Below are 277,550 nucleotides of genomic sequence, written 5' to 3' on the forward strand. Positions count from 1 at the left end.
CACTAAACTTTTAAATAATTTATTTTTTTCATTGTACTTGTTTTAACATGCTAGCATTCAATCACTACTCACCACATGTCGTTTTTTGAGACAAGTTCAATATCAAAATATATATCGATCCTATGATTGTTTTTTTTTTACTAAACCCACTCAAAATCAATGAAATTAAACTTAAAATTTAACTATTTTTAGGGTTTGGAGCTTTCTTAGATTTAAGGGTTGAGGTGTTTGTTCGACATATTATTTTGAGAAGATGGACAACATACCTCAAAGCTAGCTCGTCGAACATCCAGCGAAGGAGATTGGAGTATTAGCACATCGAACCTTTAAATGTATTTTCGTCGATTTTAAGTGGGTTTCATAGAAAAATAATCCGACGAGAAGAAACAGGAGTGAAATGCAAACATTTTCTTACTAATCTTCTTGTGAAAGACGGTCGGTGACAGACAACAATTGACTGCCAATTGAGGTTGAAAATTTTAGTGTAAAAACTAAAAAATTTTAAAGTTTAGTAGCAAAATAGATACACCCCTAAAGTTCAATGCCTAAAACGATGTTGTTTTGTCCATATCATCACAATAACTGAAAGATCCATCCATGCCATTATGCCGTTAAAATTTAAGATCTCAGTGACACAATTAAAGTTAAAATTAAAATTAAGTGTTATAATTTGATAAATTAAAAGTTTAGTAATCTAAACGATACACCACCTAAATTTTAGTGGTATATAGGATAGTTTACCCTTACTATTATTTGTGGTTCAATATATGTTGGAGTAAGGTGACGTTTGGTTTGCTGGAATGTTTATGAGGGAATTGGAATATGTGAAGGAATTGGAATCTGTAGGAATTAGAATATGAATCTGAAACATGTTTGGTTGACATGAAATTGAATTGGAATCCAATTCCATATTTTGTTTGGTTCGCAGACATGTCAGATGAATTTGATTTCAGTAATGTAAAATGACAGAATTGCCCTTCTTATTTTTTGCTTAATTTTAATTTGTTTTATAACTTACATGTAGCAATTTATTATAAAATTTTAAAAAATATTAAAATTTCATTTTATTGATTGATTATTCATTTCAATAAATTATAGAAATCATACTAATAAACATCATAAGTTAAAATCATCCTAATTAGGGATGGTCATGGGTCGGGTTGGGTCGGATTTTTGGTCCACCGGACCCGAGAACAAGGGAACCTCCACCCGAGACCCGACCCGAATATATGAATTAGAAACCCGACCCGACCCGAAATAATAAAAAAATTATTTTTATTCAATAAAAATAGTGACTTAATCGAAAAAATTATATATAGAGGGGTATTATTGTAATTATTCCTAAATATATAAGGTAAAATTATATATATTTTTTGGGTCGGGTCAGGTATTTTTCACCCTAAACCCGAACCCGACCCGAATATCACACTTAAAAAAAACCCGACCGACCCGAATATCATACTTAAAAAAATCCGAACCGACCCGAATATCACACTTAAAAAAACCCATTCCGACCCGATCCCAAATTTTTTTTAAAAAAATCTGACCTGAATACCAAAAGATTGATGAGGGTAGTATGGTCAAATTTCATATTTCCTCTTCCAAAGGATTTCAATTCCATCATGTTATGGATGAAATTTACTTTCCCTCCCTTGATGGAATTGGATTCCAATTCCCCATTTGAAAACTTAAACTAAACATGGGAAAGTGGTGGAATTGGATTCATATTCCCCCTAATTCCAAAGGATTCCAGCGAACCAAACATGAGAAAGTGATGTGATTGAATTCTAATTCCCCTAATTCTAAGAGATTCCAGCGAATCAAACGTCACCTAAGATTATTGTACGCCGGAATGTTTACAGATTTCACTTGAAAGATGCAGTGTCGGAAGGTGGATCTCCATTTAAGAGGGCCAATGGTTTGCCTGTATTTGATTACCTTGGCAAGGATCACAGACTCAACATGCTTTTCCACAAAGGAATGTTCGATTTATCTTCCATTAACATGACATAGAATTTTAGTGATACGTTACTGTATAAATTTTAGTACCCATCGTTAAAAAGTTAAATACACAAATGTGATATTTTTATTTGGATAAATTACACGATTTATCACTCAACTATCTTATCATTTCTATTTTGGTCACTAAAATTTAAAAAAATTCAATTTAATCATCAAACTTTCAAATTACTTGTATTTTGATATCTCTTTGATGATGTGGATTATTTTATTGTTATTTTTAGTATGGCGTGACAAATTTATTATTATTAATGTCACATTAAATTTAAAATCAAAATCATTAATCTTAATCCAAAATCTCCAAACCCCAACGCCGATCTAAAACCATCCTGGACTTTTTTTTTTTGAACAATCTATCCTTAACTTCATCTTCATGAAACATAAAATACCCAAAAACTTAGACTAGCCCTTGTTTTTTCTTTCATTTCCTTATCTTCCCTTGCATGAGGTAGTGATACAAATGAGTGAAACTACACAAAAAATAAAAAATAACCTTGCAGTCCATACCTATCTTCATCAAGTTCTAGTTCTTTTTTTATTATTTTTATTTTGATTTTATCATTAGGCACGTGAAATTAAAAATGGGGTAATTATGTTTTTGTTTGTTTGGGGATCTAGTGAAACATGTTATCTTTATTTTGCCTGGAAAATAAGGGGAAGTCCATACCTAGATTTTTTTTTGTTTTTGTTTCATACTCTTTTTCTATTCTTTATTTTAGTTTTACTTTTTTGAAACTGCAACATTTTAAGAGGAAATGAGGAAGCATGGATGAATACTTCATTTTCATCCACTTTATGTGATTTCCCTTTTATTGTTGTTGTTTTTTTTTATATAAAAAATTCTAAGCTTTTTGTGGTTTCAATTATGAGTATTGAGCAATGTTTACATTTTTCTTAACTTGTCTTTGTGAAGGTGATGGTGGTTGTTGTATTCTTAACACTTAAATTTGTTTCTCTGTGTTCATTTGTTTCTGGTTCGCAAACGATTTTTCAAGGGATTCTTATATGGTGGTCGGAGGGTGATGTCGGTGAGATTGGGGTTTGAGAATTAAGGGTTGTATTAACATTATAATTTTTTATTTTTATTTTAAATATTATTTTATATTAAATATTAATTAATTTATCATGTCATACTAATAATAATAATAATATAGTACATGTCATTAGAGAGGATCAAAATAGAAGCAATTCAAAAGTTTAATGATTAAATTCAAAATTTTTACACTTTAGTGACCAAAATAGAAGTGAGAAGATAGTTGAGTGATGAACTGTGTATTTTACCCAAATAAAAAATACCACGTCAGTCTTGCTATTAACTTTTTAACGGAATGAAACAAAAAGTAAATGTTAGGTATGGTTTTGAAAAAATTGAAACTTGAGATAGTAAAATATAATAAAAGTAATAGTTTATGTACTAAACGTGTAGTTTGCCCATTTTTTTTATTAAGAATAATTGGGTGACGACGAATTGGGCGAAGATAAACGAAAACGTTGTATGATGAGTGTTTTATATTGCATATATTTATTGTTATTTACTCATTTTTTTATTAAATATTACTGATTTATATTTATTTTGAGTTTATTTTGGATATGAGCTTTATTGGATTAATTAGCCCAAAAAGTAGCAGATTTCGATGGTCTAGTCAGCATCTTGAATATTTAATTAAAATTTACATGGCGTAAGGTTATCCATAAGATGAAGCAGAATTCAACCAGAAGTACAAGACTTAAATATTTATTTTTATCTTTTGTGATAAACCTTTTGGATTTAGGATTTTTAGTTTGATTATTTTATTAGAACTCTTGGTAGGACTTTTAGTTTGATTAGGAATTAGTCATTTTATTTACTTAGAACTTTTGGGGTTATAAATACCCCTTAGTTCCAACCGTCGAAATCATCATTGGAGTTCATCGTTGAGCGATTGGCACTATCTTAAGAGAATTTTCAAAATCGAACCGAAGCTCATTTATAAGAGTTAGATAAGCAGAATAGCAGATGACTCACTTGGCCTAGACCATGAGATGAATGAAATCGCAGGGAAGACTACCATATCAAAACGAAGCAAATATACGAGAAAAAAATCAGTGTCATCACCCTTTGGAGTGGAACTATTCTTACACTAATCCATGAAGATGATGTCGCAAGGTCCCAAGAAAAAAAAATGTTATCGCAGGCTCCCATAAAAAATAAATTGTCATAGGGGAGAAAGAAAAAGAAGAATAAGCAAGATCACAAAAGAAAAATGTATCATTAACCTTTTCTGCAACATCTCCCTATGCCATCCCACCTCTATTTCCTTTAAGGTTAGTTAAATGCGACAAACAAGTTGAGGGAAAAAAAAGATTCTTGATGTTTTTCAGAAAGTGGAGATAAATATATCGCTTTTTGAGGTAATCCGAAAAGTACCGAGATATGCCAGATTCTTGAAAAATCTTTGCACAACCAAAATGAGACTTACTGGCAATGAAACGTTAAATCTAGGTGAGAACGTATTAGCTATTTTTCAACATAGGCTTCCACCTAAATTAAAAGACCAAGATATGTTCGCTAGTCCTTGTAAATTCGGTAAGGTATGATTTAAACGAGCTACGTGAGATTTGGGTGCTTCCATAAATGTTATGCCTCTTTCTGTTTATAACTCACTTTCTGCCGAGCCTTTGAAAGAAACTAGAGTCTTGATTCAACTCGTTGATCGATCCGTCATTTATCCCAAAGGCCTCATTAAGAACGTACTGATTAAGGTAAACGATTTAATTTTCCCAGCAGATTTCTATGTCATCGACATTGAAAATAATCGAACCAATACTTCCTCTGAAATCCTTCTTGGTCAGCCATTTCTAATCACTACACATACCAAAATCGACGTTATGAGTGGAATTCTTACTATGAAATTTGATGGTGAATTTGTTAAGTTCGACGTTTACAAGACGATGAAATATCCAGATAATGTTGCAAGAATTAATTTCGTTGATGATATTGAGCCTTTAGTGGATGATTTTGTTGAAACTAACTTATTTAATGATTTGTCCATGAAATTAGAGAATTACGAATAAGACATCATAGAGTTGAAAAATATTTTTTCTATTCATTCTGATTTACGTCTTACTCCATCCAAGTCTAAAATTTTACCTTCTATTTTCCAGGCACCAGAAATTGAGCTGAAGCAGTTACCAGACCATCTCAAATATGTATTCCTAGGAGATAACGCTATCCTCCCAGTCAATATCTCAAATAAGCTTTCAAAAGAGGAGGAAAAGAGCTTAGTGACAATTTTAAGGGCATACAAGGAAATGATTGGATGGACTATAGTCAACATCAAATGGCTTAGTCCATCGACATACATGCACAAGATTAAGATTGAAGATGATGCAAAACCATCCAGAGAAGGTCAAAGGCATCTTAATCCTCAAATGATAGAGGTGGTAAAGAAAGAAATTCAAAAGCTTTTAGACGTCGACATCATTTACCCGATATTCAATAGTAATTGGGTAAGTCCAGTCCATGTGGTTCTTAAGAAAACTGGAGTGACCGTAGTTGAAAATTCCGAAGGCGAGCTAGTTCCTGCATGAGTTCAAAAAATATGGAGAGTTTGCATCGACTATAGGAAGATGAATTCTTTAACTCGAAAGATCATTTTCCACTTCCTTTAATTGATCAAATGATTGAACATTTAACTAGTAAATTTCACTATTGTTGTCTCAATGGATTTTCAGATTTCTTCTAGATCTCAGTAGCACCTGAAGACCAAGAAAAAATGATATTCACATGTCCTTTTAGAACTTTCGCTTATCGATGAATTCCTTTCAGCCTTTGTAACACCCCCGCTACATTCTAAAGATGCATGCTTAGCATATTTTTCGATTACGTAGAGAAAGAAATTGAAGTTTTCATGGATGACTTTATGGTATATGATAATTCTTTTGACTAGTGTCTCTTGAATTTAACAAATGTCTTGAAATGATGTCTTGAATATAACCTTGTACTTAATTATGAAAAATGCCACTTAATTGAAGATAAAGGTTTAATTCTTGGTCATATTGTTTCTTCTGATGAAATTATTGTCAATAAGGCCAACACTCCCAAAACTGTGAGGGAGGTTCGCTCTTTTCATGGTCATACAAGTTTTTATTTGTAGGTTTATCAAGAATTTCTCCAAGATAGCACAACAACTTTGCAATCTTTTACAAAAGGATAAAGCTTTTGACTTTGACAATGATTGCAAATATTCTTTTGATGTCCTCAAAGAACAACTCATCTCGACACCCATACTTCAACCACCTAATTAGGATTATCCTTTTGAGATTATGTGCGACGCGAGTGATTCAAGTGTGGGAGTTGTGCTTGGGCAGAAAATTGGCAAAAAACCTCACGTGATAGCCTATATGTCTAAGACACTAGATGCAACTCAACGAAATTACTAGACTATTGAAAAGTAGCTTTTTGTTATTGTTTTTGCCTTAGATAAATTTTGTTCTTATCTTCTCGGTACTAATATTGTTGTTTATTCTGATCTTGTATCACTTAAATATTTACTGAGCAAAAAAGAGGCAAAATCGCGCTTAATTCGATGGATTTTTCTCTTGCAAGAGTTTAATCTTCAAATTAAGGATAAGAAAGGATGTGAAAATTTAGTCACTGATCATCTAAGTCGACTCTCCATCCTCACTTCGACATACCGGTTTAAGAAAAGTTCCCTGAAGAACATCTATTCATGGCACAATCAACTATACCATGGTATGCCGACATGGTTAATTATTTAGCCACCGGAGTACTTCCATCCGATCTATCATGATTTGAGGTAAACCGTATCAAACGAGAGTTGATTCTAAATTTTGGATGATCCATTTCTTTGGAAGCATTGCTCTGATCAGGTAATTCGACATTGTGTTGATGAAAGCGAGGTAAATTCTATCCTTAACTATTGTCATTCTTACTCTTACAGAGGTCACTTTGGACCAAAAAGAACTGCACACAAAATTCTTGAAAGTGAATTTTTTTTGCCTAACATTTTTCATGACTCATATTTATATTGTAAATCTTGTGAAAAATGTCAGCGCACAAGTAATTTAAGCCATCGTAACAAGATACCTCTTAATCCGATACATGTTTGTGAAATATTTGATGTATGAGGTATTGATTATATTAGCCAATTTCTTTCATCTTTTGGAAATTGCTATATTTATTATAACTATTGATTATGTATCGAAATGGGTAGAAGTTAAAACTACTCATAATAATGATGCTAGAACAACCACTAAATTTCTAAATAATTTTATTTTTTATAGGTTTGGCACTCCAAGGGTGATAATTAGTGATCGAGGAATACATTTTATCAATCGGATTATCAAAACACTAATGAAGAAATATGAACTCACTAAACTAATCACCACGACTTACCATCCACAAACTAATGGACAAGCGGAAGTTTCCAATCGAGAAATTAAGTCGATTCTCAACAAGATTGTGAAGCCAAATAGAAAATATTGGAGTTTGAAACTCAACGATGCCTTCTGGGCATATCGTACCGCTTACAAGGGTCTCATCGATATGTTTCCATATCGCCTAGTTTTTTGGTAAATTGTGTCACTTACCTATTGAATTGGAACACATCACAATTAAAGAATACAATATGTAGATGGATGCAATTGACGAAACAAGAAAATTTCACATTCAAGAGCTTGAAGAAATTTGTCGCAACGCTTATGACAATGCACAGATATATCAAGATAAAACTAAAGATTTTCATGATCGTCAAATTTCATTTAAATCTTTTAATGTTGGTCACAAAGTATTGCTTTTTAATTCTAAATTAAAAATCTTTACAGGAAAATTGCAGACAAAGTGGTCAGGACCTTTTACTGTGACTTAGTATTTCCCCATGATGCTGTTGAAATTCAAGATGATTCATGAGTTTGTTTTAAATTAAATGGTCAATGATTGAAGTCGTACTACAAAAACAATCAACCTTGTGTGATCGAGGACATTATTTTAGAGGAACCTGTAGTCTGAATCAGGTCATCGAGCTAACGACGTTAAACAAAAGCGCTCTAATGGGAAACAACCCATTTTTATTATTCTTCGTTCAATTTATTTATTTTACAATTTTCTTTTTCTAGTTGTCTATTTATTTTTCTTTGTATATTTAGGTACACCAGGTATTTTGATCGAGCTTAGAGATATGACCATGAAATTTATTCCTGTCTCATCAGATTAGACACATGGAATATTATACTTTCTTTCACTTTGTGCTTTATTTTTATTTATTTTTCGTATTGGGACAATAAGTTTTAAGTGAGGGGGTAGAGTGAGAATTTCACCTTGCTTATTCATGTTGGTTTAATGGGATATTTTTATGCTTATGATTGTTGCTTACCTTGGTTGACTTGTTAGTTTTTTCTTAATCCATTGTTTACAAGCTTGAGTTTACCTTGTTATGCATGAATAATTGATTTGAGTCGATAAAATGATTTTATGAAAGCCTTTAACATTGTGGTATAATTGTTAATGTTGCTTAAATATGAGCTTGTGCTTATTTCGCTAGTGATTAATGTTATCTTCAGGTGTATAAGCTTGTGAGGCTATTGTGAGTGGTAGATCGTTTGAATGTGACCAAATTGGAGAACCAGGGCGAAGGGCTTGGGTTGTCATCTCGTTTCCATTTTAAAGTTTTGGTGACGAGTAGAGACTATAAAGTTTAAAAAAATAGAGAGAATCATAGAAAAATGGGAGGAATTAAAAAAACAAAAAAAAAACAAGAAAAATGAAAAACAAAAAGAGAGAGGAAATAAGCGTTTGAATAAAAAAAAGAGAGTGAGTGATACAAAATGAGAGGCAAATAAAAATCACACTCCGCCAATCGCTTCTCATGAGGAAACTAAACTTGGTTTGATTTCATCTCACAAGTAAATAGCAAAAGCTCTGCATATCAAACCCTTATCCATTTGGTTAATTGTTGTTCATTGGGTTAGCTTGTCACTTTTATTTGATTATCTTGTACAACTTTTTCAACCCATGCCCGAACTTGAGATTTGACAAAACTTTTTGAGTGAATATTTGGTAAGTTATGGAAATAGGGATTGAAGTATGCATGAGGACAAGCATTGAATAAGTGAGAGGAAATTTGATGAGTGTTTTATATTGCATATATTTATTGTTATTTACTCCTTATTTTTTGATTGGATATTATTGATTTATCTTTATTTTGGGTTTATTTTGGACATGAGCTTTATTGGATTAATTAGCTCAAAAAGTAACATATTCTATGGTCCAGTCAACATATTGAATATTTAATTAGAATTTACTTGACATAAGGTTATCCATAAGATGAAGTAGAATTCAACCAGAAGTACAAGACTTAAATATTTATTTTTATCTTTTATGATAAACCTTTTAGATTTAGGATTTTAGTTTGATTATTTTATTATTATTTTATTTAAGAATTAGTTATTTTATTAGAAATCTTGGTAGGACTTTTAGTTTGATAGGAATTAGTCATTTTATTTACTTAGAACTTTTGGGTTATAAATACCCCTTAGGTTCAAACTTTGAGCTCATATTAGAATTTATATTCCCTTGGCTATTTATTGAAGTTCTACTTTTCTTTAATCTTTTTACTTTTCGTTCATTATTTTTTTTCACAATGCTAAGCATGATCCAATCCATGCTTAGCTAAATCTCTTTTAGCCAATAGCTGAGCGATGACTCAATATGTTTAGTGAGAATTGACAAGTGTTTCATACCTTCAAGTATCCTTTTTTACTTTCGGCAAATAAGGATAGGTAATCGACTTAATCTTTAAATTATTTACACTTTCAATTCAAAGATTTCACCTTGACTTGAATGTTGTTTTAATTTACCGTTGGAGAGGCGAATCGGCTTGTAGTAAATTCAAATCCCTAAGAAAAAACTTAGCTGCGGTCTACTAAGGGAAATCAAGATCAGGTTCGATTCTCATTGAGACGCATAATCCGAGCACATACATTTCCAGCATTAAAGAAGATATTGGCCTTAACATCGATAGTCGAAGTTAAATCCAAACAAGAATTAAATTCAAATGATTGACTTTGGAAATTAGTTCATATGAGAGAAGAGCAAGTTATAAGGGTTGAGCCTTGTAGACTGTAATGGGCAAGAATCCCGAAGTAAAATCTATTTCAAGGATCGATACGAGTCAAGTCAAAACAAAGCTAGAGGCTATCTCCTATCATTATCTCTTTCAATTATTTATTTTTTATTGATTTTTTATTTTTATTTAATTTTAGTTTATTCAATTAAATTTAATAAACCCCCTTTTTATTTTATTTTGTAGATTTTCTTATTAGAGATAAAATCATATTTAATTGGAAATTCCTTAGTCCCTGTGATTCGACCTTATTTCTCTATACTATTTATTTAAATTGAGAATTAAGTTTATTTATTTGATAATTACGACGCTTGTAACTAGATGTTGTAGTATTTTCCGACAAGTTAAGGTGGTTGTCGATGGTAACTGATGCTGATGACTGGTTATAACTTATATAACTTAAAAATTATAATTCTAAACAAAATAAATTACTTAAATTAATTATTTTTTATAAAAATATAATTTAATAAAAAAATATAATTTAATTATATTTCTATTAAAATTATAATTAAATTTTAATAAATGATTAATTTTAAATAATCTCTTATACTTTTTGATATTTACATAATAAGGATAAATTTGCTTATGGTGTGTTTCAGTACGTAACTTTAGTGACGTGTTGCGGTATGTGACGTGTGTTGTAGACTTATCTTAAATTTATAGAGTGATAAGAGATGAAAACAATGAATTCACGAGTTTATGAAGTGATAAAAAAAGATATTTAAAGTATTAGATTATAACTTTTTAATTATTATAGGTTAAACTTTTTATAATATATGTTATATTATAATATTATTTAAAATTTAAATTTAAAATATTTAAATTTTTATATATATAATTATATTATGATTGTTAAATATATATGAATAATTAAAATTTATAATAAGTATTATCATATAATTATATCATCGTGGTGTCCTAACGTTAAAGTTAATTAATTAAAGGAAAAATTATATAAATGATCATTAATATTTGAACAAGTTTTCATTTTCTTCACTTAATTTTTAAAAGTAACATATTAGTCATTAACATTATCAATTTCTAACAAAGTGGCCACTTGATGCTACCCGCCGGTAATATGGGGGACATAAAGGTGAGTTGGACTGTTAACCGTTTACCCAACACTGTTTTTATCACAAGTTTGACTTTCCAAAACTTTTGAGTTTTCTCCTCCTCTTCTTCAAGTGATGAATATCATAACACAACCATCAACATTAGAGCTCACGGTGCAACAACTGATAGCCGATAACCACCCTAATTGGTGGAGCTTTAAAACCCTAAAGGGACGTTTGGTTTGTGAAAAAGATCATTATCAAGGGGAATAATCTTTTCCGGAATTGATTCACATGTTTGGTTCACAAGAAAGATCATAACCATGTAATAACTTATTACCAATAGTAATAATTTTTTATTCATAATAGGTTAAGTGACTGTAGATTTGCTTGAAGATATGAAACAAAAGGGTTTGCTGGATATGGATAAGGTAGGGTTGGTAATTTAGCTACATTTTTTTTGGTTTTCCCAGAGTCAAAAAAAAAAAAAAAAAGGAGTGGTGCTAATGTTATTCTCTTCTATGAGAACATGAAATTCTTTGGTTTCAGGTTTATCATGCAAAGTTTTTCAAAATCTGCAGTAGGCAAAAGGTTGTTAAAGAAGCTTCCCGATTCACAAAGTTGATTTCCAATCCAACCTTGAGTACATTTAATATGCTGATGTCTATGTGCATGCTCTAAAGATTATGAGGGTAAGTCATTATGTGTTGTCAGATTGTTAGGTGCTTCTAAACACTTAATCTGCACAGGATACTTTTGTTTGAATATTTAATGTCCTTTTCTGTTTTAGAAATTTGAAATTGAAATTTCAGTACAAGTAACTTTGTTCCCTAATTTATTTCTTCATGGTTCTTCGAGTGCAAACTGATAGAAATGTTTTCTTCAAATTTTCATTGCATATCACATGATGAACCAAACTGACTGATAAACATTTGGTGCTCTTTGGTTATTCAATTACATTTCATAAAAGCAATTTATAACTCACTAGTGAATGGTAAGCTAATTGTTAATCTGACTTCATAGGTGTTTCATGAGATGGTTAATGTTGGAGTGGAACCTAATGTTAATACATATGGAACACTGATTGATGGTTGTCCTAGATCTGGGCAAGTGGCCAAAGCATCTGGTGCTTATTGAACAATGAGATCTAAGGTATTATTATGAAAATAAATTCTTTACTCTTATCTATTTAGAAGTTATTTTATTATATGCATAGTTTCTTCACACTGATTAAAGTAACATATGCAGTAGAATGTAAAGCCATACAGGGTTGTATTCAATGCACTTGTAACTTCATGTGGTCAATCTGGAGTAGTGGGAATGCATACCAATTCTTGTCATCTCTTCTCGATTTTTCTTTTTCCCTGTAACAATTGTCTCAGCATATACCATGGGAATTTCTTTATAGTTGATTTTCAGCTTTATGATATTTTCATTCATTATCTTTCTTTTGAATGGGGGATTTAATACTTGTACATTTAGGGTGTTATGCTCCACTGTGAGTTCCGTAACATTTCATGGTGATTGCATTATGATATCCACCACTTGAAGAAGAGAGAAGAACACATGTCAAAATTTTTGAGGAGTTAAAGTTATGATAAAACGGTGTCAGATCACCATTTAATGTGACACATTTGCTTTCTTTCACACACATTAACGGAATTTAACGTGGAGCGACCGATTTGTTATAAATCGATAATGTTAGTGATCAATTTGTTATTTTTTAAAATTTCAATTGGGAAAATAAGAAATTTACTCAAACATTAATGACCATTTGGGTAGTTTACCCTACATAGTTTTGGGGCGTGACAATATGGAGTTCCGCGTTGGTCCGAACTTTATCGGCAACGCCATTGCAATCGGGTCAGCAGCACGAAAGCCGACAGAGAAAAAGAAAATACATCATTTCAAAGTTAAATATATAAAAACATATCTATCATAAGAACACCACCTTCAATTTAATTGTTTCCTCCAAACGAGAAGTTTCCTTGTAAATTGGGTTCTATCAAATTTATAAACGAAACGAAGGAGTAGAAGAAGTTGGCGGAGATAGAGGTGGATGGCAAGAACCAACAAATATACCTCTATTAATTTCAATCATGTCATCGAGAAGAATCTGACTTCCTCTTCTTCTTCCAACAAGAATCCCCAAAGCCAATCGTCTTTTGCTTCTTATTCATCCGCCAGCAATGTCAAAACCCATGGCCGCATGCTCGTCCTGACCCGTCCTTCCCCAAAGCCTGTTTCAACCCCTCCTGTCGTGTCTCCAACGCTGCCCAAACACTCCGAACCTCGGTCTTCTTTAGTCCCGGGTCAACACCCGTCATCTGATCAGATTTCTTTGCGACCCGGTTCTGGGATTTCAATTACCGGTCCGGAGAAGAAGGAAAAGGAAGGTGTGTTCGTTTCTGGATCGGCGAAGTCAGGTCGGTTCGTTCCGCCTCATCTTAGGCCTGGTTTTGCGGGGAGAGAGGAGAAACCCGAACCCAAAGTCTTTCGAGGGAGAGAACAGGGGGTGAAGCATTTTGAGCCGTCGGGTCACTATGGTGAAGATATGCGACCCCAATCAGGCGGTTACGAGAAGATCAAAAGAGGCGACGAATCAGATTTGGGATTGATTCCTCGTCCCAGATCCAGTGGAAACCGCCCTAGTTCTAGTGGATGGTATGTTTAATTTCTCCTCCTGGTTTCATTGTTTGTTGTGATTTGGAAAACGGGTTTTTCACGTTAATTTTAGAAAACTATCAGCTTTAATTCCATTGGAAAATCAAATCTGGTTTTGCATTTATGGTTTTTCTTTTTGCGCATGTTATGTACTTTGTTCTGATTTGATTTTGTACTTGTGAGCATCGACCTGGTCTATGGTCCCCTCTCTAGTTTGAATCGACAATGAGCTAAGCTACCAGGGCTGTGTATCCATTTAGTTGTGACAGAAATGGATTGGGTTATTCTTGTTGCTCAAAATGGATTCATTGAGATTGCATTTTGGGGCCAGATTTGACCATTTGCAAGTAATTTGTTAAAATAAATCAATATCAGAAAGGGTGTTAAAGATGATAAAAATTATAAAGTTTTCCTAAATATTTCAGTCCTAAGGAGAGGACGGAGGCAATATTGTTGGACTAGCCATAAACTCTGACTATAGACAGTAAGTTGGAGTAGTCACAAACTCCGAACATAGACAGTAAGTTGGAGTAGCCACAAACTTCGAACATAGACAGTAAAACGGACATGGAGGATAAAGAAAAAATATAATAAAGCTTTGCTAAATATTTGGGTATTTGAGTTTCACGTTTGATGATTTTCCTTACGAGTCTGACTATTCTATTGCAAGTGTGCAAATTCTTGTGTATATAATTTTATAGATTATCTTTGATTTGCTGGTGGAAACAAACAATAAATTGTTGGAATATTTCTGAAGGAAAGTTTGTTGTCTCCTTCCATTATTTTCTTTTCCTTTTTCTTAATCATTCGTCAGAAGTGAACCTAGAGTGTACATCTAAGGATCTACAAACTTCACTCCACTTCTAAACAATTGAGCTAAACATGCTGTAAAACATTTTGGTCTAGATGTTTTTGAAATTTGTGGGTAGGAATGCTTTTGTGTTTGATGGAGTTACTGAAATGTTAGTTCACTTCTTGCCAAGAAAAGTGGTAAAGATGGTAGGTTCTGTTGGTCATGTGCTTATTATATTTTTATCATTTTGGTCTAGATTTTTGAAATCTGTTGGCGACTTGGCGTTAGAATGTTCGTCAAGGTTTTATGCTTGCCTAATGAGATAATTATCGGTGCTTGAACCCGGAAAGGAATTCTATTTCATATTCACCCACTTTTGACTAGTTTGAGCATTTGGCATCCTTCTCATTCTGTGCAGTTGAACTTGTCCAGGTTTCTAATTTTATCCTTCTTTTGTTATGCTCTTTGCCGCTCTTCTTTTTGTTTTCTGTTTTCCCCTACCTTTAGCCTTCAATTTGAGTTATTACCTGTCTGTCGGTACAAGTGGCTGGTTGTAATTTGTTACTAGAGTGGCATTTAACTTCGTTTATATCTTCAAGTTGCCAACTAAATGATTGCCGTCTTGCAGAACCACACTGAAGAAGTTGTAACTTTCTTGAAGGTGTAGATGGATGCTCTATTCTGAATGGCTGCTGTCTCTGCCCCATAGTAAATTTTATTATTTTTCAGGAAGTTCGATAGAATCTCATTTTGTGCAAGGTAAAATACAGTTAGGTGTTTCTAAAACTCAAATGACAGGACCATCATGAATTGTTCTATTCTAAAATAATAAGAAGGTTTGAGGGACCAAACTCCCTTGAGCGCTCAGAAGTGTAGCTGACTGATAAGAATAGGTTCATATGGAGTGTAGAATACGCTTATGTTGTTTTTTTGTGTTCAACCACTTTAACTGTTGTTATGCAGGGGCTTAAATGTTACTTCTTTCCTTGTTATTTGTCTTGGATGTACTTTGAAGATCCTTTCAATTTCATAAATTTTTGTTCAATGCTTCTTTGCAACGAGTCTGGTAGATACAGATATTTGATGGCCGTTGGGGTGGGGGGCAAGGCAATGGAGATGGCTGCCCCCACTGAAGTTATATCTTCATAAATTACTTAGAATACAAGCATCACATATTGTTGCTTCATAAATTGAAAGTATACATTACTTGGAATGCAAATATTGGATCTTGTTGCTTCAAAATCAAAGTAAACAGGGAGAAAAAGAGATTCTTGGTTCAACATTTTGTAACTTTCTCTTCCTCATCCTTTGTATCCTACATATTGGCTTGTTCCAGTGCTTTTGCCCTAAAAGGAAAAGCTTGCCTTGGAAATTTGACAATGGTGGTGGTGAAGGGTGGCTTAATAGGAGAATTCCATGAAAGACAGGCAAATGGGACTGCGCCAATGCAACTGCCCTCTCTCAGTATATTCCATATCTAGTTTATGGAGTAATGTACCAGATGTTTCCCTTTTAGAATAGAAGCCACCAAGCAGCAACCAAAGAAGGGTTTAAAGAAGTAATTTCAGAAAACGACTTTGAAATCTATGGTCTCTATCTATAGACCACCTACATAAAGCTTGACAATGGATGCCAAATGCACAACTAACTAGTCAATTTTCTTCTGTTCTGAACATTAGAACCATAATTCAAGCTTGTCAGTCTTAACCTTGAGCAGAACCAGCATTTGCGGTGTTGGCAGCTTCCTTGTTGACCTTCGTCTTGGCCTCACCAGGAGATTTATCATCTCCAGGAACTTCAGCAGTGAGCCTTCCCATTTTCTTCTGCAGATCAGCAAGGGAATCCTTTGGAACTTTTGCTTTCGGACTCTTCTTTTGATTGGCAAGCTTCAGCTCCAGTCTATATGGAGCAAACACCTTTGCTTTCGGTTTCCACTCCCGAATACCCTCCTAGGCTTATCAAAGAAGAGCCACTCCCTGATTATCTCACCCTCAAGTAAAGAAAGATCAAAGAGCTCTGCAATACAAGGGATGGCCTTTGTTATAGGACATGGATAGCAAGGAAAAGGAAAAAAAGTTACTGGTTTTTATTATCCAAGTCAAATTACCTAAAGAAAGTAAAGTGGTACGCAGAAACCAGACACTCCCATTTCAGATATGTAGCCAGAAACCACATCATACCACATTACCTACCATACTTCCAAGACAACAAAGAATATTCTTATTATTATTCATAATTTTTTATTGAGAGAGAGAGAGAGAGAGACAGAGAACTTTACCTGTAGCATTCCAAGGTGATTTCATGGTAGCAGCACCTTCACATAGAGGGATGCCGACATTCTTACCTTGTGCCTTTGCTCGAACTGCATCAAGTAGTAAATTATCCTTTAAGCTAATTCCACCAGGGCATATAATTGGAGTTGTGCCAGGGGGTTCTTCATTTACAGCTAGAGTAGCATGAAAACTGCTACAATAGTCCTGATACCAGACAGATCCTTGAGCAGGCCTTGTACAATCCCAGAGACGTGAAAGCAGATGGTGGAGGACAGATGTTTTGCAGTATGTTGGGGCTAGCATCCTCCACATAATCTTCTGCACGATTGACACCAATGAGAAGCCCATGGTCAAATTCTTGTTGTAAGTCAAAAGGATGATAATCCAATTGATAATTGTTGTCAGCATTAGGTGAGGTCGAGACTTTACATAAATCAAACCCCTGAAATGATTGTTCTTGTGGCTCATGACTCACAAAATGCTCCTGAGGAAGAAAATGTGTCAATCTTCATCGCCACTTCCAGGCAAACTTCACACATAGGAAGTGCATTAAACAGCCAGAAACTCTCAAAACAAAACAAACGTAGCCAAAAAAGGAAGGTGATGCAGAGTCAGAGGTTCAAATCAAGAAAACATGTAGTCTTTAACATGTTTTCTACTAGGACACTAAATCAACGAGTCAAACAAGTTCTGTACAGTTGCATACTGCAGTAGGATAGTTCTACCCACATTTGCTTTACATAAAATACTCAGAGATAAAGCTCTCACCTCCGGAATTACATGTAAATTACCGGGATTTAGGCTTTGATCATCAATCTCAGGCTTCAGCACTGGTGGTCCCTTCAATGCACTAGGGGCATCATCTTCCTCCTCGTTTATTTGCAACAATCGGTATATATCATCAGAGAATGATCCAGGACTACCCTACATAAAGTTCATTAATGAGGCACAGAAAAACTATCCACCGAGATCAAAATCAAGAGTTTACCCCAATTTTATTTACAGGTAGATTGGTACAAAGAGTTTTAAGTTAGTTTTCATAAAATAGAAAAATATAAACCAATAAAGACGAGGCCGGGGATGGTGTGCAGAGCTCAGCTTTCCACTCACGAAGATTCTGATAAACTTGTTCCTCTAACACGTCAACATCACCGGTTCTACCTTCCTTCCTAGCAGATTGAAGATCGGTGAACTGTTCTTGGAGAAAATGTAGCCTGTTCTTGGCATTGTCCACCATCAACTGGTGAGATGCAGATGTACATTTACTATTTGATGAATTATTCTGCATTGTCCCCTAACACCAAAACTCCATTAAACCAAAATGGGCAACTTTAGAAAACCTAACATATCCAACAATTTCAACCCTTAAATCACCGCAACACAAGAACACACACACACATGGACTTAAATAAACAAAAGAATGACAAAAACTGAGGACAGTCTTGCAATGTTGTTTGATGGTGGGGATATCAATAAAAACCCTTTTCCATAGTGATCCTCAATCCACCTAATTTCCACAGTTACGATCCTGCCCAAAACCCTGAAATATAACAAGTACTTCCCCAAATTGAATACGGAAACCCCCTCCAAGAACATGAAAACATAAAAATTAAGTCAAAGGGATGACTTCAAGAAGAGAAATAAACATGGGTTACGCATTTGATCTCTTAAAGAGCATCCAAAAATCCCAATCTTAGGAAAAAATATAAAGAAAAAGAACAATATTGAGAAAAAAAGATAACTAAAGAAATGCTATTTACCTAAATGGAAGGGATTGAGGAGAATTTGGTTTGAATAAAGAGGAATATTATTGTGTGAAAGGTTACATGCAACTGCAAAAGTGGGGTGGAGAGCAGTCTCTGGATATGCAAAAATGGGAGAAAGTCCATCTGTTTATATATCCACATGCAAAGGGAAACTCTTTTCAGCTTTTCTTTCAATTGATTAGTAATTTATTTATTAATTATTAAAAATAATTTGACGTTTTGTATTTCGACATATTACTGAGAGGATTAAAGGTTTTTATTATTTTTATTTTATAAAAAAATTTATTGTGTCACTGATTTTAAATTTTAAAACCTCATTTACCTCATCTCTTTCTATATAAGTTAAGAACCTCTCTTATCTGTTTTGATGTAAGATTAATGTCCTACTTTCTCTTATACGTGATATATGCATAAATTTTGTCTTACCTCTTCCGATATAAAACTAATGTCCTACTTTCTGTTAAACGTGATAAATGCATCAAATTAAATCCCTAAATCATAAGATATTACAGTGTGCTCAAACTTACAACAGAGTATTTTTTTAATAGAAAAAACTTGGGAGGTTAAATAATGAACATTTGCACTGCATTTGCAATAAAAGCAGCAGATTTTGAATTCCTTCTCACTAAAATTACACGATTTATTTATCTGCTTGAACTATTTTAACATGAATTACTATATATCTAAATCAGTGGTGAAAAAACATTTCTCATAGAAGAATCGATGAATGGTAAGAAACTATCATAATGATATGTCATGCTTTATAACACGTGTAAAATCCCAAAAGCTTCACCATGAATTCCTTCATGTTTCACATGTAAGCAATTGTTCAATCAAATATTGGGACTTGAACTAAACTGGAACTTTCCAACTCCCAGATGTCCAAAACAAACCGAAATTCAACAGAAGCTGAGAATAATTTTCAGAACCAAGTCAACTGCATGAAATCAGGTAAATGTTTCTCTCTCTCTCAAATATGGTTTTGGAGTTTGAAGGCTCTTTTCGAAATAGTGAAATGTTCTCGGCTAAATTAGTTCTTACATCGAAATTCAGAGTCAAGCTTGGTTCCTGGAATAATCAAGATGATTTGGCTTTTACACCTTCGGCACCGTGTGTGTGCCTAGGGTTGAATAAACCGGCAAATCCCCGTCCTCTGGCTAGTTGTTCCAGCTCTTCAATTTTTTGTTTAAGCAGCTCAACTTCTCGTGCTAGATCTTCATCTTTTTGTTTCATTGCCTAAACAGTAGACAATGGATAAACGATGTATAATAAACCAAGCAATGGTGGCAACAAGATGAATAAAAAAAATTAATCACTTCAAAGTGCATCATCGCAAGATTGAATCTGTCGGTGTTCAGTACTAAAAGCTAATCATCTTGAAAGACAACAAGATTGTGGAGAGATTTACTCAATCAAACAATAAAAAAGATGAGTGAATGAGAGAGACGGATCCATTAGCGTAGTAACATCTATCGAAGATAAATAAATACCTCCAATTCTTGTTTGCGCTGCTCCTCTTTTCTTGCTTCAGATCTGGAGCTTCTTTGTACCTCAAAAATAACAGCAGCTCCTGCAACCTATAGAGAGATAGAGTTTAAGTACGGAAAGTTTTGGTGCAATAAGCTATGTAAGAATTAGAGGTGGGAAAATATGTATCATAAAAGATGCTTCACCCTTACGCAAAGTATGAGAGTAAAATTCATCAACCAAAAACAGTGAAGTGATTCTCCGTGTCCCAGTGTTTCTATTCACCCTAAAAGCTATTAGCATCTTTCCAAGCTGTCTAATGTGAAAGGCAATTTTCTTAGAAGTTTGCTTGTGGTGGGAACTCACTGTTAACAATAAGAGGATTCAATGTGAGAGCATCCTCTCGTTCATATGCCCTTTTTGACTATACTCGATCTTATGGCCATAGTAGGGCTTGTGGATCATTAAGAGTAAAGAGAGCATTGTATCCTACTAGAGCTGGATGATCATAGAACCTAAAAGTCACTGGTATGTGTTTATGTGTTTCTAGGTCAATTTGAAGCAAATAAATGCTTTAGTTTCAACACAACACCATGAAATACTCAGGAATAAATTTCCATCTTCGATCTTCATAAATCCATGGCAAGTAGACTAATGAAGCTGAAAATTCAGATCATTCACCAGTAGGGTTCATGTACCAAACCAACCAGCCTTTCCAATTTGTCCATTCATTTGCTACATCAAAACTTTAGGCAAACAGAACCTAAATCAGTGGAAAAAAAGAACAACAGCCATTTTAAAAAAATAGTAAAGATGCTCTGTTTTTTAGCACTTGCTTTTTCAGTTAAAGAAATGATCCCAAACTATAGATGGGAGGAATTGTAATTACAGACCCTAGTGGTAAGTTTGAACAAGATGCCAGAATAGTAAAATTAAACAGAGAAAGTACCGTGAACACGAAGAGCTCCCCTAGAAGATCAGCAGCAGCCTGGACAGCTTTCTCCTCATCCAATGGGCGTATTGCAACATCAGTTGCACGACCATAAATCCGTCTTTGCATATTGGTTGTGAATCGATGATTTGCCTGATTCAGCATACAAAATAAAACATCCTTAAAATAAGAAAACAAACAACCACACTACAATCTGCACATCTGGGTAATAAAAGAAATTCTCCTGAATTTCATTGGGAGTGAAGGGACAGCATAAAATTGAAAATAACATGGTTAAATCTCATGGTTCAGACTTCAGAACATTTCCATCATTGAATATCACATCTTACTAAAAGCATAAATTATCGAAGATGGAAACATACGGGGTACTTCAACATTAAAAAAGATTGAATGCCTCTCCAGCATGCAAAATATGGTCATTCTCACTCAGGGAAGAAATCCCATAAAAAGCATCTTTGAACTGTAGACAAGAAACTCTACCTATAGAACGCATACCAATATCAACACCAAAGACATACTCTGAACATTAATGGCTAAATTGTACTAATTATAAGCGTGTTAAATAGCAAACATGTCTCACCAGCATTAAAAAAAGACCTTGCTACAAGTTATAATGTGCTCAATTGAAAGTGTCAAAACATATAGAAATCTTTCCAGGGAGTGTAACAGGAATACTAATAACTACAACAGAGAAACTTAAAACACTGTTAATCTCATCAAATTCATAATTGGAGGGTGCAGGGGACGTCAACCAGAGATCAAAAACTAAATACCCAGTAATAAAAACATCCAAAGAGAACAAAAAAAAAACTAGTTCTAAAACAATAATAAAGGAATAAGAACCCAGACATGATAAATTGATAATAATCAAAAAAGGAAAGAGAGATAGAAAAGAGGGGGAACCTGGGCAATATTGATGATGAATTGGCGGAATCTGGGATGTAAACCAGCCTCTTTCTTGAGACGACTAGCAATGGGTTTGCAAGCGGTTTTTAAAGCGAGAGTCCCGAGCTTTACTACAGGTAGTATCATCTCCCGCTCAATCCAAGCTTTGTTTTTTCCTTGCCAATTCTGTTGTTGTTCTTGATTTTTTTTTCTTTTCAGGTTTTGGGGTTTCTGAATTATGGATTTAAGCTTCACGCAGCGAGATCAGACATGAACTGTTCGATGCTTCGATTCAAAGAGGGGAATTGTACATTGGAATGACTTTCCAGAGGAATAAGGATTAAAGGCCGAGAGCGTAGGCGAGAGTCACGGTTGGCTTATGGGCATTTTGTAATCGTGTAAGTGAAACTATTTTATTCAGCTCAAATTTTGGTCTTCGTCCCCTATTGTCCTAACATTTAGTATTTAGTCCTTATACTTTAATTTGACATAATTTCAGACTATTTTTTATAATGTTATTAATTGATTAATATCATTAATTAATTTTATAATTTAATTGATTAATTGATTCAGATTAATCTAGGAAACCCAACTTATTTTGGTGAAGGAAAAGGAACATTGGGATTTATTATTCGGATCTATAATGTAATTGTTAATGCTCAATTGAAATACCTACATCTTTGATTCAGAAAGCTTGGGTCGTGAGACGATTCTCGAATGAAGAGGGTCAGAGAAGGCGTAGGGAGATTCAGTGGGCGGCTCGCCCACTAGTCCAAGCACGCTACTCAGTTACAGAATGAAACAAAACCTTATTTAACTCATCATGCAAACCAATAAAAGCATGTTCCTCGAAGATCCTTGAACGTTAAACATCATGCAAACATACCAAAACCAATAAAACTCAGGCTTGCCACTAAGTATAAGGCATCAATGTCTGTTTTTTTATATATAAAAAATCTAAATAACCCAAAACACTGGAGTGAAATCAAATGAAAACCCTAAAAGGATTGCTGCAAACCAGGATAACAAAACTTTTGCCCTTCTTTGTATCTCATTAAGCTTCATTTTTGGAACGGCAAAAACTGCTGGAACGACAACAACAACAGTCGCTGCCTCTTCGAGAAGCTGCAGACACCGGAAATAAACAAGGAGAAGTAGATAAAGACCAGAGTCTGTATTTGTATAAGAACGAAGAGATCTACAACAAGGGTTTCGAGATATGGACGCAGCAGTATTATTACCAGCAGCAGCAGCCGAACGTGACCAACATCTCTTTTGGAGCGGATCCTAGTCGAGTATGAGCTAGTGGGTTTAACTTGTTCGATGAGACGTCTTCGAGATCAGTAGGGTTTACTGTTATGAAACATGGAGGGATGAATTGCCAAGATTGTGGAAACCAAGCTAAGAAAATTGTTCGCATTTGAGATGTAGGACTTGTTGTAAGAGTAGAGGGTTTCGGTGCCAAATGCACGTTAAGAGCACTTGGGTTCCCGGTGCTAAAAGGTGAGAGGGACAACAGCAACTCGCGGCTTTGCAACAGACGCAGCATCGAGAAAACGAGGAACAAGTCCGAGGGGAGAATCCGAAAAGGGTGAGAGAGAATCATGGTTCTCCCTCTCTTGCTTGCACTCCCCAACTTCATCAGGTAAAGTTAAGTTATAATTTGACAATTTCCCATAATTCCAGCAGTTATAGGTAGCACCCAATAAGATCGTATCATTTGCGTGTGAGCGAGCACCTCAATGTTCACCAAGCTACTTGCTTTCCAATTTTTCCATTAATCCGCCACTGTTTTCTGGGGAAACTGACGAGAAAGTCCCATATTCGGTGTGTGTGTTTTGTTGGGGGGAGAATTCAAAGAAAACCCTATTTTTATTATTTACTTTTCATTTTGTAAGCTTGTTTTTCTTTTAGATCTTGATTTGTTTATTATGTTTTTGGAAATTTGAATTAGGGTTGGAACTGAGTCAATTGCCTCAAGAAGTGAGTTCACCAGCAGTGTTTCGCTGTGTGAAAGTAAGTGCGGTGGACAATGAAGAAGAGGAGTTAGCTTATCAAACGGCGATGAATATCGGGGGGCATGTGTTCAAAGGAATCTTGTACGATCAAGGCCCCGAAACTCATTACACTAGTGGCGGCGAAACCTCTCTCTCTCAACAACTTAATCTCATTACCACCGTGACTACAACTGCAGAAACAGCTGGAACTGTTGCGGAAGACGGCTATCGGATAGAGTAAAATCGCAACTGATAATTTGAGAAAATAAAAATAAAGATAAAAGAGACACAAAATTTACGTGGAAAACCCCTAAAATTTAGGGTAAAAACCACGGGCAACGGTAGAAGAATTTCATTATGAGAAAATAGGAATTACAACTTCTCTCGATCGACCAAGGAGAAAACAATGATAATTCTCTCTTGATAAAAAGGAGAAAACAACTCTCAAGAAACTCTCTAAATTCTCTCTAGTATTGGAAGAAAGCTAGAATGTTTTGGGATGATTTTAAAGCTAAATGAGATAGGGTATTTATAGTTGAAGCTTAAGGACTAATTTGTAAGTACCCTAAATTTCAATGACTAATTGCATAATTTTACCATCCAAAATATTCAACAATTTCAGCTGCCATTTGCACCACTTGCACTGAAAATATTGTTGTCAAAAAACCCACCGAAAATTGCCTACACTTGTTGACTTTTCAGTAATCTCCCACTTGAAGATTTGATTGGAACAATCATATCTTCACACCATTCTTTCTACCTTGTACCTTCATGCTGCTTACGTTTCTGACAGGCCACAGGAAGATCGACACCAGGTAAATTTATCAGCGTTGATCGCCTTCATCATGAAATCTGCTATGTTGTCCTTGGTATGGATCTTCTGCATATCTACCGTCCCTTCTTCCACCTTTTCACGAATGAAATGGTACTGAACTCGTATGTGCTTTGTCCTTGAATGAAATATTGGATTCCTTGCTAGATGCAAGACGCTTTGACTGTCACAAAACAGAGAGACATACTCTTGATTGTGCCCAAGCTCCTCCAATAGCATCTTCAACCAAATTGCTTCTTTACTGGCTTGTGTAGCTGCTACATATTCTGCCTCTGTTGTGGATGTAGCCACAACTGACTGCAATTTTGAAACCCAACGTACAGCTCCACCAACAATTTTGAACACATATCCTGTAGTAGATTTGCTTTTATCCAAATCCCCTGCATAGTCAGAATCTACATAACCATTGATTAGTAAGTTTGATCCTCCGTAACATAATGCAATATTTGAGGTCCCTTTGATGTATCTTAGGATCCTCTTTACAATATTCCAATGCTCTTTGCCTGGATTCGCCATGTACCGACTAACCACTCCCACTGCTTGTGCAATGTCTGATCTTGTGCATATCATAGTGAACATCAAACTTCCCACTGCTGATGCATACGGTACTCGAGACATCTCCATCATCTCTTCTTCACTGCTAGGACTCATACTGGAGGATAATTTGAAGTTAATAGGAAGAGGGGTAGAAATTGGCTTACAATCTTGCATGTTGAATTGTGACAATATCTTATTTAAGTAATTATTTTGTGAAAGCCAAATCTTCATATTACTTCTGTCTCGGTGAATTTGCATCCCTAGAATCTTGTTTGCTGATCCCAAGTCCTTCATTTCAAATTCCCTAGCCAGTAGTGCCTTCAATTCTTCAATATGATCTTTGTTGGGTCCTGCAACCAACATGCCATCCACATACAACAGCAATATAACAAAATCGTTATCACTAGACCTCTTGAAATAAGCACAGGGGTCTACATTAAGTCTGTTATATCCAAGGCACATAATGAAGGAATCAAATCTCTTATACCAACACCTCGGCGCCTGCTTTAGACCGTACAGAGATTTGTTCAACCTGCAAACCAAGTTTTTCTTTTCTTTCTCTTCAAAACCTTCAGGCTGGAGCATGTAAATCTCTTCTTCAAGATTTCCATGAAGAAAAGCAGTTTTAACATCTAGTTGCTCTAGATGTAAGTTCAATGTAGCACACATTGCCAAAACTACTCGAACTGTTGTTAGTCGAACCACAGGAGAAAATATTTCATTGAAATCAATACATTCTTTTTGAGCATATCCTTTGACCACCAGTCTTGCACGATACCTCTCAACTTGATCGTCACCATTTCGCTTGATTTTGAAGACCCATTTGTTACCAATTGGCTTCCTTCCTTGTGGTAGTGGCACAAGGTCCCATGTATTATTTTTATGAAGGGCTTCAATTTCCTCTTGCATCGCCATCATCCATAGTGAAGCATCTGAGCTGTTTATTGCCTCTTGGTATGTTGATGGCTCACCGTCCTCTGTTAAAAGGCAGTATGCAATATTACCTTCTATAACATAATCTGAGTGCCAATTGGGACGTCTTCTCACACGATCTGATTGACGAGTTGTTGGAGCTTCAGAGCTCTCTGGTTCTTGTTCATCATGTGTTGGTTCTACTTCAGAAGAATCTCCTTGTTCAACCTCCTTTTCCACATGTATCTGTGTAGTCTCTGACTTTTCAGCGCTATCATCGTCTTCTTTTCTTTGTAGCTTATCTTCTACAAAGATAACATCCCTGCTAATGATCACTTTGCGGGTAGTGGGATCCCACAAGCGATACCCCCTTACACCATCAGCATACTCCAAGAATTTGCATTTCCTGGATTTTGGATCTAGCTTTGAAATTTCTTGGGGGTTATACATCACGTACACAATACTTCCAAATACATGGAGGTTTGAATAATCAGTTGGTTTACCAGTCCACATCTCCAATGGTGTCTTCAGCTCTATTGCAGTTGATGGAGCTCGATTCACCAAATAACAGGCGGTATTGACTGCTTCTGCCCATAATGATTTTTCTAGGTCTGCATCCCTCAACATTGCTCTTGTTCTTTCTAACAAGGTTCTGTTCATCCGCTCTGCCACTCCATTTTGTTGATGAGTGTTCGCCACTGTGAACAGTCTTTTGATGCCTTCTTTCCTGCAAAAGTCATCAAATTCTTCACTTGTATATTCTCCTCCATTATCTGTTCTGAAACACTTGATCTTATTTCCAGAATCAAGTTCCACCCATGCTTTGAAGTTTTTGAAAGTTGAAAATACATCTGACTTCTTCTTAATAGGGTACACACAACATCTCCTGGAGTAGTCATCAATAAATGAGACAAAATATTTTGCTCCGCCTAGGGATGTAACCGGTGCTTGCCATACATCAGAGTGAACCAATTCTAGAACACTTTTGCCTCTAGAATTTGATGTATTGAATTTCAACCGGTGCTGCTTACTTGTTATGCATTGCTCACACAAAGGAAGTGTTACATTTGTTAAGCCTGGAAGTAGCTTTTGCTCCACAAGAACTTTTATTCCTTGTTCTGACATGTGTCCAAGTTTCTGATGCCATAACATTGCAGAATCTGAACTACATGAGGCAACAGAGGCTTCTGCTTCTAGCAAAGTCTCTCCCTTCAGCATGTACAAGTTTGATGCTATCTTTTCGCCTTTCAGTACCACAAGCGCTCCATGGAACACCTTCATGATTCATTTCCGTGTTTCAGTCTTGCTTGCATTATTATCCAACAATCCGTAGGATAATAAATTTTTCTTCAGGCCTTTCACGTGCCACACATCTCAAACAACTTTAATTGTTCCATCGTACATCTTCAATTTGATGGTTCATACGCCAATGATCTCTAAGGCATGATCATTGTAAATATACACAGATCTCATGAGACAGGTTCATAATGATGGAACCATTCTCTTCTTGAGGTCATGTGATATGTTGCTCCTGAATCAATGAGCCATATATCTGCAAATCTTTTTCAGCCTTCCACGGTGGTTGACGCTTCACAGCATAGAGCATCTTCATCATCTGAAGTGTTTGCGGTATTGCCTTGTGGATTGGAGTTTTTATTTAGACTCCAACAATCCTTCTTCAAGTGACCCTTCTTTCCACAGTTATAACACTTTAAATTCTACTTGCTCCTCGACTTCGATCTACCATGTTTGTGACTGCTGCTTTGGCCACGTTCTGTTGATCTCCCTCTCATCGTTGTCATCGTTTTCAACGCTTCTGCTTGTTGCAGATTTACTTGTTTGTCTTCCTTATTCTTGCGCCGATTTTCTTCTTGTAGAACAGCAGCTGCAACATCATCGAAGACTAAACTGGTGACATTACTGTTTGTCAAGTTGATGATGAGTTGATCGTATGAATCTGGTAGACTTTGAAGTAGAAGTTCAGCACGTTCTTATTCTCCTATTTTACAGCTTAAGGATGTAAGCTGAGAAAAATAAGGTGTTCAGTGTATTTAAGTGCTCCGTCACTGAAGTAGATTCTGGCATACGGAGAGTGTACAATTTCCTCTTAAGGAAAATTTTATTGTGCAGCGATGTAGCCTCGTACAATTTGGTGAGATGATCTCATATCTCCTTAGCTGTCTTCTTCTCCTCGATGCTTGACAATACTTCATCTGCTAATGCTAGATGAAAGTTTGCCATAACATTTCCGTCCATTTCGATCCATTTATTGTCATCTGCAAAATCCATCGGTCTTTCACTGATAGCCGCTAGACACCCGTCTTTCCTTAGGATGGCCTTCATCTTTAATTTCCACAATGAGAAATTTCTCCCATTGAACTTTTCAATATCAAATTTCGTTGCCATAGCTTCTTTTACGGATAGCTCCCACTATTTCACTATCGTGAATAGTTCTCTGGAACCTTCAAAGAATGGGTAATAACTTCTTACTTTCTTATGTTGGTGGATCCACCTTTTGGTGGCAACCACAAAGACAATAAGTAGATATTACACACTCTAATCTAGCTCGGATACCAATTGTTGCGGAAGACGGCTATCGGATAGAGCAAAATCGCAACTGATAATTTGAGAAAATAAAAATGAAGATAAAAGAGACACAAAATTTATGTGGAAACCCCCTAAAATTTAGGGTAAAAACCACGGGCAACGGTAGAAGAATTTCACTATGAGAAAATAGGAATTACAACTTCTCTCGATCGACCAAGGAGAAAACAATGATAATTCTCTCTCTTGATAAAAAGGAGAAAACAACTCTCAAGAAACTCTCTAAATTCTCTTTAGTATTGGAAGAAAGCTAGAATGCTTTGGGATGATTTTGAAGCTAAATGAGCTAGGGTATTTATAGTTGAAGCTTAAGGACTAATTTGTAAGTACCCTAAATTTCAATGACTAATTGCATAGTTTTACCAGCCAAAATATTCAACAAATTCAGCTGCCATTTGCACCACTTGCACCGAAAATATTGTTGTCAAAAAACCCACCGAAAGTTGCCTACACTTGTTGACTTTTCAGCAGGAACGTCAACAATAATAGTCGCCGCCTCTTCGAGTCATACGGGATCAAGTATGCTCGACCCTTCTCTTTTCCCACCACCACTCAACGCTTTTCATTTCTGGAACATTTTGAAGAAGCCTCTGTGATATTTAAAAATTGTGTTTCATTTTGTATTATTAAACTGATAATTTATTATGGGTTAAATAAGATTTTGTTACCCAAAATAACCGAGTAACATGCTTGGCCGGGTGGCAAGGGCCATTCCATTTCACGCCCTTACCCCAGGTTTGATTCTCATTCCCCGCATTTAATAGCATTTTATCACTTCTTGTCAATACGCACCAATACAAGAGTGACAATACTTCATTGTCCTATTGATACACAATTCTAATTTAATTTTAATTTAAAAAAGCTGACGTGTCAATTCTACGTCAGCATATATTAATGATGTGGAAACGCCACGTCATCATCATTGTCCACCTGTGATTGCTTAGTCAGCTTGACCCGTTGACCATCAGTTGACTGACAGTTTCCATCTTAGGAGGGGACTTCTGAATCATAATTAAACGTTGTGGGGTCAAATGTTTTAAAAAAACAATACGAACAAATTCGCATATAATATTAAACGTTAGGGGTATTTGTTTGCATTATGTATTTATTAAAACAATAAACAGTGTACACACTACTGCATTGGCTATAATGTCCGATGAAGGGCTCGCTTATTACTAAATGAGTAGGCATTTCGTTTAGCTGGAATTGGTGTAGGGAGAACACCCTATCAGTGCTGAACTGAAGCCCATGCGTTTGCATCAATCCAGTTGAAAGCTATAGGGCTCAGAAAAGCATCAGGGATTCCAAAGGAACTCACTAAAGCAAGTGCATGTGGTCGAATTTCGCTGCATGTTTTCGTTATTTCTCTCCTCACCAGAGCACCATTGTCCACCGATAGGTACCCATATCGGAGAAATGCTGCATCTTCGAGACATATTAGTCCATACAATGATCTCAACATGCCCAGCACATCCTGCGCAAGAACCAAAATGAAGACTCAGCACCCTGACTAATGGACTTTCATAGTTTAGACTGGGTATCAAGTGGATGCTCATTTTATGTTCACCTTCAATGGACCAGCAGCTAAAGTTGCTTCAGCCTCGGAAAATGTTTGGAATATCGCTCGCTCCGTGAAAGCTCTGCTCAAGTCCTCTGCTAGCTGATAACTCTGTTGTAGATTGTGAGAATTAGACTAAAAGGTGAAGAAAAGACTAGCCCACTTACATAAACATAACTACTTCCTCACCATATTCAAGGCATGCTCTTTACTTAGTCCCTTGGCTTGATAGTCCGAGACCTCGACCGCTAAACGATTCAAAAGATCTCTCTCCCTTATGCACAAGGCATCCATCTGACATATGCCAATGGTCAGAGATACTCACAAATCTTAATATGGAAGAATAAGAATGGAAAACTGGTTATATTACCTGGAATTGACTTGAATGGAGTGTTGTGATAGTAAGCTGTGATGGAATAACAGGGCTGGGCTTATTCATGTGTTCTAAGCCAAGACCCTTGAAAGCCTTCTTTCTCTTCTTAGCTGCCACATATTCAGCAAGCAGAGCCTTGCTGACCTGAGTTAACATGATGCGTATGATCTACGTGAATAGAAATGAAACACAATGGTCATGAAACAAGAAACCCATATTTACCTGCTGCATCAAAATGTTGTTGTCCCCCTCAAAAGTGGCCTGCACGTCATATTCGGCTTTCATTTGACCGACATGATTCTCGGAACTTAATCCTTGTCCTCCACAAGCTTCACGGCATTCCTGAAGCATTCGACAATGAAACCTTGGTAACACACTTACTCTTAATATATATATCCAGCATAAATTCATGGTCATCTTGTTTCTCACCTGAAGTATGTGCAGGTTATTCCAAGTAAAAGTAGCTTTGAACGAACTTGAAAATACATGAATGCTTTTGTATGACCGAGGCGTCCTCTTCACATACAACATTTTCAAGTAATTTGACGCAAAACTCATAGCGTAGCTGCGGCAGAAGTCGGCAATTTATTACGTGACATGATTTGAACAGAAGTGATATATGTGCGGACATAGCAGAACTCATTTGCAACTTATATACTTACGTCTTTGCAAGAAGAGGCAAGAGTCGTCGTTGATGACTAGGGTAATCAAGCAATAAGACCTCAGGTTCATTTGGTTTAAGAGAAAAGGCCCGCCTTGTTAGTGCATACCTAATGGCAATCGTTAAACCGACCTAAAACCGAGAGAAATGATATCAGTTGCCTGCAGTGCTCATCTGCCAATAAAAAGGGATCAAATGTGATGCTTAAAGAGAATACTAAAGATACCTTTGATAGGTAAACGGCACAGGATGCGACACTCACACGACCTATTGTCAGAGGGGCCAGGAATGCAGCAAATCTCTGCATTAAAGCAACAAGCATTTAAGAATCACCAATACATTAGATGCAGATAGCAGTCATCCCTAATAGGAGTACCTGATCAGGGTCTTTAATTGAAGTTAGGTACTTTCCATCAGGTGAAACATCAGCGACTGAATTTAACAAGTTCTCTCTGGGAACTCGAAAATTGTCGAACCTGAAATCAGAGATGTAAACCTCAGGGAAACGAAAATACCACTGAATCTATATCATAGTGAACAAGTGTAGGTTAGAGTTACCAGATTCGACCGTTATCGACACCATTTAAACCAATTTTCCGACCATTGTCAGCAGTCCGAATGTTTGGGCATACCTTACCATTAGCATCCCTGATTTGGGCTATAAATGCATGAACCCCTTGACTGGTTCCGTTGATATTTAGCTGTGAAAACACTATTGCGTGTGTTGCATGCTAAAGAGCAATAGTAGTTATATACTATGTCAGCATACAGGCAAAACTGATTAACAAAATTTCCACATGCAAACAAACGTACATTGGTCGCTCCACCAATCCAAAACTTCTGAGCTGATTCACAAGTGTATTAATGACGAATTCCCCTTTGTTCGAATCGTATGTCGCTACTGTTTCAACGCCGCGAACCTAAAAGCAATAAATATCAGAATCAATCAGGGAAAAAAAGTAAAAAAAAAAAAACTCAATTCTTACATACATTGCTTCCATGCCCCAACTCTGTCATCGCAAAGCAACCCTTGACGACGTTCGTTTCTGTGTCCTTCAACCATTTTTCATGATGATGCTTTGTGCCGAAGACTTGGACGGCACCACCCCTGATAACATTTACGACAACCCGAACTATTGACGGTTTGAAAACTAATATAACAACAGAACAAGCTTTTAAATTACGTACCACAAGAAGAAGTGAACTGCGAGCATAATTCCCAAGGAATGATCGAAGATAGCTAGAGCCTCGAAGGATGCGAACTTTCTCAACTCGACCTCTTCTCCTTCCTCCGTTAACCAACCTTTGAACACCCCTCTCTCGAACAAAAAGTCGATGCGATTCGACGTCATCTCTCTTTGCTGCTCCATGGGCTGGTTATAGTCCGGTGACACGAACACCTTCCCTCCCCTCACTCTCGGGTTGAACAGCTTGTTCCGGCTTATCATCCCGAACAGATGGTCCCTCAACTCCATGTGGTGCCAGTCGATTAGATGCCGCATCTCCTTGACATCGAATGCGCAAATTTCGGAAAGTTCAGGGGGAGAATAATTCAAGCAGGTGTTTGAAGAAAGAGGAGGTGAAGAAGGAGAGGACTGGAGGAGATGATTGTTTAGGATTTTTGTCCTTTGAAATGCTCGATCCATTGAAGAAACAGTGCGTTTCTCTCTGTGTGTGTTGTTGCTTAATATGAAATTCAAGAAGAAGATGATAATGAAAGGAAGGGTAGATCAGATGATCGTTGGAAAGAGGTGGAGCCTTTTTTAAAAGGAAGTTTTGGGTTAACTGTTAATTTACGCGTCAACGCTAAGAGCTAGAAAACAATAAATAAATAAACTACACGTTTAGTATTTAAATTATTATTTTTATTTAATTTTGGTACCTAAACATTATTTTAAAATTATATGTAACGTTTAGTTTAAATTTTATTTTGGTATCTCAATGTTAAAAAATTAACATAACTACTGACCTTTTATTTTTTTAATGATGATGTTGCATTATCTTATAGTAACACGTCAACATCACCGTTAAGCTTTTAAAAACGGGATACTAAAATAAAATCTAAACTAAACCTTAGATATGATTTTGAAATAAAATAAAGTTTAGATATCAAAATGAAATAAAAATAATAGTTTATGTACTAATTGTATAATTTACCCTAATATTAATTATATGCCTAAAAACAAAGGGCATGTTGAAAATATCGAGAGATTTTCGTAAAGTCCAAAATAATATATGTTAAAAAGTATATATTATATCAATATCATCAAATTTTAGTGTGTAAGAAATCATTGGAAACAGTCCCATGCTAATGGTAAGATCCGCTTACTTTGATTAGTACGTAGTGTTTCTTGTAGCTGCCTTTGAAATTTTGTCTTCATAAGGCGTCCATAAGTTTTACGAGAATTGAATTTATTAAGTTATTTAGTGCGTAAAAAAATGTTATTTTTTAAAAAAAATCTTAAATTCAAATAATTATATCTATAAAATATATGAATTATCAATAGCTAAAAATTATAAATTAATATTTCATTATAGTTACCTGAAGTTCAGACTATTTTATTTCATTTTCCCTTTATGGATGTGATATTAATGAGATATGAACACCAACAATTATAGCATTAGTTATTAGTGAGTAATTTGTAGCAATTTACTAGGTTGTTACTATCTGATGCGCGGTTAGTGCATGGATCTCATATATCATTTGTGAATCGGAATGAAAATTATAATCGGTGAGAAAATGATCATTAGTTAACGTTGATGTTTTATATCTTTATGATAAGACAGTAGAAAAATGAACGAAGGTGAGATGGTTCCATATAAGTTGCATCTTTTTCTTATATATTAATTAAGAGGTTTTATAATGACTCTTAGTGTAAATGTCATGTAAGTTAATAAACTATGTAGATACAGTCAAATGGTGGTGAATTTGATTCTGATAGGTTACGTTGGTCTGTCATAGGTCATGTTAATATGTTATGATTTTTCGAGAAAGGTTAGATATTTGAGGTTATTCTTTCAAAGATGTTCTCTTTATATCTTATGGAATTCCTTGAATAACAGAGATTTAAAAATGCTCCTAGATCCTCCAGAGACTATAAAAAATATATAATGTACAGAGGAACTTTTACTGGTATAACAAAAATCTACCATCTTATTAATTATATTTAATTAATATTTCTTTATAATTTTTTAATATTTTTATTTATAAATAAAGTGATAAACCAATGAATAGAGATATAAATCTCATGCTTATGCCTCTTAATGGATGAATATTCTGTAGTTGTTTGGTAATTTAGCTTGTATGATACCTTATAATGTTTGCATATATGAATCGGTTGTCCAACAATTATAAATAATTAAATATGAGTGATTATTGAAATTACATAATCTCATAATGTAATTCGGAGACCGATCTTCAGAAAAAAGGTGTCTTTTGATGACCTGAAAGTTAAGATTTTTCCAACAATTATCATAAGCCAGATTTCAGACCATCATGAGATTGTTTTATCATTTAATAAAGTCGTATTTGTATTCTTTTGCTTATTTTTTGAAAGTATTTATATTTAATGAACATATTCTTTAACGTTAGCTCAATGTTCAGCCATAAAAACTCTATTTCTATTATTTTATTTACAAGTAAAATAAAAATGATAAAAATATAACACTAGTTCTTAAGTTCCTTATGCTTTACATTTTGAACCCCAAAGTTTACCTTAAATTAATTTAGCTCTACCTTCACCAATATTTAAAATATAAAAAAAGAACCGAATAAATGAGCTTATAAACGAGCTTGTTCGTGAATATAAACGAGCCGAGCATACATCTGTTCGTGTTTGTTTGTTTATTAAAGTTGGGACTATGACCCTTACTATTGCCAAGCTCCAAGACAAGCTTGGATGTTTTCTGAAGCACACCAGACAACAAAGTAGCACCAACCGCAACATAATCAGTGTTCTTGAGCCTGTTCGCCACATCTCTTGCTGCCTCCTCTGCTGTCAAAATTGCCTCATCAGCCGCACACACTGCTACCTTGGTTTTGTCCATCACCGCCCGTCGTTTTCCCCGATAATTGAACCCCTTCGCATCCTAACGCGTCCGCTACGGCTCGAAGTACCGGAATGTTTCCTCGGGTCTTGTTGTTCTAAATGTTACAGGCGTCGAATGAATAAGATGCAAATGCATACAGTTAAACTTTCTTTGGCGTGGAAAAAGAAAGTTACCTCATAAACGATAGGAATTGTTCTATATGAGACAGGAGGATCTGCATCGTCCTTCTTCGGCAGAACTCGAATTGGCTGGCCTGCAAAAATAGCATTCTGCAAACCAAGCGCAAGTCCACACATCAAATCCAAACGAACAAAAATGTAAACTTGAACGTAATTTTTGTTGCGGAAGACGACTATCGGATAGAGCAAAATCGCAACTGATAATTTGAGAAAATAAAAATGAAGATAAAAGAGACACAAAATTTACGTGAAAACCCCCTAAAAATTTAGGGTAAAAACCACGGGCAACGGTAGAAGAATTTCACTATGAGAAAATAGGAATTACAACTTCTCTCGATCTACCAAGGAGAAAACAATGATAATTCTCTCTTGATAAAAAGGAGAAAATAACTCTCAAGAAACTCTCTAAATTCTCTCTAGTATTGGAAGAAAGCTAGAATGCTTTGGGATAGTTTTGAAGCTAAATGAGCTAGGGTATTTATAGTTGAAACTTAAGGACTAATCTTGTAAATACCCTAAAAGTTTAGTGACTAAAGTTTATAATTTGACCATTTAGTTTTCAACCATTGTTACACCTAATTTTGACATTTTATATTTGGTGCGTACCATTGTTGAAAATTTCATTTTTTTTCAACCTTGCTAAATGCACTTTTCGGTGCATGCTTTCAACAATCTCCTACTTGAAGATTTGATTGGTACAATCATATCTTCACACCATTCTTTGTACCTTGTACCATCATGTTGCTTACGTCTCTGACAGGCCACAGGAGGATCGACACCAGGTAAATTTATCAGCATTGATTGCCTTCGTCATGAAATTTGCTATGTTGTCTTTGGTATGGATCTTCTGCATATCTACCGTTCATTCTTCTACTTTTTCACGAATGAAATGGTACTGAACTCGTATGTGCTTTGTCCTTGAATGAAATGCTGGATTCCTTGCTAGATTCAAGGCACTTTGACTATCACAAAATAGAGAGACATACTCTTGATTGTGCCCAAGCTCCTCCAATAACATCTTCAACCATATTGCTTCTTTACTGGCTTGTGTAGCTGCTACATATTATGCTTCTGTTGTGGATGTAGCCACAACTGACTGCAATTTTGAAACCCAGCTTACAGCTCCACCAGTAACTTTAAACACATATCATGTAGTAGATTTGCTTTTATCTAAATCGCTTGCATAGTCAGAATCAACATACCCATTGATTAGTAAGTTTGATCCTCCGTAACATAATGCAACATTTGAGGTCCCTTTGATGTATCTCAGGATCCTCTTTACTGTATTCCAATGCTCTTTGCCTGGATTCTCCATGTAACAACTAACCACTCCCACTGCTTGTGCAATGTTTGGTCTTGTGCATATCATAGCGGACATCAAACTTCCCACTGCTGATGCATACGGTACTCGAGACATCTCCATCATCTCTTCTTCACTGCTAGGACTCATACTGGAGGATAATTTGAAGTTAATAGGAAGAGGGGTAGAAATTGGCTTACAATCTTGCATGTTGAATCGTGACAAGATTTTCTTCAAGTAATTATTTTGTGAAAGCCAAATCTTCCTATTACTTCTGTCTCGATGAATTTGCATCCCTAGAATCTTGTTTGCTGATCCCAAGTCCTTCATTTCAAATTCCCTAGCCAGTTGTGCCTTCAATTCTTCAATATGATCTTTGTTGGGTCCTGCAACCAACATGTCATCTACATACAACAGCAATATAACAAATCGTTATCACCAGACCTCTAGAAATAAGCACAAGGGTCTGCATTAAGTCTGTTGTATCCAAGGCACGTAATGAAGGAATCAAATCTCTTATACCAACACCTCGGCGCATGCTTTAGACCGTACAGAGATTTGTTCAACCTGCAAACTAAGTTCTTCTTTGCTTCTTCTTCAAAACCTTCAGGCTGCAGCATATAAATCTCTTCTTCAAGATTTCCATGAAGAAAACTGTTTTAACATCTAGCTGCTCTAGATGTAAGTTCAATGTAGCACACATTGCCAAAACTACACGAACTGTTGTCAGTCGAACCACAGGAGAAAATATTTCATTGAAATTAATACATTCTTTTTGAGCATATCCTTTGACCACCAGTTTTGCACGATACCTCTCAACTTGATCGTCACTATTTCGCTTGATTTTGAAGACCCATTTGTTACCAATTGGCTTCCTTCCTTGTGGTAGTGACACAAGATCCATGTATTATTTTTATGAAGGGCTTCGATTTCTTCTTGCATCGCCATCATCCACAGTAAAGCATCTGAGCTGTTTATTGCCTCCTGTATGTTGATGGCTCACCGTCATCTGTTAAAAGACAGTATGCAATATTACCTTCTATAACATAATCTGAGTGCCAATTGGGACGTTTCTATACGATCTGATTGACGAGTTGTTGGAGCTTCAGAATTCTCTGGTTCTTGTTCATCTTGTGATTGTTCTGCTTCAGAAGAATCTCCTTGTTCAACCTCATTTTCCACATGTATCTATGTAGTCTCTGACTTTTCAGTGCTATCATCATCTTCTTTTCTTTTGTAGCTTATCTTCTACAAAGATAACATCCCTGCTGATGATCACTTTGCGGGCAGTGGAATCCCACAAGCGATACCCCTTTACTCCATCAGCATACCCCAAGAATTTGTATTTCCTGGATTTTGGATCCAGCTTTGAAATTTCTTGGGAGTTGTACATCACGTACACTATACTTCCAAATACATGGAGGTTTGAATAATCAGTTGGTTTTCCAGTCCACATCTCCATTGGTGTCTTCAGCTCTATTGCAGTTGATGGAGCTCGATTCACCAAATAATAGGCGGTATTGACTGCTTCTGCCCAGAATGATTTTTCTAGGCCTGCATCCCTCAACATTGCTCTTGTTCTTTATAACAAGGTTCTATTCATCCGCTCTGCCACTCCATTTTGTTGAGGAGTGTTCGCCACTGTGAACTGTCTTTTGATGCCTTCTTTCCTACAAAAGTCATCAAATTCTTCGCTTGTGTATTCTTCTCCATTATCTGTTCTGAAACACTTGATCTTATTTCCAGAATCAAGTTCCACCCGCGCTTTGAAGTTTTTGAAAGTTGAAAACACGTCTGACTTCTTCTTGATAGGGTACACCCAACATCTCCTAGAGTAGTCATCAATAAATTAGACAAAGTATTTTGCTCCACCTAGAGATGTAACTGGTGCTTGCAATACGTCAGAGTAAACCAATTCTAGAACATTTTTGCCTCTAGAATTTGATTTGTTGAATTTCAACCGGTGCTGCTTACTTGTTATGCAATGCTCACACAAAGGAAGTGTTACCTTTGCTAAGCCTGGAAGTAGTTTTTGCTCCGCAAGGACTTTCATTTCTTGCTCTGACATGTGTCCAAGTTTATGATGCCATAGCATTGTAGAATTTTGAACTACATGAGGCAACAGAGGCTTCTGCTTCTAGCAATGTCTCTCCCTTCAGTATGTACAAGTTTGCAGCTATCTTTTCACCTTTCAGTACCACAAGCGCTCCACGGAACACCTTCATGATTCCTTTCCGTGTTTCAATCTTGCTTGCATTATTATCCAACAATCCGTAGGATAATAAATTTTTCTTTAGGCCTTTCACGTGTCGCACATATCGAACAACTTTAATTGTTCCATCATACATCTTCAATTTGATGGTTCCTACGCCAATGATCTCTAAGGCATGATCATTGCAACTATACACAGATCCTCCTGAGACAGGTTCATATTGATGGAACCATTCTCTTCTTGAGGTCATATGATATGTTGCTCCTGAATCAATGAGCCATATATCTGCAAATCTTTTTTTCCTTCCACGGTGGTTAACGCTTCACAGCATAGAGCATCTCCATCATCTGAAGTGTTTGCGGTATTACCTTGTGGATTGGAGTTTTTATTTAGACTCCAATAATCCTGCTTCAAATGACCATTCTTTCCATAGTTGTAGCACTTTAAATTCTTCTTGCTCCTCGACTTCGATCTACCATGTTTGTGATTGCTGATTTGGCCACGTTCCGTTGATCTCCCTCTCATCGTTGTCAACGCTTCTTCTTGTTGTAGATTTACTTGTCTGTCTTCCTTGTTCTTGCGCCAATTTTCTTCTTGTAGAACAGCAGCTGCAACATCATCGAAGACTAGACTGGTGACAATACTGTTTGTCAAGTTGATGATAAGTTGATCATACGAATCAGGTAGACTTTGAAGTAGAAGTTCAGCACGTTCTTGTTCTCCTATTGTACATCTTAGGAATGTAAGCTGAGAAAATAAAGTGTTCAGCGTGTTTAAGTGCTCCGTCACTGAAGTAGATTCTGGCATACGAAGAGTATACAATTTCCTCTTAAGGAAAATTTTATTGTGCAACGATGTAGCCTCGTACAATTTGGTGAGATGATCCCATATCTCCTTAGCTGTCTTTTTCTCCTCGATGCTTGGCAATACTTCATCTGCTAATGCTAGATGAAAGTTTCCCATAGCATTTCCGTCCATTTGCTGTCATCTACAAAATCCACCGGCCTTTCACTGATAGCCGCTAGACACCCGTCTTTCCTCAGGATGGCCTTCATCTTTAATTTCCACAATGAGAAATTTCTCCCATTAAACTTTTCAATATCAAATTTCGTTGTCATAACTTCTTTTACGGATAGCTCCCATTATTTCATATCGTGAATAGTTCTCTAGAACCTTCAAAGAATGGGTAATAACTTCTTACTTTCTTATGTTGGAGGATCCACCTTTTGGTGGCAACCACAAAAATAATAAACAGATATTACACACTCTAATCTAGCTCTGATACCAATTGTTGCGGAAGACGGCTATCGGATAGAGCAAAATCGCAACTATAATTTGAGAAAATAAAAATGAAGATAAAAGAGACACAAAATTTACGTGGAAAACCCCTAAAATTTAGGGTAAAAACCACGGGCAACGGTAGAAGAATTTCACTATGAGAAAATAGGAATTACAACTTCTCTCGATCTACCAAGGAGAAAACAATGATAATTCTCTCTTGATAAAAAGGAGAAAATAACTCTCAAGAAACTCTCTAAATTCTCTCTAGTATTGGAAGAAAGCTAGAATGCTTTGGGATGGTTTTGAAACTAAATGACCTAGGGTATTTATAGTTGAAACTTAAGGACTAATCTTGTAAATACCCTAAAAGTTTAGCGACTAAAGTTTGTAATTTTCCCATTTAGTTTTCAACCATTGTTGCACCTAATTTTGACATTTTATATTTGGTGCCTACCATTGTTAAAAATTTTTTTTTTCAACCTTGCTAAATGCACTTTCGATGCATGCTTTCAACAATTTTTTTCTTCTTCTTACATTAAGGAGAAGAGCTGCTTGATAAGCACATGGCTGCCTAAAAGATACCAGAGCTGACTGTGATTGATCTCTATTCGCACTGCTCAAAAAGACCAAAATGAAAGGGAAAAAATAGATGAAGCAATTAAATAAGGTGTAGAAGTTTGAATTAGTTACCCCATAAGCTTGATTTTCTCGATAAGGCCACAGTTAGAGAAATATGCATTGAGGTCTCCGAGAGTGGTTGTAGAAGAAAGGTTGAGGACCAGAACAGTTAAGTCAGGATTATGCATTTTTGGTTTCAGTTTATGGCTATGATTGTTGTGATCATGTTAATATCTTTTTTCTTTTTGCCAACAAAAACCTAATTAAAAGGACAGAATCCAGTTCTAATTCCAGTGAGAAGATAAAATTGAATAAAACACGAAGTTATTCTCCTCTCATAAAGCTTAAAACCTGGATTAAGCACGTGATTATTCCAAAGGGCACTAAGTGTGATCTGAGTTAAGATTATATTGTTTAATTTGAAGACAATTACTTTTGAGTTAGACACTGTCGAGGTTGTAGACCTTTATTGTAATTTTAGATATTTTCTCCTTTAAATAAAATTATCTGTTTCTATATAAAAAGTTGATTACATTTAAAGATAATATATAATTCTTAAATTATGTTATTAACCTAATTAATAATTTAAAATTTTATAGTCGCTTATGTAAATATATAAGAAGCACCTATATATGTTACATCATCTCCCATGTACAGCAAATTCAAATAGAATGGTTATTTCTTTCCGATTATGTTAACCAAATATTGAAACGAGAACATCACTAATAACTTAACAACTCGAAAAATATCATCCAACAATCAGCAGTTTACCAGTTTGCATGCAAATTGTTCAGGCTTAGCTGCTGCTCGTTGGAGCACCCCAAGTTCATTATGTTTCCTTCATAGCTTCTTTCGGTATCCACATTCTGATCCCCTGTTGGCTCCACACCTAAGAAATCAACAGTCGTTTTCCCGCCGCCTTCCATGTACATTTCTCCGAACAGATTCGAACATTTCCCATTCTCTGCATGTAGAATATGGGTATGGAACAAGGCAGTCGGAGCAAGAGTATTGCGAGATATCAGCACATTGGTGCTGGCGCCATTTGTTTCTATGTTACTACCAACCATGGAAGAACCGTCTTGGACCGACATGGTTGAGGTGATGTGACCAGTAGAATATCCGGTAAAACCTCGGAGTAGTATCGGGGCGATTGCAGTATCACTGATCTTAGCACCCATTTCTGCAGCTTTCTGTAACAAGGCAGTCGCGGATGTATATGCGGACCCTATTGCAATAGTAGAAGCCAGGGATGTTCCTGCGTTGAACTTTTGATTTAAATTGTTGCTGAACATGTTCATGTTCTCATTCGAAATCGACAGGTTCGTCTTCGTGTTGGCATTGGAGTATGAATCAGAACTAGGCATCATATCTTGTGGCAAAATTCCTCCGGTGGTAGCATGGTTACGGTTCACCTTGTAAGTTTCCTCTGTCAATGCATCACAGAAAGCTCTATGCGTGACGAAGCTGTCCTTCCTGTAAAAAAATGGATTGAAAAAAAAAATACAACTCCCTCAGATCACTTACAGAGTAATATGCTACATACCTTGAAAAAATCGTGCCACAATCGCAATGATACTCGCGGGTGCCACAGATCTTCGCGTGTGCCTTCCAGTCTGATTGAACAGCATATCGTTTAGAGCACTTATCACACTTCCATTTCTTCTCTCCATGCTTCCTGCAGAAATGCTTCTTAATGCCAGTCAAGTCGCCTAGAGCCCGGCTCGGATTATGATGAACACAATTCGGCTCAGGACATACATAAACCCTTTTCTTCACCACCTCAGTATTTGTTCTTTGCTTTAACTTCCAAGGCAAGTTATGTCCCCTCCTATGCAGCTGAAGGTTCTGGTCTCGTTGAAATCCTTTATGACAGACTTCACATATGTACCTGTTGGTTGCCATTAGAGTCCTCGGCGACAGGGCTACCACCTCCGCATCAGGATCTGAAAATTTTCCAAAAACCGAATATTGACTCAGTCATTATAGTTCCCGGAAGTATCTGAATAAAAGATAAAGATAGGGCATGCATGCTTGCCTGGATTCCCCGGAAGATTTCGTTTCCTCTTCGAATTTGCGGGGATAGAATGTTCAAGTGGATTTGGACTCTCGTTAGACGACTGTGAGATGACAGTTGTGTGATGTTCATCTTCTCCAAAATTCTGCACAAAGTTTGACATGTTTAGCTGACCTTGACACTGATGAATGCTAACAGGCAGCTGATAATATATGGTCAGATAAGGTAGCAGACAAACAGAAGAAATTTCCATACCAACCACGATTAAAAACCATGGTCCATGTATTCAAAATTAATCCAGAATTAGAATTCTTTGATAGCAACACCATTCCATCAAATAATATCTGTAAACGTCACCTATCAATAAAATATACATCCAAAGTTGGGTGTGTTTGTCGTGTGTGTGACAAGTAGGTGAACTTGTAGAACTGAAGCATTAATAGCCTACTAGCCACTGTTTGTCTGCATTTTAACTGGATTTTTGCAGGTGAAGCCATTACCAAAGGAGAAATGTCCAAATAAAGAGACAAAGTTTTGCCTTCTGTTGGAACTTATTAAGATGATATCTTGCATGTAATATTAATTATCTACCTGCTTCGATGATGATCCTTCAAGCAACAAAACTGGCATGTTTGTGTTTGTCATTCTTGATTGTTGCAATTTCATTGGACATATATATCCATGGATTGAGGTTTCATGATTTCGGATTTAACAATGTTATTACAGTATGAGACGCCAGCACATTAGCCGGAAAGATTATTTTATTTATTTATTTTAAGTTACAATTATAATTATAAACAACATTTGGTAGTTATTAAATTAACCGCAAAGGGCTAGAACCAACACATGAAAGGTATTAACAAAGTAAAAACACCTAGGAGAACCCCATTGGTAGTTATTTGGTACTATCCGATCTGAATTAATCGATTAACAGATCAGATATTGGGTTAAACCAAAAATTAATTAATTAATCTGGTGAAAGGGTTTAATGTTTGCGGTCCTGAAGGCGAGCCACTTTTCTGAGGAAACACTTGTCCAAGAACTTATGGCAGAAGCACTAGCTTGATCAGGGTTGTCAAGCTCTGATATAGACTCCCTCTTCGTCTTGGTTATCACCACATTAGGGTGATGCCTTAACTGCTGCTTTGCCGTGTGAATCCCGATCATTATCGCCACCGAAACAAATCCCATCACGATATAAATCGGCATATAGTCCCAATGCCTGCACAACATGTCCACCATGTCCCTAGTGATTCAAAAAAACAAAACCAAAAATCCTGATTCTTAAACTCGTGATCAAAATTTAAACTAACTTGATGTCAGGGCGATGACTTGAAGCCGCTTTCTGAGATGTCAACGACGACGAGGCAAAGGATCTGTTTGAACTCATTCCCAAGGTGATCATTGATTTCCAGTAACCCTGCAACACCATTCATTTTTATCATATCATGTCGACCAAAATGAACAAAAGGAGGGCAATTTTAGAAGCATATATACCGTTGCTCTAAAAGCCATTTCATCCAATGTGAAGTGAAGCAAGTGGCTGATAGAAACGAAGCTTGATTGCCAACGCCTGGATCAGGTTTAAATAAAAGCAATGTGAGAAGGATTGGGAATGGAATTATGGAAACTAATTAAGAAGATTAAAAGGACACGTTGAAGGCATACATGATTTGTAGGAGTTGGAAATTTGGAGGTGCGTTAGATAATATTCTCATTGATTTTCTTTTTCTTCTGTCTCCGTTTATGGCTGAAATGTTAATTAATAAAGCTTGGAGCGTTTCCCAATTGTATTAGACCTCAGCCATCCATTATTTCGGTACTCTTGTCCTTCATTTCGTCTTGTATAATTTAACTTGAAAGATACATATGTGATTGCGGTAAGATATTTTGATTTTTACGTTGTTTTTCTTCAAATAATAATATCAATAACAATTTATCATCCTTTGAAATTAAGATAAAATAAATAATAGAAATATGTGAGGATAATTTATAATTTTTTTCTTTAAATTATATTATCTTAAATATTACTATCTTATAAAAATTATTTATTTATTATTTTATTTTAAAATATCGGGTTAATATAACATTTTAGATTTACAAACAAAAAAGGCCATTTTATCTGGCCTCGCACAACTTTGACCTAAAAGGCATGACGTGAACCACAAGAAGGGGCTTGGAAGCAGGACCATTTCCTCCCAAATTGGACTCAAATCTAACAACAACCCAAGAAACCGGTACTTAGTTACCATCAAAATCATTAAAATAAACAAAGTCATTACAACAAAATCCCAAAACTAAACCCACACGTTCTTTTTAAAAACATAAGACAGAAGTTTAGTTGCAGATCATTTGTTAACTATGGTAGCTATTAAAAGAAGTAAACCGATGATGATGAAGATGAACCCAAATCAAATCCCTCAGTTACCGTATCAGGAACCGAAGTCATGTGCTGCATAAACTCGTAAGAGTTAAAGCCGAAATATGGCTCACTCACTCCCCAGTCAAACCCGAGAAGGCCCGAGTCGCTCCACGCACCATAAGTGTAACTCATATCTGAATCAGCAACTTCAGATGCGTAACAAGTAGAAGAGACATCGGGGGGGAAAGGTGGCAGCTCACAGTCATCGTTGAACTGTTGAGAACCACCGTTTCCGGTATCCATGACCCCAGTAATGGGCTTATAAGACACTAATGTATCGCTACTCTCTTGGTTCCATCCGTTTCCGGCTGGGAAGTGGCAGGCATTGAAAGGGTCTTGAGTGAAGAAAAGCTGGTTCTGGTTAGTATCCATTTGTTGGTTAAAAGGAAGATCAATGGGGAAAATGGATGACATGTTGCTGTGTTTCATCAGGGGAAATTATGGAGGTGACCGATGAGCCGATCGGCATATCGGAATAAACGAAGTTGGTTCGAACCTTGGAGCCACGCATGGAGCGAGCGGCACGGTCGTAGGCTAAGGACGCTTCCTCGGCAGTGTCGAACGTGCCGAGCCAATGCCTTTCTTTCGTGGAAGGGTCTCTTATCTCCGCTGCGTATCTGCCCCATGGCCTCCTCCTTACTCCCAAGAATCGTATCTCTTGTTGCTGTTGGTGCTGCTGAGGTTTGCTTTTGCCTTCTTTTGGCTTTAGAAGAAGAAGAGTTGGTTTTTGAGCTGTTGAAATCCATGAAGACAAAAGAAATAAATATATACCTTTGTTGCTTCTACTGCCTTTCTTGTTCTTGGGAATGGAATAGAGCAATAAGAATAGCTTTGTGATTTTTAAGGAAGAGAGAGCTTGTTGGGACTTGTTTATCAGCCATTTGCATATGTGTTTAAGTAGGGGGGAAATTTAGTTCTTCTGATCCGAGATTATGAGTGAGCAAAGAACAATCTCTCCCATGCTAGCATCATGATCGTAGTGTGGGGCCTTGCTTCTGAGTGGACCTCGTAAACTCCCATGAGCACAGTTGCCCTTCATTATGAATCACTCAATACAAAAGGCACTTCTCTAGTATTTGTGATGATATGCATAATGTTTGAGAACTACATCTCTGATACTGTTTCTAATGAGGTGCTTGCACCCAAGAGCATCCCGTTTGGTTAAGATTAGAGATTCTACTGTCAGATATATTTTTAACTAATGATGGAATTGACAATGATCATGTGAAAGATTAGAGATTATAACTAATTGAAGAGAATAATTACATTATTTTCAAATGAGTTCTGAAATATCTTAAGAAAACTTCGGAGGTCTTCAAGCTCTTATGCGGAGGAATAACAAGGAAATATAATTTCAGAAGAGATACAACAATCTATAATCATGGGTTTGATCAGTGCAACTCATCATTCATCTACCTGGAGTTCAATCATATCCATTGGACCATGAGTTTGAGCATTTTGATGATTTCTCCTGCAGGAAGTGCAATCATGGGCTCATCACCGGCTTAATATAATCCCCATGATTGACAAGTGCTGCTTGAATCAACTTTCTAGCAAATTTTCATTGACTTCCGATCATCAAAGTCTAAACTATAATAGGAGCGTGGCTGTGATCAAAATTCAAATATCATTCTCATGGCTAATAGCGGATAACTAAATTTAAGAATGAATATACATATATATTAATAATAAGTATTTTTTATATAAAATTAACATAAAAAAATTTTAGAGTAAACTTCGTCAATAAAATAAATAATTGTTACAGAGAATTTGAATTTTGAAATAAATACGTATCTACCTCTGCATAAGCATAAATCCACCAATACTCATGACTTATACTATCATTTTGTTTATCACTTTATTCAAAATTCTGTTTAACTGCACCATTAACTTCATTCAAGAAAGGTTTAAAAGCCGCAGCACCATATCAATATGACCACAATCCAAATATCATTCACTTGTCAGAGCTCATCATTTCCACATGTATAATATCACCCATCTTTTCATCTTTCAGTCAAGTAATACGAGTCTCAAAAGCTTTGTCTTCCGTCAAAATACGAAACAATCTACAGAGAACATACTTATATATTACATGTAGTCCTCTAAACACATAGAAAAGGTCATGCTGCCCTACGACTAACGCAACCGAGCCTTTTCACAACTAAATAAAATAACCCCAATATCATATAATTTCAGCCATGTGCATCCCAAATATAATGATACCTTCCACACTCTCTCTCAGCTTTTTTTATACCTAAAATGTGTGTGTTTTTCTTCTTGATATTTTTGCTTTTCAAGCATCGACATTACCATGTATATGAACACATTCAAATGAAATGAGGGGGGGGGGAGGCATGTGGGAAGGACACATAGGGCATGCTTTTTTCAACAAAACAATTCACTAGGAAGACCTATCTATTTGCTAAGTACTTAATCAACATTAGCAGCATGCTTCGACCTAATTGGACCCACGTAAAATATTATATAGACTCTACGAGTATTTTTCTTAATATAATAACATTATACTGTTTTAGCCAAAGTATGCTCGTTACAAATCAACATATTTGATTATGATAACAAGTCAAAAGAAATATAACATCATGAAAAGTGTTGTTATTGATGTCACACCAACCATTTACGTACCATTCCTATTGAATTTTGGAATGTTTTTTAATTATGACGTGGAATTAATTTATCTGACAACGCATTATGATATGTATTATTATTGAACTATACATAAATTACACATTACTTGTGGAATTAATTTATCGGACTCATATGGACACACAATTTTACCTCAAGAAATAATCTGAACTAAGTAAACAGACTTGACTCGTATGATGTATTTTCAAATAGGCAAAAAAACTACGTATCCCGAGTTTGGACCCTCGTTATAGTCTTTATCCTTTGCAGTACTTGGCACGATTCGATTCCAATATACTTGCCACCAAAGTCGCACACTGTTAGGTCAAAATTCTGCAAAGACTTTTGAGGAGAGACATTGAATATTTTATGACAAGGGGCGCCAAATTTAACGTGAAAATGCCTTGGGATTTGGGGATAGAGCATGCATGCACTATCTTCTCACCATCTAATAATTGCCACTTTGTTCATTTGTCGTCCATTTTCCAATTTAACCTCTTTAATTAATACGGTCTTCCCTCACTTAACTTCTTGGTTTCCGGAGCCCATTAGCCCCATTATTTTGTCTCTATATGTTGATTTGTTTAACACTAATTGGATTTATATTATGTTTCCTATTCCTACTTGAATTAAAGTTAAATCCTCATACCTAATCTAAGCTAACTTTGAGACTAAAAGGAGTTGGATTATTAATTGTAGAATAGACAAATTATTTTTTAAAAAAAGTTGCAAGTTTAACAATAATTGTAATTATATATAATATATCTAAACAACTATATTCAGAATATATTTAATTAAAATATATTTTGATCTAAATTAAAATAAATCTATATATGATATGCACTTAATTAGATTTAATCTGTCTTGCAAAGGATCTATTCATAAGATGAGACTCGAATTTAAGATCTCGAAATTTCTAATATACAAATCACAGTTTATGTCCATATTGTGTTAATCTCTTAAATCGAGGTAATTATACTTAAACACATTTAAACTTATTACTTTTAAATGATATGATAACCACAGTTTCAATTGATCTAATAAATTAATATTTATAATAGATTCTTAATGTTAGAGAATTAAAAAATCATTCTCAAGATGATTTTGCAAAAATAAATAGGATAATGTTTTATGTACATTTGGTTGGTTGGTCAAGCTGCTCGTCTTTATTCTCTTATATTTTTTAGGTCATGAGTTTTAGACCTACTAAGAGTATCACGATCATTCTCTTAAAATTCTCACTACAACAAAATAGATCTATAGCAGCATTATTAGCGGCGTTTTGATAATAAATGCCACTAACTTTATACATATAACGGCGTTTATAGCCAAAACGCCACAAAATAATAATATTTGCTGCGTTTTTAGATAAACGCCGCTACAAACTCATATTTTAGTGGTGTTCTTGAGAAGTTTATAAATAATAATAGTAATAATACTAATGCTTTGTGTATTTATCGAATTGTGTGATTATTCAAAGATTGATGACTGAAATTAGTTGCATTGACTGAGAATACTATAATTTTCCTTAAAAGAACAAGCAGAGTCATGGCTTAGGGTTATATATATATATTCCCTTGAGTGCAAAGGCTCGGTGTGTATCCATGTTCTAGAGATGTGAAGATACCGTAGCCACTAGCTTATGGGGTATATCCCTCCCTTTAGCACAAGTAAACTGAAAACAAAAGCTACACCTTTTAGGGATTTTGATACTTTTATAATTTTTTAAATAATAATTTAAAAAATAGGAAAAGATAGAAAATTTTAATCAATGATCTCACGCATTTGGGGATTTTGTTGGTTATTCTTATAAACCTTTAATTTCCGTGATACATGTTAAAATCCATTGAAATGTCATCTGCAATGTGGTTTAATTTAAATTTTAAATAGTGGGTAGATTTTGTTGGGTATACTAAGACCATTAATTCATATTATCATTATCGAGACACGAGCTGTTTATGGTTGAATAAAATCTAGGGTAAACTATTTATTTAGTCATTTAATTATTATTATTATTATTATTATTATTATTATTATTATTATTTTATTTTTGTAATTAAATTGTTAAAATTTTCATTTTATTATATTTTTTTGTCACCGACCATTAAAAAGATATAATAAATAATGGTGCGGTTGGTGGTATTTTATTTTTATTTTCTAAAATACAAATTTACGTTGATTTGACGAGATAATGAAGATGATAAAGCGTTTGGTGCCTAAATTAATAGAATTGATAAATATAAATACAAATAATTTAATTTGTTAAATTATTTTAAAGTATAATCAAATTGATAAAATATATAAGGTTTGATAATTATATATATTCTTATATAATATTGTTCCATCATTTATGTTCTCTTTCTAACTGATGATCAAAATAGAATTAAACGAAAAAACTTATGACTAAATGAAAGTTTTAATAGTTGAGTGATTAAAATGAAAATATTTGTAGTAGTCGGATGACTAAATATGTCGTTTTTCCTATAATATATTTAGATACTAATGGATTTCTATTTGGTTCTAAATGCAAATAGCTTTAATTGGCTTCTTATGACTTTAAGGTCCAATTGCGGACAAGTCCCTGTTTATTGGGCTTTGAAATCTATTTTTGCCTCATATGTAATTCCAACCTTCTTGAATATTGGCCCATCAATCATCCACCAAGTTGTTTAAAGGACGGTCGAACTCGCTTGGTTTTGTAAGTATACGTGACTAGGGTTATAAACGACTCTAGCCAAATTTGAGTATTATTGAGCTTTAATTGATTTAAAAAGTTTTAAAATATAATAGACTCTATTCAAAAACTCGAAAACTTAAAATTGTTAAGATTGACTCGAACTTGAAATAAAAAATTTAAACTCGACACAAAAGCTTGCGAGCCTAAAAATTTCAAGTTCCATTCGAAAGGAAAAAATGAAGCACGACTTAAGTTCGCAAAAACTTGAACTCGAAACATTCTTAAACTTAGCTCGATTGAAGTTCAAACTTAAACCTTAATTACATGAAAGCCTTATATATTATATATATTTTTAAAAACCAACAACATATAAAATGACAATATTATTAATAATTTACTTTAAAAAATTTAAAAATTTAAAAAATTATTTTTTTGAGTTACTCACGAGGTTTTCGAGTTAGGTATTAAGTAGCTCGTTTCAGCTCGTTAATAATTTGAGTCATGTCCGAGTTCGAATCGAGTCCATTCAATTTGAGTATTAATCAAATTTTAATTAAATCGATCTCAAACAATTCACGATTTGTCTCGTCTCATTTACGTCGTTATATATACCATCATTCTCGCACCAATCTCTACCCACAACTGAAGAATACCTAGTGATATCACATGTAGCATTCAAGTATCAGTAGCTTATTCTTTATATTTATTTATGTTCAAATAATTTTCCGCCGCCCCACATGCACGATCATGGTACTAACATGTGCTCTTCCCCCCCCCCCTCTTGCTAAGAGAATTAAATAAATTGAAGAAGTCAAATATAATTATGATTAAGTAACAGTTAACGGGAAATCAATCAAAGATGAAAGACGAGCAAAAAGTTGACTAATCTTGGCGGTCTAAGTACACGATCATTGAATGCCATCTGATGGAAAATGATATCCGTTTTGCTGCACCCCCTATCCATAATATATTCACAATTATACAGTGTTGTTGAATCATTTCAATTGGTTTCAACTCTCAAGCTCTCATATCAAAGAAGCAAAGGTTTTTTAAATTTGTTTTTGGATCAACAATGACATAAAAGAGTGCATGAGCTCCCCTCCTTTGCTCCTGCTGTCCCCTCCACAGGGCACCAATTTTGTTTTCAACCTTTCGACATCAAAATCTCTGAAACAAGTATCTAGCAAATCCCGACATGTATGTCTTAAACACACTGATTCCGTATTATAATATTGTTTTTAACTCAATTTTCTTCTTCTCTTCTGTACTCCTTACCCAACAAATTAATAAGGATTTGTGCTTGGATACTGCCTAATCTTGTAGCTCTGGTGAATCCTCATGCATATACCCCCTTTATCCAGGAAGAAGGTCTGTAGAAACAATGACTCATAATATAACAATCTTTAACGTTGCATGCTTATTATAGTAGTACCGGGTGTGTCTTGGATCCTTCAAAACCCGGGTGTCAGATGCAATAAAACACTTGTTTGACCCGAGATTTACTTCACAAATCCAGTGGGAGAGTTCGTGGTTTAGATATAAAAAAAAGATATTGGTCCCACTGCTGGGTTTGCCATCATAAATTTGATGGTTCCAGGTAGGGTCACTGACAAGACACATGATTCACAACCCATATCCTTTATTTCTAAGGTAAGGGGTTGAACCATCTCTTAACAGAATTTGTTTCTCAAGAGAGCCACTGATAAATGGGGTGCACAACTGAACATGTCATGCAACAACACAAACTCACCCTCGCTCGATGTAATTTCCAATTTCTTGTGGTCATGACTTTGTAAGAAATGTACATTATTTATGGAGAAATAAACATCTTCCTCTGCTCCCATTCTTTCGTTAAGGGTTCTTTTAGTCATATGTGATTATTATATTTCTTTCGTATTCTTCGTAAATTTTCGCTTATCAAGATTCTCAGAGTTTCAAATTCTCTAAATAATTATAGTTTTCTTATTTGATCGTTGTTAAATCTATCACACCAAATTTTTTCACATAATGACAACGTCAATTCACTTTGTCTACTACAAATAACAATCATGACCCTGATTCTAACACTTAAATGCATTAAGGGTCAGGATATATATATTTTGATACAACTGACAAAAGGAGATATCGATAATCTCTCCCTTTCATTCTCTATTGCACTTCCATTTTCTTTGTTCTCCTCTTAAAATAACCGACCACAATTCTTCACCCAAATTAAAAAAGATGAATCGTACACCTCATACACTACAATTAATCGAGATCAACCAGAAGCGTGGGCTACATAGATATATTTGAGTATGTAAATCTACATCTTTCTCTTCTTTGATTCAATTCCCCCATGTGTAATGCCACCTTAAATAGTTGCTAACAACTTGCAAACCGCTGATATAGATGATAGAATAATGTGGCCCTAGCTATAAAAATAGTGTCTCCGTTAAGATCCCTTGGCAATGGCATTATAGAGGACCTGTAATGGCCGAGTTTCATGATTGCAACTTTGTCCTATCCTTTAATGGAAACCTTGCATTTCTTTCTTATCATTTATCTTCTTTTTCTTCCCATCCCATCTGCCTCATCTTATGGTTGGGTTTTGAAATCCCACGAGAATTAGTTTAATAATTTTCAAACTTCGTGATGGAAATCAAAAAATGGGGGACTTGTAGATTATAGTTATAGGTTGTATTCACCAGCAATAGTCGAATCTAATCACAGCTAAGTGATTTTATTGATCATCCATTGTTAAAAAATTAATGGTTGAAGTATTAAACTTTTCAATGATAGCGTGACATTATTTTCCCCCTCTCCTTCCTCTCATCGGCACTTCCCTAGGAATACATTCCAGCTCCCAGAGAGAGAGAGAGAACGGCCTTGCCTTTTTAAATATGAGTGCATGCCCCATAAATTGTACAGCGGTATGCTCCATGCCTCTGTTCTTCTCTTACCATTCTCATTGTCTTCGTTTAAGCTGATAAGGTTGCTTTATAGACTTTGTGATCTCGTCTCTTCAAAGACACTAAGTTGTGTGTGTTTTAATGTTGTTTTTCGTAGGTTAAAAAACAGTTGAGGACATGTCCTAGAATAACCAAATACGGTAACCAAATGTCGAGAGGTAATACTTGCCGGTGGCGAGCCATGTTGCCGGACTATGATCCGAACGACAACGAAACCGGCATGAAGATTCTGGAGCACCTGACTTAAAATGTTCACCAAATACAGCAGTTGGTGTTGGAGGAAATAATAACACGAAATGCGGATACGGAATATCTCAAGGGCTTCCTTAATGGACAGTGTGACATGCAGGCTTTCAAGAACAAAGTTCCTGTGGTGAATTATGAAGATTTCAAACTTTATATCGAGCGAATCGCCAATGGGGATTCCTCCAACATCATTTCTGCTGACCAATTACTGAGTTGCTCACAAGGTAAATATATTGCTTTATCTTTATGATCATGTATGATATACTTCAATAATCATTTTTTATCTTTCTTTGATGAAGCTCCGGTACTTCGGGCGGGCGGCCGAAGATGATGCCTTCAACTGCTGAAGACTTGCACAGGAAGACATTCTTTTATAATCTGCTTGTGCCTGTGATGAACAAGTGAAATTCTTATTTCTGTTTCCATTTTCTTTTCTTTTTGATATATTCTGTTCTTTATCCTCGTTTCCTCATGAAAAGATGATAATTGCAGGTATGTAGACGGCTTGGACGAAGGGAAAGCAATGTATCTTTTGTTTGTTAAACCGGAGACCAAAACTCCCTCTGGTCTAATGGCGAGGCCTGTTCTAACAAGTTATTACAAGAGTAGTAATTTCAAGAACCGACCCTTCAACCGGTTCAATGTTTACACCAGTCCTAATGAGACAATCTTGTGCTCTGACAGCAAGCAGAGCATGTTTTGCCAATTACTTTGCGGTTTAGTACAACGACAAGAGGTTTTAAGAGTCGGTGCAGTTTTCGCTTCTGCTCTCTTACGGGCCAGCAAGTTCTTGGAAGATAATTGGAAAGAGCTCTGCTCCAACATTAGAGCCGGTCATGTGAGTGATTGGATCACCGACCACGGTTGCAGAAACGTTGTGTCGTTAATTCTAAGCGAACCCGATCCCGAATTAGCAAGACACGATCGAACATGAATGCAGCAGTAAATCATGGGAAGGGATAATTAAGAAACTCTAGCCTAGAACAAAATACAATGAAGTCATTGTTACAGGTTCCATGGCACAATATGTTTCGACTCTTGAATTCTACAGCGGAGGGCTGCCTTTGGTTTCCACAATGTATGCTTCTTCAGAATGTTATTTTGGGATCAATTTGAAACCAATGAGCCAGCCTTCGGATGTCTCGTACTCACTCATCCCGAATATGGCCTACTTCGAGTTCTTACCGGTGAAGAAACATGAAGATGTCCAGTACAATGGTATTTGCGAAGAAAATTGCAGCGAAGATGTCGAAACTGTTGATCTCGTGGATGTAAAGCTCGGCCAGTATTATGAACTTGTTGTCACAACTTTTACAGGTTAGTTTTTACTTGTTATTACACGTTCCATTCATATGTATGTTTCCCTTGGTTTTAATTGAATGTTATTTGGCAGGCCTGTATAGATATAGAGTCGAAGACATTCTAATGGTGACCGGATTCCACAACAAAGCCCCTCAATTCAGATTCGTGCATCGGCGGAATGTTGTTTTAAGCATCGACACAGACAAAACCAACGAGGAGGACCTGTTAAAGGCAGTGACAAAGGCAAAGGTCATAGTCGAGTCGCTCGGGTTCCTGTTAATCGAGTACACAAGCTATGCCGACACTTCCTTCATACCAGGTCATTATATTCTAATGGTGACCGGATTCCACAACAAGCCCTCAATTCAGATTCGTGCATCGGCGGAATGTTGTTTTAAGCATCGACACAGACAAAACCAACGAGGAGGACCTGTTAAAGGCAGTGACAAAGGCAAAGGTCATAGTCGAGTCGCTCGGGTTCCTGTTAATCGAGTACACAAGCTATGCCGACACTTCCTTCATACCAGGTCATTATGTTATATTCTGGGAGCTCACAAGCAAAGGGAGAAATCATCTTCCGGTACTCGATCCTAAGTTAATGGAGCAGTGTTGCTCCGTGGTGGAAGAATCTCTGGATTCTGTTTATAGAAGATGTAGGAGAAAGGACAATACGATCGGGCCGTTAGAGATTCGAGCGGTGCGACACGGAACATTTGATGCACTCATGGATTTTTGTGTGTCTCAGGGATCTTCAGTTAACCAATATAAAACTCCGAGATGCATTAAATCTAGGGAGGCCATTAATATATTAGATTCTAGGGTGGTGGGAAGGTTTTTCAGCCAAAACGCACCTTCTTGGGAGGCAGTTTAGAGTGGGAACTGAATAATGAAAATGAATCTGAAATTTGCATTTTCCCAAGATTAATCTTCCTGGATTCTGTAAAAGAATTTGTATTGTACTTCTCTTGCCCTTTTGTTTCTTTTCCTTTTCAATGTCTGCTTGTTCTGTATTAAAACCAGACATGTAGACTTATGGGACAACTCTATCTCGTTTTGTACAACTCCCTGTCTGGTCTAAAATCAAAGACAATTCTTCTTCTAATGCTTGCATGCTAAAAGGATTAATATCCATGGAATCATTATATATTTGAAGAATTAACGGTGAACATTGATCCACCGTGCACCTCAAATTCATCATGTGGAGGGGGAATGATCCCATTTATCAGTAATCAGACATTAAAGTAAGATGGCTCAACTGCAGCTGTGCTTTCTGAACTGTCATTTTGCAATTGTCGCTATCGAAATCCATCGTTTTCTGGGGAGTAAATTCAGATCATAGTGAGAGATATAACTATGGTTTAGCTAATGAGATAATGTGCACGAACGAACATGGGGTGGTGATGATGCAAGTTGTGAGATAGGCTGGCTCATTTAAAGTTCATTTACTCGGTGTTGCTGACACATGATTTCTCTCTTTTTGTCTCTATTTCCCAGCATATCTAAAACGTGCGTTTCTCATTTCCATTGCGTGGCAAACACTAAAAAAGTACGGGTCGACATGTCTGGTGCCAGGAATTTTACAGCGGGGCGATGAGTCAAAATATTGGCAATGCAGGCAAAGGCCAACAAGCGGCCACGACGATAAGGGAAGGGGGACGATAGGCGGAGATCCATGGACCATGGACAAGGCGGTAGGGGACAATGAAAACAACACAACGAGACATAAAAAACTGTAGAAGCAAAGGGGGGGGGAGTCTGGATGCGCAGGCCCCTTGCCACTGTGGTTTCTGATGCATTTATGAGCAAACATGTGGCCTTAACCACCAGCACCTCCGCCCCATCAAATGGGCTTATCCTTCCACCATCGGTAGTAGCAGTGGCTGATCCCCTTGTTGTCACGGGTGTTTTTCCCAAGTAAACTGTACATGAAAAAGAGTTCAAAAACACCAGCTAAAGGCAAAGGGTACAATCAATGGGGGATGGTGTCTTTCTTTGTGGCTGCAATTGGCGGTTAGTAAAGAGATACCAAGACCAGGCACACGTGTGTTGGGGACATTTGGGTGAAAAAGACAAGGTCTGTAGCTGTCTTTTTTTGACCCGAAACCTGGAGGGTTGAGCGTCCTTTTTAATGGGCCTGCAAATGCATGCAAAGACCAAAATAGGAAGAGATTGGGACGTTTCCCTTGGCGTAAATGGGGGGACAAGGCAATGTCCCTAGTGTAAACTCAAAGTAAACGTCTTTTCTTTTCACGCTTTATTCAATGCAAAGAATGGCTTATATAAGCCTTACAGACTCTCAGAAACAAACTAACAGACACTACACACTAAGTGGCACTAAGATAGGAGTAAATAAAGCAACTAATAACAGACCCATTCAGCCCCATAATATAGGGGCATTATTGACACGTAAATAACTAACATTCCCTCCCTTAAACTTTAGCTTATTTCAGTAACTTTAACTACACCAAGTTTGTGTCTGAACTTCTCAAATTGATCGAGCTTCACAGCTTTAGTCATCACGTCAGCCACTTGTTCATTAGTATTGCAGTATTTCAGTTGAACTACTTGATCATTCACCAGATCTCTGAGAAAGTGAAATCTCACTGCGATGTGCTTACTTCTTCCATGGAGAACAAGATTCTTGGATAGTTGAATTGTAGAATTGTTGTCACATAAAATTTCGGTGGCTTCTTTTTCTTCTAACCCAAGATGCTCCAGAATTCTTCTAAGCCAAATGCATTGACATGCACAAGATGCTGCAGCAATATATTCAGCCTCAGTAGTAGATAAACTAACTACAGGCTGCTTTTTCGAAGCCCATGATACAGCTGCAATTCCTATCATAAATACTGATCCGGAGGTGCTTCTTCTATCATCTAAGTCCCCTGCATAGTTGCTATCACTGTAGACTGTGAGACCCATTTTCTTTCCTTTTTGATAGAAAAGACTGTGCTCAATGGTGCCTTTTAAATACCTGAAAATTCGTTTTGTTGCAGCCCAATGTGACTCCTTTGGATTAGCCATGTATCTGCTGATCAGACTTACCCCAAACATCAAGTCTGGCCGTGTGACTGTCAAATACATGAGGCTACCAACAGCTTGTTTAAACTTTGTAGCATCTACTGGAGCTCATTCATCATCCTTAGACAATGTTGTTCCTGGTACAATGGGATTTCGAACAGAGTTACTCTCTATCATGTTGAACCGAGCTAGAACCTCACGTGCATACTGTCTTTGACAGATGAAAATTCCTGCCTCATTCTGTATTACTTCTATTCCCAGAAAATGTCTCATTTTACCCAGATCGGTCATATCGAATTCCAGCTGCATTGAGCATTTGAACTCTTCACATATATCTTTGCAATTTCCAATAAAAATCAGATCATCAACATAGAGACTAACAACAAAATATCATGAACCTTTTTCGTGAACAATGTGTGTTCACTAGAGCAACGTACAAATTTTCTCTGGCAAAGTAGGCTTCTATCTTACTACCAGGTTCGTGGAGCCTGTTTAAGTCCATAGAGAGCTTTCTTGAGTCTGTATACGTGATTTTCTTTGCCTTTCTTGATAAATCCAGCAGGTTGTTGAACGTACACCTCTTCTTGAAGTTCACCATGTAAGAACGCGCTTTTGACATCGAGTTGGAATACTTCCCATGAACGTTGAGCTGCCACAGCTAACACCACTCTTACTGTGTCAAGTCTAGCCACAGGAGCAAATACTTCTGTGTAGTTGATTCCATACTGTTGGGCATAGCCTTTGGCCACTAACCTGGCTTTATACTTCTCTATTTGGCCATGTTCATTGAATTTGGTTTTAAAGATCCATTTCACGCCAATGGGTTTAACACCGTCTGGAAAATCTACAAGTTCCCACGTGTTGTTCTTTCAATTGCTTTCATCTCAGTATCCATTGCTTCTCTCCAGTTCTGACTCCTGTAAGCTTCTTCAAAGGATTGGGGATCTTCAGAATCGGTTATCATCATTGCCAGTAAGCTCTCCTCTTCTACAGATAGGTTGGTCTCGTAGTCAGACATCCATAATGGTTGTCTCCGGGTCCTCGTTGCCCTCCCTTCAATTGGAGAATCAGCGGGTGTTGAATCTGAAGTTGGCTCAAGTGTTACTGGTTGATCATGGCTGACTGTATTTGGGGAAGTAGATTCTGCAGTTTCAATTCCTCAACATCTTTGTCTCCCCAATCAAGAGCAGGTTGTACCTCCATCTACGTGCGCATCCCAATTCCAGCTTTTGTTCTTCAAACACACATCTCTGCTTACAATGACCTTCTTTGTAATAGGATCATAGAGCTTGTAAGCTTTTGTCTCATCACTACGCCCAATAGAATACATTGTTGACTTTTGCATCTAGTTTGCTTCTCTTTTGATCTGGAATATGAACATGTGCGACACATCCAAATGTGCGAAAGTAATCAACACGCGGCTTCACTCCACTCACACCTCTTCTGGAGTCCCTTGATCTACTGCAGAGGTTGGACTTCGGTTTTGAACATGAACATACCACCGCATTGCCTCAGGCCAGAAGGATTTTGGAACATGTTTGTCATGAAGCACTGCTCTGACTGCGTTCATGATGGTGCGATTCTTACGCTCGGCAACTATTTTGTTGAGGAGTGTAGGCAGTTGTCAATTGCCTAGAGATACCGTGGTGATTACAGAAGTTTGAAAACTCCTTGGAATTGAATTCACCGCCTCGGTCAGTTCTTAAGCACAATGGGGTGCCAGCTTCTTTTCAACACATGCTTTGAAGCTCTTGAAGGCATTGAACGTTTCAGATTTTGCATGCAAAAAAAAATTCAAGTTTTACGAGAATAATCATCAACAAAGCTTAGAATGTACCTTTTATTGCTGTGTGAAGCTGGCGAAATGGGACCACATACATCAGTAGAATTAATTGGAGTTTCATTGATGCTCTCCATGAACTTTGCTTTGGAATGACATCTCTATGTTGTTTCCCCACGAGACAATAGTACATATAGCCTTGGGAATTTCAGAGAGGGTAGACCAATCACCATTTGCTTATTTGCGAGGTGTTGAGTCCCTTAAAATTGAGATGTCCAAATCGTTTATGCCACAACAGCGTTACCTTATCTGAATTGTCTTCAGCTTGGAAGCACTGATGATGTTGGGAAGTCGTTGAGGCTGATATATAAAACATCCTATTTCCTCTCATGTTAGTATGAATGATCAATCCTCTATCTGATGAAATATCTTACATGTATCATTTGGATTAAGATAGCTAAACCCTTCTCTTGAAGTTGTCCCAAACTTAAGAGATTGGTCTTAAGCTCTGGAACGTAGTAAACATCGGATATAACATGAGTAACATCATTGATTTGAACCCGAATACTTCCTCTGGCTGCAACATTCAGTTGTGTCATTTCCAAGTTTCACATTCTTATTGAGCCCTTTTCATGTATTTCTGTGAACCACTGCTTATTACCAGTCATATGATTACTGCACCAGAATCTAGAAACCAGTCTTCCCGCTGGACAGATTGTGTCATCTCTTCATATGCCACCAACAGAATCTCATTTTCTGCCTCTGCTGCATTCTCAAATGTTGCATAATGAGCATGCTTCTCCACTCCAGGACATTCGTACTGAAAATGTCCTAGTTTGTGAAATTGGAAACATTCAACAAGCGCCTTATTGAAAGGTTGTCTCCCACGTCCTCTTCCCCGTCCACGACTTCCTCTACTGCGACCACGGCTTGCTCCCGAACGATCATCATGAGTGACTTTCAGCACTTGTTCATCAGGTTGAAAACTCTGCATTCGCTGCTCATGAACAAGCATACTGCATGAAGTTCATCAAGACTTAGGGTGCTCAAGTCATTGGCCTCCTCGATGGAGCACACCACATAGTTGAATTTGAGGTTAAAGATCTAAGTATCTTGCTGACCTGTGCTCGAGGCCAATGTTTCACCATTTACTCTCATTTTGTTGACTACGCTGAGAGTGCGCCCCAGGTAGCTATCAATCTTCTCATCTTTCATAGTCAGTAATTCGAACTCCCGTCGTAGTGCTTGGAGTTGAGCACGTTTGACTCGTGTTGATCCTTGTATTCTGCTGCATGGACCTCCATATCGCTTGTGACGTGCTTTTGTCCAGTATTGTTTCAAGAATCTCTCTATCAATAGCCTGAAACAAGTAGTTCTTTACTTTCATATCCTTTAGATTCGCCTCAGCAGCACTCCTCCTCTGTGCCTCAGTGGGCGTGGTTCCAACCGTTGGCATGCCATATTCTACTAGTTGCCACAGTTCCTTATTGCGTAGAAAATTTTACATGGTCATGGACCAAAAATCATAGTGGCCATCAAATCTTGGAATGGCCGGTTGAACAAACTTCTCTGATGTAGACATTCTACTCCCACACTTCTCACTTAGGTTGCCCACACTCTGTACCAGATTGTTCTTCACATTAGATCTGGATATTTGCTCTCCGCACACGTAACTCACTCACTTACTGTACCAGAATGGCCTCTGATACCAATTGTAAACTCAAAGTAAACGTCTTTTCTTTTCACGCTTTATTCAATGCAAAGAATGGCTTATATAAGCCTTACAGACTCTCAGAAACAAACTAACTGACACTACACACTAAGTGGCACTAAGATAGGAGTAAATAAAGCAACTAATAACAGACTCATTCAGCCCCATAATATAGGGGCATTATTGACACGTAAATAACTAACACCTAGCACCATGCGGGGTTGAAAGTAAAAGGACTTGCGATGTGGGGCATTGCTGCTTTTTCCCTGTCTCTTGGTTTTACTGACTGAGAGCACAGCCAACACCTACCGTCCCTGCATGTGCTTGACGCTCTCCCAAAACTGGGCAATCAGGGAAGGGACATCGTTTCAGATTTCTTACCTTTCTCCTCTCTTCGTTTTTCATATCCAAATAACACCTACAGATCTTGACAGTAGGCTTTGGCCCAAAATTAATTTTTCCATTAGCACTTATTCTATCATAATTGTGGTCCAACAAATTGGTGAAAGGCAGGGAGAAAACTACAACAAAAAATGACAGTCCTTTCGAGGTTAAAAGATTTTAACTAAATTGATAAAATAGATGGGTAATAAAGATCAAATTTACTCTGATCCTAATTATGAATAAATTAATAGAATAGGTAAATAATAAAAATCAAATGTATTATTATATAAATTTTATTAACTATCATGTTAATAATTTTATTAATAATTAACTATTGGTAACTTGATTAAAATCAAATTAAAAGTTTAATAACTTATAATGGAATTTTCCTTTTTTGTATAGTCATTGATATTCAATTTATTAATCGACTAATTCAGATCACGTACTGTATAGTCCTAGTAAAAGGAGAATTCTCTCAATCTAATTTATTTCATTCGCAAATGTCAGGATTTGAATCCTAACTTAGTTTATTATTATTATTATTATTGGGTAATGAAAGCGCCAAAGCGGAGCTTTTACAACTTATAAGGCATCCCTATCGGGGTCATTAACATCTCGTTGCAGAACGTCTTGGAGAAAGCTCGGAGTAGATGTTGTCGTCTGTGAAATCCACCGGTCTTTCAATGATAGCTGCTAGACAACCGTCTTTCCTCAGGATGGCCTTCATCTTCAATTTTCACAATAAGAAATTTCTCCCATTGAATTTTTCAATATCAAATTTCGTTTCCATAGCTTCTTTTTACAGATAGCTCCCACTATTTCACTATCGTGAAAAGTCTTCTAGAACCTTCAAAGAATGGGTAATAACTTCTTACTTTCTTATGTTGGAGGATCCACCTTTTGGTGGCAACCACAAAGACAATAAGCATATATTACACACTCTAATCTGGCTCGGATACCAATAACATCTTCAACCAAATTGTTTCTTTACTGGCTTGTGTAGCTGTTACATATTCTGCCTCTGTTGTGGATGTAGCCACAACTGACTGCAATTTTGAAACCCAACCTACAGCTCCACCAGCAACTTTGAACACATATCCTGTAGTAGATTTGCTTTTATCCAAATCCCCTGCATAGTCAGAATCGACATACCCATTGATAAGTAAGTTTGATCCTCCGTAACATAATGCAACATTTGAGGTCCCTTTACACCATCAGCATACCCCAAGAATTTTCATTTCCTGGATTTTGGATCCAGCTTTACTGTATTTCAATGCTCTTTGCCTGGATTCGCCATGTACCGACTAACCACTCCCACTGCTTGTGCAATGTCTGGTCTTGTGCATATCATAGCGAACATTAAACTTCCCACTGTCGATGCATACGGTACTCGAGACATCTTCATCCTCTCTTGTTCATTGCTAGGACTCATACTGGAGGATAATTTGAAGTTAATAGGAAGAGGGGTAGAAATTGGCTTACAATCTTGCATGTTGAATCGTGACAAGATCTTCTTCAAGTAATTCTTTTGTGAAAGCCAAATCTTCCTATTACTTCTCTCTCGGTGAATTTGCATCCCTAGAATCTTGTTTGCTGATCCCAAGTCCTTCATTTCAAATTCCCTAAATTGCAATGACTAAATTTGTCATTTACCCATTACATAAATTCAAAATTTGGTGTTGTGGAACACGACTATCGGATAGAGCAAAATCGCAACTAATAATTTGAGAAAATAAAAATGAAGATAAAGAAGACACAAAATTTACGTGGAAAACCCCTAAATAATATAGGGTAAAAACCACGGGAAACGGTAGAAGAATTTCACTATGAGAAAATAGGAATTACAACCTCTCTCGATCTACCAAGGAGAAAACAATGATAATTCTCTCTTGATAAAAAGGAGAAAACAACTCTCAAGAAACTCTCTAAATTCTCTCTAGTATTGGAAGAAAGCTAGAATGCTTTGGGATTTCTTGGGAGTTGTACATCATATACACAATACTTCCAAATACATGGAGGTTTGAATAATCAGCTGGTTTACCAGTCCACATCTCCATTGGCGTCTTTAGCTATATTGCAGTTGATGGAGCTCAATTCACCAAATAACAGACAGTATTGAATGCTTCTGCCCAGAATGATTTTTCTAGGCCTGCATCCCTTAACATTGCTCTTGTTCTTTCTAACAAGGTTCTGTTTATCCGCTCTGCCACTCCATTTTGTTGAGGAGTGTTCGCCACTGTGAACTGTCTTTTGATGCCTTCTTTCCTGCAAAAGTCATCAAATTCTTTGCTTGTGTATTCTCCTCCATTATCTGTTCTGAAACACTTGATCTTATTTCCAGAATCAAGTTCCACCCGCGCTTTGAAGTTTTTGAAAGTTCAAAACACGTCTGACTTCTTCTTAATAGGGTACACCCAACATCTCCTGGAGTAGTCATCAATAAATGAGAAAATATTTTGCTCCGCCTAGGGATGTAACTGGTGCTTGCCATACGTCAGAGTGAACCAATTCTAGAACACTTTTGCCTCTAGAATTTGACGTGTTGAATTTCAACCGGTGCTGCTTACCTTTTATATAATGCTCACACAAAGGAAGTGATACCTTTGTTAAGCCTGGAAGTAGCTTTTCCTCCACAAGGACTTTCATTCCTTGTTCTGACATGAGTTTCTTATGCCATAGCATTACAGAATCTGAACTACATGAGGCAACAGAGGCTTCTGCTTCTAACAATGTCTCTCCCTTCAGCATGTACAAGTTTGCAGCTATCTTTTTCACCTTTCAGCACCACAAGCGCTCCACGGAACACCTTCATGATTTCTTTCCGTGTTTCAATTTTGCTAGCATTATTATCCAACAATCCGTAGGATAATAAATTTTTCTTTAGACCTTTCATGTGCCGCACATCTCGATCAACTTTAATTGTTCCATCATACATCTTTAATTTGATGGTTCCAACGCCAACGATCTCTAAGGCATGATCATTGCAACTATACACAGATCCTCCTGAGACAGGTTCATAATGATAGAACCATTCTCTCCTTGAGGTCATGTGATATGTTTCTCCCGAATCAATGAGCCATATATCTGCAAATCGTTTTCTACATTTCACGGTGGTTGACGCTTCACAGCATAGAACATCTCCATCATCTGAAGTGTTTGCGGTATTGCCTTGTGGATTGGAGTTTTTATTTAGACTCCAACAATCCTTCTTCAAGTGACCCTTTTTACCACAGTTGTAACACTTTAAATTCTTCTTGCTCCTCGACTTCGATCTACCATGTTTGTGACTGCTGCTTTGGCCGTTCTGTTAATGTCCCTCTCATCGTTGTCATCGTTGTCAACGCTTCTGCTTGTTGCAGATTTACTTGTCTGTCTTCCTTGTTCTTGCGTCGATTTTCTTCTTGTAGAACAGCAGCTGCAACGTCATTGAAGACTAGACTGGTGACATTACTGTTTGTCAAGTTGATGATGAGTTGATCATACGAATCCGGTAGACTTTGAAGTAGAAGTTCAACACGTTCTTGTTCTCCTATTTTACAGCTTAAGGATGTAAGCTGAGAAAAAAAAGTGTTCAGTGTATTAAGTGCTCCGTCACTGAAGTAGATTCTGGCATACGGAGAGTGTACAATTTTCTCTTAAGGAAAATTTTATTGTGCAGCGATGTGGCCTCGTACAATTTGGTGAGATGATCACATATCTCCTTAGATGTCTTCTTCTCCTCGATACTTGACAATACTTCATCTGCTAATGCTAGATGAAAGTTTGCCATAGCATTCCCGTCCATTTATGCTGCCATTTTCAATGCACCGAAAGTGCAAAGACTTTCAACAGTAGAGCCTATAAAGTTATGTGCTGGTCCTTTTCGTAGAGAAAATTTGACAACTACATCGAAAGTTGAATTAACCTCTTGGTGGGATAAACGTATAATCCATAATTCATGCACGATCTTGGAGGGAGGCGATAACTCTAACAAGGCAAAGGGGCTTGAGCGTGCGCTCGTAGGGGAGACCATGCGTACACGTCACTACTATCAAGTTTACCTTTTTTAATGCTTAAGATTGTGTTATAATGAAATGATACTCAAAGATAAATCACGTGTGTGACTTGTGATACTCAAAGAGGCTTGAAATTAAGCCCAGAAAAGAGAAGCGATAATAATAGCAGCCACCTCTAAAGCAGAGAAATAGGCCCAAAATGTCTCAATTAATAACTGATATGGAGGCCCATTTCTTGTGTCGGGAAACTCGACGGTTCGACATTCTTGACGGACGTCGAACAGGCAAAACAAACGCTGCTTTCATTTCTACACAACAGTTCAAACATCATTGCTTGAAGCAATGCCTCCATTTCTTATTCAGCCACCCAAACTAATAAATCCTCGTCTCTAAGAAAACTCACCCAACTACTACTCCTAATGACGTCCCGCCATCTTTGATGAACCACATCTCATTTACATTTCTCTTAAATATGCCTCTTCTTCATTTCTTCCTCCATCTTTCTTCCCTGTGCTTCAGTTTATGCCAACAAAAATGAGGGAATGGTCGTGGGGTTTTCTTTTTATTGCTTATGCTATCGCTTCAAGCATTGCCGCTGAGCGCAACCCTTGGACCGAGAGAATTTCTGGTTAGATTTAAAGCTTGTTTCATTTTCTTTTCTTTTCTTTTTCTCCTTGACTTGCTGTTTCCATTATTTAAAAGTTGCTGTTGATTTGAATAATGTAGGAAGTGCTGGTGATGTTTTGGAAGATGATCCTGTAGGAAAGTTAAAAGTTTACGTATACGAGCTTCCGAGCAAATACAACAAGAAAATCCTTCAGAAAGATCCTAGATGTCTTTCGCACATGTTTGCTGCTGAGATCTACATGCACAGGTTTCTTTTAGCTAGTCCTGTTCGGACCCTCAATCCAGAGGAAGCTGATTGGTTTTATACCCCTACCTACGCCACTTGTGATCTTACACCTACAGGCTTGCCATTGCCCTTCAAGTCCCCACGGATGGTGAGAAGTGCAGTTCAGCTTATTTCCTCTAGCTGGCCTTACTGGAATCGAACGGAGGGCGCCGATCATTTCTTTGTGGTCCCCCATGATTTCGGACCATGCTTTCATTATCAGGTAATTGATTCTGCACTAGTTTTGGTGCTTTCTTAGAGTTATGCTTTTGTTTATAATCTTTATGGATTTCCACAGGAAGAGAAAGCTATCGAGCGGGGAATCCTTCCCATTCTCCAGCGTGCTACCTTGGTTCAGACTTTCGGACAACGGAACCATGTGTGCTTGAACGAGGGTTCGATTACGATTCCTCCTTATGCTCCCCCTCAAAAGATGCAGGCTCGAAAGATTCCGCTCGATACTCCTCGGTCTATTTTTGTTTACTTTCGCGGATTGTTTTATGACGTGAATAATGATCCAGAAGGTGGTTACTATGCAAGGTATGTTTTTTTTTTTTTGCAGCTTTGAGTCTGTTAGGTTGATTGTTAACCCTCACCGACTCCTATGGTGATTGGCAGAGGTGCACGGGCAGCTGTTTGGGAGAATTTTAAGAACAATCCACTTTTCGACATTTCCACCGAACATCCGACGACTTACTACGAGGATATGCAACGAGCTGTATTCTGTTTGTGTCACTAGGGTGGGCACCATGGAGTCCGAGGCTAGTCGAAGCTGTGGTATTTGGCTGCATTCCTGTTATCATAGCTGATGATATAGTTTTACCCTTTGCTGATGCTATCCCCTGGGAGGAAATCGGAGTGTTTGTTGCAGAAGAAGATGTTCCCAAGTTGGATACGATTCTCACGTCGATACCGCCCGAAGTAATTTTAAGGAAACAGAGGCTTCTTGCTAATCCGTCGATGAAACGTGCCATGTTGTTCCCACAACCTGCGCTGCCAGGAGATGCTTTCCATCAAATATTGAATGGTCTAGCTCGGAAACTGCCGCATCAGAAGAGTATCTACTTGAAGCCCGGTGAAAAGATTTTGAACTGGACAGCAGGACCGGTCGGGGACTTAAAACCTTGGTGATGCAACTGGTCTTTGACATTCACTGTCTCACCAGGCCACCTCAGCCTTTTACTGAATTCTGAAATTTTCTTTCAAATTCTTAGTTTTGTACGGAAGCTTACATATGGAAATACATATCTGGATATATATACATTTATGAAGCCTCAAACTGATCATGAATATTTATACCAATGGCCAAAAAACATTTAGCAAATAGAATACAGATAATGCTCACAGAAATAAACCAAAGTTTGAAAACAGAACAAAATAAGCAACATGTTAAAGAAAATAAGTTAAAACTGCAAATCAACAGAGACATGATCTCATCATAATCAACAGAGAGCTGTCTTCGCTTGTAGCGAGGCTTCACCTTTCCTTTCACGCCAACCACCATTGCTTTCCAGTCAATCTCAGGATAAGGTGACACAAGCTCCAACTCAAAGTTCCTCAACAAATGACTCCATATAGCTTTTATCTGAAGGTAAGCAAAGGATTCACCAAGGCAACCATGCCTGCCACCTCCGAAGGAAATATACGAGAAAGCCCCCGCCACCTTGTCTTCCTCTACGGAATCTGTCGGGATCATATGTGTCTGGAACCTTGAAGATGTAAGGAAGCCTGTTTGCGAATGTTGGTGATGTCGCAACAATATGACCCTCGGGATGTCATATTCTTTCCCATCTCGGGTTTTTACACTAAAATCCGCGTTGGAGCTGCATAGAAGCATGATAAGCGGAGGAGAATCAGGGCTTCTTTAATGCACGGATACAAGTTGTCCATCTCAGATAAAATTTCACTATCAACCTTGGTGTTGCGGAAGACGACTATCGGATAGAGTAAAATCGTAACTAATAATTTGAGAAAATAAAAATAAAGATAAAAAAGACAAAATTTACGTGAAAACCCTCTAAATAATATAAGGTAAAAACCACGAGTAACGGTAGAAGAATTTCACTATGAGAAAATAGGAATTACAATCTCGCTCGATCTACCAAGGAGAAAACAATGATAATTCTCTCTTGATAAAAAGGAGAAAACAACTCTAAAAAACTCTCTAAATTCTCTCTGGTATTGGAAGAAAGCTAGAATGCTTTGGGATGGTTTTGAAGCTAAATGAGTTAGGGTATTTATAGTTAAAGCTTAAAGATTAATTTGTAAATACCCTAAATTACAATGACTAAATGTGCATTCCTACATTGTAATTTCAACACAAAGCCACCTTTTTGACATTTGCCATTCGGTGCATTAATTGCACCGAAATGGTCTGACTTTCAACAATCTCCCACTTGAAGATTTGATTGGAACAATCATATCTTCACACCATTCTTTCTACCTTGTACCTTCATGTTGCTTACGTTTCTGACAGGCCACAAGAGGTTCGACACCAAGTAAACTTATCAGCATTTATCGCCTTTGTCAAGAAATCTGTTATGTTCTCTTTGGAATGGATTTTCTGCATATCTATTGTCCATTCTTTCACCTTTTCACGAATGAAATGATATTGTACTCGTATGTGTTTTGTTCTTGAATGAAATGTTGGATTCCTTGCTAGATGCAAGGCGTTTTGACTGTCACAAAACAGAGAGACATACTCTTGATTGTGCCCAAGCTCTTCCAATAGCATCTTCAACCAAATTGCTTCTTTACTGGCTTGTGTAGATGCTACATATTCTGCTTCTGTTGTGGACGTAGCCACAACTGACTGCAATTTTGAAACCCAACTTACAGCTCCACCAACAATTTTTAACACATATCCTGTAGTAGATTTGCTTTTATCCAAATCCCCTGCATAGTCAGAATCTACATACCCATTGATTAGTAAGTTTGATCCTCCGTAACATAATGCAACATTTGAGGTCCCTTTGATGTATCTCAAGACCCTCTTTACTGTATTCCAATGCTCTTTGCCTGGATTCGCCATGTAACGACTAACCACTCCCAATGCTTGTGCAATATCTGGTCTTGTGCATATCATAACAAACATTAAACTTCTCATTGGTGATGCATACGGTACTCGAGACATCTTCATCCTCTCTTCTTCACTGCTAGGACTTATACTGGAGGATAATTTGAAGTTAATAGGAAGAGGGGTAGAAATTGGCTTACAATCTTGCATGTTGAATCGTGAAAAGATCTTCTTCAAGTAATTCTTTTGTGAAAGTCAAATCTTCCTATTGCTTCTATCTCGGTGAATTTGCATCCCTAGAATCTGTTTGCTGATCCAAGTCCTTCATTTCAAATTCCTAGCCAGTTGTGCCTTCAATTCTTCAATATGATCTTTGTTGGGTCCTGCAACCAACATGTCATCCACATACAACAACAATAAAACAAAATCGTTATCACCAGACCTCTTGAAATAAGCACAAGGGTCTGCATTAAGTCTGTTGTATCCAAGGCACATAATGAAGGAATCAAATCTCTTATACCAACACCTCGGCGCTTGCTTTAGATCGTACAGAGATTTGTTCAACCTGCAAACCAAGTTCTTCTTTTCTTTTTCTTCAAAACCTTCAGGCTGGAGATTATAAATTTCTTCTTCAAGATTTCCATGAAGAACAGTTGTTTTAACATCTAGCTGCTCTAGATGTAAGTCCAATGTAGCACACATTGCCAAAACTACTCGAACTGTTGTTTGTCGAACCACAGGAGAAAATATTTCATTGAAATCAATACCTTGTTTTTGAGTATATCCTTTGACCACCAGTCTTACACGATACCTCTCAACTTGATCGTCGCCATTTCGCTTGATTTTGAAGACCCATTTGTTACCAATTGGCTTCCTTCTTTTTGGTAGTAGCACAAGGTCCATGTATTTTTATGAAGGGCTTCGATTTCTTCTTGCATCGCCATCATCCACAGTGAAACATATGAGTTTATTGCCTCCTGGTATGTTGATGGCTCACGTCCTCTGTTAAAAGGCAGTATGCAATATTACCTTCTATAACATAATCTGAGTGCCAATTGGGACGTCTTCTCACACGATCTGATTGACGAGTTGTTGGAGCTTCAGAACTCTCTGGTTCTTGTTCATCATGTGTTGGTTCTGCTTCAGAAGAAGAATCTCCTTTTCACATTTATCTGTGTAGTCTCTGACTTTTCAGCGCTATCATCGTCTTCTTTTCTTTGGAGTTTATCATCTACAAAGATAACATCCCTGCTGATGATCACTTTGTGGGCAGTGAGATCCCACAAGCGATACCCCTTTACACCATCAGCATACCCCAAGAATTTGCATTTCCTGGATTTTGGATCCAACTTTGAAATTTCTTGGGAGTTGTACATCATGTACACAATACTTCTAAATACATAGAGGTTTGAATAATCAGCTAGTTTACCAGTCCACATCTCCATTGGTGTCTTTAGCTCTATTGTAGTTGATGGAGCTCGATTCACCAAATAACATGCGGTATTAACTGCTTCTGCCCAGAATGATTTTTCTAGGCCTGCATTTCTCAACATTGCTCTTGTTCTTTCTAACAAGGTTTTGTTCATCCGCTCTGCCACTTCATTTTGTTGAGGAATGTTCACCACTGTGAAATGTCTTTTGATTCCTTCTTTCCTGCAAAAGTCACAAATTCTCGTGTATTTCTCCAATCTGTTCGCACTTGATCTTATTTCCAGAATCAAGTTCCACCCGTGCTTTGAAGTTTTTGAAAGTTGAAAACACATCTGACTTCTTCTTAATAGTGTACACCCAGCATCTCCTAGAGTAGTCATCAATAAATGAGACAAAGTATTTTGCTCCGCCTAGGGATGTAACCGGTGCTGCCATACGTCAGAATGAAATTCTAGAACACTTTTGCCTCTAGAATTTGACGTGTTGAATTTCAACGATGTTGCTTACTTGTTATGCAATGCACAAAGGCAGTGATACTTGTTAAGCCTGAAGTAGCTTTTGCTCCACAAGGACTTTCATTCCTTGTTCTTACATGTGTCCAAGTTTTTGATGCCATAACATTACAGAATCTGAACTACATGAGGCAACAGAGGTTTATGCTTCTAGCAAAGTCTCTCCCTTCAGCATATAAAAGTTTGCTGCTATCTTTTCACCTTTTAGCACCACAAGCGCTCCACGGAACACCTTTGATTCCTTTCCGTGTTTCAATCTTGCTTGCATATTATCCAACAATCCGTAGGATAATAAATTTTCTTCAGGCCTTCACGTGCCGCACATCTCGAATAACTTTAATTGTTTCATACATCTTCAATTGATGGTTCTCACGCCAATGATCTCTAAGGCATAATTATTACAACTATACACAGATCCTCCTGAGACAGATTCATAATGATGGAACATTTCTCTTGAGGTCACGTGATATGTTGCTCCTGAATCAATGAGTCATATATGCAAATCTTTTTCTGCCTTTCCACGGTGGTTGACGCTTCAAACATAGAGCATCTCCATCATCTGAAGTGTTTTGCGGTATTGCTTATGGATTGGAGTTTTTATTTAGACTCCAACAATCCTTCTTCAAAGTGACCATTCTTTCCACATTTGTAACAATTTAAATTCTTCTGTCCTCGACTTCGATATACCATGTTTGTGACTGCTGCTTTGGCCACGTTCTGTTGATCTCCCTCTCATCGTTGTCAACGCTTCTGCTTGTTGCAGATTTACTTGTCTGTATTCCTTGTTCTTGCATCAATTTTCTTCTTGTAGAATAGCAGCTGCAACATCATCGAAAAATAGACTGGTGACATTACTGTTTATCAAGTTGATGATGAGTTGATCATACGAATCAGGTAGATTTTGAAGTAGAAGTTCAGCACGTTCTTGTTCTCCTATTGTACATCTTAAGGATGTAAGCTGAGAAAATAACGTGTTCAACGTGTTTAAGTGCTCTGTCACTAAAGTAGATTATTGCATACAAATAGTGTATAATTTTCTCTTAAGGAAAATTTTATTGTACATCGATGTGGTCTCGTACAGTTTGGTGAGATAATCTCATATATCCTTAGTTGTCTTCTTTTCCTCGATGCTTGACAATACTTCATCTGCTAATGCTAGATGAAAGTTTGTCATAACATTCTAGTCCATTTCGATCCATTTGTTGTCATATGTGAAATCCACTGGCCTTTCACTGATAGCTGCTAGACAACCGTCTTTCCTCAAGATGACCTTCATATTCAATTTCCACAATGAGAAATTTCTAGCATTGAATTTTTCAATATCAAATTTCGTTGTCATAGCTTCTATAACGGATAGCTCCCACTATTTCACTATCGTGAATAGTTCTCTGGAACCTTCAAAGAATGGGTAATACCTTCTTACTTTCTTATGTTGGAGGATCCACCTTTTGGTGGCATCCACAAAGATAATAAACAGATATTACACACTCAAACCTGGCTCTGATACCAATTGTTGCGGAAGACGGCTATCGGATAGAGCAAAATCGTAACTGATAATTTGAGAAAATAAAAATAAAGATAAAGAAGACACAAAATTTACGTGAAAAACTCCTAAATAATATAGGGTAAAAACCACGGGTAATGGTAGAAGAGTTTCACTATGAGAAATAGGAATTACAACCTCTCTCGATCTACCAAGGAGAAAACAATAATAATTCTCTCTTGATAAAAAGGAGAAAACAACTCTCAAGAAACTCTCTAAATTCTCTCTAGTATTGGAAGAAAGCTAGAATGCTTTGAGATGATTTTGAAGCTAAATGAGCTAGATTATTTATAGTTGGAACTTAAGGACTAATTTGTAAATACCCTAAATTACAATGACTAAATGTGCATTTCTACCATTGCTAATTTTCAACACAAAGCCACCATTTTTGACATTTTCCATTCGGTGCATTAATTGCACCAAAATGGTCTGACTTTCAACACTTGGTTCCATACTTTTGCATTAGTTGTTTCTGCTCGTACACCACTGCTGATAGGAACTCCTTATGACGAAGGAGATAGGCGTCTGTCCAAGCTGAGGTAATGGAGCTGGTATGCTGCCCAGCAAAGAGTGCGGCAATAAGCAAGCCGATTACTTCAGCCTCTGTAGTTGAGCGACCATCTTTGTACTTAGATTCAATAAAACATTGCAACATGTCATTTTCTAACGAACCAGCACTTTTACGAGAAGAAATGGTATTTGCAAAGATTTCTGCAAGCTTCTTTCGAGCACGATCATGATCAGAGTTTTAAATAGCGGTACGCGACCGTAAAATAGTGGTAGCGCTGCCTTCAGATATACCCGCTATACCTGCAATAGCGCCCATTATGATCTTAATAAGGCCTTTATGGCCGCAATAGCGGTAAAAGAGACATGACTAAAAAAGCGACCGCGACCGCGATTTGAATCCTTGATCATGACGGCGATGAGGATAGGCAGGTAAAGAAATATAACACTGATGGGGAGCATGCCATTATCAAGATCATGGAAGAGTGCAGACACATCATCGAAAAGCTTATCGCTCACTTCTCGACTCAACAGACACCAACTAGCCGTCAAGATGATCAAATGCTCCAGCTCATACTTGAGGTCCACCTCACCACTATCCCCCCATTTCGAGAAGTAGTCCTGCCCAATTCCAAAATCATAAGACAACAAAATCACAACTATTGAGTTGCACCATTGAACATATGTAACATGGAACCCGTTATTCGAAAGAGGAAAATCTCTTCAGGAGCATGTAGACTGAACACCCGACCCAAATGTAGCAAGTTATGCAAAATAATCATCAAGTAACAACAAGCCTTCTCACTCAAGGAAAGGTATATTTCATGCACAAGCCACAGCAACTTGATATGTGGTATCAGGGATAGACCTAGGGGCTGGCAGGGCGTTTCGTCCTCTCAAAAATATCAATTCTAATATAATTTAGAATTTTATAAACTCGACCATTAGAATTTTGTTATTCGCCCCCCACATTGATTTTAAAGAAAGCAATATGGATACTCAAAATAATTTTATTAGCATGTGCGGATAAAACTTCACATATCCTGATAAGGCTATTGTTATCTTCAAGTCCACACGAACCTGCACATTGAAAAAAAAAGTACTTTTACACAGTTGGGTTCATTTATATCATTCACCAAACTTCAATTTACTCCAAAACAGAAATGCAAATCCCCATGTTAGTTAAAACTTCATTTTCCCTTCGCAGATACAACACCATCGATTAATTTTCTTTTTCAGATAAAATAAAAACAAAAAGAAATGTGTGTGCAAATCACTTACCTCAGCTTCTGTAACCATCTGATCCACATAACCCTTAATTTTATGAACTCTAAGGGCCTCCGTAAAGAACCGGAACTGCTCTTGCCTTACCGAGTAATCAACATCAAACACTACACCGGTGCCAAAAGTTGGCACATTGAACTGATAAACTTCTTGCTGGCTGAGGTCTGATTCAGAAGCCTTGAAGAAGTGTGTTGAAACCTCAGGCCCAATCAAGAATGTTATCTTCTTGTTAAACAAGTTCAACGTGAAAACACTGCCAAGTTTTGGGTACTCCTCACGGAGCTTCACGATAAGTCCTTTCATAAATCGTAGGAGCCCACCGATTACCGGCCAGGTTTTGATTACTGGCGGCAACCGCTTCTTAGAGCTGGGCATTATGAGAAACGATACGAGCTTGGCCACAACTAGCGGGGCTACTATGAGAATACCCATGTTAAGAAACTCGTCGTCTGCTTCCATGGTGCCTCGGTTTTTATAGTTTCCTATCGGTTCACAGCTGAAAATCGAAGAAAAAGTAAGAATTATAGGATGAAAGAAGAAAATCAACAAGAATGTGACGGGGAACTCAAAGACATAAAGCTAACCAAAATAATAACAATGTAGAAACCATGACATGAGATTACAGGTAAATGAATGCAGATTAAGCCGTGATACTCAGAGCTTGATTCGGGAGGCCGCCGAATTGCATGGGCGCTAGTTGATTCTGCTAAATCTGTGGATCATTTACCACAGGTGGCTGTTTTATAATCCTGCGCCTGCGCTGTCCTGTTTAGTGTTTGGATACATAACATGATAGATGGGAAGTCGATATAAGACGGTATTATAGGAATAATAGTTATTTTATATTTATTCAATTATTTATTAAAATAATATGCCTGGCATATGTCAAAGACACGTATTTATATAAACATGAGCTGGCCGGGCAATGACAACTTACATATATATAAATTTTATCACTCAATGAATACATTTTTGTTATTAAATGAATACATATCTAAATACTTTAAAAACACACATATATAAATAAGAAAATAATTGTTTTTTCAACTATTTTCAACAATCACAACCAAAAATCATTCTATGATGTCTTTTGCGATCATTCTAGACAATGACGAACTCATCTCATCGTTTTTTTATCACTTTATCAATTTAGATTTCTTTGGAACCTCTTTAAAACTTATGAAATCAAACATAAAAAATAAAACTATTTCCGAAGTTGAAGCTTTCTTATATTTGAAGGGTTTTGAGTGTTTGTTCGAAAATCTGAACAATGATATTTTTCTTTCGAGAAGACGAACAACATACCTCAAAACTATTATCATTACTGTTGGAAGATATGAGTATTAGAACGTCAAAATTTTAGATGAATATTCGTTGATTCTGAATGAATTTCGTGTAAACCCAATTTAAAGAGAAGAAATATGAGTAAAATGTAAACGTTTATGTATGATCTTATCGTGAATGACGATTTATGACATGTGGCAATCGACCGCTAATAACAATCAAATAGTCTTACTATTTTATGTAAAAAAAATGAGAAATAAATGATCATATAATTCAATCGTTAATGATATGATAATTTAATGACTAAGAAATCAATATTCAAAATTCAGTGTTAAAATTATAACTTAAATAGAATAAATTTTTTATTTATTTAATATATTATTTATTTAAGAAATTTGATGATAAAATCGATATAAAAATTAAAATGTAATAATTAATGATATTAATTTATTCTCAGTTATATTTTTAGTAGAATAAACCTTTTTACTTGTTCAACATTATGAATTTTTTTTTCCAGAACTAAGGGTATACGTCAATTTCCATGAGATTAATCTCTAAATTTAAAATTAAATATAAAAGGCAAGTTATTAATATTACTTTACATGGTTTATATTTAAATTGCATTAATCCAATTATGGAAAGAAACACTTGTAATTACCTTAAATCATATGTCATAATCATTTAATTTATTTTAATTTTTATCTTAATTTTTATTTTAAATTATGTATCAACATCTAATAAAAATAATGAGCGCATCATAAAATTCTTTTATTGCATGACATTTTTTATTTGGCCTACTAACTTAATTAGTTTAGTAAAGCCTTGAAAGTCTCTCTCAACCCTAAAAGTTTTCAACGGTTTATTCCCTTTTTTATCTTGGTCGGCAGGGTATGATATTTTGATAATGTTGTCGATATTTTTCTGTTTTTATGACATAATTTTCTAATTTTTTTGACACGTTTTTATCATTTGATTATTGTTTTCCTTTATATTTTTTTAGGTTATATTTGACGTATTCACAACTGATCAAGATACACTTAATCATTATCATATTAATTTTCCCTGCTTTGACCCTCATATTGAATTTAGATACACGATATGCATTCATCGATAGTTTTCTCACATCGTTCGACTCTAATTTGTGGTTTTTCGATGGTCTTTTTGTAGCTTGATTCATTTTGTGGTTCGTTTGTCTATGCATTAGATTTGTTTGTATCTATCTTTTGTTCGAACTTTTGGACTAGAATTTTTTAACATTTTTCTTGTACAGTCCTTGCATGATCTTAAGTGGTTAGTTTCTTACGTTAATGGTCGTAGAAAAATATAATGAAGAATGAAACCTAGTAGACAATGGTGAGTTTAAAGCAAAGAGAAGTTGAAGAAAATAGAATAGAAAGCATATACATACAAACATATCTTCGAAAGGGGCATTTACATGGGGCCGAGGAAATCAATTCATAAGACAATAAGAATCCTGTCATAAAACAGAGAAATTTTTTCATAGATCACTTTCATCACATCATCAATGGTCCAACCAATTAAAAAATTTCACATTAATCTTCTCTTTTAGGTCATTTACACACAAAGATTGTATTTTCTAAATCCATTTCTTCATTGATACATATCGAATTAAATTTAAATTTGGGGACTATTTTTAAAATTTTCATTAATGCATTTATTTTTTTAAAGAAATATCTCTGTTTACGAAGTTCTTTTACTTTCTGTTCATCCAAGTTAGAAATTGGAAAACAAGATTAAAAGAACAAAAGTTTAAGAATTCATCAATGACTTCGCCTCAGCCTTGTATTTTCACAGTAACGAATTATCTTTGTTTGGTAAACAAAAGACCTATGGGTTCATATCATCGTGGTAAAGATCACTTGAGAGCAACGGAAGAGCAAAAGCTTGGCTTTCTTCTCCAACTTGTTGAAGAAACATAGGAGATTAATATTTCAGAATAACAAGCTAGAAAATGCTATGGACAACCTTTAAGCCTTCACTCAGATGATTTCATCAAAATGTTGCTAGTCGATGATGCTTTATTGTTCAGCTGATTCGCTTGTATTTACAGGGGGATACACGGCTTCTTTCTTGCTTTAGTTTAAGACATTTTGTTACTCGAAAATCAACTTCCATTCTTCGTTATCTATATGCCATGATAGTGTAACAAAGACTGCGTCACGTCATGCCACCGGTTACATAATGTTCATAGACATCCTCATCGATTCACTCAAAAAGACAAAATACTTTGCCAAAATGAAATCTTAGACAACATGTTAGGTAATTATGAAGCAGTGACAACCATGATTAACATTCTGAGAATGTATGTTATGAATTCTCAAAACTTCTATTACAGTGGAGTGTTCAACTATGGAAACGACAATTGCAGCAAACCTTGGAACAAATGGCTAGAATTTCTTTTTTTAAAATACATTAATGAAAGATCCTAAAAATAATCGCTAAATTGTATTAATGAGCAAACCGATTTGTGCAAATGACCTGGAAAAAAAAAGATTGATGTGAAAATTTTTAATTGGTTAGTACCATTGATGATGTGGTGGAAATGGTCCATAAAATAATTTCTCCCAAATATGGTAGACATTGATTTGCTTTGCACCTATATTTTCACTCTTCCATTTTAATTAATCAAACTTAAAAGCCGCCAGTTTCGTATCGCAATTGCTGCGAAAGCAGCAGCAGCAAAGAGTGGAGATAGGTAGACTCTTTAGCCCTTGAATTCGAAGCTATAAATGCCACCATTTTCATCTTGGTGACGTTAGTACACAAATCTTACGTTTGTAGCCGCCATTAATGCAACCTCCAGCTAACACTATTTGTATATACACTGCCTTTCTACTTTCTCTCATTCCATTTATTAAATTATTGGCCATTTTTTCTGATAGGTCCTCATGGACGGTTGGATCTCCCTTTATTATGGTGTCTGACAGACTGTTTTTTCTTATCATTTTAAAAATACTAATTGAAAATTGATTGTGATTACTAACTGTCCTCCCCATGTACATGAATTCTCTTCTCTGAGCTTAAAGTTGGTTATATAGGTTACTCTTTCAACTCTGAGCTGCAAGTTCCTTGGCATAGAGGTATGTAAACCTGCTCTTGTTTCTGTTTTTCAGTCATTCAATTGAAGTGATCGGTGGTAGAACTTATACGGACCATGCATTTAACATGTTTTTTCGACATTAATTGGAATGCTCGGTTCTAGCCGTCAGATTTGGCACCATTTGAAGCAAGCTTGAAAGTTCCCAAGCAAATTAAAATCTTCTTAATTTGATCATCGGGAGGGCTTTTAAATTTATTCAGAGAGGAGGGATATGGGTAGCACTAGCAGAGAAATCAAGTCGCCTGAAGATCTGCTAGAGACGCCAGCTAGTTTGGAATTGGATGGAAAGTCCAGGAAGAAACTGGGAGTGTTCTTTATCGAGTCCGATAACAGGAGAACGGCTTTCGGGCGTGGTTATACCGGGGGAACAACGCCTGTTAATATCCATGGGAATCCTATAGCAGATCTTTCAAAGACTGGTGGCTGGATTGCTGCCTTCTTTATTTTTGGTACATAATATAGTTTCTCAGCTTTAGGTTACTACTTACTATTGTATGTTGCACGTGTGTGATTTGTGAAAATTAAAACATTTTTTACTCTTTATCCATCCATTCAGGGAATGAGATGGCCGAAAGAATGGCTTATTTTGGCCTATCAGTGAACATGGTGGCCTTTATGTTCTATGTTATGCATAGGCCCTTCTCAAGTTCTTCGAATGCAGTTAACAACTTCTTGGGGATATCTCAAGCATCCTCTGTCCTTGGTGGTTTTCTTGCCGATGCTTATCTCGGTCGATATTGGACGATAGCCATATTCACCACCATCTATCTTGCGGTGAGACATCGTATCCCTTATCTATAGAACCCATTGTTGAGTGCTTGACTTTTCAAATTTCATCACTTGTCAACCTTGTTTCCTACAGGGTTTGATAGGGATAACTTTATGTGCATCGATGAAGATTTTCGTGCCGAATCAAGACCAATGCGATCAACTGTCCCTGCTTTTGGGTAGTTGCGAGCCTGCAAAACCATGGCAGATGCTTTATCTCTATACAGTCCTTTATATAACTGCTTTCGGAGCCGCGGGTATAAGGCCCTGCGTTTCTTCTTTCGGGGCTGATCAGTTTGATGAAAGAAGTAAAGATTATAAGACCCTCCTGGATAGATTTTTCAACTTCTTTTACCTCTGTGTTACTATTGGGGCAATTGTAGCATTCACTCTGGTAGTGTACATTCAGATGGAGCGTGGATGGGGAGCTGCCTTCGGTTCATTAGCTATAGCTATGGGAATGTCCAACATGATATTCTTTGCAGGTACTCCTTTATACAGGCACAGGTTGCCCGGAGGCAGTCCCCTGACCCGAGTTGCACAGGTGCTGGTTGCTGCCTTCAAGAAACGACATGTCCCTTTTACAAGAAGCGAGTTAGTCGGCCTCTATGAGCTCCCTGGAAGACAATCTGCTATAAAGGGAAGTGGAAAAATACCTCATACAGATGATTTCAGGTATAGGTTTCTCTTATTCCATTTCTCAATGGCAGATCAAATGGATTTGTTACATCAGATTTCACTGCTTTTTGGTGTTGCAGATGCTTGGACAAGGCAGCTCTCCAGTTGAAAGAAGACGGTGACGATCCGAGTCCCTGGAGGCTTTGCACAGTGACTCAAGTAGAGGAAGTGAAGATACTCATTAAACTTATTCCGATACCGGCTTGCACGATAATGCTCAATGCTATCTTAACAGAATTTTTAACACTCTCAATACAACAGGCATATACGTTGAATACTCACATGGGTAAACTGAAACTCCCAATAACATGCATGCCTGTATTTCCTGGCCTCAGCATATTTCTCATACTGTGTCTCTATTACTCCGTATTTGTTCCTATATCACGACGCATCACCGGTCATCCACATGGTGCTTCTCAGCTCCAGAGAGTAGGCATTGGTCTGTTTATTTCCATTTTATCCGTGGCCTGGGCCGGAGCTTTCGAAAGGTTTCGAAGAGGCTATGCTATAAGACATGGCTACGAATTTAGTTTCCTAACGCCCATGCCTGATCTAAGTGCATACTGGTTGTTGATCCCATACTGCCTTATTGGTATAGCTGAAGTGTTTTCGATAGTCGGCCTACTGGAATTCCTCTACGAAGAAGCTCCGGATGCGATGAAGAGTATAGGCTCCGCGTATGCTGCTCTATCCGGCGGTTTGGGTTGTTTCGTTGCCAGTATAATCAACAGTATCATCAAATCGGCTACAAGGAATCCGGAGAATAAGCAGTTATCTTGGCTATCTCAGAATATAAACCAAGCAAAATTCGATTACTTTTACTGGCTGCTTACAGTTCTTTCTATAATCAATTTCTGCATTTTCCTGTATTCAGCACATAGGTACAAGTACAGACAGAGCAGAACTTTGAGGTCAGGAAAACCAAACAAAACATCCCTTCTGAGGATAGCTAAATAAGGATCTAAAATTTATGTTCTTTTTTCGGGTTTGCGAATGGGGCAAATGCTCTAAACCGAGTTCCACAAGTTTCAGATTCATGTCAATTACTTCTTGTATTTTTATGCATTCTCTATGCCCATTATGTTACACTATCACAATGTACCAGAATTCTTCATCTTCTACACAATCACCGGCACGTTAGCGGCATTTTATCTTATCTTAGTTCTCCCGAAGGTCGTTTTTGGGTCGGTTACATGGGGTTTTCAAAGGTTTATGCGTTCTTCAACTGACACCAGCTGAGGCTGATGGCTCATGCTCCCTGTGTGTTTAAAGAAGCTTAGCTTTAACACTAGAGTTGCTCAAATAATTCAAGTGACCCTACCATGGCCTTTCAATTCATGTATTCACTAATAGATAACTGGTGTTGTGTCAGATATGTTAAATGATGATGGGTCCTATGTTATAAAGAGAGAGCATTGACATATCTCATCAAGGTGGTTGAATGTCATATTCTCCTTCAAGTTGCCACTAGATATACTGAATTTGCAAGAATAATGGCTTACAGAAATGGAGATCAATAATGGTAACTTGTCTTAAATGCATAATAACTTGCATGCCCTGGAATTGCAATAATCAGCCATAGTTTGTTTGCTCAAGAACCACAAACAACATGATGTTTGAGTTGAACGTAATCCCAGAGCAAATCCTCATACTTTTTGCCCAATCGGCATGTTTAGAATAGGCAACAAATGATAGCTAACATTTATTATTACACATCATTGAGTTGTTTCCATGATAATTATGTTTACAAGCAAATAACGTTACATAAATCTCCTACAATAGGAGATTGATGGATGCCACTACCATTGGATATTTCATGCCATTAGTTTAGCCAAAAGTATACAAGTTTCTCTTCAAACAATAATGTAAATTTATATCTTTAGGCATACATTGAGCATCCCCCCCCTAATAATGCAAATAAAGCAAGAAAGAAGTAAAGAAATTGACCTATAAGGCGTTACTTCCCTTGAAGGAACAAATTGGATTAGGAGTTTGAATCCTATAATTGTGAATGGAGCAAATCGGATTGTGAGGTTACTTCCATGACCAGCCTCTACAATATAAAATTAAGATTAATTGATCAGTAAATTAAATATTTATGTTATAGAAAAATAAAATAATTGCAATGAATTTTTTCATACAAGTGTAATAAAATAACGCAAATAATCAGGCATATCGGGCCTCATTTTTCACTAGGCATGCCGTCTTTCAATTTTTGAGCTTTCAAATCAATATTGGGCTCAATTACAATATAATTTTATTAGGCCTTGAGATTTCTTTTCTTTTTTTAAAAAAAATCTAGGTTTATTTTAACAAAATTAGTTAAAACTTTTATTTTTCATTTTTAGGTGTTTATTTTTTTTATTAAAGTAGTTATTTAATATTTTTTTAATCAAAGTACGTGTTTATAATTTTATATGGTTATTATTTTAACGCTCAATTGTTGTAGATGTTGTGTTTAAACCCGAGATTTCTAAAAATAACAATCATCCTTTTAATCAGAGATAATTTGATTCGTACTTAAACGCTTATTTAAAAAAACATTAAACACTTAAAATAATAAATATATATTATATTTAATCATTTATTTTTTTAATTAAGGCAAAATTCAAAGATTTTCTTTTTGCGTCATACAACCATGACAACGTGACATGCAATTTCCTATGCTCATTAGCACTTCTATACGAACTTATCAGCTTTGTTGTTGTCTTTTGGGAAGATTTTTAACAATTCACTAAATGCACAAATATTTTTTATTTAAAGTTCAAAGACTTTTAAACAGAGTTTTAATCCAATGGATTCCTTAGCAAACTTAAAGAGAATGGACATGCATTATTCACAGAGTTGTACAAGGAAGAATCTCCATCTAAAACTGCAAGCAAATATGAATTCAAGATGATGGAATATTTCAAAGGATACTGGGAAAACTGGGTAACAATTATCATTAGTTAGTTCATCACAAGTGCAGGATTGAAGTAAATATGAAACCAAGAAATTTCATAGACTAGCAGAACCTCTGAGAACTCCATTCAGCAATCTGTGGGTGGTGGTTATGGTGGCGTTGTGAAAGCAATAGATGGGGGCTTGCCACTTTGAATCCTCAAGAACTGCTCCCACCTCGAATGTCATCACATGCGCCTCCCTCCCTACACTTTCAATTTTCACCTTCATATCTCGACTGATGAATTAGATTAAAACTGAATTCAATCGAAATCAATTAGACTTACCGGTGTAGAAGATCCAGAGAACGGGTCTCTTAGTCACAACATCCTCAAAATACGTGATGAAATCCGCTTTCTCCCACACATTGCAAACAAAACCATCTGCCTGTCGTTGACCCAAGTACGTTGCTCCGTCGAGCCAGTCGGGGCGTAAAATCCCAACCTCGAGTTGAACGCTGCTGCAGGTTTTGGACGAATCGAGGGTGTAAAAGAAGGAAGTCCCATTGTTCCACTCAAGGTCATAGAGGACATTGCCCAGCTGGTGCTGGATTATGTTGAAGTTTCTGCCGTTGGGCCAATCGTACCAGAGGTCGATCAGTTCGTGAATACCACTGTTGTTCATGACCAAAATGGAGTGGAATTGGGGCGGCCATGGAGTCGGGATCGGGTTTGGATCGTCTTGATCAGGATTGGACTTGCAGAAGTCAAATGAAGAAGTGAAAATGAGGAAGAGGATGATCTTGGGCATGGGCTTCATCGAATTTTGGTCAGCGGATGCCATCTTTATTCTTTGTCGCTTTAGTTTCTTCATTTCTATTATTATGGTTGGAGATGACGCGTGGTAGGTATGTCGATTTCTAAAATAATGATAGTTTTTGTGCAAATGCAGAATCAAATGACTGTAGTTTGAAGGTGTAACAGACCAATGAAATATGTGCATGTGCAGTTTCTATTTTTTTTTATTCTTGGGTAAAACACACAAATGGTCCCGATTATAAGATAATATTTTGTTGAATCCTTTTAGTATTAAAAGTTACAAAATGGTCTCTTAATTATAAGACACTTCTTTGTTGAATCCTCTAACTAGAAGTTTAAGGTTTTAAGGTTTTTAAAATATATATTTCATTTTTTACCAATAAAAAATTTAAATAGTAATGAGTCAAAGTTAAAAATATTACTAAAAATTTCAATAAAAGACAAATTTAGTGAGACATAGAGAATGAATAAATTGAATTACATATAAAACACGGAAGGGTCAAAAAATGATTTACCTAAAACTACTAATAATGTGATCCTACATGCGGATCAAATTAGTCACAATTTTTTTTAAAGAAATCACTAATTTTATTCAAAATAAAAATATCATAAATTACAATAAAGATTTACAATCATAATGATTAATTAAGATATTATTAAGATAATTTTCTATAATCATTGAAACAAAACTAGCAACTTAAGATCACATAAGGATCATACAAGAAAAAATTAAAATTTAACCAAGAAAACTCGAACAAAGATATGTACAAATAGATCTGATCATCGACAAACGAATTACAAGAGAGAATCAAACTACTGAAAGACCACCGACAAATCGCAAATCAGACTCGAGTGACGTGAAAAACTATCCACGAACACATAACGGGTATCGAAATCAGACTCGAGCGACGTTAAAATTTATATAAAAAGATATAGTCTTTTTAGGGGTTTGAGTTAGATTATATATATAAGGAAGGGTTGACACTTGGGAATTAGATGAAATGTTTTTAGGTTGTTTGAGGGGAATGGTAATGTTGATTGAATTTTTTGGGTGGTTTAGGATAGTGTCTGCTAAAGTTAGAGATAAGATAGATCAATTAGAAGATGAATAAGCTGAAAATGAGTCTTAGTTGGGTGGTCAAGCATATTTTTTTTGGTTAAGGTTGGGTGAATTAGGTCGACTCAAGTCTAGTAGATTTGGGTAGAGGGTATTTGGTCTAGTGGGTTTGGGGTTTAGTTGGGGCCCTAAATTTTTCAGACTGTCCGGACGAATTTAAATGCGTATATTACTGATATAGTGATATGAAACTTTAAATGACTTTTTTTATTAATATCGGGTTATTATAATGTAATATATATTCTAAAGATTTTTAATTATTTGATAATGAAAGCTCAAATTTTTTTATAGTCTTTAATGCTCGAACCTAAGACCTCTAAAGATAATAACCATCCCTTTAACCACTAAGATAATTTGATTCGTGAAAAAAAATATCTATTTGGTGAAAGATCATAGATTGTGTTAATACCATCAAGAATTTTTTTTGCTAAAGCATGTAACTGAAATAAGTAACATGTAACTGATAAATAAATATATGCTGGTCCAGGGCAGTTTGCAAAGGTCTGGTGCTGCATTAATACCGCATAATATTGCACTGATGGAGCGCAATTGGGAAGTGAAATTGAGTTGTGTTAGTGGTGAGGCCAATTCTGTAGTTGATTTCATGGCACAGTTGGCGTGGAGTGCACCATTTAAGCATATAGAAGGTACCTCGATTCCCCTGGAGCCGTGAATGAATTTTTGCGCAGGGAACATGAAGCTGTGCAACAACTTTAGGTTGTTAGTTTAATCTGTTTTTTCTCGTTACTAGTCAATACATATATATATATATATATATATCTCATATTCATATATTAATTTTTTATTTATTATAGTATTTGAATTTGTCTATATTTCTCAAGTTGATATTCTTTTTATAAAGATGTAAGGGAATGATGTGTCACTGATATTTTATCATTATCATCAAATAATATATGTATATATATATTAAAATAGAATAAAAAATTATATAGTAATTAAAAATGTTAAAAAATATCAATGTGAAACAAATATATGAGTGTTAATGTAGGAATTGCAAAAGCCCAATTGAAATGGGCTGGTTGGTTGAGCAAACCTTGTTCAAACCCTTAGGCGTCCTCAACAATAATATTCGTGCATCAGTTTCGGCCTGCAAACGTTGTCTTTCATCACCCCCAGCCCTCCTTTTGGGTTTATTATACTAGATTTTAATGAAACTATTATTTTAGTCTCCCCTCTCTAGAAAAATAGTTCTAAATATTTAAACTTTTTTTTTATAAAATATTTATTTTATATATGAGAGATTGTTCGATATTGAATCATAAGTTTAATGTTAATAAAAACTAAAATAATATTTTATCATTATACCAAAAAATCATTTAACGAATTTTTAATTCCACAGAGAAGATTTTAATACAACTATATATTTTTAAAATAAATAAAACAACCTATGTGATATTATAAATAAAACTTTTGTGATAAATATAACAACTATATATCTTTTCCATGTTTAAGTTGCGATTAGAACCCCATTAAACGATCTCGATAGTAAATAAACGAGTGTTAGTTTTTAGAAGTCTTAAGTTTTAGTAACTGTGTTTATAGCATGCATATACATTATAAAATGATTAAGAGAAATTCTAAACAAATACTACTTTATAATCACTGCAATCAATTAAAAAAGTTTAAGATCAGAAGCTCCGGAAAGACTTAGCAATAAAATGTAAAAAAAACAACACACACCCCCAAAAGAAATTTTAATTATTATGTTATTTAAAATTATGTAAAATTGGAAGAAAAATGATTTTTTAAAATTAGTTTTTATATTTAATAAAATTTTGACACAATTTAGAACTCTTTTGTAAAATTTTATAAATGTATCTTTATATAAAATATTTATTTACTTCAGACAATGTGTTTGTTTAATCATACTATATATTATATTGTTGCTATTATGCTTATATGCTTAAATTGCCTGCCAGAAACTGCACAAGACAAAATGACTCCGTTCACCCATTGTTTGATAGTGTTAAATCATTATCACCGAATATTTAACCTTTTCTTGTCAGTCTGGTGTTTTCGCTTTCTCTTTTGGTTCTTTCACGCATATCCTCTGCAATCATCATTGCATGATTTTCATTTTCCTACCCTTTCTTCTCCACCGCACGATGAGCCGAAGAAATTATATAAAATATGTTTCGTTGGGGGAAAATAATGAAAATAAAATGGGTGAAAAATGAAAGAGGGCGAAGAGAATCAGATGAGGAGCCGCAAGAGTTGACGTGCAGAAGCCGAAAGGGTAGCGCACGTCAGTATGCATTGCATTTGCAATTGTAACGGTCCCCTACCCCTAATTCAAAATCAGACTTGTCGCCGCATTGGGAGAGGAGCCGCACGTCACGTCATTTTCACGCGGCTTACGTTACGTTACGCTACGCTGCACTCTTTCCATTATTAATGGACTTTCAAAAAGGAACAAGCTCATTTTATTATTATTATTATATTATGATGTTCGGGAGAATGATAATGATCGGTGGCGACTCCTAATATTTTATTTAAGTTGAAGCCCAATTCGGGCCCACCCGAAAGGCGGTCGAGACAGCTTGGCGACTCCGCTGGGGACAATAAGTGAGTCAGGCCATAAATTAATTTTCGGTTGTCTTTTTATGCGAAAATGGTAAATTTAAATTTTAATTTATTTATTCGATTCCAATTATTTATCTTTGAATATTTTTCAAATAAATAGTTGTACTAACGTTTTTAATGTTTTCATATTTTTCAAAATTGTCATCTCATGCTCTATACCCGAGCTCCGAACCCTATTTAAGTGGGGGTGAAAGCGACGCCTTCGTGAGAATTTATTCTCCGTGCGGGCCTAGCAAGTAACCTTCAGGATTCATATACCTTATGTCTTCGTGTGAATTTATTCACCGTGCGGGCATAAGGGAATGTGTCCTCTCGAGTTTAACTTGGTCCATACAAACCTGTGATGGGTTTATGACTAAGGGTCTGGTAAGCCCAAGGGGGCACCAGCAAGGAGAACTCGAGTACCATTTTAGAACTTAAACCGAGAGACCATGGAGAATTAGAGCCTACCCCGAAACCACATTCCAAAACCTAGGATATTTTTTACCCTAACCATGTTTTTTGTATTTTTTTTCTTCGTCATTTTTTTTTATTTGTTATTTTTTTACTAACTTTTTTGCCTTTGTGTTTGTTTTCTAGCATTTGCATCATAACAAGAGGCTATTGATCCCTAAAAATAGTTTGTTACACACGAAATAATCTGAATTAATGGACAAAGGTGTTGTAATACAAGAGATTAAAAACGCCGAGGCACGACTATGGTCCGAGAAGACGCAGAAAGAGAAGGGAGATAGTCTTCAGAGTAACTATGTGTCAGAGCTGGTTAGCTACGCATCTGTCAGCCTGAAACAGAATAATGTCCAAGAGCTGCGGAACATTTGGGACAGTTGGAAGAATGACAGAAAGCAGAAGTTCAGCCAACGATATGGTGATATTGCCCTCTTACTACATGTCAAGACTGATGAGCCCCTGCTCCGAGCATTGATTCAATTCTGGAACCCATGATATAGTTGTTTCACCTTTAACCGGGATATGGTGCCCACCATCGAAGAGTATACTACCCTACTGCACTGTGAAAGTATCAGACTAGAGAGGGTATATCAAACACATCAAGAGTCAACCTTTCAAGAACGGACTGGCTAAGATTTTGATGGGTCTGTATGGTTGATTATATTTCCGAAGATCCTTGGGTGCATTGACGCAACCGTGTAGAACTATTTAAACAACTTCCAAGGCGAGTCAACCAGCACTGACCATTTTGGCCGAGACCTTTCGGTCTCTTAATCATTGCTAAGAATTGGTGGAGGAAGGTTCATTGGGTGTGTTCAGCTTCTTCAAGTTGGATTCACAGCCATTTCTGGAAGACTAACGGGTCGCCTACCGCCGATTTAGCACCACTATTCACCTTTGGGAGAGTTCATCACTATAAATGGCATGAAGGCGCTACCAAGGAAAAGTGGATGAAGGTATTCACTCATCTTCAGGACGGGATATTACCTGGAGAGCCCCTTGGTTTTCCTCAGTGACATTCTTTACCGTGTGGGGATTCTGATACTTTGACCTTACTTGGACTTTGGGGCGCAGTTGGGTATGCTCCGTCGTTAGCACTTAGACAATATGGGGCACGTCAGTTCATCCCGCCACATACGGATTATCTATATCAGAGTTGTGTAACGGTGATAACTATAAAAGATGATCAAAGAAGTAGCTGACTCATGGAAAAAGTGTTCCGAATGGATATTGTAACTACAAGAGACATGCTTACTCGGATTATGTAGAATGGAGAAGATTGAGAAAAATGACAACATCCCGGTGCCAGACTGTGAAGACACCGGACCATGGAGGAACATTCAGGCATGTCCCTTCCGAACTGGAGATAGCCAAGACCGAGTTGAAGCTGTGAATAATGAGCTGCAGAAGGTAAGGGAACTTGAAGTTGAACGATACCAATGGAAGTTAGACGCCGATACTCAGAAAGATCGAGCAGACAAACTGGAGAAAGAACAGAAGAAAATCCATTTCGAGCTTGAAGACTTGTGAAATGGGTATCATGATAAAGTCAAGGATAACTCCAATTTGAAAAGAACTTCTGAATACTGGAAAGATGAAGCTCATATCCTAAAAGGAGTTTGAGGGTATGATGAGCAGCTGAAGACTACTCAGGCGCTTAGCAGGTAGTCAACATAAACCATGCTTGAGAATCCAGGTGGCTGATTGGAGAAACACATGAGAAGATGGCAAAACAATAGCTGAGTTAGAAGCCATTCTTGATGAACTCAAGAAGCAAGCAAGCGAACTTCAGATAGTACCTTCGATGGAGGTTTACAGTGGCATTTCCGTTGGGAGCAAGCTCAGCAAAGGGTGAAGGCTAGAGACGTAGTCATCCGAGATTTCCTGGATCAAGTACAGAAGGCAGCCTGTCATTTACATGGCTTGGCAAGGGAAGCCGGAGTGGTCGACAGAACATTCACCATAACAGATGAAGGAAGAAGACTTGTCAATCTTTTAGAAGATGTTCGAGGTCTGGAGGATTTAGTCCGGATATACTTTGATTGTTTTTATGTCTCTTATAGATAAAACATTTTGTTTAATAAGGATTATTTATAATAACAGACACTTTTCTAGATCAATGCCTCTAAATGCATACATCATTGCATACTTTGCATTTTATATTTCATGTTTATTTTTTATTTTCCATGTTTTTACATTCGTATTAACTAACAGAACATGTCTCAGAAAGAACAAATACCAAGAGCTCAAGACACATCATCCGCACAATACTCGAACAAAAAAGAGATAGATGGAGGCCAGAATGGAAAAACTCGAGGAGAACATGGCAATTGCAAAAAGAAAAGATGGCCCAGAACAGTCAAAGTACCCTAGAATCCATCAAGAAAAACCAGAGTCCTTGGTCGATCAAATCGTGGCCAAGTTATCAGGCTTAGCAGGCCAGTGCGCCAAGGGCAGGTTTATTTGAGGGGTTAACTATACGCCAACCTCACAGGTGGTTTCTCACCCGGAGTATTACCGAGGACTCATCCGCTACTAAAGGGAAGTTGCATTACCCGGTGACTCATCCTCTATCAAAGGGAAAGCTGCATCTACTGTAAGATACAAACTTTGTAACCATCCCTGACAATCATCCGGATAATTACCATGTCCCGGATTTTGATGAGGAGGATAAAGCTAAAAATATGGAAGAAAATCAGGATGTTAGAAGACCAGATGAAAATGGTCAAAGGGGACCAGGACTATTATGGGGTAGATGCAATGGAGTTGAGTCTAGTTCCAGATTTGGTACTTCCACCAAAATTCAAGGTCCTGAGTTTGAGAAGTTTAACGAGAACAACTGCCCCTCAGCACATCACTATGTTCTGTCGGAAAATAACAGGATATGGGGAAATGACCAACTCCTGATCCATTGCTTCCAGGAGAGCCTGTCCGGTTCAGCTATCGGTGGTACAACCAGCTCAGCCGAACTCATATCAAGACATGGAAAGACTTAGCCAAGTCTTTCTTGGAGCAGTACAGCATATCAACGATATGAGACCAGACGGGTTATGCTTCAAAGCTTGGAGAAAAAGCATAACGAGAGTTTCGACAATACGCACAGCGTTGGAGGGATTTAGCTGTGCAAGTTCATCCACCCTTGGATGAAAAGGAAACTAGAAAGCTGTTTCTACAGACCTGAAGGCACCTTACTTCGGGCACCTAGTGGCAATCACATCAGGAGTTTCTCAGATCTAGTTATGGCCGGTGAATGATCGAATTAGCCATAAAACAAGGAAAAATTGAGGGAGGTGACTCCAGTAAGAAGTCTCTCGTGAAGAACAAAGAACGGAAATCAATAATGTCAACACCTACAACCCAAACAAGGGTGTTACGATCTCAAGTTCAAATACACTGCAGCTGTACCATCTGGTACTTCTAACAGAACCAGAGAGAACCAAGAAAGGAAAGGGAAAGAGAGCAATTCGATCCCATTCCCATGACATACAAAGAGTTATACCAACAGCTCTTTGATACTCACGTTGTGTCGCCTTATCCTATGGATCCAATAAAGCCCCCTTACCGAGATGGTTCGACGAGAATGTTAACTGCGAATCATGGCGTGTATAGGGGCATTCAATCGAAAATTGTCTCGCATTCAAGAGGCTTGTACAACGAATGCGAATACGAATTGGATCACTTTCAACTCCGGAACACCAAACGTCGCCCAGAATCCCTTGCCAAATCATCAAGAGACTGGAATTAACGCAGTCACCACCGAGAAGGGCAAGAGAGTCAAATTGAGTGTTTCAGAAGTTAAAGCTCCTTTGGCTTGGGTATGGAGCCAAATGGTAAAAGAAGGGCTTGCACTATATCCAGATACAGCAGGAAATGAATACGGTAACCATTGCTGTTACCACAATGAAGAAGGGCATAAAGTGCAAGATTGCCCAGAGTTCAAGACATTAGTCCAACTCATGATGGACAGAAAAGAGCTGGAGTTTTACGAAGAAGTTCAGGATTCCCCGGAAGCAGAGTTTGCGCTACTGGAGAATCATCAGAAAGAAGATTGGTAGGGAAGTCCATTGGTAATTACCCCTAAAGCAAAGACGACGACAACAACTCAAGCAAAGGTGTTGATCACAGCACCTCGCCTTTTCAGTACAAGGACAGTCGACAAGTGCCATGGAAGTACGAATGCCAGGTGAGTACTTCCAAAGAATGTGATAGCAAAGTGGGGCAGAGACCACTTGAGCCTTTCAAAGAAGATGTATTGGCTACAATGAACCTATAAAGGAAGAAGTTAAAGAATTTCTCAAATTCTTGAAACATAGCGAGTACAGTGTTGTAGAACAGCTCCACAACTTGCCAACGCGCACTTCAATGTTGGCACTTTTGTTAAACTCAGAGGCACATCGGGAGGCACTGTTGAAAGTCCTAAATCAAACGTTCGTGCCACAAAACATACCAGTCAGCAAGATGGATCGACTGGTGAACAATATTCAAGCTGATAATCTCATCTCATTTTCAGATGATGAGATTCCATCCGGAGGAAGAGGCCGAACAAAGGCATTACACATCACTACGTATTGCAAAGGGCATGCCCTACCAAGTGTATTGATCGACAACGGATCGCCCTAAATGTGATGCCTTTGATTACATTAAAGAGGCTGCCAATGGATACCTCTCATATGAGAGCCTATCAGAACGTGGTCCGAGCATTTGATGGACTAAAAGAGAGGTAATTGGCAAGATTGCCGCTAACGATCGGACGGCCACCTACAATGTTGAGTTTCTAGTGATGGATATCATATCTTCCTATAACTGTCTTTTGGGAAGGCCATGGATTCATCAAGCAGGTGCACATCCACTCTACATCAAAAGTTAAGTTTGTTATCGACGGGGCCTTAGTAATCATTAATGCTGAGGAAGATATCGTGGCAAGTGTGACCACGGATGCCCCGTACATGAAGTAAACGATGAAGGTGTAGATGCTCATTTCGATCCTTAGAATTCGTGAATGCCACATTCGTAGCAGAAGGAAAAATGATTCCTAAACCCCGACTATCCAAGTGCACCAAAATGGAGGTCAAGCAACCTTGGGACGAGGCGCTAAGACTGGAAGAGGGTTTGGGAAGCATTTACAAGGAAAGATTAATCCAGTCATTCTTATTTCAAAATTAGAGTTTGGGCTGGTTTTCAGCCCAATTATCATGAAAAGAGTAAGGAAATCCAGAAGAAACGGGAAAGAAGATTAGCCAGGTTGACTGGAAGCGAGTTTCAACGGGAACCAATGGTATTCCCACCTCTTTATCACACATTCAAGTCAGGGGTTATGTGTTTGAGACCACCTCATCTGATTTAGAAGTGGCTTTGAAAGATTTGAATATCAATGTCGTGACTACAGAAGATGCGGACAACGCCAATAAATCTGAAATCTACCCTCTGCCACCTGGGTTTGTGCCTAGCAATGGTCGGTGGAAGAACTACCTGTGGTTACAAGAGTCTTTCAGAGTATATTCGAACTATCCCTATTTGTCTATACCCGGGCAATAGGTTATCTTTTGTAAGGGGAATAAGCATTGTTTAAATTCAATAAAAGATGCGAATTTTCTTCATGTCAAACATTTTTCTTATTTCATTTCTTCTGAAACCATTTTTCAATACTCCATTCTATTCTCTTTCAAATTTAATTTTTGATTGTTTCGTGTGGGATATTTTCCTCTCACACATACACATTTTCTTTCCTTCAGGCCCCCAGATAACGAATGTAGGCACTGATGATCCTAATCCGGAGGTGGATTTTGAATCGGCCATTTGTCTGGGGAATTCGATGAATGCGACAATGAGGAAAAGTGCAACTTACCTACCGAATTATTGAGAATGGTAGAAAGAGAAGAGAATCAATACTGCCATGAGGAAAATCGAAATCTTCAATCTGGGCACTGACGAGGATAGAAAGGAGGTTAAAATCGGTACAATTCTTTCAGATGAAGCAAGACAAAACTTGATAGTCTTACTTCAAGTACAGAGATGTGTTCGCTTGGTCATATCAACATGCCGGGACTAGACACAGATATGGTAGTCCACAAACTGCCTATCAAACCAGAATGCAAACCCGTGCAGCAAAAGCTGAGGAGAATGCGACCAGAAATGCTCCTTAAGATCAAGGAAGATCAAGAAGCAATTGATGCTGGTTTCCTCCAAGTGGCCAATATCCGGAATGGGTGACCAACATCTTGCCTGTGCCAAAGAAAGACGGGAAAGTACGCATGTGTGTCGATTACCGGGACCTTAACAAGGCAAGTCCCAAAGACAACTTCCCTCTGCCACACATTGACACATTGGTGGACAATACAGCCGGGAACGCTTTCTTTTCATTCATGGATGGATTCTCAGGATATAATCAGATCAAGATGCATCCTGAAGATATGGAGAAGACCACATTCGTCACAATGTGGGGAACTTTCTGTTATAAGGTGATGCCATTTGGATTGAAGAATGCTGGTGCAACATATCAGAGAGCTATGGTGACCCTGTTCCACGATATGATGCACAGAGAAATCGAGGTTTACGTCGATGACATGATTGTCAAGGCATAGACTGAGAATGAACATGTCGAGAATTTAAGAAAACTCTTCCAAAGATTGAGGAAGTTCCAGCTGCGACTGAACCCGAGCAAGTGTACCTTCGGGGTAACATCTGGGAAGTTGTTAGGATTCGTAGTCAGCATGAAAGGGATTGAGGTGATCCTGATAAAGTTAAGGTTATCTAAAATCTACCTCCACTACGAACACAGAAAGAGGTCCAAGGTTTTCTGGGCAGATTGAACTACATAGCACGATTCATATCTCAGTTAACCGAAAAATGTGACCCAATATTCCGACTTCTTCGAAAAAATAACCCCGGAGGGATGAAAATTGCCAGATTGCATTTGAAAAAGTAAAGGAGTATTTGTCTCACGCTCTAATCCTGATGTCCCCTATCCCAGGCAAACTCAATGGGGTGTGTCCTGGGTCAACATGATGAGTTTGGAAAGAAGGAAAAAGCCATATATTATTTAAGCAAGAAGTTCACCGATTGCGAGGTCAGATATCCTCCTATCGAGAAGGTTTGTGCTCTAGTCTGGGCTACAAAGAGACTCAGACAATACATGTTGTATCACACTACATGGCTGATCTCTAAGTTAGATCCTAAAATAATGATGGGTGTACCTGCTCTATCTGGAAGGTTAGCCGATGGCAGATGCTATTGTCTGAATTTGATATCGAGTACGTAAGCCAAAAAGCAATAAAGGGAAGTGCCATATCAGATTTTTTGGCAAGCAGAACCGATGAGAACTATGAGCCGCTAAGCTTTGACTTCCCAGACGAAGACTTGATGGCTATCACCTTAGAAGAGACTAGTACTTCTACCTACAGTTCCTGGAGAATGCATTTTGATGGTGCATCAAATGCATTAGGACATGGCATCGGGGTAATACTGATTTCCCCAGAAGGGAATCATTACCCATTCATTAGCAAACTGAATTTCGATTGCACCAACAATATGGCAGAATATGAGGCTTGTGTTTTGGGAATTCGAGCTGCAATGGGGAAAAATATCAAGACCTTACGGGTATACGGATTCAGCCTTAAATCTATCAGCTCCGTGAGAATGGGAAACCAAGGATGTAAAGCTGGTAGAGTATCGGAAGCTAATAATGGATTTACTCGAAGAGTTTGATGAAGTCACCTTCCACTATGTGCCGAGAGAAGAAAATCAAATGGCTGATGCCTTAGCTACCTTGGCAGTCGTATTCAAGGCTGGCGGGGAGTCTGAAATGATGCCAATTGACATGCAATCGTATAAGTACCCGGCTCATTGTTACCAAGTCGAAGAGGTGAAAGACATTAAGCCTTGGTACCATGACATTCTGCAATACATCAAGAATCGGAGTTATCCAGAGGAAGCGACCGAGACTGACAAAAGAACCATTAGAAGGATGGCAGCTGGATATGTCCTTGACGGGGATGTCTTGTACAAGAAAAGCCATGACCAAGTCCTATTAAGGTGTGTAGATGCAGAAGAGGCAAAAATGATAGTGGAAGAAGTACATAACGGAGTTTGTGGAACATGCAAATGGGCACATGATGTCAAGACAAATAATGAGATGCGGATATTTTTGGTCAACACTGAAAAGTGATTGCATCAACTACGCTAAAAGATGTCATAAGTGTCAGATTTACGGAGATAAAATAAATGTTCCACCTCATCCACTTCATGTGATGACATCACCATGTCCTTTTTCTATGTGGGCATAGATGTTATCGGGCAAATCCATTCGAAGGCTTCGAATGGCCACCGTTTCATTCTCGTGGCAATTGATTATTTCACCAAGTGGGTAGAGGCTGCTTCCTACGCTAGTGTTACTCAGTCCACTATTTGCAAGTTTTTGAAGAAAGAAATCATATGTCGGTATGGTTTACCTGAAAGAATCAGTACTGATAATGCTACAAACTTGAACAACAAAATGATGAAAGCTGTTTGTGAGCAATTCAACATAAAGCATCACAATTCTACTACCTACAGACCAAAGATGAACGGCAGTAGAGCAGCAAACAAAAACATTAAAAAGATAGTGGAGAAAACGACTGAGACCTACAAAGACTGGCACGAGAAATTTCCTTTTGCTTTGTTCGCTTACCGAACCTCGGTATGAACCTCGACTGGGGCAACTCCATTTTCACTAGCTTATGGAATGGAAGCAGTACTACCCATTGAAGTAGAAATTTCGTCACTACGGGTCTTGACAGAGGTCAAACTGGATGATGCAGAATGGGTACAATCTCGATACGATCAGCTGAACCTGATAGATGAAAAGAGACTGAAAGCTATTCATCACGGTCAAATCTATCAGAAACGAATGATTCGGGCACATGACAAGAAGGTGCGCCCGAGAATATTTCGTGAAGGAGACCTAGTGCTAAAGAGAATTTGGCCAATCCATAAAGATTACAGAGGAAAATGAATGCTAAATTGGGAAGGACCTTACGTCGTAAAAAAGGCCTTTTTCGGAGGAGCCCTTGTCCTGGCTGAAATGGACGGACCAGAACTGCCACATCCTATCAATTCGGATGCAGTCAAAAAATACTTCGCTTAGGATGAAAACTCGAGATGGCATCCTAAGTCGAAAAAGAAAAGAAAAAAAAGAACAAAAAAGAGAAAATGTTTAGGGTGAAAACCCGAAAGGGCACACTAAATAGAAAAAAGAGAAAAAAAAACAAAAAAAAATAAGGTGGGTTCAAGATGAAAACCTGTAAAGGGCGTCTTGCAACCAAGGATGAGTCCAAGTTGAAAACCCAAAATGGCGATTTGGATATTAATTCAAGAAATCCAGACATCCCGGCATCTGAATCCTCTACAAGATTAACGAGTCGGAGAAAGGTTGCACTTTCCTGAACATTGTCGCATCTTCAAAGATCCCTCGGCAAAGGTTGCGTTCAAGGTCACTTAACGGCTTATCAGTTCAACAGTGCCCACATTATCAAGATCTAAGACATTCATTCACACTTCATCATATATTCATTTTCCAAAATGTTTGTCATTTGTTCTTTTTCCCTTATGAATAAAGACAATCTTTTCTCTAAATCAATTCCTTTTGAGCATCTTGGGTTGAATTTAAACCTAATGATTTATTTACTTTTGCAAAAGATAATTGTATATTACTGTACAAAGACTCTTTGAAAAGTACAGGTACTCGGAAAGTCGATCAAGGCTCATGCACATAAATGAGATGGTCGAGAAGCATTTTCCAAATCAAGGATAAAAAATATCAGATTTAAATATTTGAAGAATTCAAGATCGGGAATTAGAACTTCAAGATTCCAGAATCAAGAGTCAACAAGACAGGCAATCGGAGATCGAGATTTCTCTCCAGAACCCAAAATAGCATATGTTGCATATGCATTTTAGGCATACCTAAGAGCATTGCATCCATAGCATCGCATATATGCATAACTTTGCAGGTTCTAGCTAGAGTCAATTTCAACTTCACAACGAAGGATATTGGACTCGAAGCAACACCATTTACTGAAGATTGGATTTCAACTTTACAGCGAATGATATCCAATTCAAAGCTCAACTCCACAGCGAAGGGGCTTCCCAGTTTCATTCAGAGCCAATTTCAACTTCACGACGAAGGATATTGGACTCGAAACATCCACGATTTCAACTTCATCACAAACAACATTGGATTTCAACTTTATAGCGAATGATATCCAATTCAAAGCTCAACTTCACAGCGAATGGGCTTCCCAATTTCATTCAGAGCCAATTTCAACTTCATGACGAAGGATATTGGACTCGAAACATCCACGATTTCAACTTCACGACGAAGGATATTGTGCTCACAAACAACATTGGATTTCAACTCTACGATAAAGGATATTTGATATGGACGAAATTTGTATCTTTTAATCTTTGCCCTATTGTCGTTACACGATAATGAGCAAAGAGGGGCAGCTGTAGACACTTCATTTCGCCCTGGCCCTTCTCTAAGCAACTTGCTGCCATCACTACCCCAGAGCGTTAATGCTTGTTTCCTACCAATCCTACAGACGCATGTGATATCTGATCTAAAGTATGATCAGATTGCAAATTGTTATTTTTTATGTAAAAGCTATGTAAGAAAATGGCTATAAATAGCCGATTGAAATAGAAGAAAAGGGGGAGGAGGAAGAATTGTAAAAGGGATTACTCTTGTTTTTCAGAAGGGGATAGTAATAAAATACAAATTTTTTTTTCAGCAATTCCTAAGGTAGTTTAGTTTATATTTCAGTTTTCTTTAATTTTTTTGTTCAATTCGAATGCAACTAATAATAAGAATTTTAGTTTGTAATTTTGTTCGTAGTTAACATAAATTCCACGAGTTTAAAAAAATAATTAAAATAAAAATAAAGAGTTAAGTTACCTTGCTGCAGTACGTCGGAGTAGGGGTGTCGTCGTCGTCGGGTCTAGAGTCGAGTGGTTGGTGTGGCTCTCGATTTTACTGGAAATTTGGGACTCCATGGATGCTCTGCGTGAAAGAAAATGAGAAGAAGGTTGTGGGTTTGATATGTTACAGAATAAAAAATGGGAAAGGGGGTTTTATTTGGGGTTCACGTGTTCTGGAGTTAATTTAGGTGGGGGAGTGCTTTTAATTTGAATTTTGGGTTAACCTCACATAGGATCCTTTAATTTATTGTCATCTTTTATAATGGTCTCTTTTTGTTTTGGTCTATTTATGTTTAAGTCACTCTATTATCGATGTTTTTAAAAATCAGTCAGTAAACTTGTGTGGTTAATCACGTCCAGGTCCCTCTAATATTACATTGTTTTTACATTCTAGTCACCGAAGTTCTATGTTTTTATTTTATTTCACTTTAGGTGCTTTATTTTCGTTATTTTCAATTCGATCACCAATATGTTATATTTTGTGATGATTATGCATGTAACTTTTATTTCCTTTATTTTCACTATTAGTTTTGATTTAGTCACTAACATGTTATATTTCTTGTTTTGTTTATTTCTAATTTTGCCACTTTATTTTATGTCTATTTTACTTTAGTAACTATTTATTCCTGATTGAGTAGTGCTTTTTTTTTTGTATGTTTATCTTTGTTTATTCATTTTAGCTATTATCTTATGTATTCTTGTATTTTATCCAACATAATTATATTTTACTATAATTTGGATAATCATGTTATTTTAATTTTATGTTTCACCCACTATTTTTTTTACTTTATTTTAGTTTAAGCATTAATGTTTCAATACTTTTGTTTTATTCCCGTTATTACTTATTTTGTTGTTTTTCTTATTAGAACTCTACTTTGGTCGTTATACTTTCAAATACTTTATTTTAGTCATTATTTTACATTTGGTTTAATCATTGTTTGGTATTTTAATTTTCTGTTTCGCTATTTAGTACTTTAAATTTCTATTTTTATTTAATCCCTTAATTTATGTTTTCTTTTGTAGCTTATTCCTATAATTAATTTGATCCATGAATTTTAATCCTTTCCAATTTAATTTTTTTAATTCGAATTTTCTTTTATTCTTTTTATTTACTCTTTTTTTATTTAAATTTTAATGCTAACTCTTTTTGTTTGTTTGTTTTAGTTTTTTTACTTTATTTATGATCTTTTTAGGATAATTTCAATCAATCAAAGGTAAGTAATTTGAATCAAATTTTTAAATTTTAATTTTAATTTTAATTTTTGTAATTAAGACAACCGATAAATTAAATGGTACCGAAAGGACAGTTCAAGGGTGCTAATCCTTCCTTGACTGTAACCGACTCCCGTGCCCGACATATTTCTGGTAAAACGCAGATCAGTTAAGATGGTATCCGATCAACCTAAATATTTTTTTATGATCGGTGGCGACTCCTAATATTTTATTTAAGTTGAAGCCCAATTTCGGGCCCACCCGAAAGGCGGTCGAGACAATTTCATGGCACAGTTGGCGTGGAGTGCACCATTTAAGCATATAGAAGGTACCTCGATTCCCCTGGAGCTGTGAATGAATTTTTGCGCAAGGAACATGAAGCTGTGTAACAACTTTAGGTTGTTAGTTTAATCTGTTTTTTCTCTAGTCAATATATATATATATATATATATCATATTCATATATTAATTTTTTATTTATTATAGTATTTGAACTTGTCTATATTTCTCAAGTTGATATTCTTTTTATAAAGATGTTAAAGGGAATGATGTGTCACTCTGATATTTTATCACATTATCATCAAAAATAATATATATATATTAAAATAGAATAAAAAATTATATAGTAATAAAAAATGTTAAAAAATATCAATGTGAAACAAATAAATGAGTGTTAATGTAGGAATTGCAAAAGCCCAGTTGAAATGGGCTGGTTGGTTGAGCAAAGCTTGTTCAAACCCTGAGGACGACGCCAGGTTGAGAGCAACTTTCATGGAAGACATCCGGCAGTCAGAATTATGAATTGCCCACCGTGAGACTCGATCCCACGACTACAAGGATAAGAACCTTGTGCTCTACCAACTGAGCTGGACGGGCAATTCATATATGAGAGATTGTTCGATATTGAATCATAAGTTTAATGTCAATAAAAAATAAAATAATATTTTATCATTATACCAAAAAATCATTTAACGAATTTTTTATTACACGGAGAATATTTTTTAATACAACTATATATTTTTAAAATAAATAAAATAGCCTATGTGATATTATATGTAATATCCCAATTTAGGGGCTAAATTTAAGAAATTATAAAATGGTGAATTTAATTGGAATTTTGGAAGAAATTGATGATTAAATTGAATAATTTCAAAGTTGACAGACCGTTTTAAGAAGTCAAGGAAGTTTAGTGGCTAAACCCATGATTTAACCATTTTTTATATATGTTGAATTATAATTTTCCCCATGCGCAGGTTCAGCTGATATTTTTCAGTTTTCCCTCTTCGATCAACCAACTTTCAACTCCGATCTACTCGCCGTCCGACCTCCGATCGACGAGCCGAAACCACCATCGTGTTCATTGTCAACCGAGGAACCAAACCCCTCAAACCTTTCATCGTGAATCACCGCCGTTCGTCGTGAATTTCAGTCGGAAATATCATCGGTAATAACTCGATTTTAGTTGGTTTTTCATCGATTCACGACGATCGGGTCATCCGTTTACGATACCTCCCGCACCATCGTGTTCCTTCTGTCGTTCCGAGTCCACCGGTGTCCTCCCTTTTCTCCGGCGGCGGCGGCGCATGTGGAGGTGAAGCGGTCAAAGTTTCCGATTCGTTGAAATCGAGCTCTCCGCCGTTCAAAAAATTGAACTGAGCTTTTTAAGTATCTCGAAATCGATTAAAATAATTTTTAGGAATTTTTCCGGGAATTTTCCGATATCATTGCACTGTTCACGCGCCGCCACTGCAAGAGGGGATGGTCCAAATGATCGGTTTGACCGGTTTTGGTGAATAGTTGACAGGTTTGACCGGTCATAACCCGACCCGACACGTTGACCCGACCCGATGACCGTTGACCCGTTGACCGTTAACCGGCGTTGACCAAAACTTTGACCGGCTTTGAACGAGCATTAAACGACCTTTGACTTCGACCGAGTATACCTATCCTGACATTTTTCGACGTTCCAAATCCGATTCCACTGTCTGTTTTTTCGAAATTCGAACCCGAAGGCCTCGAAATTTCCGGTCAAACCCGTTGACTTTGATATTGACCGAAGATTCCAAATTTTTGAAAAGCCATATTTTATGCTTTCGACGTCCTGAATCCGAATCCGAAGTCGGTTTTGCCAAATTCGAACTCGGTAAGCTGTTTTTGACTGATTTATCATCCGATTCGATCCGTTTTTCAGAATTAAGCTCCGTTTTTTTTATGTAATTTCTGTTTATATAGATCCGATGAAATATTTGAAGTTGAATTGAAGATCAAAGGTGTTCGAATGGAATTTTTATGGTCGATCAGTATTGCACAGAAATCGAGGTAATACTTTACTACCTCTTTATGCTTTATGGAACATGTTTATATTGATAAATGCATGAACAAGATAATGTTGGTCACTTTGGTGGAGTTGAATAATTTATACACTCGATATGATGTGGTAGAAATTCTGTAACTAATTACTGATCGAATGACTAATATAAGAGATTAAGGAATTGTGAGATTTAATTACAAGTTTGTGATTAGTGATAAAGAAATCAGCCCTGTATATGCAACTTATAATTTATTTCATCAAAGGTTAAATGTTAAAGGTATTTGGATGGGAAATTATGAGAATACTCCGGTAGGGTAAAATTATGAAAATACCCTTATGTTATAAAAAGACAAGATTTGAATATGGAAGTTAGATAAGAGGATTTTACAGATATATTGATTTGATAAAAATATTGATGTGTATAAGAAATGTTAGTTTTATTTGGAAATTATGGATAACCGGTTTTAATCCTATGAGAGTTTGTGAAGGATACTAGAAGTTTGTTAAGAGAACCGTTTCAAGATCAGAGAGTATTCAAGAAAGCAATTAATTATAGGATCTCAAAATCATATTATTTTTGTTAAGAGTTAATACCGAAATTACGAGAATGCCTTGAGAGGTAAAATAGTCCGAGTTGACCCTGAATGAGAAAGTACTTTGAGGATTCGTACTTAACTCGATTAAGTACGGATTCAATTGTTAAAATCATGTCTTTGTACAGAAAATTCATGATAACCTGTTTGTAACTTCTAAGAAGACAGTGACCTGAAAATTCAGAGTTAAGAATAAATTATCGAGGGTGTTCTTGTGTCAGAATTGTTTGAAAGTTCTGGAATAAATGATAAGTTGGATTTAAATAATAAGACAGAATGGAAAGAAATGATTGAAATACACCGAATCTGTAAAATGACCATAATACCCTTGTAGTATAAATGACCCAAGAATATCACCAAGCTCAGGAATGATTAGATATCCTCGAAATCGCTTAATGAATGGAATAAAACTGAACACCAAAATTACCAAAATACCCTCATGACCTATACTAAGTAAATGCATTGGATTAATTAAGGAATCCAAATAAGCATGGGTATTGGCCTACCTTTAAAAGTAATGGAACACAATTTAAGTGAGTAGATCAACCCTAAAGCTATGTCAATACCTGAATGGCATAGATATTACTGGAATGCGTGTTCGTCTTCTTAAGTTTGACTAAATGATAAATTTTGGAAGTATTCAACTCAGTTCAACTCTAGATCGTATTCAGTACTAAGAATTGGACGCTTGTTCGACAAATCAACCACGAAGACCAAATTGAATGGAATGGAAGTACAACATGTATCTGAAATTCATAAACGTTTGAATTACTCTGGAAAATCCTGAAGTAACTAGAATGGAGATGACTGCTAAATAAAATAGGTAACCTCAATGACTGAGGATTTAGTAAGTGATTTGGATAAGCTTGGAAACTCTGATGAGTTTACGTAGTGTACAATTACAATGGGTTGTGAACAAATTAATCAAGTACGTCAGCATTTCATGATATTGTGGAAGTGTGGAAATGAAATAAAGACATTGGAAGATTTATTCAACGATGATTCCGAAAATGGTTTATGGACAAGAATTGTGGTATTAAAGAGAAAATACCCTGGAAGAACAATGAACTGACCAATCGACAGGCATTAGTTCTGGGAACTATTCATCTAAGAGTTGTCTGATAATCCGATCATTCGACATAGATTGTAAATGTCCTGAATCTTCATTTCTTCCTTACAGCTCAAGTCATATTCTGAATAATTGATGATTTTGTCAGTTATTGAACTCTTCCAATAGTGATTCCGAATTCCGATATTCTATCGGCATACTAAATAACTGTGTTTCTCTGCCTGATACAGTACCTCTAAATAATACTTGTAAACTCTGGTGTGTTCCCTAATTATATAAATATTTTATCTGATTTCCAATTTGAATTCTGTTCTGATACGTTACCTGAATTCTATTCTGATTCTGATCTAGATTCTGTTATGATATCTGATATGAATTCTGTTTTGATTTCTGATATCTCCGTTTACCGACGGAGAAATGTTTTATCTGGGGGGTTATTGTTGGAGGAAGATTACTACAGGCTCCTCGGCTGTGTGCTCAGGGCCTTACTGTTACTGGTTGTGCGGGGTGTATGGTTCCGGGGAACCTACACAAACAGATTGTGAAAGGATGAGGGTGTATATATATATGCTTTAAAAAAAATATGTATCTTTTTACTGGTTTTATGGGAACACACTAGATAACCTATTCTGATCTCCTGAACTCAGTCATCCGAAATATTTCTCTGAACTGAAAGCTCATTGTCTGTTACCACCTGAAATATCAGTAGGATCTCTGCTCAGCATAAAAATCTGTAAATGTTTGGAAACAATAAGGAAACATATATTTATCTCTATCTGCACGTTCATCAGCATCATCTGGTAGTTCTGTATTACTGAGCTTTCCAAAGCTCACTCTATTACTCACCTTTTCAGGTTAAAAGAATTGTACCAGTGCATCTATCGACTTCAGTAAGGGAGTTCGTCCGGCGTTGTTGCAGAGTATGGTACATGTGATTAGGGGGCATGTAATTGTATTTTGATTTATATACGAGTTTGGAAATCTGTTTTATTTTTAAATAGTGAAACTGATTTTATAAGTTTACATGTTTTGATAAAAAGTTTTAAATTTTTCGCTATAATTACAGTGGGTCGCTCCGGTGGCCCTAATGTGACTTCCCGGATCGGATCGAGCTACCCGCATCGGTCTGAGGGGTTACATTTACTGGTATCAGAGCTAGGGTTTGAGTCAAAATTTTTAAGTTAGACCGGTCGGTCGAATGTCAAAATATGTCTAATCAGTACATGCCCTAGACTACAATCGTACCTCCCTGAGCCGGAACTCCAGGGCTGAGTCCTTATCTGTAGCGAGTAAACCGAAGTTTCTATCCGTTAAGGCTATACTTGTACAAAAAGGAATACCAGTAACATTTGTTTTAATGTTGTTAAGTACCTCACGAGCCATGTGAGAGTTAATTATCCGAGAAATTCTAACTCGACTCCAGAAATGAAATTGGGATATACTACTGCTTTAGGAGCCTATTATCGTGACCAAGGCTGAATTGATTACTTAAGGAAATTTTCGTTCGGATTCTTTTATTGAAATGAGGGAGGGTTCTGATAAGAAGGTATATTCAATTGGTCAAGGATTAGTGGAGGATTCGTATTTCTATAAGAGCTACATGGAAAATATAAAAAAAAACTTATGGAAGTTTCATCTCTGCAACTATGTGACATGAATGAATTTCGAGGACGAAATTCTTTTTAAGGAGAGTAGAATTGTAACATCGCAATTTAGGGGCTAAATTTAAGAAATTATAAAATGTTGAATTTAATTGGAATTTTGGAAGAAATTGAGGATTAAATTGAATAATTTCAAAGTTGGCAGACCATTTTAAGAAGTGAAGGAAGTTCAGTGGCTAAACCCATGATTTAACCATTTTTATATATGTTGAATTATAAGTTTCCCCGTGCGCAGGTTCAGCTGATATTTTTCAGTTTTCCCTCTCCGATCAACCAACCTTCAACTCCAAGTCCGACCTCTGATCGACGAGCCGAAACCACCATCGTATTCGTTGTCAACCGAGGAACAAAACCCCTCAAACCTTTCGTCGTGAATCATCGCCGTTCGTCGTGAATTTCAGTCGTAAATATCGTCGGTAATAACTCGGTTTTAGTTGGTTTTTCATCGATTCACAACGATCGGGTCATCCGTTTATGACACCTCCCGCACCATCGTGTTCCTTGTGCCGTTCCAAGTCCATCGGTGCCCTCCCTTTTCTCCGGCGGCGGTGGCGCGTGTGGAGGTGAAGCGGTCAAAGTTTCCGATTCGCTGAAATCGAGTTCTCCACCATTTAAAAAATTGAACCGAGCTTTGTAAGTATCTCGAAATCGATTAAAATAATTTTTAGGAATTTTTTCGAGAATTTTCCGATATCAGGGCACTGTTCACGCGCCGCCACTGCGCGTGGGGATGGTCCAAATGACCGGTTTGACCGGTCATAACCTGACCTGTTGACCCGACCCGTTGACCGTTGACCGGCGTTGATCACTGTTGACCAAAACTTTGACTGGCTTTGAACGAGCATTAAACGACCTTTGACTTCGACCGAGTATACATATCCTGACATTTTTCGACGTTCCAAATCTGATTCCGCTCTCCGTTTTTCGAAATTCGAACCCGAAGGCCTCGACAATATCGGTCAAACCCGTTGACTTTGATTTTGACCGAAGATTCTAAATTTTTTAAAAGCCATATTTTATGCTTTCGACGTCCTGAATCCGAATCCAAAGTCGGTTTTGCCAAATTCGAACCCGGTAAGCTATTTTTGACTGATTTATCATCCGATTCGATCCGTTTTTCAGAATTAAGCTCCGTTTTTGATGTAATTTCTGTTTATATGGATCCGAGGAAATATTGGAAGTTGAATTGAAGATTAAAGGTGTTCGAATGGAATTTTTATGGTCGATCAGTATTGCACGAAAGTCGAGGTAATACTTTACTACCTCTTTATGCTTTATGGAACATGTTTATATTGATAAATGCATGAACAAGATAATGTTGGTCACTTTGGTGGAGTTGAATAATTTATACACTCGATATGATGTGGTAGAAATTCTGTAACTAATTACGGATCGAATGACTAATATAAGAGATTAAGGAATTGTGAGATTTAATTACAAGTTTGTGATTAGTGATAAAGAAATCAGCCATGTATCTGCAACTTATAATTTATTTCATCAAAGGTTAAATGTTAAAGGTATTTGGATGGGAAATTATGAGAATACTCCGGTAGGGTAAAATTATGAAAATACCCTTATGTTATAAAAAGACAATATTTGAATATAGAAGTTAGATAAGAGGATTTTACAGACATATTGATCTGATAAAAATATTGATGTGTATAAGAAATGTTAGTTTTATTTGGAAATTATGGATAACCGGTTTTAATCCTATGAGAGTTTGTGAAGGATACTAGAAGTTTGTTAAGAGAACCGTTTCAAGATCAGAGAGTATTCAAGAAAGCAATTAATTATAGGATCTCAAAATCATATTATTTTTGTTAAGAGTTAATACCGAAATTACCTGGTTAAGAAATTACGAGAATGCCTTGAGAGGTAAAATAGTCCGAGTTGACCCTGAATGAGAAAGTACTTTGAGGATTCGTACTTAACTCGATTAAGTACGGATTCAATTGTTAAAATCATATCTTTGTACAGAAAATTCATTCATGATAACCTGTTTGTAACTTCTAAGAAGACAGTGACCTGAAAATTCAGAGTTAAGAATAAATTATCAAGGGTGTTCTTGTGTCAGAATTGTTTGAAAGTTCTGGAATAAATGATAAGTTGGATTTAAATAATAAGACAGAATGGAAAGAAATGATTGAAATACACCGAATCTGTAAAATGACCATAATACCCTTGTAGTAGAAATGACCCAAGAATATCACCAAGCTCAGGAATGATTAGATATCCTCGAAATCGCTTAATGAATGGAATAAAACTGAACACCAAAATTACCAAAATACCCTCATGACCTATACTAAGTAAATGCCTTGGATTAATTAAAGAATCCAAATAAACATGGGTATTGGCCTACCTTTAAAAGTAATAGAACATAATTTAAGTGAGTATATCAACCCTAAAGCTATGTCAATACCTGAATGACATAGATATTACTGGAATGCGTGTTCGTCTTCTTAAGTTTGACTCGATGATAAATTTTGGAAGTATTCAACTTAGTTCAACTCTAGATCGTATTCAGTACTAAGAATTGGACGTTTGTTCGACAAATCAACCACGAAGACCAAATTGAATGGAATGGAAGTACAACATGTATCTGAAATTCAGGAACGTTTGAATTACTCTGGAAAATCCTGAAGTAACTGGAATGGAGATGACTACTAAATAAAATAGGTAACCTCAATGACTGAGGATTTAGTAAGTGATTTGGATAAGTCTGGAAACTCTGATGAGTTTACGTAGTGTACAATTACAATGGGTTATGAACAAATTAATCAAGTACGTCAGCATTTCATGATATTGTGGAAGTATGGAAATAAAATAAAGACATTGGAAGATTTATTCAACGATGATTCCGAAAATGGTTTATGGACAAGAATTGTGGTATTAAAGAGTAAATACCCTGGAAGAACAATGAATTGACCAATCGACAGGCATTAGTTCTGGGAACTATTCATCTAAGAGTTGTCTGATAATCCGATCATTCGACATAGATTGTAAATGTCTTGAATCTTCATTTCTTCCTTACAGCTCAAGTCATATTCTAAATAATTGATGATTTTGTCAGTTATTGAACTCTTCCAATAGTGATTCTGAATTCCGATATTCTATCGGCATACTAAATAACTGTGTTTCTCTGCCTGATACAGTACCTCTAAATAATACCTGTAAACTCTGGTGTGTTCCCTAATTATATAAATATTTTATCTGATTTCCGATTTGAATTCTGTTCTGATACGTTACCTGAATTCTGTTCTGATTCTGATCTGGATTCTGTTCTGAAATCTGATATGAATTCTGTTTTGATTTCTGATATCTTCGTTTACCGACGGAGAAATGTTTTATCTGGGGGGTTTATTGTTGGTGGAAGATTACTGCAGGCTCCTCGGCTGTGTGCTCAGGGCCTTACTGTTACTGGTTGTGCGGGGTGTATGGTTCCGGGGAACCTACACAAACAAATTGTGAAAGGATGGGGGTGTATATATATATGCTTTAAAAAAAATATGTATCTTTTTACTGGTTTTATGGGAACACACTAGATAACCTATTCTGATCTCCTGAACTCAGTCATCCGAAATATTTCTCTGAACTGAAAGTTCATTATCCGTTACCACCTGAAATATCAGTAGGATCTCTGCTCAGCATAAAAATCTGTAAATGTTCGGAAACAATAAGGAAATATATATTTATCTCTATCTGCACGTTCATCAGCATCATCTGGTAGTTCTGTATTACTGAGCTTTCCAAAGCTCACTCTATTACTCACCTTTTTAGGTTAAAAGAATTGTACCAGTGCATCTATCGACTTCAGTAAGGGAGTTCGTCCGGCGTTGTTGCAGAGTATGGTACATGTGATTAGGGGGCATGTAATTGTATTTTGATTTATATACGAGTTTGGAAATCTGTTTTATTTTTAAATAGTGAAAACTGATTTTATAAGTTTACATGTTCTGATAAAAAGTTTTAAATTTTCCGCTATAATTACAGTGGGTCGCTCCGGTGGCCCTAATGTGACTTCCCGGATCGGATCGGGCTACCCGCATCGGTCTGAGGGGTTACATTATAAATAAAACTTTTGTGATAAATATAACAACTATATATCTTTTCCTTGTTTAAGTTGCGATTAGAACCCCATTAAACGATCTCGATAGTAAAGAAACGAGTGTTATTTTTTTAGAAGTCTTAAGTTTTAGTAACCGTGTTTATAGCATGCATATACATTATAAAATGATTAAGAGAAATTCTAAACAAATACTATTTTATAATCACTGCAATCAATTAAAAAAGTTTAAGATCAGAAGCTCCGAAAAGTCTTAGCAATAAAATGTAAAAAAACAACACACACCCCCCCAAAAGAAATTTTAATTATTATGTTATTTAAAATTATGTAAAATTGGAAGAAAAATGATTTTTTAAAATTAGTTTTTATATTTAATAAAATTTTGACACAATTTAGAACTCTTTTGTAAAATTTTATAAATGTATCTTTATATAAAATATTTTATTTACTTCAGACAATGTGTTTGTTTAATCATACTATATATTATTATTGTTGCATATTATGCTTATATGCTTAAATTGCCTGCCAGAAACTGTCACAAGACAAAATGACTCCGTTCACCCATTTGTTTGATAGTGTTAAATCATCATCACCGAATATTTAACCTTTTTCCTGTCAGTCTGGTTGTTTTCGCTTTCTCTTTTGTGTTCTTTCACGCATATCCTCTGCAATCATCATTGCATGATTTTCATTTTCCTACCCTTTCTTCTCCACCGCACGATGAGCCGAAGAAATTATATAAAATATGTTTCGTTGGGGGAAAATAATGAAAATAAAATGGGTGAAAAATGAAAGAGGGCGAAGAGAATCAGATGAGGAGCCGCAAGAGTTGACGTGCAGAAGCCGAAAGTAGGGTAGCGCACGTCAGTATGCATTGCATTTGCAATTGTAACGGTCCCCTACCCCTAATTCAAAATCAGACTTTGTCGCCGCATTGGGAAGAGGAGCCGCACGTCACGTCATTTTTCACGCGGCTTACGTTACGTTACGCTACGCTGCACTCTTTCTATTTATTAATGGACTTTCAAAAAGGAACAAGCTCATTTTTTTTTATTATTATTATGTATGTTCGGGAGAATGATATAGATGCCCCTGTACTTTATTGGAATATTCCAATATGGTATTTCTACTTTCTAAATATCTAATGTTTCCTTGTACTAAGGGTGAGCATTTGGCCGAGACGAGTCAATAAATTTTCATTTGGTTGAGTTGATGAGTCTTATTCTATAACTTAAACTTGATTTAATTTTTCTTTGAGTTGAGTCATTCGAGATTTCATTTAAATTTAGTTGTAAAAATTTATAATGTTATGATTCTGATTGATTTCAACTTAAACAGCTCTTTATAACTATATGCAACATTCATAAATATCGTTCATATATTTTCATTTACGATACATATATATCATACATAAGTGAAAGGCTCAATCCAAACTTGAAAACTAATCCATTAATTACTAAAAAATTGAATTATTATAATCGTATTTTATAACTCAAACTTTCTTTAAAATTCTTAATCAAATAAAAACTTTTAATATCTAGTCGAATTTAAAAAAAATTAAAAAATTTAAACCTCTACTTTATACTCTATTTATCTAATATTAGTAGAAGGATTTATTGTTAAAAAAATAAATATTTATTCGAATTACTTTTATATGTTTCATTCTTTTATCAGATATTTAGTCGAATTACTTTTATATGTTTCATTCTTTTATCAGATATTTAGTCGAATTACTTTTATATGTTTCATTCTTTTATACTTATTAAAATAAATATATCAATCATTTTTAGGATAATTTAATCATTTCCCTCATTCTAATTGACTTGACATGTGATTAAATTTATCTCCTTCAAGTGTACTTGATCAACATGAGATAAAAATAATGGGACCGAAGAAATAATATTTAATAGTGTTTGGAATCAATCACAATATTGATAGATGAAAATAAAGAACATGAGTACATTGATATGTAAAGGCTAGAAGTACACATTGAAATTTTTTAAAAGGTACAGTGGGCATTCATGCTATTATCCCTTTATTTTTATTGTCGTTTTATGGGTTCTTGGGCTTTGGAGGATCAATATGTCCCACCAAACATAGTTTTCTTCCACAATTAGGCCAAGGCCCACTCGAGCTTCTGCATGCGTTTTGTTCAATGGTCAATTTCATCATTGAAACCCCATATAATTTCCAAACCAAAAACACATTATTATTTTATTCAAAAGTGGATTACAGGTCCTCATGCGTAAAATTTCTTTGTCATTTCTGAAATTCAGTGTAGCTATAATTTTTAACTTCGTTTATGATATGTAAATTTGGGCTGATAATGTAATGGAAAAGCCTATTATTTAGAGTATGAGGGGAATTATTTTCCCAAGTAGTACGATTATTATAGTGTACGCCGGAAGATATTTGGACGACACGACGTCTTCCCTTAACTGTATGTATGTCCGAAAGATTCATGTATGGTCATCTTCTTCAACGTCACTCAAATTATACAAAAAACACTCCATTGTCCATGCAAATAACTCTATGATTCTATGGAACAATAGATAAGAACAAAAAGTCACCTCATTATCTCTATGATTTTACGTTTATAATATTAAAAATATTCACAGATAATAAATAAAACATCAATAAATTAACATAAAAATGCATAATAACATATTAAATTAACTTTATTGGGACACATCCAACTCAGTTGGTAGAGCACAAGGTTTTTAACCTTGAGGTCGTGGGATCGAGTCCCACAGAGGGCATTTCATAATTCGGAGGTCTCTTACGGAAGCTGCTCTCAACTTGGTGTTGGGAGTAGCCTACTATCTTACCTCCCCTACCCCATATATATGGGAAAAAGGGACAACCATTTATTGGGACACATCACCCATGTTCCAAAGCATGCAAATAACTCAAAATTCTTCAAGGTTATTTATTATTTGACAAATAATATGGACCCACCTTAAAATTTTTAACCAAAAAATATATATATTCTTCGTTTGCATGGTTCACTTGAATCACTTGCCCATTTCGTTAAAAGATGGGATGGGACAAAATCCAAGTCACCACCACCATTAATGTAGATAGATTTCCAAAGGGAGAACGTTTAAGGTTGCCAATAACAAGCAAAATAATAATTAAAAAGTCTTAATAACATGCAGTAATTGATAATTCTAGATGATAATCTTAAAGGGGAAAAAGCATTCTTAATATTATCAAATACTAAAATCTAAAAAACAGAAGATGTATGTGATACGATGGAGATACTAAGCATGTCATATTAATGGCATGTCTTGGAGGTTAGTGGAAATCGTTGTTTTAGTTCTGATAAAGTGAACGACGATTTCGGCTTTTTCCTTCTCATTTTCAATATGATAATAAATTTATGGGTAAACTACTAGTTTAATACCTCAACTATTACTTTATTTTATTTTAATCACTCAATTGTTTTTTTCTCTTCAAAATCATATACAATATAGTTTAAAGATTAACGGTGATGTTGATGTGTCACCATAAAGCAATGTCAAGTCATCATTGAAAAAACTTAAGAATAACACGTCAACGGTTCTGTTAATTTTTTAACAGTGAGTGACCAACATGAAACTAAAACGTAATTTAGATATAAATTTTAAAATAATAGTCGAATTATCAAAATAAAATAAAAATAATAATTGAAATACTAAATGTTTAATTTACCCATTGATTTATTATGTTGAATGATTGAATCCGATAACGATCATCCTTTTCTTTCCATATAATGGATATAGCATGTGATGAGAATGAATATGGAAGGGGAGGGTGATTTGATAAAGATGGAAGGCAACATGAAGGCCGGCGCCATCAATCTATTCCGGCAGATAATCATATACGAAGTGACCCCCAGTTTTCATCTTGATTTTGATTGATACACCTATTCGTATTCCTATTTGATCGGATTAAAGCTGCATGAATGCTCAATTTATGTTTTTGCCATGTTCGCACTCTTCATTGTCCAAGTATGGCTAAAACTCCCAAGTGAGGAGCCCGTTCATCTTTCACTTCCACAGGTATATCTATGTACCTAGCTATGATAATGGGCTGAATCAAACCTATCAAGTTTGAGTTAAATATTCGTCCCTCTACCTATCTAGCAGCAAACGATGCAACGCCGAAATGGGTATAAACTAAGAAATAGTTGTTCCCTCGATGTTTTATCATAATTACTGTACTTTTACCCTATGTATGCATAAAGCAGATAGTAGCTTAAGATAAACAATAGGTTATAAATTATAAGTTCAAGCTTTAAGTTCTTTCACTTCTTTAATTAATAAAATAAAGTATAGCTTTATTCAATCAATAATATATTAACCAGTTAAACATACATTTGATCAAAAGCTTCCATGGCATATCTATCCAACTTATTAATTCCAATATTTAATCTATGTTGTAAAAATCATAAAGAATGTGGAGGAATATTGATTGCTTAATTTGCTTAACTTAGAACTTTATCGACTACCGAGGAGCAGGGGAGTAGCTGAGCAAGCGCATAGTACGTGATGGTCCAGGACCTTAAAGAATAGGAGCCCCGAAATAAAATATATCTACCGGTTGTTGTCATTAAGAAGCAGAAAAATAAATATAGAGCAGCGGTTAGATCATTAGGCCCATGACTTTGTTGATCTTAAGGACGAATCCCGTTAACAAGAAAATTTATTTTTAGAAAAAACAAGTTCAAATTTGCACATAGCTCCCAAAATAGAATATATGTATCAGTTTTTTAAGTTAATAAAATTAGTCATTTATTATTTCAGAAAAATAAGTTCGAGATCTAAGAGTCACTTTACAAGAATTTACACAAGACCTCCAATAACCTAACCACGCCCTGCCAAGGAGCTAAAATATCTGCTTCCTGCTGTCAAGTCAAAAAACTACATTATGAACTTGCTGGAGTTCATAATTCATCTACATCTTAATTTAAAGGAAAGTTTCCTCTCGCTTGTCTAACATCAATAGATCAAGAAAAACATTGGAAGCTGACCATCATTGGCCTTCCTCCTCCTCCTCCATTAATTCTTCTGGTGCATTAAGAAAACAATAAAAATGGAAGAAAACAAATAATAAAACTTGAAACTTATGGTGCTCATAGGAAACATGAATCATACTCCCACTCCCTATTCATATCTCTGAATTACAGTGTACATATGTAATTCTTTTACAAAGGGTGGCACTAGTTGAAATCATGCATGTGATCAGAATTAAGGAAAAAATAGTAGGAGCGGGCGAGAGACTCGGAATGGGGCTTTCTTTTCCCTTGCTTGGTGCAAATTCCCTCTTGAAAAACTTGAGAAGCTAAACTTGTCTACTCGCTTCTGTTACTGGGATCGAAGTCCTTCCCGTATTGCTGAGGATGATAATAATCAGGACCCGAAGAGCTATCGTAATTGGTCGACGATCTTGTATGGTCCAGCTGGTAGTACTGTGATGAGAGGGTGGATGATGCTGACATTGAAGAGAATTGAGGAGATAAAGGTTCTTGATTGAAGTTTAAGAGATTGGAGGCGAAGTACGAGATATCAGCATCATTACTACTTGAAAGCAGCTGAGCATATTGAAACAAGTGAGGGTATGAATCCTGAGTCGACCATGATGAAGGTTCGACTACGGGTGTAGGATTTTGTTCGGAAAGGACCGTGCTTGAATCTCCAGGGCCGGTTAAATGGCTCACCTCCCGGTTCCCTTGGACTCGTTCAGGAAAATTTAGCTTTGCCTTGTTTCCTTTGAACTTGAGAGCAGCTCTATCATAAGCAAGGGCTGCATCTTCAGCTGTGTCAAAAGTGCCAAGCCATACTCGGGCTGCTTTCTTCGGGTCACGAATTTCAGCTGCCCATTTGCCCCATGGCCTTTGCCTCACTCCTCTGTAATGTCTTTTCCTCGTGCTTTCTTCAAATACAAAACACAGGCAATGCATATGAAGAAGAAAGAAATTATATCCTTGTATTTACAAGAGTTATGCATGGTGTTTTCTGCATGGCAGTGCTCTAAATGTGTATGAAAGTAGTTTTGTGTCGCAACTTGGTCACCAAACTTCGTTTCCTTTTCTTAATTCTAGAGTTCTCCAAATGTTGGACTGAAGTTAACCAAACCCAATAAAGAAAACAAAACAAAAACAAACATTTGTTTCATATAAATACTAACAAGCTTTTGCACTACTTCTGATCAGTGGTTTCTCACCACACCTTTTGCAAATGCATTAAAAAAGAAGAAAGCTACATTCAATCATGACTGTTTCAATGTAATTTATATCACTACTTTCCTTCTTCCAATAAACAGCTAACAAGTTTCTAAGTGTTTTAGCACCACAAGAAACTCAGAAAGAAGCTCGAAACCCAGATTTCCTATGAGCAGTTACTTTCAAAGTTAAGCTCATTTTAAAAGCGATGAATTTCAGATATGTCCCAAGGTCAAAGAAGATACTATGAAAAGAAATGAAAGCATCCCACGTAATGGAAGCTCCTACAGCTTATCCAGTCGTAAATAGATAAGAATAATATATATATACACAGTGTAAACGCAGTACAGTACACTGATTTTTATTGGTGGAAATAGAAAGAGGGTTGCTTACGGAAAGTAGGTTTTGGACTTAGCCGCTGGATACATTGAACTTGACTAACCCTAGCGTGGAGATTTCCTTAGTTTCCATTTTCATTCCTCGACGAGCCTCTGCCTAGAGGCTAGATCTCTCTCATTTTCACTATATATATGAAGAGGAAAATTTTGTAGGACAGGGAAAAAAGAAACGAGAACTGAACAAAACAAGTTGAAGCATCAGAAAGCCGACCGACAAAAGGAACACAAGGCCATCTTTAACACGTAATCTTTTAAACTGTTTGTCTGCAAACCCTAGTTGTTACCTAACTTAAATAGGTAAGTCGGTCATAGATGTATATACCTTGATCTTGAACCGCAGATTGTGGCGCTGATGAGGGAGTCGGTGTTGATTGTGGGAAGCTAAGCTGCTGTTCATTGGTTCCCATCACTCGAGTAAGAGCAGTGACCATGGCCGTCATGTCCGATGATTCAGGCCATGAGCCTGCTGCTGATTTGCTTTTCTCCTCCGATGTTTCGGATGGAAGTGGACGTTTCCCATGCCTTCGATCCACCTTTCCACCCCCACCCCGCCTAAAAACAAAAGCTAGTAATACTATGTAAATAGTTGGCAGATATCAGAAGAATGGTTTGCAGATAGCTAACAGCAGGCAGGGGGAATACATGTTATTATGATTGGGAAGATGCTTGGGATTAAGACAGGAGCGGATCGAAGAGTGTGTGAGATTGAAGTGAGGGTGCAATATGTTTGGGGTTGAGCTATATAATTGGGAAAATGGGGGAGGATATTTAGATGAGGATATTTTCGGGTTTTGTTGGATCGGAGACTGGACACATGTTGGAGTTCTTTTACTTTTATCTCCAGCTTTACAAGGACAAATTCTAAAAGGGTAAATATATAGATTTTGGTGTTTGAATTTAATTTCATGGATCATTTTGGTTTTTAATCCAAATAGATACATGAACTTGGTTTTAAGGTTTCTAATTGGCTTAACATAAAAATATTTGTAAAAAATATTTTTTAAATGTAATAATTTATTTTTAATTTTTTTATTTTAAATAAAAACTTCAAAATTATGAGAATACGACATGTGTCACTTAACGAGATTTTTAACAGCCGTTATGATCAGGGCACTTAAAATGGTAATTTTTGTAATGTTTGACACTTGAATTGACCGAAAATAGTTTAAGTACCTAAATGAAAAAATATATATAATTTGAACACTTATTTTTAAATTAAGCCTTTTAAATTTGATGTCTAAACTTTTGCTTAGTCCAATTAGGTACATAAACTTTATGTTTTTGTTCAAATAAATACTTAATTAAGTACTTAAGTTTAAACATCTAATTAGATAAAAAAATTAATCACCAAATTAAATCTTAAAATCGAGTTCAACTACTAAAAGTATACATTTAACCTTTTAAAAAGGGAAAATAGAAAAGGGGCAATATACTATTTGAATCATTTGATACTTGAACTTCTCTCTACGGTTCAATTTTGTACTTATATTTTTTGTCTAAATTAATACAAGAACTTGACTTTTGTCATATAATATGTTGCTAGCTTGGTACCAGTGCATGTGATATAAATTAAATTTAAGTATCAATTTGAATCAGAAAATTAATTTACATAAAAATTATATATACCAATTTAAACTTTAAAATTAATTCCAAGTACTAAATAGTATATTAACCCAAAACGGAATAAAGGAATAAATCAATTAACGTGGTGTTAAGACAATATCATACACTGAAATTACAAATCCACTTGAAAACAAAAAGCAAATAAATAAAGCAAATAGTAATATAAAGGCAAGTAGGCAACTCAACGGTCCACATGTTTCTCACATGTAGGAATGACAGAACGGTTCGAACCTGACGGAAAATTCGAAATCTGATTAAATTCGGATCGAGTTTAAATAATATCGGGTCGGGTATTGAGATAAAATTCGGAGTTTTTTTAGATTCGAGTTCGGGAACGGGGCAAGGTATCCCCGCCCCGATTATATATATATATATAGTATGTTATATTTTGTATATTAATTATTAAAGTAAAATTTGATTGATTTATTGACAAATTTCTCAACGTAGAAAGCTACCAAAAAAAGTGACAAAAGTGACATGACGATTTTGGATGACTTTATTTAACTTAATATTACGTATGCATCTTCGTTGTATGATTTGAATATCGGAACAAGTTTGTATTTAATTATGTATGTGTTTTATTTTGGAGTTTAGACAATTATTTAGAATTGGGTTTGAATTTGTGACTGTAGTTTGAATTGTAAATCATGTAGACTAATTTTCTAGTTTTTTTGATCGTTTTTCTATTTTTTATGAAAACTAGGTTTTTCTCGGGATCGGTCATGTTCGGATTCGAGTACAATATTTTGGGTCTTGGACGGGGCAAAAAAATCTCTAACAGGGTGTCCCAATAAAAATCCGACGGAAAACGAGACGGAGACGAGGATTTATTTCAGGGACAAGAACGAAGGAACAAAACCCACCTCAAATCCGCCCAGTTGCCATTCCTACTCACATGCACGCAAGTCACTGGCTACATAAATAAATATATATATTAATATGTGGTTGGGATTCAATTGCTTTTCATCTATTTTTATTTAATTTGTAGGAGAAAAATGCGTATAGATATTCCCTCTCTCGACTATATGATAATTCATGTATTTTATTTTATATTTTATAATTATATATAGTTGCATATAATAATAATTAAGATATTACTGATTAATTTTGATATGCACAAACGATATTCAATTTTGTTGATGATAAAATATAGACTGCGATGATTGTAGATGATTTTTTTTAGTTAGGTAAAAAGTTGTAATCAGTGGTTCATTGAGAAGAAAAAAAAGATGGTGAGATGAAGAAGGTGAATAATGGGGTATGAGAGAGAATCAATTATAAAGAAGATTTCTTAGTTTTGTATAAGATTTATATACCGTCTCATAGTGTTAACATTAATGGGGTACGTTTTTTATATTTAAGTAATGAAAGAAGATAGTCGCCATTCCTTCGGTAGCAATTTGCTTTCAATCTGAGATTCTGCGAAAAGACAAAACAAATCCCAAATCTTCAAATTCTTGTAAGTTCAGCTTTCTTAACACTCTCCTCATTGTTCTTGCTCTTCTATTCTTTCAAATGGGTTCCTTTTTGTTGCGGTTTTTACTTCAGAATAATGGTTCGTATTGATTTTGTTTAGCAAAATCTTGCTGCTTAGTGCTCATTCCAAGAAAATATTTTAATGGGTCTGGAAAGTGGAAAAATGAGAATCACGCTGATATAGATTATGTAAGTTTTCACGGTAATTTGAATAACTTTGATTCATCATGCATGGATGTCTGAATTGTTTAGTTGATCGTCGCTACATTTGTCATTTTTCATGTCTGGGTTTCATGATTACTAGTTATAGACTCTGGACTGCTTATAATTTACACCGGTGAGAACTCTGCAAACAATTACATGAAACGAGTGAGTTTATATGGACTTTTCTGACTCCTTTGCTTCATTGTAGAATAATAAAATCGTAATATAAGAAACGCATGGGGCCTGGGATCTTCTATTTTGATTGGTTTGGTTCACGAAATGATATGAAGATGAATAGTACTTTAATGCGGTGAAGTTTCCACTAAGTGGAGGCCATGACCCTTTGTCTGGTTGGGAAATTTCTTCGTTTTTCTGAAGCATGTTTTTCACATTTCTGTGAGGAAGTGCACATATCAAATTCACTCTAGGAGGCAGTGGTTATTGATAAACCTTAAAGTTTTTGAATTTGTGTGAAGGAAAGATGCAAAATCAGGAGGGAGTGGTGCTGATGGGGAAAAGGAGTCTTCTGTATCCATTCCCATTTCTGAAGTTGATGACTGGGGAAATTTCGCAGATGCTGATATCATGCAGCAACAATCTGCCATTCATGCTGAGGAAGCCAAGACAGTTCCATTTGTTGGTGACAAGGTGAGAAAAGCACATGGTTCTTTGAGATTTCTAAACATGGTTGCATAACTGCACTTGGCTTATGTTTTGGGTCTCTTTTCTTGCCTTCTTTTTAACATTCAGTTTGCTGCAGTGCATTGTCTGACCATTTTCAGTTCTTGAATTTACCAGTTTATGTATGTAGTATCTTTTGTGTTGCAATTTGACTGTTTTTGCATCCTACTTTCTTTATGCTATCACTTTATTTCCAAGACCATTCCTTGGCTGTTGTTTCCTTGTCAAGTGCTGATTATCCAGCCATGCCAATGAAGAATGGACAGTATTTCTACATGTATTCATGTTGAGACATTTTATATGGGTTACATACATTACCATTTTTGGGAGCTTAAATAACTAGGATGCAAGTTTTGGTATTATGCTGTTGCTTAGTTGTCGCCTATTTACATGCCAAAATGATTTTTTCCTTTCATTTACTTAGCATGATATTTGGAAATCATTGGGCCTTTTTTGTCTGATTGATTCATATTTTGGATTTGCATGAATATTATGGCGCAAGGACAAGTTCCATTCTTTTTGCTAAACTTACTGGTTCCATGTGATGCCAGGAAATTTTGTTATATGGAACTGCAGGAGCCACTCTCTATGTTGGCAGCTGAATATGAAGCAGGAAGTCCTATATTGCTAGAAGAAAATAAAGGTATCTTACTTTCATGTTTGTGTCCATTTTAATCCTTGATGCAACAATTGTTTGCTTATTTATTTAGTTATTTATCTTTTCTAAAGAAAATACATTGATGGTTATGGTTAATGCAGGTACTTGAGCAACAATATGCTGCCATTAGAAGAACACGAGGAGATGGAAACTGCTTTTTCTGGAGTTTTATGTTTTCATACCTTGTATGTCATAGTACCTATTATAGTGTCTTTTATTTATATTCCTCAAATTTTTCTCCAATCTTCTTGTTGGAGGGACATCGTTTTCTCTAGGAATTGTAAGTTATAAATTTTTTAATACTTTGTAGGAGCATATTTTGGAATCACAAGACCGTGCTAAGGTTGATCATTTTTTTTTGATAGGAATAGGAGGCCTCATTAAAAACCTCCCTCTTAGTTGGCTCTTGTGAAAGAGGCAACTAGCGGAAGGAGGAAAAGAGTACCTCATTTTATTAATAACCCATAATTACATAAGATACAACTTACATAATAAACTTCCCTAGATAAAATACATAACACTACAACAACAGAACACAACACCTCAACCAATCCCCTCTTTTACTAACTTGTCTGCTTCCCAATTACAACTCCTTGGAATCCAATTAATAATAAAACCCCTAGCAGATACATAGGCCCCAATTTCCTCAACCAAAGAGCTACAGAACGTTGGGGCAGAAATAGGTATCAAGATCCAATCCACTGCTTTCCTACAATCACTCTCGAGGATAAGTCTTCCCTTCGTTTCCCACTCCGATGAAAGAAATACATCAATTCCCTGCTTAATAGCTTTTAACTCAGCTAACATAGGAGGGCCTGGTCCCACAGCCATAGAGAAAGAGGCTAAAATAGAGCAATTGGAATCTTTCAAAACTCCTCCAATTCCTCCCTGCAGCCCATCCCCTCTCACCGCCCCATCAACATTGAATTTAAAGAAATCATGAGGGGGCGGAGACCAACAAATAACCTTCTTCTTCTTAGATATCTTAGTATGGATTTTGTCCGCAAGCGATGGATCCCCTATTAATAAGTCAGCCTGAATGTTAACAAGAGGAAATTTAGCTAAGAACCATTTAGCCAGCCTAAATCTGGTTATAAAGAACAGAGATGAGCTATCAAAATTCCAGTTTTCAAATACCACCGAATTCCTCGCTTTCCATAGTGACCATAAAACTACTCCAGGAATAAACTTCCAGATGGTAGAGTACTCCCAAATATAGGACCAAGAACAAAGTAGTGAAACCGGATCTTGGGGCAAAACTGTAGAAATATCCCAAAAATTAATGAATCTATTCCACAGCTCCATTGCAACCGAACAAAATACAAAAAGATGTTGAATTGACTCCTCAAAGTTATGACATAATGGACACTGGACATTTTCAAGATTAACTCCTCTCTTCTTAAGTTCCACTCTAACAACCACTTTCCTATGAGAAATCTGCCATAGGAAAGTTTCCACTCTAGGAGGTACCAAACCAGACCAAACCCACTTCTTCCACTGAAAAGTATCTCCATTTCTGCTTGAAAGAGCAATTCTGCATGACTTAACCGAGAACAAACCATCACCATTCCCCGACCACCCAAGGAAATCATCTACTGATTCAGTCAGGCGAATATTATCAATCAAAAGCATTAATGACATCCACTGATCCAATTCCCAGTCACATAAGTTTCTCCTTAACTAAATATTCCAAATCCAACCATTATTTTCAAAGCACCCAAAATCTGCCACTTTTCCTTTTTTATTGTTCGATAGAGCGAATATCCTAGGGAAATTACTCTTTAAGGAAGAGCCATTGACCCAATCATCATTCCAAAATTCAATTGATCTACCATTCCCCACGTGAATCTTCGAATTGGACCTCAAGCACTCCCCTATCCGATCCGATTTCTCATAATTATTCAAAATACCTCTCCAAATCCAAGAGTCTACAGGAGAAACGGCATTGCATATTGGCAAGGATAAATTACTGACATTAAGCTTACAACACAGTAATTTTTTCCACTGAGCCTTCTTCTCGTTTGCATACTTCCAAACCCATTTCCCTAGCAATACTCTATTCACCAATCTCATGTCCAAGATTCCCAAGCCACCCTCGTCATAAGGTTGACACACCTTATTCCAATTTATCCAATGGATCCGTTTCTTGGCTTGTCCTTCACCCCAAAGAAAACTAGCCATTATAGAGTTTAGTTTCTGATTAACCTTCAACGGTAATTTAAAGATAGAAAGGTAGAAAATAGGTAAAGAAGACAACACCGATTTCATCAACACCACCCTCCCAACCATCGATAAAGAGGAAACTTTCCAACCTGCTAGCCTGCTGTACACTTTCTGCAGAACTGGCTCCCACAATACTTCTGAATTTCTAATTGCACCTATTGGTAAACCAAGATAAGTCATAGGAAAATAACCCATCCCACAACCTGCTTCAGATGCCCAATCTTTGACAATGTCCTCTTCCAAATTAACTCCAAACAGTTTACTCTTAGACAAATTGAGGTGAAGCCCTGAAATTAGACTAAACACCCTCAAAACTCTCCTTAAATTGAGAATTTGAGTTGAAAAATCTCTGCAGAATAAAATAAGATCGTCTGCAAACTGTAAATGAGTCAAATTAAATGTATTATCCTCCTTACCGATACTAAACCCTTCAAAAAGACCTAGATTCGCAGCCTTACACAACATTAAATTCAAGAGTTCCCCAACTATGTTAAACAACAAAGGGGACAAACTACAACCTTGCCTCAACCCCTTGCCCATCTGAAATTCTGCTGTTGGAGAACCATTAACGAGAACTGAAATTGAAGCAGAAGAAATACAGTACCGAATCCAAGAAATCCATTTCTCCCCAAACCCCATGATCTTCAATAATCTCAAAATAATTGGCCATTCGACTGAGTCATAGGCTCTACGAAAATCAATCTTGAAGACGACTCCTTTCCTTCCTTTTTTCCTCCAAAGTCTATGGATTCATTGGCCATAAAAGCACAATCAAGCAGCTGCCTTCCAGGAATAAATGCAAACTGAGAGGGGCTAATAAGATCTTTAATAACTGAAACCAGCCTTTTCGATAAGATTCTGGAAATAATTTTGTATAAGGTACCAACTAGGCTAATTAGTCTATAATCTTCAATACCTTCTGGATTAAGTCTCTTAGGAATCAATGTAATAAAAGCATGATTGACCCCATGCTCCCAACTCCTCCCTTTATGAAAATCATTCACAAACTTCATAAGATGATCCTTCAAGAAAGGCCAGAATTTCTTAAAGAAGCCCATCGTGAAACCATCTGGACCCGAGGCTTTGGCACTGTCCGAATGAAAAACTGCTTCCCACACTTCTTGTTCTGAAAATATGACCTCCAGACTATTCTTCTGCTCCTCTGTTAATTTCATGAAATTGAAATTGATTTCTTCACCTCTAATGTATCTTTAGAATTGTAATTCTTCTTAAAATAATCATAAACAAAGGCCTTCAACTTATTCGGGTCTGAACACTCTTCATTAGCAACTTTCAATGACGAAATAGAATTTATTCTGTTTCTATTCAATGCTGTTAAGTGAAAAAACCTCGTGTTCCTATCCCCATCCTTGCTCCATTTCAATCTTGATCTCTGTAGCCAAATACTCTCTTCTCTTCTGTGCAGCTTCCACAATTCGTGTCTAGCCATTCTCAGCATGTCCCTTTCTTGCATTGAAATTCCACCATTTTGTAGCTTCAGTTCCCAACCATTAATCTTACCTTCTAATTCTGAAATCCCTTCAGATATCCCACTTAAATTCCTATTAGGCCACTTCTTGATCTGCTGTTTTGTTCCTCGAAGTAAAGAAAACAGCCCCATTCTACCATTACCCATCATATGGTTAGACAAAGACTTTTCAACCAATCCAACAAACCCGTCTTCCTCTAACATGTAATTATAAAATCTAAAAGGCTTCGATCCCCAATTGTTGCATTCTTCTGCTAACACAACCGGATTATGATCCGAGAGGGACTTGGGTAGCATTTTCTGTATCACTTTTGGAAATTTGTTAAGGAAAGAGCTGTTAATTATAAATCTGTCAAGCCTTACCCAAGTGGGATAATCTCTATTGTTGCACCAAGTAAATCTTCCACCAACTAACTGAAGATCCATAAGATTAGTGTGTTGTACAAAGGATCTAAACAAATCCATGCAATGCCAATTTTGAGATACTCCACATTTCTCCTCGGTATCTAAATATGCATTAAAATCTCCCCCTATACAAACTGGCTGATTTAGACCTTGAACAAAGCACAAAAATTCCCTGAAAAACTCCTCTTTATCCGCCTCTACTGATGGACCATATACATTTATGATAACACATTTAAAGTTAAGCAACTTGAACTTCCCTAACAACGCCATGAATCTGTTCTGGATATGTTCTGCTGTGACCTCAAAAATGTTTTCATCCCACATAAATAACTGTCCACCAGCCGAGCCCTCGGCAGGATTGAAGCTACCACCTTTCAAAATATTACCCCCTAACTTCCTCCATAGACCTGAATGGAAAACATTCAGCTTTGTCTCCTGTAGTAAAAGAATAACCGGCTTCTCTCTATTAACAAGTCTGGCCACTGCTCTGGTTTTTTCTCTTCTTCCTAGACCCCTAACGTTCCATGTTATTATTTTGAACTTTGACATTAGAAATAACTGTCATACAAACCAACACAAACCAAAAACATTCATACTCCCCAAGAAGACCCCTTCATCTCCATCTTAAATATCTCTTCCTCTAATAGATGCTGACCCCCTTTAAAAGTAATTCCCAACAAATCACAGATCTCTCTAGTTGCAGCAGCCTCGTTCCTAGCTTTAACTGAAAGTTGAGAAGACTTAGATGACTCCCTATCTTGATCCACCGAATCCCTGACCATCCTCTTAACAACCCTTCTATAGACTCTGTTATAAAAACTGATAGCCACTTCACTGTCTGAGCACACACTCCCTGAGCGATGTAGAGCTATTCTCAATGTCCTCTGATTCATCTTCTTTTTGACAGGGAGTATCCTCTGATTTTTAAGACTTTAGATCGAGAACTACACTTCTCATGATTGATAACTGGAACTGGGTGATCCTCCTTTGCTAAAAATTGACCCACCCTCATCAGTTTTGAAAAACTTCCCACGTGGTTATCATTATTCCTGGTCCTTATACTTGGAATTGATACACTTCCCTCATTTTGACTGCATTGCTTATCCTCCATAACCTTCTTCATATTCCTTGGTCCATCCACTTGATCATCTGACCTTATATCCCTTTCTGCATTCTTATGGGTCTGAAAGCTGCATACATGATCTCCATCCAGACTCTTCTGGCCAGCAGACTGAACTATCTCCACGTTAACACCCTGTTCACTTGGAACCACCATCTCCCCCTGCATATTCTCCTTAATCACCCCAGCCTCACCCTCATCAGCAGCATTCAAGGAATTTTCATAACAGGGGTTGGGCTGTAGAATAAACCTTTTCCCAACCCATTTAATATTGTAAGCAGGCCCATTAGGAATCAGTTTTTTAATTGGAGAACCAACTACCTCTTTTTCCTCTGACTGACCAAAGTCAACCTGATCGTTTGAACCCCTCAATCCCAAGCCCGCATGACTTCCCATCTGGTTAGTCCTATTTTCCAAGAAATCTGACAGCCCACAATTTGAATTTTCTGCTGTTGACTTTCCCGATGGGACTTGTCCCCCACAAACTCCATTCACACCACTGTTCTGCCCATTATTCAGCCAAGATATGACTTTGAATGTACCATCGTCTGAGAACTCATCCCCATCTGCTTCCAAAGAAGGACATCTCCCAACCCCCTCCCTAGACAAGACATAACCACTGTTACATTTTTTGAAATTTTCTCCACCATCTTCCTCCCCGCTTCTTCTGGTTTTTTCAGAACAGAACCCATCGAAATCTTAACTTTGAAGGATCTGCCATAAGAACCAATCGTAACCATCTCAGGTACATCATAAGGACTTTCCACCCTTAGCAAAACTTTCGCCACCGACAGGTCCGATCTGGTCACTGATTCCTCCTTAAAACAAATAAAATCACCCCACTTCCCAGAACGTTTCTTCACGAATGACTCATTCCAACATAACAAAGGCAATCCATACAACTCTATTTGACAAGGAGCCATCAGAACTCCATCCTTGTTCAATACTGGTGCCAACCAGTCTAAGCACAAGAGCAACTCTTTCTTCTTATTCATCCATACGTGAGAGAACTCCTCAACTGAATTGAATGTAATGATGCACGCATTCCATACGTACCCCCATCTCGCAGTTTGAACTTCCACCCCCTCCATCTCCAAAGCTTCCTTTAACGAAACGAGATCAAAAGAAGGTTTCATTATCCCTGTTAATGATCTCTTCACCCATTTTGAGTTGTCTGATGGAATATGCATCTCCCAAATATTCCTCACAGCAGGAGCATTCTTCTTAACACCCTCCAAGTTACTTTCAGAAATTACTACATCCTTATATGATCTGCCGTCTCTCATACCTCTACCCGACTCAAATTTCCTTCCAGTATTTGAAATATCCCTTCCCCCTGACTTGATCTCCACCATTCTCTTCCCCTTATCCTCTTCCCTCCTCTTATCCTTCTGATACATAGCAACCCCAACAGAAATTCTCCTCCCATCAAACCACTTCCCATTCACAAACTGGATTGCTTTCTTCCTACTTTCCTCCTCAGCAAATTGGACAAAAGCAAATGTCGAGGACTTATAATTAAATTTATCTAAAAATCTTGGAATGAAAATTCTTAGAATCTGACCACAAGGACTAAAAAAATCCCTTAACACACGTCTAGAGACCCTTTTGCTAAGATTATCAATGAACACAGTCCATTCCTCCACAGAAGAAATGGATTTTTTCGAATTTTCTCTAATTCTCTCTTTTCCTATCGCGCTCATTCTCTCTCTCTCTTTGCTAAGGTTGATCATATCAAAGGCAATGTTCAAGAATGTAGAAAGACACTTCAAGGTTTAGGTTATACAGATTTTACATTTGAGGACTTTTTTGCGGTAAACTATTAAAATTTTCCATCTTTTTTCCCATTTCTTAGATGAAATGGTTCATTTTATTCCATTTCTTATATCTTTGGCAATTAGCTTTTTTGGTTTTTGTTCAACTTTCCCCATTTTAACAAATATTTAGCAGTATACTCAACATCTCTAAATACCTTCTCGTGCAATGTTTTTCTGGAAAATCACTTTTACAGTCTTGTAATTCTGCACCTCCCGGAATTGCTAGTATTACATTTTCCCCCATAAAAACCTCCTCTTGAAAGGGGTTGGTAGGTGTGAAAAAGGGAAATATAAGTTCACTGAGAAATTCCTTATAAAACCCAGCTCTCAAAGAATTGCCACTGGTTTGTTCCACCTAATTTTGTGACTTCAGTTATTTAGTCCTAAACAATGTTCACGACAAATTAAATCAGGAAATATTTAGCCATCATGGTGTTTCAATCCCTTTTACTATTGCAAACATAGGGGTCTTCTTTACCATTCCAAAAATGAACTATAAACTCAAGACATTATGGGAGTTATTTTACCCTGTTATTAGATGTTTTATTGTTCCTTGCTCATGCATTTTCATATTTTCTCCAGGACAAAGCCCTTAACATTTATCTTGTTTAAAATAACTCTAGGATTAATGCCCATGAGTAAGGAAGCTAAAAATATTTTAATTTCTATTTTGCGGCTTAGTTTCTCATGTACCTGAAGGCTTAGTTTTCCCGTGTTGTCTTTTGGTGCGAGATTTTCCCCCCCTATTTGATGAGTACTTTTTGAGACAAATGATGTCTTCATATATTGTTTATTAGGCTGACAGTTTTCTTCGTGAAGCACCTTACTTATGTTTCCCATCTCTAACACCAATATTTTATTTGTGTTTCTATGTGAAAATTTTTCAGTTATTCCTTGAGCAGCTGGACTGCGTTCTTCAAGGCAATGAAGATTCCATAAGGTGTGTACATCTTTTTATTTTGCCTTGATATTTTCCTTGTTTAAATTTTTTTTCCTTTTTAGTGTCACTTGTACTGATAATCGTGTCTTGAATCCAAAATTTTTAGTTGTCTACATCTGTTGAAATTTAATATGAGTCCTGAGCTTCTTAACAAGGTTTCCCACCTTTTTCAGTCAGGATGAGTTAATACTAAGGAGTCAAGATCAGTCAATTTCCGACTGTGGTGAGTAGGGTAAAATATTTTGAGGGATTAACGAGTCTTTCTCCTTGGTACATCTTATGACAAGTTTGGTTCGTTAGCTGTAATGTTTTTCAGATCTATTACCTCTGGTGAAATACGAAAGCGTTCAGAGTTCTTCGAACCCTTTATTTTGGGATTAACAAATGCAACAGTAGAACAGTTTTGTTTAATATAATAAATTTTTTGTATGCTTACAAAGCTCGACATCCCTTCATGCATTATTAATGAAATGAGGTTTCGAATGGCACTTTATTTATACATGACAGAAGAATGTTCTTTTATTTCAGGGGTTGAACATGTTTAATTTTTGCTCCAGGCTAGCATGATACATACAACTGTTTCTTCTGCCTTCTTGACAGTTCCCCAAGTCATGTATTGCACTGATATTTATGATATTGAACGGTTTACATCAGTTGTTTTTCTTTAATACGTTTGCATTCTGGTAAGTTGGTGACTTTAAGTTTCCCTCATAATATAATCAGTTTTGTAGTTTTGCAAATCATCCGTAGAGCCAATGGGTGAAGAGAGTGATCATGTGCACATTTCTGCCCTTTCAGATGCTTTGGGTGTGCCAATTCGTGTGGTGTACCTTGATATGATGTTGGTGGTGTCAGTGTAAACCATTGTGATTTTCTTCACCCGAAGCTACAAGTGGTAGCATTGTTCCTGTCAAGCCTTTTATTACCTTGCTATATCGTCCAGGCCACTATGACATTCTCTATCCAAAATGATGCGTTTGCTTTTTCTGGTAAGTGGTTCTTCACTTCTTATTCGGGTATCAAGTGTTTCACTGGAACCTAGGTTTACATACAAACCCCGACCTTTTTAGTGATGAGGATGGTTGGCTCGAAAATATATTAATTCATACTGTATTTGGGGGTGGCATTGCCCTTAACTTTGGAGCCACTAACACCCTTGATGGCAGCTTGATGCTGCTAATTGTGGACGAACCGTTGTAACAATGGCTGATTTTCTTCCACGACCCCGGCGAGCGTCTATGATATGTCTAAAGGGGATTTGCGTTTTGTTTGTTTTGCAGGTTGTTACGATGTCCTAATCAGCTGTCTTTGTGGGGGGGGGGGATTTACCTTGCAGGCTGAGATGCGACTGTAATGCAAAATCATTTACACATAATTGGGCTGTTACTCATGCTGCTAAACTGTTTGTGTTCCTTAACTGTGTGATATGAACAAAAAGGTTTTCTCAAGACTTGGATCTTTGTATCTGAGAATAGCCTCGCCCAGAATCTATGTGAAATTGCATCAGTCCAGATATAAATTGTTCAGTCTGCAAATACATAAAATTGATGTTTTCCCCTTCACAACTCCATTGTTACTGGGCATGGGTTGAAGCGTTCCATTGGTTTGGAATTAATGTTTGCTGCCATGGAGCCTGAAGAGTTGGAACGAGCCAATACTAAAAATTAAGTTTTTAGAGAGAGTTTTTATATGTTGAATGAAAAATGATTTGTCAACACATCTATTCATACAAATGGTGTCTAAGTTCGGGTAAATGTCTACGATTACCGAATGTTCATTACACAATTTAATCCAATATTCATTAAACAAATCCAAACATGATTTTACGAAGAATAAGGAAAGAGGAATTGTTTGAAGGGAGTATGCTGGAAGAATTATGGGATAATGTGAAGGACAAAAAGGAAATTCTTAGATTAAATTTCTCGGTGCATATGATTTTGGGTTTATGTTGAAGATTTTTGCAGAAACAAATTCCATCACTATTTGATTACATATATTTCTCGAGTCGATTGGTTTATTACTTCAGCCAAAACAATATACCAAAAAAAGTTACTTTCGAAGGCTAATGTGATTTGAAGTAAGCCAAGAGGCCAACCAGTGGTGCATTAATGTATGTGGTCGGCTCGGAGTGCGTAAAATCAGCTCTCAAATCGGCATAATAATCCTTGATATCAGGTCCTCCGACAATAGCTCCGGTTAGCAAATTAGGATTAGGATTGCTACTCGAAAAATAGGTGCTTCCGCCAACGCAATCGATGCGTTGGGAATGCTGGATAACAGATGGCAAAGACGAGCCCCGGTGATGTATCTTTTTCGGGAACTTTTTACCGTATCCCACCATGTATGACATATTCAACGGATTGCTTCCTAATATGTAGTCCACCTGCATATGGCCATCGACATTTCGGGTTCAAACATTGACTGGTTGTAAAGTTCAGACAGGGATATAGACATGATATGCAGTACCTGGCTTCTTGCAACTTGTATAAGCCTGGCAGGCTTGGCGATGACATTGCTGCAATGGATCGCCCGATCATCTGACTCAGGGTGCGGCTATACACGAGAAGAAGGAACGATAAAGCCGTCGTGCGCTGCAAATTGCTTCCTCCGGGTTTAATAAGGAGCCCACCTGGTGAGTAGGAGACTGATACAGTTGGTGATTCGGGCAACACAGAACAGACAAACTTGTCTGCATTTGTAATGAAAGGTTCAGGAACGTATGGAGTTTGGCTCTTAATCAGCTGCAAGTTTTCAGACAATGTTAGTTTCTTACATGAACAAGTGAAAACTATGACAGTAAATTAATTACTTGCCCTGGAAACGAGCACGTTGATGCCGGCATGCTTCGTATCCCATCCAAATTCCGAAAAGCTACTACTCTTGTCCAAGTTTCGAATGTTGGCTAAAACATAATTCCAGTAATAGGGAGCTTTTGTTGCCCTCAGTAACCATGCTGCACCCCAAACTAGTTCATCCTGTGTTCACCACAGAAAGCTTCGGTTTGAGATCAGAATTTTCGAGTCGATATTTATGTATGTCGATAATTCAAATGTAACATTACCTGATAACCACTAAAATCACAGTAAAAGGGGCACACCCATGGTCCAAGACTATCATTGTATGATCCTCTGTACTTATCTGCAAATTCGAAAACCTGACCCCAGAGCAAACTGTTCTGTTACTCATTGGACATAGCTATAATATAATTTGATACATCAAAGAAGATCAATTTAATGCTAACATTTACCATTCTTGCTCTTTTGAGTAGCCTCGCGGAATATCCTCGATTAATCGGTCTAAATACCATCGAAGACGCTGCAAGGGCAGCAGCTATCTCGGCCGAAACTTCTGATCCCGGAAACTGTTTACTCACCGCATATGGCGTTCGAGGGGTGTCCATGTCTTCAGGCCTCTCCCAGCAGTTGTGATCGCCGTAAGGATCACCGACTTGAGCAAACACAAAGCCGGGGATGCTAGTGGCTTTCAGCAAGTAATCGATTCCCCACTGAATCGCCTCCATCGAATGCTGCAGATCCGAGCCCATGGATTGGCCGAACTCTAACACACTCCAAGCTAGCATAGTCATGGAGAAAGCCATTGGAAAAGTGAACTTAACATTATCACCAGCGTCGTAGTAACCTCCTACCAAATCAACCTTACAACGAAAAAAAAAGGCACAACTAGTTTAGCAAAAGATCTTGAGCTCATTGCACCATATAAACATCGAAAACGACTTACACCGAGCTCCAAGCCGTCACGAAGAGCGGAATCCTTCCTCCAGGTGATTCTTTGCGTTGAAGGTAACTTCCCCGACCTCTGGCCTTCGTAGAACAAAATACTCTTCGTTAATGCATCATCATAATTATGTGAAGCCACTGACTGGATCGCCATCGCCGCCGCAACTAGAACCGATAACCTTCGTATTAGACTCATGATTGAACGTTTCCCGTTGTTTAGTTCCACTTTTAAATGTCCAAAGAGAAACAATATATACATGTAAGCCATGGATATGGCTTAGAGGTTGGATTTTAAAGATGAATGTACGGAGTAATGTTGAAGAATTAGCAAAGAATTAAAGACGAGGATGACGGAAGCCCATCATCACTTTGTAATGAAGCATGCATGCGTTTGGTTGCTTCTTTCTAAACAAAATAATGTGGGAATAAGGCACGCAACAGCCAACAGCGGAGGCTCCGTGTACGGCGGTGACTGATGAGCTAGTTTCAGTGTATTTGGAATTTTGGTTACATAGTTGCCTTTGTCAATAAGTAAGAAAGTACTCTGCACCGAGGTGTGTAAACTACATTGTCAGTCATAAAACCTTAAATTTTTATATTAATTTTAACACTGAATTTTAAAATGCTTCGATATAAATATAAATTTTAATTTTGAGTTTAACTAATACATTAATAATATCAAGAAGTAATATTAAAGTTGCTTTGTTTTATCAAATAACTTTTTCGGTGTTATTTTTATTAAATAATAAAAATAGTTTTATTTAAATAAAAATGAAAATATTGATTGAAATATCATTACCACTTATTGTTGGATAATGTAAGATTATATATAATAAATACTATTTTAAATAATTTTATTATTGAAATATATTTATAATAAAATATAAAATAAAAAGTGAATAAAAATAAATTACTATAAAAATTGTTCTTTATACAAAATTTCTATAAGGATCGAGAGTTTTGGATGCTACTATTTTTTCATCTTTCTTTAATTATTTTATTACTTTAAAATATAGGTAAAATTTGATGATAATAAATGAATTAACTTATATATCAATAAAAAAACGTGTTAACATAAATCCTACACTTACGTTTAAAAAAATACTAAATCATTTGTAAATTATTTTTAAAAATATTAGTATTTAATATGTTAATCAAATTTATAAAATATACAAAATTTAAGTAATCTCTTATAGATTCATGTCAACATTTTTTAATTTAACATTAAAGATGTTTTACTAATTACTTTAAAATATACGACTTCTTACATTCATCTTCCTTCTCCTGAAGGTCACTGGTACCGCTTCCTGGTTGAAGATTGCCTGATTTTCTCCTTGGGATAGAACTCACCCGACTTCGGAAGATCATGAGGTGCATCATCATGCTCTGACAATGATTCTGTAGATTTTGAGCTTGTATCAAGCTTAAGCACATCCTCCCAAGTTTGAGCATTAGATTCTTCACCAACTTCACTTGATGAACAGAAACTATAGCATGTATACCTAGAAGGATTTCGTAAATAATCTGGAAGCGGTCTGGCATGTTCAGCCGGTAGAGATACATCATCTGAATCTTCAGACTCTTCAAACTGTTCTTCCAGATCATCTTTATAAGCACAGTCAAACCTCACACGCTTTTGTGGCTTGGAACCCGTACCAATGTCTTTCCTTTTTAATATAGACCTCAACTGGCAAACATTAGCCGATGCCTTCACGTCTAATGATTCCCTAATTTCTGAATTCGACCTATCACGATAATTGACCTTCTGACCTTCATCTTCCTTCAGCCTGGTTTTTGCTGCCATATGATTAGCGCGGTGCTCCTTGCTACTGGTATGGTTCAATGTTCTTTGAAGGATATAATGAGAATTCAAAAAAGACCCATGATCAGTAATGTACTCATATAAAGGTATTCACCAGCATTTTCCCTGCTGAAGCCACTTTGTCATATTGATCTTCCTCTTCCTGTGATACACAGTAAACAAAAATAAGCTCAACTGCAAATAGATTAAAGAAGAAAAGGAAGAGGTGGGGTGAGTTCCGAAGACCAAAAGGAAAACACAGATGCACTCTGCACACATAATATTCACCAAATTCTTGTCAATGCATTAAACTGAAACAATTTCTTTCCTGTACTCACTCAACATGTACAATGCCTTTTATTGATATGGATTTAAGCTAGATCGCAAAATAAATAAATCAATTCATGTGAGAAGCATTTAAGTTATAGCCTAAGTAACAATGCATTTTAGCTAATTCGGCACAGTAAATGCATGATACTAAGTTCCAACCATCTTCGTAGACTTACTCCAGATGTGCCAAACGCCTTCAATCCATCCATATAAAATCGTAAAGGCTGCAGGTTTTCAATCATCTTAAAAATAAAGGCTTCTTCTTCTACCATAATTAACCTGATTTATTCCTATCATCCTTGATTAATTACACCTTTTCCGAACATAAGTCAAAATTTCTCTCAAATTGTAAAGAGCTTATAACAATACATGTATGATTCACGTTACACGCAATGCCATCTTAATTTCAAAAGAGTAATAAACGTTCACAAGATTCAATTTCTAGGTTGAAAAGCTTTGAAGACAACTCATCTAAGTATTTGTTAAAAAAAATCAACTTAATCGCCCCTGATAATCAAAATTTCTTAACCTAAATAACCAGATAATTTTCGTACAAGAAGGAAAAAAAAGTAATATTGCAAAAAATAATAAAGTATTAAAAATTAATTTTATTATTATATCTTGAGAGTAAAAGAACATTTTAAAAAAATAGGAGTGTAAATTGTATTAACCAACAACGTCATACATACATTCAAGACAACCACAAGCTAAATATAATGATGATCGATTAGTGATAGCCTAATGGGTAAGAGCGTGAATAGTTGAGACAACGATATACAAAGATATATTACCGTTGATGGTTTTAAATGGTACATTCTCACTCCCTTGTTCATAGTACTTACCCTTTTTTTCTGTTTTGGCGATATTCATACTCTTGGTTTTGAATTTCATAGGCGAATATTGATATTTCCAAAGGGTAACGACGTGAATCATTTGTCTATGTATTTAGATGTTGCGGACACTGAAAGTTTACCCTACGGATAGAGTAGGTATGCACAATTCACTTTGGCAGTAAATAATCAAATTTATAATAAATATTCAATCAGAAAAGATATCGCCTTTTACCTTGATGTCCATACACGTATTGTTTATATTAAAGCATAGTGAGTTTGTTTATGGATTTAAATAGTTCGTAAAATGGTTGCATAAAAAATGATGATTTGATCTTGTATATGGAGTTGCATAATGACCCTATTAGTGAGGTTTTTAGAGGTTGTATTTGTCAAAATTAGTGCCAATTTTTTTGTTGCACTTGCTTGAACCTTGGTGGGTACATATGTACCTTGAAGAAACCGACAGTCTTCAGTGGTAGTGGCTTTATTTTATTTTTTGCTTTGGTGTTCTTCCTATTATAATAATTATTCGATGATCTCTATAAGATGTCCAAAAGCCTTTTTTCTTGCTTTCTCATTTTGTTCTTCTGTTCTGACATCACATGCAGATTATATTTTGGTATGGTATTATAGCTGTAATTGAACCTTTTCCCCATTCTTTAGGGCTGTTATGACTAAGTTTACCATATCATTGAGAGAAATTGGGACAGAAGAAGTTCTTCGATCCCAGGTAAATTTCTGAAATATTGTTTGAGCATGAATATCAAATTTATTACCGAGGAGTGAGGTCTAAAGATAACTGATTTTGGATAAATTCAACTTTCTGGCATTCTCCTACTACTTCTGGAAGAATTCTTACATACAGAAAATGATAATCTTTTAGAAATTTCAGTAGTGAATAATCTTTTGTTGGTAGTTTTCTTATGGATATTTAAAATTGCAATACACCAAGTTTTATAGAACTGTCCTCGTGTCAATTTTTTAAACTTTTAAACATTATGAGAATGTAAATGTTATAACTATATTGAACTTTGACACTGTATACAGTTATTTTCCAATCCTATTGACAATCAATAATATTAGACGTTATGAATCTCCAGGTTGAAACCGAGCTAAATGACAAATTACTGTAGTTTGTCAATATTGATTTACTTGAGGTCAAGGTAACCATCTGTCTTGCAAATGAGATTGAAGCTACTCTATAAAGTTGAGAGGATTTGGGACCAGCTGAAAGCTGGGTCGCCTTATTAACTTTTTCTATGAGAAACAGTTTATTAAGAGGAACATTGGTTAGATTCATCCAACTTCTAATGATCTGTGTATTAATCTGGATCATATCTGTTTTTATTTGTTTAGCCTTTTGTTTTAAAATATCTTCTATGAGTGCAGAAAGCACGTAAATGTTTTGACTAGGCTAGTCTCATTCACGATCCAACTTTAGAAGTTAAATTTGTTTTGCCAGTTTAGTTTGTTTGCTTGCTTTATTTACATTGCTTGAATTTGATATTATAGTTTTTGAGTTGAGGAAAAGTACGAATAGTAATATTGCCAATGTTTTGGAAGAGGTATCTTGCAGAATGGCTTGCTTTGGTTTATAATTTCATGTATCTGACATTCTTATCTATGCGTGTTGATAGATATTTCTTACATACTCTGACATGGTTGGAGTTATTCTAGGAACTTCATAATGCGAGGTCGACATTTGAACAGGCTCATTTTAATCAAGTGAGTGAATTGCTAGCAAATAATTTCTAAATTTATGTTGCTGATAATTCAAATTTGGTTCAAGATATGTAATTGCATGACTGTGGTTTACAATTACAAGTAACTGCTCTTTCAAATGTTGATGCCAGAAAGCGATTTGAGTTTTTGGAAGCTGTTAGTGGGATTATAGATGCACATCTTCGATACTTCAAACAGGTTATCACATGGCAGAATTTCTCAGTTTCTTTCTCATATCACTTGCTGAATGCATTGCTCAAGACGAATTTTTGTTATTTATAGGGCTATGAATTATTGCATCAAATGGAGCCATACATTAATCAGATTTGTTGTATAAATTTCCTCTAGACCAAGACATGTATCTTTACATCTCTGATTGAATTGTATTTTCTTCATCCAATTGTTTTCCTCAAAGAAAAAGGAAAATATTATCTCTATACCAAATATAGTATCAGTTATTTGAGAGATTAGTCATGGCATACTATAAGATTTTATGGTTGGTATGGTCTTTGAGCCAAACCAAAGCAAAAGGGAACTTTGTATCTTGTTATTACCGGTGATTCCAATGATTTGATTCCACTATGTATGCATATGTGCTATTTGTTGAAATACAAGTCCTTCCGGTCATTACCTATGCACGACAATCAAGGGAAAGATCCAACTATGAGTAGGCAGCTTTAAATGAAAAATGCAAGAGTACAAACAGCAGGTTGATAGAGAGAGCAGATGGTCGGTATACAAGCAACAAGTAGAAGTTCACATAAAATGATAGAGGCAGTAATGCAGTCTGCTGAGAAGGGGAAGTCTTAAAGAAGATATTAAGTTATCCTATTTTATTATTCCCACTGATGCTTTTGCATCTATGTACTATATATCTGCATCTGAAACTTTGGATATTCCTACAGGTTCAAACCATTCGACAAGGTTTTCTGTCAAAATGTTCATCAAGTTTGAAAGGGGACTGGAAAAGAAGATTTTTTGTTCTTGATAGCCGTGGAATGTTGTATTACTACCGCAAACAGTGCAACAAATCATTTGTAAGACTCTTCCTGCTCCTACTTTGGGGAAAACGTTGAAAAATAGTGCTTGAAGTGATGTTTGTTATCAACGCTCTATTATGCTCTTATGATTCTTCTTGGTATATTAATATGGGTTCGGCCGTTAGCTTTCCGTCAGTGAAATAGCTCTGAAATTGGATCTGGATTATTGGGTCGATGGCTTTCTTCTTCTCATCATCATGATGGCACGTCACACAGTGAAGCTGCTTACATCCACAATTAAAGTTGATGAAAATCTATACTACTACAAAATACCTATATAACTTCAATTCATATTTTTTTACTAAAAATGTACTCTCTTTCTTCTCATAAATTCATTGTCTCCTCTATGCTTTAATCAATACTTTACCTTCAAAATGTTTTTTAAAAATATAATATTGTAAATATATTTTATAATTTTAAATTGTATTTAATATATTCAATAACATTATAATGTGAAAAGAATATGAAAAAATTGTTGGAAATAAAACACTCACACAAACAACTTTTATTGAAACTCAAACAAATATTACAAGAGCACTCTCACTCAAAAATAAAAACTACAACTCACTCTTATAAGACTTTGCTTCTTCACTCACTTAGAAGCTCTTAATTTTTCTTGATGCTTAAACTAAAATGGGAAGGGGTATTTATACTACTCAAGAACAATCCTACACCACACAAATAAAATAATTTAAACCATTAAAGTCTACAAATACCTAACTCTCACCTAACTAAATTGATGTAAGCAATGACATCTTCATCTAATTGATGTAAGCAATGACATCAATTTAGTTTGGGTTTGGGTTTAGGCTCCCATAATGGATCAAGTTTATGATCCAACACCCCTTTAAACTTGATCTTGTGATTCCTAGTAAGTTCCTTAATCTTATGAAGTCTTCGCTCGTCAGTGGTTTGGTAAAAATATCGACAACTTGATCTTGTGACTTCACGTATTCAACTTCACATCATTTCTTGCAACACACTCCCTTATATAGTGGTAGCGAATATCGATGTGCTTGCTTCGATTATGGAATACTGGATTTTTTGCTAAGGCAATGGCTGACTTGTTGTCGACACAAACCTTGGTAGGCTCTTCTTGTATCAAACATATCTCCTTCAATAGATTTCTCAGCAAAATTGCATGACAAACGCATGAGGTAGCAGCAACATATTCCGCTTCACAAGTGGACAATGTGACAATCGGTTGTTTCTTTGACATCCATGTGAAAGCAGTATCTCCCATGAAAAATACAAATACAGTAGTTCTCCTTCGATTATCTATGTCTCCACCCAATCACTGTCACTATATCCAACAAGCTTGTAATCATTAGAAACTGAATAGAACAAACCAAAGTCAATTGTACCTTTCAGATAGCGAAGAATTCTCTTTGCAGCTTTAAAATGGGTGGTTGTTGGAGATTCCATGTAGCGACTAACCAATCCAACTGCATGAAGAATATCGGCCTCATGCAAGTTAAATAGCATAGAATTCCCACCAAACTTTTGAAAAATGTTGGATCTACACTTTCACCTTCTTCATGTTTGGACATCTTGATCATGTATTCTGTCAGGGTGCTTATTGGCTTATAGTTCTCCATCTTGAACTTCTTCAGGATCTCTTTTGCATAGCTTTCCTGTGAAATGAAATTACATCATTTTTTGCTTAACTTCAATGCCAAGGTAGTATGCCATGAGCCCCATGTCTGTCATCTCAAATTCTTTCATCATCACATCCTTGAATTCATTAAATATGCTTGGGTTGCTTCCGGTGAAGATCAAATCGTCCACGTAGAGACACACGATCAAAATATCTCCATCTTTGATCTTGATATATAGAGTGTGCTCGTAGGGACACTTGTTAAAGCCATTCTCTTGGAAGTACTTGTCGATTCGATATTCCATGCCCTTGGTGCTTGTTTTAGCCCGTAAAAAGCCTTCTTCAACTTCAACACATTGTCTCCATGCCCTTTGACTCCGTAGCCTGATGGTTGCTGAATGTAAACTTCCTCTTCAAGAACTCCATTTAGGAAGCATACTTTACATCCATCTGTTGTATCTTCCACTTGTTTTGAGCTTCCAAAGAAATGATTAGTCTGATAGTCTCTAATCGAGAAACAGGAGCGAATACCTCATCATAGTCAATTCCAGCCTTTTGACTATAGCCTTTAGCAACTAGCCTCGCCTTGTGCCTTTTAATCTCTCATTTGGCGTTTTGCTTTGTTTTGTACACTCATTTGATACTTATCGCCTTATGTCCCTTGGGAAGTGAGGTAAGTTCCCATGTGTCATTCTTCTCGATGGCCTTGATTTCTTCGTCCATCGCATCTCTCCACTTCTTTTCTTATACTACTTCTTGAAAGCTCACTTGTTCACAATCAGCAAACAGACAAAATAATGTAATATCATCTTGTCGTTCAGTTACCTCATACAGATCTCTAAGGCTTCTTGTACGTTGCACAACTCTTTCACTTTGACTCCCACTTGACGATGACGAAGGTGATGAGTCTCCTTGAGTGGTTGATGTTGGTGAAGTGGGTGGAGTTTCAAGCTCTTGTTGAGGTTCATTTAGTTGTTCCCTCATTGTCTGCTCATCTTCTTCAAACTGAGGAAATAAATTGAAGTCATCTACATGAGAGTTAAAATCCCATTCTCCTTCTTCGTTGAAGACCACATCTCAACTAATCACAAACTTCTTATTGTCTGGATTATAGCTTGTAGCCTTTCGAATTAGTATCATAGCCGATGAAGATAAAACTCTCTTTTATCATCAAGCTTTGTTCTTCTCTCATATGGTACGTGAACATGGGTTATAATTCCAAAGATTCTCAAGTGGGAAATTCCAGGCTTTCTTCCACTCCATGCCTCTTGCGGTGTCTTTCCCCATACACTTATTGTTGGAGATCGGTTTGACAAGTAGACTGCACATGCTACTGCTTTCGCCCAAAATTCCTTGGGTAGTTTCTTGCTTTTGAGCATGCTTCGTGCCATGTCGATGATTGTTATGTTCTTTCTTTCTGCGACACCAATTTGCTGGGGGGGATCTAGGAACTGTCATTGGTCGACGAATTCCATTTGCTTCACAAACTCTTAAAACTCCCTGGAAGTAAATTCTCCACCTCGGTCGGATCTCATGGCTTTGATATTTCTATCACTTTCTCTCTCCACTGCTGCTTTGAACTTCTTGAAGACTTCGAAAACTTCTGACTTCTGTTTCAAGATATATACCCAGTTTTCTTGAAAAATCATCAATGAAGAGAAGAAAATAGTTACTATTACCGAGAGAGCTTGGCTTGATCGGTCCACACACATCGGTATGGATGAGCTCAAGTGGCTTCTTGGCTCTTGTCTCTGACTCCTTTAGAAAGCTTTTCCTAAATTGTTTCCCGACTAGACACCCTTCACAAAGCTGGTCATGATGGTTGATGCAAGGTAGTCCCATCACCATCTCCTTCTTAGATAGCAGCTCTAGACCTCCAAAATTGAGATGTCCAAATCGAAGATGTCAAAGCCATGATGCATCTTTGTAGCAATCTTTCAGGCACTTTGCAACATCATTTTGTATGTTGATCAAGAACATTTTATTCTTTGACATCGGCACTTTAGCAATGAAGTTATTCTTATCATTTTTTATAGAAAGATTATAATTATTTATATGAATATCATAACCTTTCTCTACCAGTTGCCCTAAACTTAAGATGTTACTTTTCATATTGGGCACATAGTAGACATTTGAAATAAATTGATGTCTCCCATCTTTCAAACGGATAAGGATGCTACCTCTTCATTTCACTGCTATTGTGTAATCATCTCCAAACGAAACATTTCCGCTTACTGACTCGTCTAGCTCCACGAACATGTCTTTCCTTTCACACACGTGATTGCTTGCACCACTGTCAATATACTAGGAATTTGCTTGGCCACCATCAGCTTCCTTTCGTGCTAGAAGAAGAGTTTCTTTTCCATCTATCTTTTCCTCCACGTAGTTGGCCTTCTCCTCAACTTTGTTGTTAGGAGCTCTACATTCTGAAGCATAATGCCCTAAACTTCTGACAATTATAACATCAAACTTGAGATTTGTCATATCTTGAGTTCGGATTGATTCTTCCATGGCCTCATATTAAGTTTTCTCCTTTCTCATAGTTATTGATGGAATTATTATTGTTGTAATTCCAGCCTCGTCCACGTCCGCGACTTCCACCTCGTCTATGGCCTCTACCTCTGCCTAGGCCACGTTAGTTTCTATTATTGCGTTGGGTTTCATGCATATCTTTGAGTTGCAGCTTGAGGAGTTGCTCAGTAAACCTATGTTTCTTCTTATGCTTCTCTTCGTATGCTTGTAATGATCCTTGGAGTTGCTCGATCGTCATTTCTTCCAAGTCTTTAGTTTCTTCAATCGTCACGACTATGTGCTCAAATTTGGGATCCAATGAACAGAGTATCTTCTCTATTATCCTCACATCTTCCAACTTTTCACCATTTCTTTTTAATCGATTAGAAATGGCTACTACTCTTGAGAAATAATCTAAAATAGACTCGAATGTTTTCATGTGTAAGGATTCAAATTCACCTCTTAATGTTTGGAGACGAACCTTCTTCACTTGCTCGGATCCTTTGTAAGAGGTTTGTAGCTTCTCCCATGCTTCCTTGCTAGAGCTTGCACTCGAAATCTTTTCAAAATCATCATCATCTAATGCTTAATAGATGAGGTAGAGAGCCTTCTTGCCTCTCTTTCTTGAATCCTTCAAAGTTTTCTTTTGATCTGGTGTAAGAGTAGCAAAAACATCATCATCTGCAGGCTCGTTATAGTCTTTCTCTATAATATCCCACACATCTTGTGATCCAAGAAGTGCCCTTCATTTTGATACTCCAATTGTCGTAGTTGTTGTTGTTGAGTGTCAGAACTTGGAATGGTGCCATACCATTTTCCATATCTCTCAATATAATGACTTGATTTTCTGGCAGCAGTCTTTAGGTGGTGCGTGACGGCACGTCAAAACTCAGATTGAGAAGATTTTGGCGGCGGCGGATTCCTCTCGTCTAGATCTTCGATCTTTCCAACTCTCTCTGATGCCACTTTGTTGGAAATAAAACACACACAAACAACTTTTATTGAAACTCAAACAAATATTACAATAGCACGCTCACTCAAAAACAAGAACTACAACTCACTCTTATAAGATTTTGCTTTTTCACTCACTTAGAAGCTCTTAATTTTTCTTGATGCTTAAACTAAAATGGGGGTGGGTATTTATACTACTCAAGAACAATCCTACACCACACAAATAAAATAATTTAAACCATTAAAGTCTACAAATACCTAACTCTCACATAATTAAATTGATGTAAGTAATGACATCTTCATCTAATTGATGTAAGCAATGACATCAATTTAGTTTGAGTTTAGGTTTAGGCTCCCATAATAGATCAAGTTTATGATCCAACAAAAATATATATAGTTAGAGAAAGTAGAATAATTAGAACCAATGCGTATCATAATACTATAAATAATTATAATTTAATTTTTATAGAAACTTGAACAGCTCACTCAACTCGAAAAAATTATAGTCAACATAGAGTCATAAAATATGATTCGTCAACTCGAATAACTTGAAATGTTTGACGCGACTCTACTCTACTCAATCGAATGCTCGCCCCTACTTGAAATGGTAATTATTCAACATGTAGAGAGATTTTTTCTCGTTGTTTCCTTACCTTTATCAATGTATTGACATTTGTACTCTTATAACTTTTCAGTGTCTTTCTGCTAGTCCCATGGGAAGTCATCGATAAGCTAGTGGGAGTAGTTCTTTTGAAGTTTTGATTTTGGTCACACTGCTGTTGAAGAGTACAACATTGACAGAAACCTTATTAGTGTACTAATGAACACCAATCAGGGACTTCATAACATCAAAGGTCTTGTCTGAAAAATGAAAAGCCAATTGATGTACTGCGAAGATCTTGTGGGAATGAGAAGTGTGCAGATTGTGGTGCCCCTGAACCTGATTTGGCATCTTTGAATATGGGTGTTCTTTGTATCGAGTGTTCTGGTGTTCACCGTAATCTCGGGGTTCATATATCAAAGGTGAAGAGAATAGACCATATATGACCTTTTTGTTCATCCTTACGAGAAGTCTGCATCTCTCGAGAAAAAAGTGTTTTATTGATCAATACACTTTTCTCTTGAACTTTTTAATTTTTACAGATAAATGGTTCTCAGTAATGATAATGGTTAATTTGAACAGGGATAAGATGTATAACATCTACTAGTGATTGGATTATAAGAATTTAAGAATAAAGAGAACAATTGGTCTTTTGCTCGTTTGGATTTGTATTTTTATTCTTTTATGGAATAATCTATGTTTGTCCTTTTAACCGGATAAAACCATCACTTTGTTGTCATTAATGTTGCTTCCACATTTGTGTAGCTCTTATATTATTGTTTGTTCATATTTCAGGTTAGGTCGCTTACTCATGATGTAATAGTATGGGAGCCATCCGTTATAAGTTTGTTTCAATCTCCCAGCAATACCTTTGCTAACTCAATTTGGGAGGAATTGTTGCATCCAAGAAATGTTTTCCATGTTGATCTTACCCTCACAGGGCATAAAATATTCTTTTTTTTATGATTAAAATACAATGGATGTAGTAAAAAAAATAAGATTAAGGGTCACTTTTGCCCCAATTGTAGGCTTAATTTATCATTTTTACTCCTATCGTATTGTTGCATCAATTTAGCCCTTAAAGTTGTTTAATTGTATCATTCTATACTATACCCCTAACTTAAAACTCTAAATTGATAACCCTAAACCCTAAACCATAACATCTAAACCCTAAACTCTAAACCATAACATCTAAACCCTATACCTAAACCTAAACTCTAAACCCTAAACTTAAAATGATACAATTGAACAACTTTGAGGGCTAAATTGATGTGAAAATATAATAGAGACGAAAATAATAAATTGGGTATACTACAAGAGCAAAAATTACCCTTAATCCTAAAAAATAAAACTAAACTTGGTTCTCTAGCTTCTTGTCAATAATGCTTATGGGAAAGCCTTGTCATTCTGATTCTATATCTGTAAAGGAGAAGTTCATTCATGCAAAGGTTTAATATTTTTCCTTTAACTGTAGTATTTACATTTTTTAACTATTTCCCATAGTTGGTTATGTGTTAATAAATGTTCTTGTCTATATGTTCTCTTTGAATATTGGATAATTGTCTACGTGGTCAATTATGGTGCCATTGTTGTTAAGACATGCTCCTAAGCACCAAACAACAAAAAGACCTCAAACCCTTTAGGATGAGAAACATTTGATATGGCACATGCCAGGTTTTCTAGGCATACTTTTTGGTATGGTAGCAGGTGTGGAGAATGTCTGATTGAAATTCTCTTTGATTTCTTTGTTTTATTTATTTATTATTTATTCATTAACTTTACCCTTTTATAGTAAAGGAATGGGCAATATCAGACTCTTCTTTTTGAATGTTTGAGTATTCAACAGCGAACATAAGATTAGAAGGAAATCATGTATAATGGCCCACAAAAGAGGGGGTCGGGGGACTGTATGTTTTATGGGTAAATTGGACTGCTTTTAGGAGATTATTGTCAGAATTATGTATCATAAGCTTATACTGTATATATACTCAGACAAAGATACAAAAGCACACATAGTCATATTTGGCCTTTTTAATCCCAATCAAAATGTCCTTCATGCTGTGCTCTAAATTTGGGGACTCATGAAATTCTGGATATTCTCAGATTTGTCCTTCTTTTCTTCTTTTTAACAATTTCTAATTATTTGATGTGTAAACAACTGAGAATTTTCTGCTTCCCTTCAATCTCAGTATGCTGAAAAGCTTTTCGTTTGCAAGCCAAAAGATATGCAACGTCCTCAATCAGTTGCACAACAGATTTGGGAGGCTGTCCGTGCCAATGATAAGAAGGCTGTGTACCGTTATATTGTTAATTGTGAAGCAGATTTAAATGCTCTGTACGAACAATCTTCTGGGTCTTTGTTAACCCTTGCCAAAGTGATGCTACTGCAGGAGCATACAAATGTAGGTAACAACTCCAGTTACATCATAGGAGATTCATCAGACAGATCCTCTGCTAGCTCTTTCAACTTGTTGAGTACCATTGAAGGCCAGACCACAGACGATTTAGATGGTTGTACTTGTACCCTACTTCACCTTGCCTGTGAAACTGGAGACATTGGCATGATTGAACTTCTATTACAATAGCAAATATAAAAGAAATGGATTCAAGAGGTCAAACACCACTTCATCGATGTATTCTCAAGGTCAAAGCTGCACTTGCTAAATTACTCCTTACCAGGTTATTGGCGGATCCTTATTTGAATATTCGTATGTTTGGTTAGTTTTCATTGCAATTAAATATGTTTTTGAGTTTATTTGTTTCACACCAATGGCTGTGTGCTTTTGGAATGTGACAAAGATATCTCATGGTTTTCTGCAGGGGAGCAGATCCGCAGGCGTTAAGTAGAGAAGGTAAAAATCCTCTTGAGCTTGCAGCGGAATTAGATTTCGATGACAGTGAGGTCCTTGCTTTATTTTCAGACTCAAACAGGTAACTAGGGTAAAAAATGGAAGTTTGAGCTGAAGTGCGAGATTTGAAAAATGTATCGGTTTTGGTTTTCGAGTGAAATTATAATAATATCTAAAAGTTGAAAAGCCGGTTGTAATCGGAAAGGATGTCACCGATGTTTGGAGGGGTATTAAACAGGAGTGGGAGGTTGTGCTTGTGCCATGGGCATAGTTTAAAATTAGTACCCTCAAGGCAAAGATGGTTTTCAATGCAAGAAAGAATGGTTTGCTTTATAGGGGAGGGGAAGGGCTGGCATTATAAAGTAATAATGCAATGTGTTGTGTTATTAGTTGGATGTAGCTGTTGAGTTGAGATTAGATTTTAGTGCAATTCTGTGTTGATGTACATTCAATTTATATGTTGTAGTACTGGTGCTTGCAAAGATAGTACAGGTTATATGGTGTTCTTCAGCTGGGAAAATACTGCTTCACAAAGTCTACCTCAGCAATTGCGATGGACATTAGTGCTCAAATGCTTGTCAAATCCAATGGTGTTAACATGAAATAATGTTGTGAATATTTGACATGACAGAGTACCAGCAGTGCGGCCAGAAAATGTATCGGGGCCATCACCATTAAAGCAGGAAAAAACAGTGATTCGGAAAGCAGAGTTTACTGCCGAGGAGGTAGCCGACAACGGAAGAAAACTCAGCATATCGGTTATGTTATCGAAGCCTATACTAGCTTTAGAATTCAATTGCCTGGAAATGCAAGTTGAAGCTCCCATTATAATGCGTAAACCAGGGTTTATATATATATATTTCCTTTATTTGACAGCTGAGAGCTTTACAAAACTGTTACAACACTGAGTGATAAGAAACCAAGGAACAAACAAACAAATGCAATTTTCAGATTTTCAGTTTCAGCAATCAAACTTTACTTACAATCTCCATACTTTACTTACAATCTCCATCTGTATTCTCAACACAAGAACTTTCAACCGTTGAGAAATCAGAATGCTTCCGGTAACGGACGCCCTTCCAAAAACGCCTTGAACAGAACCAGTGATCTCTCCGGCTGCGAGAACGGGGCTTCATGAGATGCTCCTCTAATTGTGGCAAAGGATAGAATGTTACCATAAACTTGAGTCCACCCACCAACCTGCAAGCAAATAGTGATAACATCATGTACTAACATCCATAAAGTTCAGAATTCAATAGTCTTTCATTGAAATTTACCTGGTGTCCCCCGAACCAAACTCGGTAGGCCACGGTTGTCCTCAAGCCTATTTCCTTGGCCAGTTGATCAACTAATGTTCGGCTCCCGGTCAACGGGATAACAGAATCTTGATCTCCACTGTATTTAAAAAAAGACTTGTGAGTACTATACTCAGAAAACATGAAGAAAAGCTTTTACAGTGGACCATTTTACCTGTACACCAAGACTGGAATTCCAGCCTTCACGAGTCTGCCGACGATAGTGATAGTTGGTATCTCGATATCTAACAGTTCATAGTCTAGAACACTACGAGAAATTACAAGGAAGATCTATAAGCACAAAATCTCAATTCTCAAATCCAAATAAACAAGGCAAATCATCGGATATGAGTTCTGCCGTAGAGAATTACTTGCTGCAAACAGTCCATTTACGGACTCCGACGAGACGAGCATGGAGAGCCTTTTGCACATCTTGCCTGTTTAGATAAGCAACCGTTTCATCTTCCACACAGACATCTATTATCTCACCAACTTGCTGTTTAGAAGAAGAAAACCGAGTCAGAAACAAGTAGCAACGACTAGAGTGGAACGTAAGACATTTACAGTTGAACTCACTTGGGGAGCAAGGATTTCGGATTGCGAGAGCACCGATGATATGCAGACATCGAGGGTAACATCATACTTGTCGACAAATCGACTGGTTTCGGTACTTACTTGGCTCATCACCCTTGAACAAATAGGAGAAACGTTCCCTCTATAATACTCTCCGACGTATCTCGAGTAATTACAAGAAGAGGTGAACAGTTTGTACGTAGAATCCGATATCAGCCCATGAGACCAGAAGAATTCAGCCCTCGAATTAAAATCAGTAGCAAATTCCAAAACAGGATTACCAAGCTGCAATCAATTGGAGCAAACAAGTGAATTAAAAGAGAGGAAAAAACACCAGAACAAGGACTGTAAATTTCTTTACTGAACTACTCACGGCTATTCCTTTCAAATTGAACAGCTTTTCCTTCTTGTTAAACAGAGTAATAAGCTCTGCCAGCTGAGGTATGTAATGACCTGGTTTTAGACATGAAAATTAAGAACACAAAATTAGTGCCGAGTCAAATTTCAGACAGAAAGAAACAGTAATCTGTAGCAAAATGATACCAGCATAGCTTTCTCCTGTAATGAAGAGGCTTCTGTTCCTGTAGTGGGGGAATTTGAGGAACCAGTTTTGCAGAAAAACCAGATTGTCCCTAGCTACAATGACAAAGAGAGACAAAGTTTGAAAAGATGAACTTTTTACAGAAAACAAGGAGAGAGAAACAAAACAAGAACAGTGAGCAATGAATATTGCATTACTGTAAATATTATGAAAATGGGTTTAGAATGGAGAGTTTTACCAGTGATCTTGTCACCAACAGCCTCATATGCGGAGTCGTCTGCAGAGTAGGAGAAGCCAACTCCAATTGGGGACTCCAAGTACAGCATATTGGCCTCTGCAAAACAATGAGATCAAAAAGAAAATTCACCACTGATTAACAACAAGAACACACAACAATTAATAGACAAGTATACCTCTATTCCAGCTATATTCGTTCTTGACCAGCACTTCACCACTAGGCCTAAATGGTCCATTCTCAGAAAAGGCTCCAACCCCAAGTGAAGAGCACCCAGGCCCTCCGTTGAGCCAGAGGACGAGAGGCTTTGAAGCTGGATCTACTTCAGCTTCTGCAAAGTAGTAAAACAAAGCTCTCTGTTTCTTCTCATCGACGGTCACATAGCCCGAGTATTGTTGGAACCCAACATTGGGTTGACCCGGTAATCCAGATATCCAATCAAACAGACCTGGAAAGCACTCGACTTGGACAGAAAACAAAACCTCAAGTAGAAATAAACACAATGCCACTGATCTCCTGCCTAAACAACCCATGGTGTGTTCTTCTTTTTCCTCAGATAAGACTAAAAAGGGAGAAAAGAAGAAGAAAAGCGAGTTAAACAACAATGTTTGCCGAGTGGGGTTGGATTTTATAAAGAGAGTAGTTGTTCTTTTGTTACTATTCTATTACATTTATTTATATAATAATGATAAACATAAAAAGAAGTGTATTTTAGTGCAGGAGCTGAAACAGATGCTAGTTGGGTACATTTTTGGTTCACTTTCTCTTAAACTTGGAGATGGCTTGTGGGAGCTGAGTTTAAGGAATGGTGAGCACAAAACTACTTCTACAGTTCTACTAGTTATACTGTATTGAAACTACGAAACTGAACATGAAAGTCTGAGAAAAAGAAATCAGAAAGCCAAAGAATTCTTTGTTGTTTTGTGTGTTGCTATCAGCTTTGGTTTAGTAGCAAGATAGAACATGCATATTGTGTTGTGTTCAGGGGAAAGTTGCTATCTTTCTCCACTGTTTACTTTTTGGGTCTTTTCACATTTTCTTTGTTTTGCTTTATAAGTATCAGAGCAAAGTAAGTGCGTCATAGTGACATAGCAGAGACAGAAAACAATGAAAAAAGTAATATTTACATAAATTATAAAAAAATAAGGAAAAATAGAAATATTAAAAATAAATTTAATATTTAATAAGTATAATAAGTTTAAATATAATACTTAACGATTGATTTTAGTTTTTTTAAATGTAATTTAATAAATGTTATTTCATTATAATAAAATATTATATTCATATAAGAGTAAGGCAAAGTAAACTAAACAGTTTTAATTCATATCAAAATCTATTTGCAACGATGTTAGGTGACTAATTTTATGATTTATTATCTTGATTTAAAGAAAATAAATTTTAAATCCATACAAAAAGCTCAGTAATATATTAATTTTGTATAAATATTAAGATTATCAATACATGCTATAAACGTATCATTTTCTCTCTTTTTCTTTTCTTTTCTTTTTTGTTGTCCTCCTAATTCCAAAGTTTAGTTTTGATTAATCTGAATCGACCAATGTTACACACCTAATTTGGTAGGTGAATCTTCCAAAAAGGATTTTTTGTGTAGACAAAATTTCGAACTCGAGACAAACTCAAACAATATCAAGTTGTTTACCACTTGAATCAACTCTTGTTGGTAACATATGATTTTCTTTAAAGTAGTAATGCATATTAATAATAATGAGCGTATTGATACCAATAATCTGTTTGTACAATGGGATAAGGCACTAAATCACTTAAGCAATGTCATGAGTTTGAATCATGATATTTGTAAATGAAGTAAACTAGGTTAGAAGGGTCGCACTCGCTTCTACAGTAGTCGATCCAAATTATTCGATAATTATATACATGTAATTATAAAAACAAAAAAAATGGTAAAGAAAAAAATATTAAAATCAAATATCAATCGTAGTTTAATTTACATATTAATTTTATCAATTATTTAACCATTAATAAGCTTTTTCATGTTATATGGACTTGTATGTAATTATTAAATCACGATAAAAGGTTTTTTTTTAGTTTAAAACGATTAATTTGTAGATTAATGTGTAGAATCAGAATAAGTGATTGTTAAGATATATAAATTTGATCCTTTTTAATCCAATTCATATTTTATTAAATTATTGGAAAGAAGACTATTTTGTTAGAGGTTAAGTACCTTTAATTTACATAATAAATTTAAACAGTTTATAAGATAATTAGAAATTATCCACTAATTTTTACAAATTTATGTTTTACCCCTCAAATTATAAAGCCGTGCCCCTAATCCACGTTCAACATGGGAGAAACGTATTAACTGGTAGAAGAAATCTGACAATGAAATACAAAATTTACTCCATCTATTGTGGAAACTAATACTTTTGGTTTTGGTTGACTGGAAAAGTAAACCTACCCTCAACTGTGTGCTTCTTGTTGAAACCAAATCGTTGCTTTTGCGTTGAGTTACCTGAGCTATGTACCTGTCCTACAAGCCTCTCCATTGAACACTAAGCTTGACAAAACATACATGCAGACATACATGTATGCACACATACATACATGTGCTTTTTTGAGACATAAAGAACAGTTAGCCTGGGAAAATGTGCAGGAAGTGGAGCATAAAGCTAACGCCTTTGAGGGTTGTGGTGGACTCGGTCTTCAACCGTAAGCATTGTTTTGAAAACCGGACCGGCCGGTTCAATTGGTTCAACCGAAACTGTTATCTAGTTCGGTTCAATCTAGATCGGTTGAAACGTTATTGGTGAACCGGCCAGAACCACTGAGCCAATCGGACCGGCTGAAAACTGGGAAAACCGGAAAAATCGGAAAAAACCGCCAATTTTATTTTTTTTTAAAAAAAATTAAATCAAACAACGTCGTTTGTTAAACGAACCAAGTCAAACTCGAGTATTGCTGAGCTCGACTCTAACTTGAAAAATTTAAAAGTAAGCTCAACTCGATTCAAACTCACGAGCTAAAAATTATGAAGTTTAACTCGAACTAGAAATATAATATTGAAACTTGAACTCGAAAAGGTTTGAACTCAAAAAAAATTTAGAAGCTCGATTGAAGCCTAAAATTCGAGCTTGATTGAAGTGAAATAATAGTTCACTCAATGCTTACCAAAAGGCTCCATGATTTTGAATGTCAAATTACCTCTATTATTTATAGAAGTTAGTTGAGATGATCTTCTATGTTTCTTAGCCATGTGAGATTGTTTTTTTAAAAAAAATAAACCAAACAATATCATTTTGTTATGATTTTTTTAGCCCAAATTTATTTTTTAATTATAGTTATATAATTATATTTATTATTTAATATGTTTTACCTTAAATATTATGTTGTAGTTAATTTGAAGCATTTTGTTTCACTTGATTTTATGGTTTTTAACTTATATATGTTATGACTTGCTTTGAATATGAATTGTGATATAAAAAATAATTTTTTATTAAATATTTTTGGTATTTTTATTTAATTTTTTAAATAATTATGACGTCGTCCGGTTCTTTCGACCGGTTCGACCGGTTGAACCAGTGAACCGGTAGCATGACCGATTCGCTAACCGATCTTGTTCTGAAAACCATGACCGTAAGCAAAGTTAAGTTTCCATCATTTTGGCTTCTTCTCTTACTTCTTTAGGGTTTTATCTTTTCCTTTTCCCCATCCACCAACCAAATCAATACTGTATTTTACCAAGCAACATACAGAGGGAAAGCAACTTAACTTTTAAAAGAAAGAAATATCCGATATTGAAGGTTCCCCCCCCCGGTTCTAGAATGGACATAGTAGCTAGGAATAAGACCCCACAAGACAAATAAATGTTTTACCATATTCCTTCAATCATAGTTTTGATTATTCTCCCCTAAATTCCTTTTGCTTTTGGATCTGTTGCAATCACTTGATGATATACCTTTAAAAAGGGGCTTTTTGGATGAAGATAATATATACAATCACCTCATCTGATCTACCATTCAAAAGGCCATTCCCCACTGTCAAGCTTAGCTATACTTACGTAGGCAAAAGCTGAAGTTCGTTGTTTGCAAGAGAATGGGGAATGATGCATGCAAATGTCACATAAATAGGATGGTTATGTATTGAGTCAGGTTGAGTTATTGTCCATCTGAATTATAAGCAGATTTGAAAAGTAAACTACTCCACCTGCATACGACTCGATCCGGTTTTAAAAGGGTCGCACTTAGACTTGATTTTTGAAGTCAAAACTCACATCTAGAGCCGTAAATGAGACGACACAGATCGTGAGCTACTCGAGATCGACTCGGTCAAGTCTCGATAAATATTCGGATCGAATAGACTTGAGTTGAGCTCGAGCTCGACTCGAATTCTTAACGAGCCGAAACGAGCTACTTGATACTCGACTCGAAAAGCTCGTGAGCAACTCGAAAATATAATATATTAAGATTTTATTTTAAAAAAAAATTATTAATAATATTAACATTTATGTGTTGATTGTTTTTAAAAAATACAGTAAAGTTTTCATGTATTTAAGGTTCATGTTCGAGTTTGAGTTTGAGACTTCAATATAGTTAAGTTTAAGATTTTTTTTTCATTTGGAGCCTTTTCGAGCTGCTCACGAGCTTCAGTTCAGGATTTTGAGTTCGAGTCGAGCTTAAAAATTTTTAGCTCGCGAGTTTTCGAGTCGAGTCGAGCTCCATTTCAGAGTTTTCGAGTCGAGTCGAGCTCAGCAATATTCGAGCTCGACTCGGCTCGTTACACCCCTACTCACACCCGACTCGCTCAACACAATTATATATAAATTTTTTATATAGGATCTAATTGAAAAAATAAAAAAGGAACACTATTGCAATTATCCTTAAATATACAAGTGATCACTATTATATTATATATGATCTGATCGGGTCAAGTTTTTTTACCCTAAAAAAAATTGACTCGATTGAATCCTTCAAAAAATATTACTTATTTCCTAATTAAAAAATCAATATAACCAAATCTTGTCGGATCAAAATCTCTCTAACTCGGGTCAAATAACCATCCCTACGCACAAATTAACCTAATGTGAACTACTTTTAAGACTTTGGAACTTTGGCCTTGCCTTTTAATTGGGCATATATGATAAGGTCAAGATGTGAATGATTTCCACTTGAGCATGTCTGGAGAAAAAAAAATCTTCAATCTTCATCATGCCAAAAGCATGCATTCCTATACCAACACATATTCAAACATCTCGATACCTCCTGCAGATAAAAGCACCCTCCCCCTTGTCTCACTGGTGGATTGGACCACCTCAAGTAACTTCCATTACAAACAAGGTGAGTTTGACTATTAGCTGCAGACTAACAAACCCCACATCAACGTACGTAAGATTTTATAGTTAGACAAATTTATAAAATTTTAGAAGGATAAAAATAGATTATTAACAAAAAAATATCTAAATTATATAAGAATTTAAATTTTTCAGGAGAAAATCATCCCATCAACCCCTCTATCGATCCCTAATACCCCATCTAATCATTTCATAGAAAAAGAAAAGTAAAGAAGGGTAAGTTGATTTTATCCACAACATTGTTTGAAGGTTAGTTTTTTTAGATATGGTAATGGACGAGGAAGAATAATTTAAGTAAAAAAACAAGTCATAAATGTGAGTGTTGGCCTTATTGGTGTTTTGTGGGTGTCTTTCTTTTGTTTCCCCATGCGCACCTTTTTACAAAAAGAAACCAATATTTTACCTCCATCTTTTCTCTAGGCCACACTCACATGATGCCTTTATATGATGGACCCATCTCCTTGGTAGATGATTCCTTCAAATGGTGGTTTGGTTTTGGACTTTGGGGACTCAAAACACAGACTATATAGCGTGCTGAGTGCCATACTCTGCAGCTGCAGTTGGTGTACTTTTTTTTCTAAGATTAAAGAATTAGATGCCCCCAACTGTTCCCAATATTTCAACGGACATTTTGCAACGGTACATTAGTTAAATGACAAAATTTAAAACCCTTCCATTATACTATGAAATGGGGACATCAATATAATGTGGTGCAGGTGTTGCAGTAAAGTCGAGAGAGCTCCATTCTGTATGCTTATTTATTTTGACCTTTCACATCGAAATTAAGTATCCCAAACACATTTTATTTATGGACATATATTTATTATTTAAATATTTTTTATAAATAAATTTTTTATTTAATTTTAAAATATTTTATATTTAATTATATATATATAATGAAAAACGCAAGCCCAACGATCCAACGGAAATTCTATGCAAAACCATCAGTTCATACATTATTTTATCAGAATTATATATATCTAAATTATTTTCTATACTATTCAAAAAAAATTAATGGATAAACTATGTATTTGGTCACCTACTTATTCTTATTGTTCTTGGTCATTCAACCATTTTTTTCTTCAAAATCATACTAACATTATATTTTTATTATGTTTTGATTATAAGTCGTTAAAAAATAAACAAAATTGTCGATGTGGAATTTTTTATTTTTCAACGATTACATGTCATTATCTTAGGATGATGCGTCAGCATCACTGTTATTTTTTTAACGAGTAATCAAAATGAAACCAAAATATAACGTTATATATGATTTAAAAAAATAATTAGGCGACTAAAACAGAATCGAGGGAATAGGTGGCCGACTAAAAACGTATTTTATCCTTTGTTATATTACACAAAGACCTGATAGATTGAATATTTATATCTTTTTATATTTATATTTAGGGTAAAGAACACAAATGATTTTCCGACTATAGAGACTATTTTATTGAGTACTCCAACTATTAAAAGTTACAAAATGGTCCCCCAATTATAAGGAGTTATTTTGTTAAGTCCCTAGACTATAAAAATTTACAAAATGATCATTCGACTATTCATTATGTTTCAAACTCGTCCTTTTTCGTTAAAAAAACGGTCATCTAAGTTGGACATTAACATGTTGATTGAGATATAATAGTCGTTTGTAATTATGAGATCAGATTTTATCATATCTCAGTCATCAAGTTAATGCCTAGCTCAGACTGTCGTTAATTTTTTAATGAAAAAGGATGAGTTTGGAACATAATGAATAGTCGGGTGATCATTTTGATACTTTTAATAGTCAATGGACTCAACAGAGTAACTTTTTATGGTTAAGGAACCATTTTGTAACTTTTAATAGCCGGTGACTCAACAAAATAATATATTATAGTCAGGTGACTATTTGTTACTCTTAAATTTAATATAAATATTATTATATGAACTGAGACTTTAATTAAATAATTATCCGTTAAATAATCAAGTGGGGAATTTTTAAAGAAATTTAAAAGTGTAATTATAAGTACAGTTAGAGTTAATATATGTCTAAAAATATAATTAAAATTAAATCATACAAAATATAATAGAATTGAAAGACTCCTGAACTCCATGAATTGATGAAAGAAAATATAAGAAAGAAAAAAAACCCTTTAGTCTAGAGTTTTCAATTAAAGAAATTAAATAATTTTCAATTCAACAATTAAAGGATAAGGAAGCTTTCTATATTCTCATGGCAGCGACCAAAACTTGCAACAATTAAAGAAATTAAATAATTTTTTATTTTTTAATATAAATTATTTTTTATTTTTAAATAATACCACATGCCATATATTTATTAGATAATTTATTTTTAACGCATAATTGATGTCATCTTAAAATGATTACATAATGAAAATTAATCATTTACTTTAACCACGAATTTAAATATTTAAAATAAAAATATAATTTCAACACTTCTTTATCAGTTAAAAACATATTTATAAACATAATATTAATTTTTTTTGAATTAATCACTGGTATCCCAACCCAATTTAAACATATTTAAAAACATAATTTTGAATTTTTCATATTTCTTCTTTCTGTTGTTGATAAAAAATTTAAGGTTCTTTAAGTCCCCATTTGTATTGGCCCAAATAATCCTCACACTAATTAATACTTCATTTGCATTGTATTGAGTTTTAAATCTTAATGTTATAATCGGAAAATTTGAAGTAAACTTGATTGAGAAAAACATTCTTAATGAATTTTTATAATATTTGATATGAATTAATCAATTAATAGATCAAATAATAATTGTTAAGAAAAATAATAAACTTTAAGAGACGTGCATATAATAACTAATGATATTAAGGGTGTGTTTGGTTCGTGAAAAAGATCGTTACCATGAGAATAATCTTTTTTTGAAATTGTATTTCTATGTTTGATTTGTCATCATTCCACCCAAATGGTAATAACTTATTACTAACAGTAACTTCTTTTGATTAAAATGATGAGAATGTCATTATCTCAAATCCTATTTGATTATTTCTAACATTTTAGATAAGATTATCGTTGAAATAATGAACTCTTTTCATGTGGATTCTTCTTAGTTCTTTTTCTTTGTACTTAACTTAAAAGTATATTAAATTTAGGTAATAAAAATTGTTTTATTAATATTTAATATTTCATGAGGTGAAATTGATATTATTGTATTAGAATAAAATTAATAATATTTAATTTAAAATTATTTTAAAAGTTATTATTATATAAGATTTATTGATACAATATAAGTACGTACAATAAAGTTCTTAAAAATTATTATTATCATAAAATTTATTGATATACTATAAGATTTATTATATTTCTGTGAATTTTCATGTAAATATTTGTAATTTACTATTGAAAGTTTAACTAGTTGAAAATAACATATATCAAAAAAATAATTTAATCTTATCATATTCGTTAAATAATGTAATATTACATTCACGTTAAACAAACCAAACAATGTAATACAACATTCTCATAATAATATTATATTCTGGTAATCTTATTCCTAAAAATAATCGTATATTTCGAGAACCAAACACCATGTCACAAGAATTAAAAGCAATAGAGTAAAATATTAATATTCCAGTAAAAAAAAACCAACAAACCTACCTAATCATCTATATTTCATTTCATTTCATAAACTTTCCGAGGAATATCCACTTTAATCTTGATACTTGAGACTGAGTCTTCCTGGTAACTCTGTGGTTTCCTTTCATGGCCTTGTTCTCATCCATCATGTTCATCTTGGAACAAAGATCTCTAATGGTTTCTCTCTTCGTGTCATTTCTCCTTATCAACTCAGCCTGGTGACTCAAATTATCCTCTACAAGTTCCGACACCTTGTACCTTAGTTCATTCCACACCTTCTCATGCTCTAACATGGCAGCTTGATAACCATCACTCGTATTGCGCTGGAATCCAATGCCATTGATCACATTCTTCTTCCCCTGGTAGCTTTCGTCGTCCGGCGTCATCTTCGAGTTCTCGATAGAGTCCTGAATAGAAGCTTGCACATTCAATACATCATCTTCGAATTCGACCTCGAGATCATGATCTTGCACTGATCCATTACCTCGAACTCGACCGACAGGACTCGATGAGTTGAGTTGGGATCTCAGCTGGTCATACTTCTCAGCCAAGGAGCAGCAGGTTTTGCGCAAGTCCTCGATCATTTCGATGAGCTGAGGCCTCTTCTGATAGTACATTTCAGCTCTCTTGGAGAATGAATCCCCGTCGTTTTGCACGATAATGCCAAGAATAGCATTTACCTTCACATCCAAATCTGCATAATTCATAAACATTTTTACAAACCAGTGTCTGAGCATGCACCAATATAATTATAAACATAAACAATATTACCATTGGAGGTTGCAGTGACATTAATGCATTCCATTTGAATCTATTATAGCGCCACTCTCAACTGAATAATGTATGTTCCTTGTAAGTTGCACATGGGCCGAGAGGAACACTGATAAAAGAAGAAGAAACAGTATGGGGAAAGAACCCCACAGAATTGAAGACAAATTGATTTCAAATGCGTAGGACTAAAGTAAAAAAAATTATTTTGCCTTCTTGTGTGAGCCAAGGAATATTATTGAGCTTGTGTCTCGTTGAAGCAAATGCAAACCTTAACATACACACATAGCTGAAAGGAAACAAGCTGGCTAGACTTGTTAACATGCATGGGCCCTATACTATTAATATTGGGAATGAGACATAATTATATTAATCCAATATAAAAATAAGTTGATAAGATGATTTTTTTAAAATATTTTTTAAAATAATATTATATGTATAATTGAATAAAAAATTAATTTTATGTATGTAATTGTATCATGTCAAAATTACAAATTTCATCACTTAACTTTATTATCACTTCTATTTGACCTTTAAAGTTTAAATTTTTAATCTAATAATTGAACTTTTGAATTACTCGTGTTTTATTCACCTGACCATTTATATTCTAACTCTGTGTTGACTTCACTTTTTTTTTATTAATTTTTGAGCCATGTAGACACTAGTTCACATTCCAAGCACCGTTTGATGTGAACGGCCATTGCGTCGATCTCGTTAGACCCAATTTTTTTAGATTGCCTTAAATTGATCCTTTAAGTTCGAACTTGACATATGTTTCACTTAAATTTAAAAGAGAAATCAGTTCATCAGCCTTTACCGGTGCCTGAAACGAGCTATTTCCTCGACACCATCATTCACTATCAACCAATTATTAGATCATCTTATCTCCATCATTACCCCCAACAACCACTGCCCTTGTTGCCCACGACCCATTTCATTACCATCTTCAACATCAACTGCCCTTGCCTCCTCCGAAACATCACATACCAGAAAACCCGTTTGACCTAGTTAACAAAAACAATTAATCAAAATGTTCAAAGATTAAACGTTGTAGGAACTCTCAATAATTCCATGGCTACACATAGAGACAACAATGCATAGTATTCCATTCTAATAACGGCTCTTAATAATTTAGTGAATTCAACAATCGAAGGTTGTGTGTACTTCTTAATTATCTTATTGAGCGAAGTCAAAGCTTCACCAACATTATCAAAGAGATTGCACTTTTCTTGATTTCCCTGTAAAAGCATGAAAGCGTTACATGTAGCAATGGTTTTAAGATAACGAGAAAAGGGGAAATGGAAAATAGGAAAATTCATTCGACCATTAACGATTTGAGGGATAAGTATTGATGAAATAAGCTTACTCGTATCTTGAAATTAAGGAAGATAGAAAAGTAAGAGGTGGAACTTGAAATGAAACCACAATTGGTGGAGGCACTACCACAACAACTTTTGTTCTCTATCACAAATGGTGATGGCACTACCACAACAACAATTTGTTAGACGGTCCCAACAGTGAGAGGGTAGAAGACACAATGAAGAAGCACATACTTTGGAATCAGTGTGATCTAACAGTAAACGAAGAAGACCAAAGAATTAAAAATCGAAGTATTCGAGGCTAGATTCATGGAGTTTATAGTATTTTCCGGTTAGAGGTATGTAGATGAGCGTCAAAGTGAAGGCTTTGTGGGTTTGTGATGCCTGAATTCCTTGATTATAGGCTTCAGCTCTGTTCATTTATTATTATTTTGAGTTCTTTGCTTGTAAGGATTCCAAGTTGTCTTTTAAGTTAATAAAATCTTTGGGTACTCTTTTTTCCCTTTGACTATCTCACATCGAGTGTTGAGTATGAACGAATTTTTTATTGAGGTCACATCTATTTAAAAAAGAAGAAGATAAAATTCACATTTAAGAGGGAAAACGAGTTTGATAAGTAGAAAATTTTAAGACTCTTGGTCATCGTTAACGATGGCCAATGGTGGTTGATCACAACGAGAGGTGGTTCAAATCTGGGCAGATGGAGAGAAAATAAGAGGAAAAAATAAATGATGAAAATTAAGAAAGCATGGAAAATTGGGTTTTATATGGATCCAAAACTATATTTTGGTGTAAATTTAGCTTTTATTTAATGACACCGTTTTGGTGTCATATGTCATGTTATAACATCGTTAATTATTTAATGTTGGAATGAGGGAAACAAGAGAAATTTGAAAGAGTGATGATTAAATTGAAAACTTTTAAACTTTAGTGATCAAAATACAAGTGAGAAAAAATTGAGTGATGAAATTTATAATTATCTTAAGTTTAATTATTATTTTATAACTTTCAAAAGTTTATTGACCAAATGATCAGTTTAGACATAATTAGGTGACCTCTAATATACTTTATCCTTTATAATACTATGAAAGAAGGTGCGCGAGTCCATTCTTTTTTATGATTGAAGAAGGTAAATCTTACTCCAAAACTTTGTACTTTAAAGTCATCTTGTCGTCATCAAATTCTTCTAACATTTAGAAATCATTAGTTTTATTAAAAATAAAAAAATAATTAAATTACAATGAAAGTTGGCAACTACAACAGTAAATTAAAACACATAATAAGAACATTTTTATATAATCATTAGTACAAGAAACAAGTTACTTAAGATCACAAGATCATATAAGGAAAATGTTAAAAACCTAACAAAAAAAAACTCAATAAAAGGTAGTACGAATAGATCTAACTATATCGGCAAACGAACCACAAAATGAGATCAAATTACTAAAAGACCACCGACAAATCGCAAATCAGAACTAAGCGACGTGAGAAAATTATCCACGAACATAAATAACGTATCCAAATCCAATCTGGTGGTCTAAAACAGAGAAGAACAACATGATAACAAATGATCGAAAACATGTCAAAAGCCAGAAGAAAACATGTCCTAGAGGAAGAATTATTAAAAATTAAAAAAAATAAAGACACATCATAATAGAATAAAGAAAAAATAATGAATATCAGTGGTCGGCAATTAACACTAAAACTAATATCGTCTTCGTTATAAAGATGAAAAATAAAACTAACGACTACATAAAAAAAGAAGAAGAAGAAGAAGAAACTATATTTAAAAAGTAACTTTTTTTAACTGAATCCATGAGAGACGACTTTGAATGTAAATAATAATGAATATATATATATATATATATATATATATTCTTTACATCTTAAAATCTAATATATTTTACTAAAATTCTCACATCTCTATAAAACTATCTATCAAATTAAAATCTCATAATAATTATATCTTTTTTCAAAATCTTCTCTCATAATTTTAAAAATTAAGACATATTTTATATTTATAGACTTAAATATTTGATTATCAAAATTTATATTTCATAAACATGAACCAATTGACCTCAGTGGTTAAGTATTTTATATTTCATATTTTATATGTTCATAGTTAAATGGTTGAGAGTTTTTGAACAAATATTGTCTTGTATTTACCCAATATTATTTGAATAACTTAATCACCCAATAATCTTTAATTTTAAAATTAAACTAAGATATAATTTAATTAATAGTTAAAATAACCTATCAAACATTTAACAATGCACTTAACTTACCAATTTTTTAAAAAAGAAGTAGAAAGATCTCTTTTAAAAGGTTTCAACATAAGTTACAAGATCTCTCCACTAGAAGGGTTCATAATCAAAATACTAATTTGGGTAATGTATACAGATGGTCCTCCAACTATAAAACATTATTTTATTGAGTCTATCGATTACTAAAAGTTACAAAATGGTCCTCATGTTGCTTTGTTAAGTTCCTCGACTATTAAAAGTTACAAAATGATCACTTGACTATTCATATTTTTCAAACTCGTCTTTTTTCGTTAAAAGTTTGATGGTCAACGATCTAGACATTAATCTACTGTCTGAGATATGATAAAATCATACTTTAATAATGTCTATTGGCATCGTCATTGCTTTCAAATATTAGCCCGACAACATAATGTTTCAAGAGTTGGCTCCATTATATCATGTAAATATAGACTCAATCCACAAAATACAACTGAAATAGTTTTGGAATTATATTTTTACCATATCCCAGTGAGCGTGTTAACGTCTAACTCATATAGTCTTCAATTTTTTAATAGAAAGGAAGAATTTAGAACATATGAATAGTCGAATAGCTATTTTGTAACTTTTAATAGTTGAGGGTCTCAACAAAACAACTTCTTATAATCGGATGATCATTTTTGTAACTTTTAATAGTCAAGACTCAACAAAGTAACACTCTACCCTATAAATTTTTTGTAATCATTCTAATACAAGTAAAATGTCCGAGCAAGATGACCAAATAAGGGCGGTTGAGAACCAAATAATAAGCAATTTCCTATTAAAATGCATTGTTATATAAATAAATAAATATAAATAAACCTCTCCATATTACGATCGATGAAATAAACTATTTCCCAATACGTTTACTTAATCCTGATTGGAGATGAAGATAATAAATTAAGACAAGAGTTTATGTATGGGGAAATGGATTAATTAGTAGATTAATCAATGAAGTTTGTACAAGTTGACACAAAATGATAATAATTAAAAATAGGGTAAACTACACATTTAATACCTTAACAGTCACTCTTGTTCTGTTTTAGTCACTTGACTATTTTTTTGTTTCAAAATCATATCTAAGTTTACGTTTTGATTACATTTTGTCACTCATTGTTAAAACATTTATAGTACTTGTGATATGTCACCATAAGATATTGTCATGTTATTAATCAATTAAAAAAAATGTCACATCAACAGTCTGTTAATTTTTTAACAGCGGGTGACCAAAATGAAATCAAAACGTAATGTTATATCTAATTTAAAAATAAAAATAGTTAGGTGACTAAAACAAAACAAAAATGACATTTAGAGTACTAAACATTAAGTTTACCCTTATAAATATGAAAGCCAGCAAAACTCAGAAAAATACAATTTGCTTACGTTATTTGCCCTCGCTATTTCAGGCCACCAACCAAGCTATTTTCTCCAACAATTAGAGATTTGTTTTAAAAAAAAAAGAGTAAATAAGAATGATACATAACATCAACGTAGGAGCTTAAATCATGGGGGGAAAAAGATGTGTTTAAAGGTGAAAGATTGAATTAGGGCTTCTGCCATAGTGCAAAACCATGAGATGATCAGCTGTTGAGGTATGTGGAAGCAAAGTCACTGCGTCCCTTGAACTCCATATTTCATCTCTTACTTGCTGCAACGTCAAGCAAGGTTGAAGCTGTTGCCTTCTGCATGTTATCTCTACCTGCTTTTTTATCATCAACACCAAACTATGTAGGTACTTTTGAAGTTACAAGTACTATGTATAATCACAAATAATACACACTTAGACATGTTAAATTCAAAATTAATCATTATAAAATATAATCAGACATAATTTATGCATACTGAGAGTTGGATAATTTTTGGGACGAACTACCTATTTAATCACCCATCTATTACTTAGTTTTCTTTTCAAAATCATATCTAATGTTACGTTTTGAATTTGTTTTGACCACCTATTATTAAAAAAGTAACGGTGATGCTGACATGACATTTGTTTAATTATCTTTTAATACCAACGTGATATTATCTTATAATGACATTAACATCATTGTTAATTTTCTAACGATGGATGACCAAAATAGAAGCAAAACATAACGTTAGGCATGATTTTGAAAAAGATAATAACTAGGTGACTGAAACAGAAACTAAGTAATATGTGGATGGCCAAATAAGTAGTTTACCTTTTTTTCTAATTTATATTTTATTATTGTTGTTTGGTTTAGTGATATACATGTAGTGGTGAAGTCATGCTTTGTCAGTGGCCTACGTGTTTGTCCATGCTATGTGCTATCCCCCATTCTTTGAAACTTATACTTTACCCATAAAATATTCCTCTCTCAAACTTTTCATACTAATCACTCTAATGACCTAAAAAATTGAAAAATACAACTTAGGTCATCGGTCAGGCATGGATATCGGCCTTCTAAACTTCAAACCCTGCCCGTCATTTCCACTATCTTAGCTGCCCGAAATAATCATTAGGGCACCCACCTTGACTATACTCCTAAGGCAAAATCATTCATCCAGTAGATTTTTATTAAAACAAATAGATAAAATAATTAATTGAATTAATCAAATATCAAATAAAGTTAACATGAAATTTATAAGAGTTATTATTATCCTTAAATTCAATTTTTTAAAAAAACATGAAAGTTAAATAAAAACCCTAGTATTTCATGCTGCATGAACTGAGTTTACCAACAATAAACAAATCATTTTCATGGGGAGGCTCTTCATTTGTCTTTTCATTCTTTTATTTGTTATATTTTTGTTCTTTTTCAACAAGTAGGGATGATATTCTGTTGTGGAAGTATCCCTCATGCATCGCTTTCCCCCGACGTAAAATACGTGGGGCTGTCTTTTTTAATGTATATTGTGGTTGGTCGTGGTGTGATGATGGGGTTTTAAAACGCCATCCAAGTGGTGCACTTACGATTTCCTTTTGAATTTTCGACCATACTTCCAAAAAAGAAGAGGGAGCTGTGTGGAAGCTGAGATTGAAGAAGCGAAAGCATGACGAAAGGAGCGATAGCGCATGCAGATGAGGAGGTTTTGAGAATGACAGGGTCCACGTGTGATTCCCATTGCCCTACGATGTAATTACACCTTATATAATACCATCCTCCTCCAATCAATATTATTCCTAAACGACCATAACACTTGATTTTATACCATATATACATGACACGGGAGATGCCATATCATCTGGCGGTTGTGAAGAATTTTTCCAAATCAATGGCATCTGTTGACCGAAACAACTATAGACGGGAAGTCATAATAATAATAATAATAATAATAATAATAATACAAGTATTTATATATAGATCGATTCCATGGCATTAGAGTTGACCTATAGATATATATAAGACTAGAATATATATAATTGATACTGGTACAGCAAAACAGGAAGTCGAAGCTAACATGGTTTAGATATTTTATATGTTGGAAGGCAAACAGACCAGAAATTATACTATGGGGGACGCAAAGGACAAAAGAAGGAAGCTCCAATTAATGTTAACTACCAAAGCTCTTAATCTAATGGAATAGGGAGAAGGATTGGTTATCACTGATCCATTGTGGGCATATATTTTGTGAACATGGCTTGGAGTACCCGAAACACAACAATAAAAAGAAGCAAAATGTTTAACTATATTTTAGATTTTTTTCTTTATATTTACTATTGATAATTTATTTTTATTTTCCTAGAATTTTATAAGTCTATCCATTCCTAAAATTTTAAAAGTTTTTCTTAGGGGCTGTTTGTTTGGCTCTGAATGAAACCATTTAGCGCTGAATGCTGAACGGTTCAGCATTCAGCGCGTTTGTGTCGCACCTCTGAATGATTCAGTGTTGAATGATTCAGTGCTAAATGATTCAGCATCAAAGTACATTCTGAATGATTCAGAGCCATTATTAAACAGCATGTCACATTCAGAGCTAATTCATACCGAGCTAATTCATACAGAACCTCTGAATCATTCAACATTTGAATCATTCAGCGCTTAGTCATTCTGAAGTAAACAAACAACCCCTTACTATCATGAAATTTTACGTCTGTCCATGTTTGTGATAGTTTTAAAATTAGATAAATTAAACTTTAATCTTTTTTATTTAAATACTATTAAATCTTTTTGAGTTTGAAGTTAAACAATTTGATCCATTTTTATCTCAATTCTATCCGCTACCTATATATATGTTTTGATATTATAAGACTAGGGCATGTAAATGTAACCCTAGGTATACATATATATGTTTTGGTATCATAAGACTAGAGCATGTAATGTAACCCTAGCTAGCTAATCAAGGATTCAACCAGTAAACTCATGATCTGCGTCTTGTCTTTGTCCTAGGTGATTCTCCCATTTTCATGCCTAAAGTAAAATATCGATTCGAAATAATTAAGTTTAATTTAGTTGGGCATCACTGTCGATATATTATACGAGAGAATATAGAACCTAATATGTTTAAACGTTCAATATCATCTATGGTGAGAAATACAGATATTCTAAACACTGAATATCCTTTTATTTATGGGTGGCAAGAGGTCTAGATATTACAGGCTGATCATCCTAAAATTATAGTATGCTTTTGCTTGTTTTACTATACCGATGGTCATAGATCACACTGTTATTTTCAGTAAGCTTATGGTGTGAAAGCAAACCCAATAATTCAGGCCTTTAAGGCCGAAAACAAAAACCCTACGCCTTTAATCCAGTCGCTAAAACCAGAAGAGCCTCATAACCATTTTACAAGACTGTTTACCTTAATGTTTAAAACATTTAGGCAATCTTTAGAGCCAAAAACTACGGGTTAAAGGGCTAATGAATATTCCATTAGAAAAAGGGTACCCTAGAAATAATTGTTGAAAATTGGCACACCAAATTACATCAATTGTCAACATTATGGGTGGCAATTTGGTGGCATTAATGGGGTGGCAAAATTGGTCAAATTTGGTCACCAAATTGTTGAAAATTTTGGATGGTAAAACTATGTAATTAGTCATTGTAATTTAGGGTATTTACAAATTAGTCCTTAAAGCTTCAACTATAAATTCCCTAGCTCATTTAGCTTCAAAACTATCCCAAAGCATTCTAGCTTTCTTCCAATACTAGAGAGATTTTGGAGAGTTTCTTGAGAGTTGTTTTCTCCTTTTTATCTAGAGAGAATTATCATTGTTTTCTCCTTGGTAGATCGAGAGATGTTGTAATTCCTATTTTCTCATAGTGAAATTCTTCTACCGTTGCCCGTGGTTTTTCCCTAAATTTTTAGGGGTTTTCCACGTAAATTTTGTGTCTCTTTTATCTTTATTTTTATTTTCTCAAATTATCACTTGCGATTTTGCTCTATCCGATAAGCCGTCTTCCGCAACAATTGGTATCCGAGCCATATTTGAGTGTGTAATATCTGCTTATTGTCTTTGTAGTTGCCACCAAAAGGTGGATCATCCAACATAAGAAAATAAGAAGGTATTACCCATTCTTTGAGGTTCTAAAGAACTATTCACGATAGTGAAATAGTGGGAGCTATCAATAATAGAAGCTATGGCAACGAAATTTGATATTGAAAAATTCAATGGGAGAAATTTCTCATTGTGGAAATTGAAGATGAAGGTCATCCTGAGGAAAGACGGTTGTCTAGCAACTATCAGTGAAAGGCCAGTATATTTCACAGATGACAACAAATGGATCGAAATAGACGGGAATGCTATGGCAAACTTTTATCTAGCATTAGCAAATGAAGTATTGTCAAGCATCGAGGAGAAGAATACATCTAAGGAGATATGGGACCATCTCACCAAATTGTACGAGGCCACATCGCTACACAATAAAATTTTCCTTAAGAGAAAATTGTACACTCTCCGTATGCCAGAATCTACTTCAGTGACGGAGCACTTAAATAAACTGAATACTTTATTTTTCTCAGCTTACATCCTTAAGTTGTAAAATAGGAGAACAAGAACGTGTTGAACTTCTACTTCAAAGTCTACCGGATTCGTATGATCAACTCATCATCAACTTGACAAACAGTAATGTCACTAGTCTAGTCTTTGATGATGTTGCAGCTGCTGTTCTACAAGAAGAAAATCGGTGCAAGAACAAGGAAGACAGACGAGTAAATCTGCAACAAGAAGAAGCATTGACAACGATGACAACGATGAGAGGGAGATCAACAGAACGTGGCCAAAGCAGCAGTCACAAACATGGTAGATCGAAGTCGAGGAGCAAGAAGAATTTAAAGTGTTACAACTGTGGAAAGAAGGGTCATTTGAAGAAGGATTGTTGGAGTCTAAATAAAAACTCCAATCCACAAGACAATACCGCAAACACTTCAGATGATGGAGATGCTCTATGCTGTGAAGCGTCAACCATCGTGGAAGGAAGAAAACGATTTGCAAATATATGGCTCATTGATTCGGGAGCAACATATCACATGACCTCAAGAAGAGAATGGTTCCATCATTATGAACCTGTCTCAGGAGGATCTGTTTATAGTTGCAATGATCATGCCTTTGAGATCGTTGGCGTGGGAACCATCAAATTGAAGATGTATGACGGAACAATTAAAGTTGTTCGAGATGTGCGGCACGTGAAAGGCCTGAAGAAAAATTTATTATCCTACGGATTGTTGGATAATAATGCAAGCAAGATTGAAACACAGAAAGGAATCATGAAAGTGTTCCGTGGAGCGCTTGTGGTACTGAAAGGCGAAAAAATAGCTGCAAACTTGTACATGCTGAAGGGAGAGACTTTGGTAGAAGCAGAAGCCTCTGTTGCCTCATGTAGTTTAGATTCGGCAATGCTATGGCATCAGAAACTTGGACACATGTCAGAACAAGGAATGAAATTCCTTGTGGAGCAAAAGCTACTTCCAGGTTTAACAAATGTATCACTTCCTTTGTGTGAGCATTGCATAACAAGTAAGCAGCACCGGTTGAAATTCAACACATCAAATTCTAGAGGCAAAAGTGTTCTAGAATTGGTTCACTCTGACGTATGGCAAGCACCAGTAACGTCCCTAGGTGGAGCAAAATACTTTTTCTCATTTATTGATGACTACTCCAGGAGATGTTGGGTGCACCCTATTAAGAAGAAGTCAGACGTGTTTTCAACTTTCAAAAACTTCAAAGCACGGGTGGAACTTGATTCTGGAAATAAGATCAAGTGTTTCAGAACAGATAATGGAGGAGAATACACAAGCGAAGAATTTGATGACTTTTGCAGGAAAGAAGGCATCAAAAGACAGTTCACAGTGGCGAACACTCCTCAACAAAATGGAGTGGCAGAGCGGATGAACAGAACCTTGTTAGAAAGAACAAGAGCAATGTTGAGGGATGCAGGCCTAGAAAAATCATTCTGGGCAGAAACAGTCAATACCGCCTGTTATTTGGTGAATCGAGCTCCATCAACTGCAATAGAGCTGAAGACACCAATGAAGATGTGGAAAACCAGCTGATTATTCAAACCTCCATATATTTGGAAGTATAGTGTACTTGATGTATAACTCCCAAGAAATTTCAAAGTTGGATCCAAAATCCAGGAAATGCAAATTCTTGGGGTATGCTGATGGAGTAAAGGGGTATCGCTTGTGGGATCCCAATGTCCGCAAAGTGATCATTAGTAGAGATGTTATCTTTGTAGAAGATAAACTACAAAGAAAAGAAAACGATGATAGCGCTGAAAAGTCAGAGACTACTCAGATACATGTGGAAAAAGAGTTTGAAGAATGAGATTCTTCTGAAGCAGAACCAACACATGATGAACAAGAACCAGAGAGTTCTGAAGCTCCAACAACTCGTCAATCAAATCGTGTGAGAAGACGTCCCAATTGGCACTCAGATTATGTTATAGAAGGTAATATTGCATACTGCCTTTTTAACAGAGGACGGCGAGCCATCAACATACCAGGAGGCAATAAACAGCTCAAATGCTTCACTGTGGATGATGGTGATGCAAGAAGAAATCGAAGCCCTTCATAAAAATAATGGATGGGACCTTGTGCCACTACCACAAGGAAAGAAGCCAATTGGTAACAAATGGGTCTTCAAAATCAAGCGAAATGGTGACGATCAAGTTGAGAGGTATTGTGCAAGACTGGTGGTCAAAGGATATGCTCAAAAAGAAGGTATTGATTTCAATGAAATATTTTCTCCTGTGGTTCGACTAACAACAGTTCGAGTAGTTTTGGCAATGTGTGCTACATTGAACTTACATCTAGAGCAACTAGATGTTAAAACAGCTTTTATTCATGGAAATCTTGAAGAAGAGATTTATATGCTCCAACCTGAAGGTTTTGAAGAAGACGAAAAGAAGAACTTGGTTTGCAGGTTGAACAAATCTTTTGTACGGTCTAAAGCAGGCGCCGAGGTGTTGGTATAAGAGATTTGATTCCTTCATTATGTGCCTTGGATACAACAGACTTAATGCAGACCCTTGTGCTTATTTCAAGAGGTCTGGTGATAACGATTTTGTTATATTGTTGTTGTATGTGGATGACATGTTGGTTGCAGGACCCAACAAAGATCATATTGAAGAATTGAAGGCACAACTGGCTAGGGAATTTGAAATGAAGGACTTGGGATCAGCAAACAAGATTCTAGAGATGCAAATTCACTGAGACAGAAGTAATAGGAATATTTGGCTTTCACAAAAGAATTACTTGAAGAAACTCTTGTCACGATTTAGCATGCAAGATTGTAAGCCAATTTCTACCCCTCTTCCTATTAACTTAAAATTATCCTCCAATATGAGTCCTAGCAGTGAAGAAGAGATGATGGAGATGTCTCGAGTACCGTATGCATCAGCAGTGGGAAGTTTAATGTTCGCTATGATATGCACAAGACCAGACATTGCACAAGCAGTGGGAGTGGTTAGTCGGTACATGGCGAATCCATGCAAAGAGCATTGGAATATTGTAAAGAGGATCCTAAGATACATCAAAGGGACCTCAAATGTTGCATTATGTTACGGAGGATCAAACTTACTAATCAATGGGTATGTAGATTCTGACTATGCAGGGGATTTGGATAAAAGCAAATCTACTACAGGATATGTGTTCAAAGTTGCTGGTGGAGCTGTAAGCTGGGTTTCAAAATTGCAGTCAGTTGTGGCTACATCCACAACAGAGACAGAATATGTAGCAGCTACACAAGCAAGTAAAGAAGCAATTTGGTTGAAGATGCTATTGGAGGAGCTTGGGCACAATCAAGAGTATGTCTCTCTGTTTTGTGACAGTCAAAGCGTCTTGCATATAGCAAGGAATCCAACATTTCATTCAAGGACTAAGCACATACGAGTTCAGTACCATTTCATTCGTGAAAAGGTGGAAGAAGGAACGGTAGATATGCAGAAAATCCATACCAAAGACAACATAGCAGATTTCATGACGAAGGCAATCAATACTGATAAATTTACCTGGTGTCGATCCTCCTGTGGCCTGTCAGAAACGTAAGCAACATGAAAGGTACAAGGTAGAAAGAATGGTGTGAAGATATGATTGTTCCAATCAAATCTTCAAGTGGGAGATTGTTGAAAATTGGCACACCAAATTGCTTCAATTGTCAACATTATGGGTGGCAATTTGGTGGCATTAATGGGGTGGCAAAATTGGTCAAATTTGGCCACAAAATTGTTGAAAATTTTGGATGGTAAAACTATGCAATTAGTCATTGTAATTTAGGGTATTTACAAATTAGTCCTTAAAGCTTCAACTATAAATACCCTAACTCATTTAGCTTCAAAACTATCCCAAAGCATTCTAGCTTTCTTCCAATACTAGAGAGATTTTGGAGAGTTTCTTGAGAGTTGTTTTCTCCTTTTTATTTAGAGAGAATTATCATTGTTTTCTCATTGGTAAATCGAGAGAGGTTGTAATTCCTATTTTCTCATAGTGAAATTATTCTACCGTTGCCCGTGGTTTTTACCCTAAATTTTTAGGGATTTTCCACGTAAATTTTGTGTCTCTTTTATCTTCATTTTTATTTTCTCAAATTATCAGTTGCGATTTTGCTCTATCCGATAAGCCGTCTTCCGCAACAATAATATATATACTTCCCACCTAAATATAAATATAGGAAAAGAAAAAAAAAACATGCATTTAGTTCTGGTGTTTCTGTCATGTCTTAGCACCAACCAAGTCCTATAATATCGTGTAAGAAATTTTCTGGTTAAAGAGATGGGTTGATTTTCTCTTTTTGGCTGTTTTGGTAATCTAAAGCAGAAGAGATGTGGTCGTAAAATGAAAAATTAAATAAAGGGAGTTGCATTTAAGTGTTTTTGTTTAAATACCTCTGATTCGCTTTCCAGTACCAGCTTGTTAACCAGATACTTCATTAGTAACTGCACTGTCATCTTCCCGTCCCTGGAGATTCAAACAAAAATGAAGACAAAAAACACGAAATAAGTACGTAGAAAGGGGTAAATTTGCAGTAAAACAAAGGGATAAGCGTTGTTACTTGATTCTCAGGTAGCTCTTTGGAATCTGAGGCAGGAACGGTTCTTTTGCTCTGAGAAAAAAGAAAGTGAATTTCAGCAGAACTTTTGAAGGAAAAAAGAAAAGGTGATGCAACTATTGTCCTTGTTTTGAGCAACTTACTGATTTTGTGATGCTTGTAGCACAAACCAAATGCCAGAATGGGGTCTTCTAGGTGGATCAATGATTGTAACATCCGAGGTCGGCCCTGCAACATGCATTTCGGATTGCACCTGAAATGGTCCGCCAAAATAGGACCCGAATGGCAACAAAGAAGAAGAAGAAGAAGAAGATGAGGAGGCCGAAGGAGCTGGTGGTATATTTTGCGGTATCGGCCTAAACATGGAGCTGCTCCCTTGTTGTTGATGTTGATAAAATAAAGATGTACTAAAACTATGCATGAGCGGCGGTGGTGCTCGAAACTCGGGCATATGAAAGATAGGGGCTAATGGCCTCGGTTGTTGCGAGCTACCACCGGGTAATAGATCGAGCTCAAACAACTCTCCTCTTCTGGCCGTTGGATCGCCTTGCTCGTGCTTGTTGTGATCATATATTGTTGGCTGATCTTGACCCCCTATACTGAGTTGGAGCCAACCTTCATCTCTTTCTAGTTCCAGTTCTTGATGGATATTATCCTTGGAGTTGGAGCCCGCCTCATTTCTATTATTAGTTCTCGATTCATCTTCATCCATGTCGTTAGCTTCTAGATCAGATCCTATTCCTAAGCAAGCTTCGGTGTGAAAATCATACCCACGAAGACGACTCATAAGGCCAAAACTCTCCCTGTATATACTGCCGCCGCCACAACAACCATAAAAATCGCCGCCGCCGCCGTGAGGAAGGTAATGTTTTTTAGGAAGGTTTTCAGCAGGAACCATGGTCTTATCCGGCAACCCAGAAACACGAACACCCGGCTTCGATTATAACAAGGAAAAGGAAGAAGAAGATGCTTCTGATATTTATATTGATAACGAATTCCCCGGTTAGTCCTGAACTCAACATGAGCCATGGGTGAACAAGATCTTTCCGATGGAAGAATCAACGGTTATTGCCATAACCATATTTTGGAGTTCAGAAAGCAAGAGACACCCAATAACCAGGGTCTTGTGTTTTATTATAAACATGGAAGAGGAGAATAATAAACGTTGTGAATCTCAGTTTCCATAAATTCTCTTTGTTTGGAAGGTTGTGGAAATGAAATAGTTGCAGGAAGGGAGAGAAAGAGAGAGAGATGGTGGTAGGTCGTCAGTTGGATTAAAGAATTAATTCTTAGGGAGGTCCAACTGTAATTGATTTTTTTTACTCTATTAAAACGAATTTCACACCTGTTTTTTTTTTCTAATTTGGAAAATAATATAGGGGTTCCCCAAGGAAACAGCTTTAAGCATTAGGACAAATAACTAGAAAAGCTCCATCTTTTAAAAACGTCACAAAAAGGTCCTTTTTTTTGGGTTTAATGAAATTAGGGTAAACAAAACTTGATTCGATTAAAAAAATCTAGCTCGATAAAAATAAAATAGAATTAAAATTGTAAAATATGATTGGTCAACTCAACTAACTCAAATACTCATTTTTAATTCCCCCTTACTCGTAATTATTTTGTCATTTTAAGTATATTTTTTTATCAAAGTTAAATCACATGTTATACTCGTAATTATTTTATCATTTGAAGTATATTTTTTTTACCAAAGTTAAATCACATGCTATTGTAACTCTATAGAATATCTATATAACTTCGGTTTTCATTTTTAACAACAAATTCACTCTTTTTGTAATTTAATCTTCAATGTTGCATTTTATTTATTTTTTAAAATTCTTTTTTCTCATCAATTTTTTAACTCTTTTATTTTCTCGTCAGTATTTTTTTCCAAAATACCTTCATAGTTTTATATGGTATTTAATTTTTTAAATGACACTGCAATATGAAAAAAATATCTATACATATATTATAGTTACAAAAGGTTGTTAGATTGAAATAATCCATGTCATAAACATTATAAATATTTATAATTAAATTTGAAAAAAATTAAAAAATTTGATTAGATTAGATTTGTCTTGAAATAAGACAATTGGAATGTTTAAAATCAGACAATTGAAAAAAAAAAAAAAAACCCACCACGTCGCCCCCTTTGGTCCCATCTGCTTCACATTTGCTTCTAATATCCCCACGCGTCTCATACTCATAATTATAATTAATAATGTTGTTTGTATACTGCATTTCATTTCTTATGAATTAAAAATCAATATTTTAATAAATTTTATTCTTATTATTTCCTAATAAAATATCATGCAGACGTTTGGCCAAATCTCTCTAGCTGTTTCATTTTCGTCGCACAAATGATGGTTGTTTGCAGCAGCCTTAAGAACTATGGTTGTTGCGTGCTCATGTCCTGGAAATAAAACAAGCGGAGAGGACAGAGGAGTGGCATGGCATGATGAGATTGTTCGATCATAAATTTGATCCATTATGGGAGCCTAAACTTAAACCCAAATTAAATTGATATCATTGCTTACATCAATTAGATGAAGATATCATTGCTCACATCAATTTAGTTAGGTGAGAGTTAAGTATTTGTAGACTTTAATGATTTAAATTATTTTATTTGTGTGGAGTATGATTGTTCTTGAGTAGCATAAATACCCCTCCCCATTTTTGTTTAAGCATCAAGAAAAATTAAGAGCTTCTAAGTGAGTAAAGAAGCAAAGTCTTATAAGAGTGAGTTGTAGTTCTTGTTTTTGAGTGAGAGTGCTCTTGTAATATTTGTTTGAGTTTCAATAAAAGTTGTTTGTGTGAGTGTTTCATTTCCAACAAAGTAGCATAAGAACAAGTTGGAAAGATCGAAGGTATCGACGAGAGGAATCCGAAGTTGCTAAAATCTTCCCAATCTGAGTTCTCAGGCGCCGCCACGCACCGCCGGAAGACTGCTGCCAGAAAATCGTGTTGACTCGCCGAGTCAGCATAGTTTGAGCCCCTTTACTGAGTTGTCTAAGTCCGTCCCAAGGTTTTTCGGTGTTCCGGATTTATTCGTGCAATCGGATTTTGCAAATTCTCATTATATTGAGAGATATGGCAAATAATATGGCATCATTCCAAGTTCCAACACTCAACAACAATAACTACGACAACTGGAGTATCAAAATGAAGGCACTTCTTGGATCACAAGATGTGTGGGATATCATAGAGAAAGACTATAACGAGCCTGCAGATGATGATGTTTTTGCTACTTTTACACCAGATCAAAAGACAACTTTGAAGGATTCAAGAAAGAGAGACAAGAAGGCTCTCTACCTCATCTATCAAGCATTAGATGATGATGGTTTTGAAAAGATCTCGAATGCAAGCTCTAGCAAGGAAGCGTGGGAGAAACTACAAACCTCTTACAAAGGATCTGAGCAAGTGAAGAATGTCCATCTCCAAACATTAAGAGGTGAATTCGAATCCTTACACATGAAAACATCTGAGTCTATTATAGATTATTTCTCAAGAGTAATAGTTGTTCTAATCAATTAAAAAGAAATGGTGAAAAGTTAAAAGATGTAAGGATAATAGAGAAGATACTACGTTCGTTGGATCCCAAATTTGAGCACATCGTCGTGACGATTGAAGAAACTAAAGACTTGGAAGAAATGACGATCGAGCAACTCCAAGGATCATTGCAAGCATACGAAGAAAAGCATAAGAAGAAGCATGGGTTTACTGAGCAACTCCTCAAGTTGCAACTCAAAGATATGCATGAAACCCAACGCAATGATAGAAACCAACATGGCCTAGGCAGAGGTAGAGGCCATAGACGAGGTGGAAGTCACGGACGTGGACGAGGTTGGAATTACAACAACAACAATTCCAATAACAACTATGAGAAAGGAGAAAGATCAACACGAGGCCGTGGAAGAATCAATCCGAGCTCAAGATATGACAAATCTCAAGTTCGATGTTATAATTGTCAGAAGTTTGGGCATTATGCTTCAGAATGTAGAGCTCCCAACAACAAAAATTGAGGAGAAGACCAACTACGTAGAGGAGAAGATAGATGGAAAAGAAACACTTCTTCTAGTACGAAAGGAAGCTGATGGTGGCCAAGCAAATTCATGGTATCTTGACAGTGGTGCAAGCAATCACATGTGTAGAAGGAAAGACATGTTCGTGGAGCTAGACGAGTCAGTAAGCGGAAATGTTTCGTTTGGAGATGATTCCACAAGAGCAGTGAAAGGAAGAGGTAACATCTTTATCCGTTTGAAAGATGGGAGACATTAATTTATTTCAAATGCCTACTATGTGCCCAATATGAAAAGTATCATCTTAAGTTTAGTGCAATTGGTAGAGAAAGGTTATGATATTCATATGAATAATTATAATCTTTCTATAAAAGATGATAATAATAACTTCAATGTTAAAGTGTCGATGTCAAAGAATAGAATGTTCTTGATCAACATACAAAATGATGTTGCAAAGTGCCTGAAAGCTTGCTACAAAGATGCATCATGGCTTTGGCATCTTTAATTTGGACATCTCAATTTTGGAGGTCTAAAGATGCTACCTAAGAAGGAGATGGTGAAGGGACTACCTTCCATCAACCATGCTAACCAGTTTTGTGAAGGGTGTCTAGTCGGGAAATAATTTAGGAAAAGCTTTCCAAAGGAGTCAGAGACAAGAGCCAAGAAGCCACTTGAGCTCATCCATACCGATGTGTTTGGACCGATCAAGCCAAGCTCTCTTGGTAACAGTAACTATTTTCTTCTATTCATTGATGATTTTTCAAGAAAACCCTGGGTATATTTTTTGAAACAGAAGTCAGAAGTTTTTGAGGTCTTCAAGAAGTTCAAAGCAGCAGTGGAGAGAGAAAGTGGTAGAAAGATCAAAGCCATGAGATCTGATCGAGGTGGAGAATTTACTTCTAGAGAGTTTTAAGAGTTCTGTGAAGCAAATGGAATTCGTCGACCAATGACAGTTCCTAGATCCCCTCAGCAAAATGGTGTAACAGAAAGAAAGAACAGAACAATCCTTGAAATGGCACGAAGCATGCTCAAAAGCAATAAACTACCCAATGAATTTTAGGCGGAAGCAGTAGCGTGTGCAGTCTACTTGACAAACCGATCTCCAACAAGAAGTGTATGTGGAAAGACACCACAAGAGGCATGGAGTGGAAGAAAGCCTGGCATTTCCCACTTGAGAACCTTTGGAAGTATAGCTCATGTTCACGTACCAGACGAGAGAAGAACGAAGCTTGATGATAAAAGCGAGAGTTTTATCTTTATCGGTTATGATGCAAATTTGAAAAGCTACAAGCTGTACAATCCAGACAATAAGAAGATTGTGATCAGTCGAGATGTGGTTTTGTAACATCCGCAATACCGGGTTAGTGACCAAATTGTAAAGTTTCAGAATTTGGTGACTAAAGTATAAGAATGAAATAGTTCAATGATTATTGGATATATATGATGAAGGTTATTTAGTAATTATTAAAGGAAATAAAGGGCAAAAGGGTCAATTGACCAAGAAATGAATTAAAAATGGGATTGGTAAGGATAAATGCACGTGGAAAATGAGAGAATTCTCCAGAGTTCTCTTCTCCTTTCTTCTTCTTCTTCACGTGGAAGCCAAGAGCCAAAGGTAAGTTTCTTTGTTTATAATTGAATTGTTGATTTTAAGGTTGGGTTTTAATTATTAGATGATAACTAAGCTTAAGGAAAGCTTAAATCATCTTAAAAGCAAAGGATGGTGGAGTTAGGAGAGAATAAAGATTTAGAGTTTACAAATGAAATCTTGGAATAAAGTTCATTTCTTAAATTGGAAGTTAAATTTGACTTGTCAATGGTTAAATTAGGAGATATGAAGTGATAGAATGAGTTTTAGAACATGTTGGAAATTTAGTGTGATTCTTGAATGCCATGTAAATGATAGAATTTTGAGTTTAAAGAAGTGATTATGGAGTAGAAATGAGTTTAAGTATGTGTATGAAAATTAGGAATATTAAAGGGAGTGAAGTATGAAGTGTTGAGCTGAAAATGAAGTGATTTTCGAGCTAAAAATATGATTTCTGGGCAAGAGGAATCGGTACCCATTCAAGGGGAACCGATACCCCTTCAAACGAACAAAAAATTTCCAGAATGTCATGAGGGAATCGATACCCCCTTAGTAGGGAACCGATTCCCCCTAAAGGAAAAATGTGAATATTGGTTTAATAAGTTCGTTTAAGTTGCTAGTATCCAATTACAAGGTGTAGGTATCTAGTGATTGCCTCAAAATGTACATTTATGTAGATTCTGCGCGTAAAGCAATTCCGGAACATTTGGCAAGTAAGATCTATCAAGGGAAAGATAAGAGATTGGAATTGACTAGTGAGGCCAAGGTGAGTGCATACTAGTGACATGTAGTGTTTAATGGAAATAAGACTTGCGATAAGTCTATTTCCTAGAGTAATATGCATGAAGTCATAGACATAATTATGTGTTGGTTATAACTATATGTGATTATATGTATTACATTGATTATATGTATGCATGACTAAAGATAATGATATGCTTTGTATATGCTATATGATTTATGTAAGACTTTATTATGTAATAATGGAAGAACATGAAATAAGTTATATGATAGAGTCATAAGAAATGAAATGAACATGAGAGAATAAGATAATCAAGTATAAGTCATATGATGTGGTATAAGTGATTATACGAGAAATGTTAGGAGACTCTAAGAGAATAGTATGAATTCGAGGGCATAAATAAGGATACATAAGTTATATAGAGAAGATTGATAAATTAAAGGAAATTATGGTTTATGTATTAAAGTGAAGAGCTACAAAGTTTTATTAAAGAGTATTGTGGAAGTCATGAGAAATTGAACTAAATAAATAGATGGTTTATGCGAGTGAAAAGGGAAAATGATATAAAATAAGTTATGAAATTATAGGAATATAGAATATAAGTCGAGAGATGTAGGGAAATGGAAATAGATGTTTATTAAAAGTCATAGGAGAACAAATATATGTAATATGATAATGAAATATAAGACTATGTGGATACATGGTTATGAGATAAAATATGTAATAATAGGAAAATATGATGAAAGTGAGTTTATAAGAAGTGATATGAACTAGGTAAACATGGGTAACAGTATATGCATAATGGAAACATGAGTTGGACAAGTACATAGTGGTATGATTTATTATGAGAATTAGTATAATGGAGCTATATGAAAAGATTATAATGAATATATGAAATTGAATTAAGTAAAGAGATTAAATTAGTACCTAAATAAAAATACTATTAAATGATATATGTTTAGAAATACGACATAATTTATAATCTAAGGGAATACAAAGAAATAGAGAATAAGGTAGATAATATGATATCCGTTATTATATATCTATATGATAGATGTCATCAGGTAATATGAAAGGACTCTGAAAATTGATATAAGCTATGAGAAAGTGTTCTAGGTGTTTCTATGTGTTATATGAAGCATATATGATCATATGTGAACAAGATATGATATGTATGTATATGAATATCTGAGAAATTATCTAAGCTATATGATATGATATGTGATTTGTGCACTTTGGGATATATGTTATATGATATGGATCTATGTAACTACGTGAGAAAGTATATAAGCTATGTGACATGTAAATGTGAATCATATGAAAATGTTCTATGAGTAATTGAACTATGTGTGTGAAATGATAAGTATAAAGAAAATGCCCATGTTATATGTCTTGAGAGCTAGGGTATAGTTTGCATGCCAAGAGTGAGGGTCTACGCGGTCCTTCGGGATATATATGTATTCTTTGGAACATGTGTGAAGTCTGGTGAGACACATACTTGATCCTTGGCATATGTATATGATTCTTAAGGAATGATATATGGTTCTTTGGGACATATATGTATTCTTTGGAACATGTGTGAAGTCTGGTGAGACACATACTTGATCCTTGGCATATGTATATGATTCTTAATGAATGATATGTGGTCCTTCGGGACATATATGTATTCTTTGGAACATGTGTGAAGTCTGGTGAGACACATACTTGATCCCTAGTATATGTATATGATTCTTAAGGAATGATATGTAGTCCTTATGGACATTATTATATGGCACTACGGTGCAATTCTACACGGCACTCCGGTGTAATTCTACGTAGCACTTCGGTACAATTATACGAGCTGTGGTGACAGCATAGTGCACAACCTCTATAGACTCACATATCTATAGTTCTCACATGTGTACATGGGCTTTGAAAAGAGAACATAATTGATATAATGATATGTGTATTTCTCGTGACATGGTAGAAGTGCATATATGTCTTGGTGATATGAGAACAATGTATGTGATATATGTATATGATTTGTGATATGATGTGTGCATGATATGATATATGTGTGATAGGGGTTATGGTATCTGTTACATAATATACATGAATATATGTTGATGTATATGTAAATGAGTTGTATAATTTGATAGCATAAAACAGTCATGCATGATTAGTGGGTATGAATTCCATTAGATGTGTTTTCTTTATGACTCACTAAGTCATCGACTTAGCGTGTGAGTGTTTCACACGCAGGTTACAGAAAGTGAATATGGAAGCTATGAGGAGCCATATAGGTCAACATCTCCCTTACAAGATTTCATATCAGAAAATAGATAAGTTAAATGATTTTTGTTATTTTGAATATAGTTGGCATGTACTAATTGATTGAGTTAAATATGCTCTGATCGATTTTGGTTATTGTGGTCAAATTATGTAACTAAATTGCTTTTACTCTAAGGAAAGTTTTAAATTTTCTTTGAATTTTGTCAAGAGTTCAAAGTTTGAAAAGTCAATGTGACACCTCGGACTCGTATCCGGGTCGGGTACGGGTTGGGGGGTGTTACATTTAATGGTATCAGAGCTACGGTTTAGTCGATTCTCGGCATAAACCGGAGTCTAGAGTGTCGTATAATGTATACATGCCAACAAAATAGAAAAAAAAATTCTGATATGAAATTGTAAGGAATATGTTGTCTTGCTGATAGAATAAGTTTAATAGAATACAATAGAAATGTGATTATAAGAAATGACAAAGTGAATCGATAGCTGACAAATCTGATGGTGATAGCAATCCACCTGCCCTGGCCAGGCAGGATGAAGAGCAGAAACCTCAGAAAGTGTCTTATAAGATTAAAGGTTGATTTCATAAAGTTGAAATCATATTAGAATAGTGAAAGAATATCTTTATTATTTTGAATCGAAAAAGTGATATGGATTAGTTTTGTTAGTATGTAGATAAGATAGAATATGGTGAACAAGTGTCACCATGTTTAAAAAGATCGAATGACGTGGTGAGTACTTATAGAAGAACTCAAGGATAAGTGCATCAGTGACAAGTGTATAAGATGTATAAAGTCAGAGCTTATGAGTTTGAAACGAAGTGATAGTATTGAGCATAAACAAGAGTATGTTTATGATAAGGGTTTGCAGTTAAGATGGAAAGAGTTAACGTTGGCTAACCAGAATATGTGATAAAAATGTACTGGAATTATAAGATTATAAGATATTGTCAGGATATGATAACCAAATTTGAAATGGATCTGGATACAGTTGCATATTTGGATCATAGTAATGTGGTATAGTAAAGGAAAAGGAAGTAAGAATTTGTATATTTGAGTAAAGCTGAAGATTGATAAGAAGAGTTTGAGAATGTGTATATCGATGATCAGATTATAGGACACAGGAAGTCAGCATGTTGAGTTTGAGCAAAAGAAATTTCAGGATGTATGAGAATAGAGGTGAAATTGATAAGTTGAGTAAGAGAATTTTGAGATAATTTAGATTGGAAAGGATGTATATGATTGGTATAATAGGGCTTGTGCACTAGATTGAACAAAAGTTATTATCTAGCTGTCAGAGTAAAGGTGCTAGAGTTATAAGATTGGAGGAAAGATAAAGTGGAGTTAATCAAATATGATATGAATCTGGATGTGGTTATGTATCTTGATCATACAGATATGATGTAGGCAAAGAGATAAGCATTGGTATGTTTTAAAAAGTGGCTTTAAAGAAGAAAATACAAATACAAGAGATGATAAGAATAAAGTTCGGTATAAGAAAGGGATATCAAAGTTATGAGGATGCAATGAAGATTGTTACACAAAGATGAATATAAGTGATAAGACAAGAGTATGTGAACATGAAAGGAAAGATATGATTTGTGTATAAGGAATAAATAAAGGAAGAATGGAATAAAGAAATGAAAAGGGATTGAGTTAAAAGATCAAATACGATAAAGGTTATATGGAATGTAGATGATAATTTTGATATAGAAGTAAGAAAAGTGTGTAAGGTTATGTGAATAGATTCTTTAAAAGGGTATGTTGAATCATATTTAAAGAAGATTTAAGGTCGTGTTTTGGTTAAATGATGATGGAAAACGAATTTGGTTAGAGATGGATTTAGTTTGTTGATTGATGAAAATGGATTGAAGTTACTGGTTGTTGTTTAAATGATAAGTGACATGATATGAATATATATATATATATATATATATAAAGGAAAAAGGTAATTGAAAAGCTAAAGGATTGAAAAGTAAGTTTCTGATGATGACAAGAAAGATTAATTAAATGAAGCAACATGAGAACTTTAGAAGATATGTTTCTATCAAGATGTCCAGTAAAAATTCGAGGACGAAATTTCTTAAAAAGGAGGGGAGATTTGTAACATCCATAATACCGGGTTAGTGAACAAATTGTAAAGTTTCAGAATTTGGTGACTAACGTATAAGAATGAAATAGTTCAATGATTATTGGATATATATGATGAAGGTTATTTAGTAATTATTAAAGGAAATAAGGGCAAAAGGGTCAATTGACCAAGAAATGAATTAAAAATGGGATTGGTAAGGATAAATGCACGTGGAAAGGGAGAGAATTCTCCAGAGTTATCTTCTCCTTTCTTCTTCTTCTTCACGTGGAAGCCAAGAGCCAAAGGTAAGTTTCTTTGTTTATAATTGAATTGTTGATTTTAAGGTCGGGTTTTAATTATTAGATGATAACTAAGCTTAAGGAAAGCTTAAATCATCTTAAAAGCAAAGGATGGTGGAGTTAGGAGAGATTAAAGATTTAGAGTTTACAAATGAAATCTTGGAATAAAGTTCATTTCTTAAATTGGAAGTTAAATTTGACTTGTCAATGGTTAAATTAAGAGATATGAAGTGATAGAATGGGTTTTAGAACATGTTGGAAATTTAGTGTGATTCTTGAATGCCATGTAAATGATAGAATTTTGAGTTTAAAGAAGTGATTATGGAGTAGAAATGAGTTTAAGTATGTGTATGAAAATTAGGAATATTAAAGGGAGTGAAGTATGAAGTGTTGAGCTGAAAATAAAGTGATTTTCGAGCTAAAAATATGATTTCTGGGCAAGGGGAATCGGTACCCATTCAAGGGGAACCGATACCCCTTCAAACGAACAAAAAATTTCCAGAATGTCATGAGGGAATCGATACCCCCTAAAGGAAAAATGTGAATATTGGTTTAATAAGTTCGTTTAAGTTACTAGTATCCAATTACAAGGTGTATGTATCTAATGATTGCCTCAAAATGTACATTTATGTAGATTCTGCGCGTAAAGCAATTCTGGAACATTTGGCAAGTAAGATCGATCAAGGGAAAGATAAGAGATTGGAATTGACTTGTGAGGCCAAGGTGAGTGCATACTAGTGATATGTAGTGTTTAATGGAAATAAGACCTGCGATGAGTCTATTTCCTAGAGTAATATGCATGAAGTCATAGACATGATTATGTGTTGGTTATAACTATATGTGATTATATGTATTACATTGATTGTATGTATGCATGACTAAAGATAATGATATGCTTTGTATATGCTATATGATTTATGTAAGACTTTATTATGTAATAATGGAAGAACATGGAATAAGTTATATGATAGAGTCATAAGAAATGAAATGAACATGAGAGAATAAGATAATCAAGTATAAGTCATATGATATGGTATAAGTGATTATACGAGAAATGTTAGGAGACTCTAAGAGAATAGTATGAATTCGAGGGCATAAATAAGGATACATAAGTTATATAGAGAAGATTGATAAATTAAAGGAAACTATGGTTTATGTATTAAAGTGAAGAGCTATAAAGTTTTATTAAACAGTATTGTGGAAGTCATGAGAAATTGAACTAAATAAATAGATGGTTTATGTGAGTGAAAAGGGAAAATGATATAAAATAAGTTATGAAATTATAGGAATATAGAAGATAAGTCGAGAGATGTAGGGAAATAGAAATAGATGTTTATTAAAAGTCATAGGAGAACAAATATATGTAATATGATAATGAAATATAAGACTATGTGGATACATGGTTATGAGATAAAATATGTAATAATAGGAAAATATGATGAAAGTGAGTTTATAAGAAGTGATATGAACTAGGTAAACATGGGTAACAGTATATGCATAATGGAAACATGAGTTGGACAAGTACATAGTGGTATGATTTATTATGAGAATTAGTATAATGGAGCTATATGAAAAGATTATAATGAATATATGAAATTGAATTAAGTAAAGAGATTAAATTAGTACCTAAATAAAAATACTATTAAATGATATATGTTTAGAAATACGACATAATTTATAATCTAAGGGAATACAAAGAAATGGAGCATAAGGTAGATAATATGATATCCATTATTATATATCTATATGATATATGTCATCATGTAATATGAAAGGACTCTGAAAATTGATATAAGCTATGAGAAAGTGTTCTAGGTGTTTCTATGTGTTATATGAAGCATATATGATCATATGTGAACAAGATATGATATGTATGTTTATATGAATATCTGAGAAATGATCTAAGCTATATGATATGATATATGTGATTATGTGCACTTTGGGATATATGTTATATGATATGGATCTATGTAACTACGTGAGAAAGTGTTGAAAACATTTTGATATAACAAATTAAGTTAAATGAATTTTAAGATTTTCCAAAATGATTTTCTAAGTATATTCGATATAATTATTCGAATATCAAAACATTACTCAAATATTTCAAAAATCATTTTTAATCCTTACTTAAGTGTAAAATTAAGTTTTAATCTTAAAACAATTTCAAAATAATTTTTCAAAGTATTTCGAACCATTTCAAAGCTAAAAATTCCAGATTGCTCAGAGGGAACCGATTCCCCCCTGAATGGTTTGGCTCCGAGATTTCCAGAATGGTCGGAGGGAACCGATTCCCCCATAGGGGGTACTGATTCCCCCTGTTCAACGGTCGAAATATTTGAATTTTACACTTAGGGAACCGATTCCCCATAGGGGGTACCGATTCCCCCCACGCTCCAAACTGTTTTATTAATTGTTTTCACACTAAAACGGCTATATGATCTTCACTAATCATCCCCAACATTCAGAAGAGATTCAAGGTGTATTTAAACAAGTTCTGAAGCCCTTGATCAACAAGAAATCATAGAGAAACAAGAGAGAAAGCATCAAACACCAAGTTTGCAAATCAAGCCAATTTTCCTTTCAATATTCATTTTGCTTTCAAGAACACCATTTGTGCTCATTTGTAATTATCTTTGAGTGTTCTTTTCTTATTCTAGAATTGTGCAAACATCTTACCTTGTGAGGTTTTCTTGTAAGTTTGCAAATTTGTAATCTTCTCTTTGGGAAAAAGAGTGTTCTCAAGAGTTGGGGTATACTCTTGAGGGATTTTGTAAGGTTATCTCTTTGGCCTCAAAAGAAAGAACAAATTAGTGAATTTGTTGGAAAATCCTTAGTGTGGATTGCTAAGGTAGTGGACTTAGACTTTGATTGAGAAAGTCGAACCACTCTAAATCGTTGTGCAAATCTTTTCAATTTTCTACAAAAGCTTCCACCGAATTTTTAATTGCCAATTCACCCCCCTCTTGGCTAATTCCGTCGATCGATTAACTCAACAATTGGTATCAGAGCCTAACTCATTTGAAGGTTTAACCGCCTCTTGAGTATATCCGGGAAGAGTTAAATCGATAAAGATGGAGTCCACTTCCGGTTCATTCTCCATGGAAGAATCCAGACCAATTGACGTGCCTCCACACTTCAATGGAACAAATTATCGTCATTGGAAGAGGTGTATGATGATATTCATCAAAGCATTTGATATGGAAGCTTGGATGATAATCAATAAAGGATATTCCTCTCCTACTAAGAAGGCAAAGAAGTGGAGTGTTCAAGAACGGAAAGAAGCTCAACAAAACTCAAAGGCTATGCACATGTTGTGTTGTGCAATTGATCCTAATGTGTATAAAGGAGTTTCTTCTTGTTCAAGTGCCAAGGAATGTGGGATAAGCTTGAGGATCTATAGAGACAAGGAAGAAGAGAACCAATAAAAGTGATGTCTCTATTAGCTCTCACAGAGCCAAGATATCTTCTAACTCAAATATCAAATTCAAAATCTTTTAATGAGTTACAAGATGCTTATGATAAATTATTTTCGGGTTTGAGACCATGAACTCCAAATACAATAAATTGATTTCAAATTTATTGCTAAAAATGATCTTCTTTTGAAAGATAAAACATACTTGGAAAATCAAAATGAAATGTTGAGAAAGGAGTTAGAGCTTTCAAAAATAAAATCTGAAAACTTTGAAAAAGAAATTTTCAAATTAAACAAACTTATTCTAGAAATGAAAATGGATTTTGAAAATCAAAATGAAATCTTGAAGAATGATTTAGAACTCTCAAAATGAAATTTGAAAGTATTGAAAAAGAAAATTTCATTTTAAAAGATAAGCTTGAATGTTTAACAAGAGAAAAAAAGATCATTCTAAATAATTCATCTAGTTCAATAATGACAATATGTTCACATTGTCATTATCATGGTCATAAGGAACATACTTGTCCTTTAAAGAAAGGAAAACAATTTAAAATTAGACAAGTATGGGTTCCAAAAGGAACAAGAGGCATTGAAACTAATGTTCAAGGATCCAAAGCAATTTGGATACCAAAATCTACTTAAATGTCTCTTGTAGGGTGTGTGGGAGCAATGGTGATGAAGATAATGATATTAAAGATGCTCTAACCACACATGAAAAAGGAATGGGTAACCTCTAAACTTAATATTTTTATTTTATTTGGTTGCTCATTTAGTTTATACATGCATGAGGTTTTTAATTCTAAATGATTATGTTTTATCTCATGTATGTTGAAAAATATTGTATGATGAACATAATAATTTTTGGAAATGTTTTATAAACTCTAGTTCATCATATTAATTTTTGGTCAAAATTATTTTTAAAATGTAATTGATATCTCTTTAACAATTGATATCGATTTTTCAGGAACTTTGGTTTTGCAAAAATTTTGACCTTAAATTTTTCTTAATGATTATGCATATTTTATATTATAAAGTTTTAATGCATAACATTTTCAAAAACTTTATGCATGTGCTCTTAATCTCGATTATCAACATTGCATAATGTTTTATGTGTGAATGGATTAAAGCATAATCTGATTAGATAAATTTGACAAAATATACAATGTCTTATTTTTAAATTAAGTGTTTACAAAATTGATTGACATTGCATCTACTTTGATTATGCTTGTTGATCATAAAATAGGAAACATATACATGGTGCATTTAGATTCTATTGATATGACTAATTTGTGCCTAGTTGCTAAGGATGAACATGATAGTTGGTTATGGCATAGGAGACTAAGACATGCTAGTATGAGTGTTTTGCAGCGGCTAATTCAAGGTGATTTTAGTTCGAGGGTTGCCGAAGCTTAAATTTGATAATGATAAAATCTGTGATGCTTGTGCTAAAGGAAAACAAAAACGAGTTTCTTTTAAATCTATTAATGATGTATCAACTAGTAGAGTATTACAATTGATCCATTTAGATCTTTTTGGGCCAACTAGAACTACTAGCTTGGGAGGAAAACAATATGCATTTGTCTTGGTAGATGACTATTCTAGATACACTTGGGTTCTATTCTTAAGTACTAAAGATGAAGCATTAGAAAATTTCATCACATTTTCAAAAATAATCCAAAATGAAAAATGTTACTCATCACTAGTGTTAGAAGTGATCATGGAACTGAATTTGAAAATCTTGGATTTATTGAGTTTTGTAATTCTAATGGTATTAGCCATAATTTTTTAGCACCTAGAACCCCTCAACAAAATGGAGTTGTTGAGAGGAAAAATCAAACTTTAGAAGAAATGGCTAGAACCATGCTTTGTGAAAATAATTTGCCAAAACATTTTTGGGCGGAAGGCACAAATACCGCTTGTTATGTTGTAAATCGAGTAATGATTAGGCCAATTTTAAAGAAAACTCCATATGAAATTCTCAAAAATAAAAAGCCTAACATTAGTTATTTTCATCCTTTTGGATGTAAATGTTTTGTTTTAAACAACGGTAAAGAAAACCTTGGCAAATTTGATGCTAAAAGTGATGAAGAAATTTTTCTGGGTTATTCCTTAAATTCTAAAGCTTATCGTGTATTTAATAAAAGAACTTTAGTTTTAGAAGAGTCTATACATGTTGTTTTCGATGATAATCCCCTTCCGAGGAAGGATTCTTCTGTTAATGATGATGTAGGTATTGTACAAGCAAATGACGTTAGGCATGACGTTGGAGAATCATCATCAAAGGAAGAAACAAAAGATGAGGAAACTCATGATCCCCTCGAGAATCCAACCAGTGAAGAAAGGGAAGTATCTTTTCCAAGAGAGTACAACTATGTCAAGGATGGTGAAATTATATGTTATCCATCAAAAGGGGTAACTACTTGATCTTCTCTTAGAAATATCTGTAATTACGTTGCATTTATTTCATGCATAGAGCCTAACAACATCAAAGAAGCATTAAAAGATGAACATTGGATTATGGCTATGCAAGAAGAATTAAATCAATTTGAGAGAAGTAAAGTATGGACATTAGTTGAAAGGCCTAGTAATAAATCTACTGTAGGTACTAGATGGGTTTTTAGAAATAAACTTGATGAAAGTGGTAATATAGTGAGGAACAAGGCTAGACTTGTTGCTCAAGGTTATACTCAAGAAGAGGGCATAGACTATGATGAAACATACGCTCCCGTAGCTAGGATGGAAGCAATTAGAATGTTATTAGCATTTGCATGTTTCAATGAATTTAAATTATATCAAATGGATGTTAAAAGTGCATTTTTAAATGGTTTTATAAAAGAAGAAGTGTACGTGGAACAACCTCTAGGTTTTGAAGATTCAAATTTTCTGGATCATGTTTTAAAATTGACAAAAGCTCTTTATGGTTTAAAACAAGCTCCTAGAGCTTGGTATGAAAAGATTGTCAAATTTTTTAATTGAAAAGGTTTTTTAAAAGGAAAGGTTGACACTACATTGTTTTTAAAGAGAAAGGTAAAGATTTATTAGTAGTTCAAATTTATGTTGATGATATAATATTTGGTTCTACTATGATGTTCTTTGCCAAGAATTTTCTAAGCTAATGCAAAGTGAGTTTGATGAGCATGATGGGGGAGCTCTCATTTTTCTTGGGACTCCAAATCAAGCAAAGAAAAGATAGAATCTTCATTAATCAAGCTAAGTACGTCAAAGATATGCTCAAGAAGTTTGGACTGGAAAATGGGAAACCTCATAACACTCCAATGAGCTCTTCAACAAAGCTTGACTTAGATGAAGGAGGTAAATGTGTAGATGTTAAATTTATAGGTCAATGATTGGCTCTTGCTTTATCTAACCGCAAGTAGACCAGATATTATGTTTAGTGTTTGCTTGTGTGCTAGGTTTCAATCATGTCCTAAAGAATCACATTTACTAGCTGTTAAGAGAATCTTTAGTACCTTAAGGACACTCCTAGTTTAGGACTTTGGTATCCTAGAGACTCTAGTTTTAGCTTGCATGCCTTTTCTGATGCGGATTATGGAGGATGCAAATTAGATAGGAAAAGCACCTCCGGTACTTGCCAATTCCTTGGAAATATGATGATTTCTTGGTTTTCAAAGAAACAAAATTGTGTTGCGTTATCTACCACTGAAGCGGAATACATTTCAGCCGGTAGTTGTTGTGCACAAGTTTTATGATGAAACAACAACTTTTTGATTATGGAATTGAAGTAGGTACCATTCCTATCAAGTGTGACAATACTAGTGCTATTTGTCTCACTAAAAATCCATCCAACACTCTAGAACTAAGCACATTGAAATAAGACATCACTTCATTAGAGACCATGTCACTAAGGAAGATGTAGTTCTAGAATATGTTGATACTTTGCATCAATTAGCGGATATCTTTACAAAACCCTTAGACAAGGAAAGGTTTTGGACACTTAGAAGAATTAGGTTTAACTAACATATCTTCACTTAGTGTTTAAAATAATTTGGCACTTTTAATAAATACTGAAAAATGCTTATAATAATAATTTTTGATTGCATTCTTGCTATTAGTTAGGGGGAGTTTATGATTCTAGTGAAAATTAATTTTATGTTCAATAATGTTTAAAGATTAATTTAATTGTTTGAACATAATATTTTTCAATATATGAGTTGCCTATACACTAGAGAAGATTAATTTAGCATTTTATGTACTTAAAAGTCAGATTTAGCATTTTGGTGCAGAGAGAATCGATCCCCCCATGAGGGAACCGATTCCCCTTTGAAGAGGAACCGATTCCCCCCAGGGGAATCGATACCCCCCTGGGGTTCTGTTAAAATGGGCAAGAACACCCAAAACCCCAAACCTATTTTGTCGTTTCTCTCCCTCAAACACTCAAATCTCCATTCTTGCTCAAATCATTGATTTTAATCAGAAATCACTTCAAATATCATCTCCTAAACTTGCAATCATCATTAAAATCGTGCAAACAACATCTAAATCCCCTCAATCTTCATCTTTCAAGATAAATTTTTCTAAACTCTATTTCATTGATTTTGAACATAGGATTAGTTTTAATTAGTTCTAGGTTGAAATAGTGATCGGGCATTGATTGTTTAGTGATTAGAAACTAGATGTTACAACTAATTTCATCAAAAACACAAAAATTTTCCAAAAATGTTAAATTTTCGAAATTAAAAAAAAAATTATTGTTGTTTTTCAAATCATTGTGTTTTGATTAAATTATGTTATTGTTATGAAAACTATACATATATTGTTTCTCAAAACCATATTTTTTTAAAAGTTTTTCAAAAACTTTGCCCATTAGGATTGATTTAGAGAACCTTGAAATATTGAGGACTCAATTGAGTTTTGGGATTAATTGAATTGCATACATTTGTTTTTAAAATTACAGGTTATCCAATCTATTTCGATTTCCTTCACCATGTCTAATCCTAAACGTGCTAGGTCTTCATCTAGTCATTCACACCGACAACCAAATCCACCTCCAAATCATCCACCTATTCCAATTTCTAATCCTAATCCTATTGATCCTAATTTGACTATCCAAAATTCGTGTTTCAATCATCCTGGTCCTAGAAATCATCGTTTTTGGTATTATCAATATTTCGACTCTTACAAAATCCGGGAAGAACGTATTCCTTCTCGTCAAGCTATAGCTATCAATTTTAAATATCTTCCTCTTTTACAAGAGTGGAAATTTGATAAACTCTTTGACCTTGAACCCATCATTTACCATCAACTTGTTCGTATTTTCTATTCTAATGCCGTTGTGTTAAAGACCCAAACTGAAACCGAAACCATAGGAATTCGTTCCTACCTTCTAGGACAATTCTTATATATTGACTCGGCTTACATAGCCAATACATTCGGATTAGATAATGAAGGGATTTCAAATGAAAAAACAGGTTTTAGGATCTCGTTATAAAAGAAGGGATAGTGCAAGTGTCCTAGACCTTCATGAACGTTTCTTCATCTAATGATTTCTTGGTGGTTTCGACCATCTGGAGGTCGTTATTCTACTCTTAGAGCCTTAGATATTTGGTTACATTGTTTCGAAAACAATATTAAAATCAACCTACCTCAGATTTTTTTGCTGAAATTGTTGAAACCGTAAATCTTATTCCTAATAAAAAACTTTGTTCATCTCTTGTTACGGTTGTATTTTGAGTAATCTGTTTTCCAAAGCTGGGCTTAGAGTCGGTCTAGATGCCGTTTTTCCTCTTAAGAAACAAATTAACCTTCTTTCCTTAACGAGAGTGGGATGGATTAAGGATAAGGAAACCGGGAATGGGTTCGATCTTCTGCAACTACTCCGGGAGCTAGTTCTTCACAAGCTCCACCCGAAGCTGACGAAGATCTCGAGAGCAACTAATGCGAGACATCGATGAAGCTGAAGATGAACCTGAGCAGGCCGAGGAGCAGCACGAAGAGCAAGCAACAATCGACTCAAATGCCTCCATATTTCAATCTTTTATGGAGACATTTGATTACCGATATGCGACCATGGATTCGCGCTTTAATTATATAGAGTCCCATTTATCCACAATGGGAGCTCAACAATTAGAAATTCTTCGAGAAATACGTGCAAATAATGAAGCAACCAACGCACGTATTAATGACCTCACTAACGAAATGGCCGCTATGCGAGCTCATTTTCCTCCTCCTGATCCGGATATATGATTAAATGTTTTACTTTGTTTTCCAAACTTATTGTTTTAACATTTTGAATATTTTGGAATGTTTGAATTTATGGATGGTGTGAACTTATATGTTTGGTGTGATTTATTCATTATTGAATCATTTACATCATTATTAGCAAATATGACCAATTTTACCATATCACATTGTTTATGAATATTGATATGGAACTAATGGCTACGTTCTCTTAATTGATCTTAGCAGCTTATGCATACATATACCTAATCAATTGGCTAATATTTTTCACGTTTATTTGAATCTTTTTGATTTAACAAAAAGGGGGAGAAGTGTGTTTTAAGTGTTTTTAAAATGATAAATGGGAGAAGTGTTAAAGTAAGGGGGAGTAATTTCAAAACTTGATTTCAAAATCTTAAAATTACTAAAATGTTTTGTTATATCAAAAAGTGGGAGATTGTTGAAAACATTTTGATATTTCGATATAACAATTAAGTTAAATGAATTTTAAGATTTTCCAAATGATTTTCTAAGTATATTCGATATAATTATTCGAATATCAAAACACTCAAAATATTTCAAAAATCATTTTTAATCCTTACTTAAGTGTAAAATTAAGTTTTAATCTTAAAACAATTTCAAAATAATCTTTCAAAGTATTTCGAACCATTTCAAAGCCAAAAATTCCAGATTGCTCAGAGGGAACCGATTCCCCCCCAAGGGGGTACCGATTCCCCCCTGAATGGTTTGGCTCCGAGATTTCCAGAATGCTCGGAGGGAATCAATTCCCCCATAGGGGGTACCGATTCCCCCCTGTTCAACGGTCGAAATATTTGAATTTTACACTTAGGGAACCGATTCCCCATAGGGGGTACCGATTCCCCCCACGCTCCAAACTGTTTTATTAATTGTTTTCACACTAAAACGGTTATATGATCTTCACTAATCATCCCCAACGTTCAGAAGAGATTCAAGGTGTATTTAAACAAGTTCTGAAGCCCTTGATCAACAAGAAATCATAGAGAAACAAAGAGAAAGCATCAAACACCAAGTTTGTGCAAATCAAGCCAATTTTCCTTTCAATATTCATTTTGCTTTCAAGAACACCATTTGTGCTCATTTGTAATTATCTTGTGTGTTCTTTTCTTGTTCTAGAATTGTGCAAACATCTTACCTTGTGAGGTTTTCTTGTAAGTTTGCAAATTTGTAATCTTCTCTTGGGAAAAAGATGTTCTCAAGAGTTGGGTATACTCTTGAGGGATTTTGTAAGGTTATCTCTTTGGCCTCAAAAGAAAGAACAAATTAGTGAATTTGTTGGAAAATCCTTAGTGGATAGCTAAGTAGTGGACGTAAACTTTGATTGAGAAAGTCGAACCTCTAAATCGCTATGTAAATCTTTTCAATTTTCTGCAAAAGCTTCCACCGAATTTTTAATTGCCAATTCACCCCCCTCTTGGCTAATTCTGTCGATCGATTAACTCAACAAAAAGTGTATAAGCTATGTGACATGTAAATGTGACTCATATGAAAATGTTCTATGAGTAATTGAACTATGTGTTATGTGAAATGATAAGTATAAAAGAAAATGCCAGTGTTATGTGTCTTGAGAGTTAGGGGTATAGCTGGCATGCCAAGAGTTGAGGGTCTACGCGGTCCTTCGGGATATATATGTATTCTTTGGAACATGTGTGAACTCTGGTGAGACACATACTTGATCCTTGGCATATGTATATGATTCTTAAGGAATGATATGTGGTCCTTCGGGACATATATGTATTCTTTGGAACATGTGTGAAGTCTGGTGAGACACATACTTGATCCTTGGCATATGTATATGATTCTTAAGGAATGATATGTGGTCATTCGGGACATATATGTATTCTTTGGAACATGTGTGAAGTCTGGTGAGACACATACTTGATCCCTAGTATATGTATATGATTCTTAAGGAATGATATGTAGTCCTTATGGACATTATTATATGGCACTACGGTGCAATTCTACGCGGCACTCCGGTGCAATTCTATGTGGCACTTCGGTGCAATTATACGAGCTGTGGTGACAACATAGTGCACAACCTCTATAGACTCACATATCTATAGTTCTCACATGTATACATGGGCTTTAAAAAGAGAACATAATTGATATAATGATATGTGTATTTTCGTGACATGGTAGAAGTGCATATATGTCTTGGTGATATGAGAACAATGTATGTGATATGTATGATTTGTGATATGATGTTGTGCATGATATGATATATGTGTGATAGGGCTTATGGTATCTGTTACATATACATGAATATTGTTGATGTATATGTAAATGAGTTGTATAATTTGATAGCATAAAACAATCATGCATGATTAGTGGGTATGAATTCCATTAGATGTGTTTTCTTTATGCCTCACTAAGTCATCGACTTAGCGTGTGAGTGTTTCACACGCAGGTTACAGAAAGTGAATATGGAAGCTGTGATGAGCAATATAGGTCAGCATCTCCCTTACAAGATTTCAGATCAGAAAATAGATGAGTTAAATGATTTTTGTTATTTTGAATATAGTTGGCATGTACTAATTGATTGAGTTAAATATGCTCTGATCGATTTTGGTTATTGTGGTCAAATTATGTAACTAAACTTCTTTTACTCTAAGGAAAGTTTTAAATTTTCTTTGAATTTTGTCAAGAGTTCAAAGTTTGAAAAGTCAATGTGACACCTCGGACTCGTATCCGGGTCGGGTACGGGTTGGGGGTGTTACAGGTTTTCAACGAAGAAGGAGAATGAGATTTTAACTCTCATGCAGATGACTTAAATTTCTTTCTTCGGTTTAAAGAAGATGAGCATACAATGAGGGAACAACTACGTGAACCTCAACAAGAGCTTGAAACTCCACCCACTTCACCAACAGCAACCACTCAATGAGACTCATCACCTTCATCATCGTCAAGTGGAAGTCAAAGTAAAAAAGTTGTGCAACGTACAAGAAGCCTTTGAGATCTCTATGAGGTAACTGAACGACAAGATAATCTTACATTATTTTGTCTGTTTGCCGATTGTGAACCAATGAGCTTTCAAGAAGCGGTACAAGAAAAGAAATGGAGAGATGCGATGGACAAAGAAATCAAGACCATCAAGAAGAATGAAACATGGGAACTTACCTCACTTCCCAAGAGACATAAGGTGATAGGTGTCAAATGGGTGTACAAAACAAAACGCCAAATGAGAGATTGAAAGGCACAAGGTGAGGCTGTTGCTCGATTGGAGACTATCAGACTAATCATTTCTTTGGCAGCTCAAAACAAGTGGAAGATACAATAAATGGATGTAAAGTCTGTATTCCTAAATGAAGTTCTTGAAGAGGAAGTCTACATTCAGCAACCATCAGGCTACGAAGTCAAAGGGCACGAAGACTAGGTGTTGAAGTTGAAGAAGACTCTTTACGGGCTAAAACAAGCACCAAAGGCATGGAATAGCCGAATCGACAAGTACTTCCAAGAGAATGGCTTCAACAAGTGTCCCTGCGAGCACACTCTATATATCAAGATCAAAGATGGAAATATTTTGATCGTGTGCCTCTACGTGGATGATTTGATCTTCACCGGAAGCAACCCAAGCATGTTTAATGAATTCAAGGATGTGATGATGAGGGAATTCGAGATGATAGACATGGGGCTCATGGCGTACTACCTTGGCATTGAAGTTAAGCAACAGATGGAATTTTCATTTCACAGAAAAGCTATGCAAAGGATATCCTGAAGAAGTTCAAGATGGAAAACTGTAAGCCAATAAGCACACCGACAGAATACGGGATCAAGATGTCCAAACATGAAGACGAAAGTATAGATCCAACATTCTTCAAAAGTTTGGTGGGAAGTCTACGCTATCTAACTTGCACGAGGCCTGATATTCTTCACGCAGTTGGATTGGTTAGTCGTTATATGAAATCTCCAACAACCACCCATTTTAAAGCCGCAAAGAGAATTCTTCTCTATCTGAAAGGTACAATTGACTTTGGCTTGTTCTATTCAGTTTCTAATGATTACAAGCTTGTTGGATATAGCGACAGTGATTGGGGTGGAGACATAGATAATCGAATGAGCATTACTGGATTCGTATTTTTCATGGGAGATACTGCTTTCACATGGATGTCAAAGAAACAATGATTGTCACATTATCCACTTGTGAAGCGGAATATGTTGTTGCTACCTCATGCGTTTGTCATGCAATTTGGCTTAGAAATATTGAAGGAGATATGTTTGATGCAAGAAGAGCCTACCAAGGTTTGTGTCGACAACAAGTCAGCCATTGCCTTAGCAAAGAATCCAATATTCCATGATCGAAGCAAGCACATCGATATTCTCTACCACTATATAAGGGAGTGTGTTGCAAGAAACGATGTGGAAGTTGAATACGTGAAGTCACAAGATCAAGTTGTCGATATTTTTACCAAGCCACTGACGAGTGAAGACTTCATAAGATTAAGGAACTTACTAGGAATCACAAGATCAAGTTTAAGGGGGGTATTGGATCATAAACTTGATCCATTATGGGAGCCTAAACCCAAACTCAAACTAAATTGATGTCATTGCTTACATCAATTAGATGAAGATGTCATGCATTGTTTACATCAATTTAGTTAGGTGAGAGTTAGGTATTTGTAGACTTTAATGGTTTAAATTGTTTTATTTGTGTGGTGTAGGATTGTTCTTGAGTAGTATAAATACCCCTCCTCATTTTAGTTTAAGCATCAAGAAAAATTAAGAGCTTCTAAGTGAGTGAAGAAGCAAAGTCTTATAAGAGTGAGTTGTAGTTCTTGTTTTTAAGTGAGAGTGCTCTTGTAATATTTGTTTTAGTTTCAACAAAAGTTGTTTGTGTGAGTGTTTCATTTCCAACAAAGATTACCTGTCAAATAATAATAAGAAATTGGAAATATTCGGAGTATGTTATTAAGAGGTAATTGCATTGTATAAAAGAAAGAAGATGAAGAACAAAGGACTGTGGTTGATATGCACGCATGATGGTGTTTCCACAAACCCCGAGAATTCAAACACCACGACGTGGGCTTGGCTACGACATATTCCTTGCTCATGCATGTGACCACCACCCTCTCATTCCAACAACTGATATAATATTTGGTTCAAAAACAATGGCTGCTGTTAGCTGCCTGGTCCTAACCTGAAAAGCTGCTGCTCTTTCTTCCAAGCCCATCAAACATGCCTCAATCAACAAATTCCCTTTAACTGATTTTTTTTCATTAATAACGGTGCAACTCTTTTTCTGCAATCAATGTCGGTTCTGACTTTCTACTCAAATATACATTCATAGGAAGCCTTTTTAGTTTGGAGATAGGTGATGGGTTTTTTCAACATTTTGTCAGACTTTTAAATTGAGTTGTGTATTTGCATTTTAGTTTTATGGTGAACGAGCATGGCAGTTAAATCTAAATGGAGGATGTTGGGTGTCACAGGGTTTAAGGGAGGATCACCGGAGCCAAGGATGGACAAACGGAGGTGAGTGTAGTAATCGTCCCTTTAGAAATGGAGTGTGATTATGAATATGGTCTAAAAAGTATATTTACAGAGGAGATAAACAAATACGAGGAGCAAGTATCGTTGTATACGTAATAATCATGCATGGGATCCTGTCTCAAAATGGAGACTTTAAAACAAAGAAAGATGTGCACTGTTCCCATTAGAGTAAGTGCGTGGGGCTATAATACTTTCAGACGCCCACTAAATATTTTTTTGTGGAGATAATAAAAAGGAAAATAAAGACTTTAAAAAACAGTCATCATGGCATCATCAATGCCATCATCATAGCACAAACAGTATTGTTTTATAAATTGAAGTGCGATTCTAAGAGGGCAAATTAACCATTTTACCAACGATTGAGTGAGAGAAATGCATGTGCATGCGGGATAATGAGTGGCGCTGTCAGTCCCATGCATGTGATAAACATGTGGGGGTTTGATTTGTTGAAACCGAGACAAACAGATAAGAGAGAGAGAGAATGCAAGGCTTTGAAAATGCATGTGAAACTTTAAATTCTACCTTCCTTCTCCTTTTACTGCTCTCGGTAAAAAAATGATGGTGTTATTTGTCTTACAAAATAAAACCTCTAGATCTTACAAGTAAAATAATCTACACATCAATTCTTTTTCAAATAAAATGTCCAAAGCTGAAGTTTTTGTCTTTGACCTCGTCAATATATGAAAGTACTCATATAATTTTTTATTTAATTAATTCTTAAATAAGAATAAACACATTTGATTGATTGATCAAATTGTTCATTTTTATTCTCTTATATTCTCTTAGGTCATAGGTTCTAGATCTACTAGAATCACTCATCTTTCTATCTTAAAGTCCTCTTACCCTCTCCTTTAAATAGGATTAGTATTATGTTTAAAATTTGTCAAAAATAATAATAATTCTTAAGGCAACAGTGATTACAACATTGCAAACTAAACTCTACAGTCGGTTCTGGCAGCTAATTAAGTGGTAGACACTTGGGGACATGTCAACCTCTCAACAAAAGATGTATTTTAATATCTACAAACAGTTGGGAAAAACTTGGATTTAGACTTAGCAATAGTACCCAAAAGAATGAGGAAGAAAAACGAAATTCAGCAACTACAATCTTGTCTTTGTTGCCTTTAGCAGTCAAATTGAAAGAGTGCTCGGAATTTTTCGATTTCAGGTAAATATTTATATATATAATGTAATGAGGGATAAAATGGGGTAGACGTTTTAGGTCCATAGAGAAAATAAAATTGAAGAAAATGGTTGGTTTTGCAATCCTTTGATAGAGTGGTGTTACTGAAAAAAGAGATGCCTTTAATTTGTAGGGTTGGGTGCAGAGTGAGTGGGGTGATCATTCCAAAGTAAAAAGGGCACCAACTTTCTATATCAACCCCTTCCTTTGTCTGATCATCACTTTGCATTGCATTGCATTGCATGCCCCCGGCCCCTTTGAATGCAAACAAAACTTTTCCCACGTCTCACGAATATTCTCCTCTATTTTGGCGAAATTCTCCATAGCTGCTCTCATAATTTTCATGTGTTGATATAAAGTAAACATGAAAGCATGGAAGAAGCGGCAGCCCAACAGGCAGGGCTTCCGTGCCTGTTGTTTCCTCTTAGCTGCAGACAGATACCAACATAGCATTTTATGTTAGAAGCCCTTATTTCAGACAAGCTTGCTTGATTTAATGAAAGCACACAGACATGCCTACGAAATTAGGAATATTACAGAATAGACACTACATCAAAACAGATTTGTAGCGGTGGTTTTAGAGAAATTACCGTTAATTTTTTACATATAGCGGCGTTTTTAGACAAACGCCGCGATATCCTAATATATAGTGTCATTTTTGGGAAAACGCCGCTAAACCTCGTACTTTAGAGGTGTTTATGTAAACAATTCTGTGATAGCCAGATATATAGTGGTGTTTTCGTGAAAATGCCGTTAAAAATGCGGACTTTAGTAGCGTTTATGTAAAAAATAATGCTATAGCCAGAGATATAGTGGCTTTTTGTTTAAACGCCGCTACAAATGCGTACTTTAGTGGTGTTTATGTAAAAAATACGGCAATATCTTGATATATAGTGGTCATTGTTTTGAAAACCAGGACCGGACCGGACGGTTCAACCGGGAACCGTTGCCTAGTCCGGTTCAAACTAAACCGGTTGAACCGCTATTAGTGAACCGGCCGGAACCGTTGAACATTTCGAACCGGACCAGCTGAAAACCGGGAAAAACCAGAAAAACCGCCAATTTTGTTTTTTTTTTTTAAATTAAACCAAACGACGTCGTTTGTTAAACGAACCAAGTCGAACTCGAGTATTGCTGAGCTCGACTCAAACTTTAAAAGTAAACTCAACTCGGCTCAAACTCACGAACTAAAAATTATCAAGTTCAACTCGAACTCGAAATATAATATTGAAACTTGAACTCGAAAATGCTTGAACTCAAAAAAAATTTAGAAGCTCAATTGAAGCCTAAAATTCGAGCTTGATTGAAGTGAAAGAATAGTTCACTCTATGCTCACCAAAAGGCTCCATGATTTTGAATGTCAAATTACCTCTATTATTTATAGAAGTTAGTTGAGATGTTCTTCTATGTTTCTTAGCCATGTGGATTGTTTTGTTCTCATATTTTTACTCTTTAGACTTTTGGGATGTTCTTCTATGTTTTTTAGCCATGTGAGATTGTTTTTTTTTTAAATTAAACCAAACAATATCATTTTGTTATGATTTTTTTAGCCCCAAATTTATTTTTTAATTATAGTTATATAATTATATTTAATATTTAATATGTTTTATCTTAATTATTATGTTGTAGTTAATTTGAATCATTTTGTTTCACTTGATTTTATGATTTTTAACTCATATATGTTATGACTTGCTTTGAATATGACTTGTGATATACAAAATTATTTTTATTAAATATTTTTGGTATTTTTATTTAATTTTTTAAATAATTATGACGTCGTCCGGTTCTTCAGACCGGTTCGACCGGTTGAACCAGTGAACTGATAGCATGACCGGTCTGAAAACCATGATAGTGGTGTTTGTGTAACAAATGTCGTTACAAATGCGTACTTTAGTGGCGATTTAGAAAAACGCCACGATATACTTGGATAAAGTGGCGTTTTTCATACACACGCCATAATAGAAGCGTAAATAGTGGTGTTTGTTATAAAAACACCGCAAAAATGCGTAGATTAGTGACGTTTTTTTCTCAAAACGCCGCCAAAGTATAAATACCGCCAAAGTATAAATATACCGATCCCTAAAATCTTTTGAACCACTTCTTTAAAACTTATTCGTCTATTCTCTGGTACAAAATCTTCTCCAACTCAACGCGCCAATCACCATCATCGCGCCGAAAGCCTTATTTATCTCCGCCACAAGCTGTCCTTCTCGTTGTCATTTCTAATCTCTCGCATTTTCTAGTTTTCTCGTCATTTTCACTAACGATGTTGTTTTTTGTCTCTCCCGGCGACCAGATAGGGCCTCTCACTGGCGAGAGATTGTTACTTTCTTTTCCTCTTCACCACTATAACACGAATCCAAGGTTTGTTCCCTTATCTCACTACTGAACATTTTGATTTTTCTAAATCTGGGTATTTATGAAAATGGGGGAAAACCAAGCCTACAAGGCTATGCAAATAGCCAGGCTTGGTTCTTCCTCAGCTGGCGTTGAAGAGGTTGAGGATGGCATGGTTTGTACCCATCCTCGGCTGTAAGTTGTAAACGACGTTCACGTTGATTGCGAATTATTATTTTTTGTCTTGTTGGAAAATTGGAATATAATTATATTGATGGCTACAAATGTTAACTTCTTACACATATGGTTTATCTTCATACATTTCTTGTTAAATGTGTAATCAGGCCCCCACGCTTTCCTGGTGTTCTTGTTGGAGATAGGCGGCTGGGTGGTATATCTGGAACTGTTTCAGCTTATGAGAGTTTGAAACTAAGAGGTTATGATGTTGTTGCTATTGTTAGTGAAGATCATGGCCTTGAAAATGAAATACCATTAATGGCATAGTAGCGTACGAGGTAGTTAAAGTTCTTTAACTTTGTTTTTTTCTCTTCATTTGGACTTCGACTCCGATCCTTTACTTTTTTTGTTGTACACCACTAGAAGTAGTCAAAAGTTGAGGCAATATCAGCTTGGTCATGCTATGTAATGGGTTATTAACTTACATTCTTTATTCTTTCTATAGTGCCTATGTTTGTGCTGCCACCCATTCCACAAGACCCATCAAATGACCTAATGGAATGGTTTGATGAATCTTGCAATGTATTTAATTCTTTGAAAGATATAATGCTGGAAGCTTATTTAGAAAGAATACAGAGACTTAATGAGATGCCGAGAAAAGCTGGAGATGTTTTCTGGTGGCCATTCGCTCAACACAAACTTGTACCACCTTCTAATGTTACAGTCATTGATTCATGCTGTGGTGAAAACTTTTCAGTGTACAAGGTTTGTGCATTTCATATAATATAAGACGGCCAGTAGCCTAACTCACTTATATTTTCCGTGTTATACTCTACTTTTCCACTTTAGCATACAAGTTTTTTTGGTTTTTCTTTCTGAAGTTAATTGTCAGGTTCTGATATAAAAAATAAATCCTCGCTTTTCATTTGTACATTAAATTACAGGTTCGGAACAAAGAGTACATAACACAACAAATTGATACATGTGCTAGTTGGTGGACTCAAGGACCTGATGCTACTTTACAAGTCATCTTTATGTTTTCTTCTCTCTTTGTATCCCCCTCTTTTTCTCTGATGGTGTATTTTGTCCCCTTAGTCTAGTATCTCTCACTTTTCCTAATATTGAGGCCTCTGTTAAACATTTTGCCCTATATATTTGTTTGCTTGTAAAGATTGCTCAAGAAAAGTAAATGTAAAACCTAAGTTTAGATTAGGGAACGGAGTTTCTTACTCTCTTACCAGTGGGTTAATTTGCTATTTAGATGCCCTCGCATATTCATCTCGATATATAGAATGCTCAAAAGTAGGCATTATGTATGAAAATATGACTTTTGAAGTAAATTGAAAAACTCATATTTATCATATCCATAATGAATAATTAAAGCTTGTTATCAGCTTGTTTTCGTTGATATGGGGATATGACCCTTCAAGGATCCTCCAGTTACATGAAAAACTTAGAAAGATTGAACACAACTGTGATAGACAAATACTTGAATCCAATACTCACACTTTGAGTAACATAGCTTAATTCTTTCCTAGACATGAGGTGCAATCTACTTTATCTACTTTGCAGCTGTCAGTTGTCTGAAAATTTTCTTTAATGTTGTATTTCATTAAGGTGGTTTCAGACTGAACTTGCAAGAGATATGGGTTATGCTGTCGCAAGATTTGGGCATGTAATGTTCCCTTAGAATGTGTATGAGTCAGCTTTGGAATGCGCAGAGCTTTTGCTTGGAATGTGTATGAGTCAGCTTTATAAACCTCCTCTCTACTTTCTTCGGTTTCATCATTGCTATTATTCCTTTTACTATCAAATGACAAAATGGTACTGGTAATTACACTCAAATTCACCTTTTCTCATTTTCATTTTCTTTTTACTTTTCCCTCCTCATTTTCTTCTTAGTTAAAACATCTCGATGGTATGATTTTCCGTAAAAAATTATACATGCATGCATACATAGGTATGATTACTATGTATCAGTATTATGCATGCAAAGCTTGCTGTGGTTTTATATGTATTATAGATTAAAACCATGATAACAACATCAATTGCAGCCATTCTTTTCAACTCCGAATTAAAACAAGACAGCGTCATGTCTTGGAAGTTGGAACCGTGAGAGCATAAAAAGATCCCGATGTCGATCGCAGGTTTCCCAGCAAAAAACAATGCACATGTTGTGGCCGAACAGATGATTACGTTTTTGGACGATTGATGGTTTAAGTAGTACGAGTAGTAGTAGAGGGCATAGGCGCTTTCTACGCCTACGCCTCCTTGGAATTCAAACACGCGAAGGGAAAGGGGATAGGCCATAAAATTCCACGCCTTTGCATGGACGTGCGACGGTGCGAGTGGGGGGTGTCGCCGGCCCCACTCTCCTGACTGCGCGTGCATAGCAGACCTTAATCAATCTTCTTAATTCCCATCATTGCCTCCCTTTTTTCTGGTTGTCACCGAGTTTGAAACTCACCCAAAACAAAACTTCTGAAGTAGTCAATCGTATAGATAAAGGAATCTTATTGAAACATCATCGGCGGTTACTGCGACGGCAGCCGCAGTGGCAGTGGAGGGATCGATACTCTCATTCTGAAACAACCCAAAACTCCCCACATCACCATTAGGACCAATCCTTTTATTGCCATAACCGTAAGGTTTGGGCTGCCCTATTTTCTACTTCTCACAAAGTGATAAAGAGAAGTAAAGAGAAGTAACTTGGTTGCTTCAGATTGTAGCCTTAAAATGGTTCCCATGGTTGATTACCTTGAAGAATCCAAAATCTTCACAGGCTTGGATAATGAGCTGGGTCGGTTCAGGTAAAATCTGAGTTTTAGATAATGGGTTAGACATGTCTAAGAGTGGGCTAAATTGACGAGTTCAGTATTAGTAGACAGCCCGTTTCATGTCCATTGTTTTTGAAACGATTCGTTAATTCGGTGAATAGACGACGTCGTATTCGGATGAGAATTGCAATTAGGGTTTTGAGGCCGAGAATGCACTATATATATTGAGCTGCATTTGTCGTATGAGCCACCGCTCTTAACTCTATCTTCTTCGTCTTTTTTATTCATCTAAGTTCTACATTTTTTGTTATTTATTTTATACTGATTTATATGTTCTTTTATCATTGGAGGCGAAGAGGTTGCAGATCTGAGCAGATGATGAATGATAACAGTGTTTCACTGATAGCAATGATGCTTCATAATCGAGCTTTTTAAACCTGATGCTCAGATATCTCTTCGCTTTTTCCAATTTTTGCAATTTATTTCAATGTTTTCTTTTTTGTTTCTCGAAAAAAGCTTATTTCCACATTAACCGGATCCCTACGGTTGGCCTTTAGCTTCCGATAAGCGTTTACAATAGAGTTTTCTAAATTCTGGCGGTGATACATTGTTTTTAGCCTGCCGAACGCTTCCATTGGCTAAAATTTGGTGTTAATTTATATAGGCAAAGTAGAATGATATTTGTTAATTTATCACACATTATTAACAAATATAGACTAAATATTTTACTATGCCTATATAAATTAATATTATTAGACTCTTTAACTTAAAGAACTAATATATACTAAATTACTTTGTTAGTTTTATAGAATGACAATAAGATCAGTGTTGTTGTATGGATCAGAATGTTAGGCAATCAAGAAGAATCATGTAAAAAGAGGATTGAGGCCGCAGAAATGAGAATGCTTCGATGGACATGTGGTAGGACTTTATGTTTCATGACACCAAATTCTGCTATTAGGATGTCTAAGAGGTAGTGCATGTATTCGAAAAATTGAGGAAGAGAAGACTACAATAGTTTGGGCATATACTTAGGCGACAACCGTCGGATGCGGTCAGGAAGATAGAGTCGATTACAGTCGAATGTGCCAGAAGGAGAAGACTACCAAGGTGGAAGTGGGAAGACTGTTTGAGATCTGATTTGAAGGATTTAGCTCTTACCGAGGACATTACCTCTGATAAGAAAGTATAAAGACTTAAGACCATGATAGTCAAGTAGTGCGGGTCACATCCATAGGATGTATCATCTCTGTCTTCTTTAAATGTCTTTGTAGTAATCTCTATGATTTCTACTTTTAATATGTTTCTGTCATTAGAATTTATGAAGGTTTAGAATTAGGATAACGAAGTATTGTTGCCTTAGTTTTAGGTTTTAACAAATTTGACTTTATTTCTTCTCGTAGCTTGCTTTAGTTGACTTCCGTGTATCATGCATGGACTACTTCCCATTATGACGAGCATATGAAGACTACATATGAATATTGTTCAACTATTTATTTATTTATACGTGCATTGTATTTTATCTTAATTTTTAATTTTCTGACAGCCAGAGTTCTTTCACGGAAGCTGCTCTCAACCTGACGTTGGGGGCAGCCTACTACCTTACTTCCCCCTTACCCCATTGTATATAGGAATAAGGTTTTATTGTTGTTGTTGTTGTTTTATTTTTAATTTTTTTTAAATGTATTTTTAAAATATATTTTATACGTGTAATGTCGAACCAGCATAAGGTGTTTGTAAACTCAGGAAAGACTCGTCCTACAGGACGTACTTTTCAGCTGTCTTGTCACCTTAGTGCAAAGCTCTCTCTTTATGTGTTTTTCCAAAAGCGCTTTTTTACCTCATATTTTAAAGAGAAAATAACTTCAGTGACCGAAAATGCCTTATAATATATGATTTTAACCAATTTTTTTAGATTTGCAAAAATGACCAACACAGAAGTTTTAATTCGCAACACAAAAGTCAAATTCGCAAAACGCGTTTATTTTCGCAACGCGAATTTTATTTTCGAATTCGAAACACAATATTAATTTCGCAACACACATGTAAACAGTATAATCGCAAATCTTTACCTAAAACCCTAAATCACAACTCAATCTCATCTCCATCTCTCACTCTATACGGCGACATCCGTTCTCATCTTCGGCGAAATCTGTCTATCTCCATCTCTCAGAGCCACCCTCAACCATTCATGGTCAGAAATGGAAAATCAACCACCGAGGGTTAGTTTTTTTAATTATTTTTATTTTGAAAATTTTGTAATATTATTATTAGATTTTTCATATTTAAATTGATGATAAATTTACTGGTAATTTCAATAATAAATTAACCATTTCACTTAGATTGCTTAGTAAATTCATTCGGTTGCTGCCAATACTGCTAAACTGTTTAGTCTTTAACCCTGTGAAGTTAGTATTTGTCTTTGTTTTTGTCTTTTGATTGAAGTAATGCAATTCATTCAAGTTTCAATTTGCAGAAGACTATTTGAAACTTAAATTCACAACACGAAAATGAAAATCGCAACGCGAACTCCAATTTCGCAACTCAGTTTCCAAATTCGCAACGCGAATATGTAAATCGCATTACGATTTTCCAAATTCGCGTTGCGATTTTCATTTTCAGAAACTATTATTCTTCTGCAAATTGAAACTTGAATGAATTGCATTACTTCAACCAAAAAACAAAGACAAATACTAACTTCATTGTGTTGCGAATTTAAGTTTCAAGAATAAACTACTACTCTTTATGTTGTCCTTGAACCTGCACTAAACCTATATGTTATCCTTTTAAATGTTTATATAAGTGATTACTTCTAGAATATTATCGGATGCATTTTGTGAACTATGATAGAATAATGACTTGGGTGAATACCGTGCAAGTTTGAAACATATTTGGCTTTGTTTTCACTGTTTAATATCATGTCTGTTTATAGTGTATAATTTGTAGTTTTTGGTATATCTAACTTGGTATGTTTATTATTTTTGTAGAAATTTTTTTCGGCTTCATTGACCTTAAGGAATAAATTAAGCCTAGTCACTACAATTGCGTCGACGCTTACACCTGTAGAAAGAAAATTGTTTGAGGATAATTGCTTCGGGCCATGGCTGAAAGTACAACATCCAGGTGGAGATGTTATGTTGACCCATTTGTTTCTTCAGACCATGACTAACGATCTACCCGAGAGGATACAACGTGGTGATGAAGATATATTGTTTCATTTTCCTCCGGCGTATACTTGTTTTGGGCGGGAGGAGTTTTGCTTAACCATTGGTCTACGCTTCGGACACGATGATGTAGGTCGGTACACTAGTCATATCGCCCGCCCATCATGGTTATCTCGGGTTTTTCCTGATTTGGCAAAGGCGAAGCCGAATTTATACATCGACGACTTGAAAAGATTATTTGTTAAAGATGGTTTTACTTGGATGGATGACCTCGATGTTGTCCAAGTATGCCATTTATTACTTTTGCATGCCGACTTTTTAGGCAAAGAGGCCAGACAACATATTTCTGAGGACCTAATATTATTGGTAGATGACCTAAATGCCATCTATGGAAAGCTACTTGGAAAAAGTTATCTTCTGCCTTTGAGGACCGAAAAAGTTTGTGTGGCCATGGTTCCAAATACACTTTGGCAGGCTTTATTTGGGCCTTTAAGGTAAATATAATGTTTCCAAAATTATAATTAATTATTTAACAATTACTAATGTTTGTGTATTATATTGTTTGTAGATTTGGATATTTGAGGCTTTTCCCAGCATTCAGACATATGCAATCAAAAATTCAAATGATATTCCTAGGGCTATTTCCTGGATAAGGATCCGGCTGTTGGATTGGGAAGAGTTACTACCATATACGACGATGAATGATGTAAGTTAACACAAATACTACCATATATAAACAAGTTATTACTAGTAGACGTTTAACTTTTGCAACGCGAAAAATCAAATTCGCAACGTGAAAGTCAAATTCGCGTTGCGATTTCGCGTTTCGAATTTGACTTTCTCAACAATCGCAACAAAAAAACTGATAAGTGATAACAACTGAACAAATCATATCAATGTTCAAACTCAAGTTACTAATGAATGTCTAACTGAAATGTATGCATTCACACATAAAATACACATAATACAACGTTTGCATTTAAAAATCACCTAAGTTAATAAGTCCCAAAAGGTGAAGCCGATTGTGATTGAGATTTTGATTTTGATTTCCTTTTGCTTGGCACCATATGAGCTTTGGATTTTGATGAGGATCCATATTTTGGTAGAGGAAAAGATGATTGTGATGGCACTGGTGATCCGCAGGTCAACCTTGTATAACCACTTTCCTTGCACCGATTACATGTCGATATCCTCTTCTCTTCACCCTTAAACGGTATACAATCGTGATTTTTTGGTCGGCCAGGTAGCCTGCTATCCATGACTGGTGGCAAAATTATTTGTAAGTCATCTGGTATGTCCCACTCAGAAGGATGTGGAATAGGGTAGACAATCTCGACATAAGTCTGTCAATATACTTCTGTAGTGTAGCAATCCATAGCGTATGCGCTTGAATCATCTTGGTTTAGATGAAGAACAACTTTTATAACATGGCCACACGGATAACCATATGTTTTCCATTTCATACAACTACATATCTTTGCATTTAGATCGACAAGCTCATTTAAGTTATTATACAATACTTCAAACAAAGTGTTTGAACATGGTTCAACTCTCCATGACGTTGACTTCACAACACGTTTCGTTATCTTTTTTTCAGTCCATGGTGTAAAACGACGTTCCAATGTTCCTGTAAATTTAAATAAATAATACTTAGTAAAATTATGATACGTTACGAATTTAAAGAAATAATACATGCATGGTTTCTTTTCTTGTAGTACCACTGTTGAATAGAGGCTCGAAAAAACTCCATTATCATAGTAATGGGTAATTTTCGGGAATGACGACTTATAGCGTTGATTGATTATGTACTATTAGACGTCATGAAACCATATCTTGCTCCAAGTTGATGTACTCTTGACCATCTTTCAAACCTGACATCTTCTAGGGTTTGAGCACATTGAGGCAAAACACTTCTTAAACAATTTATATGCTTATTAAAATCCACTTTCTGATAAGCTTTTACAGCCTTCCAGTATGTCCATTTGTGATTTTTTATACCAGCAGACCTTGCTTTTAGATTTCTGTACAAATGAACACCACAAAGTCCATGAAAAGTATCTGGGAAACACTTTCTAACAACATTGTCAATTGAGTTTGCCCTATCGGATATGATTTTCAGATTGCTAATATGACCTATGCAATCCCTAAGATGCCCCATAAACCATATCCATGAATCAGAGGTTTCAAATTTGCCAACCCCGTAAGCTATTGGCAGTATCCCATTGTTAGCATCCATGGCTACTGCTAATAAGTTTACTCCAAGGTATCGATCTTTCAAATGTGCTCCGTCAACTATAATAACTGGGCACATGTAAGTAATAAACGAACGAATCTACAAAATAATATACACAAGACATAATCATTTAAATGTGAAATGCATGTAACTAACAAAAATGAGTCAATAAAATTATATTGATTTACTAACCGCAGCACCAATGGCGATAAACAGCAACTCAAAGCGTCCATCTCTATCTGTTTTGATATGAGTTACCGACCCATGATTTTTCAGCTTTAAATTGTGACAATAAGCCGGCAGTTGGCAAATGCTTCTGGAGACCCCCTCAACAATTCCAAGGCATAACATTTGGCTCTCCAAGCTTGAGAATATGAGATACTAATCTTGAACTGAGCATTCATGTCAGGCATAATTTCATGTCCCCGATATACCCTGCCATTCAAAATCATTAACTCAGCCAGAAAACCACCCAACACCTTTTTGTTTGCCTGTATATGGTAAGGAAAAACTTGGGTTCTTGAACATATATGCTTATTAATAAAAGTCCTAACTTGAAACATTTCACAATCTTTTATCCTCTTTGCAATCATACGCCACGTACAGTTTTTTTCAATCATACACTTTGTTTCGAAACGATCTTTGCTTGATTTGTTAACTTTTAGTTGATAGCCATCTTCAACATATTTCGTATACAAAGCTATCGTCAAGTCTTCCTTTGTATCAAAACAATCATATTTCTTTATACGAATAACTTTTGTGTAACAATCAACTGATATCTTTACCAACTCTTCTTCTGGTATCTGAAGTAATTATGGCATATTCCAGTTATACTCCCGTGGCATTTTCTTTTTTTTCTTTTCTTCGGGGACTTTTTTTTCTTCTTTTTCTTCTTCAGGGTTATATGAATTACAGAATGGATGTTCAACATGTTCATTCACAGTCGTAACTTCCTCCTCATTATTATCAGCAACATCTTCCTCGGCAACAGCTGTTTCATCATCAAAATTCAGGTATTGACCAATATCAAAATCATTACACGCAGGGTCTGTTTCTTCTTATGAAACATCATCAAAATCCGAGTATTGACCAAGATCAAAGTCCGGGTATTTACCAAGATCAAATTTCGAATACTGACTAGTACTCACAATTTTTTCTCTTGGCTCATAATCGTCTAACTGGTCAATACGAAAATCGGAATTGGTGCTGAAGTTGATTGGGATTAGGAAAAGGTTGCGGGTTTTGAGATTGTGTTTGGTATTGGAAATGTGGTAAAACAAAATTTTCTTGGTGATGAAATGGTGGAACCATTAAATTTGAGGTTCATAACAACGTTGTACATTGTAAGCACCATAAACTGAGGTTGAAGAACTTAGTTGATTACTACCCGCTACTGACCCAACTTCACTACTTCTAGGTTCAACAACATACAATGTAACATCATCTTCTTGCGAAACTAATGTAAGCAATGAATCGTTCAACATCTTCATTGTCGGTTAACAATAAATTTACCTTTTCTCTGATAAGATAGCCTAAATCCACATAGAGGCTTTAAATTCAATTTCTTTGCAACACTAACATTAGAGTTTCAAAGTTAACTTTTTAATGACAGTTTTAGTTGAAGATTCATGGGTAAGGCATATATTGTAAAACACCATGAACATTCTCCAATGACCCTCCAAAACACAAATCTATCTAAACATGATCAACATTAGATGATTTCATTCTACAAATTGTAAATTAATTTACTAAACAAACGAGCTATAAACTTCATATCATCACTAACTTAGAGAAAACATACATTTATTAAGTGATAGTTTATAATTTGGTAGAGAAATCATGAAAATTATATAGAAATAAAATTATGTAAAAACAATTAGAGATGAGGAAGGATGTCGTTGGATATAGGAATGGATGTCGCCGGAAAGAGTGATAGATGGAGATGGAAGGAGTTGTGATTTAGGGATTTAGGTTATGAGTTGCTGCTGCTGCGTAGTTATATACCCAAAACATTTGTGTTGCGAAATTAAAATTCGTGTTGCGAATTTGAAAATCGAGTTGCGAAAACAAAATTCGCGTTGCGAATTCAAAAATCGAGTTGCGAATTTGGAAAATCACAACGCGGTTTACAGATTCGCGTTGCGAATTTAGAAACTGAGTTGCGAAATTGGAGTTTGCGTTGCGAATTTGTTTTTCATTTTCGCAAATCCAAAAAAAGTTAGTTAAAATCGTATATTATAAGACATTTCCGGTCATTGAAGTTATTTTCTCTATTTTAAAAGGGTGATGTTTTAGTATATATTCAACTAAGGATGCTATTTTGGTATATTATAATTTATTGGGTGGTATTTGAATAAAAAACACCTCTTATGCGTAGCTATGCAAAAAGTACATTTTATATGTGGGTAAAATGCATTTTTAAAACTTTTAGAAGAAAAATAAATTTGTAATGATTATATACATAATTCGATATATCTTTAGTTCATGAATTAAAAAGGATATTAGTGTTAGTCTATATATACATGAAGTGTTAGATTATATTTCTTAATAATATGAGATTAAAATCTTAAGAGAAGCCTCTTGATTTTTTTTCATATTTTCAACTTTTTTATATATTTAAAATATATCATGATAAATCCACTTATACTCTATTATTAAATTGTATTAATTTAATTTTTATTAAAATATAAATTATTTTGATATTAATTAAATTAGATATTTTTATATAATATTATATATTATTACTTTAAATTATGTATTATTTTTTAAGAATATTTTAATGAGAATATTTAAATAAAATTGAAATTAAATGAATAATTATATTTTTATAATATTTTCATAAGAATATTTAAATTGATACATAATAGATCACTAACTTTAAAATTTTAAATTTATATGAAGAAAATAATTTTTAATGAATTTTATATTGATAAATACTTTTTTAAAGAGATGTATTTAAGTAAAAAAAACCAAGTTAAATGTGTGTTTGGTTGTTTTTAATGAAATTAGTTTTTGCTTTACTTGATAACCTAATCAATTGATTCGAACTTTTTATTGAATAAAGGAAGTACACAAATAAAATTAATAATTAAAATATATTCAATTTCAGACCAAATATTTTGTAACTCTTGATCCATAGAATGAGGATTGAATTAGACTATGATGTGTTACAATCTACCTTGGATGTGCACATATCGTGTCCTCTAACCCAATAGTTATAAAGGACAAAAGCCCAAATGACTTTGAACATGTCTTGTAGCCCAATAAAAAGGCAATTGAGAATCTCATGGTCCAAGTGTGGAGACTGAAGTATTGGACGCCCTTTTCAGTGAACCAACCATCGGTTGCTGCTTTCATGTGAAGAAGTTTATTCATTTTTAGTAGGTTTTCTAAGTTTTAATTATTTAAGATATTTTAAAATAATGTAGATTAAAATTTTCAAATTTTGATTAAAATTCATAATATAAAATTCTAGTAAGTCCAATAAAATTGAGAAACAAATATATAAGATCCTGTGCATACCGACAGCAACCAGTGGGCCAGTGAACAAAACCCTGTTGGTCTCAAACAGTTCAATTCGTCGAGCATATTCTCAAACACGTGCCGGATTTGGTGCACCAACCGTGGTGTTTATTTTCTGAGTGGGGACGACGAACGAAACATCCGAGAAACGGGGGAAAAGACCATGATTTAATCGAGTACAAAAGAAAAGTCAGTACAACAACAGGTGACTTGAAATTAAAATTTGAAAAGAGCGGCACCAAACCGCGCACACCGTCGAGATAAGCAAAATAGGAAAGTGGTGGGAAACCGCAAGCATCGAATACAAAATGCCAAAACATCCCCCAACCACCAAAAACTTGCTCCTCTCAACTTTTTAATGCCTATATAATATATATTTGTATTTTACATTCGATAGAAGGGCAATATGGGCTAATAAAACTTGGCTCCGACCGCCAACAAACACGGCTTTTAAGGATTAGCAACCATATGGGGATGCACGAGTCACCTGGAAAACAAATTAAAAAAACGTGTTACTATTTTACAAATAAAGAAATTAAAATAAATACTTTTTTGGGACACGTGGTATCTGTGTTCAACGCCATTTGCTTTTTTTTTCCTTTTTGTCACCTTTCGGTGCATTATTTTAGTTTATGTAAGATTTCAAAATGAGAAGTTTATAACCTTTTTTCTAAGCCTATGGTATCCCGGGGGGGGGGGGGGGAGTACTTTGACTATTTGCCGACACCGACTCTTTGCATTTTCCATGTGCTTAACCTCTACAATACTTTTTAATATAGCTAATACTTAAAACTAAGTGAGCATATTTTGCAATTCAAAGTTAAGATTAGAAAATAAACCTATTTATCCCAATATCACCATTTTGAAAATTTATTTTCAACTTAATATTATGATATAAATTATATTTATATAAATTAAAATTAAATATTTTAATTTATTAAAAGTGTTATTTTAAAATTTATTTTTAAACATGGGTCAATTTGGAAATTATATATATATATATATATATATATATATATATATATCAATTGTGATATTTGGGTAAAAAGCCCCATAAAATAGAGATTTGGTAATTTGTGATCCAACATATATATATATATATATATATATATATATATATATATATATATATATATCATTTAACCTCTACAAGCTATAGAAAGAGAGAGCAAAGTTACCTCTCCTTGCGCTTTTCCAGAAACCGCTGCAAGGACTTTTTCCGGGCAATTGGTAAATCTGCATAGAAAACCAAGCACAATCACTTACTTAGGCATAAATTTTATAAGATTAGAGAAACTATTAGTTTTTACATGAATTTATCAAGTTCAACATGCAAAAAATTGAGGAAATTTTGCAGGCACTGACCTTCATCAAGAGTTTCAAGAAGCTGCTGTTGTTGATCGCTTGAAGGAGTTGCCACTTCCGACTCTATTGATTCAGCATTTTGTGAGACTCCTCCAACGGCGAGTTTTATGATGCTCTGCGCCTAATCAAAATTTCACAGACATGTTAATGCCATTGATTTTTTTACAATAAATCAATCTTCTTTTTATTTTTTGGACAATTAATTACATATATTTTCAAAGATTTTAAATACTGCAAGGGTTTCATAAAATGATTATTGTTAAACAAACCATATCACGAGGTAGATTGAAAACGGAGACCGTTCCATTGTAGAAAATGGTCAAGGGAGCTGTTTCAGGACCTTTCTCAGATGCAGCCCTGAATAAAAGAGGATTCACACTTTTCGCATCAGAAATTTTAAGTTCAAATCCGTTCTGTGAAAAAGAAAAATTTATTGAAATTAAGGAACTAGTTGGGTACCTTGCAGCAGGGGTAAGAAGAGGTAAATCTGGAAACAGAGACTGTGTTTCCTTGGGACTCGAAGGGACCGAAGCAGACTTGTTCGACTCAATCTGATCCTGACTCGTCGGGTTCGTCAAACCAGAGGTAATCACTGATTTGATAAGCTCCGGATTCATCTTCGAGATGGCGCCTTGAAGAGCTATTGAAAATCAATCATCAACGTTGTTCAAACATTCAAGATTCATCCACTAAGAAAAAAAGGGGGAGTAGATTTAAACGTACCTCGAAAGCTTCGACGGCGATCGAGGAATTTTTGAAACTGAGATTTGCAAGGGTTCTCTTTCTCCATGCCAAAGAAATTAAGCTCAACGCTAGCTCTCGACATACTGTTTTACTTGAAATGAGAAAACAGCTTTTTCTTTTCTGTTTCTTGGTTGAGTGTAGTGAAGAAAACGTTTATAAAAAGCGAGGAAGATGAGAAAGTTGAATATAAAGAGGCGGGGAGCGGGAAGGGGATAATGCTAATAATAATAACAGGGACAACATTCAATTATATCGAGTAATAATAATATAATAAAGAAATAGGGACACAACTTCCACGTGCTATATGTGTCACCCTTTAAAGGAGCAGGTCCAACCATACAACAGTTGTAGCATAGTTAAAAGTGAAAGATTGCTTAATGGATTAAAACTTTCATTTTCTTTTATCTAAATATCATTAAAAGATAATTATCGAATTAACACTAAATTATAAATTAATTTTTTACATTTTTTAGAAGGCATTTTTTCTCAAAAGGTCTTCTACTTGCGTCATAGTAAAACAGTTGGGAAAAAATAAAAAGCATATGAGGTACGTGTTAATTACATGTATTCGTACGGGCACGAATATAAGCATGTGTCGGATAATGACAACAACACGCATATATAAGTTATTTTTCCAATTACTCAATAAATAAATGTTGGAAACTTACATTTAAATATTTAGGAAAAAATTACACATCTAAAATAATGTTTGATTTGATAAACTTATGGTTAAATATAATATTTTTTAGATGTTAAATATTAGAATGTTAATAAAGATTAGTTAGTATTTGTTATTAGTTATGATTTAATTTGTTATGATTTGTTGCTTACTTGGACTATATAAGCCATACCTTTGTATGAGGTTGAAGTAGAGTTTATTCAATATTCAATAGAAAATTTATGTCATCTTTCTCTCTTTACATTTCCTCCTTTCCACGTTTGTTAGTTTCATGGCTGCTTTCTCACATGGTATCATTCGTTAAAAGATCTTGACATCGTTTTCTCTTCCGCCGTTGCGCCGATGATTGAGTTCCTTTACTCTCACTCTTTCCTTTTCTTCCAAACAAGTCACTCAAAATCATTGTTCTTTTTCTTTTTTCCCTCTCTTTTCTCATGACCCAAACAACATCCTACCCCACCATTAACCACATCAATGTTAACAATAACAATGGCATCGGCCATAGACATAAAAGCAAGCTCGCAAGAACCTTTCACAAAGTCATCAACCTAAAGTCCTCGACAAAATTCTCTTCAAACAATGGTATTGGAATCTGCGTTTTCCCATCACAGAGCAAATTCGAGTGTTACAATTCAAATCCAGATCAGAAAATCTTTTCCCGTGGAAATCCCAAGCAGAAAGCTGTGTTGGAAGCTTTGGTTGCGAAGATTTTCGCTAGTGTTACAGCCATCAAAGCTGCTTATGCAGAGCTTCAAATGGAGCAAAACCCATACAAAAATGGCGTTGTCCAGGCTGCTGATGAAGCCATCGTCGAAGAACTGAGAACACTCTTGGAGTTAAAGTGAAAGTTCTTGAAGCGAGAGCTTGATCTTTCACCTCTAATCACTTTAATGCTTGCTGAAATTCAAGAACAGCAAAGCTTGAAGAAGACTTACAAGATCACAATCAAGAAACTGGAATCCGACGTTGAAGCAGAAGGTTCAGAGGTTGATTCACTCCATAAACAGTTCAAAGATCGCCTTGCTTTCAACAAGTCCCTGGAGAAGAAATTAAACGCTAGCGGGTCATTATCGATGTTCGATAATATCAACAAGATTTCAATGCTGAATCCGAGTCATTTTCTTCAAGTTTTGCATAAAGCTTTGTGATCGGTTCGTAGTTTCGTGAAATTGATGATCAAGGAAATGGAGTTAGCGAATTGGGATCTCGATGCAGAGGCTAAAGCCATTGAACCGGGTGTTGTTTTCGTTAAAAAAAAATCACAGGTGCCTCGCGTTTGAATATTTTATGTGTAGAACAATGCTTGAAGGCTTAAATCTCCATGATTTTTGCCTCGGTAAAGAGATTAAACCAAAAAAATAGACCCGGGAAAGCATTTCAATGAATTCAAGGCCCTGAGATCAGCAAATTCAAAGCTGTTTTTAGCTCGAAAATCCAGATTTTTCTTTTGGGAAATTCATTAGGGCCAAGTATCTCAACCTTGTATAAGAGGATGAAGAAGAAAGAAATGGAGGTGAATAAGAAGAACGAAAGAAAGCATCGGTACTTCCGATTCAAGTTGAACGGAATGAAGCATCGACACTTCCGATTCAAGTCGAACGGAAGGAAGCATCGGCACTTCCGATTCAAGTTGAACGGAAGGAGGCATCGGCACTTCCAATTCAAGTCGAACGGAAGGAAACATCGACACTTCCGATTCAAGTTGAACGGAATGAAGCATCGGCACTTCCGATTCAAGTCGAACGGAAAGATGTATTACATTTTCATTTCAAGTGTTCGTTTTTTCATCAAGAATGTTGAAGAAGTCGGGAGAATATTAGAATGTTAATAAAGATTAGTTAGTATTTGTTATTAGTTAGGACTTAGTTTGTTATTAGTTTGTTATGAATTGTTGCTTACTTGGACTATATAAGCCATACCTTTGTATGAGGTTGAAGTAGAGTTTATTCAATATTCAATAGAAAATTTGTCATCTTTCTCTCTTTACATTTCCTCCTTCCACGTTTGTTAGTTCCATGGCTGCTTTCACACATTAATTATAGGTATTAAATATGCGATAGATATTGACTTATATTCTAATTAGAAACTAAGTTGAATTTTGTTGTAATTTTACTGATTGAATATTACTTGCTCATTGAGTTTGTTTAGTTGAGAAATCTTATGGAGTAAGGACTATTGGTGATCAAGTATTTGAAATTATAAATAGAGGGTATGTTTCAATCTTTAGAATTACGAGAGATAATTATTTTAGAGGAAGTTGATCTCTTTATAATTTTTGTAATTTTTAGGGTTTATGTTCCTGAAATAAAATTTATAAAGATGTTGAGAGACTGATTTGGATATTTTGAGTTTTGGTATAGATACAAGATTTTGAGACATTGTATTTGCACCCTTCGTAGTCTCTACATTTATAATGGATTATTATTCTTTTCATATGTGAAAGTAATAAAGGTTGAATCATGTTAAGTCTCGTATCTTGCATATGTCTAATTCTTTGTTGATCTCGTTTTGATTAATTATCTACTTACAAATTTCTAACAATTTGATTAGACATATATCAACATGATAATCTAATAAAATTATGAATTATTGAATTACTCAAACAAGAAGAAAGCAAGTAACATTGTAGTTTATTGATACGCAAAGAACTTGATTACAATCTGCTCAATTGTCATGCATATATAGTATGCGTGTGAGTTAACTAGAGTTTGTTAAGCCTAACAGACTCTAACTAATAGACTCTAACTGAATCTTTAATAGCCAATGCCAGCTCAGTTACCTAGCACCAATAACTGCATACCCACGTGATACATTCTTTAGTTCTAATATTCTCCCCACTTCTTTTCCTTCTGTTGTTTAGTTTTGCTGCAAACAAACTTTGGCTCGAAAGCTTTCAAATGCAGCCTTCGATAACGGTTTTGTGAAGCCATCAACTATTTGGTGCATGGCTGGAACGTAGTTAACACAGAGTTGACCGGCTGCTACTTTCTCCCTTACAAAGTGTATATCAAGTTCAACATGCTTCGATTGAGCATGATACACAGGATTGGCACTTAAGGCTACGGTACTGGAGTTATCACACCAGATAACAGGTGTGCATTTTTGTGAAATACCAAGATCTTTCAATAATGCAGTCACCCAAGTAACGTCTGCTGTAGCATCTGCAACACTCTTGTATTCTGCTTCCATAGTAGACCTCGATACTGTTTTTTGTTTCCTTGACGACCATGCAACCAAGAAAGATCCCAGGAACACTCCATGTCCTGATATGGATCGATGATCATCAATATTGGAACCCCAATCTGCATCAGCAAAGGCTATCACATCTAAACTGGCTGTTGAGGCAGGAAAGTGAAGACCATAATCTAAAGTGGCAGCCAAGTATCGAATGATTCTTTTAATGGCTGCAAAATGAGAATTTCTGGGCGAGTTCATGAACTGTGCTACTTGACCAACGCTAAACGAGATGTCAGGCCTTGTATGACACACGTAAAGTAGAGACCCTACAATACTTCGATATTCAGTTGCATTCTGAATTAGTACACCTTCTTCATGCGAGAGTTTAGCAGACACGATCATCGGTGTATTGCAGCCAGCAACATTTAGCATACCAGTCTTCTCCAAGAGTTCCAAGACAAATTTTCTTTGATTCAAGATCACAGCCTCCTTAGAGCATTTAACTTCAATTCCTAAGAAGTAGCTCAACTCCCCTAGATCTTTTAATGAAAACCTTTCATTTAGCATGAACACAACTTCTTCAGTATCATCCAAGGAATGCCCTATGATGACTATGTCATCAACATACACTAGTATGTAGATGACTCCACGAGGCGTGTGTTTATGAAACAGCGAGGGGTCGGCTCGAGAGACAGCAAATTGCATTTGTAGCAAGTTTTCTTTTAGTTTCTCATGCCAGTTTCTGGGCGCTTGTCTGAGCCCATATAAAGCTTTCTGGAGTTTACACACAAGTGGCAGTCCATGTTCGTCCACTTTTTCGAAGCCCGGAGGCTGCTGCATGTAGACATCTTCTAGCAGCTCCCCGTTGAGAAATGCATTATTAATATCAATATGCCTAAGTGTCCAGCTGTTGTGCACAGCAACAGTAAGAATTATATTAAAGGTTGAAAACCGAACAACAGGACTAAATGTTTCATTGAAGTCATAGCCCGGAATATGTGAAAAGCCTTTTGCAACTAACCGTGCTTTGTATCGCAACACAGAGCCATCTGACTTGCGTTTTATTTTGTACAACCATTTGCAGCCAACTGGGGTTCGTCCTTCTGGAAGCTTAACAAGAGTCCAAGTGCCATTTTTAAGCAGTGCATCATATTCATCTTGAGTCGCTTGTTTCCAATGTGCAACTTGAAAGGCTTTATGAATAGAGCCAGGAACATCTTCAGCATATTCAGCAGTGTATGTCTTGGGTTTAAAAATACCACACCGACTACGCGTCATCATACCATGAACTCGTTGTGGAGCAGGTTGGATATCACTTGAAGAAGATATAGTAGCTTCAGGAACTGAATTAAATTCGAGCATACCAGTGTTGTTCTGATTATGAGCTGAACTAGAGGCATCATCTCCAGTCCTGGACAAGGACTCGGGCTGTTGAGAAGTATGAGTATTACTGTCATTAATATTGTTTTCAGATATTGGTGAATGTTCATGCTGCTGGTGTGTACGAGGGTCACTATTATTTGAGGTTTCCAAGGGCATTGTTGTTTCAACATTTGCAATATTTGATGCTGATGCACGTGCTGGTTGAGATGTGAGCTGAAACATAGGTTGTCTAGGATTTGTAACTAAGCTCAGAGAAGGCGATAGAGCTACATTCAAGACACGTTCCTCACTTTCATTAGTACCTGAAAAAGGAAACAAATGTTCATTAAAACTCACATGGCGAGAGATATATATACGACCATCTGGAGCCAAACACTGGTATCCTTTATGTTGTGGACTGATTCCCAAAAACACACACGATTGAGAGCGAAATGCAAGCTTGTGATTCTGAAATAATCTTAGGTGAGGAAAGCATTGGCAGCCAAAGACTTTCATCATGCTATAGTCTGGTGTCTTTTGTATTAGTTTTTCGAAAGGTGATACCCCTTGAAGAACTTTAGTGGGTAACCTGTTAATCAAATGGACAACAACTACAACTGCGTAGGACCAGTATTTAATTGGCATAGCAGCTTGAGCCAATAATACTAGGGCAAGCTTGATCACATGACGATGCTTTCTCTCAACTACACCGTTTTGCTCAGAAGTATGTGGACAGCTTATCCTATGAGTAATGCCACACTTGGCCAAAAAAGAAGACAAGCTGCGAAATTCACCCCCCAATCGCTTTGAACCGCTTTAATTGAGCAACCAAATTATTTTTGAACAAGTTTTTGAAACAAGTCAAAGGCTAGAAGAGCTTCATCCTTGGTTTTCAAGAGATACAACCAAGTGTGCCTAGTAAACGCATCAACAAAAGAAACATAAAACCGAAAACCATTAGAGGTATGGCTCTTGCCCATGTAACAAGCAGTACATTCCTTGTTTACATCAATCTTAAACTTGACACCAAGTGTAGATGATAACGCAGCAAGTGTATGAAATGCAGGGTGGCCAAGGCGCCTATACCAAAGCTCATCAATGGATCCTTTCATGGAAACAGTATGCGCCTCAGCAGCACGATCGTTGGAAATCATTGCAAATGAGTAAAGGCCACCATTCTCTTCTTCTTGAACTAAAACACAACCAGTCTTCTCATCCCGAACACAACACCGATTAGCATGAAATTCTAGAAACACATCATTGTCCCTAGCAATCTTCGATACCAAAAGCAGATTTTAGTAATTTGAGGCACATGTAATAAATCTTTGAGTAAAAGAGCACGAGAGGAAGAAGAAACAAATGATTGACCAACCATATTGACACCAAGATGCATGCCATTGCCAACAACAAGTTTACCTGGGCCATGGAACTCAGATGGGTTCACGAGGTTGGATTCTTCAGAGGTGACATGGTGTGTTGCCCCTGAATCCACCACCCACCTATCAGAATTGCTACCAGCATTAGCAATGTTAACTTGAGGCAGATTCAAGGACGATGGCGATTTTTACCACAACATTCACACGAATTGGAGGAGGAAACTTGTGAATCACTCCTATAAAAACCACAATTATCATAGGAAGTCTGATTATCGTAAGAAGCACGATGATCATTGGAAGCACGATTATCGTAGGAAGGACGACGACCATTAGAAACACGATTATCATTGGAAGCACGATTATCATTTGTGACACAGGAGAATTCTTTGTCGTACCTGTGCCAGCAACGATCTACTAGGTGCCCGACTTTGCCGCACAATTGGCATTGTACTCGTGGTCGACCTCTGCCTCTGTCATTAGACGCTTGAGATCCAGTAGAGGAGTTGAGTCGATGATCCATACGAGCATTGGAGAAGGTGGATTCACGTCCTTCACCCTGAACAATATGGGCACTCATGGGCAGAACATCACTTTGTTCATCAAAACCTGTAAGTTGCATTTCAGCATCAAGCAACATAGTGTGAATATTATCAAGAGTTAGAGTTTCTCTCATTGTGGTTATAACAGCCACAAATGACTGATATTCACGAGGGAGGCCTTTTAGAGTGCTAGCAATGCGTTCGACAGAAGGTATCGGGCTGCCACATGACTCCAAGGCGTCACATACCTCTTTGACACGCGTAAGATACACCCTCATAGTGTCACCTCCCTTTTTCAGTAATTGTAGTTTGCAGTGAAGGCTCATCACATCCGTCGTTAATCGAGCAGAGAATAACCACAGAACTGTGTTCCAGACTACTGATGCCGACTCGGCTCCAACAAATTGGGGAAGCAGTGAAGCATTGATAGTAGAAAGAAGCCAAGAAGCCAGTGCACTATCTTGTGCAACAAATTCCTCAAACTCTTCATTAATTCAAGCATCACCATTATCATCAACCACTGTTTCTGGTGGAGTGGAAACTGCACCAGTAAGCAGACGCTCTAGTCGATGGCTACGGACTGTTAACAATACATGTTGTTTCCATAGTAGGAAATTCGTTTCGTCAAGCATCACGTTGACCTTCTTATGGGAGAAGGCCTTTGAGCTTTGTACCGGAAGCTCCATAACCGCACTCTACGCAACAGAAGCGAGCTAATAGAGGACAGGAACTCCAGCGATTGATACCATATTGAATTACTCAAACAAGAAGAAAACAAGTAACATTGTAGTTTATTGATACGCAAAGAACTTGATTACAATCTGCTCAATTGTCATGCATATATAGTATGCGTGTGAGTTAACTAGAGTTTGTTAAGCCTAACAGACTCTAACTAACAGACTCTAACTGAATCTTTAATAGCCATTGCCAGCTCAGTTACTTAGCACCAATAACTGCACACCCACGTGATACATTCTTTAGTTCTAATATGAATATTGAGATTCCAATTACTTCAGTCTGAACAAGTTCATGATTTATTTTTTTACGACTCAAAATAACAACTTTGATCATGAGATTCTCAAATTCATATCATTTAGATATTGGCTTTTTAAACAATCACTCATTGAGTGTTTGAACAAAACTCATACATATGTAATGTCGATATTGTCTCATCTACATGGTGCACGTTTTTTCTTTTTAATAGTATTCGAATAATTTTTTTCACATATTAGGACCCTTCTTTTCTTTTCTTTCATTTTGGCCAGTCTTCTCACAATAGTGATGATATGTAAAGGTGCATCTCGTAAGAAGTGCTTTTGAAGTTGAATTTGACGTGTAACACTTTTGTTCTATATGAAAAAAAAAGATATCAATTCAAAAAATAACATGAAATTAATGTTATTGTGATAATTACTTCATTTTGATAGTGATATTTAGATTAAAAAAAACAGAAAACGATTTATTCAATTTGTGAAATATGTTTAAATATAATTTAAATTTGTACTTTGTTTATTTTTTTTTTCTCGTTGGTAAGCAATCACATGTTAACTTATCTCGTCTTTCACACATTTAAATAATTACAACTATGATTGCAAAAAATAATAATTAGAACTTTGAAGGGTTTTTATTTTCCAGACATTTTCAAAGTATTTACCATGTAATTAGAATAGTGAAGATGAGCAAAGTCCGGATCATTGCTTGTTTGTGTTTCATTTTTTCATCGTGAAGGAGGTGGACTTAATGTGATGTGACTGCATGATCAAACTGAGATATGAAAAATCTGTAAAATTAATAATATTTTCGGAAATTTTTTATTAATTTTGTTATTTAAATAATAGCGAAATTGGTAGTATTTTTTTTAGTTGTATATTAAGGTTGTCGCACGTGATCATTTTTCAGATGGAGAAGTTCTACAGTGTGGTACTCTTAATATAAGGCTAAAAAAGTGTTATCAATTTTGTTATTATTTAAATAATAAAAAATAATAAAATCGGTAAAAAATTACCTAAAATATTATTATTTATATCAATTTTGTTATTATTAGGCGCTTTACCGAGCTTGATAATATATCCGGTAAAGCATTGCTTAAAAAAATTATTTTTCTACTGGATATATTACCAAACTCGTAAAACACATAATGATAACAAAACCGATAGAAATAATAATGTTTCAGTAATTTTTATCGATTTATTATTTAAATAATAACAAAATTAATAGCATTTTTTAACTGAATATTAAAATTGTCGCACGTTATATTTTTCACTGAAATTACGACTTATACTAGGTAAGTCCAACCATATTTTCACGTTTTCTTTTATGTTTTATTTATTTTTCAAATCTTTTGACTCTTGATACATGCTTCTTTTTAAATTCTTAATCGAATGAAAATTGTAATTTTATTTTAATTTTTATTCATATAAATAAACGACACAATGTTTTTGTAATGTTTATCATTCCAGATTGACATAATGTTAAAATTAGTTCTTTTATTAATTGATTATTTTGATTTATATTCTATTTTTAAGTATTTCAAGTCTAACATTTTCTTTTAAGGTAAAAATATTATTTAATCAAATAATCACTTTAATTCTTATTTTTAGAGCATTTTAACTATCAACCTTTCATTTTAGATTAAAAAATACTTATATTCTAGAGCGTTGATCGTTGGTTACTAACAGTTTCCATTCATAGAGAGATTTTTTTGCCTTAAAATAAAATATTGGGACTAAAATTCTCTCAAAAAATATGATTAAAATAACTATATAATCAAAAATTTGGATGTCATGTCTTTCAGATTTGTTAGCAACGCAATTGAATTTTTCTTTATTCTTATATTTGATAGTTTGTGTCACATATAGTAATCATATTGATCGGTTGGCTAAACTGTTCATTTTTTATCTTCTCTTATTTTCTTAAGTTATGGATTCTAAATTTATTAGAAATATCATATTTTCTTCGCTTAAAGTATTATTCCTCTCCCTTAAGATTAGAATTAGATTTAGAATTTATAAAAATATATAGTGTGTGCCACTTGCAATGTTCCATCAAACCAGTGGTTGGTGAACAGAAGTTGCAGCAAATTGGAGGTTCACATGTTACATGTGAACTAATTAGATTAGATTTCAACCTAACCTCAAGTCGACAAAGCATTAGATGCACACCTGTCGGAAACATTGATTGGATCTTTAACTCATCGCACTGGGGTTAGTTGAATTATATGTAAGGCTGTAAATGAGACGAGACAGATCGTGAGTTACTTTAGATTGATTCGGTCACGACTCGATAAATACTCGGATCGAATGGACAAGACTCGAAATCGAGCTCGACTCGAATTCTTAACGAGCCGAAACGAGCTACTTGATACTCGATTCGAAAAGCTCGTGAGCAACTCGAAAATATAATATATTAAGAATTTATTTTTAAAAAATAAATTATTAATAATATTAATATTTATGTGTTGATTTTTTAAAAAATACAATAAGGCTTTCATGTATTTAAGATTCATGTTCGAGTTTGAGTTTGAAGATTCAATCTTGTTAAGTTTAAGAATTTTTTTTTCATTTCGAGCTGCTCACGAGTTTCAGTTCAGGATTTCGAGTTCGAGTCGAGTTTAAAAATTTTAAGCTCGCGAGTTTTCGAGTCGAGTCGAGCTTCATTTTAGAGTTTTCGAGTCGAGTCGAGCTCAGCAATACTCGAGCTCGACTCGGCTCGTTTACACCCCTAATTATACAAAGGGGTGAACTCGTGGACCCCCAAATTTGGTATAACTATGATTTGATCCTTTCAAAAATTATAAAATTACAATTTGATCATCCAAAAAATATAAAATTACAAATTGATCAGACCATTTAACTGTGGATCACGTCATGATTTAAAGTTAATGACTCGGTTGTTTTGATGGAAGAAAAATAAATGATCAATTTTTACTATTAGTCCATACAATTTCATAAGATTATATTTTCTACTTCTAGACCTCTCCTGTGTGGAGATATGAGAGAATAAAAAAAGAAATAAAGGATGTAAACTAAAATTGATCAAATTATGAAATTAGATAAACACATATAGGTGCATGAAAAGGACGTAATTTGTAGTGGACAATTGCTAAGCAGATGGCTAGTTAGGAAAATAGGGTGTAGGGTTAAGAAAATAAAATAATTGACTAATAAATTTTTTAAAAATATTTAAATTATATAAATATTATTTTAAAAAATTGATTGTTCCCGTCGTCTCGATCTATCGTTAGTCAATGGGTAGTTCTGCGGTGCGGCGCCTAAAAAACGGTTAATATACGGCGTGACCGGTTAAACAAGTGACCGGTTAAAATTTATACCGGTTATGTTATATTATTTAACCGGAAATATTATAAAGTACAATAACATACTAGGTAGCGCTTATATAATGTAATAGGTAGCGCTTATATTTACCTATTTTATAAGTAAACCGGTATATTTATACCGATAGTATTACAAATTTACCTATTACATTATATTATATTGAAAGTGTCCATACTTTTTTTAAAAAGGATCGATACTTCTTTTAAAGTTATGTAATTTATGTTTCAATTTTTTTTAATAGTGTTTCATGTTTTCCACCTACAATATTAATTTAATAATTTCATTTGCACAAAAAATTATTTGATTATTTGATATTTTATAAAATATTATTTAGAATTTTTAATTTAATAATAATATATATCGTAACGTAAAAAATAAATCATTAGACGCCTATAATTACTAAATTAATATCTTAAAACTCACTCAAAAGATAACCTTAAATTAATGTTTTCCACAGTGAAAAAAGTATGGACACTTTTATAAAAAGGATAGACATTTTACAATATAACCACTACCTATTACATTATATAAGCGCTACCTATTACATCATATGTTTACCTATTATATTGAAAGTGTCAATACTTTTTATAAAAAGGATCGATACTTTTTTTAAAAGTTATGTAATTTATGTTTCAATTTTTTTAACAGTGTTTCATGTTTTCCACCTACAATATTAATTTAATAATTTCATTTACACAAAAAATTATTTGATTGTTTTGATATTTTATAAAATAATATTTATAATTTAAATTTAACAACATTAACCAAAGATAATAATAAATATGTAATATATGTTTTGTTTTTAATTTAATAATAATATATACCGTAACGTAAAAAATAAATCATTAGACGCCTATAATTACTAAATTAATATCTTAAACTCACTCAAAGATGTATATACCTAAATATGTAGTTAACAAACATACCTAAATATGTAGTTATTGTACATACCTAAATTTAATGATAATATATACTTGTAGTTATTGTACATACCTAAATATGTACTGCGAATTTAATGTTGTACCCACCCTTTAACTACCACTACCAATGCCACATCATAGTGAAAGCAGCACGACTGAAACATGTTCAAAATGAACCTTTGCTTACATCTCCATCAACTCCTGAAGCACTGAACTTGCACAACAAAATTTTTGCCATGGATAATACTGATGTAGACAATGTTAAGCCAACCGAGGAATGCCATGAAGTACATAATGTTGATGAATCTGACAGATTGGTTGGTCAGCTCTTCTGTTCACGTGATCAAGCTTGGCACTTTTACAAAGGATTTGCCCGGGAACATGGGTTTAGTGCACGTAAGGGAACAACACGGCTTGAGGTGGAAGGGAATGTGAAGACACAAGAATTTTGTTGTTCCAAAGAAGGGTTTCGAGTATCAAAAGTCAATACTGTTGATTGTCAACGTGCTCATACGCCAGTCACAAGAACATGATGTAAGGCTAGAGTCGTAGTTACAGCAACAAATACAAACGATCAGTGGGTTATAAGTAAGTCTGATCAGAAACATAATCATGCATTGTGCACATATGCTATGACACCATTTATGCGTTCTAATAGAGCTGTAAGTAAGGCTGATATCGATGAGGCAACAACATTGAAAGAGGTCGGTGTTGGCACGTCACAAGTAATGAACTATTTAACGCAGCAGGCAGGGGGCTATCATAATGTTGGATTTACACATAAAGACCTCTACAATGCACTTCAAAGAGGTAAAGCAAAGGAAATCGTCGATGGGGATGTGAATGCGCTTATTGCCTACTTTGATTATAAGAACATGATGATCCCGGGTTTTTTATGACATACTCGGTAGACGAATCGGGGCATTGTATAATCTTATTTGGTCGGATTCTACATCGAGATCGGATTACACATGCTTCGGTGATGTAATTGCGTTCGACACAACGTACAAAGATAATTTGTATGGTCGACCAATTATGCCTATTGTTGGTGTCAATCATCACCATAACACAATTGTGTTTGCCACTGCCATAATCGCTGACGAGACGTCTCAATCTTTCGAGTGGGTGCTACAGAATTTTTTAGAAGCCATGATGAATAAATCACCTATTTCCGTTGTAACCGATGGGGATAGGGCAATGCAGAGGGCTATCAAATCTGTTATCTCTTATGCTAAGCACAGATTATGTTCTTGGCATCTTTCTCGCAATGCACAAGCTAACATTGGTGACCCATAGTTTACAGCAGCATTCTCAAAATGCATGGCTTCCTGGTGGACAACCAAGGAATTTGATATTCAATGGCGTTCGATTGTTTCAGAATTCAACGTCCAAAAGCATCCATGGGTGATTTAGAAGGGAAATACACGACACTTATGGGCACAAGCATATCTAATCGGTCATTTCTTTTCCAATATTCGTTCAACACAAAGGTGCGAGTCTATGAATGCTTCACTAGCTATTGCACTGAAACACAATAAGACATATTTAGATGTTGTTCGTGCAATTGAAGATGGAATTAGTAGAATGCGTATGAACGAGTTGAAAGCGGATTACTTAAGTTCCCATACGAAGCCCTTCCAGATCACAAAACTGGTCGACCTTGAAAGCCATGCCGCTGCGATTTTTACCCGCGAATCTTTTCGTGTGTTCCAAGATGAACTTATACGGGAGACATTGTACGGATTGAGGCAGAGATTAAGTCCTTATCAGATGAATGTCAACATTATATTTTGTCAAAGTACGCAGAAAAAAATAGGAAATTTGAAATTAGTTTTGATTCTCGTACGAAAACTCTAATTTGCTCCTGCAAAAAATTCGAGACCGTTGGACTTCCGTGTCGCCATCAACTTCACATTTTGAAGCAATTGGACTACACATTTGCCCGGGACTTTGATTCAAAGTAGGTGGACTAATGATGCGAAGGCTTCTGCACCCAGCTATGTTGATTTGAATGTGTCTCCAGAAGTGATGCAAATGGCAAGGTTCGCTGCTCTACGTTCAACGTCAAGTAGGTTATGCTACATTGCATCAAAGACAGGCGAGTCTTTCAAAACCGCAAGAGATGAGATGAAAAAACTAATAGAAGAATTAGAAAACTCGTTTGGTTTGAATCATTCAGTCAACCAGAGCATTGTAGTAAACAATGTTCGTGACCCTCAACGAAAACAACGCAAGCGAAAAGAAGTGCCGAAGAACAAGGTCGAGAAGAAAATTAGGCGATGTGGGTACTGCAACGGTGAGGGGCATAACAAACTAACATGTCCTGAAGTCAAGCTCAGTTTGAGTACAAGCACACAACCTACATCAACTGATTTTTTCGAAGACGGAATGGAATGACAACGATCTCCATATAATATATCGTAAGTATCAACATGACTCCTATTGTATGTACATATAAATATTTTGAATGAAGGAAGAAAAACCGCGTTACTTAAAATTACCGACACTTTTTAAATGGTATCGACACATTTTTCTTCCAATCTGGACATAAAGTACCGACACAATATTATAAAGTGTCGATATAGGTTGTAGACCTATTCGCTCATAAAACCGGTATATTTATACCGGTTATATTACAAAATTATCTATTACATTATAAATCTGGGTTCCGATGTGTAAATGTCGATACTTTTTTAAATCGTATCGACACATTTTTCTTCCAATATGGACATAAAGTACCGACACAATATTAAAAAGTGTCGATATAGGTTGTAGACCTATTCGCGCATAAAACCGGTATATTTATACCGGTTATATTACAAAATTATCTATTACATTATAATTATGGGTTCCGATGTGTAAATGTCGACACTTTTTAACAATGTATCGACACATTTTTCTTCCAATCTGGACATAAAGTACCGACACAAGATTAAAAAGTGTCGATATAGGTTGTAGACCTATTCGCGCATAAAACCGGTATATTTATACCGATAGCATTGCAAATTTACCTATTTTATTATAATATGTTGAAAGGATCGATACTTTTTTTGTTAAAAAGTTTCCATACTTTTTTTGTTAAAAAGTTTCTATACTTTTTATAAAAAGGATCGATACTTTTTTTAAAGATATGTAATTTATGTTTCAATTTTTTTTAAGTATGTTTCATGTTTTCCACCTACAATATTAATTTAATAATTTCATTTGCACAAAAAATTAGTTGATTGTTTTGATATTTTATAAAATAATATTAAGAATTTTTAATTTAATAATAATATATACCGTAACGTAAAAAATAAATCATTAGACGCCTATAATTACTAAATTAATATCTTAAAACTCACTCAAAAGATAACCTTAAATTAATGTTTTCCATTAGTGGAAAAAGTATAGACACTTTTATAAAAAGGATAGATACTTTACAATATATTAAAAAAGTATAGACACTCAAATGTATATGTACACATAGAAGCAAATATGGAATAATTAATGAAAATATACACACAATATAATCACACCAAATATAAATACACAAGAATGTTCAAATAATGTACCGACAAACAAAATTAATCCGATGAAAAAGGGTTGTTTCTAACGAAGTCCGGAACATTAGAGGCCTTCAACAAATTTTCCAAATACTCTCGTATGTTTCCGCCTTTTTCTGAGGACATACATAAATAATTTCAATTATCAAACTAATGAGGTGCAATTTTACTAACAATAAATTAAATTCGCATAAGCATGAATAAATTTGTGTCATACCTAGAGCTTTGTCGTTCGAATGGGAAGCATCGTCAAAGGTATGTGGACATATGTAATTGTATTTCTATATAAACACATAAGTTGTTAAAATAATCAATGTCTGAACACCTGTTCAACTGGAAAAACATATTGCATAAATGCAACTTACCGGATTATAAAACATTTTTTCCGCTGAATCATCGACCAAAAGTGTATTTAGCTCGTTAAAATCTGGACACGCGTTCCAAACATCATTGAGATCTTTACAGTAGGTAACAGAATCGTATGTTTTGCATTTTTTTTGATCCTGTTCACAAACAGTTGAACATAGATATGTAGGAATCATAGACAACGAAAAGTCAGCAAACTGTAATGACATTCATCTTACCCACACGAATAGAAAATGCTCGGAAAATACAGGTAGTTTCTCAAGTACACGGTCGACGTTATGCCTGAGATTGTAATCAAGTTTGAATGTTAACATTCAAATGTATATTAACGATTTTGACTACAGTAATTCAATTGCCTCAAACATGTTCTAACCTCATCTTTGAAGACCAAAGGGCAACAACAAAATTGTCGACACAAAATTGCATAAATTCAAATAATCCTCTTCTGAGGACAACATCTACAACATGAAGAAAATGAGATTAAAGTTCTACGCTTATATGTTAAAATAATGGATACAAAGAATAGAATTAAAACCTGCCGGCAGTCTTGGGATGTAGGCAAGGACACCATTGAGATCAAAAATTAAAAATTTCTTGAAGGCGGCGTTGCAGACACGATATACTTGTTTGGATCATCATCTTCATCATCATCATCATCATCGTCATCATCTTCATTGCCAGCTTCATCGTCATCATCATCGTCATCTTCATCGTCAGCTTCATCTTCTGCGATCGCTTGGTTGTCCACATCTGTTAAAAGAAAATAAAATAAAGTTCAGACCGTGTAAATGTTAAGAAACATAGATAATGAATTACCTAACTCGTTTGATGTCGTTGACGTAATTCGTTACGCAACATGGAGACTTCACGTTGCAATGATGAAATATCGGATCGCATTCCACTCACAAGGGAATCAATATGCTCCCGAAAATTGACCATGTATTCCATCACGGTCTTAATTGTGACATCTCTGCAACTGGAGCTTCTTCCATCATTGCGTCTCCACTTGGTTGCTCTTCTTCATGGCCAACGGGGTCCATTTCCTCCCTCTCTTGATCTAATCCGACCTCCTTGACACGCTTCCAATTGAGTTTTTCAACAAAATCATATCCCGTTTTTTAATAAATACCATGTCAATCTTGCGGGTTAATCGAACAGGGGCGTCATGCGAAAAATCAACTTCCTTCTTCTTCAACAGATGGGTGATGACACATCCATATGGTAGTGTAGTTGAAATTATTGCTCCCTTTGTGACCATATATACAATTGTATTAAATATGAGTTTTGCAATGTTTGGAGCCGTTTTGGATTTATACTTTGCTATCCACCAATAATCGCTCTCTCGAAGCGTTGAATGTTTTCCCCCACTAGGCCGGATATACTATGTGAGCATTTTGTGAAACACTCTCGACTCTACATCGAGGTGAATTGGGCTATTTCTAGTAACCCGTTTAATTGTAGACCAATCTACACCATTTTCATCTGAATCCCCTGTATTCGCTACACCTAAACCCTCCGCAATAGTTTCTGGAGATATATATATATCATTCCCCATGACATGTGTATTAATTCCTATTATATTAGTCTTATTAGGCTCGTGCTGTAAGGAAGCATTGTTGTAGAAGACTCTAACTAGGTTGGGATAATATCTTGGTTCTACACCAAGGAATTCAAGCCAACCCCAAGATGTAAATGTGGATTTAAAACTAAATGCATATTTATCATCAAACAAGAAACCCAGGTCAATGACACGTTCGGGACGAATCTTCCTTACTTTAAAAATCGTATGCCATCTTTGTTTCTCCATATCGGATCTAAAGTTCAGAGTTTCGAAGGACCTGATTTCCTCAGAAGAATCGTTTGTTACAGAATGAGGTGGTTGAGAAGAACTGGGTTGAGAAGAGCTTTGAGAAAGACCTCGCTTCTGACGCTGACGTTTTGGAGCCATTTTGGTTGGATGCTACCCCTATTACAATGGAACACAAACACATTCAGGAAAAAAACTCCAATATAGAAATCAATCAAACCCATAAAATATCGATAAATTTACCTGAATATCTGATCGTCACTTATGATAACGGTAGAAGAAAGAGGAAGATCTGCCTGCTTGCCTTTATGTTTAGGGTTTCTCGATTAAGAGTATTATATATCGTAAACGGTGGAAAAACACTTGATATTTAAATTAGTATCGACACAAACTATAACGTGTCGACACATTATTTAGACATATTCTCTCATAAAACCGGTATACTTGTACCGGTTAGATTGAAAAATTACATATTACATTATACTTTTGGGTTCGATGATTTTGGGATCGACACTTTTTATATATGGATCGACACTTTATGGGTGCACCCTGTTTTCCATTCATTCTGGAAAAAAAATATCGACACAAACTATATTAGTGTCGACACATTATTTAGACATATTATCTCATAAAACCGGTATAATTGTACCGGTTAGATTGAAAAATTACATATTACATTATACTTTTGGGTTCGACACTTTTTATATATGGATCGACACTTTATGGGTGCATCCTGTTTTCCATTCATTCTGGAAAAAAAAATATCGACACAAACTATATTAGTGTCGACACATTATTTATACATATTATCTCATAAAACCGGTATAATTGTACCGGTTAGATTGAAAAATTACATATTACATTATACTTTTGGGTTCGATGATTTTGGGATCGACACTTTTTATATATGATCGACACTTTATGGGTGCACCCTGTTTTCCATTCATTCTGGAAAAAAAATATCGACACAAACTATATTAGTGTCGACACATTATTTAGACATATTATCTCATAAAACCGGTATAATTGTACCGGTTAGATTGAAAAATTACATATTACATTATACTTTTGGGTTCGATGATTTGGGATCGACACTTTTTATATATGGATCGACACTTTATGGGTGCACCCTGTTTTCCATTCATTCTGGAAAAAAAATATCGACACAAACTATATTAGTGTCGACACATTATTTAGACTTATTCTCTCATAAAACCGGTAGACTTGTACCGGTTAGATTGAAAAATTACATATTACATTATACTTTTGGTTTTCGATGTTTTTGGGATTGACACTTTTTATATATGTATCGACACTTTATGGGTGCACCCTGTTGGCCATATTGTAAATTTGCCTTTTACTTCAAAGTATCAACATGACCCTTAATGTGTATAAGAAACATGTACAACAACATACTGCTAACTTTTCTCATATCATTCATAATTATATTCACATACAAAAATATAAATCGTATGCAAAATTATAAATCTTATACAAAATTAACCCTACATTTACATCATTGCATCCTTTTGTTATTCTTATGTAATATTGCAGCTTTTGTTATCTCCATGTCTTCGTTCATTTTGATTGTGGCTTACGAGATCGTTTAATATTCGCGATCGATCCCAGTCTCCAACAACTTATATTCAAATTGTCAGAACGTTAAGTATTGTCAACTACAGCATTCAATCTACGACTTTTAACAATTTTACCACAAACGATTTTTTCTATCCACTTACAAAATCACCAGTTGCCCCTGTAGAACCGATCGATTCCATCCACATCATCACATACATGCCGCAATCATAACTGTTACAAAATTTGAAAACCACACATGTCAATTATGATGAATACTGCATAAATTAAGCTTTCTATTTGTGATAACATCTCATACCCATTCAATTGCTTATTCTTCTTATGCTCCACAAATTTGAAATTTTTCAAGGGATACTTTCCTAGAGATCCACAGGACTCAACTCAAATGCGTTTCTTATTATAAGAATCTAATATTTTAATCTGCATTAAAATAGAAGAAGTTATGCACCAAAAAAATTATGCATTATAATTTACATAATGTCCTTTCATACATACATACATACCAATCTCTTAGCATCCTTCACTCTCTGTTTAGCTGCTTCAGTTGTAAACATACTATCATATATTGTTACAACACGATCTACCATATCCAACACCAACATATACCAATGTGAATTATGGTAGTTTATTGTGATCATGATCTGCAACAAATTTCACACCCAATTTGACAAAATTCAACATTCTATATCCGAAAACATCATTTGCAATTGGTATGGTGTCTTACCTTCTCACAGTCGGTGAATTTCACATAGTTATCCAATATGACACCCCAGAAGGTAGAAATACTCTCAACACTTTCTTTGTTGTTGGCATCCAACGCCTGTTGCTGTAATTACGCAACAAACATTATTAATTTACCGTCTATAACACTACTTTTCAATATTTATTAATTTAACTCACCACTAAGAGGTATGGAAGGTAGCCAATCCTCCGGAGTGACTTTTGAGAATCGTAGCATATGGTCCAGGCGAGCAAATCGATAACCTAACAAAATTAATTACACAATCAGAACATATTCAATAAGTTTTAACATTTTCTACTTTCTACTTACCACACCGCCAACCCATTCCGTAGGCTTCAACGTTGCAACGTCGTATACAGTAGCGAATTGATTTCCCATTGAGATTACAGAATATATGTATGAATCATTAGGATTAATATGTTGTCATGAAATATTTAAATATCACTCATAAAACAATATATTTCACTTACCCCGATTCTAACTCGCTATTCCATAAATAATCACAAATTGCAGCTTCGATGTCATCAATTCCGCTTGGAATATCCGCTTTTTCAACCTACAATTTTGCATACAAATTTTTGTCACAACAACATAATAAAAATCAAATTAAGTATTCTTTTATTAAACTTACCTTCTGCTTCTTCTTCTGGGGTGCAGGATATTCCGAATCCAAAACTGCTGCTATAACACTCTCCGGTGTATAAATGACATCGACTTCCTTCCTCCTCATTTCTTCCATCTCTTCTTCTTCCTCCTCCCTCTTTTCTTCTTCATATTTTTTCAGTTCATCGTACTTTTTTCTACATAGCTCTTCATCTTTTTATTTCACCCTTCATTGAGCTCCTTCATCCGAGTATTTATCAACCACCCCCTTCACCCCCGTAAGTTCACTCCTCAAATCCACAACCTCCTTCACCACAAATCCACAACCTCCTTCACCACTCCCTCAAATTTTTCTCTCGTCACATCTTAATATCACCCCTTAACACCCCAACTTCTTTCACCACTTCACCCCTCAACACCTCTACTTCTTTCACCACTCCATCTATTTTTCCTTCCACTACCCCCTTATGCCTCTCAAGTGTATCTTCGACTCTCTCGAGTTTCTCTACGACTCGATCAAGTTTCTCTTCGACTCTTGATTGTCTTTGCATGATTTCAAATTGGATTTTTTTGATATCAGCCAATTCAGACATCAAAATGTCGAAGTTACTATGTTTTCCCTCACCGTCGTCCCACTCACCGTCATCCCCCAATACAACCATCCCTCCTTTCTTCTCCTCTGCCTCCTCTACATCCTTTCCAATAACCTTCAAAATTAAATTACAATATTAAGACATTGATTACATTCTTAATATTATTTAATTACATTTATTACCATTTCTTGCTTCTTCCCTCTATCCAACTTCAACTTCACCATCACTCTAACCACCTCTTCCTTCCCCCATGCACGGATGCGTGCCACTCCGGTTCTTTCATAAGCCGGCACTGCCTCACAGCCCGACCAAAAATCGAACAGTGCAACCTGCATTTATAATAAAATTTATATTTTTATATAAAAACACAAAAAAGTGATTCAACTCATTTACCTCTAAGATTGCTATGCACCCTTTGAGGTATCTCTGGCTGCCCTTTTTAAAGGTGATTATTGATTCAATCAATCTCGAATGGATATTCAGCCCAATTGAATTCACCCTTCAAGCCTTCATCGCAAATGAGCTTCATATATTCCTTGTTCATTGACGTATCACCCGTTGGACAAAGAAATATCCCGACAAGGTACAATAGAACTCGGGCCTTCAGCTCATCCCCCCAGTAAGATCCACTTTTGATATCCTCTTCAACTTCAGCATATGTCACCTTATGATTCAAACCATATTTGGAGGCAAGTGCTTTCCAGTTCTTACTCCTACAGACTTCTATAACACTTTTGCCTTTGTTTTGTACCCCCAAGACGGCTGCAGCAGTCGATACCCCCAGAGGGAATGAATAATCACCATACTTAGCCATACATTGACTGACGTCAAATTGTGCCATCAAGGATCGACACAATTCCCTCCGAATAGGTCGATCCCTTACTCCGATCAACGATCCAAAACCTATTTCTCCCAGCACATTCAACTGACCCTTCTCCTTAAGGTGTTTAATTAATAAATTCACCCTTTTAATGTTGCATCTTGTCGACACTTCCTACATTTTTAACAATATATAATGTTATAGTTCTTATATATTTTGTATCAACGTATTTACAAGTTTAATGAATACCTTATTTTCATGTGCTTTCCTCCGTTCTTTGTATTATTTACTATCATTCCTTGACTGTGTGATGTAAGGTTCCTTTTCAGCATCACTCATTGAATTCCATTTGGACCTCACATCTTTTTTCACCTAATATTAAACATAAACGTTTCTTAATCAATACATTAACACTAAATACTAATACTACTCAATGTCAATTTCATTTTACATACCGAACCGCTCTGTGTGCCATCTCCCTTCATCCTTTTGCATTCGGCCATATGTTAACATTTAAAATTTGTAATCAATTTAAAGTTTATCGATACTTTAATCCAATTACCATTTCAACAATAATAACAAAAAGACATTGATACTTACTAGAAGTACATATATCCACCCTTTGGTTGCTTTCGAGTCTCGGCCTCAATTTCAAAGTCATCTGCTCCACCAACAATTTTCCAACCCATTGACTCCATTTTTCCTTCATATATCAGTTTACGCAAATCAAATTATTTTGTTACATACACTTTATTCAATATACAAATATAGATAACTACTCTTGTGGTAAAACGGTTTTCTTCAAAAGAATTTGAATGGCCACACCAAAATGTGTCGGCACATTTATACAACCTATAATATCATTTTCTACCTATAATATTTAATAAAAGTATCGACATTTATATTTTTCCTTGAATATCTATTTCTACTGCAATCGGTCCCAAATGCTTCCTTACTCCAAAACCCCAAACAACACATAAAAAACCCTATCGCGATTATGTAATAATAAAAAATTAGGGTTTCGACAACATACTTTTCGATTCGACTGCAGCAACAAACAAACAAACTTCGCTTTAGAAACGCCTTCTGAAATGCAGCAACAATTACGCTTCGATTTCAAAAACTCGTCCGTTCTATCTTTTTTCAGAGGATATTTAGCTATGGCCTTTATATTTTCATCGGATATGTTATTTATATTTAATCGATACAAATACAAAAGTGTCGATACTTTTATGTCAGGTGTCGATACTTTCGAAAGGATAATTACCTATTTCTTTGAAAGTGTCGATAATTTATTACACGTACTTACGAAAGTATCGACACTTTCAATATATCCGGTATCATTTTACCGGTTTTATCATTTTGATACCGGTTTTATCATATTTTTACCTGTTATATCGTTGTGGATCGATATTTTTTTTAAAGTATCGACACATTATAGGCGCTATAACTGCTTCTCTTTTAAATTCACAAAGTGTCGATCCTTATATAAAGTATCGACACTTTTAATATATCCGGTAACGTTTTACCGGTTTTATCATTTTGTTACCGGTTTTATCATATTTTTACCTGGTATATCGTTTTGGATCGATACATTTTTTAAAAGTATCGACACTTTATAGGATTTAAAACTGCTTCTCTTTTAAATTCACGAAGTGTCGATCCTTATATTAAAGTACCGACACTTTAAATGTATCCGGTAGCGCTTGACCGTTTTATCATTTCTATACCGGTTTTGTCATAGTTTTACCTGTTATATCGTTTTGGATCGACACATTTTTAATTTGGATCGACACGAACCGGTAGCACAATTTTTTAATATTTCTTCATGACTTAGACCTACTTTTATAAGTATGTACACTTTTATAAAAATGATATATACTTTTTTTAAAGTTATGTAATTTATGTTTCAATTTTTTAATAGTGTTTCATGTTTTCCACCTACAATATTAATTTAATAATTTAATTTACACAAAATATTATTTGATTGTTTTGATATTTTATAAAATATTATTTAGAATTTAAATTTAACAATATTAACCAAATATAATAATAAATATGTTTTCAACAGTGAAATAAGTATTGACACTTTTATAAAAATGATATATACTTTTTTGAAAGTTATGTAATTTATGTTTCAATTTTTTTAATAGTGTTTCATTTTTCCACCTACAATATTAATTTAATAATTTCATTTACACAAAAAATTATTTGATTGTTTTGATATTTTATAAAATATTATTTAAATTTTAAATTTAACAATATTAACTAAAGATAATAATAAATATATTTTCACAGTGAAATAAGTATGGACACTTTTATAAAATGATAGATAATTTACAATATAACAGGTAAAAATATGACAAAACCAGATTCATTATGACAAAACCGGTAAAATTTACTTGATATGTTAAAAGTATGGACACTTTTATAAAAAGGATAGATACTTACCGATAACCAAAGTTTACCGGTTACCAAATTTTTTAATAGTTTTTCATATTTTCTACCTAAAATATTATTAGTTGTCAACATAATAGGTACCGCTAAACCGAATTTATTAAATACATTTTAATGTATCCGATAATACTGTATATTAACCGTATATTAACCCGACTTTCCTAGACATTCCCTTAGTCAATAGTCATAGCCAAACTGGAGTCAAGTGGAGACCTAGCTGTCGTTAGATGCCGTTGCCTGAAGAGAAGCCCCACTAGCGTCTATGCAACAAATAAATGCTCAAGAATCACGTGCCTAAAACTGTTCAAAATTGAACCAAACCTCAGCAGTACTAAGGGATTGTTTGTTTGTCTTTTAATAGAATTATTCAGCGTTTAATGTTAAATCGTTCAACATTCAATGCGTTTGTTTCGTACTTCTGAATGATTCAGTGTTGATTGATTCAGTAAAATAGTGTTAAATGATTCATCACAGATGTACATTCTGAATGATTCAGAATCATTATCAAATAACATGACACATTTAGAGTTAATTCATTCAGAGCCTCTGAATCATTCAATATTTGAATTATTTAACGCTTAATCATTCTGAGATAAACAAACAACCCCTAAGAATTTAAAACCGCATCTCTATAACGTGCCTGTTTGCCTGCCCATCATTTTTACACTAACATAAAAATCAGCTTTTTAATTATTATTACTCGTAAAAATTTAAGAAAAGTTCATTAGAATTATTATTATTTACTCTTAACATCTCATTATTTTTTTAGAAGTACAAATTAATAAAAAAAATTAGCCTATATTATTATGTGATAAATTATTGGTTTATAAATTTATACAATAATTTAAATATAGACTAGTTATTTAAAAATTAATTAGAGAGAAGCATATGGACAACGTGAGTAGAAGATTGGAGATGTGGGGGCAGAAATGATGTTGGCGTAGCGGGTAATCTTCACCTAATCTGCCAAAAGGCCAAAAGAAAGGGGATGGCCGCTCCCCTACCCCTAACGATATGATTATTTTAAAGAATAATAAAATAAAGCCAACTGCTTAATCATTTAATTATTATAATATTATAATTTTGGTCACCAAACTTATCCTAATGATTTTTATTATTTCGGTTACTCTCGTTAAGTCGTTAATATAAACTTTTTAATTGATATAATATTATATTTAACCTTCCATACTTATATTTTAATAAAAAAATAAATATTGTGATGAGAAAAAAATTTCCATGTATGGTGTGGACGAAGTTATTTTTCAGATGGAGTGATTTTTTTATAATGTATATTAAAGGACGTTCGAACGACATAACATTTTTTCCTAGTTGCATGAATTCTCAAAAACTTATAATGTTATAGTTTTGCCAAAAAGATGCTCTTATTTAAGGATTTTCTCGAAGATGTCGTGCCATTCAAATATCTTTTAATATATACTATAACAATAATATTATATCAGAAAATAATTTCATCCACACCTTATATGCTTTTTTTTATTTCATCACATTTATAAAAAAAATACCCATATATCATATTAATTTAATTTTAATTTTAAAAAAATTAACGAATTTAATTTTTCAAATTAATACCTTCTTACAATTTAGGTATGTTTTAAAAAAATTTAAAATATAATTATAATAATTTTAAATATAAAAATATTTTTTGAATATTATAATTACAAAGACTATTATAAATACAATAATGACATCTAAATAGCAAATACAATCGTTGCGAATTGCGACAAAATATAATTAAACTAATAATTGAAATGTATTAGAAATAAAAGATCTAAACTCGAATAAAATCTTAACTTAAAATTTACTAAGATACTTATGCACGGTGAAATAAATTCCTTAGGATCTCAACCTTGTTAGACCCAAGACCTCATTGATTAGCACAAGATTCCACACAATTTGTAAAGATTGATAGTTCCTAAATGAATTACAGAATAACCGAACAAATATATTTAGTTAGTTGATTAAGTTATTCATTTTTATTATCTCGTATTTCCTTAAGTTATAAGCTTTAGACTCATCGGTAACACTTCCTTTCATTTTCCTTTCCTCCAGGTAGAATTAAAATATAATTTAAGATTTATAAAAAATTACAGTATAATCAAATGGATCCAAATGACGATGTCATCAAATACATAATACCATTATAATAAGGGTCTGTTTGTTTGGCTGTAATTGGTTTTTCGAAAATGAATTATTGGAATTTGAATTACTGGAACTGGAAAATGAATTACTGGAATTTGAATTATGGAAAATGAATTACATTTATGGAAAATATTTTCTGAAAAATATTTTCCGTAAAATGAATTACATTTTTCTGAAAAACATTGAAAACGTTTTATGATGTTTGAAATATGTTATTTAAACATTTTTTCCACTAGTTGAAGAGTTTTTTAAAACTTATTTATTACAAATATTAAATATAATAAATAATATTATTTATCATAAAACTTAATATTATTATTTTAAAATATTAAAATAATTTATTTATTATTAAATATTATTTTATAATTTTATTAATAAAAATAATAATTTTTTATATTTTAGTGAAATAAAATATTATAAATTATATTAATTATTTATTAAAGTAATAGTGTTATATTATATTTTAAAAATATTAATTAGTATATTTTAAATATCCTTATTAAAATATAATTTAAATATATAAATAATATTATTCATTATTAAATATATAAAAAATTTATTATATATTATTAAAATAAAAATATAATATCTTATATTATTATAATATAATTGATTATTTTATATAATATTAAAAATATAATATTATATTATTATAAATATTAATAAATAAATAAATAATATTTTGATGAAAATTATATTAAAATATTTTATTAATATTAAATTCATAAAATAAAATTATTTTGAGCATTTATTCTTTGAAGTGAAAAGTTCAGAAAATGAGTTACGGAAAATGAATCCGTAAGTCATTTTACAGAAAACACAAAGGAAATTCTGATGAATTACATTCCGGAAAAACCAATTACGTGAAATAAACACGAAAAAATATTTTCCGAAAAATAAATTACGTTAAACAAATACGGGAATTCGAGAAAAACCAATTTCGTAATTCTAATTATGGCAAACAAACACACCTAAAAGGCCAAAAGTTAAATTAAAATATTTGTCTGGCCCAAAAAATAAAATGATTGTAACAAATATGTGCATAACACTGTTCATACTATGAGATAATCTTCGCACTGTAAACTGTCCTATGAAATTGAACCCGTTCCGGAAAAACAATGTTGTATCTAGTGAGTTTAACAAAGGGATATGAATTTAGGGGCAAAATGGCTGGGGTAGTACTTTTGAGAAAAAGAATTCCTAAAATAATCTAACATTAGAATTTTTTTTTAAGATAAGATGAAGATGTCTGGTATTTCATGCGACTTCAGAAGATTTTAGGAATGCGGCGTGTCTTTACCATTTTTTGTTAGCTCTACAAAATTAAAGACACGTAGTAATATATGTATCTTCCACTGAAAAAAATGAAGTCGCATGATAATTCCGAGTCTTTCCATTGACATTGTAGCAATAACGCTAATTCAGGAAATAATATGGTGGATGTTTTATAGAGAAAAATCATTTTCCCACAATCCTATATGGGCGAGGAAGCCTGAATTTTAGTATACAACATAAGATCGACAAACAGAATAAAGATAAACACAAAAATTATATTGGATTGAATATATAAAACTTAAAAAAAAAGATTGAAAATATATTATCAATAAAAATAAAAATAAATCTTTAAATCGCATGAAAAATTCAAGATTACATTATTTATAAAGTATTGATATAATGTAAACGGCAAAGCCTAAAAGTTTGATTAAGACAGATGATGGTTAAAAGATGCAGTCCTCCAACAAGCAGCAGCAACAAAGAGTAGCCAAGCTGCAAACACAAACAGAAGCATTAACTACAATGAGAAATCAACTAGTCGGAAAGATGTATACATAACATAGATATATAATGAGAAACAATACCACCCGGTTAAGAAGGAAGTGCAACCATTGTGATAATTGTAATTATTCCGAGGAGGCAGCGGTGGAGGCGGCAGACCAGGTGAAGGTGAAGGGTACCCTTCGTAAGAGTAACCTTGATAGCCGGGCGGCGCGGCCGAATGATGAGTGTGATTATATACAACTGATGGTGGCGGCGGAGGGAAGCCTGGTGGAGGATATGGAGATGAGTCCCCTGTAACAGGCACTCGAAATGTGAGTGATTAGTAAAGTAGGAGTTGAGGGCAATAAGACATGAAAAGAAAAGAAAGAAGAATGGAGATTACCTGATGGCTGATGAGACACATGGTGATGGTTGTAACTCATTGCTTTGAATTTGAGACTGCAATGGTTGTTGGGAGACAGTAAGCCAAGCTCACCATATAACAAGATTGCACAACTAAAACAAGTAAATTTAGTAGGAAGGTTCCCTTTTGTTGAGTTTACAATACTACTCTTTCTCTCTAACTTGTTCGCTACGATTGCACAAACCAAAACGTTGGTAATTGATATGTTATACGTACCTACAGTGATATAGCCAATTGTCTATTCTACTAAGAGTATGAGTCAGCTAAGCCACATGTCACTCGATTCATGCTCCCACGTGTTAAGCCTCAAAAGAGCCATCCTACATTTTCAGCTGAACAACAGAAGCAAAGTTGATAATGATTTGATTAGTTCTTATAGTGATGGGATTAAACATCCTAACGATAAGATTAAATTTAATAGAGAGATGAGTTCGAGTTTAAAACAGTTTAAACACAACAATAGTTTTCGGGTGCGACAGAATACTTCAATGGAAAGGAAACAGAAAAATAATTCTCCCATCTATATAATGCAAGTCTTGGTTCCCTAAGCAATCATCCATATTACGATATAATTCTCCATTAAAAGACCATGGCAGCAAATGTTAGCATATATTCAATATATTCTGTTTATGGTGTGTATCATTAGTTTAGAATGTATATCTTTCTTACAGAGATGTTCTTTAAGCTTTTTGAAAGATATTGATTCCCTGTCTTTCTCATTTCTAAACCGTGGAATATATACATGATTACAAGAGATCAATTAGGCTGTAATTAAGGAAACAAAGATATACATTCTAAACTAATGATACACACTATAAACAGAATATATTGAACATATATTCTAACAATATACATTCTAAACTAATGATACAAACTATAAACAGAATATATTGAACATATATTCTAACAGCAACACCTGAAGGAAACACTCAAGTAGAAGAAGTAGTTCATGAACCACCAAAAGAAGCACCACCATCGGAAGAAGAGACCAAGAAACGGGGCACGCACGTCATGGGGGCGCCGGCACCCCCTAGTGCCCATCCAGACAACCAGTGGGCTGCTTTATGGAACGCCGGTGACCACCAACAAATCTATGAGCTGCCCTACGTTGTTTATTAGCCTGCAGAGAAACCAACCCATAACAATCCTCTCGAACCCGTGATTAACATGTTCAATACATGGAGTAGCAAGGCTGAGTCCATAACACGCAACTTCTGGCACAACCGTGAGTTCATTCTCAATTTTCATTTCCATAGTTACATGATCAGATGTATTTACATGCAGGTCTGTATATGAAACTGCAGTGAAAACTGGACCGTCCGTATCGAAAGCCGCATGGGGTAAATTAAACCTGACGGAAAAAGCTATAAAGGAGGGCGGATTCGAGTCTCTGTTCAAGCAGATTTTCGCAACCGATCCGAACGAAAGGTTGATGAAGATATTCGCCGGTTATCTGTCGACAACCACAGGTCCTGTTGCCGGAACGCTTTATTTATCGACTGTTCGGGTGGCGTTCTGCAGTGATCGTCCCTTGTCGTTCACCGCTCCATCAAGTCAAGAGACTTGGAGCTACTACAAGGTCAGAGCCGTCTTGTAAATTTTGGTGGCCCTATGCCATAACAGTAAAATATGTATTTTAAAACTAAAATATTAGATATATAAAGTTCACTAATATTTCAAAATTTATTATAACTATAAAAAAACGTTAAATAGTGGTAAACAATATCTTCATGTAATAAAGTGAAATACAAAATAAGTTATTCTCTAAATAATGTGGGCCTTGGACTTGAAAATTCTTAAACCAAACATCCTAAATACACATATATACAAAAAACTTAAAAAAAATTGGATGCCCTTACAAAAATTGGGCCATGTGCGGTTGGGCAGCCCGCACAGGCCCAAAACCGGCCCTGTACAAGGTGATGATTCCATTGGCAAACATAGGCAGAGTGAATCCGGTGGTGATGAAAGAAAATCAAGAAGAGAGGTATATTCAGATGGTGACGGTGGATGGACATGAGTTCTGGTTCATGGGATTTGTTAATTTTGAGAAAGCGTTGGTTCATCTTTCCAATAGTGTGCAAGATTCCAAGGCTACTTAGTGCCATTATTTATGTTTAGGTACACCTCTACGTAGGAAAGGATTGCTGAGTAAATTATAGAATTGTTCTTTCTTTATTATTATTATCAAAATATCATAATTTAATATATTATTTTAAAAATTATAATATTTATATTACGTTCAGTTTCTAAAAGATGTATTCTTTCTACAGAAATTAGTTCTTATTTTGTTTAATAATTCTTATTAATTAGTGTAATACTTTAAGAATTAAATTTGAGTTACATCTGATATTTGATAATTTGAATCGATTTTAAATGTCATCTCAAGATTTAACAAACATATAATTTAAATAATTATAAGCATAGTCTATTATTAACATGCATAATTATAATATATTCAAATTATAATTAAAATAAATCTAAACACGATTAATATGAGATAAATTTGATAGAAATTTAAATTAAACTCACACGTGATACTTACTCTTTGCAAATTCAAACTTTGTATCTCATAAAGTATCAAAACCTCAACATTGTCACTAAATCAAAGCTTCAATAAGTAACGATTAGTGAAGTAATTGCTTTACGCATGTAGTGATGAGAGTTAGAAGTAATATAAAATAATTATTTAAATCTGTAGCAATTAACTGCAGATGGAATACATGAATGCAGAGAATTTATTTACTTCTACCACCATTCTTTTTTGTAGCAAAGCCTAGAGTGCCTGAAGATGATGAGAAAGCATCCTTTTTGGGACGGAGTAGGAAGACAAAGTCCAGCATGAACGACAAGAGCCCGTATCGTTAGCCAAGGAGACTGCCTGTGTACCACCCATGAGCCATGAGCAGGTTTTAAAACTCGTGCCAGGCCGCAGGCAAGTCATCCTTGGCTACAATACCAGGTACTCCGGTCCTCATGTAGGACCTCTCTTCCTCGTCAAATTTGGAAACCAAAATCTTATTGATTGTAATGCTCGAGGAGAAGGGCATCTATTTATACAACCGATGATGAGGACGTTCGAATCGGATCATCGTTTTGGATCGTGTCTGGGAATATAATCTGCTTTTCTGCATGGCTCAGACGATGCCACCCATCTTTTCAGTCATTGACTCAATCAAATCTTCAAACTCCAAGAAATGCTGCTACACATACTTAAACCACCGCTAACGTTTACTTATTGTTTATCATTTTCGTAATTTTAAAATTACACTCCAATGTTTATTATATATTTATTTTAATTATTATTTTTTTCTTATAAAACATTTTAACCATAGTATTTTAATTTTTGATTAAAATAATTCTTGTTGAAAGAAAATCATTAATTGATTAACGGTCAACTCAAGTTATTGATATGCCATTTACACATGTGCTTAATTATATATGTATCACATGTCATGCCATCATTTTAGATGACATGATACATATCATATCAACACCTAGAGTGATATGATACATGTCATGCCATCATCTTGGATGACATGATATATGACGTACTATCACTTTAGGTGATATAACACGTGACACGTTAATATTTCAATACAATGTAAAAAAATCATGTCAACAACATATATTAACTTTTAATCAACTAAAGATTTTTGTTAGATTAAAGTGCTCAAGAAAAAAATAAAGATCAAAATATTAATTAATTAGAAGAAATGCTATAAAAAAAAGAATAGAGAACAAAAATTTCTTCCATTAGTTTTGTACTGAGTTTTGATTAAATGTGGTTAAGAGTATTGAAGTCTGATTTTTCTGATTCAAACTTGTTCCATTAAGAACTACATGGTAATTATCATGCGTTAGAGAAACCGGCATCAGATAAACATGCAGGCTGCAGAATCATTATAAGTGAAATTCTATTTTCATAAAGGCCGCAGGTTCGAAACCTACAATAGCATTAAAATTTTTGTATAAAATGGGTGCCCTTTTTTTTCCTTTCCTTTTAATATTGTTTATCTAATGGAGATCGCTCAATAAATTCGTAATTTGACGAAAAAATTATTATTCCACGAAAAAGATAGGGAAATGTATATTATCACTTTCCCTTGCAGTCTTATCAAACAGGAGACCTTAACAGTTATTAACCCAAAGCTTCAAGCGATAAACCATATTCATTAAATCCAAACCAAAGTGCTCTAATTATAATAACAAAAATGAATCAGATGACCAAGTAAAAGGTTCAGGCAAGAATTAGATCACTGAGCAAGAAAACCAGAAGTTAGAACTAACTATGACTTTACTATGAAATTTCTAAGGAATTATTTAGTTGATCCAAGTGCCAAACTTTAATGTTTGTCAATGACATAACCCCGCGATGCTTCCAACCCCACCACTTCAATTTGTTCACATAAATCATTTCATGCTCTATTTTTTTTTTGGAGGGTGGGTTTTTGTTTTACCAAATATCATCTTACAAGTAATAATTAACTGTCAGGCGCCTTTTATCCAAATTTTATTGATCTAGCACCCTTTTTGAGAAGATGCGGATCGTCATTCACGCCTTTGCGGGGTTTCATCTGAGTTGACGCCACGTCATGAAAGGCGTGGATAATCATCTGCGTCTTCCATTAATACCCCAACCATTCACACCTCCCACATTTATGAGAAATTCGGGTAACTACCTTCCCCTCTTTCTAATACCCCTCTTCATTCAAACACAAACCAAACACAAACCAAACACATACATTCAAACCCTCTTAAAGCTCAAACCTTCTGAAATTCTCTCAAAGTTCAATTTCTATTAAGAGTGTAAAATATTTTATTGTATTATAATGAATTAATAATTTATTGTTTTATTAAATTTTATTTTATTAACTTTTTATTAATTTTTGTAGTTATAAAATGGAATGTGGTTTGTTATGTTTAGATGAGCATTATATCTCGAGGCATTTTGTTGATACGATAACAATTTAAAATTATATTTTAATTATTGTTAATATTTTATTTATTTAATTTATTTAGTATTAGTTTATATTTTAATTTCTATAATATTTATTAAATTAGGAGAGAGACCGTATATTAGATTCATTCATTCGTAATCTTAAGTTAGAGATTAATACTCGTGTATGGTCATATTTAGTCAAGGCTGGATTCGATTACGTAGCAAAATATGAAGGGCACTGTAACATTGAATCCAACCTTATTTCTGCATTGGTTGAGCAGTGGAGACTAGAGACACACATATTTCATCTTTCGTGTGGAGAATGCACAATTACGCTGAAGGATGTTTTCATGCATTTGGGGCTTTCGGTAGATGGGGATGTGATTCTAGGGTGGCGTATAGTAACTGGCATTCTTTGTGCGATGAGTATCTTGGAGGTGTCTCGCCTAATTTCAATGGTGGTCAAATTCTGTTAAATTGGTTGGATACAACGTTCAAACATTTGAGTGGCGACGCCTCCGAGGAGCAGGTTAAAATGTATGCACGGGTTTGCATACTACAACTCATATGAGGGCTCCTGATGCCCGAAAAATCGCGCAACCAAGTTCATTGTAATATGGTTGTGTCACCTTGCAGATTTTCATCATGTTGCCACACTCAGTTGGGGCTCCGCAGTTTTGGCATTTTTGTATAGGGAAATGTATCGATCTACTGACTATAGAAAAAATGCTATCGGTGGATGTCTCATTCTGCTCCAATATTGGGCGTAGTCGCATGCCTTTTTTATGTCCGGAGGTGAAAAATCATTGGTCTTCCTATTTTTATTGAGGTAATTTCAATACTGATTTCATATATTAATAATTTTGTTTAGTATATAATAAAAATTATTTCATTGAATATGTGGTCAAGTGCAAGAAAAATCATCAAGATTTACCTGATGAATTGGAAGAAATTATGCTACTCATTGATCAGAAGGCTGACACAGAGGTATGTATTTAAATAACAAAATGTACTTTTAATTATCGTTATATAATTAGAAAATTATTTTGATAAGAATTATATATATATATATATTAGTTTCAATGGGCTCCTTATTCTACTGAAGATATGATGATTTGTATCCCACATCACTTAAGAGGCCCATTGTAACACCCTCAACCCGTATCCGACCCGGATTATAGTATGAGGTGTCACATTGACTTTTCAAACTTTAACTTTTGACGAAAACCAAGGAAATTTAAAACTTTTATTAAAATAACATTGTTACTGTACACGAGTTAACCAAAACAAGACAAAACTGATCAGAGCATTTGTAACTAACACTTTTCTTACATGCCAACACTATACACCATCAAAATACATACTTTAATTTACTTCTGATCTGATCTTCTAGCAGTGCTACTGTTCTTGCCACTCCTATTTCTGTTCTTCCCGATTCTTGGTACCTACGTGTAAATCACTTACACGCTAAGTCACAGACTTTGTGAGACAATAAAAATATAATGTAACTTTAACTAGTAATCATACATAAACAATTATTACCATCATTTCACACAACTCATATATTTTTACATGTAACAAGTACATACATACATATATGTCATTATCATTCATATCTCTTATCTCCTATTCCTATGATTTTTTATATCCCTATCATATATCTTATAGATTTGTTATTATCTCATTATGTCAATCAATTATACTCATTCACATATACCTTAACATGTACTCACGTATACCATACAACATATATACATATCATGTCATGTAAAACATATATCCTATCGTAAATCAAATACACACAAGCAACTATATCATCATCTTCATTCTTATCACTATTATTGATTCCTTTTATCATATAATCTTATAATTACCATTTATACCATCATATATCACACACAACATTTCACAAGGAAACAACATATCATCATATCCAGTTTATTAATATTATCTTTTTATTAGCCCATGGTACACCTGTGAGAACTGTAGATACGTGAGTCTATTGAGGTTGTACACCACTATACTGTCACCACAGCTCGTATAAATGTCCCGAAGGACATATCCAGAGGTCATAGAGATCCTCGGTAACTATCCAGGGGTTATAAAGATCCTTGGTAATTGTCCATAGGTCCCGAAGAACCTAGGTAAACTGTCCATATGTTCCTTAGAACATAGGTAAACCCTCGACTCTTGGCATGCCAACTATACCTCTAGCTCTCAATACACATAACATGGGAATTTTCACTTATACACTTTCATTGCTCTTATGATCACATATTACTTTTCTTCTGTCACATATCACATGTGCATATAGTCACATAGTTTACTTTCCTGTAATGTCACTTTTCATATAAACATATGATTCACTTTCACGTATCACATATACTTTCTCTTTCATATAACTCATGTCTTGTGATCATGTAAACATGTATCACATAAAATAACATGTCAAACCTATCATTCCACTGATATAATATTATCATATATTCATTTAGTTCAGTATCACATATCATATGGATCATATAAATCATGTCACATATACTCATTCATACATAGAATTCACAAATCAAATAACATTTTACGAGTTACTTATTACCATAGTAACTTCGTCATTGGCTCATCGCAAGCCAATACTTATTCTATATCATAAGTATAATGAAATTGCACTCACCTTAGCCTTGCTTGCTTTGATTTGATTCTAATTCTTCAATTGTTCCGGAACAAGCTTTCATTCTATATCTACATAATAATAACACATTGATACATATCAATATACTAATTGATATATTCTAAGCTAACACTTCATAGGTTAGAAGAAAGCCATTTTCATCTTTTAATGGAGGCATGCATCGATTGACTACACCATGTATCGATGCATCCCTTGACAGGTGCATCGATGTACTATCCGTGCATCGGTGCATAAATCCTATTCGATGTTTGCATTTTAAGCAGGTGCATCGATGCACTAATTGCATTAGATGTTCATTTATTTGAGAGTGCATCGATGCACACAACCCAGAAATGATGCTTTGAGCATGAAAATCCCTTCTTTATTCTCTTAACTCTTCATATTTCATCCCTTTTTCTATTCTTAACTCTTATACACCTATTTAAACTAATATATACTTATTTATTTCATCTTAAACCCCAAAATCCTATCCTCCTTATGAGATTCAAGAATTATACCAACTTTGCAACATGATTTAATTCCACTTCTAACACTTCATATGTCTTAACTAGATTGATGACAAGTCAAATCCAACTTCCAATTCTAATTATGAACTCTATATCAAAATTTCATTCAAGAACTCAAAATCTTTAACCTTCCCTAACTCTTTTATCTTTTGATTTTAAGATAACTTAAGCTTTCCTTAAGCTTAGTTATCATCTAACGGTCAAAACTCAAACTTTAAATTAACAAATAATCACAGATCAGAAAGCTTACCTTGTTTGGCTCTCTTTCACGTATGAAAAAGAAGAAGAAGAAATAAGAAAGCTCTGGAGAAATCTCTCCTTCCCATGTGTATATATCCTTACCATATCCCATTTTTAATTCATTTCTTGGTCAAATGACCCTTTTGCCCTTTAATACATTTTATAATTACTAGCATTTTTAAGGTAATATTTCCAAATAAGTCATTGAACTTTTCAACTATTCTATTTTAATCACCAAATCCTGAAATATTACAATTTGGTCATTAACCCGGTATTGAGGATGTTAGAAATCTCCACTCCTTTAAAGAAAATTCGTCCTCGAATTTTTCACTATACATCTTGATAAGAACATATCTTCTAATGTTCTCATGTTACTTTTTTAACTTATTCCTTCATAATTTATAATCAGTGATTTGCCTGCAATTTCCAAAGAATCCAATCTTTATCTATCTTTTCCACTCTTTCAATTTTTACATTTTCCTTTGACCTTCATAAAATCCATATAATGTTACTCATCCCGTAGACAGTAACCAAACTCTTATTTCATTATCATTTAACCAAGAATATAATCTTGAATCTTCTTCAAATGTGATTAAACATATATTTTACAAAATCAAACAATCTTTTCATAACACCTTACATATTTTCCTTCACTTCTATATCGAACTTATCATCTACCATTCCATATAATCTCTCTCATATCTGATCCTTTAAACTCAATTCTTTTCATTTCTTTATCCACTTATCCTGTTATAATCAAGATCTTCTTATACATAACCAAATTCTTATTCCAATTAATTTCTCTATATCAAATTAATTCTTCATAAATCACCATCTTCTTGTCTCATAGATCATATCCTTTTTCTTTATGCTTTCATAATCCTTTCATGACACTTATATTTATCTTTAAATAACCTTCCATATCGTATTTCTATAATTATGATATTTAACACTACTTGCACAGCCTTATCCCTTGTAAAATTCTTATTCAGTCAAAATATATTTATCCCTTTTCATCTCAAACTTTTCTGTTAAATCTTTAACTTCCATCAAACTTATAAATCCTTTAACTTTAATACATTCATTCTCACATTACTTTGTTCTTCAACCCACTTCTCTAAAGAAAAATGTAAAACTTCGTCAAATCATCCACATATATGTTCTTTCTAATCAAAATAACTCATCCTTTATCTCCTTAACTTCTTAAACCTTTTTTCTTTCTTTTTTTCTTGATTCAAATTCAAACATTTCATTTATCTTTTTCTTATAAACTGATCACAGATATATATATTCCCCAAACTCTTCCAAAACATACTCCTATCACTTGCTCTTTTAACTTTTTTTCCTCATAACATATATCCTTCAACACTGACATTTCCAATTCGTCTAAGCTGATTAGTTGTACCTCTTCCTAATTTACAATTATCATTTGCATACTAACTATATAACTAGTCCATCTCCAATATTACTTCTAATCCCTTGAAGAATAACTCCATTAGGTTAACAAAGAATTCAATTCCTTAAATCTGAATGGAACATCTCCAACATATCTAATTTACTTGAGCATTGTGCCTTACTAAATTTGTCACTTTAATATTACTAAAAATGACTTTTATCTACATTCTCAATTCTCTCACTCATTCACTACTCATGTATATATATATACAACTCGGATCAACCAATATCATAACGCATTTACTGTACAATAGAAAAAAACACCTTCTATTATCTCTAGATCATCAAAATCTTCATTGGTATTAATATTATACATTCAAGCAGTGGAACGTATTTCTTGTTGAGTAGAGGATTCAGGTTGACTTCTGCCTCTTCCTCTACCCCTTCCTCTTTGAGACATAGAAGCATATCGATCCAACTGTGCCTGCTCTTCTGTCCCCAATGGACAATCTCTCATGAAATGTCATGTTTCCCCATATCGGAAACAAGATCCAGATTTAACTCTACACGTCCCACCGTGATATCTTCCACAAGTCTGACAATGTCTCTGTTGTGCTCTTTCATCACCATACCCTACTGATTGGGTCTGTCTAGTTCTTGTCTGATTTGATTCTCTAACGGAGGATACCACCGATCCAGTCCTTGCCTGAGACTGAAAACCAGAATCTCTACCTCTCTTGGGTGGTGCAGAACTCAATGAAGCCCATGTTCTTTTAGAGGGTTGAATTCTTTGATCCCCAAACCTTTCATTCTAAGCTCTTTCTAGAGCTTTAGCACGATTTACTATTTCTTGAAACGAAGACAAGTTCAACACTATTAACATTTCTTTCAACATCGGGCGCAAACCCTATACAAACTACTCACACGCATCCTTCTCTGTTGGGACCAACTCAGTCGCAAAACGACTTAACTTATTAAACTCACACTCGTACTCATACACTGTGCGATTGATCTATTTCAGATTCAAGAATTCTTGCTTTATTTTTTGAATAAACTGGTCTCATATATACTTGTGCTTAAATTCTTCTAAAAATAAAGACCAGGTCACTTGACAACTTGTCAGTCTCAGAGTAACATTCGTCTACCAAATTCTAGCTTGCCCACGAAGCAAAGAGACCACTCCATCTAATTTCTCCACATTAGAACAGTGAAGTCCTTCTAACATAACCTTTACATCATTAAGCCAAAGGACTGCGATAACAGGACCTTCTTCAGCTTCACCCCTAAACTCTGGAGCTCTCAAACCCTTCAACTCCTTTGCAACATTCATTCTTGGAGTTGAAGTAGCAGGAGGTTGGAAACGCGTCAATACAACATCTAATTCTAAAGAACACATCTTGATCAGCTATAGGCAATCCAGAAGGTGCCTGTTCTTCACCTTGCCGGGCCAGGTCAAGAGAATTACTACTTTCAGCGGGCCGATCATCTCCCGCTTGACTTCGAGAACTATCATGTCCGAACATCTATAAAAACATACCCATATCATTCTATCAGTAAAATAACACACTTATTATTATATCAGATCAGAAGTTTTCACTTTTTTGTTGGCATGTATACTTTATAAGATACTCTAGACTTCAGTTTATGCCGAGAATCGACTAAACCGTATCTCTGATACCATTAAATGTAACACCCTCAATTCGTATCTGACCCGGATACAAGTCTGAGGTGTCACATTGACTTTTCAAACTTTAACTTTTGACGAAAACCAAGGAAATTTAAAATTTTTATTAAAATAACATCGTTACTGTACACGAGTTAACCAAAACAAGACAAAACTGATCAGAGTATTTGTAACTAACACTTTTCTTACATGCCAACACACTATACACCATCAAAATACATACTTTAACAGTTACTTCTGATCTGATCTTCTAGCAGTGCTACTGTTCTTGCCACTCCTATTTCTGTTCTTCCCGATTCTTGGTATCTACGTGTAAATCACTTACACGCTAAGTCACAGACTTAGTAAGGCAATAAACATATAATGTAACTTTAACTAGTAATCATACATAAACAATTATTACCATCATTTCACACAACTCATATACTTTTACATATAACAAGTACATACATACATATATGTCATTATCATTCATATCTCTTATCTCTTATCTCCTATTCCTATGATCTTTTATATCCATATCGTATATCTTATAGATTTGTTATTATCTCATTATGTCAATCAATTATACTCATTCACATATACCTTAACATGTACTCACGTATACTATACAACATATATATATATCATGTCATGTAAAACATATATCTTATCGTAAATCAAATACACACAAGCAAATATATCATCTTCATTCTTATCACTATTATTGATTTATTTTATCATATAATCTTATAATTACCATTTGTACCATCATATATCACACATAACATTTCACAAGGAAACAACATATCATCATATCCAATTTATTAATATTATATTTTTATTAGCCCATGGTACACCTGTGAGAACTGTAGATACGTGAGTCTATTGAGGTTGTACACCACTATGATGTCACCACAGCTCGTATAAATGTCCCGAAGAACCTATCCAGAGGTCATAGAGATCCTCGGTAACTATCCAGAGGTCATAAAGATCCTCGGTAACTGTCCATAGGTCCCGAATAACTTAGGTAAACTGTCCATATGTTCCTTAGAACATAGGTAAACCCTCGACTCTTGGCATGTCAACTATACCTCTAGATCTCAATACACATAACATGGACATTTTCACTTATACACTTTCATTGCTCTTATGATCACATATTACTTTTCTTCTGTCACATATCACAAGTGCATATAGTCACATAGTTTACTTTCCTATAATTCATGTCACTTTTCATATAAACATATGATTCACTTTCACGTATCACATATACTTTCTCTTTCATATAACTTATGTCTTGTGATCATGTAAACACATATCACATAAAATAACATGTCAAACCTATCATTCCACTGATATAATATTCTCATATATTCATGTAGTTCAGTATCACATATCATATAAATCATATACTCATGCATATATAGAATTTACAAATCAAATAACGTTTTACGAGTTACTTATTACCATAGTAACTCCGTCACTGTCTCATCGCAAGCCAATGCTGATTCTATAACATAAGTACAATGAAATTGCACTCACCTTAGCCTTGCTTGCTTTGATTTGATTATAATTCTTCAATTGTTCCGGAACAAGCTTTTATTCTATATCTACATAATAATAATACATTGATACATATCAATATACTAATTGATATATTCTAAGCTAACACTTCATAGGCTAGAAGAAAGCCATTTTCATCTTTTAATGGAGGCATGCATCGATTGACTAAACCATGTATCGATGCATCCCTTGACATCAATGTACTATCCATGCATCGGTGCATAAATCCTATTCGATGTTTGTATTTTAAGCAGGTGCATCGATGCACATTGAAGATGCATCGATGTACACAACCCAGAAATGATACTTTGAGCACGAAAATCACTTCTTTATTCTCTCAACTCTTCATATTTTATCCATTTTTCTATTCTTAACTCTTATACACCTATTTAAACTAATCTATACTTATTTATTTTATCTTAAACCCCAAAATCCTATCCTCCTTATGAGATTCAAGAATTATACCAACTTTGCAACATGATTTAATTCCACTTCTAACACTTCATATATCTTAACTAGATTGATGACAAGTCAAATCCAACTTCCAATTCTAATTATCAACTCTATATCAAAATTTCATTCAAGAACTCAAAATATTTAATCTTCCCTAACTCTTTTATCTTTTGATTTTAAGATAACTTAAGTTTTCCTTAAGCTTAGTTATCATCTAACGGTCAAAACCCAAACTTTAAATTAACAAATAATCAACAGATCAGAAAGCTTACCTTTGCTTGGCTCTCTTTCACGTATGAAGAAGAAAAAGAAGAAAGAAGAAAGCTTTGGAGAAATCTCTCATTCCCACGTGTATATATCCTTACCATATCCCATTTTTAATTCATTTCTTGGTCAAATGACCCTTTTTCTCTTTAATACCTTTTATAATTACTAGCATTTTTAAGGTAATATTTCCAAATAAATCATTGAACTTTTCAACTATTCCATTTTAATCATCAAATCCTGAAATATTACAATTTGGTCACTAACCCGGTATTGAGGATGTTACACCCATTATATGTATGGATTGTAGTAGTCCCTCTGATATGTTATGTATTGTTGAGTGACATTCCACTGATTACGTACTCCACCAATTTGGTTTTGTACAATCTATTCCGGAAGCTCCTAAAAATCTCGACGATTTGTATATCATCAATAGACGAGGCAAAAAAGAAGTCAACTGGTTGCTGAAGCACATTGAGTGGGTAATGATATATGAGGATCGACGTAGGTGCATTCCCTGTATAGAACCCATTTATGTGGATCATTATTCGGTTACAGATTATTATTATGAGTAGTTCAACAAGAACGGGAAACCGTTCATACTTTTCGAGGAAGCACGAGGTGTGAGCATTCATCGACGTCGACAAAGGCATCCACTATCACAGTATCATCGTCCCTCGACTCGTGGACGGAGAACAGATACTTCCGGCTCGTTCTCAACTGTAGCATCAAAACCATCACAACATCCACCGTTTACACCAGTGTACATTTCGTAGACGTTTCAGATAGCATCGCAGCCGTATCAAATGACACCACAACTATTTTATATGCCATTGTAGCCAGGTCAGACGCTACAACTTCCATACCAAATGTTACCACCGTCGCAGAGTTTTATGATCCCTTATGGCGGATATTACAGTTCTATGCTTGTAGATCTAACTTGTGATTCATATGTTGGTTATTTGGCGTTTGAAGCTTCACCACATGCATAGACACCTCCTGTACAGTTTTCGCACTCATTGATGTTAGTCTTTTCACAGTTTTCTATTAGCAGTGGGATAGTCAATCATACACATCCAGGGTCCTTATTCTATGGAGGTGCTATATTATTATTCGTCCCTCATCAACAAAATGTATCTGCTCCTGATGATGATAAGAGTGAAGAGTCAGAACAAGTTATACGAAGAAATCCTCATCGACAAAGACAACCACCGCCCTACGGAATACATTCAAGATGCCGACATCGATAGAGTTGTTGACTTCATTATTTTTTTATTTTAATTTTTTTGTTTACCATCAATTGTAAATTTTTATTTAACTATTAACTTTTTATTTATTAATTTTTATTACTTAATTGTTCGAATTGTATTTATTATTATTATTTTAATTTTTTGTATCATTTTCTTATTTTTAGTTTGTTCAAATTGTTTTTATTATTTAATTTCTTTAGTTGAAAATTAATCAGTGATGCTCAAATGACATTAATTGAAAGTAAATAAAAATTAAATAACAGAAACTTAGATTTCATAAACAACAACGGTTACTTGATGACAAAAGGGATGAACATTTTTTCCTATTGTGTCCTAGGTTTTTACAATGCCTACATCTTTTGTTTTCTCTGGACATTTTCCAAATATCCATATCGCAATGAATTCGAATGTATTTTGGACGACGGGGCTCCCTCAATAAGGACATATCTGATATAATCGGAAGCTAATTCTAAACCTCATCAGGGTCTTTCTCATTACCTATGGGGGGAACTCAAATTCATATACCTTAAACACTTTTGAAAGTCGGTATACAGGGTCCACAAAACGGTTATAGTCTTGATGGGTATGTGAGCAAGCTGCTATGACATGAGAGCATGGATACTTCAGAGCTTGAAAAACCCACAGTTGCACTATCTATCTCGTAGATTAACTCTGAACGAGTTAGCTTGAATCCCTTGAAGAGGCCGCGGTATCTCTGTGACACAAAATAATTAATGGGTTCTATAGAAGCTTGTTACAGACATTTCATTTGATGTAACAATGTTTTTGTACATCTGTAACTAATCTTGGGTAATAGACATGACCGTTTTGCATCCAAGTTTGAGCTTGTCTCCCGAGCTTGGCAACCAAATGAAAATATATCGTTTTAGCCAAAGTCGTTACTAGTAAATGACGTGCCCCCTTTAAGGTCTATTTGATAGCCTCATCCAAGTTGGTCGTCATGTGTCCTTATCGATATCCACCATCATATGCATTTGTCCACATTTCTTTGTTGATGAGGCTGATGTAATCGTATCCTTCCTCGTTCTTTCCTCACAACTCTTGAAGCATGGACTCAAATGTTTCAGGTATTAGTTCATAACCTAATCATAAAATATAAAACTTACTAACTTTGTTTCCATAAAAAATGAAAATGATTGAGAAATAAAAAAATAGCATTTTGACATACCCATGCGCACAAGTAATTGGCGTTCATCATTATTTTTGAACCTTCCATAATAGTTAGCAGCAATGTGTCGGATAAAATACCGATGTTGGACATAGGGTGGTTGCCACATTGGACCCAAAGAATCCATTACTGCTTTGATCCCAGCTTCTCGATCTGAAATGACACAGATTTCCCCCCTCATGATAACATGTAAGCATAAGTTTCTAAGGAAAAAAACTCAATAATTTGTATTTTCTCCTTTACCAAGGGCAAAAGCAACTGGAATAATGTTGTGCTTACCATATTAGACAACTGTCAATAGTAAAACTTGCTTGTATTTTTCATACAAGAATGTCTCATCGATTTGGACAACGGGCTTGTAGTATTTCACAACATTAATGCACTATGGGTAAGTCCAAAAAAACTTATAGAATTGGCATCGATCGCCAAGCACTCGATCATTTTGGTATGAATGACAAGTTTGGAAGTCGATAATTGTCCCAGGATTCAATCTGCGTACTACCCTAAACCAACTTGGTAGTTCATTGTAAAAGTACATCCAATTAGCCGTGAAGTTTTTTAATGACATTCTGCTTTACCTTCCATGCTTTCCTATATGAGACGGTATACTCATACTGCGATTTTATAGTTGAAATCAACACTACAATAGTTATATGGGAGTTTGCTTTTACCATGGGCATGATCGCTTGACAGATAATATCGGAGTCCAAGTTGGGATGATCTTGGTTGATCCCTCCAGCACAGTATGTGTGAGAACCGTTGTATATCGTTACTTCTCATATATTATTTTTCCTTTTCTTTTTCGATACGCGAACCATCCAATTACATCCATTATCACGTTGGACATAGTGGTAGACATACTTTTTCAGTGGTAGAACGGTCGACTCTAGACTGAATAGAATTACGAATGTTGTAATTCTTAATTTCCATCATCACTTCTTTTTTGCATTGAAACTCCATTCCTTTATATAACTCACCATCATTGACTGATGAGTTAAATTCGTAGTCACCGACATTAGGCATATCCGTAAATTCTGGCCCATACATTGCACCATAGTCAGCTTCATACATGTGTGCTGGATGTTCTGTGTGTATTGTATTTATGGGAACTTCATCTACATCATCATCATCGGAGTCCATGTTGAACTGTGGTGATATTGGCTGAAAGAATAATACAGTTTCAGCACCATCCGTACATGGTTCGCGAAGAGGTTCTTCTGGAGGAGATGAGGGTTCCTCCACAATGTTGACATTTAGGTCGAACAAGCTTGTAGTTGCATGTCTTCCCCTTGAACTTGAAGGCATTTCGATATCGAGGTCGAATAAGCTTACAGTTGAATGCCTCTCCCTAAAGCTTGAAGGCATCGTACTGCGGTTGAAAATTTGTACTAAAGTGAGGACAATCTTCTAGTACTTCCAACATGAACCTTTCTTGAAATTTTCGTTATCAGCTCTTCAAGAGTTATGTGTCTCTTGAAGGATATTCTGATAGAATGATTTGATGCGAAGACGATGCCAGATTCATCTTCTTGAATTTCTCCATCATAGTAAACAATAGCTGAAATACGTGTCATTCTGAGAGTTTGAAATATTGAGAGGCTTAAATCTGCAAAAACAATAGCTGAAATACGCCTAATTAAATAAATAGTATATGAATTAAAATATAAACTAATCAAAAAAATTAAAATTTTCACAATAATTTAAATAATATAATTTTATATTGTTACCTTATATGCAAAAATGTCTCGAGGTATGATCCCACCTTTCAATTTTACAACCGTAAAAAATAATACAAAATAAAGAGTACAATAAAATATTTTCAAATAATCATATATAAAATAAATATAATATAATAAAAAAATATCTTACAACAAAAATAGAATGGATTGATTAAGCAAAAATAGAAGGAATTGATGTGGTGATATTTGCATATAGGGGGTGTTATTTATAGGGGAGGGGAGGATTTAAAGGCCGAGCAGATGGTACTAATAATGGAATCAGAAACCCAGAAAGGCGCAGATCTTCATAATGTGATGCCAGCTCGGATAAGGCACGAATGACGATCCACGCCTTTCATGACGTGACGCCAACTCGGGCAGAATCCCGCAAAAGCACGAATGACGACCCGCACCTTGTTAGAAAGGGTGCTAGATAGATAAAATTAAGAGAAAATGTGCTTAACATGTAATTATTATTTATCACGATGATATTTCAGTAAAATCGCCCCTCTCCCGCGGCGACAACAATAATCTTTAAAGCAATTTTCTGGTCCAAGAAAATCAGATTCCAGCATCAGAACAAGGTCGTATCACCCTCAGCCGTAGTAAGTCATTTCCTTGAAATCCGGTAAACAGGCTGTTGACTTGGATTGTGTGATTCTCTGTTCACTTTTGTATGATTTGAACACTCTTTAAAGGATTGAACGTCAAACTCTTATTATCAATCTTCTTCAACAATGATGGAATAAATTAGATAATCGGATGTGTTTTCTTTCTTTTTATCCTATACATTCACAAGCTGGATGTGCCACATTAGTTCATTCGCCCCCCTTGCCTCAATTCTCTTGAATACTTGTAGAAATAAAATTTTACTACATCTCGGTATCCATCCTAATCCAAAACATGAACTATTATAATTTGTATTATATTTTTAATAAGACAAAAGAGAAAAGGTTACCTAAGATTGATGTCATAACCATTTTTTTTGTAAAACAATTAAATATTATTTTAAAAAACGATTACGACTTTATTTTGGAAAAATTGGTGATTTGAAATTAATTTGAATTAAATTGAATAGAGTCGCCATCGACCTTTGGGTTAGGTAGGCCGAATACCTAAAAACGTCTTTTAAAACAATTTTAAGAAAGATCATTTTTAAGACAAAAATAGTCTGCGTTTACCAAAGATTCAATTAAAATGGATTCGGGAGTCGGTTACGTGTGGGGAAGGATAAACACCCCCAAAACGCCCAAAATCGGTACTGTGTCGCTTACACATCGTCGTAAATGGTGGAAATTACAATTTGAATATGAAGTAAAAAATATGATCTATTTATTGAATATTTGTTAAAATTAAAATAATAGAAATACTTCACTTGGTAAGAAATCTCAAGATTTGCAATCCTCCAACGGGAAAGCTATCTCATCTATTTCTTATCTATAAAGTACATCCTATCTTTTAATTACCACTAAATAATATCGTCATAAGTAGAAGATACAATATGCCTAATTTATGTATCGTTAATATTATCATAACAACCATTAATACAATAAAAATTATGAAAATAGAATAATAAATAAATTATGATTTATTATTGAATATTAGTTAAAATAAAAAATCCTTTTCTCGATAAGAAATCTCGAGATTTGCAATCCTCCACCGGGAAAACTATCTCGTCTATTTCTTACTTGTAAAGAATATTTTCTCTTTAAATTAAAAGATAATGACGAAAATTGACATAAAATACATCATATTATACTTTTCCAAAACATACATCACTCATATTAAGATTCAATGAAGAAATAATAATAAAGATTAAAATTTAAATATTAAACAATATGACCATCAAATAAATTAATCAAAAAAAATAAAAACAATAAAAATAATTTCTATAAGCTTGTAAAAGGAAGAATTTGCATTTTTTATTTATTCAGTTTGAACGTCGTATCAGATTGTACCACTTTGATCAAGTGATACTTTCCACGCCCGTTCTATAAATATGTGTTCTTGAAAATAAAATCAAATAAATGAAAATAAATGCAATTGGATATAAACATTTACGTTAAATTATATTAAATACATTACTTACATAATACAAATAACCATAGAATATGTAAAATACATTCATACATAAATAACTAAAATAAACTAGGTTAACATTACAAACCAAAATACAAACCAAATAAGCACATATGATAATTTCAGGGACCAAAATACAAATACAGAAATTTAAAGAGCTACAATCGAAGAAACATAAGTTAAATAACTAAACTGAAATTACACAAAAACATGAAGGATAAAACAAATATTTAAACCAAATGCCAAAACAGTGACTGAAACAGAAGATGCATAAATCTGAGGGCCAATTCGAACATCAGCTAAAATTACACAACACATGCAAATAAGGACTAAAACGATCATTATATGAAACAAGCAACTAAAAATCTAAACACTTAGAAAATATAATACTAATCATATAGGATTAAAACGGAACAAGATGTAAATAAAGAGCTCAAAATAGAAAGATGAAATTTCATTTAGGATCATATTACAACCATTACAAAGCTAAAGGGATTTAAAATGTAGTTCACCCATAAATGCTAAGGACACGCGTGCAAGATTACAGAGATAAGAGGACCAAATGGGCTATTAGCCCTTAATCCCATCACTCGGCCTCAAAACGACGCCGTTCGACGTCTGAAATATAACCCTCTTAAGGGTTATTATGAAACCCTAAAAATCATTTTCTAACCCCCCTCATTTCCTCAGCCGATCTCCCTCTCTCCTTCTCATAACAGAGAGCCGAAAAGGCTCTCAACACTTCTTCTTCTCAACCTCGCCTAAACAGAGGCCTCAACTCCCCGGCCACCGTAGAACGGTGGCCACGGGGAGTAACCCAAACCCAGAGAAAGTTCTCTACGGCCTTAGATCTAACCCCTACACTGACCTAATACCCAGACAAACCCTCTGATTTCGAACCCAACAAGCCCCAAAGGAAAAAAAATTTCTTTTACCTTCGGTGAGGGACGCTTGGCTCCGATGAAGCAACGATGGTGGTCAAAAACCAGGGTAATATTCTTACTCTATCTCTCTCCCTTTTTTTCTTTTTTTTCGAATGGGTCTCCTTTTTTTTTTCTGTCCTCCCCCTTTTTTTCTTCCGTTTCTGTTCTTTTTATCTTTGCTTTTCTTCGGATTTCTGGTGAGATGATGATGAGATCTAGGTAGAGCCTGGCTTTTTTCTGATTTGGTAGGATAGAAATCCCGAATATTTAGGGATTTATTGGTATTTAAATTTGGAATTTAGATTTTGTGAGATTTGAACTGTGTATGATGTATTTTCTTGATTGGTTTTGCTGTAGATGACAATAGTGCCACAGTTGGGGTCAGACCGGAACAGTGATGGTGGCGGCGCTGAGGCAGAGAAGGGTCACACGGCGGCTGGAAGGGGATTAGGGTTTGAAACCCTAATATGTTTTAGGGTTTCAAACCCTAATCTACTAGGTTGGGTCCGGGTTAATTTGGGCTTCTGGTCTCTGGGCCAATTGTAATCAGGCCTTAATTTGGCCTGCAAAAATACATGTAATTAATTAATAAAAAAAAAAAATAACGATAATAATAATAAAATAACGGAAAAGAAAAACGGACAAAAACGGGTGTCTACAGCTGCCCCTCTTTGCACATTCTTGTGTTAACAAGAATAGGGCAAAGACGACAAGAAAACACGTTTTTGCGTGGTCCTCCTCCTTTTGGTTTTAAAAAATGGATAATTTTGTTGGTGGGGACGACACTGCTCGTACGCAATGAAGAGGTCTGGTCGTCTAAGGGTGACACGGCTGCAATGAAGAGGTCTGGTCGTCTAAGGGTGACACGGCTCCTACGTGATGAGGAAATCTGGTCATCTTTAGGAAGGGTGATAACTCGGTTCCTACGTGATGAGGACGGCTGGTTATCCTAATGTTGACACGGCTCTTACGTGATGAAGAGATCTGGCCATCTAAAGGTGATAACATGGTTCCTACGTGATGAGGACGGCTGGTTATCCTAATGTTGACACGGCTCTTACGTGATGAAGAGATCTGGCCATCTAAAGGTGATAACACGGTTCCTACGTGATGAAGACGGCTGGTTATCTATGGTTGACACGGCTCATACGTGATGAAGAGATCTGGCCATCTAAAGGTGATAACACGGTTCCTACGTGATGAAGACGGCTGGTTATCTATGGTTGACACGGCTCATACGTGATGAAGAGATCTGGTCCGGGGGATGACACGGTTCATACATGATGAAAAACTCTGGCCATCTTTAGGAAGGGTGATAACTCGGTTCCTACGTGATAAGGACGGCTGGTTATCCTAATGTTGACACGGCTCCTACGTGATGAGGAAGTCTGGTCAGTTGATGTTGACTGATTCATTGCTTCAGTAAGTCTTGAAGATCCTGTAAAAATGGTCATATGCCATGATTTCATGTTATCAATATGCTCTAAGAATGATCTAAATGCATGTTTAAAGGGTTATGCTCAGCTCGTTCCTGGCATTAAGAATCTCTCATACTCTTTGATCGGAACATGCGATATTTATGCATTTATCCATGCCTGGTTATTTCCTTGACCTCTCATTAGATATTCTTTGACTTGGTCCTTCTGATCTACCCCAAGAGAGTTTATCTTGCCTCTTTGATTCTTTTGTCATTGATTGATTTTTCAGAGAAAATTCATTCAGAATGGCCTTTCCTTGTTGCATGCCTTTGAATTGGGACTTCTTTGCTTGGGAAAAGTATGATTATGTTGAAACTGATTTCTTTAATTTAAACCCTCTTTTTTTTTCTCAATGATTTGTTTAATGATTGATGAGAGCGTGCCTTTGTATGTGTTCTCTGGCGAACATCTGTTTCAAAATCCCCATACTCTGACACTTTTCCGAGTAAGGCATAATAACCGATGTTATTGATTAGTAATTTGGTGAATATATGCGAGGATATTGAATCAAATTCAAAAATTTCACTGAAGATAGGTAATGAGAAAGTACAATCTTTGGGACAAGAAACAAGTATATACAAAGGAAAAGATAATGGACAAATATAGTGAATATCAAATGCTGAATCCTTTTACTTCTTCACTCCAAATCTTTCTTGAAAGTTGACATGTGTTTCGAAGATTCAGATCGTACAAAAGATGTGTGAGTATGAGAGTCTTTCCCTAAACTGTTAGGCTTCCAAGGGAATCCACCATTTCAAATTCTGATTATTCGAGCCGTCCATTACGGATTTTCAACTCGAATCCTCCTTTGGTTTCAAGATGCCCATTTTGGGTTTTCATCTTGAACCCTCCTTTTTTTTCTTCTTTTTCATTTTTCATTTCCTTCTCTTTTTTTTTTTTTTTTTTTTTTTTTTTAAGTGTAATATCGCTTGACCGAATCTGAATTCACGGGATTAGGCAAATCTTCTCCATCCATTTCTGTTAACACCAAAGCTCCTCCTGAGAATGCCTTTTTACAACATAGGGACCTTCCCAGTTCGGCATCCACTTCCCTCGAAAGTCTTTTTGCATAGGTAAGATCTTTTTTAGTACCAAATCGCCTTCACGAAATTCTTGAGGTCTGACTTTCTTGTCATATGCTCGTATCATCCTTCTCTGGTACATTTGGCCATGGCAGATAGCTCTCAGCCTTTTCTCCTCAATCAAATTTAATTGATCAAACCTACTTTGTACCCAATCAGCCTCGTCTAGTTTCAACTCCATCGATACTCTCAAAGAAGGTATTTCACCTCAATAGGTAAAACTGCTTCCATCCATATACCAAAGAGAATGGTGTTGCCCAGTAGATGTACGAACGGACGTGCGATAAGCAAGCAATGCAAAAGGTAATTTCTCATGCCAGTCTCTATATGTTTCAGTTGCTTTTGTGATGATCTTCTTGATGTTTTTATTCGCTGCCTCTACTGCCCCATTCATTTTTGGGCGATAAGGAGCCGAATTGTGATGTTTGATCTTTAACTTTGTGCAAACTTCCTTCATTAAATCGTTGTTCAAATTCAATGCATTATCTGTGATGATCCTTTCAGGTGTTCCATATCTACAAATGATTTCTCTTTTAGAAATCTGCACACTGCTCCTTTTGTGACATTAGCATAAGAGGCAGCTTCAACCATTTGGTGAAGTAGTCTATAGCCACTAAGATAAAACGATGTCCATTTGAGGCCTTCGGTGAAATTGCCCCAATGACATCGATGCCCCACATTGAAAATGGCCAAGGTGCGTTCATTACATGTAGTGGTGAAGGAGGAACATGTATTTGGTTATCATGAATCTGGCATTTATGACATCTTCGAGCAAATCTGATACAATCCCCTTCCATAGTGGACCAATAGTACCCAAACCTCATGATTTTCCTAACCATTGTGAATCCATTAGCATGTGTTCCACAAACTCCTTCATGGACTTCCTCAAGTATTTTCTTGGCCTCGATTCTATCCACACATCTCAAAAGCACCTGATCCTTGCCCTTTTTATACAATATATCTCCATCAAGGACATACCCCATTGCTAATCTTCTTAAGGTCCGTTTATCATTCTCCGTTGCCTCTGCCGGGTAAGCCCGATACTTTACGTATTGGAGAATATCATAATACCATGGGAGATTATCATCTTCTTCTTCCTCTATGTTGCAACAATGAGCTGGCATTTCTCTTATACTCATCCGAATAGGCATCATTCGAGATTGATCATCGGCCTTAAACATAGCTGCCAACGTAGCCAAGGCATCTGCCATTTGATTTTCTTCACGAGGAAGATAAGCAAAAGAAATTTCTTCAAACTCTTTGATCAACTCCATCACTAAGTTCTTGTATTCTATCAACTTGGAGTCTCGAGTCATCCATTCCCCGCGAAGCTGATAAATAACCAGAGCAGAATCGCCGAATACTTCTAGGCTTTTAACTTTGCGCTCAATTGCAGCTTGAATACCCAAGATACATGCTTCATACTCTGCCATATTGTTAGTGCATTCAAAGGCGAGCCTACTAGTACAAGGATAATGATCTCCCTCAGGTGAAACTAGTATTGCCCCAATTCCATGTCCCACAGCATTAGAAGCGCCATCGAAGTTCATTTTCCATGCTTCATTTTTCGGAGTATCCTCTTCAGTAACAAATATACTCATCAAGTCCTCGTTCGGAAAATCAAATTTTACTGGCTCATAGTCTTCTAATGCTCTGCTTGCCAGGAAATCTGCAATAGCACTTCCTTTAACTGATTTCTTGTTCATGTAGACTATATCAAATTCGGACAACAACATTTGCCATCTCGCCATCCTTCCAGTTAGAGCCGTTGATTCCATCAAGTACTTTAACGGATCCAGTCTTGATATCAACCAGGTAGTATGATACAACAAATACTGTCTCAGCCTCTTAGTAGTCCATACTAAAGCACAACACAGCTTTTCGATAGAGGAGTATCGAGTCTCACAGTCAGTGAATTTCTTACTGAGATAATAAATAGCTCGTTCTCTTCTTCCAGTTTCGTCATGTTGGGCCAACACACATCCCATTGACTTCTCAAAGACAGTCAAATATAAAATCAATGGTTTGTTTGGGATTGGTGGCATCAAGACAGGAGCATTAATTAAGTAACCCTTAATTCTATCGAAGCATTCTTGGCAACTATCATCCCATTCTCCTGGGTTTCGCTTTCTCAGTAATCGGAACATTGGATCACATTTCTCGGTCAACTGAGAGATGAATCTGGCAATATAATTTAACCTTCCCAGAAAACCTCGTACTTCCTTTTGCGTTCTAGGGGGAGGTAATTCCAAAATTGCTTTGACTTTACCAGGATCTATTTCTATCCCATTCTCACTGACTACAAATCCCAATAACTTCCCTGAAGTAGCTCCAAATGTGCACTTGGTTGGGTTAAGCTTGAGCTGGTATTTTCTTAATCTTAAAAATAGTTTCCTTAAGACTTTTACATGTTCTTCTCCAGTTTGTGATTTGGCAATCATATCATCCACGTAAACTTCTATATCCCTGTGCATCATATCGTGGAACAACGTAACCATGGCTCTTTGATATGTTGCCCCGGCGTTCTTAAGTCCAAAGGGCATCACCTTGTAGCAAAACGTACCCCACATTGTCACAAAAGTTGTCTTTTCCATGTCTTCTGGGTCCATCTTAATTTGATTGTAACCTGAGAAACCATCCATGAAAGAGAAAAGAGCATGACCAGCGTATTGTCAACCAAAGTATCGATATGTGGGAGTGGAAAATTATCTTTGGGGCTCGCTCGATTGAGATCCGGTAGTCAACACACATCCGAACTTTGCCATCTTTCTTTGGAACTGGCACTATGTTTGCTACCCATTCAGGGTATTTGGCCACTTGTAAAAATCCAGCATCGAATTGTTTCTTCACTTCTTCCTTGATTTTTAATAGCATATCTGGTCTCATTCTTCGAAGTTTTTGCTGAACAGGCTTGCATTCCGGCTTTATTGGCAGCTTGTGCATCACAATGTCAGTTTCCAACCCCGGCATATCTTGATAAGACCAAGCAAACACATCCCTATATTCCCGAAGAAGGCTTATAAGACCATCTCTTACTTTTGGTGAGAGTGAAGTGCCAATTTTAACTTCCTTTATATCCTCTTCTGTTCCCAAATTTATTGTTTCAGTTGTCTCTTTGTGGGGCAATATTTGTCTATCTTCTTGCTCTATCATTCTAACAAGCTCAGAGTTTAACTCACATTCCTCTTCATCTTTATAACCCTCAGATTCTTCGAGACACATGTCATTTTCAAAATCAATTTGTGGTTCAAAAATATCATTACTCGAACAGTTGATATCTGAAGACCTGCGAATCAAAAGGAGTATATTTGGCTGTGGACAAAAATTTTATATAATATTTATCAAGAGAATAATTATCAATAAAGAATAAAGAATACTCAAGAGATGAATAAAATACTTGCTAAGATTAGAATGAAAAGAGAACACTGTTTCATTAAAGCAATGACAAATAACAATTTGTCCTTTTACAAAAGCCCTATTATATTTGGGTCAAAAGGAGACAGATTTGTTATTATGCATTACTTTGAAAAGTGCTTATAGAACACAGGGAGTTCTTCAACAGTGTAATTGTTCAAAACATAGCCAGGAGGACACGGACGGATTGATGCCAATGAGCATTCTCCAGTAGAATCATCTGTGATAACGTTGATGCTCAGGCTTCCCAATAAATCTTCAACAAATTTTATATCTTCACTATCCCATGACTGTTTCAGCGTGTCAATCACAAATCCTCCAGACACAAAAGATTTGGAGAGAGGCGGAATGACCATAGGTCCCCAAACAAGATCTTCTCCCTTTACTCTTGCCTTCCTTCTTTCTTTAAGCTTTTGTGCATCCTTGACTTTATCATGGTACGTTGGTTTGTATCCGAGACCAAAATAATTTCTTTTAGGAACTGGAGCCGATCCTTCCGTGATTCCTTGCAATTTCTTTCCCAAGCCTTTCCCTACCTTTGCTCCTCTAGCTAAGGTCTCCTTTAATTGCATCTTTGTATTTTTTGAAAGATGAGGAATGGGAATTCTTTTGCCTTCAGAAATAAAAGTAGCATTAACAAATTCCAAGGACTGGAATGAGGACTCTAGTGCATTTTCATCTACCCCTACATATGGTGCATCTGTAGTGATAGAGGCAATGATATCTTCTTCCGCTTTGATGGTCACCAGAGTCCCATCAACAATGAATCGGAGCTTTTGGTGAAGGGAGGAAGGAACTGCCCCAGCCATGTGAATCCAGGGTCTCCCTAGCAAGCAACTATAACTCGGATGAATATCCATGACAACAAAATCTACTTCAAATGTTGTAGGGCCAATTCTGAGAGGGATAATCATCTTCCCCATTATCTTGCGTTCCGTCCCATCAAATGCCCTTACAGCATTGCTACAAACCCTCATTTGTGATACATCCACAGGAAGTCTATTTAGAGTGGCGAATGGCATAACATTCAAGGCCGATCCGTTGTCAATTAACACCCCAGAGACGATGACTCCTTTGCAATGAGCAGTAATGTGTAAAGCCTTGCCCCTGCCTTTTCCTTCTTCAGGTATTTCGTCATCATAAAAATAAATAAAATTATCTGCATTAATATGATTTACCATCCTGTCCACACGTTCCACTGGTATATCCTTCCCTACAAAAGTTTCATTCAGCACTTTGATCAGAGTATTTCGATGTACTTCCGAATGCAATAGTAGAGATAACATTGAAATCCGTGCTGGGGTCTTATGAAGCTGTTCCACAATATTATACTCGCTGTGTTTCAGAAACTTTAAAAATTCCTGAGCCTCCTCAATCTTAACAGGCTCATTCAATTTATCCTCAGGATCTTTAATAACCACATCTCTTGCTTTATCAGCCTTTCCAGGAGCATAGCATCTTCCACTTCTGGTGAAAAATCCAACTTCAGCAACCTCTTCCTCCTTACTCTCAGGAGTATTAATTTGGCATGTATAGTCCCAGGGAACACTCTTGTTACTCTTGTAGGCAAAAGGCGTAGGGGTTTTGATCACCACCCTAGATGTTATACTTCCACTGCTGGCCCCGTAATTTGGTTTCGATATGACCAGGACAGGCTTTTTCAAATTCTTTTCAGCTTCCCTTGAATTTTCTTCAGAAGCGCAGATATATCTTTCATTCTCACTCATTCTTTCTTCATAAAACTGCAACTCCTGCTTGTTCATTAATTCTTGGACTATTTGCCTGAATTCTTGACAGTCCTGAATATGATGACCATTTTCACCATGGTATTCACAAAAGATCTCTGTCTTTTCCGTTGAGCATTCATTTCTAGGGTTCAACAACCCTCTCTCCTTTATTCGAGCATATACCCATTTCAGTGGTGCTCTTATTTCTTCAATTCTCCTCTTAATTTTCTGATTCTTCTCAATAGCGTTCACTCCCTGATTCTGATGATTTGGGAGCGGGTTTGCAGCAACACAGGGTGCTTCAGAATCATTAAAGGACACCACCTTTCTCTTGATCAGATCTTCAACCACTCTTTTAAAAGCGAGACACTTTTCAATGTTATGTCCTCTGAGATTTGCATGATACTCGCATGTCTCATTTTCGTTGAACCATTTTGGATAAGGTGGTTTAATTGGATCAATGAATTTTGGTGATACTACGTGAGCTTGGACTAATCCATGGAAGAGCTCACTGTAAGTCATTGGTATGGGAGTGAACGTCATCCTTTCATTGTTATGCTCACGCTTAGTCTCTCCTTGAGATGAAGAAGAGTTTCCCGTCTTCGGCTTACTCACAGAGAAATTTACATTATTCACCTCTCCTTCTTTCCTTTTCACATAGGGTTTCTTTGCAGGAACTTGGCTACCGGCAATCTGCCCCTTCTTTAATGCTCTCTCGATCATCTCTCCACACATCACGATATCAGAGAAGCTCTTAGTTGCCACTCCTAACATATGATCAATATAAGGAGATTTTAACGTATCTATAAACATGGTTATAAACTCCCTCTCAATAAGTGGTGGGTGCACTTGAGCAGCAATATCCCTCCAGCGCTGAGCGTACTGTCGGAAGGTCTCATTATGCTTCATCTCCATATTTTGGAGAGTAACACGATCAGGCATCATATCGGTAACGTGTTGGTATTGTTCTTTAAACGCATTGGCCAAATCCTTCCAAGACCCTATTTTAGCTCGGGTTAATTGGTTATACCATCTGACAGCTGACCCCGTCAAGCTGGCCTGGAAACAATGAATTAATAGCCCATCATCCTTCACGAATCCTGTCATTCTTCGACAAAACATGGTCAAGTGAGCAACAGGACAAGTTTTTCCATCATACTTTTCAAATTCCGGCATTTTGAACTTAGGTGGTAATACTAGGTCTGGCACAAGACTCAATTCCTCTGCATTCATTCCGTCTTGAGAACCCTGCTTTCCCATTTTTAAAAAACCCTTTGCACCAGTCCTTCAAATGCTCTGGTACTTCCGTTTTAGGTTTCTCCATTTCCTCAGGATCTACATCAATATACTCATGAGGACTGTTTTGAGGATTAGTCGTGGCCATTTGAACCTTTACAGCTGAAGACCCTGCAGGATGTTCAACTAGCTTTTCAGGTGAGATAACTAGTCTCGGGGTAGACTCCTGCCTAGAAACTTCAACAGGGGCAGCGCTTGGTTCTTTAACTG

The 277,550-nt window shown here is 35.3% G+C and overlaps 15 protein-coding genes, 1 non-coding gene and 11 pseudogenes across 20 annotated transcripts; 10 read left to right on the plus strand and 17 right to left on the minus strand.

Annotated features, from left to right (window-relative positions):
* The first annotated feature begins 13,157 nt into the window (after positions 1-13,157).
* On the plus strand, positions 13,158-15,518 carry LOC120215200. 2 transcript variants are annotated; one of them, XM_039212935.1, is made up of 2 exons: positions 13,158-13,858; positions 15,280-15,518. In XM_039212935.1, coding segments are annotated over exons 1-2 (606 nt in total). In that variant the 5' UTR covers positions 13,158-13,253; the 3' UTR covers positions 15,281-15,518. The 2 variants fall into 2 exon arrangements, with proteins under 2 accessions (XP_039068866.1, XP_039068867.1); XM_039212936.1 differs by having other exon boundaries at positions 15,293-15,518.
* Positions 15,519-16,227: 709 nt separating this feature from the next.
* On the minus strand, positions 16,228-16,836 carry LOC120215096 (transcription factor VOZ1-like). Its single transcript, XM_039212871.1, has 2 exons — positions 16,780-16,836; positions 16,228-16,600 (listed from the first exon to the last, which is right to left on the minus strand). The coding sequence occupies exons 1-2, from the start codon at positions 16,834-16,836 to the stop codon at positions 16,355-16,357; spliced, it is 303 nt and encodes a 100-aa protein (XP_039068802.1). The 3' UTR covers positions 16,228-16,354.
* Positions 16,837-17,102: 266 nt separating this feature from the next.
* Positions 17,103-18,744, minus strand: LOC120215199 (transcription factor VOZ1-like). The gene is made up of 4 exons (XM_039212934.1): positions 18,685-18,744; positions 17,985-18,218; positions 17,693-17,848; positions 17,103-17,408 (listed from the first exon to the last, which is right to left on the minus strand). The coding sequence occupies exons 2-4, from the start codon at positions 18,210-18,212 to the stop codon at positions 17,118-17,120; spliced, it is 675 nt and encodes a 224-aa protein (XP_039068865.1). The 5' UTR covers positions 18,213-18,218; positions 18,685-18,744; the 3' UTR covers positions 17,103-17,117.
* A 990-nt stretch (positions 18,745-19,734) lies between these two features.
* On the minus strand, positions 19,735-22,372 carry LOC120215201 (OPA3-like protein). Of its 2 annotated transcripts, none has more exons than XM_039212937.1 (4): positions 22,013-22,372; positions 21,107-21,241; positions 20,181-20,267; positions 19,735-19,926 (listed from the first exon to the last, which is right to left on the minus strand). In XM_039212937.1, the coding sequence occupies exons 1-4, from the start codon at positions 22,139-22,141 to the stop codon at positions 19,768-19,770; spliced, it is 510 nt and encodes a 169-aa protein (XP_039068868.1). In that variant the 5' UTR covers positions 22,142-22,372; the 3' UTR covers positions 19,735-19,767. The 2 variants fall into 2 exon arrangements, with proteins under 2 accessions (XP_039068868.1, XP_039068869.1); XM_039212938.1 differs by having other exon boundaries at positions 19,784-19,926; positions 20,181-20,260.
* Positions 22,265-29,472, plus strand: LOC120215097 (annotated as a pseudogene).
* Positions 29,473-29,980: 508 nt separating this feature from the next.
* LOC120215202 lies at positions 29,981-33,186 on the minus strand (annotated as a pseudogene).
* A 2,136-nt stretch (positions 33,187-35,322) lies between these two features.
* On the minus strand, positions 35,323-41,226 carry LOC120215172. Its single transcript, XM_039212908.1, has 4 exons — positions 41,181-41,226; positions 41,025-41,103; positions 35,692-35,787; positions 35,323-35,612 (listed from the first exon to the last, which is right to left on the minus strand). Exons 1-4 carry the CDS (start codon positions 41,183-41,185, stop codon positions 35,481-35,483), a joined length of 312 nt encoding a protein of 103 aa, XP_039068839.1. The 5' UTR covers positions 41,186-41,226; the 3' UTR covers positions 35,323-35,480.
* A 649-nt stretch (positions 41,227-41,875) lies between these two features.
* Positions 41,876-43,770, minus strand: LOC120215098 (protein indeterminate-domain 12-like). Its single transcript, XM_039212872.1, has 4 exons — positions 43,717-43,770; positions 43,199-43,327; positions 42,655-43,058; positions 41,876-42,584 (listed from the first exon to the last, which is right to left on the minus strand). Exons 1-4 carry the CDS (start codon positions 43,768-43,770, stop codon positions 41,876-41,878), a joined length of 1,296 nt encoding a protein of 431 aa, XP_039068803.1.
* Positions 43,771-45,496: 1,726 nt separating this feature from the next.
* Positions 45,497-46,293, minus strand: LOC120215099 (annotated as a pseudogene).
* A 7,451-nt stretch (positions 46,294-53,744) lies between these two features.
* On the plus strand, positions 53,745-56,404 carry LOC120215203 (annotated as a pseudogene).
* A 10,340-nt stretch (positions 56,405-66,744) lies between these two features.
* On the plus strand, positions 66,745-68,417 carry LOC120215204 (annotated as a pseudogene).
* On the minus strand, positions 68,411-75,935 carry LOC120215100 (annotated as a pseudogene).
* Positions 75,936-79,787: 3,852 nt separating this feature from the next.
* LOC120215206 (protein NRT1/ PTR FAMILY 6.1-like) lies at positions 79,788-82,379 on the plus strand. The gene is made up of 5 exons (XM_039212939.1): positions 79,788-79,824; positions 80,047-80,293; positions 80,401-80,618; positions 80,707-81,287; positions 81,371-82,379. The coding sequence occupies exons 2-5, from the start codon at positions 80,056-80,058 to the stop codon at positions 82,245-82,247; spliced, it is 1,914 nt and encodes a 637-aa protein (XP_039068870.1). The 5' UTR covers positions 79,788-79,824; positions 80,047-80,055; the 3' UTR covers positions 82,248-82,379.
* Positions 82,380-83,146: 767 nt separating this feature from the next.
* Positions 83,147-85,034, minus strand: LOC120215207 (uncharacterized protein At4g14100-like). The gene is made up of 3 exons (XM_039212940.1): positions 84,518-85,034; positions 84,305-84,436; positions 83,147-83,343 (listed from the first exon to the last, which is right to left on the minus strand). The coding sequence occupies exons 1-3, from the start codon at positions 85,011-85,013 to the stop codon at positions 83,162-83,164; spliced, it is 810 nt and encodes a 269-aa protein (XP_039068871.1). The 5' UTR covers positions 85,014-85,034; the 3' UTR covers positions 83,147-83,161.
* Positions 85,035-95,758: 10,724 nt separating this feature from the next.
* Positions 95,759-118,320, minus strand: LOC120215208 (ethylene-responsive transcription factor ERF113-like). Of its 3 annotated transcripts, XM_039212943.1 has the most exons (5): positions 118,267-118,320; positions 117,946-118,164; positions 116,352-116,936; positions 98,754-98,756; positions 95,759-95,773 (listed from the first exon to the last, which is right to left on the minus strand). In XM_039212943.1, the coding sequence occupies exons 2-3, from the start codon at positions 118,061-118,063 to the stop codon at positions 116,356-116,358; spliced, it is 699 nt and encodes a 232-aa protein (XP_039068874.1). In that variant the 5' UTR covers positions 118,064-118,164; positions 118,267-118,320; the 3' UTR covers positions 95,759-95,773; positions 98,754-98,756; positions 116,352-116,355. The 3 variants fall into 3 exon arrangements, with proteins under 3 accessions (XP_039068874.1, XP_039068873.1, XP_039068872.1); XM_039212942.1 differs by lacking the exons at positions 95,759-95,773; positions 98,754-98,756 and adding an exon at positions 116,114-116,264; XM_039212941.1 differs by lacking the exons at positions 95,759-95,773; positions 98,754-98,756 and having other exon boundaries at positions 116,140-116,936; positions 118,267-118,319.
* A 2,636-nt stretch (positions 118,321-120,956) lies between these two features.
* Positions 120,957-131,808, plus strand: LOC120215212 (annotated as a pseudogene).
* A 511-nt stretch (positions 131,809-132,319) lies between these two features.
* Positions 132,320-134,211, minus strand: LOC120215209 (annotated as a pseudogene).
* Positions 134,212-135,260: 1,049 nt separating this feature from the next.
* Positions 135,261-135,818, minus strand: LOC120215211. The gene has a single exon (XM_039212945.1). The coding sequence runs from the start codon at positions 135,798-135,800 to the stop codon at positions 135,288-135,290; it is 513 nt and encodes a 170-aa protein (XP_039068876.1). The 5' UTR covers positions 135,801-135,818; the 3' UTR covers positions 135,261-135,287.
* A 1,812-nt stretch (positions 135,819-137,630) lies between these two features.
* On the plus strand, positions 137,631-148,699 carry LOC120215101 (annotated as a pseudogene).
* Positions 148,700-149,268: 569 nt separating this feature from the next.
* LOC120215210 (serine carboxypeptidase-like 45) lies at positions 149,269-151,432 on the minus strand. Its single transcript, XM_039212944.1, has 9 exons — positions 151,054-151,432; positions 150,879-150,974; positions 150,643-150,735; positions 150,473-150,552; positions 150,103-150,384; positions 149,898-150,022; positions 149,702-149,794; positions 149,509-149,626; positions 149,269-149,431 (listed from the first exon to the last, which is right to left on the minus strand). The coding sequence occupies exons 1-9, from the start codon at positions 151,406-151,408 to the stop codon at positions 149,282-149,284; spliced, it is 1,392 nt and encodes a 463-aa protein (XP_039068875.1). The 5' UTR covers positions 151,409-151,432; the 3' UTR covers positions 149,269-149,281.
* An 8,404-nt stretch (positions 151,433-159,836) lies between these two features.
* On the minus strand, positions 159,837-160,508 carry LOC120215103 (protein NETWORKED 3C-like). The gene has a single exon (XM_039212874.1). The coding sequence runs from the start codon at positions 160,506-160,508 to the stop codon at positions 159,837-159,839; it is 672 nt and encodes a 223-aa protein (XP_039068805.1).
* Positions 160,509-165,577: 5,069 nt separating this feature from the next.
* On the minus strand, positions 165,578-175,872 carry LOC120215385 (protein LAX PANICLE 2-like). The gene is made up of 4 exons (XM_039213101.1): positions 174,752-175,872; positions 174,612-174,662; positions 174,445-174,517; positions 165,578-165,860 (listed from the first exon to the last, which is right to left on the minus strand). Exons 1-4 carry the CDS (start codon positions 175,504-175,506, stop codon positions 165,687-165,689), a joined length of 1,053 nt encoding a protein of 350 aa, XP_039069032.1. The 5' UTR covers positions 175,507-175,872; the 3' UTR covers positions 165,578-165,686.
* A 31,677-nt stretch (positions 175,873-207,549) lies between these two features.
* On the plus strand, positions 207,550-207,627 carry LOC120215402. The gene has a single exon (XR_005524944.1). It is a non-coding gene; the product is annotated as a small nucleolar RNA SNORD36 (small nucleolar RNA).
* Positions 207,628-217,244: 9,617 nt separating this feature from the next.
* On the minus strand, positions 217,245-218,411 carry LOC120215213 (protein TIFY 9-like). Its single transcript, XM_039212946.1, has 5 exons — positions 218,188-218,411; positions 217,924-218,104; positions 217,734-217,821; positions 217,465-217,585; positions 217,245-217,335 (listed from the first exon to the last, which is right to left on the minus strand). The coding sequence occupies exons 1-5, from the start codon at positions 218,288-218,290 to the stop codon at positions 217,274-217,276; spliced, it is 555 nt and encodes a 184-aa protein (XP_039068877.1). The 5' UTR covers positions 218,291-218,411; the 3' UTR covers positions 217,245-217,273.
* Positions 218,412-219,321: 910 nt separating this feature from the next.
* LOC120215104 lies at positions 219,322-220,375 on the plus strand (annotated as a pseudogene).
* Positions 220,376-246,983: 26,608 nt separating this feature from the next.
* Positions 246,984-247,571, minus strand: LOC120215181 (cysteine-rich and transmembrane domain-containing protein WIH2-like). Its single transcript, XM_039212916.1, has 3 exons — positions 247,446-247,571; positions 247,144-247,354; positions 246,984-247,051 (listed from the first exon to the last, which is right to left on the minus strand). Exons 1-3 carry the CDS (start codon positions 247,483-247,485, stop codon positions 247,003-247,005), a joined length of 300 nt encoding a protein of 99 aa, XP_039068847.1. The 5' UTR covers positions 247,486-247,571; the 3' UTR covers positions 246,984-247,002.
* Positions 247,572-247,983: 412 nt separating this feature from the next.
* Positions 247,984-249,580, plus strand: LOC120215215 (annotated as a pseudogene).
* Positions 249,581-277,550: the final 27,970 nt, after the last annotated feature.

This window comes from Hibiscus syriacus, unplaced genomic scaffold (assembly GCF_006381635.1).
Source record: "Hibiscus syriacus cultivar Baekdansim isolate YM2019G1 unplaced genomic scaffold, ASM638163v2 tig00110114_pilon, whole genome shotgun sequence".
Taxonomy (NCBI): Eukaryota; Viridiplantae; Streptophyta; class Magnoliopsida; order Malvales; family Malvaceae; genus Hibiscus; species Hibiscus syriacus.

Excerpts from the sequence above, each read along its gene's own strand:
- LOC120215200 (XM_039212935.1), top strand. The coding sequence starts at position 13,254 with ATGGCAAGAACCAACAAATATACCTCTATTAATTTCAATCATGTCATC.
- LOC120215096 (XM_039212871.1), bottom strand. The coding sequence starts at position 16,836 with ATGTGGTATGATGTGGTTTCTGGCTACATATCTGAAATGGGAGTGTCT. Across the intron at positions 16,601-16,779 it reads TGGGAGTGTCTGGTTTCTGC|GAGGGTATTCGGGAGTGGAA; the intron begins GTACCACTTTAC and ends TGATAAGCCTAG.
- LOC120215199 (XM_039212934.1), bottom strand. The coding sequence starts at position 18,212 with ATGCAGAATAATTCATCAAATAGTAAATGTACATCTGCATCTCACCAG. Across the intron at positions 17,849-17,984 it reads CCCCGGCCTCGTCTTTATTG|GGTAGTCCTGGATCATTCTC; the intron begins GTTTATATTTTT and ends AACTTTATGTAG. Across the intron at positions 17,409-17,692 it reads ATTTACATGTAATTCCGGAG|GAGCATTTTGTGAGTCATGA; the intron begins GTGAGAGCTTTA and ends TTTCTTCCTCAG.
- LOC120215201 (XM_039212937.1), bottom strand. The coding sequence starts at position 22,141 with ATGATACTACCTGTAGTAAAGCTCGGGACTCTCGCTTTAAAAACCGCT. Across the intron at positions 21,242-22,012 it reads TCATCATCAATATTGCCCAG|GCAAATCATCGATTCACAAC; the intron begins GTTCCCCCTCTT and ends ATGCTGAATCAG. Across the intron at positions 20,268-21,106 it reads GGGAGCTCTTCGTGTTCACG|GTTGCAGGAGCTGCTGTTAT; the intron begins GTACTTTCTCTG and ends ATCTCTCTATAG.
- LOC120215172 (XM_039212908.1), bottom strand. Across the intron at positions 35,788-41,024 it reads AAGCAGCTCTTCTCCTTAAT|AATGCTATTTTTGCAGGCCA; the intron begins GTAAGAAGAAGA and ends CTTGGTTTGCAG. Across the intron at positions 35,613-35,691 it reads CAATTCCTATCGTTTATGAG|AACAACAAGACCCGAGGAAA; the intron begins GTAACTTTCTTT and ends TGTAACATTTAG.
- LOC120215098 (XM_039212872.1), bottom strand. The coding sequence starts at position 43,770 with ATGACAAACACAAACATGCCAGTTTTGTTGCTTGAAGGATCATCATCG. Across the intron at positions 43,328-43,716 it reads AAGGATCATCATCGAAGCAG|CTGCCTGTTAGCATTCATCA; the intron begins GTAGATAATTAA and ends ATATATTATCAG. Across the intron at positions 43,059-43,198 it reads AGAGTCCAAATCCACTTGAA|TCAGATCCTGATGCGGAGGT; the intron begins CATTCTATCCCC and ends TTTGGAAAATTT.
- LOC120215206 (XM_039212939.1), top strand. The coding sequence starts at position 80,056 with ATGGGTAGCACTAGCAGAGAAATCAAGTCGCCTGAAGATCTGCTAGAG. Across the intron at positions 80,294-80,400 it reads TGCTGCCTTCTTTATTTTTG|GGAATGAGATGGCCGAAAGA; the intron begins GTACATAATATA and ends CCATCCATTCAG. Across the intron at positions 81,288-81,370 it reads CCTCATACAGATGATTTCAG|ATGCTTGGACAAGGCAGCTC; the intron begins GTATAGGTTTCT and ends TTGGTGTTGCAG.
- LOC120215207 (XM_039212940.1), bottom strand. The coding sequence starts at position 85,013 with ATGGCATCCGCTGACCAAAATTCGATGAAGCCCATGCCCAAGATCATC. Across the intron at positions 84,437-84,517 it reads TCTCTGGATCTTCTACACCG|GGAGGGAGGCGCATGTGATG; the intron begins GTAAGTCTAATT and ends TTGAAAGTGTAG. Across the intron at positions 83,344-84,304 it reads GCTGAATGGAGTTCTCAGAG|AGGCTGGTCATGGAAGTAAC; the intron begins GTTCTGCTAGTC and ends TTTATATTGTAG.
- LOC120215208 (XM_039212943.1), bottom strand. The coding sequence starts at position 118,063 with ATGACGGCCATGGTCACTGCTCTTACTCGAGTGATGGGAACCAATGAA. Across the intron at positions 116,937-117,945 it reads ATCTGCGGTTCAAGATCAAG|AAAGCACGAGGAAAAGACAT; the intron begins GTATATACATCT and ends TTGTATTTGAAG.
- LOC120215211 (XM_039212945.1), bottom strand. The coding sequence starts at position 135,800 with ATGGCAGCAAAAACCAGGCTGAAGGAAGATGAAGGTCAGAAGGTCAAT.
- LOC120215210 (XM_039212944.1), bottom strand. The coding sequence starts at position 151,408 with ATGGGTTGTTTAGGCAGGAGATCAGTGGCATTGTGTTTATTTCTACTT. Across the intron at positions 150,975-151,053 it reads CGAATATAGCTGGAATAGAG|AGGCCAATATGCTGTACTTG; the intron begins GTATACTTGTCT and ends ATTGTTTTGCAG. Across the intron at positions 149,795-149,897 it reads AAATGGACTGTTTGCAGCAA|TGTTCTAGACTATGAACTGT; the intron begins GTAATTCTCTAC and ends AATTTCTCGTAG.
- LOC120215103 (XM_039212874.1), bottom strand. The coding sequence starts at position 160,508 with ATGTTTATGAATTATGCAGATTTGGATGTGAAGGTAAATGCTATTCTT.
- LOC120215385 (XM_039213101.1), bottom strand. The coding sequence starts at position 175,506 with ATGGTTCCTGCTGAAAACCTTCCTAAAAAACATTACCTTCCTCACGGC. Across the intron at positions 174,518-174,611 it reads AAGAGCTACCTGAGAATCAA|GGACGGGAAGATGACAGTGC; the intron begins GTAACAACGCTT and ends TTGAATCTCCAG. Across the intron at positions 165,861-174,444 it reads TACTGGAAAGCGAATCAGAG|GTAGAGATAACATGCAGAAG; the intron begins GTATTTAAACAA and ends ATAAAAAAGCAG.
- LOC120215213 (XM_039212946.1), bottom strand. The coding sequence starts at position 218,290 with ATGTCGAGAGCTAGCGTTGAGCTTAATTTCTTTGGCATGGAGAAAGAG. Across the intron at positions 218,105-218,187 it reads TCGCCGTCGAAGCTTTCGAG|CTCTTCAAGGCGCCATCTCG; the intron begins GTACGTTTAAAT and ends GATTTTCAATAG. Across the intron at positions 217,822-217,923 it reads CTTCTTACCCCTGCTGCAAG|GGCTGCATCTGAGAAAGGTC; the intron begins GTACCCAACTAG and ends TCTTTTATTCAG.
- LOC120215181 (XM_039212916.1), bottom strand. The coding sequence starts at position 247,485 with ATGAGTTACAACCATCACCATGTGTCTCATCAGCCATCAG. Across the intron at positions 247,355-247,445 it reads TGTGTCTCATCAGCCATCAG|GGGACTCATCTCCATATCCT; the intron begins GTAATCTCCATT and ends TGCCTGTTACAG. Across the intron at positions 247,052-247,143 it reads ACTTCCTTCTTAACCGGGTG|CTTGGCTACTCTTTGTTGCT; the intron begins GTATTGTTTCTC and ends TTGTGTTTGCAG.